General features: G+C 37.2%; 1 protein-coding gene and 1 long non-coding RNA gene across 5 annotated transcripts; one reads left to right on the forward strand and one right to left on the reverse strand.

Annotated features, from left to right (window-relative positions):
• Nucleotides 1-2,585: 2,585 nt before the first annotated feature.
• Nucleotides 2,586-106,501, forward strand: LOC131514473 (uncharacterized). Its single transcript, XR_009263085.1, has 5 exons — nucleotides 2,586-3,002; nucleotides 82,494-82,593; nucleotides 87,422-87,472; nucleotides 95,160-95,200; nucleotides 104,564-106,501. It is a non-coding gene; the product is annotated as an uncharacterized LOC131514473 (long non-coding RNA).
• On the reverse strand, nucleotides 88,067-233,191 carry LCA5 (lebercilin LCA5). 4 transcript variants are annotated; one of them, XM_058734535.1, is made up of 9 exons: nucleotides 233,021-233,188; nucleotides 144,468-144,810; nucleotides 139,214-139,743; nucleotides 103,869-104,006; nucleotides 95,719-95,815; nucleotides 94,868-95,010; nucleotides 92,615-92,747; nucleotides 89,718-90,620; nucleotides 88,067-88,736 (listed from the first exon to the last, which is right to left on the reverse strand). In XM_058734535.1, exons 2-8 carry the CDS (start codon nucleotides 144,664-144,666, stop codon nucleotides 89,746-89,748), a joined length of 2,115 nt encoding a protein of 704 aa, XP_058590518.1. In that variant the 5' UTR covers nucleotides 144,667-144,810; nucleotides 233,021-233,188; the 3' UTR covers nucleotides 88,067-88,736; nucleotides 89,718-89,745. The 4 variants fall into 4 exon arrangements, with proteins under 4 accessions (XP_058590518.1, XP_058590516.1, XP_058590517.1 ...); XM_058734533.1 differs by having other exon boundaries at nucleotides 88,067-90,620; nucleotides 233,021-233,187; XM_058734534.1 differs by lacking the exon at nucleotides 233,021-233,188 and adding an exon at nucleotides 182,879-183,331 and having other exon boundaries at nucleotides 88,067-90,620.
• Between the last annotated feature and the right edge of the window lie 30,002 nt (nucleotides 233,192-263,193).

The raw sequence follows: 263,193 nt of genomic DNA on the forward strand, positions 1-263,193 counted from the left end.
GAGCCTAAATGTCCATCAACTGATGAATGGATAAAGAGGTTGTGGTTTATATATACAATGGAATACTACTTGGCAATGAGAAAGAATGAAATGTGGCCTTTCGTAGCAACGTGGATGGAACTGGAGAGTGTTATGCTAAGTGAAATAAGTCAGGCAAAGAAAGACAGATACCATATGTTTACACTCTTATGTGGATCCTGAGAAACTTAACAGAAGACCATAGGGGAGGGGAAGGAAAAATAAAAGAGGGAGGGAGGCAAACCATAAGAGACTCTTAAAAACTGAGAATAAACTGAGGGCTGATGGGTGGTGGGAGGGAGGGGAAAGTGGGTGATGGGCATTGAGGAGGGCACCTGTTGGGATGAGCACTGGGTGTTGTATGGAAACCAGTTTGACAAGTTTCATATTAAAAAAAAAAAAAAAGAAAATGTCAGTTTCCTTCTTTTGCACCTAATGTCAAGTTTTTCTGACATTTTTTACTGAAGAGACTCTTTTTCCCATTGTATATTCTTGCCTCCTTTGTCATAGATTGACCATAGGTCTCTCTATCCTCTTCTATTGATTTATTTTGTCTATTTATGTGCCAGTACCATTTTGATTACTGTTTTGATTACTATAGCTTTGCAGTATATTTAAAATCAGGGAGGATGATATCTCCAGCTTTGTGCTTTCTCAAGATTGTTTTGCCTATTCAAGGTCTTTTGTGGTTCCATACAAATTTTAGGATTATTTGTTGTAGCTCTGTATTGTATTTAACTAGTGTTTTAAACTGCCACTGAACTGACTTGCCACATATTTAAGTTTTGCAACAAATCTGTAGAACGTGCTTTCTTTCTGGTCAGCACAGTCACACTTTTTGATAGTGGGTTCAGATGAAGCACATTTTGACAGAGGAGCCCTGTTCCTTGTGATGATGAACTTGCACAATATTGGAATTCTCCAATATTCCTGCTGATACTCAAATTCTTTTTTCTCAGCAGGCTAGTTCTTGTTTAGCCAGCTGATCATTTTACCGAGTCTTCAAGAACCTTTTCTGTTTGTCCTCTATTATTTTTATTTATTTATTTATTTATTTATTTATTTATTTATTTATTTATTTTTTAATATATGAAATTTACTGTCAAATTGGTTTCCATACAACACCCAGTGCTCATCCCAAAAGGTGCCCTCCTCAATACCCATCACCCACCCTGCCCTCCCTCCCACCCCCCATCAACCCTCAGTTTGTTCTCAGTTTTTAACAGTCTCTTATGCTTTGGCTCTCTCCCACTCTAACCTCTTTTTTTTTTTTTTTTTCCCTTCCCCTCCCCCATGGGTTTCTTTTGTAGCAACGTGGATGGAACTGGAGAGTGTGATGCTAAGTGAAATAAGCCATACAGAGAAAGACAGATACCATATGGTTTCACTCTTATGTGGATCCTGAGAAATGTCCTCTATTATTGTTTTTGCCTTTAATTTTCCTGTTTTCCATTTTGTCCTTAGTGAAGGCAGTGGATTTAAGTGAGTTCTCAGATGTCAATTATGTTTCTCTGCTTCTCATTTCTCTGTTTTGAACTTCTCAGCCTTGTGTACCAAGTCACCAATAGTTTTCTTAACTAATATATTTTTCTACATTGTACATGAATACTGTTCTTTTGGCCTGTCCTCTTTGTCCACTGTAGCTATCTTTTTTTTTTTAATTTTTTTTTAACGTTTATTGATTTTTGAGACAGAGAGCATGAACAGGGGTGGGTCAGAGAGAGAGAGGGAGACACAGAATATGAAACGGGCTCCAGGCTCTGAGCTGTCAGCCCAGAGCCTGATGCGGGGCTCAAACCCATGAACTGCGAGATCATGACCTGAGCCGAAGTCGGACACCCAACTGACTGAGCCACCCAGGTGCCCCTATAGCTATCTTGAAGATGCTGTGGACATAGATGTCTATGGTTACTTCACTCTGAGGACCATTATGATGTGCAGGACGATGCCAAGAATATTGCTATCTTTGGCTATTCTCTCTCAAATTATTATGCCTGCATGCTTACAGTAAGTAGTGTCTAAGTAGCAAAGGTCTGTATATGGTGGTAAAAATGGTAGAATTACACATGATCCAAATAGCTGAGACCTTACTGTCACAATAATCAGAGAAATGTGTGACATCCAAGCAGAAAATCTTGAACATATTCAGATTTCATCAGCACCATAATATTATTCTCATCTGGGGAGATGCTTGTTTTTGGTTCCTGAATATTACAAAAGTTTTACAAGGCAACAACTATGTGTCCTATAATAATGAAACTATTAAAATAATGTTAAAGAATATTTAATAACATAAAAATATGATAAATTAACGAACAGAAAACAGGTTGTAAAAGTGTATACATTATGATCCCGTATATGTAAATAAAATATATATTCACCAAATAAATATTGAGCCCCTACGATGCATGCACCAGGCATTAGATATTAATATTTGTATTTACATGTGATGTAGCAGATTTCATATTTTCTAATTTCTCTACAATAAATATTTATCAATTTTCTAACAAAATATCACTATTAAATTGAAATTTTTTGAATTATAAGAAAAGGCTAACATCATAATAAGGTTGTATAAAATAAACTGACAACACAGAAGTTATTTTGGCCTTGTGTTCCATAGTGACTCACCAAATATACCCTGAAGTGTTTATTTTATTTTTTTCTATTTCACTGTTAAAGCGAGCAGATGCATTTCACATCACATGGATCTCGTGGAAACATGCCAACCATTTTCTTAGCAACCAAACTCCTGTCTTCTGCACTGTGCATGATTAACTACAACAGCCTGTTGACGGCTTAAAATAAACCTGCCTTTTTCCATTTAGCATTTTATCAAATGAATGTAATTTCATTTGCTGATGAATTTAGTTCAGCTTCAAGGGAATTTTTCTCTTCTTCATGGGGAGGCTGAAGAATCAGAACTGTCATGCCAAAGAAAGAAAAGCAAGCCTAGGGAGAAAAACAGTCTGATGTTTACATGGGTAAAGTAAAAGTATTTTTGTCAATTTCACTCCCACCTCCCTGTTTTTTATGGGGTAGAATGTTGATTTAAATTTAAATTCTATTCTACTTTTGCATTATGATGTTTAGGTTGCTTGATTAAAGGTGTTAATTTAAATGGCTGTTCTGACGATTGCTGTTGTTATTATGGGTGGGCTCTTATTTTGTTTATTGCTGGCACTTGAATATGCCCTAAAACATAATTAGATTCATCTCACAGGATTATAGACCCTTTGCTGGGGTTCAGAAGTAAAGGGCTAGACCAGAATGTCATCTGGCAAGAGAGGAAGTGTGTACATTATCAATAATGAGAGGAGTCAATATTTCCTTAGAGGGGGTGACTCTGCAGCTTGGAATAAATTGCTATCCTGATTGGTAAAAATATCTTTGTATCTAAATGCACATGTAGACATTTTGCTTCCAAGAACTACAGAAATATTTGCTAAATAGGAAAAATTTAGACTAACAGCTTAATAACAAAGCCATCTATGCAGTTAAAGCAGCATGTATCTACGGAAGCAATGAAGGGAAGAGGATTTGACTGAATATAATATGTACGAGCAGGTGCCCCCCCCCCATCATTTTCCGCTTGTGTCCTCATTTGGAAATAGAGAAACCCTGCAGTAATGGCAAGTTGCAACACTATTTAAATTTCTACTTTATTTCCCCCAGAGCAAATTCTTAAATGTTAACCATCATTAAGCAATCAAGTTGATGCTTTAGCTGCACAGTTTTACATTTTTTCCCTGGGGAATAAAGATACAACAAATATGTAACCTATTCCTGGTAAATCCATGTTCTGATTTCTGCTCCATTTATATCTTGAGAAATAATCTTTTTTTAAAGTAAAGTTTATGCCCAACATAGAGTTCAAACTCATGACACTCAGACCGAGTTGCATGCTCTACCCACTGAGCCAGCCAGGTGCCCCAAGAAATAAATAACCTGGATTTGTATGCTATATTAGAAATGAGTAATATAAGATTGATAGTTTACATTAAATATTGCAAAATATCTACTCCCATGTTTTAGTATTGTCTTGCTATAAATTTGAATTCTTCATTGCTTAAGTCAGGTGCTGATGCTGGTCAGCCACTTTGGATATCTTTTTCAGGATAGTGTTTGAAAGAGTTAATACATTTTTAATACTGTCTTAGTTTCCAAGTTAAAATCTGACTCAAATGTGTTATCTGGTATATTTGAGGCTAATCCTACTGGTGGCATGACTTCTCTATTGTGAGAAGACTTGATGACTAACACTCTCTGCCTCTGGTCTTCAGAGAGGATCTCTGAGACCACACAGGGAGCTTCCTGTGGGACCCACTGCTCATGGGGGCAAGTACCTTAGAGGTTTATGAATATACCCTAATTGAGCTGAGGGAACTCAAGACATAATCTGGGAGAAATTTTATGTTCTGCCACATGAACAACCACAAACATATGGCAACCTCAGTGCCTCAACTTTCCTTCTTTATATTCTTTCATTAATTTCCTATCCTCAGATGGATAAAGGTCAAGGTTGGTAATGCCTGGCTTGTCTGTAGAAGGGATCCTGATTAACTTAGTCATTTCATATTTCTTTTTACGTTTTTATTTATTTATTTTGAGAGAGAGAGAGCACACACGAGCGAGCTTGAGTGGGGGAGGAGCAGAGAGAGGGAGAGAGAATCCCAAGCTGACTCAGCACTGTCAGCAGAGAGCCCAACATGGGGCTCAAAATCACAAAACGTGAGGTCATAATCTGAGCCAAAGTCAAGAGTGGGATGCTTAACCAATTCAAACACCCAGATGTCCCACATCATATTTTGTTTTTTAATAGAAAACTATAAAACTTTACATTTGGTAATACTTTTGGTATCAATATGCTTGGTGTAGCTTTATTTCTTTCTATCTAATAGTCTTTTACTTTATTCCAAAAGATATTATGCTCCTTAGAAGTTTTGTCGTTGTTCTTTGAGTAAAATTACATTTAATTTTAAAATTCAATAAAAACAAAACAACATCAATCACCATTTATTGGGAGAATGATATTGGTTATTTGCTATGCTAAGTCCTATAGATGAATTAATTCTCATATTGTGATTAAGAAGTAGAGCCAGGTCTTTCTGGTGCTCTATAATTAAAAGGGAAAGAACACACCACACCCTCATTAAGAATAGATTAAATGTCTTAGTTAATTAGCCAAGGATAAAGAACCTCTCCAGGCAGTGACCAGCACGGCCTGTCTTGAAGAGGATTTCCTTACCTCTAGCCCCTAAGAGAGTTCACCAAGTAAGGCAAAGCCATAGAAAGTGAAAAGAATCAGTGTCCAAGTGTCCCTAATAATACATAAGTCTTCACAAATAATTGTATCAAGAATTACTATTCCAAACCCCATGGTCTTAACCATTACAGTAGACCCCAGAGTATTATACCTTTGCAGTGAGGTGAATCTTTTGAAAATGGGGCACAAGCTTCTTATTTAATTGTATAGTAAGATGGAACTATAGTTCAGTTTCAATTCAGTGACTGGGGCAAACCAAATCTGCTTGTTTGAGGAAATTGGGAATCTAATTTCCAGTATAAAGATAAAAAGCTAAAGTATAGAGATTTAGAAGTACAATATTGGAAGTTGTCAGGATAATTTGGGAGTATTTCTTTCTAGGTCAATGGATGAACCAAATAAGAAGGTCTTTGACTTACGATTCTAGGATGTGGGACTATCTGCTTGCATATTAGGACTATCGGGAAAAGCCTTATTATAATATTTGCTCCATGAAGCTGATTAGCTCTGAATTGAGAGTACCCATTTGAGTCTGAAACAGATCAGGCAATATTTTCTTGCATCTACGGTGATATGAGTGCCTGAATATAAAAGGGCATACTTGCATAGAGAGATAACTAGAAAGATACAGATATGTAGATATATATACACATGCACACATATATACACATACATATGTTTCTTAGTGCCAAATATAGTAACATGAAAGAGTTTTTCAATTATTAGGAAAAGATAATGTTCCAATGTAAGGTCTAGGGTGGATCGCCCAATTCAGTAGCTATTAACTATAAGTGATTATTTAAATTTAAGTATAAGTTTAATTAAAGTTCAGTTCCTCAGTTGTACTAGCATATTTCCAATGCTCAACTGCCACATGTGGCTAGTGGATACCATATTGGGCAGTAGAAATAGAGGTTTCTTCTCTCATTATGAAAAGTTCTATTGGACAGTGCTGGTCTGGCAGTTAAGGAGATAGATCTTAAAATAAATTTAATTAGAGCTTTTAAATCTTATCCTTTCAGTAAAGTCTTCTGTGAACCAATTTCTGTTGTAGATTACTAAAAGCAGGCTATTTTATTATGCTATTCACATAGTGATTCAATTTCTAATTAGAAGTTGATGAAGTTCTTTCATTTACTACAGTATCATTTGCACCACATTTTCCAACTGCATTAAGAAGTTAAATTATCTCACATAAGATAACAAAAGGCAGGGAAATTTACTCAATGGTCTAGAAGAAATAAATGTATATGAGGCATATGTGTGTGTACACATACACTTGTGTACAAGTTTGTGTTGACTGAAAACAGTGTTTCTCTGTTCTAAAGTGAAGTGCTAGATATACTGTACTGATCTTTGCAGCATTGCTTAGAAGAGACCAGTCAAGTCCAGTGACCATCACGTACTTCTGACCCACATAAAGGAACCATTAGGATTCTTTGAAGGAATTCTCAAGAGCAAAGAATTAGCAGTGGCTTTTAAAGCTTCTGTTTGGAAGGGGCGTACTGCTCACATTTCATTGGCCAGATCAAGCTAAATGAAACCTGATATTAATGGAAATGCAAACGTATAGTCACCTCACTGAGAGCAGCAGCAAATGGGGACAGTCATACAACCTATCACAAGGCCCTTTGCTAATGGTAAAATAAATAGCTTACTTGTTCTTTTTTATATAGCCTGTTAAAATGTAGTTGGTTCCTAAGTAGTATTTTTATATCTACATAGAAAAAGGAATCCTGTTTTTAGAACATCTGAAGCATCTAGTTCTTCAACATTATCAACAATAGGCCGCTGTGGTTTCTGGAATCTGTTATCAGCCTCAACCTAAGCTCAGCTACACTGGTTTCCTTCCTATTATAATCTGCATCTGTAGAGTGAATACAAAGCGAGAAAACTCAACCTATTCTAATCACAGAGAACCTCATGTAAAGTAAAAAAATCTGTTACTGAATGATTTGAAAAGAAGGTGATAGTTATGGCCATGGGATACAAGAGTAACTGCCCCTGGAAACCTTTACAAGATGATAGTCATGTTTCATTCTCATTATCAGGGTATTTCAGAGGAAGATGTATGATGGTCACTTTATTCTATATGTACAAAGCCTGATACTGTATAGCCTGATACTGATCTTTTAGTAAGAAGCTTGTATTAATCAACATAGATCCTAGAAATTATTCCTATGAGACAGGTGTTTTTATTTCCCTTTTGCAAAAGAGACAACAGAGCAAAGAGAAATTCATCAATTTGACCAAGGTCTTGTAACTCTCAGATCTGAATTTGAACTCAAGTCATGCTGATTCGCGATGTACAGATAGATCTGATGAGCATGCTTTTACTCCCATCAATAAGTAGCATTTGTCAGGTAACCTTACAGAATTTGGCAGTCTTTTGCCAAGGGCATGACCTATATTAGTTTATTTATTCTTAAAACCAGCCTGTGAAATAAATGTGATTTCTTCCTGTTTTGTGACTTAGGAAATGGAAGCTTAGAGACGTAAATACTGTGTGCAAGCTATACTATTACTAAGTGTTGGAGTCAGAATTTGAAACTAAGTCTAACTCTAAAGTCACCACGTACTAGTTTCTACGTACTAACCTCTACAGTTAGGGCTTCTCTGCAGTGCTTAGCATCTGCATCTAAAACTTGGGATGCCCTGAAGTGGGGAGTCAGTAAACCCAAAGTGATCTGAGAAAGGTAAATAAAAGACAATTAAAAAGGGAACTGAATTACTTAATACATAATGTATGGGATTGGAGGGTAGTATAGGTTTATGGTGGAAGCGAGAGTATTAAAATAAGAATTAGAAAAGAAAATCACTAATCATTAAATAGAAGTCCATTTTTATCTCAGAAGTTCAATTACTAATTTTGCCTTTCAGATACAGTTTTTGTCTTAAGCATGCTTATTTTGATTCTAATCCAGTTGGAACAAGCTTATAATTAAAGTGGCATTTACTACGTTGGATGTTTTTCATACTGATTAGACTGGAGAGAGAAAGGCCCTTGGATCTGGACACATCCAATGTCTTGATCACACAATAGAAACAGAGCTGAAAACCAGTATTAGTGGAAGACTATCTGAGTCACAGGCATTTTTAGATGGTAAGCCAAGGCAAAAGCCAAGGAACTGAGTTCCCCAGGACATATTTATTGCTAGGAGCTCTGTGTTTATTATGTTTTCATTAGTGACCATTAAATGAGAGCTGGAAAAAATGAATAAAGGATTATTATGATGACTGAATCATAATAACTGTATGCAACTCCAACACATCTAGTACTAAAATATGTGACACTATGACTAAAGTTATCATGCAGATAACTGATGTTGGTTATCATTACTGAGTGTCTTACAGTCAATTTTTAAAAAAGAACTGCTGCCCAAAATGATAGTATCTAGAAGTGAGGCCCTTGGTAGGCCAAGTTTAAGAGGAGTTGGTATATAATGTCTTACTACTTCAACTAGAAATAAGTATCAGGATATAGAGCTGATGTCCAAATGATACCTGCAATACTTAGAAATCTCTCCTCAAGAGAATGATTCCCAATTTCTATGTTTTTGGAATAGTGCCCAGAATTGAAAATAGTCTTGTGTCTTGCTACTCATTTTAACTCAGAAGACAAATGTCCTTGATATTGGCTAGCTGGAAAAATGGCAAAAAGACTGATAAAGTTTTCATTGTAAGACAAATAGTCCGATAGACCTCAAGCTATGCCAGAATGGAGATAATTATTGTTGGTGAAGCAGTTGGAGCTGTAGTTCTGGGCTTACGGAAGATCTTTTTGTCCTCATGAGAACTTAGAAAGTGCCCCTTAGAAAAACAGATTTTCCAGGATACTCACCGTACTCTGCAACAACTGAAAAAATATGTAGGCTTCTGGGTGTCAGATTCTACATGGAAGGACACTGTTTTCCCTGAGAAGAAGAAATGACCAAGTTCCAGAATGCTGTCACCAACATGGCAGAATAGGATACCCCAGACTCCATCTTCCCAACAAAGACCAATTAAAAAGCTATATTTCAAAATCCAGCTTTGGGAGAGCTCTGGATTCCACTTAAGAAACTTTGGCAACATAGTAGAGCAAAAACCTTGAAAACAACAGCACACGAAGAGAAGGACGAATAGCTTCATTTTGCCTTCATCATCTCAGCCACCAAGCCAGCCTTGATGAGCACCAAGAGGAACTCCCTAATGAGAAAGATTTCCTCTTTTGTGGAAAGGAAGAACATGATGAGCAAACAATTTCCCCAGATTTTCAAGATACTACATGAAGGTCCCACTTCAGTTTCACTCCAACCAGAGATTGGCAAAGCTGAAACAGAGACAGCTAGGAATGAAGAAAAGCAGGATCTACCAGTATTGACCATACTGAGGGAATAACTGAGTTTCACAGTGATGTGCTCTGCAAATGACCTCAGCATCTTTTGCCACCGAAGAAACTCAACAGTCCACAAAGCTGCCATAGACCCCCTGCAGATTTCACGAGCTTTTACCCCACAGGTATTTGTGTTTGCTGACACCAACCACCTGAGTCCACCCTGCTCCCTACCCATTCCCACTCTCATCAGAGACTGGGAACCACGCTGGAAGCCCAGGCCTCTGTGGCTATGTGAGTGTAGGACATTATACTACATCTCCACAGCTGACTTTCACAACAGTGTGCATACCCAGGGCTGATCCCTCCAGCTATGCATTTGCTTGCCACCAGCCTGGCAACTGTCACTGGCTTCCGCTGTGATGGGCTCACCCAGGGAAGACTGAAGTCACAGTAGTACCTACCAACAGCCAGTACCACCACAGCTACCAGTGTGCTTATAGTTGGCCCTGAACCTTGCTAGTTGCTCTGGCCCTCATCACTACATGTGTTTGCTCTTAGCCCCTACCACTACACAGGCACCTGTAGATGGCCCCTACTCCCAAACATGTGCATAGCTCCAGCTCCAGGTACTACTCCTGCTTGCCCTCATTCCTAGCCACTATACCTGGAGGCACTGCTGAGGATCCTGACAGCCCCCACCACTAAAGTGCTCAATAAAGACCATCTAATTGTTGTGGACCACAAAAGGCCGGTCAATATATCCTCCCCAATCTGGTGCTACAACACACCCCAGCTCTTGGTGGCCTGCATCAGTAGACCCAGGGTCACAGGATGCTCCAACATGCCCCAACCCATCGGTAAAAGTCATTCCTTATCAAACTTAGTCCAGAAAGCCTAGGAGTGACTGCTTTTTCAAATACACAGACACCTATACAAGACTACTGGGATCATGAAGAATCAGGTAAAAATGACTCCACCAAAGGAATACAGTAAACCTCCAATAACTGGCCCCAAAGAAATGGAGATACAGGAATTTCCCAACAAAGAATTCAAAATAATTGTTCTAAAGATATTCAGAAAGTTACAAGAGAAAACATAAACAACTTAATGATGTTAAGAAAACAATATAAGAACAAAATGGGAATTTCAACAAAGAGAGAGAACAGAACCAAACAAACTTTGGAGCTGAAGAATACAGTCACTGAACTAAATTATTCGATTGAAAGCCTCAGCAGCAGACTACTAGATTAAGCAGAAGAACCACTGAGCTCAAAGACAAGTCATTTGAAATTATCTAATCAAAGAAGAGGAAAGAATGAAAAGGAATGAAGAAAGCCTACAGGTCTTATAGACACTATTAAGAAAAAACAATCTACATATCATTGGAGTCCAGAAAAAGAGTTGGAGAAAGAGATGAAAAGCTTATTTAAAGAATTAATGGCTAAGGGGCACATGGGTGACTCAGTCGGTTAAGCTTCTGACCAGCTCTGGTCATGATCTCACACTCTGTGAGTTTGAGTCCCATGTCGGGCTCTGTGCTAACAGCTCAGTTCCTGGAGCCTACTTCAGATTCTGTGCAACCCCCACTCTCTCTCTCTCTCTCTCTCAAATAAATAAATATTTTTTAAAAAAAGAATTAATGGCTAAGAACATAAACTTGAGGAGAGATTTGGACATCCAACTTCATGAAGCTATTAAGTCACCTCAAAGTTTCAAATCGAAATCTTTTCCAAGATACATTATAACAAAACAAAATTTAAAATCAAAGAAAAGAAATAATTTTAAAAGCAGCAGGAGAAAACAAAATTATCTTATACATGGGGACTCCCATAAGCAGATTTCTCAGCTGAGCCTTTGCAGGCCAGAAGAGAATGGAATGATATATTCAAAGTGTTGAAAGGAAGAAATTTCCAACCAAGAATATGTTACCCATCAAATTTGTCCTTCAGAAATAAGGGTGAGAGAAAGACTTTCCAAACAAGGTTGAAGGAATTCATCATCACTAAATCTGCCTAAGAAATGCTGAAAGAAGTTCTTCGAGTTGAAACAAAAGGGCACCAATAGTAATGTGAAAACATAAAAATTTTTAAAAGCACTGGCAAAGGCAAGTATATAGATTCAGTTACTCTAATGTTATCTAATGTTATATGGTGATGTCTTAACCACTTTAGTATAAAGGCTTAAGCACAAAAGTATTAGGAACAGATATAATTACAATTATTAATGTATACATAATATAAAAAGATGTGAAGTGTGACATCAAGAACACAAAATGTGGGGAAGGAAATAAAAGAGTTTTTGTATGTGCTCAAAGTTAAACTGTTATCAGTTTAAGACGTCTCAAGTAAGCTGAAGGGTAATCACAGAATAAAAACCTATAGTAAATGAACACAAAATAAAAAGGGAATCAAAGTATACCACTATAGAAAAAGCGTTATTTCATAAAGGAACACAGCAATCACAGAAGAAAGGAACAAAAGAACTACAAACCAGCCAGAAAACAATTAACAAGATGGCAATAGTGAGTTCTTATCTACCTATAATTATTTAAAATGTACATGGGTAAAGTTCTCCAATCAAATGGCATAGAGTCAATGAATGGTTTAAAAAAAAAAATTCATCTATATGCTGCTTACAACAGACTCACTTCAGCTTCAAGGACACACATAAGCTCAAAGTGAACAGATGAAAAATCTATTCCATGCAAAGGGAAACCAAAAAGGAGCAGGGTAGCCATACTTTTATTAGGTAAAAAAGGCTTTGTTAACACCTGTAACAAGAGTCCTAGGTCATTTTGTAATGATAAAGGGGTCAATTCATCAAAAAGAGAAAACAATTGTAAATATATATACACTGAACATCAGAGCACATAAATACATTGAACAAATACTAATAGATCTGAAAGGAGTAATAGACAACAATACAGTAATAGTAGGGACTTTAATACTCCACTTTCAACAGTGGATAGATCATCTAGACAGAAAATCGATAAGGAAACAACTAAATTGAACAACACTATAAAACAAATGGACCTAAAAGACATATATAGACTATCCCATAAAATAGCAGCAGAATATATATTCTTTTCAAGAACACACAGAATATTCTCCAGGATAGATCACATATTTGGACACATAACAAGTCTTAGCAAATTTTTAAAAATTGGAAAAGATATTTGGTATAATTTCAACCATAGTGGTATGAAGCTAGAAATTAGTAACGGGGAAAAGATGAAAAAATCATAAATATGTGGAAATTAAACTCACTCCTGAACAACCAATGGGTCAAAGATTAAATTAAAAGGGAAATCAACACATTAAAAAAAACAAAAATGGAAACACAGCATACCAAAGCTTATATAGCAAGAGCAATGCTGAGGGAAGTTTATAGTGATAAATAACTACGTTAAGAAAAAAAACAACAAATATCTCAAATACACAACGAAGTTAGCAGAAGGAAGAAGATAATAAAGACCAGAGAAGAAATAAGATAGAGAAGAGAATAATGATAGAAAGATTAGGGGCACCTGGATGGCTCAGTTGGTTAAACATCCAAATTTGGCTCAGGTCATGATCTCGCAGTTTGTGAGTTCAAGCCCCACATCCGGCTCTGTGCTGACAGCTCAGGGCCTAGAGCCTGCTTCAGATCCTGTGTCTCCCTCTCTCTCTTCCCCTCCCCCACTCATGCTCTTTCTTTCTCTCTCTCTCACTCTATCTCTCTCTCAAAAATAAACATTAAAAAAAATTTTTTAAAGAAAAGGTCAACAAACTGAGTTGATTTTCTTTAATATAAACAAAATTGATAAATCGTTAACTAGACTTTCCAACAGAAAGAGAGGATTCAAATACAATTATAAATGGAGGAGGCATTGCAACTGATATCACAGAAATATAGAGGATAATAATAGACTACTAAAGGGGTGTCTGGGTGGCTCAGTTGGTTAAGTGTCCAACTCTTGATTTCAGCTCAGCTCATAGTTTGTGGGACTGAGCCCTGCATCAGGCTCTACACTGACAGCCTGAAGCCTGCTTGGGATTCTCTCTCTCCTCCCCTCTCTCTGCTTTTCCCTTGTTTGTGTATACCCTTTCTCTGAATAAATAAACATTAAAAAAAATTATATGCCTGCCAATTGGACAATGTAGAAGAAATAATACATTTCTAGAAACATAAATCTACCAAGTCTGAATCATGAAGAAACAAAGTTTGAATATACCAATAATAAATAAGGAGATTGACTCAGTAATCAAAAACCTCCCAACAAGGAAAAGCTCAGGACAGATGCCTTCAGTTGAATCCTCCTGAACATTTAAAAAAGAATGTATGCCAGTTATTCTCAAACTCTTCCAAAAATTGAAGGGAAGAAAGCCCTCCCAAATTTATTTTATGAGGACAGAATTACCTTGATACCAAAGCCAGATAAGGGTACTAAGAGAAAAGAAAACTATAAGCCAATATCCTTGAGGAATATAGATGCAAAACTTAAAAAAAATATATTAGGAAACCAAATTCAGCAGCACATTGAAAGGATCATACATCATGATCAAGTGAGATTTATCCCTGAGATTGCAAGGATGATTCAACATATGGAAGTCAGTAAATGTGATACCCCAGATTAACAAAATTATGAACAAAAATCATATAATCATCTCAACAGATGCAGAAAAAGCATTTGACAAAATTCAACATCCTTTCATGATGAAAATTCTCAACAAACTTGGGTATATAAGGAACATAGCTCAACATAATAAAGGCCATATATGATCTCACAACTAACATATTCAGTTTAAAAGGTTAAAAGGCTTCCCTCTAAAGTCAAGAACAAGACAAAGGTGCCCACTCTCATCACTCTTATTCAACATAATACTGTAAGTCCTAGCCAGAGCAATTAGGCAAGAAAAAGAAATAAAAGGCAACCAGATCAGAAAGAAAACATTAAAATTATCTCTGCTGATGACACAATTTTGTATATAAAAAATCCTAAGGACTCTCAAAAAACGATTAGACCTAATAAATGAATTGGGTAAAGTTTTAGGATACAAAATCAACATACAAAAATCAGTTGCATTTCTATACTAACAATTAACTATCTTGAAAAAAAAAATGAGTGGATGAGCCCATTTACAATAGCATGCAAAAAAATAAAATACTTAGCAATAAATTTAACCAAGGAAATGAAAGATCTGTACATAAAACTATAAGACATCAATTAAAGAGATTGACATAAGTTTATATCCCATAGATAACCCATGTTCATGGATCAGAAGAGTTCATATTAAAATGTCCATTTTATGGATAAAGGACCTGAATGTGAGACAGGAAACCATCAAAACACTAGAGGAGAAAGCAGGAAAAGACCTCTCTGACCTCAGCCTCAGCAATTTCTTACTTGACACATCCCCAAAGGCAAGGGAATTAAAAGCAAAAATGAACTATTGGGACCTCGTGAAGATAAAAAGCTTCTGCAAGCAAAGGAAACAATCAACAAAACTAAAAGGCAACCAACGGAATGGGAAAAGATATTTGCAAATGACATATCGGACAAAGGGCTAGTATCCAAAATCTATAAAGAACTCACCAAACGCCACACCCGAAAAACAATCCAGTGAAGAAATGGGCAGAAAACATGAATAGACACTTCTCTAAAGAAGACATCCGGATGGCCAACAGGCACATGAAAAGATGCTCAACGTCGCTCCTCATCAGGGAAATACAAATCAAAACCACACCTCACGCCAGTTAGAGTGGCCAAAATGAACAAATCAGTAGACTATAGATACTGGAGAGGATGTGGAGAAACAGGAACCCTCTTGCACTGTTGGTGGGAATGCAAACTGGTACAGCCACTCTGGAAAACAGTGTGGAGGTTCCTCAAAAAATTAAAAATAGATCTACCCTCTGACCCAGCAGTAGCACTGCTAGGAATTTACCCAAGGGATACAGGAGTACTGATGCATAGGGGCACTTGTACCCCAATGTTTATAGCAGCACTGTCAACAATAGCCAAATTATGGAAAGAGCCTAAATGTCCATCAACTGATGAATGGATAAAGAAATTGTGGTTTATGTACACAATGGAGTACTACATGCAATGAGAAAGAATGAAATATGGCCCTTTGTAGCAACGTGGATGGAACTGGAGAGTGTGATGCTAAGTGAAATAAGCCATACAGAGAAAGACAGATACTATATGTTTTCACTCTTATGTGGATCCTGAGAAACTTAACAGAAGTCCATGGGGGAGGGAAAGAAAAAAAAAAAAGAGGTTAGAGTGGGAGAGAGCCAAAGCATAAGAGACTCTTAAAAACTGAGAAAAAACTGAGGGTTGATGGGGGGTGGGAGGGAGGGGAGGGTGGCTGATGGGTATTGAAGAGGGCATCTTTTGGGATGAGCACTGGATGTTGTATGGAAACCAATCTGACAATAAATTTCATATATTAAAAATAAAATAAATAAAATAAAAAAATAAAATGTCCATTTTACCCAAAGTGGTCTATAGATTCAATGAAACTCCTATCAAAATTCCAATGGCATTTTCACAGAAAGAGAAAAAATCCTAAAATTTATATGGAATCATAAACAATCCTGAGTAGCCAAAGAAATCTTGAGAAAGAACAAAGTTGGAGGGATCACACTTCCTAATTTCAAGCTATGTTACAAAGCTACAGTAATTGAAACAGTATGGTGATAGCATACAGATACATATACCAATGGAACAGAACAGAGATCCCAGAAATAAATCCATATATATATGGTCAAATAATATTTGATAAGGAAGCCAAGAATACTCAATAGGGAAAAGACAGTCTCTTCGATAAATGGTATTGGGAAAACTGAATATCCACATGCAAAGAATGAAATTGGAACCCTATCTTACACAACTACTAAAAATTAACTCAAAATGGATTAAGGACTTAAATGTAAGACTTGAAACCATAAAACTCCTAGAACAAAAGCTAAAGAAAAATCTCCTCGACAACAGTCTTGACTATGATTTTTTGGATATGACAAAAGCACAAGCAACAAAAGCAGCAATCAAAAAGTGAGATTACATCAAACTACAGGCTTCTGCACAACAAAATAAACAATTAACTGAATGGAAAAGGCAATCTGTGGAATGGAAGAAAATATTTGCAAAACCATATACCTGAGTTGGTTATTATCAACAATATATGAGGAACTTCTAACCAATAGCAACAAAAAAAACAACAACAAAAACTCAATCCAATTTAAAAATTGGCATAAAACTTGAATAGACATTTTTCCAAAGAAGACATACAAATGGCCAACAAGTATAGAAAAAGGTACTCAACATCACTAATCATTAGGGAAATACAAACCAAAACCATAATGAAATATCAACTCACACCTGTTAGAATGACTATTGTAAAAAAGATAAGAGATAATAAATTCTGGGGAGGATGTGGAGAAAAGGAAACCATGGTGCACTATTGGTGGGAATGTAAACTGGTGCAGCCATTATAGAAAACAATATGGAGGTTCCTCAAAAAATTAAAAATAAAACTATAATATGATCCAGTAATCCCACTTCTGGGTATATACTGAAGGAAATGAAATTACTTAGAAGAGATACCTGTACCTTTTGTGCACAGCAGCATTATTCACATAGCTAAGATGTGGAAACAACCTAAGTGTCTACCAACAGATGGATGGATAAAGAAAATGTGATATATACCTCCCTCTCTGTTCCTCCCCCACTCGCACTCTGTCTCTCTCTCAAAAATAAAGATTACTAAAAAATTTTTAAAAAGAAGGGGCGCCTGGGTGGCGCAGTCGGTTAAGCGTCCGACTTCAGCCAGGTCACGATCTCGCAGTCCGTGAGTTCGAGCCCCGCGTCAGGCTCTGGGCTGATGGCTCGGAGCCTGGAGCCTGTTTCCGATTCTGTGTCTCCCTCTCTCTCTGCCCCTCCCCCGTTCATGCTCTGTCTCTCTCTGTCCCAAAAATAAATAAAAAACGTTGAAAAAAAAAAATTTAAAAAAAAAAAAAAAAAATTTTTAAAAAGAAAATGTGTATATATATATATATATATGTATATGATATCTTATACATATATATGTATATATATATACATATATATATGTATATATGTATATATATCTACATATACATAATACATATATATGTATTAGATATCATATACATATAGATATAGATATCATATACATATATATGTATAAGATATCATATACATATATATGTATAGATATCATATACATATATATGTATAGATATCATATACATATATATGTATAGATATCATATACATATATATGTATAGATATCATATACTAATGTCTGTACATGGTGACTAGAGCTAACAATATATACTGTTTTGTATGTTTGACAGTTGCTACCCTAGGGTACATTATACACTTCAAATTTACATGATGTTATATGTCAATTATAGCTTGAGAACACCTCCCCCCAATATATGTGGGATTTGGGGCTTAATTTTTAAGGTAGAGTGAATATTCACACTCATTTATTACTCCAAATTAGAGTACCAAGTAGTAAATTAAAGGCTCTTCTCTAATCCTTATTCCTCTCTATTCCAATCTTGGAACCTGATTGTAAAACTTGGTACCATGTACATATGAGCATGGATTGGGTCACTGAGAATTTCTCCTCCTGTAATATGCTACTATTTGATATAAAGTATGACCCCAATCATAGATTCTTATAGGTATTTAGAAGAAAACTTTAAACTAAAGGGAATGCACAGTCATTTTGTCCCACCACAAACAAATCAATCTGTGATTTGTATATTGAGACTTCCCCAGAGAGATTTAGGTAATTAAGAATTGGAAGCCCTTAATTAGGATAAAAAAGACTCTGCCATGGTGGATGGAAATGCTGATGAGTTCCAGAAGGGCTCTCTGTATTGGAAGAGCTAGGTAGTCAGGGCAATGTAGTATCTGAAGTGGTGTGGAGCATTTTATTAACAAATGTTTTAATCATGCCTAGACCTTCCCTGGAGTGGCTTCTCATGCACCCTGGTCTCTGGGGTCTGTTTCTTCCGTGTGGTTTTGGGTGCGTTAGGTGAGGAAGTGACACTGTTTTCCCCAGGTGGAACTAAAGAAGGTGTGTCGAATACAACACCTCCTAGAGCTTGCACTGGACTTTGTCAGCAGGATGGCATTTATGGTCATCGATCCTAAGCAAAGAAAATTTGCTTCTCCTTCTCTCTCTGCCAGGCATCCCTCTAGTGTCCCCTCTGCAGCTGAGTGGTCTACCTATCAAACTTTCTATTTGGAATAGCCTCCTCTGTCCTCTACACCTAAATCTCTCCTGTTCTTTAACAGGGAGCTTGAAGGTCACCGCCTCCAGGCAAGTATCTGCATGTTAGCCTCAAATTTTTTTGTAATTTAATTGTGAATTCCTTGATTGTATGGTACTGGGACTCCCTGGGTACTGAACACGATACTAACAAGGAGCCTTCAATTAAATGGAGTAATGGTGAGGCATGTGTGAGATGCTTGCTGTTTTGAATTTAGGAAAGCAAACATAGGAAAGTAGGATTCAGCATTTAGATTTTTTAATGATAAGGACTCCAAATAAAGGACGGAATTTAGGAAACTTAAAATACTGTTAATCACCAATAGAAATCTAAAAAGAAGTTCAGATGAGTATATGTGGGAAAGAGAGTAAGAGAATAGGAATTAAGATTTCTGCAAAGTGACACAGGAAAGAGATAATAACCTGAATATTTCAGGCCAAGAACAACAAAACACCTAACAATTATTTTCAGTATATTGGAAAAAGAAACAGAAATTTTCCATTCCTGGGCAATATTAACAAAATTTATCCTACTGTTAGGTATTTTCTCTGCCAACTTCCTAAAATCATCTAGAAATATTACTGACTTTTCTAACTTTATTTTCCCTGCTCCTGTTATTTTACGTGTTACTCCATAGGCATCTTACTTATTTTCTTGCCTATGGGGAATAATTTTACTTAACTATTAACATTAGTCACTTGAGCATAGTATTTCAGGAACATTTTTATCCCTCTGTTTTTTAAAGACCATCCATTACTTTTATTCTGTTTCCTGCGTTGACATTTTTCATGCTGTTTGCAATAATTTTCAGTAGGAAGAAAAAGCTTAAATGTATACAGTGATGCTTCTGTAAAATGGAATTTTCAAAGACATTTGTTTCTTGGATCTGTTCCTACAATTTTAAAATAGGAATGTTATACCCAGGAAAATAAGCAATGTGGGAGCGGGACATATTTTACCATTGTGGTTATGTTTAAATATCCCAAAATATTTTTGTTTGTTTTTTTTAGTTTGACAAGAAAATATTTTGTGCATTCAAAGTTCCTTCCTGTTTATTGAGATGGTTTTTCTCTTATTGTTCCTTGATGTTGGCTCACCTACATGTATGATTTCCACATGTTTTCTGGTTGGATTCCTGAGACATGGCGACATCAAACAGGTTGATTTAGCTGCGGTTGAACAGAACTGTAGGAAGCAAGCAAAGGCTGTTAGCGGAAGCCAGGAGGAAATCTTGAAAAGCATGATGAGCTATATACTAAAGACACAAAGAAACTGCATTTTGCCCCCTCCAAGGAGCTATTGATGGTAGATAGTAGGATGTTGAGGAGCCAGAGTGCTTACTGGGATCAATGTGGCAGCACGCAAGTGAGAGGGAGCCGAGGAGTCTGGGAGCTGCCGGTCCCTACGGCTGACCAAGCAGGACCGCCGCCCGAGCCTCAAGCTGTTCCTGCAGCTTGGAAACCCTGAAGCTAGCCTCAAGTAAGAGGAATTTTTTTTTTTTTTTTTTTTTTTTTAAAGCTGAAGGGCGACAGATCCTTTAGTGAATCGGTACCTTAGTTATTAGATCCATAGACGGGCTCAGCTGCTATTTCAAAAAGAATTACAGATCACTGATCGCAGATCGCTGCAGGGTTAGCTCTTCTCCCTGAAAGCTGTTCACATCGATTTGCTTCATAGATTGATTGCTTTTGGCATTTGCAACCCCCTTGAATAACAGGAGGAAAAAATATCCGGTGGATGGGCCAAATTCACACATAATGAATGAACGTGGAAGACACATTTGGTGTCACATTGACTTGCTGTGGATAACAGCACTTAAAAGTAGTAACAGCTGGATTTGAGTTTTTAAAATTAGGGCTGTATTATTAATGAGGAACTGAGACGATGGGAATCTGAAGGAGATCAAAAGCTTATTTGAAATGAATGGTTTTTATGCTGTACCTTGGGGTGGGGGCCACCAGATGGACCCCGCACACAGGTCTGGGGCCTTGTTGGATGGCTTTTACTCACCTGGACTTGAGCATTGTGCCTTAGCTGCAACAAGGGCACTCTAATAAGGGGCAGCACAGAACCTCTTTTGTGTTTATTGTGGGGATTTTGCAAAGTATATTGTCCGATAAATCTCATACTGCCTTCTTCATGAAGATAACCAGGAGAATTTCCTCACAAACCTTAGAAAGAGGAAAAACTAGGTTCTCCAGAGCAATAGTGATATTTCTCCATTATGTACCCTGAATCTGGTGACTGCTAGAGTTTCCCTCCTGCTGGCTCCTGTGAAGCAGGGGTTGAATTTATGGTATAGTACCTTCCATATACCTTATTTTATTTTACCTTTATCTTCTTTTTAGTTTTAGCACTTCATATTCATACTGAATGAATAATCATATTCATTTTTGCAATGCAGCAAATTTTAAACTTACTCACAGGGGTGCCTGGGTGGCTCAGTGGGTTAAGTGTCCTACTTCAACTCAGGTCATGATGTTGCAGTTTGTGAGTTTGAGCCCCACGTCAGGCTCTGTGCTGACAGCTCAGAGGCTGGAGTCTGATTTGGATTCTGTGTCTCCCTCTTTCTCTGTCTTCCCCCTGCTTCTCAAAAAGAAATAGTAAAAAAATAAATTTAAACAGTAAATACAAGTTTTATTTTTTAGAGATAAATTGTCATTTAAAATTTTGCCCAAGTAGCGCTTTTAGTTATGAAACTATCTTTAATTCTTAGGAGATGCATACTGAAGTATATATGAAGTAGAATGACATGGGACTGCGATTTGCTTTAAAATACTTCAACAAGGGGCACCTGGGTGGCTCAGTTGATTGGGCGTCCGTCTTCGGCTCAGGTCATGATCTCACCGTCCGTGGGTTTGAGCCCCACATCGGGCTCTGTGCTGAGAACTTGGAGCCTGGAGCCTGCTTCGGATTCTGTCTTCCTCTCTGCCCCTCCCTCACTCAAGCTCTGTGTCTGTCTCTCTCAAAAATACATGAAACATTAAAAATACAAAAATATAAATATTTTAATAATTTTATAATTTTATATTTTATATTTTAATGTATTTTAAATATAAAAATATAAAAAGGTAAAGCAAGGATGGAAGATTTTTGAAAATTGTCGAATCTAGTTAGTTTACTATTCTCTCAATTTCTGTGTATGCTTAATATTTTAAGTTAGAAAATGTTTTCCATTTGGATCAAATTTCTGATGACATGTGAAGCCAAACTACTTGTAAGCTTGACAGTTAGGTTTCCCTTAGAAAAACTTTAATGTTCATATGTCCTTCTGAACTTGGTTTGGTTGTTTTGTTTTTCTCTGCCTACTCAGTTGAAACTTCAAGTTATAAAATTTAAGACAGAATGAAGGCAGCAAATCTGAAATTCAAGGCTATATAAGGTATACCAAACTAAGTGCAGAAACACTCATGTGTGCTTGGGAACATTCTGCTTTCCTCAGTTACCCAAACACATACGTCTGAGCTTCCGTTTCTCTTTTCCTCACAATCCAGATCCAGATCTGGGAATTTAAAATGTAAAGAAGCAGGTAGGGATGACTCATGACAAAAGTCTTGACTTGCAACATAACTTTCAGAGTTCAAAGCCTAAATCAGGCTTGTGTTCTTCATAGATCACTGATGTTGTTGAGTTTGGTCACTCTCTCTGTCTCTGGGTGGTTCCGCCCATGCATATGACTTAAGATTTGAGATAAAGACTGGGCTTTAAGTGAGTGTTAGTAAAGAGTACATCTTGTCTTAAATAAAGGAGTCTGAAAACTCTGCCATGGGCCCTAAGCTGCCTACCAAGGGAAATGGTGATGCTAAGAGAAATTCATCATATAGCTGCAGAGAATCATCTGGCAGTTGATGATAGCAGAGGGGGAGTAAAACAACATCTGCTTTCTTTCCATCTCATACTAATAAAGTGGTTGAATAAATGCACTTTGCTTATGGCCATAAAGAGCACAGGGGACGTCTTCTTTCCGAGTACTTTTGTGCAACGCTCAAGGTTTATTCTTCTGGTCCTGATGTTTTATTTCTTAACACCTGCTGGATCAACAAGCACCCACAGGATTGCTTCTCAGAATTGTCTGAAAGGATTCTATCAACCATGATCACAATCCAACCCCATAGGCTACAAAAAATAAAATGTTCTAATTGTTTTTAGCATTATCCACTAACTTTTACTTTCTATTTCCACATTCTTCATCCTGTGTGTACTTTTTTTTTTAAAGAATCTGAAAGTGTTTTTCTTATGATTTACAGTTATAATATTTCACTTAAAAAAACAGTGCTATGCACATTGTTGGTTAATAAGCTTTGGGGAAATATTAGGTTGAACCATAGAAACTGCTACTTTTATATTTCAAAAACGGACAAATATTAAACATTTTATATACTTCAACTTAACAGTGATCTCTTACACAAAAATTACTCTGTTTATTTTACTTCTCATGACTTTATTTCTTAAATCAACCACAAGCAGTTTCTGTCAGTCACAGCCTGGTGGGCATGTGCAGATTTCTGTGGCTGCAGGAGCCAAGACATGCACTTAGTCACCTACCAGGTGGGAGGAAATAAATGGAGTTCTCTAAAATTTCCATGAATTCTTTCGTGTCCCTATCTCCTAACTTTAATCCATCTCTGTGTTTGAGAAAGATCTAACAGCCACATAGAACTCCAAGGCTATTCATCTCTAAGGAGATAACTACCTCACATTTTATCTTATTTCCTAAATGTTTATTTGTTTATTTTCAAGCAGGGGCAGAGGGAAGGGGCTGAGAGAGGGAGAGAGAGAGAATCTCAAGCAGGCTCCTTGCTCGGCCCAAGCCGACATCAGAGTCAAGAGTCGGACGCTCAACCCACTGAGCCACCCAGGCGTCCCTACCTCACATTTTAAGTTCCTGTCATCACAGGCCACATTTCTCAAACTGGTATAAATGTACATGTCATGAAAAACCAGATACTTGGTAAACATCTTACTCAATGACAAATGATTTAAACCACCATTTTTTGTTTTAAAGGAAACACACACTATGGAGTAAAATACAAAATTCACATGAATTTTTTAGATTAAATATGACACTTGAAAGACACACTCTACTTTTAGAGTTATTGCCAGCTTAAGAACAATGACATGGGAATTGACTGCCCTCTGCATTTAGAAGGACTTTAATGGAAGGTTAGAGACGCTGAGTTAGGAAATGCATATATGTGACAGCAGAGCCTACATAACACTCTGAGAGCTATACTGTAAAATTAGCCATAATAAGGTTTTTAGTCCTTTGTGGAATGAGGGTATACATATAATGAGGAGGAGGATGACAATTTCAAAAAGGTAATATTTACTGTTCTTATAACGGACCAAACCAAGTATTGGTGCACAAGTATTCCAGAGATGAGCAAACTATGTCCTGCAAGCCAATCATACCACTGCCTATTTTCATAAATCAAGTTTTATTAGACAATAACCACACCAAATCATTTATGCACTGTCTAGGGCTATTTTTCACTCTACAATGGCATATTTGAGTGTTTGCAGCAGAGACTATATGTCCTGCAAACCCTAAACTGTTGATTATCTGGATCTTTATAGAAGAAGCTTACCAATACCTGTATTAGTGCATTTAATCCTCAAAGTAAGCTTATGAGGGAAATTCTATTAACTGTTACTGATGAGAAAACTAAGGCATAGAGGGGTTAGTTACGTTACCCAAGGTCATAGAGCAAGTAAGTGACAGGGCAGGGATTTGAACCCACCGGTCTGGTTACAAAGCCTGTATGTCCTAACTTATTATAGAAATCCTTACAGATAAAAGGAAATATATTCAAGGTCACCTTAAAAACGAGACCCAAAGTTGATAGCTCCCTAGTAGGTGATGCTAATATACCTATAACTAAAAAAGAAGATGCCAAATTATGAGGATGGCCAGCAAGAAACCTAAAACACAAATAGTAGTATCTAAGAAGATCATGGCCTATGCACTTGATGCCCACTTCTTGTGTGTCAGTGGGAAGTTTAAAGAGTCAGACACCTAGTCACAGCCTATGGAAACCACTGCTCCAGCCAGTCATTGTTTCCTGAATGTGGTTCACAAATTTCAATTCCATGCTTTTGTATTCCCCAACTTGTTCTTTTCTGCATTAATACTCCCCTTCCCCCAATACCCACAATGAAAGAGGCAAGGAATGCAAACATTATCTGAGAAAATGTTAATGGTGAGGAGTGTCAGGTTTACACTGTGGTGGTCATGACAACGGCATTCTTTCAATTTAATATTAGAGGTTCCCAGAGGCAAAGGTTATGGCTACTGTAAAATTCTTAAGATCCTGCAATGTGCATGTGAATACATCATAAATGGAACAAATGATCTTGTATTCTGGCTTCTGTTAATTGTAATGCTTTATTAATTGGGCCTCTCGTATTTATATTATGGATTTCAGGAACTGTTGAGATTTATTTCTTAATTGTCTAAAACCTGCATTCATCATAGTTTCAATATTAAATGTATTTGATTCTATCTGATTCTTTAAAAAATGTACAATACATATATTGTGCTATTTTCTTTTAAACTGGAAACAGGTTACTTAAAAATTGTTGGAATTTTTCTAGTGATGAAAATGTCAGTTCACCTTTGGAGCTGGCTTCTTTGGGGGGATAGGGGCAACAAAATCCCAGAATAGCCCCTGTGTGATATAAATGTAAAGGAAGTAGACTCCCATGTGCTAAGAGGAGGAGATAACTGAGGTTTTGTTCGGTTAAGCTCTGGTTCTGTGGATAGACGGGGTCTCATAGCACTCCCCAAATCTGTCAGTGTCCAGCTCAGATTCCTTTACTTTCAGATTCAAAGTTGTCAAATGGCCTGCTGGGCCTCAAAAGCCCTGAGGGAGGCCAGATGGCCAGCAAGGATAATTAAATCCCAAGATACGGTTGACTATAAGGGATGAGAGCTTACACTGGTGACAGTGATTCAATGCCATGGCCTTAATCAGCCTAGTGGAACACTAATTCGGGACACCATGCATGACCAGTATAAGAACCTCTGTACCAGTAACCTCCCCTGCCCCTGTAGGTGTGTCCTGGGTGGAAATGGCTCAAGGCATGATTAGAAACAGCTGATTCCTAAAGGACTTGAAGTTCAGGACATAATCTATAGTGGGACACCCATGGCTGAGTCTGTGGAGGATGTGGTATCACCCATTGCTCAAGGAACCCAAGGAACTCTGCATAGAAAAGAGGCAATAATAGTGAATACAATGGACTTCCCTGTCCACTTGGCTTTCTGTCAGGGAGTGAGGGAGTGGAAGATACCTACTGGAAGGGTTGAGGGGTGGTGGGGATGAAGAAAATCAGTCATAAGACCACCTCTCATAGATGGACACAGATCTTGATGACCTCTGACTTGGAACAATGAGAAGCTCTGCTCATTATAATTCTCTAAATGACAGTATTTCCTCACCACACTGCGCTACCCATACTTCTGTGTGCATGAACTCATTGAACCCATTGAGTACTACTCATTACTGGCAATCTCTGCTGCTCCCTTTCTTCCGGAAAAAGAGAAAATGATCTGTTTTATTAAAAATATTTGAGTCATCCTTTGCGGTGGTTTTGAGGGGCTTTAAAATATAAAATTTCTATTAAATAGAGCTTGAGGATAACCATGCTTTTTCATCGGTGTGGGGTGTGTGTATGTATGTGTACCTTATTGAAACGGTCAAGAGAAATCTTAAGCAGATAAACCTCTTCATGTACAAGCCAGCAATAATCCAAAATATTTACTCCTTCGTATATTATATATATGTATGTATGTGTGTGTGTGTATATACAATCTATGTGCACCTAGCAGTGCAATCTAATATTTTTGATTATCTAATATTCCATCAGAATGAATATGTAAATACAGCTTCAGCTGAGTAGTTCTGTGAATAGTCTTTGGCCCTGGATGTTCCTTTCTCTTCAAGGATTGCTGCCTAAGGCTGTGATTTAAATAATAATGGCCCCTCTTTTTTTGTCTGTCCAGAAAGAAAATTTTACTGAAGTGCTAGCTATTTTTTGAGGAGTTAAGAAATATGTTTGCCTTATAGTAACAATACACAATCAGGATTCTCTCCTCCTGTCTTTTCCCCTTATGTGCAAAAATCTTTATAAAAGTATATTTTGCTTTAGAAAAAAAATAGATTCCATAAGTGTCACTAGAAGAGTGGAAATAAGTTCAAGTGTTTGGAGCAGCATCCTTTTATAGAGAAGCCCTATCTTATTGGTCTGTGCATGTCCCCAGGGACCAGCAGAGTACCTGGCATAAAGGAGGGCCTCACATTTGGTAAACTGTCCCATTTTGAACATGATCACATCTGGATAGATTTTTGTCTTATGACTCATTCAGTGCAAGTGACAGAAAAATCCAACTTATACTGACTTAAGCAAAGAATAAAATTATTGGCTCATGTAATTAAAATACCCAACACCAGGTCTGCTCTCTCTCTGTCTCACTCCAGTACTCTCTTCCTCCCACCCCCTGCCATATTTCAGCTCTACTTTCCTTTTAGATATTATCTCCGTATGGTAACCCCAGCAGTTCCTGGTCAAGATAATTTTTTTCTTTTACCCATAGTTCTATAAAACTCCCCAGATTTAGTTTCACTGGAACATTTTGGAGCATAGACCTTCCCTGAACCAATCACAGCAGCTGGAAGAATTTAATTCATTGGTTGGCCAACCTGGATCATAGGCCCAGGCCTGTGAGCTTACAGTCTCATGTGGATAAGAATAGAAAAGGGGTAGTTTCCCAAGAAAACATTCTACTACACAAAAGATAAATAGATATCAGGCAAACAAAAATAACTGATTTCCATTATAAAAATTAAAACAGGTTGGGTTTTTCCCACCCTTTTAATGCAGGTAAATAAATATTTACATCTTTCCAAATTCAGGAATGGTTGTAATGATTCTTCCATTTCCAAAAGAAGGAAACTGTTTACACAATGACTGTATACAACAGGGAAACACAAGAGAGTTAAGAGTCACAGCGAGGCTGACTTCATGTGTGCACTCAGCTATCCTCTTAAAATTGAAAAGCCTGTGAAAGTTCAAGGCTCTGATATTTTGGCCCAAATTACATATTTCAACACCTTATTGTTTGTTTTTGATGGCTGGGTTAGTAATATTAATGCAAAAAGGACCATCTGGGAGAAACATTTTTTTCTGTCTTATGTGGTTTTTTTATGGATAAGCAAAAATGCTAATTATTTAAGCAAAAATGTTTTTAATATGGAGCTGCAATAATGTTTTAATAAGGAGTTACATCACTGTGTTATCCACTTTGAGTCCCAGAAAAACAAAGCAGATTGCTTTGTATTCATGAGCAAGTGTGGAAATCATTGCTAGAAATGCATGTTATAATTTGCCCCAAATATCAATCTATAAATACCGTTCTTTGTTATTAAGCTTTGTTTTAGTAAAAGAAAGAAAAAAAAAAAAACCTCAGGAAACCCTTTCAAATGGTCTTTCATAAGATCATAAAATTTCTTAAAATATTTTTAGATCAGGAAAGCCACAAATTCACTATATTAATTAGGAAAGGGAATTTTTAAAAAGTATTTCTTGAAAAATAATAGATCAGCATAATTGAATCAGGTGGGTTCTGGTAATTACTGAGAAATAAAACACCTGGATTCAATAAATCTTAAAGCATTTAAACATGTAGTAAAGCACAGAGAGACTGAGTCAAATGTGTAGATTTGAATTCTTATCCAATTTAAGTCACAAAAATAGGAACCACACAAAATACTCTTGGCTTCCTGGGTAAATGAACACTACAGGCTATGGCAATATAGTACATATTAACCCATTATGGATAACCAATTAAAAGGCTTGATACCAAATATAAGACAAAAGCAGCACTCTTGAACTGGGATAGGTGTACATCAGAATTCGTGGAGACCAGTCCTGGGAGAGTGGAGTGGATGGCTTTCAAGGATCCCGATCCTCACCCTCCATACCAACTCTTTCTTAAACCCCATCTGCCTATGGGCACCCACCTTTCAGGGGCTCCTCTCCTACCTCTCATGCTGTCTTTTCCCCGCTTTGTCAAAGAAGACTTAACCTCTTCTCTTCTTGAATCCAATCACATTGTATTCTCTCAGTGTAGAAAAACCTCTCATCAAATCAAAAAGATCAGTTAGTGCATAAAGCATTACCAGAGAAAGAAAAAGATCATCAGTAAGAAATATTAAAGGCCTAGATGCCCTATTTCATCCAAGTGACACAATGAAGAAATGATTTTTTCATTGAAAATTTTAATCAATTTTCATGGAATTAGAATATTTTATTGTGAAAAGTGTGCTGGGCTGTTCTAGTCAGCTAAGAAGTATGTTCTCTCTGCATGCTTATAATTCTCAAAAGTGAGAATGAGCTTGGTGATTTGTTATTGATCTGCATCCTGGCCTGTCTCTCCAGTTGCATATTTTGCCTGGTTTCAAGGAAAAAACTTAAAATGTGCCTGTTTACTTGCATCATCAACTCTCTTCAAAGGTTATTGTAGAGCAGAAATCTGTGGGTTTTTTTTTTCACATGGACACAAATCTCCTGCTCGTTGTCACTCATCAGTCATTCCATTTATTTATGTAAACTGTGGGTAATGCACTTAACAGCAATGATTAATTCACTTTTCATAAACTCTGTAGCTACTAGGGACTCAGTACCTTCTCTTTCCTTTGTTGTTAATTCCCAATAAACTTCACTTTTCAAAGTAGAATATTTTACTTTGGTATGGGTGTGTGACAAAATATTCTCAAAATGCAATCTAGGATGTAATACCCTGAACTTGAAAAAATCATCTTTATTTAGTTAGAATTAATTTCTTCCACTCAGATGTTGATATTTTAATACTGTCAAATGTGTAATCATAAACTTCATAACTTTCAACCATGAATGAAATTACTAAGCAATCCATATGTAATAATTTCCAAATGTCTGTCTTTAGAGCCATCTGTCACACCTTTTTAAGGCCCTTCAAGTCAACCTAGAATGTTAACGTTGGCATAAAATACAGCTTTGTTCATGGGGTGAGGAAAAGATTTTTGGAATTTCCAGTTTTATGAGGTTGTTTTTACCAGGTTTTTCCCAAATCAACTTCCATAAACAAGAAGCCTCTATAAAAAAAAAAAGAGTGTAACAGTTGTAACTAAAACTGTCAATTGGTTAAGTCTTGATAGAGCTTCAAGGTAGATTCACCAGAAACTGAAAGTTTCTTAGTTTACCTGGCAAAATACTGGATTATAGTTTCAGTGTACTATATAGTTTAGCATTTGTCCTGGTATTTTCATATTTTACCCAAATATTATTTTCATAGTTGCATTAAAGCCACCTAGATTGGCTTAGGTAGCTCTCCATTTTATATTTCCATCTCTTGAAAGACATGTGCAGTGAAGGGAGCTATCATTTTAACGTGGGGTGAAATCTGAAAGATGGCTGACAATAATCCATTCTGTCTTTTACCCTTTTTAGACTCAACTAACTCTTGCCTATCAAAGACAGCATACAGAATATGTCTCCTGTTAAAGTGTTCTAGGACAAAGAGGTTTAGGGCCAGCTAACTCCTTGTTGTCTTAGGTGATAGTTAGGAGAAGTAGCTGATGCTACTTCCCCTGGCTAACCACCCAATTTTCCCGCAAGTTGTTCCATAATCGGTGCCATGGCCTGGAGATACAAGATGTCTAGTGCAGCAAAGTCAGTGGCAAATGTGATGTCTCAGTCTGCTTGGGCTGCCCATAACAAAGTACCAGAGATCGGGTGGCTTAAAAGTTTATTTTTCATAGTCTGGAGCCTGGGAAGTTCAAGATAGGAGCTCTGGTTGGGTTGGTTCCTGGTGAGGAATCTTTTCCGGGTTTGCACATGACCACCTTCTTGCTTCATCTTCCAGGGGCCTTTCTTTTGTGCTCACATGGAGAGTTCTCAGGTGTCTCTTCTTATAAGAACACTAATCCTGTTGAATTAGGACCTACTCATATCCCTCATTTAACCTTAATTCCTTCCTCAGAGGCCCTGTCCCAAGTACAGCCATGTTGAGGGGTTAGGGCTTCAATATATGAATTTTGGGGGGACACAAGCATTTAGTCCATAACACACGGGAGATGATAATTAGGTACATATCAAATACATGCAAAAAATGGAGACTAAACACTCCTGCACAGGGGCACCTGGGTAGCTCAGTTGGTTGGGTGACCGACTCTTGGTTTTGGCTCAGGTCATAATCCCTGAGTTGTGGGATTGAGCCCCATGTCGGGCTCCATGGAGCCTGCTTAAGATTCTCTCTCTCTCCCTCTGCCCCTCTTCCCTGCTCACTTACTCTCTCTCTAAAAAAAAAAAATTAATTAATTAATTTTTTTTTTTTTTTTTTTTTTAAATTTTTTTTTTTCAACGTTTTTTATTTATTTTTGGGACAGAGAGAGACAGAGCATGAACGGGGGAGGGGCAGAGAGAGAGGGAGACACAGAATCGGAAACAGGCTCCAGGCTCCGAGCCATCAGCCCAGAGCCTGACGCGGGGCTCGAACTCACGGACCGCGAGATCGTGACCTGGCTGAAGTCGGACGCTTAACCGACTGCGCCACCCAGGCGCCCCTTAATTAATTAATTAAATAAAAATAAAACAGTCCTGCAAAAGAAACCACTCCAATATTTATTGACTTAAAACAATCATTTAATTCTATTGTTCAGAAATTCAAATAGTACTCATAAGGGAAAGCTCAGTTCTGCAACATGTCTTACTGGCTTGAGAATCCATGATAGCTTCATTCACAAGTCTGGTTTCTTAGCTGCTTGACTTAAATGTCTGGGGACTGGCTGGGCCTCTCTCTCCTTCCCTCCCTCTTTCCTTCATAGACTCTTATGTTCCAGGGCCATTTTTTTCCTCCACATGGCCTCTCTTAAGATGGCCTTTGGTTTCAAAACCCCTGTGATTGAAAACAGAAGCTATACAACCTTTGAAGGCCTGGGCGCAGAAATCCCAGACTACCACTTCTGTAGCAATCAGTTTATCAGAAACAGATCACAAGTTCATTGTAGATTCAAGATATGGAAGATAGTCCCTGCTTTCTTGCTAAGAGAAGTGGCACATGCATGCAAGGATGAGAGCAACTGTTATTGGCCCTATTTGCAGACAAATCTATCAATCTGTTCAGGCCATAAAAGTTTATATCACTTCCACATGCAAACTCCTTCAAAAGACTCCCAAAGTTTCATCCATTCTGACATCAGATTCTATGCCCAGTTTTTCTTGATCTACATTAATATGCATTATTGTTTTGGGAAAAAATTATTTTTGAAAATAGCTTTTGAATTGAATGATTTTATAACTCAGTAAACAAGAGAAATAATTTTCAGTACATAAAGGAATATTTTTAAAAACTAAATGCCATCCCAGTATAGATTTTTAATTTCATAGTCACCATTCAACAACTGTCTAATACATTGCTTTCTGAAATGATGGAAATGTTCTATATCTACACTGTCCAATGCTGAACCAATTAACCACATTTGAATACTGAGCACTTGAAAAATGGTTTATGTGATTGAGGAATTGCATTTTAAGTTTTATGAAATTTCAATTAACTTAAATTTAGCCAAATGTGACCAGTGGCTACTACATGATAGAGTATAGGTCTAACAAGTCCTTTTGAAAGTTAGATGGTATATAATTCTTATCTTTCAGTAGGCTTAAGGAAAAAATAATTGTATTATTCACTGATGGACTGAATGAGTCATGGCAACCACCCATAATCACATAGCAAGAAACATATGCATTGAGGAGGGCACCTGTTGGATGAGCACTGGGTGTTGTATGGAAACCAATTTGACAATAAATTTCATATTAAAAAGAAAGAAAAAAAAAGTAGCCACCAAATATCAATAGAGAAATCAGAGCCTTGCTTTGTTAAAATACAAAGACAAGTGGAGTCAGAGCTGTCCTATTTACTAGATTGAGATGAAGAATGTAAATTTTTCCATGAAAATATCTCTGAATAAATTTGCTTTTTCATTAAAAAAAAAAAAAGAAACATACACACATTAGGAAAATAGTTCAAGGAAGACTCAATAAATGGACTATTTATACATGTGATCAGGATTTAGGGAAACCTCAAATAGTGCAATACCCTGTGGACAGTAACAGGAAGGTTGTTACCATCTTTGGGCCTGAAGGGATAAAAAAGAGGGAGAGTTTGCCAAACCCAGAAGGTGATAGTCAATGTAGAAAAGGTCACACTGAAAGGGAGATAACTTTTCAGGGAAGGTGCTGGGAGAATAAATATCCTTTTCTTCCTATCATCTTTTACAAAGGGATCTTGATTGGTCAAATTCAACTGGAAGCAAGAGTCCATTTTTGGCGGGGAGGGTTTCTAGCACTCTCAACCCAAAGGCTTACTGATTTATATAGTACATACCCAAAAAACCACCAGAACAATATACACCAAATGTTAACAATTATTATCCCTAGATGATGGGATTATAGATGATTCTTATTTTACTCATTTTGCTTATGTATCATTAATAAATTTTCTAAAATTAACATTAATGTCATTATTAGAAGGTAAATAAACCAATTAAGGTATCTTTCATTGCTAACTTGAGGACACTCATGTCAAATTAGAGCCAAACACTTCCCTACAATACTTGAAACTGCAGAATCTTGATTATCTTTCTTTTTATTTTATTATTTTATTTTTTTAATATGAAATTCATTGTCAAATTGGTTTCCATACAACACCCAGTGCTCATCCCAACAGGTACCCTCCTCAATACCCATCTCCCACCCCCCGTCAACCCTCCGTTTATTCTGGTTTTAAGAATATCTTATGGTTTGGCTCCCTCCCTAACTTTTTTTTCTTCCTTCTCCTCCCCCATGGTCTTCCGTTAAGTTTCTCAGGATCCACATATGAATGAAAACATATAATACCTGTCTTTCTCTGCCTGACTTATTTCACTCAGCATAATACCCTCCAGTTCCATCCATGTTGCTGCAAATGGCATGATTTCATTCTTTCTCATTGCCAAGTAGTATTCCATTGTATATATAAAGCACAACTTCTTTATCCATTCATCAGTTGATGGACATTTAGGCTCTTTCCATAATTTGGCTATTGTTGAAAGTGCTGCTAAACATTGGGGTGCAAGTGCCCCTATGTATCAGCACTCCTGTATCCCTTGGGTAAATTCCTAGCAGTGCTATTGCTGGGTCATAGGATAGATTTATTTTTAATTTTTTGAGGAACCTCCACACTGTTTTCCAGAGTGGCTACACCAGTTTGCATTCCCACCAACAGTGCAAGAGGGTTCCCGTTTCTCCACACCCTCTCCAGCATCTGTAATCTGCTGATTTGTTCTTTTTGGCCACTCTGACTGGCATGAGGTGGTATCTCAGTGTGGTTTTGATTTGTATTTCCCTGATGAGGAGTGACGTTGAGCATCTTTCTTGTGCCTGTTGGCCATCCGGATGTCTTCTTTAGAGAAGTGTCTATTCATGTCTTCTGCCCATTTCTTCACTGGATTATTTGTTTTTTGGGTGTGGAGTTTGGTGAGTTCTTTATAGATTTTGGATACTAGTCCTTTGTCCGATATATCATTTGCAAATATCTTTCCCATTCCGTCAGTTGCCTTTTAGTTTTGTTGATTGTTTCCTTTGCTGTGCAGAAGGTTTTTATCTTCATGAGGTCCCAATAGTTCATTCTTGCTTTTAATTCCCTTGTCTTTGGAGACGTGTCAAGTAAGAAATTGCTGCAGCTGAGGTCAGAGAGGTTTTTTCCGGCTTTCTCCTCTAGGGTTTTGATGGTTTCCTGTCTCACATTCAGGTCCTTCATCCATTCTGAGTTTATTTTTGTGAATGGTGTAAGAAAGTGGTCTAGTTTCATTCTTTGCATGTTGCTGTCCAGTTCTCCCAGCACCATTTGTTAAAGAGACTGTCTTTTTTCCATTGGATATTCTTTCCTGCTTTGTCAAAGATTAGTTGGCCATACTTTTGTGGGTCCAATTCTGGAGTCTCTATTCTATTCCATTGGTGTATGTGTCTATTTTTGTGCCAATACCATGCTGTCTTGATGATGGCAGCTTTGTAGTAGAGGCTAAATTCTGGGATTGTGACGCCTCCTGCTTTGGTCTTCCTCAAAATTACTTTGGCTATTGGTGTCTTTTGTGGTTACATACAAATTTTAGGATTGCTTGTTCTGGCTTCAAGAAGAATGCTGGTGCAATTTGACTGGGATTGCATTGGATGTGTAGGTAGCTTTGGGTAGTATTGGCATTTTAACAATATTTATTCTTCCAATCCACGAGCACAGAATGTTTTTCCATTTCTTTATATCTTCTTTAATTTCCTTCATAAGCTTTCTATAATTTTCAGTATACAGATCTTTACATCTTTGGTTAGGTTTATTCCTAGGTATTTTATGATTCTTGGTGCAATTGTGAATGGGATCAGTTTCTTTATTTGTCTTTCTGTTGCTTCATTATTAGTATATAAGAATGCAACTGATTTCTGTACGTTAATTTTGTACACTGCGACTTTGCTCAATTCATGTATCAGTTCTAGCAGACTTTTGGCGGAGTCTATAGTTTTCCATGTATAATATGTCATCTGCAAAAAGGGAAAGCTTGACTTCATCTCTGCCAATTTTGATGCTTTTGATTTCCTTTTGTTGTCTGATTGCTGATGCTGGAACTTCCAGCACTATGTTAAACAACAGTGGTGAGAGTGGACATCCCTGTCGTGTTCCTGATCTCAGGGGGAAAGCTCTCAGTTTTTTTCCATTGAGGATGCTATTAGCTGTGGAATTTTCATAAATAGCTTTCATGATGTTTAAGTATGTTCCTTCTATCCCGAATTTCTCGAGGGTTTTTATGAAGAAAGGATGCTCAATTTTGTCAAACTCTTTTTCTGCATCGATTGACAGGATCATATGGTTCTTTTCTTTTATTTTATTAATGTGATGTATCACATTGATTTGCGAATGTTGAACCAGCCCTGCAGCCCAGAATGAATCCCACTTGATCATGGTGAATAATTCTTTTTATATACTGTTGAATTCGATTTGCTAGTATCTTATTGAGAATTTGTGCATCCATATTCATCAGGGATATTGGCCTGTAGTTCTCTTTTTTTGATGGGTCTCTGTCTGGTTTAGGAATCAAAGTAATGCTGGCTTCATAGAATGAGTCTGGAAGTTTTCCTTCCTTTTCTATTTTTTGAACAGTTTGAGAAGGATAGGTATTATCTCTGCTTTAAATGTCTGGTAGAATTCCCCAGGGAAGCCATCTGTTCCTGGACTCTTATTTGTTGGGAGATTTTTGATAACTGATTCAATTTATTCACTGGTTATGGGTCTGTTCAAGTTTTCCATTTCTTCCTGTTTGAGTTTTGGAAGTGTGTGGGTGTTTAGGAATTTGTCCATTTCTTCCAGGTTGTCCAGTTTGTTGGCATATAATTTTTCATACTATTCCCTGATAATTGCTTGTATTTCTGAGGGATTGGTTGTAATAATTCCTTTTTCATTCATGATTTTATCTATTTGGGTCACCTCCCTTTTCTTTTTGATAAACCTGGCTAGAGGTTTATCAATTTTGTTTATGTTTTCAAAAAAACAACTTTTAGTTTCATTGATCTGTTCTACAGTTTTTTTAGATTGTATGTTGTTTATTTCTGCTCTGATCTTTATTATTTCTCTTCTTCTGCTGAGTTTAGGGTGTCTTTGCTGTTCTGCTTCTATTTCCTTTAGGTGTGTTATTATATTTTGTATTTGGGATTTTTCTTGCCTGGATTGCCATGTATTTTCCTCTCAGGACTGCCTTCGCTGCATCCCAAAGCATTTGGATTGTTGTATTTTCATTTTCATTTGTTTCCATATATTTTTTAATTTCTTCTCTAATTGCCTGATTGACCCATTCATTCTTTAGTAGGGTGTTCTTTAACCTCCATGCTTTTGGGGGTTTTCCACACTTTTTCCTATGGTTGATTTCAAGTTTCATAGCACTGTGGTCTGAAAGTGTGCATGGTATGATCTCAATTCTTGTATACTTATGAAGGGCTGTTTTGTGACCCAGTATGTGATCTGTCTTGAAGAATGTTCCATGTGCACTCAAGAAGAAAGTATATTCTGTTGCTTAGGGATGCAGAGTTCTAAATATATCTCTGAAGTCCATCTGATCCAATGTACCATTCAGGGCCCTTGTTTCTTTATTGATCCTGTGTCTAGATGATCTGTCCATTGTTGTAAGTGTGGTATTAAAGTCCCTTGCAATTACCACATTCTTATCAATAAGTTGCTTATGTTTGTGATTAATTATTTTTTTTTTTTTTTAAATTTTTTTTCAACTTTTTTTAATTTATTTTTGGGACAGAGAGAGACAGAGCATGAACGGGGGAGGGACAGAGAGAGAGGGAGACACAGAACGGAAACAGGCTCCAGGCTCTGAGCCATCAGCCCAGAGCCTGACGCGGGGCTCGAACTCACGGACCGTGAGATCGTGACCTGGCTGAAGTCGGACGCTTAACCGACTGCGCCACCCAGGCGCCCCTGTGATTAATTATTTTATATATTTGGGGGCTCCCATATTTGGCGCATAGACATTTATAATTGTTAGCTCTTCCTGATGGATAGACCCTGTAATTATTAATAATGCCCTTCTTCATCTCTTCTACATCCCTTTAATTTAAAGTCTAGTTTGTCTGATATAAGTATGGCTATTCCAGCTTTCTTTTGACTTCCAGTGGCATGATAAATAGTTCTCCATTCCCCCACTCTCAATCTGAAGGTGTCCTCAGGTCTAAAATGAGTCTCTTATAGACAGCAAATAGATGGGTCTTGTTTTTTTATCCATTCTGATACCCTATGTCTTTTGGTTGGCACATTTAGTCCATTTACATTCAGTGTTATTATACAAAGATATGGGTTTAGAGTCATTGTGATATCCGTAGGTTTCATGCTTGTAGTGATGTCTCTGGTACTTTGTCTCACAGGATCCCCCTTAGGATCTCTTGTAGGGCTGGTTTAGTGGTGACGAATTCCTTCAGTTTTTGTTTGTTTTGGAAGACCTTTATCTCTCCTATTCTAAATGACAGACGTGCTGGATAAAGGAGTCTCAGCTGCATATTTTTTTCTGTTCATCACATTGAAGATCTCCTGCCATTCCTTTCTGGCCTGCCAAGTTTCAGTAGAGAGATCGGTCACGAGTCTTATAGGTCTCCCTTTATATGTTAGAGCACGTTTATCTCTAGCTGCTTTCAGAATTTTCTCTTTATCCTTGTATTTTGCCAGTTTCACTATGATATGTCATGCAGAAGATCAATTCAAGTTACGTCTGAAGGGAGTTCTCTGTGCCTCTTGGATTTCAATGACTTTTTCCTTCCCAAGATCAGGGAAGTTCTCAACTATGATTTGTTCAAGTACACCTTCAGCCCCTTTCTCTCTCTTCTTCTTCTTCTGGAATTCCTATGATACACATATTGTTCCATTTGATTGCATCACTTAGTTCTCTAATTGTCCCGTCATACTACTGGATTTTTATCTCTCTTTTTCTCAGCTTTCTCTTTTTCCATAATTTTATCTTCTAATTCACCTATTCTCTCCTCTACCTCTTCAATGCTACATGCTATGGCCGCCTTCATTTTATTTTGCACCTCATTTGTAGCATTTTTTAGCTCCTCCTGCCTATTTCTTAGTACCTTGATCTCTGTAGCAATAGATTCTCTGCTGTTCTCTATGCTTTTTTCAAGCCCAGCTATTAATTTTATGACTATTATTCTAAATTCTTGTTACGTTATATTGCTTAAATTGTTTTTGATCAATTTGCTAGCTGTCGCTACTTCTTGGAGTTTCTTTTGAGGAGAATTCTTCCATTTTGTCATTTTGGGTAGTCCCTGCAGTAGCTCCAAACTGCAGGGCACCTCCCCTGTGCTGTCCGGAATAACTTGTGTTGGTGAGCAGGGCCATAGTCGGACCCGATGTCTGCCCCCAGCCCACTGTTGGGGCCACAGTCAGACTGATGTATACCTTATCTTCCTCTCTCCCAGGGGTAGGACTCACTGTGGAGTGCTGTGGCCCCTGTCTGGGCTACTTGCACACTGCCAGGCTTGTGGTGCTTCTTCGATGGGATATGGTGTATTAGCTGGGGTGGTTCTGCGAGGTGCACAGAGGCAAGAGGGTCAGGCTTAGCTTGCTTTGCCCTCGGTGGTCCCCTGGGGGAAGGGCCCTGCAACACCAGAAGGGAGGCCACCCCATGGGAGGGATAGATCCACAGAAGCACAGCATTGGGTGTTTGCATGGTGCAAGCAAGTTCAGTGACAGGAACTGGTTCCCTTTGGAATTTCGGCTGGGGGATGGGAGAGGGAGATGGCGCTTGCCAGTGCCTTTGTTCCCCAGCCAGGCTGATCTCTGTCTTCTGGGGCTCAACAGCTCTCCCTCCCAGCGTCCTCTTGCCCGCCCCACTCTCTTTGACAAGAGCTATTGACTTTTAACATTCCAGATGTTAAGTCCTGCTGGCTGTCAGAACTCAGAGTCATCCCCTCCACTTTTGCAAGCAAGACTTTGGAGGCTCTGCCTTGCTGGGCAGGCTGCCCCTCAAGAATGCATGTTGATGTAGTCTTTTTGGTTAACCTACACACAGAAAGTAGAGTGAAAGAGGTGGCATAGATATATAAGAGTAAGTAGAAGATACCCAATATATTTAAAATTTAAATAAAATAATGTTGTATTATTATGTGTTTTTGGCATCCAACTCAGATGGAATTTTAAAAATTCAGTAACATTGCTATAATTAGATTCTTTCTATTGTTTACTTATTTATGTGACCAAGATTTTATCAATCTGAATGCTGTCTCATCGGAGCAGTAAATGATTCATCCAAAGGCACTGAGCAGAAAGGAAAACCGCATATATCTCAGATGTGTTTACAGAAATATGATTACAATTACCAAGTGTTTAATATACTTAGGTATTTACATTTTGTGGAGGTAAAATAGGTATATAACATTTTAAAAGTTTCAGGTGTACACCATTGTAATTTGATATCTGTATACACTACAAACTGGTCATCACCAGTTCATTGTCATACAATTGACCCCTTCACCTATTTCATTGAACCCCAACCCCTTCCCCTCTGATACCAATAATCTGTTTTCTGTATCTTCTTGAAAAACCAGCTCTTAGTTTCATTGATCTTTTCTATTGTCTTTTTAGTTTCCATTTTATTTATTTCCACTCTGATTTTTATTACTTTATTCCTTCTACTAACTTTGGGCTTCATTTCTTCTTTTTCTAGTTCCTTTAGATGTAAAGTTAAATTATTTATTTGAGATTTCTCTTGTTTCTTGAGGTAGGCCTGTATTGCTAGGAACTTCCCTTTTAGAACAACTTTTGCTGTATCTCATAGATTTTGGTATATTGCATTTCTATTTTCCTTTGTCTCTAGGAATATTTTGATTTCTCCTGTGATTTCTCCTATGACTTAATGGCTGCGTAGTTACGTGTTATTTATCTCCATGTATTTGTAGTTTTTCCAGTTTTTTTTCGTGTAATTGACTTCTAGTTTCATTCCATTGTGATTGGAAAAGAAAATTGATTTCAGTCTTTTTAAATTTATTTAGACTTGTTTTGTGACATAACATGTGATCTCTCTTGAAGATGTTTCATATGTAGTTGAATGTATGTTCTGTTGTTTTCAGATGGAATATTCTTATATAACTTTTAGGTCCTTCTGGTCTAATGTGTTACTCAAACAACTAGCTTTGGTATCAGGATTATGCTGGCCTTGTAAGATGAGTTTGGGAGTGTTCCCTCATCTTCAATTTTTTGGAAGAGTTTGAGAAGGATTGATGTTAATTCTTCTTTAAATGTCGGTAAGGGGCTCAGTCAGTTAAGTGTTGGACTCTTTTTTTTTTTTTTTTTTTCAACGTTTTTTATTTATTTTTGGGACAGAGAGAGACAGAGCATGAATGGGGGAGGGGCAGAGAGAGGGAGACACAGAATCGGAAACAGGCTCCAGGCTCCGAGCCATCAGCCCAGAGCCTGACGCGGGGCTCCAACTCACGGACCGCGAGATCGTGACCTGGCTGAAGTCGGACGCTTAACCGACTGCGCCACCCAGACGCCCCAAGTGTTGGACTCTTGATAGCAGCTCAGGTCATGATCTCACTGTCATGGACTGAGTCCAGCATTGGGCTCCATGCTAGGTGTGGAGCGTGCTTAAAATTATCTTCCTCTCCCTCTGCCCCTCCCCCACTTGCACGCACATTCTCTCCTTCTCAATAAATAAATAAATAAATAAAGTAAATGTTGATAAAAATCACCAGTGAAGAAATGTGTTCCTGGGCTTTCCTTTGTTAGTAGATTTTTAAATTATGGACTCAGTTTCCTTACTCTAGTAATCAATCTATTCAAATTTTCTATTTCTTCCTGATTCAGAAAGGCTGTATGTTTCTAAGAATTTTTCCATTTCTTCTAGGTTGTCCAGTTTGTTGGTATATAGTTGTTCATAGAACTGTATAGTTTAAAATGGTTTAAATGTTATGTGAATCTTACCTCAATAAAAAAATCACTCTGCTACTTCAATTCTATTGGATACGTTAACACTGTGATGCTTTTTAAATTTTTAATGTTTATTTATTTTGAGGGGGGGGGCAGAGAGAGAGAGAGAGAGAGAGAGAGAATATCTGATGCAGGTTTGATCTCACAAACCATGAGATCACCACCTGAGCTGAAACCAAGAGTCAGACCCCCAACTGACAGAGATACCCAGTCACTCCCATGATACATTTTTATTTTAAAAATCAACATTTTCAGTGTTATTAAAATTCCTTATTGTAATTACTTCTTGTAACAATTTGTAAAATTACTTGTAAAATTTCTTGCAAAATTACTCCTTGTAACAATTTAAACTAAAATGAAAAAATTTTGATGTTACTTTAAAAATGCTTGAAGGTGGAGGTTAAATCAGATGAGACTGCTGATATTTTACCATTTTTCACTAAAAAATAGCAGTTGCATATGATTCAATTTAATAGTTTAAATTTCTTTTAGAAGGTACATGTACAGTAAATTTGAAGACCACTGATGTAAAGGATCTAAGAAATAGGTTAAGGTTAGCACCTGCTAGGTTAGGGGGGAAAGTTAACTTTAGGTGAGTGAAAATTTTCAAAGGGGTGAATGGAAGCATAAGCAGTTTGTAACAAGAGGTAGCATTTAAGAACTCAGACATTGGGACCAGGTTTCATGGATTCCACCACTTGCTTTCTCAGCTTCCTGAACTATAAAATGGTGATAATACTTGTATTTAACTCATAAGGTTGTTTTGCAGATTAAATAACTGAATGAATGTAAAGAGCTTAAAACAATAGTATATAAATATGTGTTGTATCAGTCAGCTATTACCAAAATAACATTGCATAACAAACAACCATAAAATCTCAATTGCATACAAGAATAAGCATTAATTTCTCACTTTCCACCTGTGGATTGTTTAGGGTTGTGCCCAGGTGTGCTCCAAAGTTTCTCATCTTCCTTGACCCAACGGCTAACCTAAGCACGTTCCTCCCGTGGCAAAAAGGAAGAAGATGAGGAAATGTTAGTCTCCTTCTCTGAAGTAAAGTTTTTTGTTTGTTTCATGTCTTTCTAAAATCTTCTATTTGGGGGGCGCCTGGGTGGCTCAGTTGGTTGAGTGTCTGACTTTGGCTCAGGTCATGATCGCACAGCTCCTGAGTTAGAGCCCCGAGTTGGGCTCCGTGCTGATAGCTCAGAGCCTGGATCCTGCTTCAGATTCTGTCTCCCTCTCTCTCTGCCCCTCCCCCACTCATGCATTGTCTGTCTGTCTGTCTCTCTCTCAAATATAAATAATCATTTAAAATTTTAAAATAAAATATTCTATTTTTATTGGAGTTTCAGTAGAGAATACACTTCTCTCTCTCTCTAAAAAAAAAAAAAATTCTTTGATTGTGTATTAAATTCATGCTTTAGCCACAACCAGTGCTATACCCATTCTTTGAAACAGTCTGACTTTCTTCTGCACCAAATAAGCTACATGAATCCTGGACAACATGCATGAAGGAAAAAGAAGATATTTTCCTTGGATTCTGTATTTCTTTTAAATATAGTTTTTTTCTCCCCTTCTTTTGACAAGCCTGCCTTGTGTACTATCTGAATAATTTCATAGCACCTACTAAAAACAAATAATTTGTAATACACATTCTGTGTGCTAAGAGATTTATCTTGACAGTGAGCAGGTGAGGCAAGATTCAAAGAGAATTTATTTACATATCTTTCCACAGTTTGGCCTTTATGTTTTATTATAAAGCCTACGAAGTTTTAATTTCACCTTCTGCTTTCTGGTGAATAAACAAAGGAAGATTGTTTTGATAAAGAGACTTAATGGGGAAAGTTGATATATTACACCTTGGCAGATAACTCATATTTACGAGCTTAGGGGAACGGTTTACCAATTTTTTCTTCTCAAATAGTCTGTTTAGCTTGTGAAATTCGCATAAAATCAACACTAATTTTTTCTGTCCTGTACTGTTATAAATTGTGTGTGAAGTTATCTTGGGTACCTGACCAGCCTGAGAACACCTATTCAAATGAAGTCTTCACTACAAATGTGGAAAATGGGAGAGTCCTTCTGGCCAAAAAGTGACACTGCGCATTTCTCAGAGTACTCAGTGTGGCTTTCAAACGCCACTGGGATTATATTTGTTTCTAGAAAGAAAATTCTGACTGGCAATGACCCAGTGTGAATGACAAATACACTTGGTTTTGTTGACAGCTGTTCTTGTTAATTCCAGTCTTAGTGTTTCCTATAGTGGTTATATTTTCTTAGCATGAGGGAGCTGTAGCCTAGTCTGGTGAGATGGGAGGAGTTATAGGAAGTTCCAGCTATTACTCTTCCCTCTAAACTTCAAATAGAAATGATTATGCTCCTTGACCACAGGTTTGACTTCTCAGTTTTAAGGAATGTGTGTATAAATGTAAGGTAGCCATTCATTATAATACTTTAAAAAAATATTTAAAGGCCTGAGAAAATTCTCATGAGGGGATTATATAATTTCTACATGAAAAAATAGAATACCAAACTTCTTTAATAGCATAATTCCCATTGAGATAGAATGTACAGGTTTTTTTGGAAGGAAATGCACCTAAATGTTAGTAGTGGGATGTAGGATGATTATTGCTCCTCTTGCACTTTCTTGTATTTATGAATTATTTAAAATGAGCCAATATTTTGTTAACATGAAAAGTTCTTACATACCATAAGACATAGCTTCCTCCCCATTCTTGTACTGGGAAGACAACATTTTATACACTAAAACTAGCCACCAAAGGGATTTTTCTGGGCTTCCTAAATTTCTATCTTCTGTCATCTTTTTCCTTTACTCTCTTCTTAGTAATCTCAGTCAGTGTCATAACTTCACATAAACACCTCAGTCCCACGTATCCAGCCCTTGCCTTGATCTTCAGTTCTAGTCTCGCAATACTGACTACCTGCTAGGTAGCTTCATATGGATATCTTGTCAGCACACTCAGTGCACCCCAGAACAAAACCCTGAGTTGTCCTCTAGATCTGCTGATCCTCCTGCTGTCTCTATTCCTGTTAATGGCACCACTTTTTCTAGGTCATTAAGAAGAGATTTGTCACTGCTATCTTTACCCTCCTTTATCTGTCACACACAAAGAGTTGTCATCATATTCTAGCTAAATAATCTAGCTCACAGTTAATTGCTCCTTTCCATTCCCTCTGGCAATATCCTAATGATATCTCTTGTTTGGACAATGGCATTGTACTTTCTAAGCACGTCATGTTTATTAACCTTAACCCTCACAACAGCCCTTTGAGATAGGTACTCTTCTTATCATCCTTATTTTACATTTACTTGCCTGAGGTCACAGAGTTTACAAGTAGGGTTGGATTTGAACCCAGGCAGTCTAAGACCAGGGATTATACATATACCTTTCGGCCACACAGCCTTTAGAGCAGTGATGGCAACAATCACTTTACATTTTTTCTTCCTACATCCCTATGTTGGTATTATCCCTATTGTAGAGATAGGAAAACCAGAAACACCTCATGAGCTAAATGTGTTCATCTACCTACCTCCATCAAGGTTAATCTTCTAAATGCTCTGTTCTGATGACTCTTTTAAAAAGAAAAACACAATGTTGCTCATTGCCCAGAGAATGAAGTCAGAATTGTTTAGTTGGGCATTCAGGAGCTCGCCATCTGTTGCCCAGCTTTATCTGCTACCTACTCCTGCTGGATGGTCCCCTGGCCATCTTTTGGCATGACCCAGCCCCTGTCTCCATTCGTCTGCGTTACAACTTCCGTTTTTGCTTCTTACCACCCACCCCAACTCCCACGTATATATTCTCCCCTGCAAAGGAGCTTTTGGAATTTTCACTGAACAGGAGCCATAGATTAGGTGCATTCTAAAGACTATCAAGACTTCTCTGCCATTAGGCCCTGGAAAGAGAAAAATCACATTTCATTATTCTCAAGTACAAAAACTAGGCTTGATAGAGCTCTCCTATTGCTTTCTCTTCTGCAGTATTGCCCACGGCTCATATTATCAGTTCAACAATAAATAGTAAAAAAAAAAAAAAAAAGGAATTGAAGCAAGGGGCAGATTGAGTGTCATTTAGCTATTAACCCGGAGAATGATGGCTTGGGTGGTCCCAGCCTTGCGACCTCCTTTGCCCAGATATCTTTTTCATATTGGTCTTCTACTGTGGGCTAGAGCAGGGATCATGACCTTTTCCCCCTCCTCCTCTTTGTTCTTCTTACTCTCCATCTTTCTTCTTCCAAATCCTTTTGTCAAAGAGAGTCTTTAGGGGGCTCAATATAAATAATATATTTAAAAAAGAGCTGCCCTGCTGGAGGTGAAGTGGGGAGCCTGAAGCCCTCTACATTTATCCCTCACTTACCAATTATCCCCCCCTGAACTTGAAAAATTCTGCATAGCCTAGTTTTTAAGGGTTGTATGAGCAATATGTGGATGTATGGTCATGTGTGCCTGTTTATTTTATTATTTTTTTAAGCTTATTTATTTTGAGAGAGAGCGCACAAATGGGGGAGGGACAGAGAGAGAATGAGAAGCAGGCTCCACACTGACACTGCATAGCCCAATGTGAGGCTCAAACTCACAAATGGCAAGATCATGACTTGAGCCAAAACCAAGAGTCTGACACTCAACCAACTGAGCCACCCAGGCACCCCTCATGCAGGCCTGTTTAGAGGTAAGGTGGAGAGGAAGGCAATTCTGTTGTTCGTAAAAATGTAACATGCTCAAATCACTCTCCCTATTTTTTCCTAAGTTAATTGCTTTTTTGTTCTGTGCTCCCTAGAACCTGGATCCAGTTGTAATTCAATGAGTATTTGTTTAGTGCTTGCTGAGTTGCTTTCATGATATGAGGCTTCATATGGAGCAGTCTGTGCCCCTAGAATGCTATAATCTAATTGTGAGTCCAAGACTGTCACTTTCCTGAGAGTGACTCCAAAATCTTCAGTGTTCTGATTTCTTGCCCAAACTTCAGCTCTATTACTTGAGTTGTCTGCCTCCTGGACACTCTCTGCTTGGCTGTCCCATTCTCACCTCAACTCAACATACCTGTCTCAGACTATGCTCTGCCTCAGAAAACCCAGAGTTTGCAGCACCAACATCAGAGTTGACTAGCAAAAGAACAAAACCACTGAGGAACAGTGGGAGACAGTGGAAATCATCCATCAAAATGACAAAAGTAACACAAATAATTGGAGAGAGCTGTGAGTTACTATTAAATATGTGAACCCTATCATTTATGAGAGGGAGTAGATGTATCCTGGAGAGAACATATACCTACATTATCTCAACTGGACTTCACTCCCTGATGCCTCTTATCTTGTGAGTATATCTCTATGTTAACATGATTGTAGAGTTTAAAAAAAAAATGTGTTTTATACATAAATGACCTTTAACTGCAAGTCAGCAAATACATTTGCAGATCAGCAGAGGAAATAGAAATCTCCAAAAATGGAGGAAAAAAATGGCCATGATGGATGTTCTAAAAGAAGGGACTATGTACATAAAACCATATTTACTATAATTCCTGGATTACAGTTTCTAATTTCTTGAACTGGGATTTCCAAAGGTAATACTGAACTCATCTTGTCTGATTACTTTAAAAACAAGCCCCTGGATAAACGTGACTTCATTGTATTTGATTCTGCTGTAGAGGAAAAAATAAGGTTTCAGGGTAGCACACTGTGTCTCACTGTAAGGGAGAACTTCTAACAAGATACCTGTCCGAAGTCAGACTGGAAGTAGGGGTGTGGGTAGGGGTGAAGGGAGGGCAGCATGCTTCCCTTCCCAATTCAGGCATGGGCTGGTATGGATTATTACATTTGGAGAGAGGTTGAACTGAAAGGCCCCCAAAGACCCTTCCGACTAAACACTCCATAAGCATATAAGTTAATTTGGAGGCCAAAGAGGTGAGAAATTAAAATTACGAGTTTTAGCAGAGGGGCCTTCCTAATATGGAGGAAGTCACTGGGGCTTGCTTTGAAGAACTGCTAGGTTTTGGAGATGGGGCAAGAAAAAGGCATCATTCAGGGTGGGGAAAAACATGTCAAGGGTGTGGAAGAGGCTGCGCTGGTGCAGAGAAATGAAGAGGGAAGCTGATGCTGATGGAGGAAAAAAGAAATATGATAGAAAGAGCCCCTTGAGAGAGAGTAGGAGTTGAACTGTATTTGAGGCAGTGGTAAGCTTAGCAAAAACCTGACAGCTGTTCATACATTATCTGATAAACCTGACAGTTGCCTAAGGACATGTGAACTTTGGAGCAGCTCTGAAGTGAAAAGAGATAGAAAAGCTATATGCTATGTTAAAGCATCTTCCCCAGTGCTAAAGAACTGGGGTTTTCCTAAATACAGGGGTGGGCTACCAGTCAGATTTAAACTATATTTTTTAAGGTATCTCTTGTCTATACTGAGATGAAAGGGCAGCAAGGAAGATCTGTAAACATCCAACTAAGGTCAGGAAGTGATATTTTAAGAACTTCCATTCTACCATAGAGGTGAAAATAGGACTTAAAAAAATATTGGAAAGATCCTTTATTTGTGAACAAACAAGTACAAATATGGTATAAGATGATGTATTAAGAATTGGAACCCTTGAAGCAAGCCTGACATGAAATTTCTTCAAAAGGGCCTTTAAGTCACTATCCATTTTGTAAGTCTACCATTATAATATTATATAAATTATATTACCTATTTATATATGAATTATAAAAGTATTATGGGATGGTTTGCAGTAGTGTGTAGCTTGGTGTGATGGTGTATCTTCTTGACTGCAAATGAGCAATCTGATGCCACCAGCCCCACCTGAGCCCTAGGGCTAGAACTGTTTTATGGCAGATAACCAAAGAAATACAGTGATCCCATCAGCAATTCAAAAGCTGTGATGCTTCTAGTTAGTTTGTATATTTTTGTGTTTGACCATTATGGAGTCATAACTGGCTAAGGTTGTATTTTTATTTTATTCTTTAAGTCTTTACAAAGAAAAGAAAAGAAAAAAAAAGAAAGAGGGGAAAAAAAAAAACAAAGAAAACATTCAGGAAATTGAGAATGAGACAAGTTACGTTTCAATCAACTTGTACTTGTGTAATCAAAGAGACCTCAAATCCAGGGATATCATTAACCTAGAACAGATGAAGTCAAAAATATTCCACTACTGCCACCCAGCTATCTAGGTATAAAGAAAATGCTGTTTGTGAGAATAAGACTAATTATAACATTTGTCATTTCCATAGTGAGGATCCCCAGTAGAATAAAATATCAGCAAATTTTGCTCATTCTGAAAATTAGACAAAACACTTTTGTGGTTTGGATCCTGGTGATCCAGGTGTTGTGTCTATTCCATTACCTTACACTATAGACTATTATCTCTCCCTGGATCCTATCAGTTAATAATTGGTGTTGAATTTATTTCACACTTGATCTTAGCCAAAAGACCAAGAAGCGATGTTGTTGAATTTATTTCAAATAAAATTTCCAAGACATTATAGTTTTTCCATCTCTTTTTAAAATTATTTTTATTTTTAATTTTAATTCCACTATATTTAACATAGGGTTATATTAGTTTTGTTTGTACAATAGAGTGATTCAACAATTCTGTACATTACTCAGTACTCATCATGGTAAGTGTACTCTTTAATCCCCTTACCCATTTCACCCATCCCCCCCCAACCACCTTCCCTCTGATAACCATCTTTTTGTTACCTATAGTTAAGAGTCTGTTTCTTGGTTTGTCTCTTTCTCTTTCTCTCTCTCTCTCTCTCTTTTTTTTTTACCTTTGCTCGTTTGTTTTGTTTCTTAAATTCCACATATGAGGTACATCATATGGTATTTGTCTTTCTCTGATTTCTTTTAATCATTATATCTTTTATTTCTTTTAGCATTATACTCTTTAGCTCCACCCATGTCCTTGCAAATGGCAAGATGTCATTCTTTTTTATGGCTGAATAATATTCTGTGTGTGTGTGTGTGTGTGTGTGTGTGTGTGTGTGTGTGTGTAACACATCTTCTTTATCCATTCATCAGTTGATGGACACTTGGACTGTTTCCATAATTTGGCTACTGTAAATAATGCTGCAATAAACACAGGGGTGCATGTATTACTTTGAATTAGTGTTTTTGTATTCTTTGGGTAAATGCCCAGTAGTGCAATTCCTAGACCATAGGGTAGTTCTATTTTTAAATTTTTGAGGAACCTCCATACTCTCTTCCATAGTGGCTGCACAAGTTTGCATTCCCACTAGCAGTGTATGAGGATTCCTTTTTCCCCACATCCTCACTAGCGCTTGTTTCCTATGTATTTTATGTTAACCATTCTGATGTTTGAGGAGATATCTCATTGTGGTTTTGATTTGCATTTCCCTGATGATGAGTGATGTTGACCATCTTTTCATGTGTCTGTTGGCCATCCTGATGTCTTCTTTGGAGAAATGTCTGTACATGTCTTCTGCTAATTTTTAAATTGGATTGTTTAGTTTTTTGATGCTGAGTTGTATAAGTTCTTTATATATTTTGGAAACTAACCCTTTATCAGATAGTCATTTGCAAATATCTTCTGTCACTCCATAGGTTGCCTTTTAGTTTTGTTGATTATTTCTGTCACTGTGCAGAGATTTCTTTTTTTTATTTTGATGTAGTCCCAATAGTTTATTTTTGCTTTTTGTTTCCCTTGCTTCATGAGATGTATCTAGTAAGAAGTTGCTATGGCCAATGTCAAAGAGGTTACGACCTGTGTTCTCCTCTATAATTTCAATGATTTCCTGTCTCAGATTTAGGTTTTTAATCCATTTTGAGTTTATTTTTGTGTATAGTATAAGAAAGTGGTCCAGTTTCATTCTTCTGCATGTTGCTGTCCAGTTTTCCCAACACCATTTGTTGAAGAAACTGTCTTTTTCATATTGCATAGACTTTCCTTTTTTGTCAAAGATTAATTGACCATAAAATTCTGCATTTACTTCTGGGTTTTCTATTGTGTTCCATTGATCTATGTATCTATTTTTGTGCCAGTATCATTCTGTTTTGATTCCTACAGCTTTGTAATACAACTTGAAGTCTAGAACTTGATATTTCTAATTTTGTTTTTCTTTTTCAAAATTGCTTTGGCTATTTGGGGTCTTTTATGGTTTCGTGTAAGTTTTAGAATTGTTTGTTCTAGTTGTGTGAAAAAATGCTGTTGGTATTTTGATAAGGATTGCATTAAATCTATAGATTGCTTTGGATTTTTTCTTGCAATCCATGAGCATGGAATATCTTTTCATTTGTTTGTGTCATCTTCAGTGTTTTATAGTTTGCAGAATACAAGTCTTTCACCTCTTTGGCTAAGTTTATTCCTAGGTATTTTATTATTTCTGGTGTAATTACAAATGAAATTAAAAAAAAATTCTTCTGTTGTTTCATTATTAGTATAGAAGTACAACAGATTTCTGTTCATTGATTTTGTATTCTGCAACTTGAGTGAATTCATTTATCAGTTCTAGTAATTTTTTTGGTGAAGTCTTTAGAGTTTTCTATATATAGTATCATGTGATCTGCAAATAATGTAAGTTTTATTTCTTCCTTAACTATTTGGATGTCTTGTATTTCTTTTTGTTGTCTGATTGCTGTGGCTAGGACTTCCAGTACTGTGTTGAATAAAAGTGGTGAGAGTTGACATCTTTGTCCTATTCCCCCATTGAGTATGTTAGCTGTGGGTTTTTCATAGAAGTCCTTTCCTTTATTATGTTGAGGCATGGTCTCTCTAAACCTACTTTTTGGAGGGGTTTTTAAAAAATCATGAATGGATGTTGTACTTTTGGCAAATGCTTTTAATGCATCTATTGAAATTATCTCTCTCTTTTTAAATGTTTATACAGGTAGGATTTGGATGAGATAAGGGGAAGGAGACAATCAAGGCAAGGTAAACAGCCTGAGTAAAGGTAGTAATTCTTGTAAGAGGGAAGCAGAGTGGGAGCAGCCAGGCTGGAAGAGACTGTGCACCAGAACAGATTAAACAAAGCAGAGGATAGTGGAAGGTTAAGGAGAAATGTTTTGGTGGGGCAAGCTTATATTCTTACATAGTATTGAACATGCTGGGTCATAGACTAGTGGGGTGGGTGCCCAAGAGGAGATATGGAGGAGGAGTGACATAGCTTATAAGTGGGTTATTATGAGGAAGAATGGAGGGAGCTAGGCTGCTGCTGAGTGCAATGTTAAGGAGCAGTCCACAAGACCACCCTCACTTCTGACACAAAGTGCAGGTTTGGGGCCTTCACCTGATTACCCTCCATTTCAGTAATTTACTAAAAGGACCCACAGAACTCACTGAAAGCATAACCATTATACTCAGGTTTATGGTTTATTACAGTGCACCAGAACAGATTAAAATAAGCCAGAGGAAGGCATGCATGAGGCACAGTCCAGGAGAGTTGGAAACTCAGAGCTTCTTACTGCTCTCTCTGAGGGGAGTGTGAACAGCATTAACTCTTTCACAAAGTATAAATTGGGATAACTCACCTAAGCCTCGATGTGCAGAGTTTTGATTGGGCCTCAGTTACATAAACCTGATTGGTCATCCACATTGCTGACCTTAGTATCCAGCCTCTCTGGATATCTAGCTGATGACACATGACCCAAAGTCCCCACCCTAAATCACGCTACTAGGCTATTGGTGTGATCCAAGTTTCTCAGATACTCTTATCAGGGATTACATTTCAAAAATTTAGAGATCACCCCCTAAGGACCAAGGGTAAAAGCCTGACCTCTCTTTGGGTAAAGTTGTTGTTGTTGTTGTTGTTGTTGTTGTTATTATTATTATTTTGAGATAGAGAAAATCAGAGAAAGAAAGAGAGAGAGAATATCTTCCTGGGCATGGAGCCTGACACAGGGTTTGATTTCATGACCATGAGTTCATGACCTGAGCCAAAATAAGAGTCAGATGCTTAACCAACTTAACCAGGCACCCCAAGAGTAAGTTTAATTCATTACTGCACACTGAGGTGACACAGTTTTGTCTTTTTTAAAGTTCTCCCTCTCATTTCTGTCTCTTCTTTCTTTCCCCAAATCTTATAAGCTGCAAAAACAATCTATGTCTCCAATACCCTCTTCTTAGCCACTGTCCAGTCAGGCCATCATAGTGACTGGGCTCTAAAAAATGAGAACAGAGTCTGTGGCATGTCTTCATTCTCAGCTTGACAAACTCTACAGAAATCCCTGGGCAAATCTCATGGTGCCAGGTCACCGGAGAATGTTTTTTGCAAGGACAGCTTCTTGCTGGGAAGATTACAACAAATACAAGTCATCTCAGAGGCCAAAACTAAAAGTCTGATTTCCATGGTGACATAGGGACTGCCCCGCTCCACCAGGGAGAGAGCATACTGAAGACTTATTCTGGGCCATATAATTGCAAAAAATGCAATTTCTAACAAATATTAAATTATCCCCAAAGAAAGTGACTATGTGATTTAGGTAAGGCTGCCTCAAAGCCTTAGAACAGTTCCCTTTAAAGCTCTCTCAGGTGGTTTTTGTTTTATTTGAGATTCCTTTCTTTGCTAACCTATTTCCTGCAGGAAAAGTAAAAGAAACCTCTCAGATAACGAGAAGAAGTTTTAGTATGGACATTTTTGCCATTTTGAGTTATAGCTCAACCTAATCATGTTTAGAGGTTTCTATAAGGATTGCCTATCTTAAAAATTTTTTAAATACTTTGGAAAAAGCAGATTGGGCCCAACTTTGGGCTTATGCCTACAAAACGAGTTCTGTGGTAAGGGCTTTATTTGCAAATAAAATATTTTCCACAAACACTTGTCTAACTAAATCATATAGCACAAAAATAAAAGGGCTTGAATTCATAAAAACAATCATTATTTGCAAAGGGAAGCCTTTTCAAATGTGCCCATACCTACCTACATCTGCTTTTCGATTTTGGGGCCAAAAGATCTCGAATTAAGTGTTTTGCTTCCAGCGCACTTATCTCAGAATTGTGATGTGAAATAAACAGGGAAAGTAAACAGCATTATTTTAAAATAATGCAGTTTGTATCTAATGTGGTCATGTGTGGTTCTCTAACTTATTACGTTGAACTGTAATTTGAAATACTTCATATCCTATATTTTAAAACTAACCTACGATTTATTCCTACATCTCCAAAAGTGACTATTATATTTTCATATTGTCATTGACATTGATTATGCTACCATACTAGTGTTCTGCTTTATATATTTTAATTAAATGTTTTATATTTTGTACTTGTATCCTGAGGCAATTTTAACATGAAGGGGACAATTTTATAAATGGGAAAAAAAAACGTATCAAATGAATGGTGTGTTCCCTGCTGCCTAGAATATTTAAAAGCCAGAATTCCTGCCTCAAAATGTTTCCAGGCAAAGTTAAATTATAAGGAAAATTAGATGCTTTTTAAATGTCAAGAGTAAGTTATTTTCTCTTATTTGACTTGATTTTTGATTTGTTTGATGGAGTCATGGAAACTTCTACTTAAAGCTGAGTCTTTTTGTGCTGAAGAGAAAGTATGGAGGTTTATTACATGGTCACCTATAATTATTAAATAATTGAAGACAATGCAAGTGCCTAAAAATAGGGGGCTGATTGCATGATTATGGAACATAAACACTGCATAATCTATAAAAGTCAGGTCATAAAATGACACTCAAAAAATGTTTCCTATATGTTAAGTGAAAAAAATCAATTATAATCAGTACACATAAAACAGTCCTTATGTGATTAAGAAAAATATGTAGAATATGAATACATGAATCAATAATATGTGTAAATATACACAGAAAACACTGAAAGGTTATTTAGACCACGTTAAGTTGTGGTTCTCTCTGCACAAACTAGACATGGTTTGAAAGATCATAAATCATTAAATCCTAGGGTTGAAGGGCCTTTGAAATCATTTAATTCAGTCACTCATTAATTCACTAGATAATTCATTCTTTGGCTAGTTAAAGACTGCTACCCTGATTCCTCAATGTTTTCTTCATTATAACATCCACAGTTTCTTCGATCTTCCTTCCTTCCTTCCTTCCTTCCTTTCCTGACTCCTTCCTGTCTTGAGTTGTTGGCATCCCTCTTAAGGTGGGTCATCAAGGGTAGACCCATGTTCCAAGTGTGATCAGGCCGGCCAGTATCCAATGGTCTTGTTTGCTGCTTTTATGTCTGTCCAGCAAAGACCACAGTTCATATTGACATGAAGTCAACTAAAACTTTTTCAGAGAATTTCTATGTGAGAAACTATTAAAGGCCATCTTCTCCAATTTGAATTAATTCAATTTATTCTTTGAATTCAAAACAGGATCTCTACAGCTATAACAATCTCTGATTTAGCTTCCGGCCTTTCTATTAATCCTTACCATATCCTAAGCCATATTTCATTTGTTTTACTCTATATCCAGGTCTGTCAAACTCATTTTGAATCTTGATTCTGTCCAGGAATATATTCAGGTTTTTTTTCCATTTATGTCCTTCCCATATCGATAAGTAAGCCTTCTCTATCTTTACCTATCTCTGAAAACCATCTTTGAGGGTACGGACTAGAAAATGTCTTAAGGCATTAATAAATCTGCTCCTGAAATCATTGTTGCACTATATGCTAACTAACCTGGATGTAAATTTAAAAATAAATTAAATAAATTCTTATAAAAAAAAGAGTATACAGTCTTAAATATATTTTCTGGCTCATAGAAAACACACAAATAGATGTCACAAAAGAAACTTCACATTTCTCTATCATTTCTCTGTATCTTCACCCTCTGGTTTCAGAGGAAGAAGGGTCTGTAATTCTTTTTCTGGGGCTATCACAGCTTCCTTTGTATCTGTCCTGGCTTAAAACAATAGAGAAGAATTACAGTTTCTTGTAGCAAAGTCCAGAAGGATGGCAGACTTCAGCAGCTCAGGAGTGCCATGAGAAACTTTATTCAGTGCTCTCTTCTCTGTCTTTGCTGATATCAACTTCACCTTAAGGTTAGGGCTCCTCAGGATCACAAGATGGCTGCACCAGTTCCAGGGCCACATGATTCATTTTGTACATTCAAGCAGAGAACAAGAATTGGTTCTAAAACCTCTCTCAGAAGAGCAGAGAAGCTTCTTTTGAAAAGTCTGAAAAAAAATCCCTCTCATATCTCACTGGTCTAAATCGGATGAAATGCCTTCCCTAAATGCATAACTAAGGTCAGGTGAGAAGGTCATGTTATTTTAAGCTTGAATCCATACTCTATTTGTAGAAATATAGAGTACATATAGAATTTGGGGTACCCAGGCAGCATTGTCCAATTCCACAATTTCAGGAGGCACAATTCATATGAATTTCTATTCTGGAACTGTGTTCTACATCTTTCATATAAAATATGATGGGAATAGAGCTTCCTGGAGTTAATCATCTGGTGGTCTTAGACTTGGAAAGAGATACTTGAAATTAAGGGTAGTTACCACAAGAAGGGGTACTAGATACTTTAGATCATCACAAAGTCTACTTGACCATGTGCCTTTCAGTCCTTCTCTTCCTCCTTCTTATGGGACTTTTCCCTGTTAATTTATCCTTTTTTTTAAAAATTAACAACAGCTCCCTTCTTATTTGGCCATTTGCTAATGCTCATTTTTCTTCACTCAAAAAACAAAAATTAAATATGAATTAAGTTAAAATTTAAAATTAAACTTCCCAAACCTGCTACTCCACCAAGCTACCTTAGCTTCCCTATCACAGTTATGGAAAGCACAGTCTATGTTCATTGGCTCAATTTGGTCATCTTGCTTCTGTCTTAACCACGCTACCAAATCTTCTCTCTGAGTCATTTCTCTGTAAATGAATACAAATGTCATTGATCAGGCTCCAACTTTTCTGATCACTACATCCTCATCCTTGAATTTTTTCAAAATTTTATCACTCACCTGCTACGTGCCACACATTGGGATAAATGCTGAGAATGCAAACATTGAAAGAATTCAGTCCTTGCCCTCAAGGAAGCTAATAAAGGCTAGTGGAAAGACAGCCAGTGAAACAACAGATGAAAGCCATACTAAAGGCACATGAGAAGAGTAAGCATCTAAATCTAAGAGTCCATGAAGCTAAAAAAGAGACAATTCTTGGACTGTTTTTAGGAAACAGTAAGGAGTTCGTTGAATTGGAAAATGCCCAAGGCACAGGAAATATCATGGTGCAATCAGAGGACTATAAATGGTTTGATATGGTTGGGGGGATGGTAGAGAATGGAGGGGAGGGGCAAGAGTTGAATTGTTCAAGAACTCAGAAGCCAGGTCAGTCAAGGGTCTGGACAATGTAATTAGGATCAAGGATAGCCAAAGAAAAATGGAACTATTTAGCATGACAGACTTCTATTTTATATCATTTCTGTGAAATTTTAGGGGATGAAATAAGCAGTCATGTACCCAGAAGCTGGTGGACTGGTAAGGAAGGGTACTAAAGAATTTGGATTGGGGTGCCATGGTGCCTAAGTCTGTTGAGCATCCAGCTCTTGATTTCCGCTCAGGTCATGATTCCAGGGTCGTGGGACTGAGCCCTGCATCTGGCTCTGCACTGAGCATGGGGCCTGCTTGAGATTCTCTCTCTCTGTCTCTGCCCCTCTTCCCCCCTGTCTCTCTCTCTCTCTAAAATTAAAAAAAAAAGAATTTGGATAAAGATGATGATGTTTCTGAGCTACAACTATGATGATGGGTGAAAAGAAGGTAGAATAAATTCAAAAGATAAAAATCTACAGCACTTAGTGTGGGACAGGAAGAATGGAACCATAAAGAATGGCAAAGCTAAGTGGGAAGAAAAATTCAATGATGTCAAATATAGCACAGAGCTTAGTCAAGAAAGGACACAGAATATCTCTGGTTTTCTTATTTGTATGACCAGTTCTCACTCACATTTGGACTCTTAGCTCTCCCACTCTGCATTGGTGCTTCCCAATGAAATAACCAAAGTAGACCTTCCTACATTCTCCCCTCACAACATCATGTAATCCCATGGGCTTCAATAATTACAGCTATGTCTTAAGCCCCAAATCTACATATCTGAGTCTGACTTTCTCCTCAAATTACAATACCAATTTTCAGTTGCTTCGTCAGCATCTCTGCTTGGATATCCATATGTGCATCTCTAAATAAATTGAAATCATCATATCCTCTCCAAACTTATTACTTCTCTTTTCTCTAATCTGTTGATGGTGCTGCTATCCTTCTAGCAGGACAATTTGCTGTTACCTTTGTATCCTTGTTAGCTTATTCACCCATCAAATATTGAGTATCTAAATTATATCTTGAATTCTTCCATGTGCTGTAGATATAATGATAACCTCAACAAAGGTTTTGTCCATACAGATGACCTTCATTCTAGTGAGGGAATACATATCGTATTATATCAGACAAGTGTAATAATTTAAAATAAAATAAGAGAACATAAGAATGACAGAGTGCTTTCTACATTCAATCAGTTGGTAAGGCCTTTCACTTCACCTTTAATGTCTCTGGCATTTATCCTCACCCCTCTGTTCCCATACTGTCCAAGTTCTGCTTTCCATGCTCCCTCATTAAACAAATGGCAATAATATCTCAGTTTAACTCAATTAATTTGAATAAATACGTAGTGAGCTGTTACCACATGCTGGGCACTAGACTTGATACAGATACCAAAACAAACTAAAAAATTTGTAATTTAGAAAGAGTGATGAAATAAACACCTGAGCCACTTAAATACAAAACACAATTGATCAATTCCACATGGATATGATACCTAACTAGTATGGAAATTCACAGGATGATAGATCACTTCTGAAGGAGACTCCGTTGAGTTATTCAAAAATGCCACTTAAAGGATGGATTGGACTTTTGTTGGGTTTTGAGAGGACAAGCTGGCGAGGAAAATGCATTCCAAGTGAAAGACTCTGGATGAGTTAAAGGAAGAATATGGGGAAGCACAAATGTCCAGATAATGGTGGGTGATGTCACTTGCTGGGACGCTAGGTTACTGATAGAGGAAACTAAGGTTAGGAAGATAGACTGGGACCATTCTGTGAAGAGTCTTAAATTCTGGTTTGATAATTTATACTTAATTTATCGAATGATGAATATCCATCAGCTTTTTCTCTTATGTTTACTACATATGTGACTTTTTCATTTGTTAATTTATAAAATACCTGTGAGACTACTAGCCACTACTATCCTAGAATATTGTTGAATTAGTAAGAAATTATTACACAAGGCACGTGTGTTGAAATAGTATCTTATGATATGAAAGCTAAGCAAACCCTGGTAGATGGTGTCATGAATGTATTTGTATCGGAAAGATTATGTTCCTGAGCTTTGAAATATTTCATGTGTTCCATTATTTTGAAATTAGGTAAAGACTGCAGTGAGCCAGCTTATAATTTTATATTTCTGTTAACTTTAGAGAATGAAAAAAGAAAAGTTCTCTCCTAGGGACTTTATCAAAATTCTTTGAATTGGCAGAGTCTATGAAACATAAGAAATATGAAGAAGAAATTTTAGTAGAATATCTCCAGACCTTAATGGATGTCTGAATGAAAATACATGGTTTCTTCCAAAAATATGTTAATAATTATCTATTACTAGAATGAGACATAAATTTCCAAAGAGATGCTAATTTGTCTTTCTAAACAAAAGACTGAATTGTTTAATTTAAATTTTGCATCAACTTACAAATGGAAGCTCCCACTTAATGAATTTTCAAAAGCAAATAAACCAGTTGAGGTTTCCAAATGTAGAACTTACACATGTATTGATGACTTGGCCTAACAACCAGCATTCTAGTCTAGTTTCTGAACTATTCTACACATTGACCATATATTTAAAGTATAGATTTGGTAATGGGAATGGTACTAATAGCCTAGATGAGTAGATTTGAAACCCAATATGATTTCAAAATTGGCCAACTTTACCAAGGAAACATGAAGAAAGGTTTCCATGGTTTCAGAGAATCAATAGTGCCCTCTAAAGGAAATCCATCAGAGGTACATTCAATATCGAGGTTTAATTTAGCATTCTTTCAGCGAAAGGTGTTACTTAATTGTAATTCACAAAATGGATTCAAGATTGTAAAAAGAGTGCAGGCCAGCCCTCATCATAAGTACCGTTCGTAGCTTCCCACATAAATTTTCCACTGGTAGAGCAAACAGATCATCCTTCAGCCCTAATTGTGTCTGCTCTCTGTGAACTATTGTCACCATCTTTGTGGAAAGTTGCTTGAAAGGCAATGGTTTCTGAACTGAAGGGTGGACACCCTGGATTCTGAGAGATGGGAAATTCAGAAGGGGATCCAGGTAGGTATCTTGGGAAAATGTGCTACACCGAAGGAAAAATGTGTAGAATTGAGTGCAGGAATGCCTTGTCCGCTCTTTGCCCAGGGCCAACTCTGAAAACTTGCATGTTGGCACGACAGTCACATCAGCTGGTTTGGAAGACGAAGGTAGTGTAGTTTGGCTGAAACACATGAAAATTAAAAAAAAAAAATGATGATATGAAACACTTGTAGATTTTTGTCAATCTAATTTTGTGGTTTATTCCTATATTTTTCCCTCTATCCATTTTGCATGATATACAGAGAATTATTCACAAAGTGCTTGATAATGTTACAAAAAATACTAGGCATTATTATTGTATTTTTTTTTATTAGGAGAAGGGTGACTCTTAAAGATTAATATGTGCCTTAGAGACACAAAGACAATAAGTACAGATGGGGGCGCCTGGGTGGTGCAGTCGGTTAAGCCTCCGACTTCAGCCAGGTCACGATCTCGCGGTCCGTGAGTTCGAGCCCCGCGTCAGGCTCTGGGCTGATGGCTCGGAGCCTGGAGCCTGTTTCCGATTCTGTGTCTCCCTCTCTCTCTGCCCCTCCCCCGTTCATGCTCTGTCTCTCTCTGTCCCAAAAATAAATAAAAAACGTTGAAAAAAAAAAATAAGTACAGATGAATGTTAATTCCAGATAGAAGGTAATGCACCAAAGCTATTGTCATAATGAGATAGATGAGGATGAGTTTAAAATATTTGATTCTGTTACCAAAGCTATTGCATATAGGGCACTGTGTATGTTTTTAAGACTCTTCCTTCAGAGTCAGGACCCATTTTCTCAGGCAATAAAGATCACAGTTTAGGTTAGTACTGAGCACATATGCCTGGAGCATGCATTACAGCTTACTCTGGATGTTTAAATATAATACTTCACCTGACCCTCACACTAACCTTGTGAGTCCAGTAGGGTGATTAGTATATAATAGAGCAAGAAAAAAAACTTCATGGGACATGACTAGGATTATGTAGGAAAATTAATTTTCAAATATCCTTTTTTTCCCTACTGTTTATTGGAATATTAAAACACTTGAAGAGACATCAGCTTAAATATTAATGGATATACAAATCTGCTAAGATGGTACATCATCCACAGCTAAGCTCTTCCCTACCTTTTGGGACAATCCAGGTGAACTGTCACATTTCAGCAGAGACAGCTGTGGTGAGTAGAGCACGGTAATAATACTGCACCATATTAATTAGATGTGACACGTTAGTTTGAAGAAATCTGAGAATTATGGCAAATAACATCATTCTAGGTAGGTTCCACAAACTACCACCAAAGCTAAACGTGCATCATCAGAACAGCAGGTGTGTAGAGCTTCTGGAAGCAGTCGGTTCACTTACACCATTCTATCAACTCCTAGGAAGCATTTTGAGCTTCACAGGCTAGAGTTAAAAGTTCTATTTCCCTTCTGAATGGTTCTTGGAAAAGAAAGATCCAGAAAAGTATAGATTCCTTTCATCTCCAGGGCAGGAGGCTAACACAAAAAAATCCCTCCCTCTCTGATTCATTCTGGTTAGCTAAGAAGGTATTTTAAAGTAGGTTCCAAAGACATACTTCCTAAGGTTTGATCAGCAGCACAACATGGCCCCATGACTGGCTGGGCAGGAATTGTAGCACTCCTGTGTCTGAATGCCCTGTCTCAGCATGCAGTGGGAAGTGTTCTGTGTTTCAGAATTCTCTTCTGGAACCAAGGCCCCTCTTCAAGGGAAATGGCTCTTGAAGAGTTTGCTGCACATAGGAGCTTCTGTGTGGGTGAGTGAGAAAGTTTCTAGCCTAGGCAACGCAGATACAGCCTGTGTACAACTGAAGGTCAGAAGCGTTTCAGTTCAGTGCCTTGGCCACTGAACAGAAATGGTAGTTTCTGTGTTATGCACTAAACTGTCTGAGGTCAAATCCTGTGGCCCGGGGGAGTGTGCTGGTGAGTTCCTAGGGACCCCATAAGCACTGAGTCTTCCCACTTTCACAAACGAGCTCCATTTGTCCTGTTAATTATTATTATGTTGCTCTTTATTGTTGTCAATACTTGGATGTAGACACATTGACATAGACAGCAACCCCACAAGGTAGGCAGGACAAGTATCATCATCCCCATCTTGCTGCTAGGGAGAAATTAAATGATTGGACTTGAGTATACTCTGCTAGCTAAGAACCCTTGACTCCCTCCCTGTAAGCCAATGCTCTTTGCTTATGTCACTTATCCACTTTCCTTTTGGTCCTATGCCATGTGTCAACAAGGCAATCTGATAAAATAACACCAATAGGAAATCAGAAGTACTTCCCTTTGGTCTCTCTTCTCCAAGATCTTTCTGGCGACAATATCTTAAAATGTTCACCATCTTGGTAAGAATTTTTGGCTAGAAAGTATCGAATTTTCTCATGGCTCTTAGAGGTGATGAAAGCTGTGAGTAAATGTGTATCTTTTATTTATTTGTTTTTAAATATTTATTTATTCTGAGAGAGAGAGAGAGTGAGTGAGTCTGCACGTGAACAGGGGAGGAGCAGAGAGAAAATCCCAAGCAGGCTCCGCACTGTCAGTGAAGAGCCCAGTGTGGGGCTTGATCTCAAGAACCACAAGATCATGACCTGACCTAAAATCAAGAGCCGGGTGCTTAACTGACTGAGCCACCCAGGTGCCCCTAAATGTGTATCTTTTAGAGTGTCTCATATAGGATATTTAAGAAAACACCCATGGTTCTTTGGCTATTCAAGAAAACTGGTCAAGATAATAGGATTCTGCTTTGTGTCAGGTCAGGAGAACTGAGAGACAGGGCTTGAGGACTGTATCAGGTAAGTAAAGGAACTTGACCTGTATGTATTAAAACTCCCTACCAGAACATGGTAATTATTCAACTGTAGAGCATTCAGTATGTTTCTTTTAAACAATGGAACAATTATTCTTGCAAATTTTATTTCTGTTTTCCTGGATTTGAGCACTGTCTTGGTGACCAGAACAACAGGGACAGTTTTGGGAACAGGTGTAAAGTGCTATGAGATAGACAAGGAAAGATGACCTGGCAGGAGTCATTGGAATTGTTTACCTAAGTGAGCGTTCGTCCAGAATATTCATGGCCATCAGAATTACTTATTGGTCTTCTTTAAATTTTTTTTTTAACATTTATTCATTTTTGAGAGTGAGAGAGACAGAGCATGAGCAGGGGAGGGGCAGAGAGAGAGGGAGACTCAGAATTGGAAGCAGGCTCCAGGCTCCTAGCTGTGTGCACAGAACCCGACGCAGGGCTCAAACTCACAGAGTGCGAGATCAGGACCTGAGCCAAAGTCAGATGCTCAACCGACTAAGCCACCCAGGCGCCCCATTGGTCTTCTGATAAAGAAAATAAATCCCTAGGACTATTTCTGATTCCATACATTACAGGGTCAATCACTGGAGGCATTTGGTCTCCATTAGACTAGTCCAGCCAGCAGTCCAAGATTCCACCAATCAGGAAACCATGATTTTCCTGAGCTCCAAAGACTAGAAAGATAAAAATGACATCCCCATACTTGTTCATACCAAGGGTTCTAGGTGCAATAAGGGGAAAGCTTTCTGCCTTCAATTTGGGGCATTTTTTTCTGCTGGCAACCAAGACTGGAGAACACAGTCTCCAGCTGCTTGCAGGGGCTGAAGGAACAAGATTCCAGGCTCCAGTTCCATCAACTGCAATGATGGTAGCTTTCTGAACTTGGCTTTTAGTTCTCTGAATTGGAGCTGCATTTAGGCATGCTTAAAGTCAGGTGGCCTTCTGATTACTGCAGAGGAAGTGGTGCCCTGGGTGGGCTGGTCAGGAGTGTTCTGGGAGTCAGACGCAGAAGCCCCTAGAACTTGCTCCTCCAGTTCTGATTTCATAAGCACCTTGTTTCCGGTATTAAATCCTTTCTGGTCAGAATATTCTGGAATAGTTTGTTTTACGCACTACACTCAGATACAGGGTACCAGGAAAGATTTAAAAAAGACCTACAGTAAACATGTCCTGTTGACATTTCATTTCAGTAATGAAGAAATAAAATCTAGGCAAAGACATTGCTAAGGGGAGGACATTTGAATTAGAATGATAGTGCTTCTCTGTAACATTGAATACCAAGAGAACTGGAGGGGTATCAAGTATAGGAAATGATGCATGCTCCTTTTAAAGATTCATAATATATAATTGTGCACTACAGATTCTGAGAAGCCTGCAATAAAGAAGCATGCTTAATTTTGTTTACTCTTGTATTTTCCAAACTCAATCAGAAAGACAGTCATTATTTGAGGAATGCTAGTTTACTTCAATTTGAGGGGAAAAATACAGTCTTGGTAACTATTCTTAAAGTAACGTAGTACTTTATAATTTACTGAGGAAATATTTGAGACACCAAAATAAATAAACAAATAAAAATTTGTAAAGCAAAGGCAGGATATAAAAGAAAAGTCAGCAAGCAGTAAAAACCAATAAAATTGTTAATGTCTAAGTAATTGTTAATATGGTTATTAAACTTAATATTCATATTAGGCAAAAGTCTTGAAAGGGAAGATAAAGTAAAATAATTACAATATAAATTTAAAATCTTATAATGTTTCGACAAAAAACTAAGTGGGAAAGGAGGAAATGAAAAAGTATGCTAATTTTTATATTCTACACTGAGGGGGGTTATTCTTGACACAAATAGAAAAATATAGAAAATAAATGAAAGAATGAATACATCCATACATACATATTTAATTAAAAACCATTTTTTTAATGTTTATTTATTTTTGAGAAGGAGAGACAGTGTGAGCGGAGGAGGGGCAGAGAGAGAGGGAGACACAGAATCTGAAGCTGTCAGCACAGAGCCTGATGCGGGGCTCAAACCCATGAACCACAAGATCATGACCTGAGCTGAAGTCAGACACCTAACTGACTGAGCCACGCAGGCTCACCTTTACATATTTAATTTTAAGGTAACATAAAAGTATTATGATTAATAGCTTTCAAATCAATAGAGAGAAAGACAAAAAAACCTAATAAAAAAAAATCAAGAAATCTTATTATTAGATGACAAATGTAAAACAAAAGCCAGAAGTGACAACTCTTAAGTGTAAAAAGCTAAAGCACTGTATTGGCTTTTAAAAAAAAATCCAGCTATATACTCTTTATAAGCATTCTATGAAAAAGAAAATTATATGGAAAGTATAAAATAAACCAAGGGATAGACAAAGACGTAATGAGAAATTCAAAGCAGAGAGAAGTAGGAGGGCTTGATATCAACACCAAAATAAAATTCAAGGTAAAAGAAGTTACCCAGAGATAAAAGGAGATTTTTAATCATGCAAAAAATTACACAGTAATGTCAACGGGGAGAGACACTATTTTCCCCTCTCTGAGTGCCTGCCTCCCTTGAAATAGAAACTCCCTGGCTTTCAGAACTAATTAAGTCCCACACCTCCAGAAGTGCTTCCCCTTGAGCTCTCTTATGTGCCTTCCACAGGGATGACTTATTGGATCAGTGAAATCAGAAAAGGATCATTGTGCATTCATGGGCTCCTCTCTTTGGCATGCTTAGAACCACCTACTTAAAGTGAGTTCCATGTGGAAACCTCCCTAGAGCATAGAATGGTACATTAATGTGTGACTTCAGAGAAATTCAGTCCTCCCCACCCAAGCCACTAGAATGAACAGTAAAATAGTGTGCTTGCTATGCAGACATGACTTCATGATACACTCCCTGAGATGCTTTTCCAACCTCAATGTTGTCCCCCCACCATTCAGAAAGTCTGGGGCTACTGCCTTTTCCCATCCTACCTGCCCCATGTATGACTAAATAAAGTAAGTCATAGAAAGTCAATTTTTGCTAGAAATCCAACTTTAATCCTCCAATGCAGTTTAGCATGCAATGAAGCTAATATTTCATCCCAATCTGATTTCTGAGTATCTTTCTCAATAGTTTATAAGCTGGAAAGGAGAGAGCTATGTGTAATTACACACTCCAAACCTCCAAAATAGAGGCCATTAACTTTAATGAAAATACATTAAAGCAATATATAAGAAGAAATTGACAAAACCGCATTCCAAAAGGGAGACTTAAACACTCTCTTTCAGTCTTTACCTGAACAAAAGGACAAAGACTAGAATAGGAGATAGAGAATTTGAACAAATAATAAGAGTTTGAATGAAGAGATACACTGAAATTTGTGCTCTACAGAGAAGATAGGCATTCTTTTCATATATTCATGGGAAAAAAATCTACAAAATTTGATCATCTACTAAGCCTCAAAAAGAATTTCAATAAAATAAAAAAGTGACAATTCTATCTGCCATGTTCTTTGGCTGTAAAAATAAAACTGGAAATTAACAATGCAAAGTGACGGTAAAATTAATTCAAAAATAGATAAGAAATATTAAATAATCCTGACCTTCTTGTCGAAGAGATGAAATCAGTTTCAGAAAGTTCAAATGAATTATATCAGATGCCTCTTGTGTACCCCACATCCTTCTTGGTCTCACCTCTGATTCCATCTATATCTATGGCTAATATTTCCACATAGGTTTCAACTATTTGTGCATGTAGCAATGTATCTCAAGGATGAGGCATACTCTGCACTTGTGGGTTCTTAACCAGGAAGTTTGGGGAAGTTAAGGCCCTCAACCAATGGGAATGGGAGTCAATGGAGTAATACTTCTTCCTTTTGTCCCTTAAGGAGACAATGCTATGACACCTTTAGTATAGTCCTCGGAATATCCTTGTGGGATCAAAGATCAGTCTCTCATTAAGGATCATCAATCCAATAACCTATCTATAAGTTGGATTTCCCTCCTTTTCCTGTTTCACTCTCTGGTCTCTCCAGCTTCCTGGTGTCACTTCTCCAATAAACTCCTTGTGCATGAGCTCTGATCTCAGGCTCACCTTTCCTTCTTAGAGGAATACAAGGTAAATCAAGTGTGGTCCTGGAAAGCTCACCTTGGGATGGTCTCTGGAACCCAGTTGACCAATCAGATGAAAATGAGAGTCCCACTGTGCTGGAATAAACTTCAGGTGACTGAGAGATGATTCAGAACATCACCACAAAAGGGTGCCTATGAGTGCTGAATACCTTTAACTGCAGAATGAAGACTAAAGCAAATGCATAATAGGATATCAGCACAGAGTAAAAATGTTTTATGTCCTGATATTATGAGAATTATAAACCCAATAAAACTTGGGAAGAAAAAGGAGAATGAAATAGGAGCTATAATAAGTATATTAATTGCTTCATCTGTAATAGTTTAGAGTTAAAAGATATCATTTAAAACTGACAATCCAAGACAATCCAAGAAGGAGAAATATAATGATATTTAATAATATAAAGAGTAAGAAGTAATATTATCAACTAAAATCTATTGTTGGAGAAGATGGGTCAGGGGAAAGAAACGTGCTAATTTTTTAACACTGCTGGATAGAGAATTAATAGGCACTGTCCAAAGTAGTAGAGGGCTACGAGTATCAGGTACTAGAAAAAACAAAACCTTAAACCTTTCTTAATATCAGAAAAAATACACATAGGCATATGTACATGCAAAGAAAACTAACCACTTAGTGAAAGACATTTTAAAAGCTGTTAAAACAGGGCACATAAAATAATACAATGAAACAAAGATCAAGCTTATCTGAGTATCAACAATACAATGGAACAAAGATCAAGCTTGTCTGAATATCAATGAAATAGATAAATGTACATATTGAGAGAAATATTTCCAGACTAGATCACAAAATAAAACCTAATTCTATGCTTTATGCAAGAAATATATCTAAAACAGAAAAGATCCAGAAAGTTTTATAGTAAATACTAGGTAAATACCTCCCAAAAATAGGATCAAGATCTTAATATCAAGAAAAAAAGGTGGAACTCAGACCAAAAGCAGTACACTATGCACAAAAATAAGGACTTCGTTAAATCTAATGGCCACAATTCACAGTGAGTATATAATTATGAATCTTTCATGCACCAAATAATGCTTCTATAAATTTTATAAAGCAAAAATTACAAAACCTGCAAGGAGAAATAGAAACACATTCTTCAAATATAACTTACCACGTTATTAGACCTAAAAAGACAGTTATATAATCCTATTGTCACCAAAACATTTGGAAAACAGTTGAACAGCTATTTTTCTTTTTGAGAGAGAGAAAGCGTGAGTGGAGAAGGGGAAGTGGGAGAGGGAGAGAGAATCCCAAGCAGGTTCCACACTCAGCGTGGAGCCCAATTTAGGGCTCAGTCTCATGATCAGGAGATCATGGCCTGAGCTGAAATCAAGAGTTGGGTCATTCAACCCACTGAGCTGCCCAGGTGCCCCAACAGCCATTCTTGGTTATAAATACTAAATAAAATTGGAAAAAATTATTATTTGCTTAACATGATAAATCTGTCTCAGGCCTAAGTCATCATGCTTAAAAGGGAAAAAATAGGGGGTGCCTGGGTGGCTCAGTCGGTTAAGCGTCCGACTCTTGGTTTCGGCTCAGGTCATGATCTCATGGTTCCTGAGATTGAGCCCCACATCTGGCTCTGCACTGACAGCAGTTAGCCTGCTTAGGATTCTCTCTCATTTCCTTTCTCTCTCCTTCCTTCTCTTTCTGCCCCTCCACCACTCTCACTCTCTCTCTCTCTCTCTCTCAAAATAAATAAATAAACTTCAAAAATTATTTTTTAAAAAAGGGAAAAAATAGAAGCATCCCCACCAAAAATTATATATAAAACAATTATGATCACTATCACTACTATTACATAGAATACTGTACTAGAGGAAAGAGAAAATGGAATCAACCAAGAGAAAGAAGGTAGAGACAAGAGAAATGGAAACCAACAGCTAAAACTATCCAATGGAAAACTGAAAAAAAAAAAAAATAGCTTCACATATACAAATAGTAATCAGAAAAAATATATATATGATGAAAGTAAAGTTACTATTTACAATAGCAACAAAAACTTAAACAACTGGGGATGAACTTAACAAGAAATGTGTAAGAATATACAAAACAATAACAACACTTTAAAATATCACTGAAGGATACAGAAGAACTGAACAAAGGGAAACACATATTTTGAGATGTCAGCCAATTATAGAAGTATCTTTTAAAACACAAAAACATTTTTTAAAAACTAGACAAAATGATTCTAAAGTTTGTAAGGCGAAAAAACATGTATCAAGAAAAACTCTGAAAAACATGAGATGTGAAGTAAAAGGTTTAGTACTACTTAGATATATCACTAGATGTATTTATTTTATAGTTTCAAAAATTGAAACAGTGTAGCGGAGCCCTGGGTTGCTGAGTCAGTTAAGCTTCCAACTCCTGATTTCAGCTCAGGTCATGACCTCACGCACGGTTTGTGGGATCGAGCCCTACATTAGGCTCTGTGCTGACAACATGGAGCCTGCCTGGGATTCTATCTCTCCCTCTCTCTCTGCCCTCCCTGCTCACTCTTGTGTGTGAGCTCTCTCTCTCAAAATAAATAAACTTAAAAAACATTGAACAGTGTAATTAATATTAGCCCATAAATAGATAATCAAAGGAAAACAATAGAAATTCCAGCAATAGGTCCAAATACATAAAATAATTTCATTTGCGATAAGGGTGGAATTTCAAATCAAAGTTTAAAAGTGGATTTTTAACAAATAGTGTCAAGACAATTGGATAGCCATTGGGAAAAAATTAGGTTGAAACTGTATCTCATAGTATACACAAATATAAATTCTACAGAAAATTAAAAGAATTATTAGATTAAAATAAAGAATTATTTTATAACCCTATAATGATTCAAAATAAATGATAAATTTTGCATAAAAATAAATTATGCATGGTGAAAAGAAAAACACAAGCAAAATCAAAGGTGACGAATTGGGAATTGTTTCCAAGTCATACAACAGGTAAAAGTCTGATATCTCCAATGTAGAAATAAATCCTAGAAATAAAGATTAATAACCTAAAGCAAAATCAAAAGCGACAAATTGGGAAATGTTTCCAAGTCATCCAACAGATAAAGGGCTGATATCTCCAATGTAGAAATAAATCCTAGAAATAAAGATTAATAACCTAACAGAAAAATGGGAAAAGAATATGAACAGGCAGTTCAGAAATGTAAACGGCTTTTAAACACAATCCCAACACTTAATAAGGGAAATCACAAATAAAAACTGTATTGAGATATCTATCAGAAGGGCACTAGTATTGCTTATGAATGGATAAATTGGTTAAAACAACGGAAGATAATATTGTAGTGACTGTCAAAATAACAAATGGTATACCTTCTGGCCCATCAATTCTACTTCTGGGAATCTGTCCTACAGATATATGTAAAATTGATGTACAAAGCCATTCAACAGAGCATTGTTTATAATAGCCAAGAATGGAGGCAACCCAAGTGTCCATCAATAGAAGACCGATATATTAATTTTGGATATCCATAACAATGGAATAGCATGAAGCTATTTTTTTTAAAGTGAGGATACTTTCTGTATAATGATATGAAAACATCATCGTATTAATTTTTCAGGGCTGCTACAACAAATCACCACAAACTGGCTTTAAAATAACAGAGATCTGGGGTGCCTGGGTGGCTCAGTCAGTTAAGTGTCTGACTTTGGCTCGGGTCATGATCTCCTAGCTCGTGAGTGTGTGCCCCATGTCAGGCTCTGTGCTGACAGGTCGAAGCCTGGAGCCTGCTTCGGATTCTGTGTCTCCCTCTCTCTCTGCCTCTGCCCTGCCCGCACTCTCTTTCTGTGTCTGTCTCTCTCAAAGTAATAATAATAATAACAAAAATTAAAACAACAGAAATGTATTCTTCCACTGTTCTAAGAGAGGGAAGTCTGGAATCAAGGTGTTGGCAGTGCCGCATTCCCTCTGGAGCCCTGTGAATGATCTGTTTCATGCTTTTCCCGCAGCTTCTAGTGGTTTCCAGCAATTATTCCCATTCCTTAGCTGTGGCCTTCACTTCAATATCTACCTCCATCTTCATGTGATGTTCTCTTGATTGGTGTTTGATTAAATAACTGGGTACTATAGGTAGTCAAGTTCACATGTAGAAATAATGTCATAATTTCCAAGGTATATATTGAGTGTAACATAAATCAAGTTACACAATAGTATATACCTTTCATTTACTAAAGAGGAAGAATAAGAATTCATATTGCTTGCATTGGCATAAATTCTGGAAGGATTCTCACGTGTGTGCATGTGTAACTGTTTAGGGACAAGGAAAGGAAAAAGAATTCACTATATACCTTTTTAATATCATTTGGTGTTTGAACCATGGAATGTTCAAAATGTTTACATTTTAAAGTTTATTTATTTATTTTGAGACAGAGAGAGAGGAGAGAAAACAAGTTTGGGAGGAGCAGAGAGAGAGGAAGAGAGAAAGAATCCCAAGCAGGCTCTGCACTCTCAGCACAGAGCCTGTTGTGAGGTTTGAACTCACATCCATAAGATCGTGACCTGAGCCGAAGTTGGATGCTTAACCAGTTCAGCCACTCAGGCACCCCACGTTTAATTTTTTTTAAAAAAAAAGATGTGACAGTAAGATCTGGGAAAAGGCAGATTGGAACAAGATGCAAAGTCCAAAAATTGACACACACACACACACACACACACACCAAAATTGGCATTTCAAATGAGTGGTAGAACTATAGGGTAACTTTGTGTTATTTTGCTTATCTGTATTGTCTATTTTCTCAATGAACTTATTTCTTCTTCTTAAAAATGTTTAACAACTGATAGCCTCTCCTATTTTTTTTTAAGGTACGCTTCTTACTCTGAAAGATTTGAAGGTAGGAAAGGAGGGATAAAGACCCAGCAACTTCATCAATTGTATATTTCAGATATTTATTAAACTCAAAGTGAGCAATGATCTTTAGGAAAAGTGACATGATCATCTCTGCTATTATTGATTTACTTCCATTTACACTTTTTTTTTTTTTTTTTTTTTACACACTGGGTAACCCTGTGCAGACCTATGGCTACAAATTCCATACATATGTGACTGAGTCCCAAATCAGTATCTCTGGTGTAGATCTTCCCTTTGTTGGTTCAACCTGTCCTTTTGGACGTCCCAAAACAAACTCAATAGGCTTCTGAAGGAGCTTTTCGTCTCACCCTCTACCTTCCAAATCTGTCTTCAGAGTCTCCTTTCAGTCTGTCATTGTCACCTCCTCAGCCTCCTGTGTCCCCCCTCTTCTGTCCTCCATATCTAATTGATAACCAAGTACTTACCAATTATCTCTCACAAATAACTCTACAATTAATCTATAGTGTATTTTCATTGATTCTCTCATTTTTCTAGCTTTATTGAGATATAATTAACATACATACTGTATAAGTTTAAGGTGTACAGCATAACAGTTTGGCTTATACATATTGTAAAATAATTACTGCAATAGGTTTAGTTACCACCCATTATATCCTAAAGATACACTAGAAAGAAGAAGGAAAAAAAGAAAATATTTTTCTTATAATAAGAACTCTTAGGATTTACTCTCTTAATTTTCCTACATATCATACAGCAGTGTTAACTATAGCCATTATGTACATTTACATCCCGAGTTCTTATTTATCTTATAACTGGAAGTTTGTACCTTTTCACCAACTTTCTCCAATTCCTCCACCCACCCCACCACCTGCCTCTGGTAACCACAAATCTGATCATTTTTTCTACAAGGTTTTTTTTTTTTTTTTATCTTTTTAGATTCCAGACATAAATTAGTTCATACAGTATTTATCTCTTTTTTTGTCTGACTTATTTCACTTAACAAAATGATCTTAAAGTCCATTAATGTTTTCACAATTGGAAAGATTTTCTCATTTTTTATGGCAGAATAATATTCCATTCTCGTATGTATATACCACAATTACTTTATTTGTAAGTGAACACTTAGATTGTTTCCATATCTTGGTGATTGTAAATAATGCTGCTATAAACATGAGAAAGCAGATATCACTTCAAGTTAGTGTTGTTTCCTCCTAATATATTCCCAGAAGTGGAATTACTGAATCATATGATAGTTCTATTTTTAATTCTTTGAGTTTACAATCATTATTGCTTTAAATGTATTTTCTGTCCCTTTCTCTTCTCCTTCTGAATTCCCATTATGTGGATATTGTTTCTTTTTATTGTGTCCTATAATTCCCAGAGGCATTCTTCATTTCTTTTCTTTTTTTTTTTTCTTTTTATTCCCCTGACTGGATAATTTCAAAAGTCTTATCTTCCAGATCACTCATTCCTTCTTCTGCATGGCCAAGTCTGCCTTTGAAGCTCTGTATTGAATTCTTCAGTTATTATATTTTACAGCTCTAGGAATTGGGTTTTTTAATATATTTTTTATTTCTTTGTTGGACTTCTCATATTATTTATGCATTGTTTTCCTAATCTTCTTTAGTTTTCTGTGTGTTCTTGTAGTTCACTAAACTTCTTTAAGAGGATTATTCTGAATTTGTCACGGTCCATAGACCTCCACTTCATTAGGATCAATTATTAGAGCTTTATGAGTTTCCTTTCGTGGGGTTATATTTACCTGATTTGTCATGATCCTTAATTCATATGTTGGTATCTCTACATTCGGGTAAGTTGTCTTTACTTCCAGACTTTATAGGTTCACTATAGCAGAGACAGCTCCTTACCAGCCAGCTCGGTCTGGGTTTCTGGACATGTCTGCTGGCAATGTCCTGGGGCAGATGGGACCTGCTATTAGGGTCTAATTTGGGGCAAGGTAAGTGTTTACACTCTGAGGTCAGGGGTGTGATACTCAGAATAGCTGCTGGGACTGCTGGCTTGATTCCCTTCCCAACTGAGGTTGTAGGATGGGCTCTGCTATTGCCTAGACTCTCTACTCAGGTTTAGTAGACAGTCATGACTGAGTATTATACTCAGCAGTAAACAGGGCAGCAGGATAGGACCCAGGTCTGCACAACTCATTGTTTGGGGACCCAAAGAAAGCAAGAGTGTACATTGAATACCTGGTCTGGTGAAGCCACTACTGGTTTTGCTTTGTAGGCAAGGAAAGTCACAGGCTGTGCTTTCTGTTCAAGTGTTACTATAAGCCGGGCTGTTGGATGGGCTACACAGCTTCTCATGTGATCTGGTAAGTTTCCCTGGTCAGGTGGACTGAGGCAGTACCCACCTGTTGCTAACAGGTGAGGCTATGAATTATTTCCCTGTCCAGGTGCAGCAAATGAAGCAGGTATAAGGCCACTAATGCTCTTTGTTTGTGATCTTGACTTACGCCATCCTGTGCCCCAAGTTCCCTGGCAGAACAGGACCACTGGCTTTACTCTGGGGACCATTAGCTCTGTTCATCCACCTCTTAGCTCCAGAGTTGCTGGGTTACACAGTGTTCCTGCCAACCCTTCCTGTTGGATGGGGCTGTGGGCCATGCTCCGCAGCAAGTGGGGCTATAACACAGGCTCTTCGCTAGGGAAGCCTAGGAAGGCCCACTCCACCAACTCCTAAATTTTCTTGAACAGGTTTTCTGCTAGGGAGAGCTGGGAGCCGGGAGCCCCAATTTACAACAGATGGGGCTATGACTCAGTACCTCTGCTGAGCGGGAGAAGGCCAGGCTACAGCAAAAATCCTTGTTTGGGGACCCAAATTAGGGAGACCTGCACCCTACTGAGTTCCCTGGTCAGACTGCCCCCTTCCCTGACTTGGTTTGCAGATGAGCAGAACTGCTCTTTGGGATTACTATTTCAGCTGTGCTAATGGGAACTCTGTCTACCCAGATATGAGTGCCGATTATTAGAAGCCCCTCCCCACTTGTTCATCACAATTTGATTCTTAGTAGTTGAGCCCAGCAGATTGCCCTGTGATCTCCATGGGACGAAACCAGAGTAAGGGCTCCCACAAAATGATCCACAATGCTGAAGGTTCTGGATGTACTTCTTGGGCTCTCTCTTCACACAGTGGGGAAGTGTAGCTGTTCTTCTGACCCTTCTAATGCAGTCTGTCTCAATTTCTGTGGTGTGTATGATGGGAGGAGGGGTGCCTCAGCCTCATTCCTGTGTTTCTAGATTGTCTCATTGGTGTCTTGTCCATGAGTAGTTGTTGCTTGTTCTTTTATGAGAAGGAACAAAGTCAGAAGGAATCTACATTACCATTTTGTACCATTACTCTTCAATTCTTTTTTTTTTTTTTTAATTTAAATATAGTTGACACACAGTTACATTTCAGGTGCACATGATGATTGAACAAGTTTACAAGTTACCCTATGCTCACCATTTGTCACCATACAACACTATTACAATACCATTGACTAAATTCCCTCTGCTGTACCTTCCATCCCTGTGATTTATTCATTTCATAACTGGAAGCCTATGTCTCCCACTCCCTTTCACCCATTTTGCCAATTCCCCTATCCCCTTTTCCTCTGGCAACTACTAGTTATCTGTTTCTATGAGTCTGTTTCTGCTTTGTGTTTGTTTGTTTGTTCCCTTGTTTTTAGATTCCACATATAAATGCAATCATACAGTATTTGTCTTTCTCCTATTTCACTTAGCATAAAACCATCTGGGTCTATTCATGTTGTTGCAAACGGCAGGATTTCATTCTTATTAAATCTTATAGTTGAGTAATATTTATTTATTTGTTTATTTATTTATTTATTTATTCACATCTCCTTTATCCATTTATCAATTGATGGACACTTAGGTTGTTTCCATATCTTGGCTATTGCAAATGATGCTGCAGTAAACATAGGGGTACATATATCTTCCCTAATTGGTGTTTTTGTTTTATTTAGGTAAATACCCAAGAGTGGAATTATTGGATCATATGGTATTTCTATTTTAAAAATTTTGAGAAACCTCCATACTGTTTTTCACAGTGGCTGCACCAATTTACATTCCCACCAACAGTGCACATGGGGCCCCTTCTCTCAAAATTTTTGCCAACACCTGTTATTTCTTGTCTTTTTGATTTTACCATTCTAACAGGTGTAAGATGATATCTCATTGTGGTTTTGATTTACATTTCTCTGATGATTAATGATGAGCATCTTTTCATGTGCCTGTTGGCTATCTGTATGCCTTCTTTGGAAAACAATCAGATCATTTTTTGGTGTTGAGTTGTGTAAGTTATTTATATATTTTGAGTATTAACTCCTTATCAAATATATCATCTGCAAGTATCTTCTTCCTTTCAGTAGGTTGCCTTTTCATTTTGTTAATAGTTTTCTTTGCTGTGCAAAAACTTCATTTTGGTGCAGTTCCAGTAGTTTATTTTTGCTTTAGTTTCCCTTGCCTGAGGAGATTTACCTAAAAACAAATATTTCTATGGACAATGTCAAAGAAATTACTGCCTGTGTTTTCTTTTAGGAGTTTTATGGTTTCGGGTCTCCCATTTAGGTCCTTAATCTATTTGTGTATGGTGTAGAAAAGTGGTCCACTTTCATTCTTTTGCATGTAGCTGTCCAATATTCCCAGCACTATTTATTGAAGAGACAGTCTTTTCCTCATTGTATATTCTTGCTTCTTTGTCATAGATTAATCGACTATATACATGTGGATTTATTTCTGGGCTTTCTATTCTGTTCTATTGATCTATGTGTCTATTTTTGTGCTAGTATCATACTGTTTTGATTACTACAGCTTTGTATTGTCTTGAAATCTAGAATTGTGGAACTTCCAGCTTTGTTCTTCTCGATTACTTTGGCTGTTTGGAGTCTGTTGTGATTCCACACAAATTTCAGGACTATTCTGGTTCTGTGAAAAAGATCATTGGTATTTTGATAGGGATTGCACTGAATCTTTAGATTGCTTTGGGTAGTATGGACATTTTAACAATATTAATTCTTTCAATATATCAGCATGGAATATCTTTCCATTTCTGTCATCTTCAGTTTTTTTCATCAGTGTTTTATAGGTTTCAGAGTACAAATCTTTCACCTCGTTTGTCAAGTTTATTCCTAAGTATTCTTTTTGGTGCAATTGTAAATGGAATTTTTTTCTTAATTTCTCTTTTTGCTACTTTGTTATTAGTGTATAGAAACACTACTGATTTCCAGGTATTTTTTTTTTAATTTTGTATCCTTCAACTTTACTGAATTCATTTATAACTTCTAATGGGTTTTTTTGGTGAAGTCTTTAGGGTTTTCTCTGTATGAAATAATGTCATCTGAAATAGTGAGAATTTAACTTCTTCCTTAGCAACATAGGTGCCTTTTATTTCTTCTTCGTGTCTGATTGCTGTGGCAAGGACTTCCAGTGCTATCTTGAATAATAGTGGTGAGTGGAATCCTAATCTTGTTCCTGATCTCAGAGGAAAGGATCTTAGTTTTTCCCAATTGAGTATGATGTTAGCTGTGGGTTTGTCATATATGGTCTTTTAATGTTGAGGTATGTTCCCTTTACACCCACTTTGTTGAAAGTTTTTATCATGAACAGATGTTGAATTTTGTCAATGTTTTTTTTCTGCACCTATTGAAATAATCATATGATTTTTATGCTTTGTTTTGTTGATGAAGTGTATCACATTGATTGATTTGTGAATATTGAGACATCTTTGCATCCCTGGAATAAATTCTACTTGTTTGTGGTGACTGGTCCTTTTAACGTATTATTAAATTAGGCTTGCTAATATTTTGTTGAAGATAATTGAGGATTTGTTGATATATTTGGGAGCTTTCTTTCCTCTTATTTTTTGGATTAGTTTGAGGAGAATAGGTATTAATTCTTCTTTAAGTGTTTGGTATAATTGACCTGTGAATCCATCTGGTCCTGGGCTTCTGTTTCTTATGAGTTTTTTGATTAGTGATTCAATGTTGTTACTTGTAATTGATCTGTTCAGATTTTCTATTTCTTCCTGATTCAGTGTTGTTAGATTGTATGCTTCTGGGAATGTATCTTTTTCTTTCACGTTGTCCAATTTGCTGGCATATAATTTTTTTGTAGTAGTCTCTTACAATCCTTTGTGTTTCTGGGGTGTCAGTGTTACTTCTCTTTCATTTCTAATTTTATTTACTTGGGTCCTTTCTTATTTTTCTTGATGAGTCTGGCTAAAGGTTTATCAATTTTATCTTTTCAAAGAACCAGCTCTTGCTTTCCTTGATTTTTTTTTTCTATTTTTTAAGTCTTATTTCATTTATTTCTGCTCTGATTTTATTATCATTTTTTCCCCTACTGGCTTTGGGCTTTGTTCTTCTTTTTCTAATTTCTTTAGGGACAAGGTTAGATTGAGATTTTTCTTGTTCCTTGAGGTAGGCCTTTATTGCTATAAATTTCCATATAAAAATAAATTGAATGGATGGATGGATGGATGGAAAAATAAATAAATAAATAAATAAATAAATAAATTCCATCTTAGAACTGCTTTTACTACATGCCAAAGGTTTTTGGAACATTGTGTTTTCATTTGTTTCTATGTATTTTTCTATTTCCTCTTTGATTTGTTTATTCATTGCCTGTTCACTAACATGCTGTCTAGCCTCCACTTGTTTGTGTTTTTTTTTCTGTTTTTTTCTTTTTTCTTGTAACTGATTTCTAATTTCATACCATTGTGGTTGGAAAAGATGCATGATATGATTTCAGTCTTCTTGAAGTTATTGACTTGTTTTGTGGCCCAACATGTAGTCTATCCTGGAGACTGTTCCATGTGTACTTGAAAAGAATGTGTATTCTGTGGTTTTTGATGCAATGTTCTATCTCTTTTATGTCCATCTGGTCTAATGTGTCTTTCAAAAACACTGTTTACTTCTTTATTTTCTGTCTGGATGATCTACCCATTGATGTAAGTGTTAAAGTCCCCTCCTATTGTATTGCCATCACTTTCTTCCCTTATGTCTGTTAATATTTGCTTTATGTATTTAGGTACTCCAATGTTGGGTACGTAGATATTTACAATTGTTACCTCCTCTTGTTGGATTGATTCCTTTATCATTATGTAATGTCCTTCTTTGTCTCTTATTACAGTCTTTGTTTTAAATTCTATTTTGTCTAAGTATTGCTATCCTGGCTTTTGTTTTTCCTTCCATTTGTGCGGAAAATCTTTCTCCATCCTTTCACTTTTTAATCTGTGTGTGTCTTTAGGTTTAAAGTGAATCTCTTATAAGCAGCATAGTTGAGTCTATTTTTTAACCATTCCTGCATACTATCTATTGAATGGAGCATTTAGACCATTTACATTTAAAGTAATGATGATGGGTATGTACTTATTCCCAGTTTGTTAATTATTTTCTAGTTATTTATGTTCTCTTATTTCTTATGTGCAATTCTTGAATGGTGTAATCTATCTTCCATATTAGTATAAAAATTGCTGTTCTGAAATAAAAGCCTCATGTCATCTAAAAATCCACTTTTGACTTCTACTAAAGTGCATTGTATATAATATAAGCCCCATAAAGTGTTTGGAGGCTTTTAAGTGAATGAATAGATGAACTGGATGATTGACAGTTGAGTAGGTTCAGTCATAGTTATTTTCAGATTTATTAGCTATAAAACAATTGTTGGAAGAATGCCAACCATTTAAAGCCATTTGCTCATCCTTAACCTTTGAAACAACAGGCCATATCACATCAAACTATTATAGATGAAGTTGTTTATCAGTTTCTTGATTTATTTTATTAAATCAACCAGAAACAATAATTGTACTTTATATGAAATTTTGGAATTGAATATGTCAATAATTATAATCCTAATAACTACAGTAGGATGTCTACAGTATTACACCATGGATTATTTCCTAGTGGCAATTTAAAGTTCAGAGTTCTTTCAGTCCCAAACCCATATACATTGTACAACACAAAGGAATACTCTCCCTTAACTAAAAGTGACTAATTCTTAAGCACTAAATTGTAATTCAAAACACATTCTTTATAAGTGTACCTAGACACATTTCTGTAAAGCTAAAAGCATCCAGAGATATATACCACTCATCTTGCTATAAATTTAAATGCAATCCTGACCTGTATTTTTATGAATTAATAAAACTGTTACTTGGACAATCCAGGTTTTGCAATTAATCAAGAGAACTGTATCTTTAAGAGAGTATCCTAGCAACCTTTCAGCAAGCTCAGGAAAGACCCAAATGACAATATACACCGATTTAATTATGCTGCTGGCTCTATCAAACTTTGCAGTTAATCAAAAAAAACACTTAAAAACAGAAATAGAAATTAAGTCACAGCTGAAAATGAGAACAGGCGAAGGAGTGTAAGGGGAGAATTTCATAACTGAAAGATAACTTTTTACTTGCTTATCAATAGAGTAGAAATGAAATTGGTAAAATTATAATTCCACAAGGAAGTTGGTAAAGTTACGATTGCTGTGTTAGAACCAATATTATATTGATTAAGAGATTGCTAGTCCAAGGCCAAAATTACATTGGGATAATCACAGCTTTAAGAATATATTTAAGTTATACAAGCCCACTACATTTTTAATGGCCCATCGAATTGTACGTTTCCTAGTGGTAATGCATTTTATGGGAACTAAGCCCTTGAAAAACAATGTTTCTCCTGAGTACACATTTGGAAATGTAGCTAATTTCATAACCACCACTTCCTTCACCCACCACACCCCCTACCTCATCATCACCACCATCACTATTTTGCATGGCCCAGTACTGGGCACCATCTTTAACTGTTTATATCTATATCTGTTTATAACACATTATACAGCAACAGGTATGTCCTTGATGAGGTGGGGGTTTTTGGTAACAGCCATATAAATCAAGGAAGTCAGAGAAAGGCAGATGGAGACTTTATATAGCAAACAAAATCCAAATTCATAAAACATGGCCTACTTGTGTAGGTAGAGGTAGGTACTACCTCTGGATGTACATCAGAATTCTTATTTATGTGTCTTCAAAGATGCAAAAAGTGGACACATGAGAAATTTGAATACTTCTAATTTTTAACATATTCCCTGTTTATAGGCCAATTTCATTTAGATAATTTTAATGTTTCTTAAACCTCAAGCAAAGAAGTTACTTGCCTGGAACATTAAGTACACACACACACACACACACATTTTTCTCAAATTTTGAAAAAGCTAAACTTTTAAATTTAATAAGCTTATTGCTATACCAAAGTGCATGCCCTACAAAGAATGTCAAATTTAAACCATATTGATTAGTTCTTCAGGAAATGCGGTAGGACAACATTTTGAGGGTTTTTCTGGAAGCTTAGGGACGACAGGCTATGATAGAGGAATGACATATGAACCACTCCATCTTTTTGGTGCTGGTGGTTCCAATGGCATTCCTCTTCCCTGACTAGTTCAACTCTTCTGATACATAACAGAGGACTGACTGTTATAGACCATAACTGTTGTAGCCATAAAAAAGACAGTGGTTTGTTTCTGGTCCAAAAAAAAGTGCAGTGTGAGGGGGCGCCTGGGTGGCTTGGTCAGTTAGGCATTTGAGTCTTGATTTCACTCAGGTCATGACCTCATGGTTTCGTGGGCTCAAGCCCCACATTGGGCTCTGTGTTGACCGTACAGAGCCTGCTTGGGATTCTCTCTCTCTGCCCCTCCCCTGCTTATGCTCTCTGTCTCTCTCAAAATAAAATAAACTTAAAAAAAAAAGTGCAGTGTGAGGGACAAAGGTGAGTTCATATACTGTACGTTCACACTATGATCCCAAGCTGTGCTAAATTTCAATTTGCAAAACACTGCAGGCAGCCAATCTAAGTAGAAATGCCCCTCAACCCCTCACCTACTAGTGTTAGCTCAGAGCACTGGTTGTCAACCTTGAGTTGCATCAGAATCCCTGGAGGACTTGTTCAAATACAGAATGCCTTACACCCAGAGTCATTGATTTAGGAGGTCTAGGGTGGAACCTAAGGATTGGCATTTCTTCTTTTAATGTTTATTTGAGAGAGAGAGCAGGGGAGGGGCAAAGAGAGAGGGAGACAGAATCTGAGGCAGGCTCCAGGCTCTGAGCTGTCAGCACAGAGCCAATGCAGAGCTGAATTCACGAACCATGAGATCATGACCTGAGCCCAAGTCGGAGGCTTAACAGACTGAGCCACCCAGGCGCCCCAAGAATTGGCATTTCTAACAAGTTCCCAGGGGACACTGGTGAGGCTTGGGGGGTGGGCAGGAGACACACTTTGAGAACTAATGCCTAAAGAATAAAGCAAACTTGTTTATTTAAAACTAGACCTCAGAGTTATGGGCCCCATTGATTCTGGACCCCAGTAGTAATGTTTGAGTGGTAACAGATTCTCCTGGCATATGTTCTTTGGTTCTACTGATTCTCTTTCTCTGCTGAAAAATATTTTGGATACAGAACATAGAGATTTGTGCTGATTATTGAAGGAGTTCTTCTGTAAGTGCTTAGGAGAGTAAATTAGGAGGTCACTGACATTAGAAACAAACTGTTGGAGGTAAATTTAAGAACCGGAGGGAAGTCCTTGTAGAAGAAAAACAAAACTGCAATAAACCCATGTTTCTAGGTGTACCCAGAGGTTTTCAGTATCCCAACTGTGTATATATGGTAACTCTCAGGTTCTTTTTATCAGTGTGAAAAAAAGCCCTGAAGTCTATGATGTCCTGTTACAGATAGTGTGAAAACTAGGCCTTACCAGGATCCATATTAACTGGGACAAAAATTCTGAAATTTGATATTCAGGTCAAAGAGAGAAGAAAAACAGCTGCCCTTGGCCATGCTATTCAGGACACCCCCCTTAGCTATACTAGCGGAGAGGCTTCTTCCTGAATTCTAATACTCTGCCTTCAGACCAGAGCAGGGGCTCCTATTTCTGTTACTCCTCCATGGAAACAACTAGAGAAGCAAAACTATGTGTGTGAAGCTGCTTCTCCCACAGGCTGCCTGTTCCTGGGAGCAGCAAAGTCCTTCTGTGGGTGACCGCAACCTCCGCATGGGTCCATAATGACAAGGTGACTTCAAAGATGGCAGATTATAGGGTAAAATATCACATTTAGTTTTTAAGATACCATATTGACAAGCTTCTGTTGGGGTATTGATACAGAAAAGTTTGGGGTATTGATACAGAAACAAAAGAAAATGCTTAATAGGTAATGTTCTCCCTCTACTGACATGCCTGTTTTACTTAGTCTCTTCTCTCAAGAAAACATCATCTCATTTAATCCTCACAATAACTGTAAACTATGATCAGCCCCATTTCACATCTAAGGAAACCTTAAGAAAAGTTAAATTATTTGACCAAAGTTTTAATAAGTGGCAAACTGTTTCTACCCTATCCTGTTTCTACCCTATCCTGGCTACCCATTTCTAAGTTTTGTTTTGTTCTAGATTGAAATAGAGTATGTTCATTTATATATAGATGTATTTCACAAATGTAGCATTTGGTACAAAAAAAGTACATTTCTGGAACTCCTCTGTGAACTCTAAAGTCTTGATGTCTTACATACTCATCTTACAATAATGATGGGACAGTTCACCCTTCAACAACAGAATTAACTTCATAGTGCAACCCCATGGTTGTAATCATATTGCTAAAATGGCTTGTTGCTAGAGATACGGAGTTTTGAGTAACTGATGCTTGTTCCATTAAGAGCCTTTTTATATTTTTTTTTTCATAAGGGCCATTAATTAGTGTTAATTGGAAAATACAGGCACACCTCATTTTATTGTGCTTCACTTTATTGCAGTTCACAAATACTGCATTTTTTATAATTTGAAGGTTTGTTGCAACCCTGCATTGAACAAGTTGGTGTCATTTTTCCAACAGCACTTGCTCATTTCATTCCTCTGTCACATTTTAATGATTCTTGTAATATTTTTAATTTTCATTTTATTTGTATGGTTATCTCTAATTAGTGATTTTTTAATTAAAATACAGCTGACACACAATGTTACATTAATTTCAGGTGTGCAACATAGTGATTCAACAAGTCTGTATGTTATGCTATGTTCATAGCAAGTGTAGCATAGCATCTGTCACCTAATAAAAATATCTAACCAGTGATCTTTGATGTTGCTGTTGTAGTTGTTTTGGAATGCCAACCGCTCCCATATAGGATGGCAAACTTAATCGATAACTGTTGTGTGTGTTCTATTCCACTGGACATTTCCCATCTTTCTCCCTCCCCTTGGGCATTTTATTCCTTAAGACACAACAATATTGAAGTTAGGCCAATTAATAATCCTACAAGTCTCTTAAGTATTCAAGTGAAAGGAATAATCACATTTCTCTCACTTTAAATCAAAAGCTAGAAATTATTATGCTTAGTGAGGAAGGCATGTTGGAAGCTTTTGGTTGGCAGACCAAAAGCTAGGCCTTTTGTGCCAAACAGCCAAGTTGTGAATGCAAAGGAAAAGTTCTCGAAGGAAACTAAAAGTGCTACTCCAGTGAACACATTAATGATAAGAAAGTGAAATGGACTATTGCTGATATGGAGAAAGTTTTGTGGTCTGGATAGATCAAACCAGCCCCAACATTCCCTTAAACCAAAGCCTAATCCAGAGCAAGGCCCTAACTCTTTTCAGTTCTATGAAGGCTGAGAGAGTTGAGGAAGCTCCTGAAGAAAAGTATGAAGCTAGCAGATATTGGTTCATGAGGTTTAAGGAAAGAAGCTGTCTTCAAAACATAAAATGCAAGATGAAGCAGCAAGTGCTGATGTAGAAGCTGCAGCAAGTTCTCCAGGAGAACTAGCTAAGATCATTAATGAAGGAGGCTACTCTAAACAAGATTTTTCAATGTAAATTAAATAGCCTTATATTGGAAGATACCATCTAGGACTTTCAGAGCTAGAAAGGGGAAGTCAGTGCCTGTCTTCAAAGCTTCACAGGACAGACTGACTCTCTTCTCAGGGGTCAAGGCAGTGTTTTTACCATCCTGAAAATCCTAGGGTCTTTAAGAATTATGATGAATCTACTCTGCCTGGCTCTATAAATGCAACAAAGCTTGGATGATGGCACATATGTTTATAACATGGTTTGCTGAGCATTTTAAGCCCAGTGTTGAGACCTACTGCTCAAAAAAAGCCTCCTTTCAAAATATTACTGCTCATTGACAATATATCTAGACACCCACGAGCTCTGATGACATACAGTGATATTCGTGTGATATGCATGTTGTTTTCATGCCTGCTGACGCAGCATCCATTCTCTCTCCGTGGATCAAGGAGTAATTTTGACACTCAAATCTTATTTACGAAACACATTTTTTTAAGACCATTAGTTGCCATAGGTAATGCTTCCTCTGATGGATCTGGGAAAAGTACATTGAAAAGTTTCTGGAAAGGATTCACCATTCTAGATGCCATCAAGAATGTGATTCATGGGAAGAGGTCAAAATAGCAACATTAACAGAAGTTTGGAAGTTGATTCTACCCCTCACGGATGACTTTGTGGGGTTCTAGACTTCAGTGGAGAAACTAAGTGCAGATGTAGACACAGCAAAAGAATTACGATTAGAAGTGGAGCCTGAAGATGTGCCAGAATTGCTGCAATCGCATGATCAAACCCGAAGGGATGAGGAGCTGCTGCTTACAGAGGAGCAAAGACAGGGGTTCTTAAGATGGAATCTACTGAAGATGTTGTGGAGATTGCTGAAATAACAAAGGGTTTAGCCTATCACATAAACTTACTTGATAAAGCAGCCGTAGGGTTTCAAAAGATTGTAATTTTGAAAGTTCAACTGTGTGTAAAATGCTGTCAAACGGCATCACATGCTACAGAGAAATCATTCCTGAAAAGAGCCAATTGATGTGGCAAACTTCATTGTTGTCTTATCTTCAGGAAATGCCACCACCACCCCCAGTTTCAGCAACCGCTGTTCTGATCACTCAGCAGCCATTACCATTGAGGCAGGACCCTCCACCAGCAAAAAAATTTACAACTTGCTGGAAGCTCAGATAATGGTATTTTTTTTTTTTTAGCAATACTTTTTAATTAAGGTATGCATTTACTTTTAGGCATAATGCCATTGTACACTTAATAGACTATAGTATAAACATAGCTTTTATATGCAGTAGGAAACCAAAAAAAATAATTCAACTCACTTTATTGTGGTGGTCTGGAACCAAATCTACCATAACTGTAAAGCAAATTGCTTTTTTATGTCCAAAATTTCATCAGGGAAAAATGCCTCCCCCTTTCTGTAGAAGTTGTGATCGTTCCATGAAGAGAGGTAGAAGGGTGTCATCCTTCCCCTACACAAAGTCACCAGCCCTATAGGTGGGCATATAAACTAGCCCACCAGATTTTTGCTGGAGGTATAGGAAAGATTTTCTTTTTGAGGTCGGTGCCAGATGCAGGGTGCCAGGCTGAGAGGTGGACAAAGTAAGCACTGTTATTTGAACCTCCAGATCGGGGCGCCTGGGTGGCGCAGTCGGTTAAGCGTCCGACTTCGGCCAGGTCACGATCTCGCGGTCCGTGAGTTCGAGCCCCGCGTCAGGCTCTGGGCTGATGGCTCGGAGCCTGGAGCCTGTTTCCGATTCTGTGTCTCCCTCTCTCTCTGCCCCTCCCCCGTTCATGCTCTGTCTCTCTCTGTCCCAAAAATAAATAAAAAGCGTTGAAAAAAAAAAATTAAAAAAAAAAAAAAAAAAGAACCTCCAGATCAATGAGCTTTCCATATTTAAGCCAAAAATAATATATTTTTTAAGCTGGTTTGATTTGGGTTTCCATTATTTACCACTTAAAGAGTAAATGCAAAATTCTTTTCTAAAATATCTTATTTCTTTGGACTTCTTGAGACTATTGAATATAGTCTATTATTAGCCCGAGTGTAAAATGGGAGTAAGTATCCACTTTAGAAAGAACTTTGTGAGGATTAAATGAGCTAAAGCACATGCATAAAAACACCAACTGTAATGCCCAACATTCAATAAGTATCACTTCTCTTCCCTGTTTCTACATTACCTTTCCAAAACATCAATATTTGAGCCTTTACAGTTGTTTTTCACATATCAACTCATTTAATGTATGCAATACCATGAGGGAGGGGGGGAAAGGAGGTGAAAAGAGGTTTTGTAGCTTATCCAAGGATACACACATTGTGGGAGAGCTGGGGTGCAAATTATCACCTTATGCAATATCAAGTGCTATGTTTTCTGTATTTCATTTTATTTCTGCTATGAGGCTGACTGCACAGTTAATGATGAATGAAGCAAGGAAAGTTCTAAGCGCAGAGCTAAGGGGTACAACACATTTAGTATAGATGTTTTATGGTAATTCGGGTGGGTTTTTTTTTTTTTTGGCCCGTTATCTTGTGCAAAGTGTAGTGTCAGTACGTTGTATGTACATACCTATGCTCTATTTTCCAATTATACCCTAAAAGAACTTCAATCACCTAAGATAACAGCTGATGTTTACTGAGTGCTTATAATGTGCCAGGCACCCTGCCAAGCATCAACCTAAGTATTTCATTCATCCCTCCTAACTACCTTAAAAAGTGTTATAAAAGAGCAGTAACAGCTGAGCAACCCAAGGACATTCAGAGAGTGGGTGGGAGGGCAGGGATGGAACTGTGCAGTCTGGCTCACTGTGCTCTGCATTCACTGTGAGGGCAAGGGCAGGGTCTGTCTTACTCTCCTGGCACCTGCTACATGCAGGGCACCCCATTAATGAATGACTACACACTCTTTACTAAAAAGAGAGCACTTTCAAATGATATAAAAGGAGACTTTAATGTGAAAGGGGCATTTGTTGTGTAGAAAGGAAAAAGCTTTAAAGGCAGATCTTTTCCTAACAATTTACAGTTCCTTTTTGAATCCTAAAAAATCCACATTGTGACTGTAACACACATTTCCCTTCCCCTTTTCATAGGGCAGATCTGCATGCTGTATCTGACTGACACTCAACCAGGGATACCAGAAGGTGAGTATGTCTGATAGGAGATGGAGAGGAGGATCAGAACTAGAGAATCAGACATGAAATAAGTTTATGATTCAATTTAATCCTCCTTCCCCACTTTTTTATATTATGAGCAATATATGCCATTAGGATAGTTATTAAGGGTGAAAGGATTAATTAAAACTATAATTATCTGATAAGACTAGCATACTGTCTAACCTGATTTAGGGCAAATTCATCTACTTTAATTAAAAATACTGGACGGGGGAAAAAGGTGAGTAAAGAAGTAAAATTTAACACTGCTGGTCCTGTTTCTACCATGAATTTCTTGAGTGACTTAAGGTATCATTCAAACAGCCATCGTGAGTTAAGAGTTCTGAGTACAAATAACAAATTTATCTTGATATTTAGAAAAAAACCGATTTACTCTCTGAGGCTTGTTCATAAAAAAAAAAAACCTGTTGTGTGCATTTTAATCTCCAATTCTAATGCCTAACACCATAATACTTCTAAGTCTGTAACTTAATTTTAGGTTTAATTTTAAAAACCCTGTCTTGTTATATCTGGTGAAAGAGACTAGAAAACATTATGTAGAAAAAAAGCAAGAGACTAATTAAATGATCTCAATATAAAATTTTACTAAAAGGCTTTTAAAAAGCCTCTTAAAACAACCTAAAAATCAGAATACTTTTGGCAGAAAAATTAGCAGCTATGAACAAAATTAACATTACATAATATTTTATCAAGAACTGAATTATGATAATGTGGTTTACATAGAATGATTTGCAACAAGCTTTTTTTTTTTAATCAGACATCAAACCTCTTTACTAAAAAAAAAAATTTAATGTAGTTTAGCACTTCTGGGAGATTGTTCCCAATCAATGACAGTAACACAATTTAGAAGATGACAGATAGCCTATCTTTTCATTAGAGACCTATCCAGGTAAGTCTTGCCAAATAGTTATGAAATTATATTCAATAATCAGCATTCATAAGAACTCAAGGTAAAACAGTAACTCTGGTCCCCTCATCTATCAGTATATATACTTGGCATCAGAAATCATACCATTAGCAAATACATACTAAATTTTTGAAATTTTTGAAGGAAAAAAAGCTCACTTTAGAATAAGTGTCAATCTACATTTTTTTATGCTTCCCCTGACACACTATTTCCACCACTCTTCATTTTAACAGTGTTTTCTCCTTGGTTGGTGGTATATTACTGCTTCTTAAAGACCAATCATACCCAGCAGTCCAAGGTCATCAACTCCTCTGCAGATGAAGTGAGCTACAAAGAGCAAAAGAAAACCAATGCATTTAAACAGAAAAACATCTGCCCTACTTAGCAAGGCAGAAGCCCATCTCTAAAACATTTTTAACCCAAGGTTGCTTTATAATTAGTCCTACAAGTCCAACAGTATTACACTCTCATTGTCTATTGTTGGTTTTGACATAAGTTCAAACCTTAAAATATATACTAGAACTTCCAAGTTACATACTCTGGAAACATAATTGAGTTTCTATATTAGGATGAAATCTCTTCAGTTTTGTGTATTTGGGTATGAAATCTCAACCCCAGTCACTGTGATACAAAGAGTATAGGAGAACAAGGAGAGGATACCCAAGCCTCCGGGAGCCATGATAGGGGAATTATCCATGCAAACAGACAAATGTCTTCTGAATTTAATATGTTAGCACAGTCGTAGGTAAGTGATTTAATGCAGCTCATAAATGCAGCAGCCCCTGTGTTGTCATTGCTCCCACTTAAGAGTAGCTCAGCTTTGCCCTGTTTGTTAGAAAGGGACCCCTGTCCTGCCCACGGAGCACAGGGCTGCTAAGTAGCACCAGCTCTCCACCATCTGGGAGCTATGCTTCCTAACCCAGAGCCTCTCACCCTTAATTTCCACTCAACTTTCAGGAGGAAGACTACATTTAGGTCAGTAAGGATATGACCAAAAATAAGTAAACAAATAGGGATAAAAATAGGAAATAAATATGAACTCCAATGGAGTAAAACTTCCTATAGATCTGATTAAAAGGTAAAACTATTTGTAAATAAAAAGTCAAAACCAAGTAAGATACATCTCTATTTTTGGTTTCATTCAAAAGTCGCCTTCATTCTTGGCAAACTAGCTATGTGGCATGATATGATCTACTTTTCATTTACACTGTATTTCTCTATTAAAAATCATTCCTTAATAAGGACTTTTCATATTAAAACTTCTAAATGTGTATAATAAATATTGTATTAAAATATTTTAATATTTACAATTGGAAAAAGTATATACTGTCATCAGTCATCTCAGGACTACCTCTTCAATTTCATCTTCTACAGATTCAACTACTTTTACTGCTGGTTTACTGTTTGCATGTTTCAATCGGTGTCTATTTAGATTAAAACTTCTTCCTTCGCTGAGGAAAAAGTCATCATTTTCATCACATTCTCTATCCCTACTGCTCTTATCCCCAGGGGGAAAACTGAGAGAGTCAAAGTCTCCTTTGCCAGCAGCCAGAGAATTTGGGTCACTGCTTTTAGAGGAAACGGTGCTGCTGCTGCTGCCACTGGCACCAAATAACTGTTCCATCAGATGAGCTTTTTTCTCTTTTCTTGTAATTAAATCTACACTGTCTTTACCAAGTTTCTCTATACTGTTTCTTTGGAGATCCAAAAGGCCACTCTTCTGGCTAAATGGATTTGACGTTTTTGCAAATGTGTTTTTTGCAAATGAAGGCACATAGCTGCCAAATGCAAGCTCATTTGGAGAGGCTGGGCTTCTAATACTTCCTGGATTCTGACCGTCTCCTTTTGTAGCAAAGTGGCTGATGTCTTGCAAATGATGCCCATTAAACACTCTCTCTGAGGATTCACAGAACATGGATGTTTTGGGGCTTCTGTCTGGGAAGTGCAGTTTTGATTCCAAATCAGGTGGCAATGGCAGAGGAGGGCATTTTAGATTCCGAGAATCTTGAAGTTCTCTGTTGATTTCATTCAGTTTAGCAAGTAGCATTTCTCTCTTCAGCCTTTCTTCTTCCTCTTCTTCTAATTTACCAATGTTTTGAATTTGGTACATTTCCATTTGGTATCTTCCAGTTTCCAATGCGGGCTTTTCTTCTCTCTCCAGCAAAGATACCTTGTCTTTTTCCTTTTTAGCAAGTTCTTCTCTTTCCCACTCTGCATGAAATCAAATTAAAAAAATGAGATTTTATAGGAGTCAATATCTTTAGGAAAACTCAATTCTCATCTTTTACAAAACAGTCTATCTAACTTAGTTATCAGCACAGTGAAGATGAACACTGTAAATTTCATTGCTATACTTGATAGTCTGGAATTCAAAAAGAATATACTTAATGTGTACTGCATTTAAAATTCACATTTATAGAAAGAATTTTGTTCTTCAGTTTATTTTTTTTTTTTATTTTTTTTTATTTATTTATTTTTTTTAACATTTTTTTTTAATTTTTTTTATTTTTGGGACAGAGAGAGACAGAGCATGAACGGGGGAGGGGCAGAGAGAGAGGGAGACACAGAATCGGAAACAGGCTCCAGGCTCCGAGCCATCGGCCCAGAGCCTGACGCGGGGCTCGAACTCACGGACCGCGAGATCGTGACCTGGCTGAAGTCGGACGCTTAACCGACTGCGCCACCCAGGCGCCCCTTGTTCTTCAGTTTAGAGATAGGGAAGAAGGGTCTCTATTTTTTATACCTAATATAGTGCGGTACACTGAATAGAGAGTGATAGATGGATGGGGTGAGTTTATTTTAAAATTAAAAATAAACTGAAACTCTAGATGTCATACCATGAGAAGGACACAACATCATGTATATAGTGTTCTTACTGAAGATACATGAAGTTGAATCTAAGAGAAAACTTCAGATAAACCTCAAATGAGGAATTTTTAAAAAATGGGTCTTTATTCATCAAAAATGTTAATCTCACAAAATATTTAGAGAAGGCTGAAGAGATAGGAGAACTAAATGCAATTCATGATCATATCATGGAGAAGAAAATGCTATTAAGGACAATACTGTGTCAACTGACAAAACTGTAATATGGACGGCAGATTAGAGAAATGTGTTGTATCAAAGTTAAATTTTCTGAAGTTGAAAACTATACTGGAATGATGTAAGAAAATGTCCTTATTTGGGAACAATACACATGGAAGTATTTTAAGGTATGGGCATGAGATATACAACTTTTAGAAGCTTTAGAACATTTTCACTGATGTTAGAGACCATTCTATACAAACTCCAGAAAAAAAAAAAAAAAAATCAATAAGATGGAAAGAAAGGACCAGTCTTCTGTTACTTTATTCCTTTTCTCAGTACCTAGACACAACAGACATACTATCTAATTTTCTATTCTATATTTTAACATGTGGAAGCATCTCCCTTTGTGCATTAGCCAACAGGAATAGATTTTCTAATTTACCTGTTACATTGCTCTAAACAGACACTAAAAATACACATAGATACAGTAACTGTAGCAATAGTTAGGCGACAGTTTTATGTTCCATTAACTTTAAGGGGAAAAAAAAGGATTTCTCTGTAAGACTAATGAAATATATGCAGAGGATTAAAGTCCAGGATCCCTCTCAGCTATACATTTAAGATATTTTATCCAGATGGAAATGAATTTATTCCTGAACTTCATTTTCAATATCTGAAACTGTATGAGTTGGTTCCCTAAACTTCCATACTAATGGTTGAATACATTAAAGATTTGTTTTACATACTAAAACCAAAGAAAAGATACAGGAATATATTTGGGGCCTCATAATTCATTGATTTTCATGTTTTGGCCAGTCTGACGGTCAAGCCAATAAAGTGTATTGTCTTTGATTATCTCTTCATCAAGTTTTAGTTAATTTATACACAAAAATTTTCCCTTTCATCTGAATTCTACTTCATCCGAACTTTCTGAAGGTAACTGTCCTTATTACCTAACCCCAAATAGCAACTTAACAGTCATTTTTTCCCTTCCTTAAAAACTGTATTGAAATGTTTGATTCCTAAAAGACCATCCCCCAACACTGTATCAACCTTTTCTTGTTCTGTATAACCAATTCACTGTGCAGCTGGAAAATATGAGAATATTAAGGGATGCTAACCCTTTCTTTACCAAAAGATGCTGATTCATCTCTTGATTAAACAAATTCTTTTCTTACCATCCTCCGGCTTCTCAACCTCCTGTTTTACAACACGGAATCCTTGATCTTTCACAAATTTTTCTTCTCTTTTCACAATTGGGTTTAGCATCCCTGCTTCTTCATGCTCACCTCTTTCTTGCAATTCCAGGTCCTATTACATATATATATTTTTTAAATGCAAGTTCACAAGTTAAAAGGGAGAAAAAGCCATTTAAATATCATAGATTTATCTCCCATTAAGTATGACACCAAGTTAGAAACTAAATTTTAATTTAATAAAGCAGTAAATCACAAGTTACCACCCTCTGAAAGATACTTCAAAGGCATATAAGATTATTTTAGTTCAAATTTTTCTAAAAAGTAGAAGACATATCAGAACCAATAAAATTAAAGCCAATACTCTACAAACAATTCTGAAGAGATATGTTTCAGAAGTATCCTTGCTTTGTACATTTTCACAGCAAAATCTGATTAATTCAGTTAACCAGAAAAGGCTATTAACAACGTACGGAGAGGCCATGGGAGAAGGTGCTGAGCTATAATACAGGCAGTAAAAACTGCACTGAATTTTTCAAGTTTATACTATAAATTTTATAATAAATATTTAAATAAATAAAATGTAAACCCAAAATTACTTGTTCCTTATGGTCCCTTTAACATGTGTGTGTAATTTTTCTGAATAAAAGTAAAATACCTATTACAAAGTATAGCAGAGAATTGTCCCTAGTATCAATTTTCCTCTTCTTTTTAGTTACAGAATCCCTGAGAGCTTTAGCAGGGCATAGGACTGCTCAAGTAGAGACTACATTTGCTAACCTCACTTGGAGCTAAACGGACCAAAGGGATGTGAGTAAAAGTACAGATGCAACTTCCGATCACATTTATAAAAACAAAAGCTGCTTGCCCTCCACTTTGTTCCTCCTCCTCACAAGGGTGGTGAGCCAATTCCAACCATACAGAGGAGGACTACACTCTTTAAGATGGAAGAACATTAAGACAAAGGATGACTGCCAAGGAATAAACCTATCTACCTGTCCTGGACTACACACTGACCTTCAATCTATTACATAAAAAAGAAAATCTGCATCTTGTTTGAGCCACTGTATTTGGGGTCTCTTTCCAACAGGAACTTATTGGTCTGTACTTTAATAACATTCCCATTTGCTAAGACCCTTTAAAGTGGCAGGAAGTCTTAAGAGCCTTATAAACTCTGTGATTAGTTATTACCACAACCCTGATGGGTAGCCCATCCCTCTTTTATACACTAGGAAACTGAGGCTCCAGGAAGTCCCAACTAAAATATTAGAACCAGAATTTAATTAAAAAACAGTGCTAACTCCAAGGCTGTACTCTTTTCACCCTATCAGGTTGCTACTGTTCATGCTGAATCTTATAAAGACTATTTTTTAATCCTTTTAAAGTTAAGAATGAGTTTCTATTCCACACTTTACCCTTTTCAAAAAGAAAACATGATCTAGTTTCAAAGACAGTGAAAATATAGGAAGAAAGACACTTAGCACATACAGCCCAAGAATCAAATCAGACCATCCTGTCTGGTATTACCACAAGAAAAGAGTTCAGAGTCACTGGGAAACTTACAGGGCACAAAAACATAGGAATATGTGAAATATGCTGGATCCCTGGTATATTATTTTCTTTGGGATTTAAATTGTAAACACAAAATACAGAAATCTCTTAGAGAAAAGAACCTTCTGGTATTCAGTATAAAAGTCCTTTTTGATGAAGGTCCAATACAGACTCCCCTGAATTTCGCTCTAATTTAAATGGTTAGTTATATAAAGTCAGATTGAACTGCAAAGACTTTGCTCAACATTCAATTAATCTATAAAATTCTCATATAATAAGGCCAAAAAAATATGTAGACTAATTGTAAAAAATCATTTGAAAAGTACTATAATTTACTATTAAATATAAGGGCAAGGAGGATTTTTAGATTATCTGATTATTAGATATCTGATTATTAGATATCTGATTATTCTTCTTCTTATTTTTAGATTACATAAAAAGTAAGAAACTGCTATCTCCAATCCAGAAGGTACAACTAACCTTCCTGAAGCATGTGAAAGATGCAATGAGTTGATCCAAAGGGATTTAATAAAATACATAGGTGTTACCTCTTTTGAAAAGGTTACTTGCATATTTACAGTTATGGCACTAGCTTCATTGCTAACTTTTAAAACACTTGATACTATGTTTTTTGGAATAACTTCAAACCTAGAGTTTAGTACCTAATCATGTTTCTAAACTCACCAAAGTAAGACGTTCAGGTTCTTCCCATTTGTTTTCATAACACATAACTGTTTGTGGTGTTATAGGAAATTCTTCCAGCTCGAAGTCATCACTGGTTTGTACTCCTTTTGTACATTGGTCTATAAAATCACTTTGGCATGCAGCTACCATGAAAATTACAAAAGAATTTTTCTAATCATATTGAACAGTGCTAAGACATGGAATTTAACTGCTATATGTTCACCATCTACACGAGATAATGCATGTTTTGCTCAGCTCTGTGCCTACCCACTATTACTATTTTTGTTTCTAGGGTTAACTGGCAATTCTGTGACTCGAGAACAATTTAAACAGGTAAACCCTATTAAGCTTTTACAAAATTTGTTTTTAACTTTCTGCAATTCAAAAAAGGAAAAATTATACTTTTGTTTAAAAAAAAGCAAAAAAAAAATGCATAATGCCGAAGTACTTATAAGTGAAATGACTGCTAGGATTTACTTTAAAATACTCTAGAAGTAGAAAAAAATAGATGAAGTAAAATTAGTAAAATATGTAACTATTAAAGCTAAGTGATGCATAATAAAGGTTCATTGTAATATAATCAATCTCCGCTCAGAAGTATTCTTACATATTTTCATAAAAGTTTCAAAAATAATTATAAGAAAAAAATTAAAATTTATGTAAAACATAATTTAATGACCTCAGGAAAAACAGAAAGTTGACAAGATTTCTGAAAATTAGCTACGAGGAAATTTAAGTTTACTTCAAAGAAGTTTTTTCCCCTTTGCCTGCCTTCTACTTCAGAATTATTTGATTTTACTATTAATAAGTGACAACTACAATATGTTTTTCAACAGTAATAGCCACTATACCATTTTTTCTTGATCTAAGTTCTTTTTCTTTCTTTGGAGAAGACTTTGGCAGACGATTAGAATATATGTTTTTTATATCCAGTTCTCTCTCCTTTTCCTGAAAAGAAACCCATAATACAATTAAGGATGTAGAGTATCAGTTTAAAATAAAACAAAAATTCTCACCTCATCAACTGGTATTTTCCTCACCAAACTGGAATATATTATACCTAGTTCAATTTCCCTTCTTACCTACCAAACTATAGAAAGGAATGTCTCTAGAACATCTAGGTTAGGGCAGAGAAATGGTTCTCCCTAAAAAGTGCAATATGTACTGGCAATCAAAATAAATGAGCACAAATAAGGCAAAATTCATTTTCTACCCACTCCTACCTGATGGAGCTAGTAACTATCTTAAACTGTCTTTCAGACTTAGTAACAGAGCCCAAAATAATTTTGTTAGCATCTTTCAAATGTGGGTTTTGAATTAGTTAAAAATTAGAGGTTTAAAAAATTTTTTTTCAATGTTTGTTTATTTTTGAGAGACAGAGCACAGGTGGGGGAGGGGCAGAGAGAGAGGGAGACATAGAATAGAAGCAGGCTCCAGGCTCCAAGCTGTCAGCACAGAACCCAATGCAGGGCTGGAGCCCATGAACCGTGAGATGAACCTGAGCTGAAGTTGGATGCTTAACTGACTGAGCCACCCCCAAAACTAGACGTTTTTTAAAACACAGTATTCTTTATCATTTTGGGACTATGGGTCTGAGAATTTGATTAACAAAATGAAAATTCTATGTAAGATAATGAATAAACATTCAATTTTGCACAAAATTTCCAGCCATCAATGACCTCTGGATAGAATTAAGAACACCTTTAACAAAATTAAATAATGTGAATGCTTCCTCTCAACACTGTGAAAATGAAGGGCATTACTTGAAACAACTTTTAAAATAATCATGGTGTTATCTGAGGAAGAACATTGGATTATTCAACCATGCAACAGGGAAAAACTCCAGTTCCCATAATTTCCTTTTAGGATTTCATAACTTATTTCAGTTATATCATTCCTATTAGGATTCAATGTTTTCAGTTTTGGCATGTGTTATAGTGACTATATTACCAAAACTTTTCTTTAAAAGTACCAAAGAGAATATTAGAATTTTGTAAATCACAATGTACCAACTTACAAATATGCTTTAAAATGTTGACTTTTTAGGGACGCCTGGGTGGCTCAACCATCTGACTTCGACTCAGGTCATGATCTCTTGGTTTGTGAGTTCGAGCCCCCCATCAGGCTCTGTGCTGACTGCTCAGAGCCTGGAGCCTGCTTCAGATTCTGTGTCTCCCTCTCTCTCTGCCCTCCCCTGCTCACAGTCGGTCTCTCTCTGTCTCTCAATAAAAAATAAACATTAAAAAAAGTTAAAAAAAAATAAAATGTTGAGTTTTCAACCAATATATATTATAAATTAAGTAACTCCTTTCGAAAATTTTTTCATTTATTTTGACAGTCAACATGCAGGTGCCTGTACATGCATGCCTGGAGTAGGGGCAACATGAGAGAGAGAGAGGGAGAGAGAGAGAGAGAATCCCTAGCAGGGTACAGAGCCCAGATCCCGAGGTGGGGCTCAATCCCATGAACCATGAGATCATGACCTGAGCTGAAATTAAGAGTTGAACGTTCAACTGACTGAGCTACCCAGGCACCCTGGTGTAAATTACATAGTACCAACTTACAAATATGAGTAAATGTTTTAAACATTTTTTTAAAGTTGGTTTTTTTTTTTAACGTTTTACTTATTTTTGAGAGAGAGAGAGCACATGCACAAGGGGGGCAAGGGCAGAGAGACGGGAAACAGGATTCCAAGCAGGCTCTGTGCTGACAGCAGAAAGCCCAATGCAGGCCTGAACCCACAAACTGTGAGATCATGTCCTGAGCTGAAGTCGGCTGAGCCACCCTGTGCCCCACAAATATGAGTAAGTGTTTTAAAATGTTAAGGTTTTTTGTGTTTTTTTTAATATAATTTATTGTCAAACTGGCTAACATACAGTGTGTAAAGCGTGCTCTTGGTTTTCAGGGTAGATTCCCGTGGTTTATTGCTTACATATAACACCCAGTGCTCATCCCAAGGAGTGCCCTTCTCAATGCCCATCACCCATTTTCTCCTCTCCCCTACACCTCATCAACCCTCAGATTGTTCTCTGTATTTAAGAGTCTCTTATGGTTTGCCTCCCTCCCTCTCTAACTGTAACTATTTTTTTCCCCTTCCCTTCCCCCTTGATCTTCCATTAAGCTTCTCAAGATCCATATATGAGTGAAAACATATGATATCTGTCTTCCTCTGACTTACTTCACATAGCATAATACCTTCTAGTGCCATCCATGTTGCTGCAAATGGCATGATTTCATTCTTTCTCATTGCCAAGTAGTATTCCATTGTATATATAAACCACATCTTTATCCATTCATCAGTTAATGGACATTTAGGCTCCTTCCATAATTTGGCTAGTGTTGAAAGTGCTGCTATAAACAGCCCCTATGAATTAGCACTCCTACGAACTGTATCCTTTGGATAAATTCCTAGTGGTGTTATTCCTCGGTCATAGGGCAGTTCTATTTTTAATTTTTTGAGGAACTTCCACACTGTTTTCCTGAGTGGCTGCACCAGTTTGCATTCCCAACAGTGCAAGAGGGTTCCCTTTTCTCCACAACCTCGCCACCATGTGTTGTTTCCTGAGTTGTTAATTTTAACCACTCTGACCGGTGTGAGGTAGTATCTCAGTGTGGCTTTGATTTGTATTTCCCTAATGATGAGTGATGTTGAACATTTTTTCATGTCTGTTAGCCATCTGGATGTCATCTTTGAAAAGTGCCTATTAATGTCTTCTGCCCATTTCTTCACTGGACTGTTTGTTTTTCAGGTGTTGAGTTTCATAAGTTCTTTATAGATTTTGGATACTAGCCCTTTGTCCGATATGTCATTTGCAAATACCTTTTCCCATTCTGTCAGTTGCCTTTTAGTTTTCTGATTGTTTCCACTGCAGTGCAGAAGCTATTTATCTTGATGAGGTCCCAACAGTTCATTTTTGCTTTTAATTCCCTTGCCTTTGGAGATGTATCAAGCAAGAATTGCTGCAGTTGAGGTCAAAGACGTTGTTGCTGGCTTTCTCCTCTAGGGTTTTGATGGTTTCCTGTCTCACATTTCAGTCTTTCATCCATTTTGAGATTATTCTTGTGTATGGTGTAAAAAAGTGATCCAGTTCCATTCTTTGCATGTTGCTGTCCAGTTCTCCCAGCACGATTTGTTAAAGAGACTGTCTTTTTTCCATTGAATATTCTTTCCTGCTTTGTCAAAGATTAGTTGGCCATACTTTTGTGGGTCCAATTCTGTAGTCTCTATTCTATTCTACTGGTCTATGTGTCTGTTTTTGTGCCAACATCATACTGTCTTGATGATTACAGCTTTGTAGTAGAGACTAAAGTCTGGGATTGTGATGCCTCCTGCTTTGGTCTTCTTCTTCAAAATTATTTTGGCTATTCGGGGTCTTTTGTGGTTCCATACAAATTTTAGGATTGTTTGTTCTATATATATATATATATGGCTTTTATAATGTTTAGGTACGTTCCTTCTTTCTCAACTTTCTTGAGGGTTTTTATTAAGAAAGGATGCTGTATTTTGTCAAATGCTTTTTCTGCATCTATTGACAGGATCATATGGTTCTTATCCTTTCTTTTATTAATGTGATGTATCACATTGATTGACTTGCAAATACTGAACCAGCCCTACACCCCAAGAATGAATCTCACTTGATCATGGTGAATAATTCTTTTTACATGCTGTTGAATTTGATTTGCTAGTATCTTGTTGAGAATTTCTGCATCCGTGTTCATAAGGGATATTGGCCTATAATTCTTTTTTGTGGGGTCTGGTTTGGGAACCAAGGTAACGCTGGCTTCATAGAAAGAGTCTGGAAGTTTTCCTTCCATTTCCGTTTTTTGGAACAGCTTGAGAAGGATAGGTATTTATTCTGTTTTAAATATCTGGTAGAATTCCCCTGGGAAGCCATCTGGCCCAGGACTCTTATTTGTTGGGAGATTTTTGATAACTGATCCAATTTCTTCACTAGTTACGGGCCTGTTCAAATTTTCTATTTCTTCCCGTTTGAGTTTTGGTAGTGTGTGGGTGTCTAGGAATTTGTCCATTTCTTCCAGGTTGTCCAGTTTGTTGGCATATAATTTTTCATAGTATTCTCTGATAATTACTTGTATTTCTGAGGGATGGTTGTGATAAATCCATTTTCCTTCATGATCTTATCTATTTGGGTCCTCTCCTTTTCTTTTTGAGAAGTCTAGTTAGGGGGTTATTAATTTTGTTTTGTTTGTTTGTTTGATTTCCAAAAAAACCAGCTCTTAGTTTCACTGATCTGTTCTACTGTTTTTTTGGATTCTATATTGTTTATTTCTGCTCTAATCTTTATTATTTCTCTTCTTCTGCTGGCCTTGGGGTTTCTTTGTTGTTCTGCTTCTAGTTCCTTCAGGTGTGCTGTTAGATTTTGTATTTGGAATTTTTCTTGTTTCTTGAGATAGGCCTGGATTGCAATGTATTTTCCTCTTAGGACTGCCTTTGCTGCATCCCAAAGGGTTTGAATTGTTGTGTTTTCATTTTCATTTGTTTCCATATAGTTTTTAGTGTCACCTTTAATTGGCGGGTTGACCCATTCATTCTTTAGTAGGATGTTCTTTAACCTCCATGCATTTGGAGGCTTTCTAAACTTTTTCCTGTGGTTAATTTCAAGTTTCATAGCATTGTGATCTGAAAATGTGCATGGTATGATCTCAATTCTTTTGTATTTATTGAGGGCTGTTTTGTAACCCAGTATGTCATCTATCTTGGAGAATGTTCCATGTGCACTCTAGAGGAATGTATATTCTGCTGCTTTAGGATGAAAAGTTCTGAATGTATCTGCCAAGTCCATCTGGTCCAATATCTTATTGATATTCTGTCTGGATGATCTGTCCACTGTTGTAAGTGGAGTATTAAAGTCCCCTGCAATTACCACACTCTTACCAATAGGATTGCTTATGTTTGTGATTGTTTTATATATTTGGGTGCTTCCAGATTCGGTGCATAAACATTTATAATTGTTAGCTCTTCTTGATGGATAGACCCCCAATTATGATATAATGCCATTCTTCATCTCTTGTTACAACCTTTAGTTGAAAATCTAGTGTGTCTGATATAAGTATGGCTACTCCAGCTTTCTTTTGATTTCCAGTAGCATGATAGATGGTTCTCCATCCCCTCACTTTCAATCTGAAGGTGTCCTCAGGTCTAAAATGGGTCTCTTGTAGACAGCAAATAGATGGGTGTTTTCTTTTTAATCCATTCTAATACCCTATGTCTTTTGATTGCGATATTTAGTGCATTTACATTCAGTGTTATTATTGAAAGATATCGATTTAGAGCCATTGTGCTATCTGTAGGTTTCATGCTTGTAGTGCGGTCTCTGCCCCGTTGTGGTCCTTGCAACATTCCACTGACAGAGTCCCTCTTCAGATCTCTTGTAGGGCTGATTTAGTGGTGACGAATTCCTTCAGTTTTTGCTTGTCTGGGAAAATCTTTCTCTCTCCTATTCTGAACGACACGCTTGCTGGATAAAGGGTTCTTGGCTGCATATTTTTCCTATTCAGCACATTGAAAATTTCCTGCCACTCCTTTCTGGCCTGCCAAGTTTCAGTAGATAGGTCTGCTACTACCCTTATATGTCTACCCTTGTAGGTTAAGGCCCGCATATCCCCAGCTTCTTTCAGAATTCTCTCTTTATCTTTGTATTTTGCCAGTTTCATTATATGTTGTGCAGAAGATCAATTCAAGTCATGTCTGAAGGGAGTTCTCTGCACTTCCTGGATTTCAATGTCTGTTTCCTTCCCCAGATTGGGGAAGTTCTCAGCTATGATTTGTTCAAGTACACCTTCTTCCCCTTTCTCTGTCTCTTCTGGAATTCCTATGATACAGTTATTATTCCATTTCATTGAATCATTTAGTTCTCTGATTCTCCCCTCATGGTCCAGAATTTTTTTCTCTCTCTTTTTCTCAGCTTCATCTTTTTTCCATAATTTTATCTTCTATTTCACTTATTCTCCCCTCTGTCTCTTCAATCCTCACTGTCACTGCCTCTAATCACTGGGATTGAAAAAAGATTAGAAGACAGCAGAGAATCCATTGCTGCAGAGATCAAGGAACTAAAAAATAGTCATGATGAATTAAAAAATGCCGTAAATGAGGTGCAAAATAAACTAATCTTAAATTCTTGTTTAGTTATATCGTTTATATTTGTTTTGATCAATTCTTTAGCTGTCATTTCTTCCTGGAATTTCTTTTGAGGAGAATTCTTCTGTTTTGTCATTTTGGCTAGTTTTCTGTCCCTTATGTTTTAAAAGCTTGTTATGTGTCCTGCACCCACGAGCACTACTATATTAAAGAGGGGTCATACATTGCCCAGGGCCTGGCCCTTCAGGAGGTATATTTTGGAGTGTGTTACTTGCTCTCTGTTGTTGTGACTCTGGTTGCTTTATCTCCCTACTCGTAGTGATGTTTTGGACCCTCCACCAGGTGTGCTTTGCTTTTTTCATTCAAGTAGCCCTGGAAAATAAAACAAACAAACAAAAAAACAGAAAAACAAAAAAACCAAAAAAAACACCAGCTACAGCAAAACAAAAGGTGGTGGCATTGTTGATGGAAGAGGCCTTATCCCAAACAAAGAGAGAGATGACGGGGGCAGGGAAAAAGAAAAAACTGACCAGGCAGAGAAACTCTATGGGTTAATCTTGGGGGGGGGGGGGGGAGGAGGGGGGAAGAGGTATAAAGAGGTATACCTGCCAGGAGGCGCAGGTATAAAGAGAATAGATTAAATATGTCTGCTTAAATAAACCAACAACCAGAATAACCAGACTAGAGGAAGAAATAAGAAAGAGAAAAGGAAAAGAATCTGTATATGTACTAAGAATTGTCTAAGAATTAAATCAGAAAATGCAAAACTGCTGGGTGCCTTGGAACCGGTTGAAGCACTGGTCTGGAGGAGGGGCTGTCTGGTTCCACAGCATCAATCCTGCTCCAGTAGATACGAAGTTACCAGGTGCAGAGGGGTGTGATTTGGCATAGGCAGGTCAAGCCTACACTGTGGGCCCACTGTCCATTCCCTGAAGCCCCCCTTGTTGGTGATGGGGAGAAAAATGGCAACACCCCAGTCTCTCCTCCATGGACTGGGTGTCCCAAACCATTCTGTTCAGGCCATCCTCGCAGTGCCACAGGCGTGAACGAGGCAGTTTGTCCCACTCTGCTGACTCCCGCGCCTCCCTGGTGCTTGGTTGGGATTTAAATCCTGACGTTTTAAACAGTCCTGCTCCATGCACCCCAGTTCCGGGGAAGTGCTGCTCTGCACCACCTCAGTGCCACATGCGCGGTTTGTCCCGCTCTGCCAACTCTCATGCCTCCCTGGCGCTCTGCTGGGATTTAAATCCCGATGTCTTAAAGGCTTCTGCTCTGCATGCCCTAGTTCTGGGGAAGTACTGCTCCATGCCACCAATAAGTGGTCTCTGGCTGATGGGTGCAGGCAGTCTTTGTCCTTGGAAACGGTTATATACCTTCTTCCCACAGCAATACAGGGAAGGGATATCTTTCTCCCACCATGGACTGTGCCTCTGAACTAGTTACCAAGCCAGGGGCTGGCTCCTGTCCTCTCCACGTGCGCAAACTGGGCAGCCAGCCCCCAGTCCAAAGGAAGTCCTACAGTTAGAGTTTGGATCTTTCTCCATCCCAGTCCGTGGTTTTTCTCTTATCCAGATATAGTCCTATGCTTCCTCAGACTCTCTTTCTCTTCCCTTTGTCTCTCCACAGAAGGGGATCTCTTCCATCCGTGCCTATGTGGGCCGTTTTATCTCTCCCAGTTTGCAATCATGCAACTATGACCCGCCAGGTTGTCCCCGTGGATCCCCAGGATGTTTTGTCACTCTGCAGCCTGGACTCTTGGAATTCAAATCTTTTGGCCTCAACACTGCTGTGTTTGAGGGATGAGGGAACTTTGAGTCCCCCTACTTCTCCACCAGGTTGGATCTCCTCCTAAAATGTTGTGTTTTCAACTAATATATATATATATTAAAATGAAATACTTACTTTTAATTTGTGATACAGTTGTTGCAGCTCCTTTTGAAGAACTTTATTTTCATCCTGAGCTTCATATGCCCTTTTCCTTTCAGCAAGCAACTGTCGCTGGAAACTGTTGGTACTCAGCTCAAGGTTTTTGGATAGTTCCTATGATGTGTATATAAACATATAAAAAAATAATACTCGAAAATAACTGAAGAGTAAAACACTGCACTTAGCACTGAAATAATGTTTCTAGTGGTACCATACAAGACCTACAAATCAGGCTGCGCTTAGTGTTCATGAACATAAAATAACTGGCAAACAGATCTACCAACAATTTAATAAGGTCCTTAACCTGGTAGTCCTTTTTTTGCTTTTTACAACAACTTGTAAATAAATTCTTAAGCATTTGTCTGAAGCATACATGAATAGTCATTTATGTTGGTTGCAAATTCAGCCAAAGATATGATGAGAAACACGGATATTTGGGAATCAGAGTTCAGGCAAATATATACAGCTGCATAATATTACATGGCACTATTCGAGGTGCAGAAATTACCTTGCAAATTATTTCTAGATAAAAATACTAGTCATTTCCATGGTCTTCAAACATTTTCCATAAAGTCTGTGAAAAGATTCAAGTTAAAATATTTTCTTTTAAGTGACATCAACATCATGGTGGTATGAGCCATTCCTTTTCTTCTCCACCTTTCAATTTACAGCTAATCAGATCCACAAAGCAAGTATCCATAACTGAACCAAAAGACTTCCGCACAGCACATCAGGACACCTGAGGGAGCCATCCATCTCTGCGCCTGAAAGTGGCTCAACTATACATCAGAGGAGGCTGTGGAGCCAGGGCCGGTGGTATAGGTGGCAGAGGTGGTGGCAGGCCCATATGACCTTCTGGCAGAGGAGGCAGAAGGTAAAGGTGGTAGGTGGTCATCTGCCTGGCCACATGTGCTGCAGCTGGCGGGACTCACTCTCTCTGAGGAGAGACCACAGTGACTGTGGGGAGGGAAAGGAAAGGGAAGGAGGCAAAGAGAACTGAAGGAATGCTGTTTCCTGCTGGAGGCCCCATGATTCTGACAAGACATCATCCATGAACCTCTGGGAAACACCTCCCCCTCCATAACTCAAGGATCCCCTACTGGCAATGGGCACAGCCAAAGCATCAGGTGGTAAGCACACACCTCCCGCCACTCTGTCACCACACTTTTTCTTTCCAGTCTGTCAGCTGTTTTTTTTTTTTAATTGTATGTATTTTTTTCATGTGCCTTTTATTTCAAAGTCCCTGATTTTATCAGTACTGTTAGATATGTAGATCTTCTCGTCCCTAGGGATGGCTTAAAGTCTTTAAATTTTTTTTTAATGTTTATTTTTGAGAGAGAGAGAGACAGAGCATGAGCAGGGGAGGGGCAGAGAAAGAGGGAGACACAGAATCCGAAGCAGGCTCCAGGCTCTGAGGCGTCAGCACAGAGCCCGATGGGGGGCTCAAAGTCACGAACTGTGAGATCATGACCTCAGGCAAAGTCGGATGCTCAACCAACTGAGCCACCCAGACACACCATGGATGGCTTAAAGTCTTTAAATAGCTAAAGAACAACTGAGAACTTGAGTACTAACTAGATATTTGAAGATATTATAAAGCTGTTCATTTTTTAGATGTCTTCTTGGTACTGGATGATGGCATTGTTTTAAAGGTCGTTATATTTCAGAAAGATACAGCTGAAATATTTATGAATAAAACAAGTGGATATCTAAAATCTGTTTCCAAAAACTAGAGAGGTAGGGGAGAGTACATATGAAAAAGTATTTCTGTAAGGTGACATTTTTTAAGTTTTAATTTTTTAGTGAAGTATAGTTGGCACACAATGTTACATTAGTTTCAGGTGTACAACATAGTGATTCCACAACTCTCTACCTTATGTGCTCACCACAACTAGAGTGAACATCTCACTCTACAATGCTATTACAATACCATTGACTATAATCTCTATGCTGTACTTTTTAGTACTTTTTATTCCCGTGACTTATTTATTCCACACTGGAAGGCTGTACCTCCAACTAACTCATTTTGCCCATCTTATCACCACTCTCCCCTCTGGCAATCATCAGTTTGATCTCTGTCTTTACAGATCTATTTCTGCCCCCCCTTAGTCCCTATTACCTATTTAACCCATCCCCTGCCCACCTCCCCTCCAGCATCCCTCAAGATGTTTTATGGTTTGCCTCTCTCTTTCCACCCCTATGTTAATTTGTAAATTTTGCTTTCTGCTACTTCATTATTAGTGTATAGAAACACAACTGACTTCTGCATATTAATTTTGTATCCTGCAACTTCACTGAATTCATTTATTCTAACAGTTATTGGTCGAGTCATGTTTTCTACATATGGTACCATGTCATCTGCAAACAGTGACAAGTTTAACTTGTTTCTTGTCAGTTTGAATGACTTTCATTTTTTGTCCAATTGCTGTGCCTAGGTCTTCTAGTACTATATTGCATAAAAGTGGCAAGAACAAGACCATCTTGTCTTTTTACTGATCTTAAAGCTCTGTTTCTCTCCACTGAGTATGATTTTAGCTGTAAATTTGTCATATATGGCCTTTATTATATTGAGGTATGTTCCCTCTACACCCACTTTGAGTTTTTGTTATGAATGGATGTTGAATTTTATCAAATGCGTTTTTCTGCAGCTGTTGACATGACTATATGATTTTTATCCATCACTTTTGTTTAAAGTGGTGTATCATGTTGATTGAATTGTGAATACAGGATTGCCCTGATATCCTAGAATAAATCCATGATCCTTGATCATGGTGAATAATTTTTTAAAATATTTTGTTGAATGCAGTTTGCTAATATTTTATTGAGGATTTTTGCATCTAGATTCATGATGGATACTGGCCTGTAGTTTTCTTTTCTTGTGGTGTCTTTGTCTTATTTTGGTATCAAGGTAATACTGACCTTGTAGAATGTATCTGGAAGCTTTCCTTCCTCTTCTATTTTTTGGAAGTTTGAGAAAAATAGGTATTAGCTTTTCTTCAAATGTTTGGTGAGCATTCACCTGTGAATTCATCTGGCCCTGGACTTTTGTATGTTGATAGTTTTTTTTTTTTTCTAATTCTTTTTTTCTTTTTTATTTATTTTTTTGAGAGTGAGAGAGACCAAGCGTGAGTGGGGGAGGGGCAGAGAGAGACACAGAATCAGAAGCAGGCTCCAGGCTCTGAGCAGTCAGCACAGAGCCTGACACAGGGCTCGAACTCACAAACCATGAAATCATGATCTGAGCTGAAGTCAGTCTCTCAACCAACTGAGCCACCCAGGTGCCCCAGTATGTTGAGAGTTTTTAAATTTTGTTATTGGTCATCAGTCTATTCAGATTTTCTATGTCTTCCTGATTCAGTGTTAGAAGATGGTGTGTTTCTAGGAATTTATCCATTTCTCCTAGGTTGTCCAATTTGTTGGCATATAATTTTTCATACTAGTCTCTTAAAACCCTTTGTATTTCTGTGGTATCAGTTGTTACTTCTCTTTCACTCCTGGTTTTATTTATTTAGGTCCTCTCTCTTTTTCTTGATGTATCTGGCTACAGCTTTATCAAATTTACTTCTTTTTTTCAAAGAGCCAGGTCTTGGTTCACTGATCTTTTCTATTTTTTCTTTAAGTCTCTATTTCATTTATTTTTGCTCCAATCTTTATTACTTTCTTCCTTTTACTGGCTTTGGGCTTTGTTTATTCTTCTTTTCCTAGTTCTTTTAGGTATACTATTTATTTAAGATTTTCCTCGTTTTGTAAGGTAGGCCTTTATCACTATACATTTCCCTCTTATACCTGCTTTTGCTACATCCCAAAGATTTTGGAACATTGTTAAGCTGTCTCTCTATATTTACTTCCTCTTTGATTTCTTTGTTGACCTCTTGGTTGTTTCATAGCATGTTGTTTAGCTTCCATGTTTGTGTTTTTTTCATATTCTTTTGTTGTGATTGATTTCTAGCTTCATACCATTGTGGCTAGAAATGGATGCATGACATGAATTCAACCTTCTTAAATTTATTGAGACTAGTTCTGTAGCATAATGTGATCTTTCCTGAATAATGTTTCATGTGTACTTGAATGTGTATTCTGTTTTTGGATGGAATGTTAAGTCCATCTGGTCTAATGTGTCAGCAGGCACTGATTTTCTGCCTAGATGATATATCCATTGATATAAGTGGGGTGTTAAAATCCCCACCTATTACTTTACTGTCAATTTCTCCATGTATGTCTATAAGTATATGCTCCAATGATGGGTGCATAGATAATGACAATTGTGTCTTCTTCTTGGATTAACCCCTATATTATTATGTAATGCCCTTCTTTGTCTCTTAATATAGTCTGTCTTAAATTCTATTTTGTATAAGTATTGGTACCCCAGTTTTTTTATATTCACTTCCATTTGCATGGAATTATCTTTTTCCCTCTCTCCACTTTCAGTCTGTCTTTAGATATGAATTGACTCTCTTGTAGACAGCATAGTTTTTTTTTATCCATTCCTCCCAACCCTCCCTCCACCCCCGCCACAATGTCTTTTGAGCATTCAAGCCATTTACATTCAAAGTAATCATTAATACGTATATACTTATGCCATTTTGTTAACTGTCTTCTGCTTGTTTTTGTAGTTCTTCTGTGTTTCTTTTTTCTTTTGCTCTCTTTCCTTTGGATGGATGACTGACTTTATTAGTATTTTGTTTCCCTTACTTTTTCTTCATTTTTTTTGTATATCTATTATAGGTTTCAGATTTGTGGTTACCATAAGGTTCTTTTTATAACATGCTAAGTATATACCAGTCTTAAGTTGATGGTCACTTAGGTTCAAACACATTCTAAAAGAACTTCATTTTTATTCCTCCCTCCATGTTTAATGTTTATGTTGTCATATTTTACATCTTTCTATTTTGTGTGTCCCCTTATCTAATTTTATCCCTATCTAATATTTTAGTTAAAATTAATTTTGCTATTTTTGTCTTACAATCTTCATACCAGCTTCGTAAGTGATCTGCTCTATTCCCTTTGCTGTGTGTTTGCTTTTACTCATTAAATCTTTTCCTTTTATAATGTTCTTCTAATTATGGCTTTTCTTTTCCACTTAATTTAACATTTCCTGTAAGGGCATTTTAGTGGTAATGAACTCCTTTAACTTTTGTTTGTCTGGAAAACTCTTTCCCTCTCCTTCAATCCTTAATGATAACCTTGCCAGATAACCTTTCAGCACTTTAAAAAAAAAAAAGTTTTATCTATCTATCTATCTATCTATCTATCTATCTATCTACCTATCTATCTATCTATTTAGAGTGTGTGTACAAGCAGGGGAAGGGGAGAGAGAGAATCCCAAGAAGGCCCTGCCTTGTCAGTGCACAGCCCGAGGTGGGGCTCATTCTCATGAACCCTGACATCATGATCTGAGTGGAAATCAAGAGTTGGATGCTAACCAACTGAGCTACCCTGGCACCCCAGCACTTTGAATGTATCATGCCACTCCCTTCTGGCCTGTAAAGTTTCTGCTGAAACTTACCTGTGCCCAACCTCGGCTTCAGCCACACTGCCAGGGTGCCCCTGAGGAGGATCTCCTGGCTGGCCCACAGGGAGAGCCCCAAAACACCCCAGTTAGCACCCACTTCAGATTCAGCTATCATGCCAGGCCACCCTCTGTGAGGAGAGCCCTGGGATTCTCACAGCTTGCAGCTACAAAACTTTGGCTATCCTTCCAGGGTGCCCTCTACATGGAGAGACCCAGGACTGACCTGGCTTATACCCACTTCAGCTCTGGCCATCCTAGGGCAGGCCCAGCACAAGTGTCCTAAGAACCACAGCCCATGCTGATACAGCTTCAGCCAGCTAACCGAAAGTACCAGGGACAGACAGTCTACACAGGATGTGACCATATATAAGACCAAAGTTTAAGAGAAGTAGCTATTCTGCCTAATTCACAGAAACAAAGAAAGTCAAGGAAATGAAGAGACACAGAAATATACTACAAATGAAAGAACAAGACAAAAACCTCAGATAAAGGACTAAATGAAACAGATAAACCCATTTAGCTAATAAAGAATTCAAAGTAATGATCATAAAGATGTCCACACTGGACTGAAGAATGGAAGAACTCAGTGAGAACTTCAACAATGAAATAAAAAATATAAATTAGAACCAGAGTTGAGTAATACATAAAGAAATGAAAATTCCTTCTAGTGTAATCAATAGATTAGCAGATACAGAAGACTGGAATAGCAATCTGAAAGACAGGGTTACAAAAAGCACCTAAGCTGAAGAACAAAAAAATGCATTCAAAAAGTTAGTATAGCTTACATGATCTCATGGACAACACCAAGCGGACATTTGCATTATATGGTTCCCAGAAGGAGAACAGTGAAAAGGGCAGAAAATTTACTTGAAAAAATAATAGCTCTAAATTTTCCTAACCTGGGTAAGGAAATAGACCTCCAAATTCAGGAGCACAGATTGTTCCAAACAAGGTAACCCAAGGGGGTTCACACCAAGACACATAAAAATTAAATGTCAAAGATTAAAGAGAGAATTTTAAAGGCAGCAAGAGAGAAGCAAAAGTTACATACGAGGGAAACCCCATAAGGCTATCAGCTGATTTTTCAACAGAAACATTAAAGGCTATAAGGGAGTGGCTGATATATTCAGAGTGCTAAAAGGAAAAAAATTACAAATTACAAATAAAAATACTCCAATGAGCAAGGATATCATTCAGAATAGAAGGAGAGAGTAGTTTTTCAGACAAACAAAAATTGAAGGAGTTTGTCACCACTAAACTGGCCTTAAAGGAAATTTTAAAGGGACTTCTTTAAGTGGAAAAGAAAAATCTATATTCGAGGTAAAATTAAAAATTATGAATAAAAGGGTATAAAATATGACAAGTGGAAGAGGGGGTAAAAAAAGATTTCTTTTAGAATGTGTTTAAACTTAAGGGGCCATCAACTTAATACAGACTGCTATATACTTAATATGTTATAAATGAACCTCATAGTAACACAAACCCAAAACCTGTAACATACACAAAAAAATAAAGCCAAGCATAACACTACAGAAAGATATCAATCACAAGAAAAAAGTGAAGATAACAAACAAAACAACCAGAAAACAATTAATAAAATGGCAATAAGTACATAACTATTGATGATCATTTTAAATATAAAGGGTATAAATGCTCCACTCAAATGATATGGGAGAGGGCAGGCAGGAATAAAAAACCAGAATCCATCTATATGCTGTCTAAAAGAGACTCACTTCACTCCTAAAGACACATATGGACTGAAAGTGAAAGCACTGAAAAAGATATCTGATACAAAGAGAAGCAAAAGAAAAGGTGGGGTGGCAATACTTCTATCAGACAAAATAGAATTTAAAACAGACTATAATAAGGCCAAAAGAAGGGCATTACATAAATAATAAAGGGGTCACTCCAACAAAAGGATGTAAACATTGTAAATATCTAAATATATGAAGGAAATATTAAGACATTAAGGGAGAAATTGATAGTAATACAATAATAGTAGGTAATTTTATTACCCCACTTACATCAGTGGATATCATCCAGGCAGAAAATCAAAGGGTAAATAATGTCTCTGAATGATACAGTAGATCAGATGGACATAACAGATAAAACATTGCATACAAAACAACAGAGTACACATTCTTTTCAAGTATAAATGGAACACTCTTCAGTACAGTACATGTTAAGCCACAAAACAATTTCTCAATAAATTTAAGAAGACTGAAATCCTATCATGCATCCTTTTCCGACCACAACAGTATGAAACTAAACATTAATCTAAGGAACAAAATGGAAAACGCACAAACACATGAAGGATAAACAAAATGCTACAAAACATCCAATGGGTCGACCAAAAAGTCAAAGAGAAAATAAAAAAAATATATGCAGACAAATGAAAATGAAATTTCAATGTTCCAAAATCTTTGGCATGCAACAAAACCAGATGTAAGAGGGAAATTTATAGTGATAAATGCCTATCTCAAGAAACAAGAAAAATCTCAAAGAATCAATCTAGCCCTACACCTAAGGGAACTAGAAAAAGAACAAATAAAACTCAAAGCCAGGAGAGTAGAGGAAAAGAAATAATAAAGATCAGAATAGAAATAAATGAGATAGAGACTAGAGACAAAACAAAAAATAAACAAACAAACAAAAAAAAAAACACAGAAAGATCCATGAATCAAGAACTAGTTCTTTGAAAACATAAAATGAATTGATAAAACTTTCATCAGAATAAGACAAAAGATCCAAATATGTAAAATCAGAAATGAAAGAAGTTAACAACAGACACCACAGAATACAAAGGATTATAATACAACAGTATGAAAAATTATATGCCAGCAAATTGGACCACCTAAAACAAATGGATAAATTGCTACAAACACACAATCTCCCAAAACTGAATCAGGAACAAACAAAATCTGAACACACAAATTACTAGTAATAAAATTGATCTGGTAATAAAAAAACTCCCAACAAGCAAAAGTCCAGGACCAGATGGATTCACAGGTGAATTATACCAAACATTAAAAAGAGTTAACACCTATCAAACTAATCCAAAAAATAAAAGAGGAAAGAAAGCTTCCAAATACATCAACAAATCCTTAGTAATCTTAAACAAAATATCAGCAAACCTAATTTAATAATACATTAATAGGACCGTCACCACAAACAAGTGGCGTTTGTAGTAATGCAAAGATGGTTCAATATTTGCAAATATACCACATCAAGAAAACCAAGGATAAAAATCATATGATCATCTCAAAATGCAAAAAAAAAATTAACAAAATTCAGCATCAATTCATGATAAAAACTCTCAACAAAATGGGTTTAGAGGGAACACACCCCAACATAATAAAGGCCATATAAACTCACAGCTAACATCATACTCAATGGTAAAAATTCTCCTCTAAGAACATGAACAAAACAAGGATGTTCACTTTCACCACGTTTATTCAACATAGTACTGGAAGTCCTAGCCACAGGAATCAAACATAATGAAATAAAAGGCATCTGGATTGGTAAGAAAAAAGTCACTATTTACAGAGGACATGATGATACTATACATAAAAAAACCCCACGGATTCCAGTTTAGTTTTGAGACAGAGAGAGACAGAGCATGAATGGGGGAGGGTCAGAGAGAGGGAGACACAGAATCTGAAACAGGCTCTAGGCTCTGAGCTGTCAGCACAGAGCCCGACGTGGGGCTTGAACTCACGGACCGCGAGATCATGACCTGGGCCGAAGTCAGACGCCTAACCGACTGAGCCACCCAGGCGCCCCGAAATTGGTCACGTTTCTATACACTAATAAAGAAGTAGCTGTAAAAGAAATTAAGAAAACCACCCCTTTGGGACCCCTGGGTGTCTCAGTCAGTTAAGCGTCCAACTTAGGCTCAGGTCATGATCTCACACTCCAAGAGTCTGAGCCCCACGTCAGGCTCTGTGCTGACAACTCAGAGCCTAGAGCCTGTTTCAGATACTGTGTCTCCCTCTCTCTCTACCCCTCTCCCACTCACTCTCTCTCTCAAAAACAAACATTAAAAAAAAAAAAATCCCTTTACAATCATGCACTAAAAACATAAAGTAAAATACCTGGAAGTAAATTTAACCAGGGAAGTGAAAGACCAGTGCTTTGGAAACTATAAAACACTTATAAAATGACGATGACACAAACAAATGGAAAAGTATTCCATGCTCACGGATTGAAAGAATACTGTTAAAATGGCTATTCTACCCCAAAACAAGCTAAAGATTCAATGCAACTTCTACTAAAATGCCAACAGCATTTTTTTCACAGAGCTAAAATAATCCTAAAGTTTGTATGAAACCACAAAAGATCCTGAATAGTCCACCAATCTTGAGGGAAAACAAACAAACAAACAAAAAACAAAGCTAAAAGCATCACAATCACAGTTTTCAAGAAATGCTACAAAATATAGTAAACAAAACAGTATGGTACTGGCACAAAAATAGATATATGGATTAATGGAAGAGGATAGAGCTTAGAAATAAACCCACACTTATACGGCCAATTAACCTACAATAAAGAAGGCAAGGGCATTCAATGAACAATGAACAAACACAGTCTGTTCAATAAATAGTGCTGGGAAAACTAGACCACTTTCTTAAAATAAACTCACACTGGATTAAAGATCTAAATGTGGGACTTGAAACCATAAAACTCCTAGAAGATAACACAGGCACTAACATCTTTTTAGATATATCTCTTCAAGCAAAGGAAACACAGGCAAAAATAAACTGTGCCTACAACAAAATAAAAAGCTTTTGCACAGAGAAGGGAACCAACAAAATGAAAAGGCTACCTACTAAATGGGAGACAATATTTGTAAATAATATATCTGATGAGGGGTTAATATCTAAAATACATAAAGAACTTATAAAATTCAACACCACGAAAACAAATCGGGTTAAAATGGGTAGAGAACCCAAACAGACTTTTCCCAAAGAAGATATACAGACAGCTAACAGACCCACGAAAAACTGCTCAACATCCTTTATCATAAAGGAAATGCAAATCAAAACCACAATGAGATATCATCTTACACCTGTCAGAATGACTAGAATCAAAAAGTTAAGAAATAACAAGTGTTGGCAAGGATATAGAAAAAAGCAACCTGTATGCACCTGTTGCTGGAAATGTAAATTGGTGCAACCACTGTAGAAAATAGTATGGAGGTACCTCAAAAAATTAAAAATAGAAATACCATATGATTCAATAATTCTACTACTTATCCAAAACAAATTAAAATACTAATTCGAAAAGATATATGTACCCCTGTTTACTGCAGCATTACTTAAAAAAGCCAAGATATGGAAGCAAACTCTAGTATACATCGACAGATGAATGGATAAAGAAGATGTGGTATATATACACAATAAAGTATTACTCAGCCATAAAAAGGGTGAGATCTTGACATTTGTGATCACATGGATGGATCTAGAGAGTATTATGCCAGGTAAAATAAATCAAAGAAATACCCTATGATTTTAATTATATGTGAAATGTGAAAAACAAAATAAATAAAAAGCAGAAATAGACCCATAAATACAGAAAACAAACTGGTGGTTGCTAGAGGGGAGTGGTGTAGCAGATGGGCAAATGGGTGAATTGGAGTGGGAAGTATAGGCTTCCAGTTATGAAATGAATTAAGTCATGGGGAGAAAAGGTACAGCATAAGGAATCTAGTCAATGGTATTGTAACAGCATTCTAAGGTGGCTAATGGTAGCTACACTTGTGGTGAGCATAGGGTTGTGGAATCACTATTGTTATACACCTGAAACTAATGTAATACTGTGTCTCAACTGTACTTCAATAAAAGAAAACAAAGAGAACTCATGTAAATCCAAATATCACACTAAATCACAACAAATGTAAATGGATAATGTTGAAAGGGATGGTCTTATGTTATTAGATTCTTTTTAAAAATATGGGGCGCCTGGGTGGCGCAGTCGGTTAAGCGTCCGACTTCAGCCAGGTCACGATCTCGCGGTCCGTGAGTTCGAGCCCCGCGTCAGGCTCTGGGCTGATGGCTCGGAGCCTGGAGCCTGTTTCCGATTCTGTGTCTCCCTCTCTCTCTGCCCCTCCCCCGTTCATGCTCTGTCTCTCTCTGTCCCAAAAATAAATAAAAAATGTTAAAAAATAAAATAAAATAAAATAAAAATATATAAATATTGTACCAGCACAGATAAAACATTAACACACACCCAAGAAAGAAAAAAAAAAATGTATTAGGCAAAAATATTACCCAAAAAAGAAAAACCAGGGGTGTAGACCAAAAAGGCTTTATGACAAGAAGCATTATTAGAAAGAGATGAGGAGTTATTAATGATAAAAAAAAAAAAAATTTCACCAGAAAGGTAAAACAACCCTGAACATGTTTTAAGTTCAACTCTGAACCTAAAAGTAAGTCTCTAAAAAATGCTAAATTTTTTGGCAGGCTATATCAAGTGAAAGAAGAAATACATATTCATTACTTTAGAAATAAAAATGGAGCATATAGATACAAAAATAATATATTTTAAAAATCATAAACACTATGAAAAACCTAATGCCAACAAATGCAAGATATGAAATAAAATGAATAATTTTTCAGAAAAATATAAATTACTAAAAGTGAAAAGAAATACAAGATCTGAATCAATCTATAACTATTAAATGAAGTGAGGAAATGGAAAAAAAAACAGAAAGACAAAAATAAATTCACAAATAAGCACTACATCCAGAAGGTTTCAGAAGTGATATCTATGAAATTTTAAGAAACAGAATTCCCTATCTTTTACAATCTGAAAAAAGAGAGAACAGAAAGAAGGAAAAGCTCTCCAAGTCATTCTTTGAGAATTTTTATAATCATGATGCCAAAACTAGATAAAGACAACCTGAAAAATAAAGCCATTCTTCATTCACGATATGTGAATATTGTTGCAAAAATCCCAAATACTGGCCAAAGGAATTCAGCAATGTACACAAATTATGTCACAACTAAGAGCATTTATCCCAAGAAAGCAAAGGAAGAGAGTAATTTAAATAAATGAATGTAATTTTCCATGTTAATTAAATGAGAAAAAATAATCATTTCAATAGAAGAAAAAAAGCATTTGAACATTTAATAAAATTCAGTATTATCCATGATTTAAAATAAAATTCCTAGCAAGCTGGTAATAGAACCAAATTTCTTCACATCTAATATACACAAAATGTACACACAGAAAAGATCCAGGATATATACTAAAATGCTAAAACTGGTGATATCTGAGTGAAATAATGTTTTTAGTTATTTTTCTCAAGTTTTTTAATAATGCATATGTGCTACTTATGTAAAAATAAAAATACAATTTCTAAAAATATGTTTCAATGAAAATAAAATACAAAGGAGATCTATCTATCAACTTCAGAAAAGTACTTCTGTGGAGGGAAAGCGGAGAAAAGGATGTTTTAGAGAATAGTCTACAAGGAAACCTTAAAGTAACATCTTTTAAGTATATGATCTAAAGCAAAAGTAACAAGCTAGTAGGTTCCTGTTTTAAATATTCTCTTTTCTGTATGTTCAAAATATTTCTTAAGAAAAACATTAAAAGTGCTTTTAGAAATTAAAGACATAATGAAAAAATGTAAATAGTGGTTATCTTTTACTGGAAGGATTACAAGTATTTTTCCTCCTACTTTACTGTCAATTTAAAAATGTCTTTAAGAAAAAATTTAAATACTTAACTAATATTTCACCAAAAGGAAAGATCACAGAATTGTAACTTTTTAGGTTTATATAACTTAACTTTTGCAAGCAAATCCAAAGGATAATTAATCTCACCCCCCACTTACTATTTAATTAATAAAGCAATATATACTTACATAAAAATATTAATATTGCATGTGTTCACACAGGTTTATAAATGGCAGTTGTTTTAATCTCTGCTAAGTTATTCTGAGTTATTCTGAATGCTGAAGATTTAGACCCTTGGGTAAACAAGGACCATAGCCCACCTTATAGAAGAGTTGCTTTACAATATTACTAGTAAGTGGTCATTCAGCATCTGTACAAATAGTTCTGATGGCAGAAAGTCCAGTAATTCAAAGGGCACTGATTTTATTATCATTGGACAATTCCAATTTATTTTGGAGCTCCTTATGAATAAGCAGTAACCTGCTTATTCAACCTAAAAATGTTAGGTTTGTACTACCTTCAGCAACATCCAAGAGCATATCCATTTCTCCTCTTCCAACAAAACAGCTCTTTAACTACTGAAACACATTACATTTTCCCTTTATCTGAATCTTATTCACACTTCCATGGTGCTTCCACTGTTTCTTATATTCCCATTTTTTTTTTTTTTTTTTTTACTTCTGGTTCTCCTGCTTGCTCTATACATGTCAGTCTGTTACCTAAAATTTGGTGTCTGTTTTAAAATGTTATCTGGCCAGTAAAATTAATTATTATTATTTCCTAGAGCCTGAGGACCAGCATAATTGGTTAATTGGTTTTTTTCCTTCTGTTAACTTTTTAAGCAGCTATATGACCATAGATTCAACAACTAAAATGCTATGCTTTTTTTAAAACTTCAATTACTTTCAAATCAAGTCTCCCATATGATACCCACAAAATAGATGGAAAAAATTGAGGACTCAACAGTTAACCAGATTAAATTTTATCTTGCTTGTTTGGGGCCAGATTTTGATCAATTCAATCTTAAACTTGTCATCCATCAAATTAGCTGTCCTTCCTATTTCTGAAACCTGTCATGAATGCCACTTTCTTTCATTGATCCATCTATCCACTCATTCCTTTAAGAAACATTAATTCTAGCCAGATAGAATGTCAAATGTTGCAAATACAAAATCAAATAAGACCTGTTCTTACCCCTAAGGAGCCTAGTCAAATTGACCAATAAATATGCTGACAAAGGGCTGGGGCTTAAAATGGCACTCCAAAGCACTCACCTAAGAATGTTCTCTCCAACCTGACAGCTATTTACTGGCACCCTTTAGGTTCAGTTACTGATCCAATTGTAAAGCTTTCTAACATTTTCGACTAGTCCACATTTTTCCATTAAAACACAAGAAAGATTTACTGTATCTACCATATACAAAGATATACTGTATCTACTACCATCTGGTAGATATAGTACAAACCTACAGAATATAGATGTATATAATATGTACTACATAAGTGGTATAGTATAGTATGTAGTATATACTGTATAGTTTATAATATATAATTTAGAATTGAATGTATATATTTTATGTACATAGAAAAATTAGTAGATATGGTATTTTTTTTTTTGAGGTACCAATCTTGCAGTCTAATAAGGAAAAGAGTAAGGTAGTTCTAAGTCAGAAATATGTTCCAAAACATATTCGAAAATTTGGTAGAGATTGGCATTAAGTTTACTGATTAATAGCTTCTAACATCTTCCTCTGCATGCCTTTGAAAACACTGGTGCTTGCTTTTTCTCACTTTTCTTACCTATCCCTAGTCTTCCTAAGTCCCCAATGTATACTGACAAAGGTTCTGAAACCATATTCATAAGGCTCTTCAGTTCTCTGGGGGATGATACATTCGAATGTGGAAACTGAGCTAATTTAAATGAGTTATCTCTTATTATTTCTTCATCTGCTTTGAGCAGGACAAGATAGAAGCAAACTTGGAATCTAATAGTTATACCTCCTCTGAGCATTACAAGCAGTGGGCTTTGGTCTTATTACTCTAATGAAATCGCTGTTGTTCTCTTTTAAAATGTTTATAAGCCTTTGCTTATTCTGATATTGTCTTCCAACATACGGTTAGATTTTACTCCACAGTATTGAGCATTGTTAATACCAAAAATAAAACAGGTTTCAGAAGTGGTTCCCACTCAGTAAATTGTATACAGAGAATTAACAAGATATGACAGATTTTGAAAAAAAACCAAAGTTTCTTTTCCAGCATGTGCATCACCTTATTAGAAGATACTGATAAAATAGCCAAATTTTAATATTTTTATCCATGTTATAAAATTATGATAAAACTCAAATGTACTATTACAAGAGAATCCTATTACTCAGCTTTTAAATATGTGATAAAGTAAGATTTTACTAAAATGATAATAGACTAGAAAGAGCAAAAGAATGGGACACAGCAGACTGTAGTTCTAGTTCCAGACATGTGATTCTAGTGACCTGTGTGATTCTATGTGATCTAGAAGAAGAAAAATAACATCTCTCTGTCCTAGCTTCCTCAACTGTTAAATGCTTAAGTTGGACTAGACAGTTCCCCAAGAAGGTGTTTCAGGGGCTGCATCAGATTGCGGGGCAAGTGAGTTTTTGAAGCACTCTCTGCAACCTAACTCACCAGTCACCACACAGAATAGTTCGGCCTTTATCTGGCTGCCTCTGAAGAAATGCTAAAATTTGAAAAACCAATGGATGAAATCAGTACTTTCAAAATTTTTTTGAAAAATAATAGAACCCTTGAAGTACACTGAGCTCATTTGCAAACCAATGCAAAAAACAATTTCCATGGTCCTTTCAAAGTCTCCAATACTACCATGCTATGATGTATTTCCTTTTAAATAACATACTTTTCTCTGAGTGTACTTTATTTTTTATCCATACATTAGGTGCTTAGTAAGTAGTTGGCAGTAAGCTAGAATCATCATGAACTTTACCTCTAACACTGTTTATCACCACCCACAAGATTTTACAGACTGGAAACTTAGGTTCAACTAATCTAAGTGGTACTGGATTTCACAAAGATAGCCCAGTATAGAACCAGAATCTGAACCTAGTTTGTGTGCATGTGTGCATGTATAAAATTCTCTTCCATTAGGAACTTAACACCTTAGGAAGTAGGTATTCGTCAACAGCATAATTAAATATAAATAACTTTTTATTTGGTCTTAAATTTTGAGCCAATAATTTCTGACAAGTTGGCACAACTCATCAATGTTTCCATATTAAAGATGCTTTCATAAAAATATGTGTTTTTAAAAATCTTCTGGGGCGCCTGGGTGGCTCAGTTGGTTAAGTGACTGACTTCAGCTCAGGTCATGATCTCGTGGTTAGTGAGTTCGAGCCCCGTGTCCAGCTCTCTGCTGACAGCTTGGAGGCTGGAGCTTACTTCAGATTCTGTGTCTCCCTCTATCTCTTGGTCCCTCCCCCTGATTTTACTGTCTCTCTCTGTCTCTAAAAAATGAATACAAACATTTAAAAAAATAAAAATAAAAAAAAATCTTCTTGAATGATATCACAAGGAAAGCCAATTTAATCATAAAAGATCTTAACTTGATTACCATAAGAAAAACTATTATCCAGTAGCATTTTTTAGATTCCTTGTATTAACAAATAACCAAAAGTGATTTGAAAATGCTTTACTGATCCAAAGATTTCCACTTCCAGGAATTTCCATTAGTATACTTACATATGCATGCAAAGACTTAAGTTCACTGCCATGTATAATTACACTATCAAAACAAGTTCCAACATATATGTTAGTAAGGGAAGAGGTTGAACGTATTATAATGTTTCTACACAATGGAAGAATATACCACCTTCAAAGAGAATGAAGCAGGAGGGATCTGTTTCAAGAAGCCCAAAGGACCCCAAATAGCTTGAACCCAAATAAAACTACATCAAGACATGCTATAATAAAATTGTACAAAGTCAAAGACAGCAGTTTAAAAACATCAAGAGAAAAGGAAGAAATTACACGCAAAGGAACGCCCATAAGATAATCTTTGGATTTCTCAACAGAAACTTTTCAGGCCAGAAAAGAATGGGATGACATATTCAAAATATTCCAAGAAAAAACCCCATCAACCAAGAATGCTACCTGGCAAAGCTGTCCTTAGCAATGGAGAAATAAAGACTCCCCCTAACAAATAAGACCTGAGGGAATTCATCACCGTTACACCTGTCTTATAGAAAATGCTGAAGGGAGTTGAGTGGGAATAAGAGAACACTAGTTAATATCATAAAAACATAAGAAGGCAGAGTAAAATTCACTGGTAATGGTAAATACAGAGTCAAAGTTGGATCCTGTCATATGGTAATTTCAATGCATAATTCAACTACAACTCTAGATTAAAAGTTTTTAAAAATACAGTAAAAATAACCATAACTACAGTAATCTTATTAGTTATACAATATTAAATAATATGTAAATTGTAACATTAACCTAAAATATGAGGGGAAAGAGAAGTAAAAGTGTAAAGCTTAGGAATTCTATTGAAGTTAACTTATTAGTTTAAAATAGAGGGTTATAGTTTAAAGATATTTGATGTGTAAATAAAATATGATAAACAAGGAAAATATCTGTAGTAATTACACAAAAGAATATGATAAAGAAGTCAAAGCATACTGACAACACGAGACATCAAAACACACAAAAAAGACAACAGGATCACAAACAAGGAACAAGAGATCCATAGAACCAGAAAATGATTAACAAAATGGCACTAGTACGTTGTTACTTATCAATAATTTCTTTAAGTATAAATGGATTAAGTTCACCAATCAAAAGATATAGAAATGATGGTGGAATGCTTTAAAAAAAAAAAAAAAAAAATCCGGGGCGCCTGGGTGGCTCAGTCTGTTAAGCGTCTGACTTTGGCTCAGGTCATGATCTTGCAGTTCGTGGGTTCAAGCCCCACTTCAGGCTCTGTGCTGACAGCTCAGAGCCTGGAGCCTGCTTCAGATTCTGTGTCTCCCTCTCTCTCTGCCTCCCCACCCCTACTCATGCTCTGTCTCTGTCTCTCAAAAATAAATAAAAACATTAAAAAAAATTTTTTTTTAATCCATTGATATGCTGCTTACAAGAGACCCAGTCTATGGCCATATCACCCTGAAAGCGCCCCATCTCATCTGATCTCAGATGCTAAGCAGGGTGGGGCCTGGTTACTACTTGGATGGGAGACAAGAGACCCAACTATAGCCTTAAAGGCACACAAAGACTGAAAGAAGGGATGGAAAGTCATTCAAATAAATGATATCCAAAAAAAAAAAAGAAAAAAGAAAAAAGAAAAAAAAACGGTGGCAGCTATAGACAAAAGATACTTTAAACTAACAAATGTAAAAAGAGACAAAGGTGATTATTATATAATGATAATGGGGTCAATGCATCAAGAGGATATAATAATTGTAAATATTTATGCACCCAGGATCAGAGTACGTAAATACATAAAGTAAAAACCAACAGAACTAAAAGGAGAAATAAAGAGCAATACCAAATAACAGTTGGAGACTTTAATAACCCACTCTCGACAATCGATAGAACATCTAGACAGAGAATTAATACAGAAAGAAGAGATTTGAAAACTATAGACCAAACAGGCCTAACGTATGCATATCCAACAACAGAATACACATTCTTCTCAAGTGAAAATGGAACATTTTCTATGATAAACTACATGTTAGGCCACAAAACATCCTTAGCAAATTCAAGAAGATTAAACTCATACCATGTATTTTCTCTAGCCACAATGGTATAAAACTAGAAATCATTAACAAGAGGAAAACTGGAAAATTCAAAAATACATGGAAATTAACATTCTTGAATAACCAGTATAGCAAAGAAAAATAAAGGGGAAATTTTAAAAGTATCTTAGACAAACAAAAATGGAAACATAACATACCTTAACTTATGGGATCCAGTAAAGGTAGTTCTAAGAGTGATGTTCACAGCAATAAATGCCTACAGTAAGAAGCAAAATCATGCCAAATAAACAACCCAAATCTACATCTTAAAGAACTGTAATGAGAACAAACTGAACCCAAAGTTAACAAAGGAAAAAACAGAGAAGACTCAAATCAACAAAACTATAACTGAAAGGGAGACATTACAATTGATAACACAGGCATATAAAGAATCATGAGGCTACTATGAATAACTATACACCAATAAACTCAACAACCACAGGAAATGGAAAAATTTTTAGAAACATACAACCTACCAAGACTAAATCAGGAAGAAATAGTCTGAAGAGATGAATCACTAGTAAGGAGATTAATCCAATAATCAAAAATCTCCCAACAAAGAAAAGCCCAGAACCCGATGGCTTCACTGGTGAACTTTACCAAACATCTGAAGAAGGATTAATGCCAATCCTTCTCAAACTTTTTCAACAACTGAAGAGAAGGGAATACTCTCAAACTCATTTTACAAGGCATGTATCACTCTGATACCAAAGCCAGAAAAGGACACTATCAGAAGAAAAAAAAAAAAATACAATATCCCTGGTGAAAACAGATGTAAAAATTCTCAATAAAATACTAGCAAATCAAATTTAGCAGCCGTTTCAAAGAATCATTTGCCATGATCAAGTGGGATTTATACTTGGAATGCAAGCAAGGATAGTTCAACATACAGAAATCAACAATGTGATACACACATTAATAAAATGAAAGAAAAAAATCATATAATCATTTCAATAGATACAGAAAAAGCATTTGACAAAAATGTTTTATCAACAAATATTCGTAATTCATATTCAAATTGTATTATCAACAAATGTTCATAATTAAAACTCTTAACAAATTAGGTATAGAAGGAACATACCTCAACATAATAAAGGCCATATATGTTGGCCATAGCTAATACCATACTCAATAGTGAAAGGCTGAAAGCTTTAGCTTTTCCTTTCAGAAACAAGACAAAGGTACCCACTCACCATTCCTATTTAATAGAAGGCCTACCTATAGCAAACAGGTTAAAAAAAATTTTTAAGGCATCAGAATTGGGGAGAAAAAGCAAAATTGTCTCTATTTGAGATGACATGAATTTATATATAAAAAATAATCCTAAAGACTCAACCAAAAAACTGTTAGAATGATACAAAATTAATCTACAAATATCAGTAATGTTTCTGTACACTAACAATAAATTATGTGAAGAAGAAAGAAAATCCCATTTATAATAGCACCAAAACAATAAAATACTTAGGATTAAACTTAACCAAGGAGAAGAAAGATCTCTACTCTGAAAAATACAAGACACTGTCAAAAGATATCAAAGAGGGCACAAATAAATGGAAAAAGGTAACTTGTGTTCATAGAAGGGAAGAATTAATAGTATTGTTAAAATGTCCATACCACCCAGAGCTATCTATAAATTCAATGCAATCACTATCAAATCCCAATGGCATTCCTTAAAGGAATAGAAAAAAAATCCTAAAACTTGCATGGCACCACAAAGACCCTGAATAGCCGTGCTCCTGAAAAAGAGTAACAAAGCAGGAGGCATCACACTTCCTTATTTCAAGCTATACTATAAAGCTACAGTAATCAAAACAGTATGGTACTGGCATAAAAACAAAGAGATCAGTGGAGCAGAAATGAGAACCTGGAAATAAATCCAAGTATTTATGGTCAGCTAATATTTGACAAGAGAGCCAAAAATACTTAATGGAGAAAAGCAGTCTTTTCAATAAATGGTCTAGGGAAGTTGGATATTCACATGTAAAAGAATGAAACTAGACCTCTAACTTACACTACTCTTAAATATTAACTCAAGGTGGATTAAAGACTTAGGCATAAGACCAGAAAAGATGAAACTCCTATAACAAAGGAAAAAAGCTCTAAGACATGGATCACGGTGATGATTTTTTGGACAGAACACAAAAGCACAAGCAACAAAATAAAAAATATACAAGAAGAGAGTACACCAAACTAAAAAGTTTCTGCACAGTAAAAGAAACCATCAACAAATTAAAAAGACAACATACTGAATGGGAAAAAATATTTGCAAGCCACCTATCAGATAAGGGGTTAAAATCCAAAATATATAAAGAACTCCTAAATTCCTACAACTCAATAGCAAAAGAAAGTCCACTTAAAAATGGGCAGACCTGAATAGACATTTTCCAAATGTCTTCCAAAGAAGATATATGAAAGGCCAACAGATACGTGAAAGATGCTCAACAGCACCAGTCATTAGGGAAATGCAAATCAAAACCACAATGAGATATTACCTCATGCCTATAAGAGTGGCCATAATCAAAAAGACAAGAGATAACAAATGCTTGTAAGGATGTGAAGAAAAGGAAACCCTTATGCAGTTGGTAGGACTGTAAACTAGTACAGCCAATACGGAAAACAGTATGAAAGATCCTTTAAAAAACTAAAATTACACTGAACCTATGGTCCAGCAATTCCACTTTTGAGAATATATCCAAAGGAAACAAAAATACTAACTCTAAAAGATATCTGTGTCCCCATGTTCATAGCAACATTATTTATAATAGCTAAGACATGAAAACTTCCTAAGTGTCCATCAATGGATGAATGGATAAAGATGTGGTGTATACACACACATACAATGGAATATTATTCAGCTATAAAAAATGAGAAAATCCTTCCATTTGGGACAGCATGGATGGACCTTTAAAGCATTGTGCTAAGTAAAATAAGTCATAAAGAGACAATTATTGTATGATCTCACCTACATGTGGCATATTTAATCAAAAAGAAAATTCCTAGAAAAAGCAATCACACTTGGAGTTACCAGGAGGAAAATGGGGGGAGGGAGAATTGGAGAAAGATGGTCAAAAGGCATAAGCTTCCAGGTATGAGATAAATAAATAAATACTAAAGATGTAATGTACAACAGGGTGACTATAATTAACACTGCTATATGACATATGAAAGTTGTTACAAGAGTAAATCCCAGGAGTTCTCATGACAGGGAAAAAAACATTTATTTTTCTTTTTTTGATTTCTCTTTTTACTGACTGTATATAAGATGATGGATGCTTACTAAACTTATTATGATAATCATTTCACAATATATGGAAACCACTATGCTGTACACCTTAAATTTATACAGTGTTGTATGTCAATTATATCTCAATATACCTGGAAAGTTTAAAAAAAGAATGAGGCAGATTTTATTCATGCTGTGAGTTTATATATATACATATATATATGTGTGTGTATATATATATAATCTTGTATGTATGCACACAATAACATGTAACATGTAAAGAGTACCAAAATATGTTTCAGTAAAAACAACATACTAAGCAGTGTGCATGGTACACTCCCATTATAGTTAGTGAATAAAAAAAAGGATCTTTATGAACTTGTACATGTTTTTTTTAATTTTTTTTTTTTAATGTTTATTTATTTTTGACAGAGACAGAGACAGAATGCGAGTGGGTTAGGGGGAGAGAGAGAGGGAGACACAGAAGCAGAAGCAGGTTCCAGGCTCTGAGCTGTCAGTACAGAGCCTGATGCGGGGCTCGAACTCACAAGCTGTGAGATCGTGACCTGAGCCAAAGTCGGACGCTCAACTGACTGAGCCACCCAGGTGCCCTGAACTTGTACCTGTTGAGATGATTTCTTAACAGTGATTATTTCTTGGAGTCTACAAGGATAACAGAAAGGATAGTGATGTTTCGTTGTCTACTTCTCTGTATTATTTGAATTTTTAGGACTTTTGTAATGCTTGTATTACTTTTCAACAGAAACATTATTTTAATTTAAATATTAACATAAAATTGCTATAACAATTGTTCTAACTAAATGGATAGTTTGAAAGGATCCTGTAAAATTTATTCTCTGGATAAAGAGTATTAAACTTTACCCTTGAATCATAGATCCCATAATTTCATTGTAAATACACTCCCACCAAAATTGGTAAAAATATTTGTAAACAATATAACAAAATCTAGCCAATTCCTTGAATAATTATACAATAAAAAATTAGTAAGATCTCAACAAATGCTATTATATTTTACAAGCAGTTCCTTTTTTTAACATTAAAAATCTTTCATTTTCCCAATATTCAACAGACATAATAAGGACTTCATTATTTTTTAATAAGTATGGTTTACCACGCTAAAAACACTTTTGGCCCATAAAAGATTTGAAAACATGATTTATACTCATCAGGTTTCAGAAACAAAAGGCGGCTCAAATCATTCCATTTCACTCCTCAGATGAAACAACTGAAACCTGTCAATTAAGGGACCTGCACTAAGTCAGAGTGGGACAAAAACAAAACTGATTTCTCGGTTTGACCTCCAAATGTGCTAATTAGTTTCATTTTTTAAGAAATAATACAGACCAAGTAAGTGAGGCAACGAGGGGCGTTCTGGCTTTCGGTTTCTGAAGGGTGAAAGGACAGAAAATGCTTAGAGCAGATACCTAGACACAAGAGTAAGGTATGGCAGGGAAAGATGCAGGAAAAGGACCCAATACTAGACAGTTCCATTCTGGTTCTGAATAAACTAGGAAGCGTAAGAGAAGATAATGATGAATCAATTCTTATTTTTGAAAATGGTTTACACTGGAGGACTATAATGTTTGTATCACGGAGAAACAAATACCCACTCGAGGGCAGCTCTAGGGTCAAGGGAATTTGAATGCTAGTCTCTAACAGGAAAATCTATCAAAAGAAAAAGAAGAGTATTCAAACCTCCTTTCATAGCCGTATGATACTCAAGCTACTCAAATCACTCCCCAAAATCTTTAAAAATTTCTAAAAAGGGAGAGAAAGCCTTGTTAATAATGTTTTTCTAACAAGGTAATTTATTTAGTTTACTCTGTGCCAATTCAATGCTAAAACACGGTTGGATTTTTTTAATGTATTAAGTGTGCACCCTACAGTTTACTGGTATCCTTTTAATAGCATGAATATGGTATTACATTTATGATCTTTTCATAACTTTGTAGATAATTTCTTATTTAATGACTAAGGATTCTTAAGATAGTTACAACTCATGGTATTTGCTTTATTGGTCTTCCCTATGACCGTATGCTACTGTACCCTTAGATGAGGAATGCAACCAGAGCTCTGTGTTTCTAATGAGGAATGGGGACAGAATTAGTGCCTTTACCTTCAGCTGCTACTGGAGGCCAGCTGCAGGCCTCGTAAGCCATGGTGGATGCAGGTTGGCAGTCATCAAAAGAAACTGCATTTGGGGGTAATCACAAATGAACTTGCTAATAAAGAACTATTTAGGTTAAATCAGTGATTCTCAACGAGAGGTGCAGGGATCACCTAAAGGTCCCTTAGACACTTTCAGGAGTCTGCAAGTTCAGAACGCTTTTATAATGAAATATTATTTGCTGTTTTCACTCATCATCATGAATATATGTTAGAATTTTCCAAAGGCTATATATATATGTGACAGTATATAAAGAAAATGGTCAGCATTTAGAAAATCTACCTAATACAATGAACAAGTACAAAAGTGATATGACAGAGTACAAAAAGTTCACTGATCCATGGCTTCAGATTCCACTCTGCAACAAACCTATAAGAAACACCACTTACTATGTTTTGATCTAGTATCAAAGAGGCCTATCTAGCTATCTGAAAAGGCTTCTAAAATGTTCTTCCATTTTCTAACTCCTATAGACATTTGTGTGAGGCTGCATTTTTTAAATATCTATCAACCATAATAACATATAGCAACAGACTGAATGCAGAAGCAGCTTTATGCAGGTGTCCTCTATATTAAGCCTGACATTGAATAAAACTGCAAATATAGAAAACAATGCCACTCTTCTCTCATTTTTTGTTTAGAAAATACAATATTTTTCATTAAAAAATATTATAACACGTAGTCAGTTGTTTATTATTATTTTTAAATAAATTAAGAAATATAGTTAAATGTTCTCAGTTTTCATTTCTGATATACCCACATAAACAAAAGCTCCTGGAGAAGGGGGGTCTGTAATGTTTAAACATATCAACAGGTCTTCAGACCACAAACTGGGAATCACTGCATTATATAACTAAAAATGTTTTTCTGCTATAAAAGCACACTTTTATATTTTTGCAGCTTTTTTATACTTTGCTGCAGTTTTATTTAACTATTAAATATTACATATAACTTAATATTTAAGTTAATATATTAAAATGGGGCTACTACTGAACAACTCTATTCAGTAAATTAACTGAAGTAAAAGCCAAAATGATGGTATAAAGCCAACCATAAATGAAGAAATAAATATGTAGTCTGATTTACCTGTCTGCCCCTTTGTACTGAATTAAACAAGTTTAACCATATCAAGCAGTTCTTCATCCATGGTATATGGTCCATTTTAGGGCAGACCATATCACACAAGGGAAAAAATAGAGGTCATGGGTGGTTGTCTCCACTCATACCTTTGGTTATTTGTCTCCCTAAACATGTATCTACTTCTAAACTACCATGCTCCTAAATCATGGGGACTCGGTGCATTCTCTCAGTTCCATCAACTAACAAAATAAGCCTGCACCCAACGTAGAGAGAGGATGATAGTCAGAGGGATGTTTTTCCACAGCTAAATTATAGGTAACTTGGAAAATGCTTTTTGTCCTGTCCTCTAAAAAGAAAATATAACTCAAAAGGGAGTAAGAATCATGGCCCGAAATCCTTCCTGGAATGAGACGATCACTAAACAAATAAACAAACCTGCCTGCCATGAGTTCCAGCCTAAGGAACATAAAAGAAAAAGCTACACCAAATGAAACAAAAAACACCATACAGTCATTCTTAAGAAACAGTAGCACAGACCTTAAAGGTAGCACTACTATTTCACTGCAATTTCAAGGGATACTCAGGACTTTCCTGGGTTTTAGTTATGTAAAATGAAACACCACAATTGAGCTCCTAGAGGTCTCTTTTATCCAATTAGTGGTACTGACTATAACCTATTGAGTTTGGAAGAAAAAAGATTAACCTTGTGTTGGATAAAGTAATAAAATATGAATAAATGTATGAGGCACAAAAACAAAAGCTAATTTTCACAGTAAATCAAGAAACTCACGAGTATAGATTTCAAATTCTGGACTGATCACTGAGATTACAGAAAATATAATTACAAATTGGGCCAAAGGCTTTAGGAAGTATGAAAAGGTAGGAATTAGCCTCAGGTGGGCTGCTGAGGCTCCTCCATTTAGAAAAGAGTTACTATAGGGGCGCCTGGGTGGCGCAGTCGGTTAAGCGTCCGACTTCAGCCAGGTCACGATCTCGCGGTCCGTGAGTTCGAGCCCCGCGTCAGGCTCTGGGCCGATGGCTCGGAGCCTGGAGCCTGTTTCCGATTCTGTGTCTCCCTCTCTCTCTGCCCCTCCCCTGTTCATGCTCTGTCTCTCTCTGTCCCAAAAATAAATAAAAAATGTTGAAAAAAAAAATTTAAAAAAAAAAAAAAAAAAAGAAAAGAGTTACTATGTCAGTACTCACTCTAAATGTTAATGTACTAAATGCTCCAATCAAAAGACCTAGGGTATCAGAATGGATAAGAAAATAAGACCCATCTATATGCTGCTTACAAGAGACTCATTTTAGACCTAAAGACACCTACAGATTGAAAGTAAGGGGATGGAGAAACATCTATCATGCTAATGGTCATCAAAAGAAGCTGGAGTGACCATGCTTATACCAGACAAACTAGATTTTAAAATAAAGACTGTAACAGATGAAGAAGGGCATTATATCATAATTAAGGGGTCTATACACCAAGAGGATCTAGCAATTATAAATAGTTATGCCCCAACGTGGAGGCACCCAAATACATAAATCAATAAATCACAAACATAAAGAAACCCATTGATAATAATACCGTACCAGGAGAAAACTTCAACACCCCACGTACAGCAATGGACAGATCATATAAGCAAAAAACCAACAAGGAAACAATGGCTTTGAATGACACACTGGACCAAAAGGACTTAACAGATGTATTCAGAACATTTCATCCTAAAGCAGAATACACATTTTTCTCAAGTGCACTGGAACATTCTCCACAATAGATCATATACTGGATCACAAATCAGCCCTCAAGTACAAAAAGAGCAAGATCATACCTTGCATATTTTCAGACCACAACGCTATGAAACTTGAAATCAATCACAAGAAAAAATTTGGAAAGACTGCCAATACTTGGAGATTAAAGAACATCCTATTAAAGAATGAATGGGTTAACCAAGAAATTAAAGAGAAAAGGAAAAAGTACATGGAAGCCAATGAAAATGAAAACATGACAGTCCAAAACCTTTGGGATACAGCAAAGGCAGTCACAAGAGGGAAGTATGTAGCATCCAGGGATTCCTAAAGAAGGAAAAAGGTATCAAGTATACAACCTACCCTTACACCTAAAAAAGCTAGAAAAGAAAGCAAATAAAGCGTAAAGCCAGGAAAAGAAGGAAAATAATAAAGATTAGAGCAGAAATCAATGATACTGAAATAAAAACAAAAACAATAGAACAGATCAATGAAAACTGGTTCTTTGAAAGAATTAACAAAATTGATAAGCCCCTACCCAGATTGATCAAAAGAAAAAGGAAAGGATCCAAATAAATAAAATCACAAATGAAAGAGGAGAGATTGCAACCAACACCACAGAAATACAAACAATAATAAGAGAATCTTATGAGCAATTTTATGCCAATAAATTGGGCAATCTGGAAGAAATGGGCAAATTCCTAGAAACACATACACTACCAAAACTGAAACAGGAAGAAATAGAAAATTTGAACAGACCCATAACCAGTAAAGAATCAAATCAGTAATCAAAAATCCCCCAACAAACAAGAGTCCAGGGCCAGACGGCTTTCCAGGGGAATTCTACCAAACATTTAATGAAGAGTTAACACCTATTCTTTTGAAGCTATTCCAAAAAAATAGAAATGGAAGAAAAACTTCCAAACTCATTCTATGAGACCAGCACTACCTTGATTCCAAAGCCAAAGACCCCACTAAAAAGAAGTACAGACCAATCTCCCTGATGAACACGGATGCAAAAATTCTCAACAAAACACTAGCCAACTGGATCCAACAATACATTAAAAGAATTATTCACTATGACCAAGTGGGATTTATTCCTGGAATGCAGGGCTGGTTTAATATCTGCAAATCAATCAATGTGATACATCACATTAATAAAAGAAAGAATAACAACCACATGATCCTCTCAATAGACGCAAACAAAGCATTTAACAAATTATAGCATCCTTTCTTGATAAAAACCCTCAAGAAAGTAGGGATAGAAGAAACATAATTCACAATCATAAAGACCATATACAAAAGACCCACAGCCAATATCATCCTCAATTAGGATGAGAGCTTTTCCCCTAAGGTCAGGAACATGACAGAGATGTCCACTCTCACCACTGTAATTCAACATAGTGTTGGAAGTTGTAGCCTCAGTAATCAGGCAACAAAAATAAAAGGCATCCAAATCAGCAAGGAGGAAGTCAAACTTTCACTCTTCGTAGACAACATGATATCTACATGTTAAATCCAAAAGACTCCACCAAAAACCTGCTAAAACGGACTCATGAATTCAGCCAAGTAGCAGGATATAAAATCAATGTACAGAAATCAGTTGCATTTCTATACAGCAATAATGAAGCAACAGAAAGAGAAGTCAAGGAATTAATCCCATCTACAATTGCACTAAAACCCATAAAATGCCTAAGGAATAACCTAATCAAAGAGGTGAATGATCTGTACGCTGAAAACTATAGAAAGCTTATGAAAGAAACTGAAGAAGACACACAAAAAAAGGAAAAACATTTCATGCTCATGGATTGGAAGAACAAATATTGTTAAAATGTCGAAACTACCCAAAGCAATCTACATATTCAATTCTATCCCTATCAAAATAACAACAGCATTTTTCACAGAACTAGAACAAACAATTCTAAAATTTGTATGGAACCAGAAAAAACCCCAATAGTCAAAGTAATGTTAAAAAAGAAATCCAAAGGTGGAGGCATCACAATTCCTGACTTCAAGCTGCATTACAAAGCTGCAGTCATCAAGACAGTACGGTACTGGCACAAAAACAGACACATAGATCAATGGAACAGAACAGAGAACCCAGAAACAGACCCACAAATATGGCCAACTGATCTTTAACAAGGCAGAAAAGAATATCCAATGGAAAAAAAGACGGTCTTTTCAGCAATGGTGGTGGGAAAACTGAACAGCAACATGCAGAATAATGAAGCTGGACCACTTTCTTACACCATACACAAAAATAAACTCAAAATGGATGAAAGACCTAAACGTAAGACAGGAAGCCATCAAAATCCTAGAGGAGAAAACATGCAACAACCTCTTTTTTCTTGGCCGCAGCAACTTCTTACTTGACATGTCTCTCGAGGCAAGGGAAACAAAAGCAAAAAATGAACTACTGGGACCTCATCAAGATAAGAAGCTTCTGCACAGCAAAAGAAACAATCAGCAAAGCTAAAAGCCAACCGACAGAATGGGAGAAGATATTTACAAATAACATATCAGATAAAGGGTTAGTATCCAAAATCTATAAAGAACTTATCCAAGTCAACACTCAAAAAAACAAATAATCCAGTGAAGAAATGGGCAAAAGACATGAATAGACACTTTTCCAAAGAAGACATCCAGGTGACACATGAAAAAACGCTCAACATCACTCATCATCAGGGAAATATAAATCAAATACAAATACAAATACAAATCAAAACTACAATGAGATACTACCTTATACCCGTGAGGATCACTAAAGTTAACAACTCAGGCAACAACAGATGTTGGCAAGAATATGGAGAAAGAGGAACCCTTTTGCACTGCTGGTGGGAATGCAAACTGGTGCAGCCACTCTGGAAAACAGTATGGAGGTTCCTCAGAAAGTTAAACATAGAACTACCCTACAACCCAGCAACTGCAGTACTAGGTATTTATCGAAAGAATACAAAAATGCTGACCTGAAGGGGCACATGCACCCCAATGTTTATAGCAGTGCTATCAGCAATAGCCAAAGTATGGAAAGAGCCCAAATGTCTATCGACTGATGAATGGATAAAGAAGATGTGATATACAGATACAATGGAATACAACTCCCTGATGAAAAAGAATAAAACCTTGCGATCTGCAACAATGTGGATGAAATTAAAGGGTATTATGCTAAGCAAAATAAGTCAGAGAAAGATATCTTATGATTTCACTCATACGTGGAATTTGAGAAACTCAACAGATGAACATAGGGGAAGGGAAGGAAAATAAGATAAAAACAGAAAGGAGGGCAAATCATAAGAGACTCCTAAATACAGAGAATAAACTGAGGGTTGCTGGCAGTGTGTTGGGTGGGGGGATGGGTTAAATGGGCGATGGGCATTAAGGAGGGCACTTGTTGAGAGGAGCACTGGATGTTATATGTAAGTGATGAATCACTAAATTTTATTCCTGAAATCATTATTACACTATATGTTAACTAACTTGGATTTAAATTTTTTAAAAAATGAAAATAATTTTCAGTATGGTATGACAGCTGAAATAAGACTGATTTGAGCATAGTAGGTTCATAATTACATATTAAATGTCATTTCCAATAGAACTTCAAACACAGTATAAATGAAGTAGCTTGTATCTCCCAACCAAACTTTGGGGCTTACAGCTAATTAACTCAACACTCCTAATATTTGAAAGTAAACTGCTAAAACCAAGCTCTTCCTTCATGTGCATAAAATATTCATAACTCCTTGTGAAAATAATTATTACAACAAAATAAGCTTTGAAATTTGAAAATAAAAGTCCAAACATAATTTCCTCATCTAGAAAGAACTGAAAGTATTTACAATTGCTCTAAAGAAAATAAATACTTAGGTATAATCTAAAAAAACCTGTATGGATCTATATCCTAGGAATGATGATGATGAAATAAATGAATATACTGTGTTCAAGAGTAGAAAGTTTCCACATATCAATTCTACACAAATTGATCCATGTTTAATGCATTTCCCATTAAAATCCCAAGAAGGTGTTTGTAGACAAAAACAAGCTTATTCTAAAGTTTATATGCAAAGGCAAAGGACCCAGAATAGTTAAAATAGCCAAACTTTAAAAAAAAAAAAAAAAAGCATAACATAAGAGGAATCACTACCTGATGTTAAGGCCTACTATGTCGCCTATAATGAAGAAGTCTGACATTGGCAGAGGGACATATACATACATAGATCAACAGACTACAGAACCCAGAAATAGACCCACAAAAATATTCCCAACTGGTTTTTGACAAAGGTGCCAAATTAAAAGGAAGAAGGATAGTCTTTTCAACAAATGGTACTAGAGTAACTGGGTACCACAGGCAAAAAAAGAAAAAAAAAAAAAAAAAGAATCCCGACCTAAACCCCACATCTTATATAAAAATCAACTCAAAATGAACTTGAAAGTAAAATATAGGGGTGCCCGGATGGCTCAGTCAGTTAAGCGCCTGACTCCTGATCTTGGCTCAGGTCATGATTTCACTGTTTGTAAGCCTGAGCCCCGCACTGGGCTCTGTGCTGACAGTGCGGAGACTGGGATTCTCTCCCTCTCTCTCTGCCCCTACCCCACTCATTCTCTGTGTCTCAAAATAAACTCTAAAAAAAAGTTAAAAATTAAAAAAAAAAAAAGAAAAGAAAACATAAAACCATAAAACTTTTGGATAGAAACACAGTAAAAAATCTCTGGAGCTACAGGCAAAGGGTGATAGAAATAGGCAAGGAATTCTTACATTTGACACCAAAGTACAATCCATAAAAGAAAAATCTAATAAACTAGATTACATCAAGATTTAAAACCTTCCCTCTGAAAGACCCTGTGAATAAGATGAAAAGACAACCTACAGACTGGGAGAAAATATTTGCAAGCCCCACATCTGACAAAGGACCTAGATTACCTAGAATATATAAAGATTCAAAAATCAATGGTAAATGCACCAACAATCCAATTTAAAAATAGGCCAAAAATATGAACATGAATAGAATCTATAGATGGCAAATAAGCACATGAAAAGATATACACCATCAGCCATTAGGAATAATACAAGTTAAAACCACGACACAGCACTATATACCTATTGGAATGGCTACAGTATAAAAGAGCGAGAACACCAAATGGTGGCAAGTATGTGGAGAAACTGGATCACATATACATTGCTAGTACAAATGTAAAATAACACTGCCACTCTAAAAAGAGAATGGTGTTTCTTACAAAACCATAAATGTATTTATCATACAACCCATCAAGTACACTTTCAGGCACAGATCCCAGAGAAATGAAAATTTATGTTTACACAAAAAACTGTACAGGAATGCTCATAGTGGCATTATTAGTTAATAGTTAAAAATTGGAAACAACCCCAATGTCCTCCAATGGGATACACCATAACACTCAGTGGTACATCCATACTATGGAATACTACTCAAGAATAAAAAAGGAACACACTATTGATATATACAACAATTTGGATGGAGCTCTAGGAAAGAAAAAATCTATTCATCTCAAAAGCTTAAATACTACATGATTCCACTTATATATCATTCTTAAAATGACAAATTTAAAGAAATAGTGAACAGATTAGTGGATGTCACAGGTTAGAGTGGAAGGAAGGCAAGAAGGTAGCTGTGCCTATAAAAGTTGGTAGCGCAGGATCCTTGTGATAGAACTGTTCTGCATCTTGATTCTGGTGGTGGTCACATAAATCTACACAAGTGATAAAACTTCAGAGAACTAAACATATACACACACACACAAACACAAATGAATTCATGCAAAACTAATGAAACCTGAGTAAGGTTGATGAATTGTATCACTATCAAAACCAATTTCCTGGCTGCAATATTGTAGTTATGCAGTATGTTACTGCTGGGGAAATTGGATGAAGGGTATATAGGATCTCTACATATAATTTTCATACAACTGCGTATCAATCTATAATTATCTCAAAATAAAAAGTTAAAAGCACTTTTTTAAATCCAGCAAGAAAAAAAAATTGAGGACCCTATACAGTTAACAAGTATTTCAAAGATATCATTACAGATGACTGATTTTCATGCTCCCAAGTGGGCAGCCACATAATTAACCTCCATCTACTACTCAGAATCCACAGATTTATTTTTCCTCTCTTCCTTCTTTCTCCTCTTTCCCCCAACACCCTATAAACCTCCTTCATAACTGGTTGTAAGAGAGAACCACAGCATATGTGTGTGTATGTATATGTGTGTACAATGCAATGCCATGTTCTCTCTCGTTTTATACAAACATACACAGAGGTGGTTTTTGTTTTTTTTATCATTATTAGCATTCTGTGCTCTTGGTTCCCAATTTCAAACCCTATGATTTGGCACATTTTATACTCCCCTTTAAAAACAATTAAAATGTTTGTTGTTTTTTGTGACAGGAATTGCTTTCAGCCCCTACCTCCAAGCCACCTCAAGGTAAGCGGTCCCTTAAAAAAAAAAAAAAAAAAAAAAAAATGTTTCCGTATGTTTGCTCTGCAGTTTGGGTTGATCACTGGTGAAGCCTACACAATATGGTATCTTCTGTGCACTCAAGCAGAAGATAATAATTGCTAATTTTATAGAGTAAGTTAGATACTTTTTCTAACCACTGATGTACACTCTATTAGTAAGCCACTGCTCCTGGGCTTAGCATTGGTATATTGAACACGGTATACTATACAAAGAAGTACAATAACATACCCTGTATTAAAAACACCCAATTAATACATTGCAGAAGCTAATTTACTTGTAGTTCTGACTTGCCCTTCCTCAGAGAGCTGTCACAGCAGGCATTATTCCCATACTTTTCCCCTACCTTGGCTTTCCAAACTACTCATCAGTTTTAATAAGCCCTGACTCAGGGCTTCTGTTTGATACACACATACACACATACACACACACACACACACACACACACACACACACACACATTCATGTGTATATTGTATATGCATTTACTTCTATGTAATTTTATCATGTGCACATGATATACATACATATGAGTTAGCATCTAATATAAATTCTCTGTATAACAATCATGGGATAGTACTCTTTTTCCAACTTGTTATAAGAAAAATACCTTTTTTTTTTAAAGTTTATTTATTTAAAGAGAGAGAGAGCAAGCAGGCATGCATGCATACACACAGGGGAGGGGCAAAGAGAGGGAGAGAGAGAATCCCAAGCAGGCTCCACTCTGTCAGTACAGAGCTCAATGTGGGCTCAATCCCACAAACTGTGAGATCATGACCTGAACCAAAATCAAGAGTTTGGCACGACTGAGCTACCCAGGTGCCCCAAGAAAAATACCTTTCTGGGTGCCCGGGTGGCTCGGTCAGTTAAGCATCCAACTCTTGATTTCAGCTCAAGTTATGACTGCATGTCTTAAGATCGAGCCAGCCCTGCATGTACTCAGAACTGGGCATGGAGCCTGCTTCAGGTTCTCTCTCTCCCTCTCCCCTTCTTCCCTTCTCCCACTCATGCTCCCTCTCCCTCCGCCCCTTGCCCACTCACACACCCTCTCCCTCTCCCTTTAAAAATATAAAAATGAAAATAAAAAAATAAACGTTCTGCTGTATTCTCAGGCTAGTAACTCAACATTCTCCTACCCACCTCTCATGTTAGTTTCTATTTGGGGGGATAAGGATATGCTCTGCTGCCAAAAATGTCTTTTACAAATGTTCAAAGAAATAAAAACAAAGTATTTTTCTTGTGGCATTTCTTACACAATGGCCCCAAATGTCAGTTTTATACACTACAACTATTAGTGTACTGTTTTCAATTTTAGAGAAACACTCCAGTAATCAAATGATGTACTTACCCAAAATGACTAAGATTCGTGGAATTAAACACTCATTCATTCATTAACCTTCCCATTAATGTATAAATTTTTTGTATCTTGCTCTTAAATATACAATCTTAATTTTTTCCTAATCTTCCTCAGAAAGATAATTTTTAAAATATTAAAGAAATAGTTTTCATTTCTAAGCAAATCTGAATTTCAATAAGCAGTCTTAACAGAGTATGCTCTTAAATACCCAATGAAAAACGATATTAAAACAGCACAATTAAAGCTGTATAAGTTTTACCTTAATTCTTCTCTCGGTGTCATCTAATTTTAACTCTGCGGAAACCAGTTTCTTTGCCAAATCATCTCGTTCAGGTAGGTGTCTAGCTTCAGAGATCTTTTTCAGTTTCTGCAAGGAAAATTTTGTCCTATATAGTTCTCCTTCAGTATCTTTCACCCTTTTCTCAGTTGCCCGTTCTTTCTCTTGAGATTTTCTTAAGCGTTCTTTGAGTGCTGTAATCTCATTGTTATGATGAGCAATAAGTTGTGAGATTTCATTTTCCGTATCTTCAAACTTATTCAGGGCTTTCTCCTGTCTGTATTGAAGCCTTTTCAAAGCCTTATTTTCTTTTAGCAGCTCAGCTAACTTGACCTGGAGTTCAGTTACTTCATTCTGCAATTCATTGATTTTTAGCAGTCTTGCAGAAAGAACCCGTTTTGTAACAAGATCAGTATCTTTCCGAAGTGGCTCCCTATTGAGGCTCTGGGAGCGAAATCCCACTCGGACTCCCTTTCTGTTTGGTGGATCCTTAGGGCTTGGCTTCCTAGCGGCTAAAAAGGAAACAGTAACAATGTAAAGTGAGAGCCCTACCAATGTAATATTACTTATTCATTCTAACACAAGTGGATCCATAACATTCTTTAATTATATTGTTCCTTAAAAAATGACCTTACAAAATTTAAGTATCAGGTTTTAGAGATCTTAATATAATGTTAATGTATATAAATATACATATATTTATATACTAATGTTTTTATTAAGAAACATTCAGAATCCTTTTAAGAAAGGTCAAGAATATTCTGACTTATCAAAATGATATCTCAACAGTTTACAGGGAAGTATTTTACACTGCTTTAAAATATGGCAGTATGAGTGGTATCCCCGTCTCTCTGCCCCTCCCCCATTCGCACTCTGTCTCTCTCAAAAATAAACATTGAAAAAAAAATTTTTTTTAATGCCAGTATCAGGCTTTACCGTTTTCAACTTTATAGATAAGATGGCAAGCCAGAATTCAAATATGGTCATCATCACCATTAGCATGGTTTAATAAACACTGGAGAAAGCATTGTGATATTCAAGTAATTTATGCCAAGATATTTGGGATTATAATTCAGAATGATGAAATGTACGTTTTCTCTAAATTAACTAGAACTTTTTCTTTATTTGGGGAGAGAAGATTACAACATATTATACAACAAGAAGACTTGGGTTTGGGACTCTGATTTACCACTTAAGAACTTCCTAGGCAATTTGGCTAAATCTTTCCAGGTCTATTTTCCCCACCCATAGAATTAGGATAACAGCACCTATATAACTAGGTTGTTGTGAGGACTAAACAAAGAATTCATATAAAATAGGAAGTTCTCCACAAATATTCTCTGGCACAATAAGAACCTAATCCCATTTATCAGCGATTAAAAATGAAAAACACTTTTAGCAGTACAGACATGATTTTAAATGCTTGCTCAGGGGCTTTCTTTTGTGTAAGGTTCAATCAAAAACATTTGATGCAATTTGAGAACAAGACAAAAACAAAAAAACTACACCCTAAAAAATATATGCATATGAAATCCTTAAACTATACATATTAAATAACATTTCGCAAAAATTTGGAATGTCATTATTTATACTAAAAGTTCATTAAACTTAGGCCCCAGTGTACAGAGCCCCTGTCCTTTAAAAGAGGCATCTGGAAGCCTGCCACAGTTGAGAATAATGAACTTTAATCTCCAAGGTGACTGCAGTTTTTAAGAAGGAAATGCATTCCAGATGAAAAAAAAAAAAAGAAAAGAAAAACTAGAAAATTTAACCTTTCCCTACCCATCTCTCTAGTCATGGATACCTTAATTCCATTATATAAACAAGTAATATTTACAATTTACATTACAAAATTTCACTTAAAAAACAGAAGATTCTAATGACTGTGATTTGAATGTGTACTGATTTGGGATTCCAGTTCTAAAAATGTGTGAATACACAAAAGGAAGTGGTAATGATAATAAATGAGGGAAAGCCTACTTGTAACTCTGAAACTACACTATCCAATATAGTAGTAGTCACTAGCCACATGTAGCTACTGAGAGATTTGAAACGTGGGCAGTCCAAACTGAGATCTGGTATACTGTGAAGTACATACTGAATTTCAAACACTTAGTTCAAAAAAAAAAAAAAAAAAAAAAAAGCAAGCTCAATGTTCCAAACATAATGTTTTATATTAACTACATTTAGAAACAATAATATTTTGGGGGTGCCTGGGTGGCTCAGTCAGTTAAGCGTCCGACTTGATTTGACTCAGGTCACGTTCTCAGCATTCATGAGATCAAGCTAGGCATCAGGCTCTGGGCTGACAGTATGCAGCCTGCTTAGGATTCTCTCTCTCCCTCTCCCTCTCCCTGTGCCCCTCTCCTATGCACGTTCACTCTTTATCCAAATAAATAAATAAATAAATAAATAAATAAATAAATAAGATAATATTTTGGATATGTTGGTTTAAATGAAGTCTATTATTAAAATTAATTTTACCTGTTTTTCTTTTGTAATATAGTTATCAGACAATATAAAATTGCATGTGTGGCCTACATTTGTGACTTGCATTATATTTCCTGTGGATAGCACTGCTCTAATTTTAAATTGGGGCATCCATCATTTCAATTTTCTTTCTTTCCCAACATACTGAGTTAGTAACAGTTTTGGTATCCATATACTATTATGGAATATGTACTCAACTCTTAGAATGACAGAAACTTTATACATAAAAATGATTATAAAGATGAGTATTAATTCTTCCAAATTTCTGTTTTATGTATAAAATCATATTGCTCAGCAAACAAGATTTCATACAAATAGAAACTTATTTGAAAAGTTAAAGCCTATATAAGAATCGACAGAATTTTCCTCTAATAACTTCAGCTATTCAATCAAACAGAAAGGCCTTCCAAAACCAACTTTTTCACATCCTAATAACTGGAACATTGATTTACAGCATATTCTATTCATATGACTACAAACTGATCATAAAAAGGACACTTAACCTAATTCAAAAATATTTCCTAAATGCCATTTACTTATTTTCATTTTTAAAACTATCAAGATGAAATACAGTGCTAATTCAAGTGAGAAAAGAAAAGATGATTGACTGTCATGTATATCACTCTTCATTTGCCCCTTGCTAAGTCAGTATGAAAAAGAGGGTGAGAAAGTATTGCTTTTTTTATTCCTTCAGGTGATAAAAATAAAACATGCCTCCTTTAAAAAACATGCAGTAAAAAAAATGTAGTAAAGATGAATTACATATCTATAAAAAAACTCGATATTTATATTATTGGTAACACACGAAATCGAAAACATATGTAACATGTAATATACAAACATGTATAACCTAAACTATCATCAAATTTTATCATTATGCATATAACTTTTGATAGAACAATTTCATTTTTAAAAATAATTAGATATGCTGATAATTAAAAAGAGTAAGGAAGAATATGCTATCAAACATTCAAATCCACAAATTCAAGTGTTCAAGATGCTGTTTTAATTACATGTGTTCTTTCCTTAGTTTATTATACAGTGGCAGTTGCAACTTAAATAGCATATTCTATTTAACACTAACTCAGTGTTTAAGGAAACACTAAAGTGCTTAAGTGTAACTGGTATGGTCCTGTTGATTGACCTAAGGTAGACAAATTACCACAGATTTTAATTCAGAAGGCAATACAAAGCAGAAAATAGTAAAAGTCAGACTAAAGACAATAACAGATTTTTCTGGGTGATGTTGGAACTGTTTTTCATAGATTTTTCTCAATTATCTTCTTAAATAAGGTAAGGTTTAAGAATTCTCTTTAATTAGGTAGTCTCCTAAATTGCTTTGGGGAAGTAGTAAAAAATTAAAGTATTCCTGCAAGTAATTCACGAAGTATGTAAATTATTTCTTAGGAGTAAATGGGTATTGTCTAAGATTCAACCCTAAAGTCTGTTTATTCTTAATTAGATAGCAAAAGTTTAATATCAGATCATGCTTTCAACCACAAAATCAAAATAAGAGGCTCACACTGAGGAAAAGAACAAAAAACTTGTAGCACTGTACTGGAGAAAGAAAGAAAAGAAAGGAAATAAAAGAAGAGGAATGAAAAGGAAAGAAAGGAAGAGAAAGAAAAAGCACTCAATTGTTATAAGTATGAACATCCCTGGGAAGTTAGATCAGGGGTCCATGAAAGGGTTGCTTTCAAAATTAACATATATTCTTTGCTGATTTTTTCAAAGCAAATGTTACTTTTCAAAGTAAAAATGTATAAAGGCAAATTTAATTACACCCCTGCTTAAATCTATTCTATAGCTAACTATTTCTCCACAGAAACAGACAGTCAATATATTATTAGAGGATTCAAGGTGTTTCATGACCTGGCCCCTGTTTCAGTTCCCAGTTTTACCCCTCCCTGCCTTGCAATCTAAACTATATAATCTTTCTAAATGGGGTTGTTATAGCTGTGCTGCATTTATTAATGAACACTATAATTAACTCATTTGCCTTAGTTTATAATTCTGTAGTGTATTTTTCTACGGTAGTCCTTACATATTTTGTCACTAAGTACATCAGAGGTTTTTTAACCAGAAATTCATTAAGACAAAGAAGAGATTTCTAGAATATTGCCTTGTCAATTATGTATTAATATGTAGTTCCAGACTAGTAACATTTTAATAAGACAAATTATTTCTAATGATTAATCTTGTTTGCATTATAACACAGTTTAATAAAAAACAGAGTGGTGGTCCCAAGTCCCAAATTCCATTTCTAGAATTAATTTGAACTTTTGTAGTAAGCGCTGTGTAACCTAGAGGAAGTAATTTTACTCAATCTATAAAAATGCCCCTTAAGTATTTTATAGCAATGTCTTCTGCTGCTTTTTAAAAGTGGAGACTTAAAAAGGTACTACTTTGTGATTTTTTTTTGCCTGTATAGTACCTCAGAAACACCAAGACAAGCATTTATTTAGAAAGAATAAAACAAAATGAGAAGGCTTATGTACAGTTCTTTCTTCTGTATATAGTATGATTTTTATTATAACAAAGGATAATACACAGCACCATAAGCAACTATATATACAAAACTATGTGTATATAACACACACACACACACACACACACACATATATATATATAAATCAGCCCATTTCCATGCACATATCAATATACATAGTAATAGAAGAGTTTCATTCATACAACTTTCCTTAAACACTTAAAATGAGTCTTCTAGACTCTCTTTTAGAATGCTTACCTTGGTGATGTACTTGGCTATCTGAAATCTGTCTTTTAGGATTTTTTCCCTTTTTACTCTTAGGTGAAGAGGACTTGACTAGCGATGACCGGCCAGAAGATTGTTGAGTAGTTTCCAAATCAGATGAAGAATAAGAGTAACAATGTTTATCTGTCTTACTTTCTTGATCATTATCTGGACTTCTTTCTCTTTCCCCCATGGTTTTTGAAAAATGTTCTCTATTCACATAATATCACAGATTTCCTTTCTCCAAAAAAATCCATGACAAGCCTGAAGAGCAACCTTTAGAGACTTCAGATCCTGGTGATAATATTCATGTCTGCAATTTGTTTTCTCTAGATATCTGTAGTAGAGATTAGCCCATTAGCAACCAGAAGATACATATTTGTTCTTACAATTAAGGAAAGAGGGAAGGAAACTCATTATATTTTGTGAAATAGGTTTTATAGTTTATTATAATAAAAGATACTTAAAGCAAATAAATACTGCTTATAATTTTTAAAAGAGGCTATAATTCAATTCATCCCTATTTTCACATTGTTATTTACAGTCTATAGAAAAGACAGAATGTTGTAGCTTGGACAGAGAACATACAAAGTACCTAATATATAATTGTTTCTGAATAAATGCTAACTGAATTTGACTCCCCTGAATCTTAAGATTTATAATAAACACAAATGCTGATTTTTGACAGATGAATAATGACCATTATTCACCATTTTTTTCTTTTCTGGGGAGGCAGGGAGTGGTAAAGGCAAGCCTACTACTATAAACAAACAAACAAAAATAACTACATAAAAATGTAAAATTAAAGTATGTAAAAAATTAACCAAATTTAAACACCTGGTGAAAAAGCTGCAACATGACAGAAAAATAGTTATCATCCTTAACATATAAATAAATAACTCCTATGACCCCACGAGAAAAATAGGAGGTCAAAAGTTAAATGGGCAAATACATGTTAAGACCCATAGCCGGCAGTGCACTCAAAGAAAAAAGGGGAGGGTGTGCCCAGGGGGCCCTCAGTGGTCATGAGTTTGAGCCCCACGCTGGGGTGTAGAGATTACTTAAATAAATATTTGTAAATGCTGCTGGAATGCCTATCAAGAGAAGATCCACAGTGGGGCACCTGGGTGGCTCACTCAGTTGAGCACCCAATTCTTGAATTCAGTTCAGGTCATGATCTCATGGTTCATGAGACTGAGCCCCACACTGGGCTCTGCACTGATAGCATGGAGCCCGCTTTGGATTCTCTCTCCCCCTCTCTGCCTCTCCCCTACTCACGCTCGTTCGCACTCTCTCTCAAAATAAATAAACATTTAAAAAAAAAGATCCACAGGATTTTTGGGAAAAAAAGTTGGCAAGATATATTAAAACTTTAATTATGCTTTTAACCTTTGGCCCAATAATCCTATTCCTATGTAATAAGAAAATAATCCTAAAATTAGGGGAAAAGTTATGCACAAATGTTTATGCAGTACAATTTTTTTTAATTTTTTTTCAATATATGAAGTTTATTGTCAAATTGGATTCCATACAACACCCAGTGCTCATCCCAAAAGGTGCCCTCCTCAATACCCATCACCCACCCTCCCCTCCTTCCCACCCCCCCATCAAATATGCAGTACAATTTAAAAAAAAAAAAGGAAGCAAACAAAATCTCTAACAATAGCAGAATAATTAAGAATATTGTAAAAATCAATACAGCATAATATCGTGCTGTCGTTAGAAAAACTTATAAAACGTTTGTGTTACCAGAGGAAATGTTTATACTACTATGGTAAAGAAAAAATTCAAACTAGTGAACACAATATGATCTCAACTACACATATTCATTAAAAAAAAAACCCAAAAACCCAAAAGTAAGGAGTACTCTTCCCTGATGAAGTGAAAAATATTTGCAAAGTAAGGGATATATATACATCCAAATAGTGTCTGAGCAGCATGGATTTTAGATGATTTTTTCTCTCTTTATATATTTTTACTTTCTATTAAAATAAAATTAGATTACTTTTTTAATTGGAATAATCGTTTTTAATATTAAAAAAAATCCCACTGATGAAATTACTATTACAAGTATAGTGCTTCTAGCACTATATGAAAGAAACATATGCACAAGGTGGCACTACTACTGTTCATTGCAGCAGTATTACAGTGGTAGAGAACTAAAACAATCAAAGGACCATCAATGAGGAACTAGCTACATATAACCACACAGTGAAGTACAATACTATCAAGCTACTAAGGGAATGAGGACTACCTCTGTGTATTTTCTGCAGTCTGGAGTGACCTCCACAATGTATTAAGCACAAGAATATGGAGAAATCATGTATAGTCTTTCTTCATCAAAGAGAGATTACAAATTTGCATACATAATGCTTTATATTTTTAAAAAGGAAAAAGATAAAGAAACACTTAATGGGGGGGGGGGGTAAAAGAAGGGTTCTGTAAGGCAAGGCTGTCTAATAAAACTTTCATCAAGAATGGAAATGTTCTATAATCTGTGCTGTCCAGTATGGTAGCTGGCCACATATGGCTACTGGGCACCCTGAAATGTGGTAAATGTGACTGAATAACTAATTTCTTAATTTTGTTGAATTTTAATTAACTTAAGTTTTTAAAGCTGCATATACTGGTGCTTGGCTCATTGAATGTCAATGATCTCATCTTTAAAGACAATAATAATAGTAACTTCCTTAGAGAACTGCTATGACAGTTAAATGGGATAATTCAATAACTATGACACAATAAGCACTCGGTAAAAATCAACTATTTTCAATTCAAACATACAAGATATTCAGTAAATTGATTATATTCCTTGTCAAAACTGTTTTAATTCCAATAATATAACTAAAAGCTGATTATATGGTATAGATGGAGATTATTTGTTTATATGCATATAGCAGAAGCAACTCCCTATGACCTATCACATCTTAATCAGAGGTGCCTAACTTTTCATTGCAAAAGGTAGAACCCACAAAACATTACCTGTCATTTACCTCCTATGCACCAACACCCACTCTCCCCATCCTACCTCAAATATATGCATAAAGTTTTAAAAAAAAGGAAACATCCACTGACCCATTATTCAAGTCCCTCTCCCTGGAATAACTATTTTAATGGCTTATACTTTCATGCTTATGCTATTTCTTGAATTAGCAACTTGAGACTATAAAAGATGAGGATTTAACTTGTGACTCATTTCAAATGTTTGCAACATGCAACGGCTTGTTGGGTTATGCAAGGTTTTTTCCTTAGAATTCCTAATTGTCCTTTTATCCTATTGAAAGGAAAAAAACACCTTTCTATATCACTAATATTTACCCAGCTTCCTAGTCATTCTATCTACAGGCTGAATCCATTCCATTCTTCCTCTTAAACACATTTTCCTTGGGGACCAATTATTCCCTTTTCTACTTTAAACAATTACTTTGTATATCTGTTATACCACTGTCATTCTGGAATCACTTTTATAGTACTTCTGAGTTGACCCACCATTTCTAGTAGCTCATGTCACCGTCTTTAGTTTTGATCATTTTACTGATCCATATCCTCAAATAACTTCAACAGAAAGGGTATATAGATAGTTAAGAGGTAAATGTTCTGAGTCCTTATATACCTGAGAATGTCTTTATTTTGCCCTCCAATTTGATACTTTTCATAGGTTCTGCATTCTAAGTTAAGTCATTTTCTCTCAGAACATTAAAGACACTGCTCCACTGTCTTCTAAACCCTGAAGAGGTTCTTGCTAGATGTTACAGTTGTTCTTTTATTCAACATGTATTTCTTTTGAACTTTTACCATGTAACCATAAAGAAAACAACAACAACAATAATCCTTGCCATTATGGAGTTTACACTCTAGTTATGCTCATCTGATTCTCATTCCTTTATAGGTTATCTTTTTTTTTCCCCCTCCTTAGGAGCTTTTAGAATTTTCCCTCCTCTTATACTGCAATTCCACAACGTGCCTAGGTGTGGGTCATTTTTTTCATTGATTGTGTTGCCCCTTTATCTCCCTCCTTCTTTTAATATTGAAACAAATATCTTTAAGCACTAGAAATGTTATGTTACTTTTCTGATAACCCACTTTCCTGTTTACTCTTTTTAAAACTGACTAAATAACTGACTAAATAACAAACCTGCTCTCTGTTTTTCTATTTTCAAATAGAAACTTACTCAACTTATCTTTTAACTATCCAGGGTTGTTCTGCTTTTGTTTTTAATTTGTATAAACACTTTAATTTCCAATAAATCTTTCTTACTATGATTTTTTAATAATTATTCTGTTCTTGCTTTGCTGAGGCAATGCATTTGTATTTCTCTGAGAACACTAGACATTTTATTTTTTATTGTTTATTTTTTTTTAATGTTTGTTTTTGAGAGAGACAGTGTGTGAGTGGGGGAGGGGCACAGAAGCTGAAGGAGGCTCCAGGCTCTGAGCTATTAGCTCAGAGACCAACACGGGGCTCCAGTGGGGCTCAAACTCACGAACTGTGAGATTATGACCTGAGCTGAAGTCGGGCACTTAGCCAACCTAGTCACCAGGTGCCTCCATTTTGTTTGTTTTAAATTAAGATCTCTTCTGATTCAGGAACTATCTGTTTCACATGGTGAAAGTTTTTCTCTTTACCATAGAATTTTCATTTATAATACTGCTGGTTTTATTTTTTTGAAGGTAATTATTGGTTGTCCACTGATAAATAAGAAGAAAAAAGAAGAATGAATGGAAAACAAGTACATATGAGTAGGGGTTCCTGATAGGCACACTATGCTTTAGGATGAACAGCAGAGAATCAGTCATTTTCCATGGGGCTCCCCTAGATGAGGAGGGATAATGTCCAGATACAAATGTCCACCATGACAACTGTACTTCTCCTTTAGAGTTGTCTTTATTTTTATTTCCAGAAAAAATGACTTCTGTATTTTTTGATTGGAAAGAAAAGGAGTGGTGAAGGGCAGGGAATATTATACTGAGTCACTCTGTATGGGATTCAGTGGAAAAGGAGGCATAACTATTATATAGTTATATATTTATATAGTTATAACTATAGTTATATGTTATAACTATAGTTATATGTTATAACTATATAGTTATATGTTATAACTATAGTTATATAGTTATAACTATAGTTATAACTATATATATATAGTTATGTAGTTATATAGTTATAACTATATATATATATATAGTTATATATTTCAACTATTCTTCCCATTTTCAGTTACCCTTGGTCTCTGACTTTTTAAATGCTAAGATTCTCTAAGATCCTGTTAAATATATCTGAACTTTCTTTGCTATAGTTTCCTCTTGAATATTTTGACATAGTTTTCTCTGTTTTAATGTTTCATCCATCATTATTCTTTTCCTCTTTCAGAAAATGTGCTGTGATGTTTTATCAGAGAGTACCCGACCATCCCTTCAAAGTTATAGGTTCATTCTGTTGTTCTTCTTTAATATAGTTTTAATGTGGTCTTCAAGAGAGGAGAAAAATACAAATCTACATCTTTAATTTGTTAATGTAACAAATATATTTTAAGCCAATTATTTCTAAGTTATTCCCACCCTTTTAAGGCAACTTGATATAAGCAATCACTTTTCCAAAATCCATACAACTGCAATTCATACACCAAGTCAGTCAACAAAAATTAGTGATGGTACAGATGCCATTATAGACAATGAGGAAAGCAATTTGAGCAAGAATACACTGTGAGTTCTTTTAGAGCAGGGTCTGGCTCTTCCATCAAAGAGAGACAACTAAGAAAAAGTTATAATGTCCTTTATTCCTTTAGGGAATATATAAAAGATATGTACATATAATATATATGAATATATATCCTTCATATATTCCTTAAAAAATATTGCATGTTAATTTTATGAGAAAACTTTAAAAGTGACAAAATTCAAGAGTAACCCCAAAAATACTAGAGAATATCTTCTCTTTACCCAGTTTCTGATTTAGGATCTATTCTGAACCAAGGTGGGTATTTCTTTTTTTATTTTTAAAAATTTTTTTAGGGGCGCCTGGGTGGCGCAGTCGGTTAAGCGTCCGACTTCAGCCAGGTCACGATCTCGCGGTCTGTGAGTTCGAGCCCCGCGTCAGGCTCTGGGCTGATGGCTCGGAGCCTGGAGCCTGTTTCCAATTCTGTGTGTCTCCCTCTCTCTCTGCCCCTTCCCCGTTCATGCTCTGTCTCTCTCTGTCCCAAAAATAAATAAAAAAAAAAAACGTTAAAAAAAAAAATAAATAAAATAAAAAAATAAAAAGTCTTTAAAAAAAAAAAAATTTTTTTTAATGTTTATTTATTTTTGAGAGAGAGATTGACAGAGTGTGAGCAGGGGAGGGACAGAGAGAGGCAGAATCTGAAGCAGGCTCCAGGCTCTGAGCTGTCAGCACAGAGCCTGACATGGGGCTTGAACTCACAAACCATGAGATCATGACCTGAGCTGAAGTCGGATGCTCAACCAACCGAGCCACGGAGGTGCCCCGTGGGTATTTCTAACCTACATATACTTGTGACATCCTATAATATGTTATAATCCTTCATGAAAACAAACATTCCTTAGAAAATATAGCACTCAATGACTTAAGCCTTCCCAAGGAATAGACTCTTAGACACCTATGAAAATTTACTTTTAAAAAATTAGTGGGGCACCTGGGTGGCTCGGCCATTGAGAGTCCAACTTCAGCTCAGGTCATGATCTTGCAGCTTGTGAGTTCGAGCCCCACGTCGGGCTCTGTGCTGACAGCTCAGAGCCTGGAACCTACTTCAGATTCTGTGTCTCCCCCTCTCTCTGTCCCCCCCCATGCTCATGCTCTTTCTCTCTCAATAATAAATAAACGTTAAATTTTTTTTAAAATAAATAAATAAATAAATAATTAGTGCTTAGACCTTGTGGAAACAATGTTGCCTGGCTAATAGTACTGCCAGAAAAAGTCCACATAAGCAAACAAAAAGTAACAAATTAAAAACAAAAAGACCCTAAACACTAGGCTAAAAGAAAAAGGAAGATGAAGTAAGGCAACTAATAAAACAACTACTAATTTTTCTTACAAAGTATAACTATTAAACAACCAATGACTCAACAAAGAAATCAAAAAGAAAATAAAATACATAGGAACAAATGAAAATGAAAACACAGCAGTCCAAAATCCTTTGGGACACAGTGAAAACAGTGCTAAGAGGGAAATTCATAATGATTTGTACTTACCTCAAGAAACAAGCAATCTCAAATAAGCAATCTAACCCAGCACCTAAAGAAGCTTCAAGAGGAAAAGGCCCAAAGCTAGTAAAAGGAAAGAAATAATAAAGATCAGAGTGAAATAAAGACTAAAAAAAAGAAAAGATTAATGAAACCAAGAGCTGGTTCTTTGAAAAGAAAAACAAAATTGACAAACCTTTAGCCACACTCACCAAGAAAAAAAGAACTCACAAATAAATAAGATCAGAAATTAAAGCGATGTAACAAATGAAATACAAAGAATTAGAATAGAATGCTATGAAAAAAATTTATGACAACAAATTGGGCAATTTAGAAGAAATGGTTAATTTCCTAAATAAATATACAATCTTTCAAAATTGAATCAAGAAGAAATAGAAAATCTAAAGACTGATTACTAGTAAAAAAAAAAAAATTGAATTGATAATCAAAAAACTCCCAACAAAAATAAATCTAGGATCAGATGTATTCACACGTAAATTCTACCAAAAATTTAAAGAATACCTACTCTCAACATTTTTCCAAAGAAGACATGTAGATGGCCAACAGACACAAGAATAGATGCTGATTATCACTGATCATCAGGGAAATACAAATCAACACTACAGTGAGATATCACCTCACACCTGATAGAATGGCTAAAATCAACAACACAAGAAACAACGAGTGTGGGCAAGGATGTGGAGAAAGGGGAACCCTCTTGCACTGTTGGTGGAATGCAAACTGGTGCAGCCACTCCGCGAAACAGTATGGAGGTTCCTCAAAAAGTTAAACATAGAACTACCGTGGGCGCCTGGGTGGCGCAGTCAGTTGAGCGTCCGACTTCAGCCAGGTCACGATCTCGCGGTCCGTGAGTTCGAGCCCCGCGTCAGGCTCTGGGCTGATGGCTCGGAGCCTGGAGCCTGTTTCCGATTCTGTGTCTCCCTCTCTCTCTGCCCCTCCCCCGTTCATGCTCTGTCTCTCTCTGTCCCAAAAATAAAAAAAAATTAAAAACGTTGAAAAAAAAAAAAGAACTACCCTATGATCCAACAATTGCACTACTAGGTATTTACCCACAGAATACAAAAACACTAATTTAAAGTGATACATGCATCCTGATATTTATAGCAGCATTATCTACAATAGCCAAACCATGGAAACAATCCAAGTATCCACTGACTGATAAGTGGATAAAGAAGACACGGTATATATACACAATGGAATATTACCCAGCCATAAAAAGGCATGAAATCTTGCCATTTACAATAGCATAGATGGAGCAAAAGAGTATTATGCTAAGTGAAATAAGTCAGAGAGACAAATAAACCTTATGATTTCATTCATATGTGGAATTTAAGAAACAAAACAAAAAAACGTACGGGAAAAACTGAGAAGCAAACCAGGAATGGACTGATGGTTACTAGAGGAGAGATGGGTGGTGGGATGGGTTAAATAGGTGATGGGGACTAAGGAGTGCACTTGTGATAAGCACTGGATGTTATATGAAAGTGCTGAATCACTAAACTGCACACCTGAAACTAACATTACACTGTAGTTAACTGGAATTTAAATAAAGACTTAAAAAAAAAGAAAAGAAAAGAAAGAATACCTATTCTCCTCAAACTATTCCAAAAACAGAGGATGGAAAGCTTCCAGATACATTCTATAAGGTCAGCACTACCATGATACCAAAACCAAAGATACTACTGAAAAAGAAAACTACGAGTCAATATACCTGATGAACATACATGCAAAATTTCAACAAAATATTAGCAAACCACATTCAACAATACATTAAAACAATCATTCAGCATGATCAAGTGGGATTTATTCCAGGAATGCAAGGATAGCTCAATATCTGCAAATCAATTAACATGATACACCACACAGCAAAATGAGGGATAAAAATCATATGATCATCTCATTAGATGTAGAAAAAGCATTTGACAAAATTCAAAATTGTTCAAGCCATCTATTGAACAAAAGCTTTCAACGAAGTGGGTTAAAAGAAAACATACTGCAGTATAATAAAGGCAATATATGTCAAACCCACAACTAAACACCATACTTGCTGAAAAACTGAGAGCTTTTACACCAAGATCAGGAACATGACAAGGATGTCTACTCATGACACTTCTACTCAAATAATACTGGATATCCTAGCCACGTCAATCAGACAAGAAAATTTTAAAAAGGCGTCCAAATTGGTAAAGGAAAAAAACTGTCACTATTTGTAGATAATACAAAACTATACATAGAAAACCCTAAAGACTACCAAAACACTATTAAAGTAAATTAATTCAATAAATTTGCAGGATACAAAAATAATATACAGAAATCTGTTGTGTTTCTATACACTAATACCAAAGTAGCAGAATTTTATTTACAAATTCCATTTACAATTGTTCCACAAAGAACAAAATACCTAAAAATAAATTTAACCAAGAAAGTGAAAGACCTATACTCTCAAAACTATAAAACACTGGGCGCATGGGTGGCTCAGTCAGTTAATCATCCGACTCTTGATCTCAGCTCAGGTCAGGATCTCACAATTCATGAGGTTGAGCCCCATGTCAGGCTATGTGCTGTCAGGGCAGAGACTGCTTGGGATTAGCTCTGTCTGTCTCTCTCTTGCTCTCTCTCTCAAAATAAATAAATAACCTAAAAAAAAAAAAAAAAAACCCTGTAAAACACTGATGAAAGAAGTTGACAATGACAGAAGCAAATGGAAAAATACACCATGCTCATATGTTAGAAGAATTAATGTTGTTAAAATGTCTATACTACTCAGAGTAACGTACAGATTCAATGCAATCCCTATCAAAATACCAACAGTATTTTTTTTACAAAACTAGAATAACCCTAAAATTTGAATGGAACTACAAAGACCTCAAACAGCCAAAGCAATTTTGAGAAGGAAGGAAAAAGCTGGAGGAACCACAATCCCAGACAGTACTGGCACAAAAACAGACACATAAATCAATGGAACAATATAGAGAGCCCAGAAATAAACCCACACTTGTGTGGTAAATTCATTTGACAAAGGAGGGTATATACGATGGGAAAGACAGCCTCTTCAATAAATGGTGTTGGGAAAACTGACCAGGTACATGCAGAAGAATGAAACTAGACCATTTTCTTAAACTATACACAAAAATAAATAACACAATAAAGACCTAAATGTGAGACCTGAAACCATAAAACTCCTAGAAGAAAACATAGGCAGTTATCTCTTTGATATAGACCGTAGCAACACTTTTTAGATATTTCTCCTCAGGAAAGGGAAACAAAAAGCAAAAGTAAACTACTGGGAATACACCAAAATAAAAACTTTTGCACAGAAGAGGAAACCATAAACAAAAAGCCAACCTAGTACACCTGTTAAGGGGTTAATATCCAAAATATATAAAGAACTTATACAACTCAACACCCAAAACCAAACAATCCAATTAAAAAATAGGCAGAGAACCTGAATAGACTTTTTTCCAAAGACATACAAATGGCCAATGGACACAAGTAAAGATGCTCAATATCACTAATCATCAGGGAAATGCAAATCAAAACCACAATAAGATATCACCTCAAACCAGTCAGAATAGCTTGTATCCAAAAGAAAAATTATAAGTGCTGGAGAGGATGTGGAGAAAGAGAACTCTCATGCACTGTTGGCAGGAATGTAAACTGGTGCAGCCACTGAGGAAAACAGTATGGAGAGTCTTGAAAAAATTAAAAATAGAAATACCACTATCTTTTAAAAATAGATATTCCACTACTGGGTATTTACCAAAAGAAAACAAAAACACTCATTTAAAAAGATATATGCACCCTTACATTAACTGCAGCATTATTTACAATAGCCAAGATATGGAAACAACCCAAGTGTCCATCCACTGACAAATGGATAAAGAGGATGTGGTATATACACAATGAAGTATTACCCAGCCATAAGAAAGAATGAGATCTTGAAATTTCTGACAACACGGGTGGACCCTGAGGGTATTACGCTAAATGAAATAAATCAATTAGAGAAAGACAAATACTATATGATTTCACTTATATGTGGAATCTGAAAAACAAAACAAATGAACAAATTTTTAAAAATCAGAAACAGACCCATAAATACAGAAAACTGGTGGTTACTCGGGTTGGAGGTGGGGTGCCTGGGATGGGCAAAATGGGTAAAGGGGAATGGGAGGTACAGGATTCCAGTTATGTAATGAATAAGTCATGGGGTTGGAAGGTACAGCATACAATATCTAGTCAAAGGTATCGTCATGGCATTGTATGGTGACAGTAACTTCACATGTAGTAAGCATAGCATAACCTATACACTACGCTGTATGCTTAAAACTAATGTAACACTGTGTCAACTGTACTACAGTAATTTTAAAAAAAGGATAAGCAAATAAAAATAAGTACTCTAGCTTAATAAGATTACATACCAACTTAGCACTGGAATGAAACCTGGGGGATCACTCTTTTCTTTGAACAGATTAAGAAAACTAGCACCCATAAAAACAAACTGGGTTACCCAAGATTATAATTTACCTAAGGTCACAGAGTTAAGACAGTAAGCCTTGAAATGGACCACAAGCATTCCTCAGATATACTGCAGGTTTAATTCCAGACCACCACAATAAAACGAATATTCCAATAAAGTGAAGACTGAAAGAAAAATAGTCAAATGAATTTTTTGGTTTCCTGATGCATATAAATGTTTAAACCATACTGCAAGAGCATTATGTCTTTAAAAAAAGGTATATACCTTAATTTAAAAATACTTCATTGCTAAAAAATGCTAATTATCATTGGAACTCTCAGGGAATTGTAATCTTTTTGCAGTGGAAAGTCTTGATAATGATGCATGCTGACTGATCAGGGTGGTGGTTGCTGAAGGATTGGGTAGTTATGGTGATTTCTTAAAATAAGACAATAAAGTTTGTGTCACTGATTGATTGACTCTTCCTTTCATGAACAATTCTTCTGTAGCATGCAATGCTGTTTGACTGGATTTTACTCATGGAACGTTCAAAATTGGGATTAATCCTCTCAAACCCTGCCGCAGCTTTGTCAACTAAGTTTATATAATATTTTAAATCCTTTGTTGTCATTTCAACAATCTTCACAGCATCTTTACCAGGAGAAGATTCCATATCAAGAAATCACTCTTTGTTCATCCATAGGAAGCAACTCCTGTTCAAGTTTGATCATGACACTGCAGTAAGGCAGTCACATCTTCAGGCTCCACTTCTAATTCTGGTTCTCTTGCTATTTTCAACACATCTGCATTGACTTCCTCCAAAGTCTTGAATCCCTCAAAGTCATTCATGAAAGCTGGAATCAACTTGTTTCAAACTTCCATTAATGTTAATATATAGACCACAAATAAATGTTCTTCATGGCATCTAGAATGGTGAATCCCTTCCAGGTTTTCAATGTACTTTGCCCAGATCCATCAGAGGAATCACAACATATAGCAGCTACATATACAGCTAATATGTATTTTCTTTTTTTTTTTTTAATTTTTTTTTAACGTTTATTTATTTTTGAGACAGGGAGAGACAGAGCATGAACGGGGGAGGGTCAGAGAGAGAGGGAGACACAGAATCTGAAACAGGCTCCAGGCTCTGAGCTGTCAGCACAGAGCCCGACGCGGGGCTCGAACCCATGGAGTGCGAGATCGTGACCTGAGCCGAAGTCGGACGCTTAACCGACTGAGCCACCCAGGCGCCCCGCTAATATGTATTTTCAAAATAAGATTTGAGTGTCAAAATTACTCCTTGATCCAGGGAGACAGAATGGACGCTGTGTTAGCAGGCATAAAAACAACATGAATCTGTCTGTCCCTCTCAGAGCTCCTAGGTGACCAGCTGTGTTGTCAATGAGCAGTAATAGTTTGAAAGGAGTCTTTTTTCTTGGGCAGTAGGCCTCAACGGTAGGCTTAAAATATGTAGTAGACCATGCTGTAAACAGATATGCTATCATCAAGGCTTTGTTCTTCCATTTATAAAGCAGAGGCACAGATTTAGCATAATGCTTAAGGGCTCTAGAATTTTTATAATGGTAAATGATCACTAGTTCAACTTAGTGTCATTAGTTGCATTAGCTCATACCAAGAGTCAGCCTGTCCTCTAACGCTTTGAAGACACTGACTTCTCCTTTCTAGCTATGAAAGTGCTAGATGGCATCTTGTTTCTATAGAAAGCTGTTGTCTACACCGAAAATCTGTTGTTTAGTAAAGCCACCATCTTTATTATCTTAGATCTACTGGATAACTTGCTGTAGCTTCTACATAAGCACTTCCTTAACCTTGCACTTTGATATTAACATGATTTCTTTCCTTAAACCTCATGAGTCAACTTACTGTAGCTTCAACTTTTTTTTTTTTTTTTTTTTTGCAGCTCTCTCTCAGCCTTCACAGAACTGAAGAGGGTTAGGGCTTTACTCTGGAATAGGTTTTGGCTTACAGACTGTTATAGCTGGTTTGATCTTTTATCCAGACCACCAAAACTTTCTTCGTATCAACAATAAGGCTGTTTCACTTTCTTGTTCATGTGTTCACTGCAGCAGCACTTTTGATTTCCTTAAAGAACTTTTCCTTTGCACTTGCAACTTGGTTGTTTGATACATGAGACCTACCTTTTGGCTTATCTTGGTTTTTGACATGCCTTCTCATCAAGCTTAAATCATTTCTAGCTTTTGATTTAAAGTGAGAGATGTCTGAATCTTCCTTTCTCTTGAACACTTACAGGCCATCATAGAGTTATTAACTGGCCTAATTTCTATCTTGCTGTGTCTCAGGGAATAGAAATGCCCAAGGACAGGAAGAGAGAGATGGGGTAACGGCTGGTTGGTGGAGCAATCAGAATACACACAATAATCAGTTAAGTTCACTGTCTTACACAGGTGCAGTTCATGGCACCCCAAAACAATTACAGTAGTAACATCAAAGATAACTAATCAGAGATCACCATAACAAATATGGTAAAAACAAAAAAGTCTGAAATACTGTGAGAATTAAGAAAATGTGACACGGACAGAAAGTGAGCAAATGCTATTGAAACAATGGTGCCAATAGACTTGCTCAATGCAGGGTTGCCACAAATCTTTAAATTGTAAAAAAAAAAAAAAAAAAAAAAAAAAAAGGCAGTATATGCAAAGCATATCAATGTGCAATGAGGTATGACTGTACAGTTTTCTCTCAGTTGAGTAATCCATTTGGTATTTCAATATCAACAATCAGATGAGAACTGCCTCATCTTTGAAGTCATCTCCATCAGCATCTATCTCATACTGTTGCCCTCCCACCACTAAAACTAAAGAAACATTTCTGCTCTTTTTCAGAGCTAAACCTTTGACCTATCTCCCTTCCCACACTTCTCTATCTCAAGGATTCTGCCCTTGCTACCCTCTGTATAGGACCATTCCTATCAACAGAGGCTCTAATAAAGCTGTTGTGTACCTCTACATTCGAATGCATCTATGATGCAATTGCTCGACTCTAATTTTCCAGTGAATCTCTTTGGAAGAGTAATCTAGAATCTAGAATGTTATCTCTACTTTCCCAACCAGAATCTGAATCCACACTAGTCAGGTTTTCATCCCCACCATTCATCTTGGCTAAATCCAGTAGCCAATTTTCCATACTATTCATCCTTGACCTTACAGCAACATTTGAAACAACTAACCATCTCCCTCCTTCCAGAAGTCTCTTTTCTTTCTAGGCTCCATAGCCAGCTGCTTTCCTGGTTTTCTTACTAACTCTCTGGCTGTCTCTTCTCAGTCTCTTTTGTTGAGTCTGCCCCCTCTTCCTTATCTCTAAATGTTGGAAAACCCAAGTCCCCACATATTGGCCTTCTTTTCTTTATCTACACTCTCTCCTTAGGTGATCTCATCTAGACTTCATTTACTCTGACTTTCAGATTCACATATCCACCTATGTATTTGACAACTCCACCCGGGTATCTGAAAATCATTTCAAACTTACATACCCAAAACCAAAATCATGATTTGTCCTCTTTCTACACCCACTCTTTCCTATTTTTCTAATTTCATTAAATGGCACATCCATCTACTAGATTTTATGTTGCAAATCTAAGGATCATGGATTCCTTCTTAACCTCACATCCCACATCCAAACTTTTCTCTTAAGAGAGAAAAGTTACCTAAATTAACAGAACACTGAAGATTTATGTTCCACGTACAGTTCTCCAGCTAATTTAAATTAATTCTTTGTGATGGAGAATGAATTAACTAACAGTTATTCATCTGCTTTCCCTATCTATACAAGGGTAACTAGATAAAAGCAAAAAAGAAAAACTCCAAGTCTTGCCCAATTTCAATTCCTAAGAATTGTTTATTTCCTAACAATTATCACTTTGTCACTACCCACCAGCCAATGCAATCATTCTAAACCAGCATTGTCTAAAAGAAATAATGTGAACCATATAAAGAATTTAACATTTTTTCAGGAGCTGCAGGAAAATACAAACTGTGAAATTTTAATAGTATATCTTATTTAACTCAATAAATCCAAAATACTATTTTAACATATGATTAATATTTAATAGTATTATTAAGGAGATATTTTATGTCCTTTTTTATGGACTAAGTTTTCAAAATTCCATGTGTATTTTGCACTTACAGCATATCTCAATTCTGACTAGCTAGCTCAGTAGCCACTGTATTGGATAGCACAAATGGCCTGGAGTGCTACTATGGCGATGCTAGAAAACCAGCAAATCTAACACATCACTTTTCATCCAAAAATTAACTTACTTCTAAAAAAAAAAAGTCCCAAATAGTATAGGTCACACATAACAGGTCAGAAAAAGATGACCAGAAGCCCATTCAGTACCAGAAGCCTCCTTATATAAAGTTTCAAACGAATCAGAAAGTAGACCTAAGCCAAAAGTCTACTATATATGGAATATCATGATTAGCTGATTCATGTGACTAAGAAAAGTTCTTAGTTTTAGGGGTGCCTGGGTGGTTCAGTCGGTTGAGCGTCCAACTTCTGCTCATGTCATGATCTCACAGCTTGTGAGTTTGAGCCCTGCGTCGGGCTCTGTTCTGACAGCTCAGAGCCCAGAGCCTGCTTTGGATTCTATGTCTCCCTCTCTCTCTGCCCCTCCCCCTCTTGTGCTCTGTCTCCCTTTCTCTCTCTCAAAATAAATAAACATTAAATTTTAAAAAAATAAAAAAAGAAAAGTTCTTAGTTTTAAGAAAAAAAAACTATACAAAATCAAAGAACTGTTAATTTCCTGTCATTTCCCTGTATTCAGGCTTCTTTGTGTAAAACATTGGTGCCTGGCTATCTCTCCTGCCAGCAGAAGAGCTCATACAACAGACAACTAGATGAGTAAAATGAAAACAAACTAAGAGAGAAAGATATAAATAAGGAGATCTCTCAAAAAGGAATGGAAATAACTGAAGATGAGACAAAGGTAAAAACAATATTGTTGCATTTAAAACTGCAACTGCTTCTCTCCTATAAAGAGATAAAGTATTATAAACAGATAATAAAACCAAGTAGTTTTTCACTCTTCTACCTATATTTTCCAGGATATCCCCTAAGCATTTCTTTATCCTACCTTTATTTACAGAACACTTACTATTTTTTTTTTAATGTTAATTTACTTTTGAGAGAGATAGACAGACACAGTGTGAGTGGGGGAGGGACAGAGAGGGAGGAAGACACAGAATCTGAAGCAGGCTCCAGGGTCTGAGCTGTCAGCACAGAGCCCAACACAGGGCTGGAACTCACAGGCTGTGAGATCCTAACCTGAGCCGAAGTCAGACGCTTAACCGACGAAGCTACCCAGACACCCCTACACAATACCTACTCTTGCTTTAAAATCAAACTATGTTCAGATTTTGAGTATGGTTTCCCAGACTCTAGGTCAGATCACAATATATATTACACTTAAAATTTAAGGCATAATCAGCTTCATTTTAAACAGCATTTTGAAACAGTGGGTCAAATTAAAGCATCTTAACTACAACATGCATTCCCAAAGTCTAGTCAGTCAAATGAAAACATCACAGAATATTTATTCATTCATGCATAAGGCATTTACTGAACACCTACTATGCCAGGCACCAACCTATGAATGGAGATACAAAATTAAGTCAGATACAACTGATAGGCTACTTAAGAAACTCCAATACAAGAAGAAAAAGATAATGCAAGAGTATGAGTACTAATGACCAAAAAAGTAAAGCAGGCTAAGTAAATTTATAACTAAGATTAGAGGAAAGGGGTGTCTGGGTGACTCAGTCAGTTAAGCATCCAGCTCTGGATTTCAGCTCGGGTCATAATCTCTTGGTTAATGAGATGGAACCCTGCTTCGAGCTCATATATGTATGTGCATATGTATATATATACATATATATATATATATGTATATATATACATACATATATATAAAGAAACAAACAACTAAGATTAGAGGACAGAAGGAGTTTGGGGACAATTCCAGGTAAGGCCTAAATTGAATCTTTAGGTACTAGCAGAGGTTATGCACAAGTATATGTATTTGCGGATTGTTTTTTTTAGAGGGGGCGTGGGGAGGGAGTTGGGCAGGTAGATGAGGTGAGAGAAGACCCAATTTCAGTAAGAGGAAGCAGCATTTGCAAAAGTAAAAGGCATTTATAAGTGTGGAATATCATCAAACTGCAAATAGTACACAATTGTGCTATCTAATACAGTGGCTACTGAGCTAGCTAGTCAGAATCAAGATATGCTATAAGTATAAAATACACATGGAATTTTGAAAACTTAGTCCATAAAAAAGGCCATAAAATATCTCCTTAATAATACTGTTAAGGGGTGCCTGTGTGACTCAGGCGGTTAAGTGTCCGACTTCAGCTCAGGTCATGATCTCAAGGTCTGTGAGTTCGAGCCCCGCGTCGGGCTCTGTGCTGTCAGTTCAGAGCCTGGAGCTTGCTTCGGATTCTGTGTCTCCCTCTCTCTCTGTCTCTCCCCCACTCACGCTCTGTCTTTATCAAAAAGTGAATAAACATTAAAAAAAATTTTTTAAGAATATTGTTAAATATTAATCATATGTTAAAATAGTATTTTGGATTTATTGGGTTAAATAAGATATACTATTAAAATTTCAGTTTGTATTTTCCTGTGGCTCTGAAAAAATGTTAAATTCTGTATATGGTTCACATTATATTTCTTTTAGACAATGTTGATTTAGAATGACTGCACTGGCTAGGGAGGGTAGTGACAAAGTAATAAATGAGATGAGATCAAGTCAAAGAGATCATTACAAGGACCTTTATATCATACAAAGAAGTTGGTTGGAAACAAAATATCTTCTAGGATTAAAATGACCAGATCTTGGGAATGTAAGCTGGTGCAGCCACTCTGGAAAATAGTATGAAGGTTCTTCAAAAAACTAAAAATAGAACTACCCTACAACCCAGCAACTGCACTACTAGGTATTTATCCAAGGGATATAGGTATGCTGTTTCGAAGGGACACATGCACCCCCATGTTTATAGCAGCACTATCAATAATAGCCAAAGTATGGAAAGAGCCCAAATGTCCATCAATAGATGAATGGATAAAGAAGATGTGATATATATATATATATATATATATATATATATATATATATATATATATATAAAATGGAGTATTACTCGGCAATCAAAAAGAATGAAATCTTGCCATTTGCAACTACATGGATGGAACTGGAGGGTATTATGGTAAGTGAAATTAGAGAAAGACAAATATCATATGACTTCACTTATGGGGACTTTAAGAGACAAAACAGATGAACACAAGGGAAGGGAAACAAAAATAATATAAAAACAGGGAGGGGGAAAAAACAGAAAAGACTCATAAATATGGAGAACAAACTGAGGGTTACTGGAGGGGTTGTGGGAGGGGGGATGGGCTAAATGGGTAAGGGGCACTAAGGAATCTACTCCCGAAATCATTGTTGCACTATATGCTAATTTGGATGTAAATTTTTAAAAATACAAAATAAAATAAATATATAAGTAAAAATCTCACTGGCAAAAAAATATAATAAATAAAATGAATCTTTTTTAGTCAAAAAAATAAAATAAAATAAAATAAAATAACTAGATCTGACATTTACAAAGATCCATCTCCAACCCACAAATTGGAGGCCAATAAGACTGAAGGCAGAAGGCCAGCTGTTCTTGAAATCAGGAGACAAATGACAGTGGTTTGAACTAATGTGGGTAAGTAGAGATGTAGAGTACAGAATTAAGAAATGTTTTATCAAGTGAAACAAACTGCACTAGGTGACAGATTGTATGTGGACTATAAGAACAGAGAAGAACCTAAATGAATTCCAAAGTTTTGGGCTTAAAAAATTGGGTAAATATGGTAGCATTCAATAGGACAAGTTTGGTGGGGAAAGGTGATGGTTTAATATCAGGCAGACTGACTTTAGAATGCCTGTGGGAAATCTATTTGGAAATATCAAAAATTAACTATACAAATTTAGAGCTAATTCAAGAGTTCCAGGATAGAGATAAAAATTGAGAGTATATTAATAAAATATAGATGGTGGAAGCCAAGACTACCAGAATCCTGAGGATGAACTCAGCCAAGAAAAGAACACAGAGTGAAGAGAAAGCAGACTAACTTATGAGGAAACACGATAATTAAATGATGAGCAGAGGAGGAGCATCCCACAAAGAAAATGGGTAAACACGCAGGAGAATAACCAGGTGCCAGAAGAGCAACTTCTTTTTTTCATCCTTTTTTTTTTTTTTTTTTTAATTTGAGAGAGAGAGCGCGTGTGTGTGCGCGCCCGCGCACCAGGGAGGAGCAGAGGGAGAGAGAGAAACCCAAGCAGACTCCACTCTCAGCAAAGAGACGGACAGAGGCCAGATCTTGCGACCCTGGGATTAGTGGGATGCTTAATCAACTGAGCCACCCAGGTGTCCCAAGAGAATAGCATCTTCTAATGGACTTCTGTGTCTTACACTGTTCCATGACTGCTTAACAGAAAAGATGTGACTCTGGAGCACCTGCGTGGCTCAGTTGGTTAACTGTTCAACTCTTGATTTCAGTTCAGGTCATGGTCTCTCAGTCGGTGAGATTCAGCCCTGCATCAGGCTGGGCTCTGCACTGACAGTGAGGAGTCTGCTTGGGATTCTCTCCCTCTCTCTCTCCTCTCTCTGCCCCTCCCCCACTTGTACTGTCTCTGCCTCTCTCAAAACAAATAAACTTGAATGAAAGAAAGAAAGAAAGAAAGAAAGAAAGAAAGAAAGAAAGAAAGAAAGAAAAGATGTGACTCTGACAAAAGAAGAAAATCTCTTTTCCAAAATCACCAATTACTTTCTGATATTTGAAATGATGCTTTGTCAATTCAGAATCTCAAAACAAACTTATTTCCTATTGTGAGTTTGGATAAACATGTAAGTCAACATGCAACAAAAGCCCAAAGTGAAACAGAATAGTAATATACAAGTATGGAACTGTAACTGGAAAAAAATATGGATTAAAATAACAACATACTAAAGAAAGTAAACACTCTCCAGAACTGTACCCTTTTTCCCAAACTGCATGTAGTCCCCTCCCGCCAAAATAATAATAATAATAATAATAACAACAACAACAACAACAACCATTTGAAGGATGACTTTTGATCCCAAAGATATATCAACCGAAGTTCTTAACCTGCAGGTAAAGGACGGGCATAACATGTATGTGTCCAAGTATATTTTCCTAGGGAGAGGGGCCAAAACTTTCTTCAGACTTTCAGAGCAGGGTCAACGAAGGAAAAGATTAAGAAAATCTCCAATAAATTCAGCCCATCGAATTGCTCACACAAACCAAATTCCAATAAGAAACCCACTTTAACAGAACCATCCACTGTTTTCATTTACCTAAGTATAGGTAAATGAACATCTCAATAATCCTCATAATATCTACTACTCCCATTCCCAAATAGAAAAAAATATATATGCCCCTAGTAAGTTGTTACTAGCCAATAATTCGTTACTAATTGATGTCAGTAATTTGTCCAAGGTCACAAGTGTATGAGAGGTGTTTAAACTCAGGACCCATGATCTTCACCACTGTTAAAAACTGCTTGAGTAGTGACTCCTCTGTGCCAAGTAGGCGCATTTTTTGCCAAGCATCTTTCCTCCTCTCATCCGGAAAGACATGTTAACAATTTTAAACCCTGGACAAATGAATGGGCCTTTCTACTCCAACCATAGTCTTAATCTCCATTTTTTTATCCCAGAGATACCGAAAGCCTCAAAGCCTCCTTTCCCTTCTCGGCTCTGTCCCTCCTTTCCCACCTTCAGTCGCCACAGGCTTCTAAGGTTTTCTAGTAACTCCTAACCCCTTCTCTAGATCCTCTTGCAATAAGCTCCCCTCCTGATTCCAACAAATAACCAACCCTTCCCCAACTCCGTCTCCTCCTAACTTCCTAATCCCCCCCACGTGTAGGTAAACCTCCCATCCTCTTGGTCCTTTCCCAGCTGACGGGCTCTTCACATCTTTTCCTAGGACTCTGCTCTCCCCGCGTCCCTAAACCCTCCCCATCCCTAATCCTTTCATCCTCCCCGCTTTAACTCGCAGGCCTCCATCCACGAAAGGCCAGCCCTCCACGCTCCAGTCACAGCCTCACTTCGCACCCCCAACTCCCCAATCTCCACGCCCACGCCAAAGCCCACCCCCAACCCTCCCCGGCCCTCCTCAGATCCGACGCGGCGTCCCGCCTCCTTGCCTTCTCTCCGCGGAGCAAACTCCCCGCCGGAGATTCAGAGTCTAGCTGTCGAAGAGTGGGTGCCTTGCTGCTGCAAAGATTGGGGGGCGGGCGCCGGGACTGCCGGGGTGCGGGAAGTTTGAACGCAGGACCAAAATAGGGGCGGGGACAGCAGCTTCCTGGCAGCGCCGGGCCCGGCGACTTGGGCACCAGGGTAACGGAGACGGAGGCCCATACTGCACTGCGACGCGGCTGCAGCCAGTGACGCCCGCCCCCCAATCTCCCATTGGCCTCCGACACCAGGTGGCCTTTTCTATTGGCTTCAGTGGAATCGGAAGGCGGGACGATGAATACAGGAGAAGGCAGCCATTGGTTGACCGCTTTAGCTGCAGCGCGGACCGAGTGTACGGAAATGGTTTGCGCCCAAACCCGGCCAAGCGCCGGGCCTTTTAGGCAGCTGGGCGAAGCGAGATTGCAGGGATTTTGGGTCTTGAGGGCAGGGTGTGGGTGGAGGAGAAAGGGCGGTGGTGTAATGAATTGTAGAAATCAGCAAATGCGTGATTGAAAACATTGAAAATTTTTTTTCGAATTCCTTTGGGAACGCATTTGATTTTAAATTATAAGCAAACAGCCAGTTCCTTCTCGGTCTTAGCCCTGAGATTGCGTATTTTTAGGAGTAGGTGTAGTTAGTGTACTAATGCTCCTGCCTCGAGGTAAATCATTAACACGCCCTGAGTTTGGCTTGAAAGTGATTTTTTTAGGTTTTGGAACGGGTTAGAGGTGGAATGATTTTGGGACGTTTGCACAGGTTTTTTGTTTGTTTCTTTGTTTGTTTTAATAAATGTCTGTGGCGCTTGTCAGTAACCTGTTGAGAACTGCAGTATGGCATATTTTCCCTTTTAAACAATTGACAGTGCATTAAACTGCATTAATTGCAGGAGGTAGGGAAAGTAAAAAAAAAAAAAAAAAAAATCCTCTCTTCAGTGAAGGTTATTTTAATTAAGCCTTTCTGAACCTTGTGATTACCAAGATGGCCTAACACCGAACGCTATTTTATTCGCCATTGGTAATTCCTTGAAAACTGGGCTTTACCTCCATTCTGTAGAGAATCTAAATCTTGAAGGCTGAAGGCAAATGCGTGCTAATCAATCTTCTCACCATGAATTACAGTAATTCTGTTTCTTGCTTGACCTCGTTTTCCCAATTTTGCACTATTTCAAAGCTTTCATTTTATCCCGTCAATATATTTTACTTCAAGTTACAGACTAACCCACCTGAACATTACTGTAATTAAGTGCAATTTTCTGTATGGAAAGCAGAAGATAGCAATTGTCTGTCAGTGAAAAAATAAAGATGAGTAATACCTAAAGTGCACTTAAGTAACTTCTCATCAGTTTAAATTTGCTAATACTCTTCGTTACAATAGCTCACTAGTTATTACTGACTCCGTTAGAGTTAATATTATGCAGTGCAACGCTTTGGTGGAGTACTTTTAAAGGAAATAGCTGAGGGTCAAGAAACATGCCTCGTGCATTTAGGTGAAAAAAACAAAACGTCTCTCCCCAAAGAGTCAAATGAAGGTTGTTAGCACTCAAGGACAGCTGAGAATGAAACTGACATTTATTTTGCACGGGCAATACCCAGGCAATATAATCTCATTCTATCTTCATTCCTGATTTGAGACAGGTATTGTTATTCATTCTTATACCTGAGGAAACAGATTCAGACAGATGAAAGAATCTTCCAGGAGATAACTAAAGTAGTAAGTGGTAGGGGCGAGAACCAAGCCTAGGTCAGCTAAATTCCAGGCTTCAAATTTAACGCCTTTAATGTGTTTCACCCACAGGTTAATAGAATTGCTAGAAAGCAAGGAAGCATTTGAAAGGTTGGAAGTCTCCAAAAAATTGTCTAATTGTATATAACACATTTTCAAAGTATTTACAATGTGCAGTTTTATTCACTCTATCATGTTTGGAGTGAACAGTGACTATCAATTTACTTGACCTTGAATAAAGACCCAAAGGATTTCTAAATCTCCATAAGTAAAACCAGCTTATTAAACTAATTTTTTAAAAAGTTATCCAAAAGTTTGAGATAATTTCTGAAATTTTTATATGATGTTACCTGGTTTTGACATAATCATTTTGATAGGATTAGATTTTCTAAGATAATACTATTTGATATCTCATTCCATTATATACTACATAGAATTCTGCTTTTCAGAAAAAACAAAAGCCAACAAAAGTACATTTTTATATTACGCCACTTGAAATTATATTTAACAGGAATCAGACTTCTTATTGTTTTTAAAGATTATGTTTATGAAAGGAATTATACTAATGATCATTAGGGACTTTGAGGTTTTATTTTTAATATTTTGGGCTTACATTGATATTACAGTATCTCCAGATTAATTATATTGCTAACTGTTCATTTTCTACAAGACCTCAGTTGCCTTTCTTAACGCTATGTGACAATACAGATAATATTAATTAAAATCTTCCTAGATGTGCTTACCAATAAAATTAATCATTTTCTGTATGGAGAAACTAAGAAATTTGAACTCTATGTCAGAAGTTTCATAAAATTAATAGGTAGACTTTCCAATTCTAGACAATCCAGAAATTACAATGACTACATTTTAAAAGGGGCATACTATAAATAATCATATCTTGGAAAGCACACCAGTATAATTATCCTTAGCTAAAGTTCAGTTGTTCATTTAATACTTCTTTAGAAAAAAAAAATATTGGCACAATTTTTATACATTTTACCTAGATAGATGATAATACAAAATTTAAAACTTTTAAATTTAACTTCTGGTGTGCATATTGCTAGAAAAATTTAAACATTAATTACAGGTAAGGGGTGCCTGGGTGGCTCAGTCAGTTAAGAGTCCGACTTCGGCTCAGGTTATGATCTCACAGCTTGTGAGTTCAAGCCCTGCATCAAGCTCTGTGCTGACAGCTCAGAGCCTGGAGCCTGCTTCAAATTGTCTCCCTCTTCCTCTGCCCCTACCCGCCTCACACTCTGTCTCCCTCTCTCTCTCTTTCAAAAATAAATAATGATTAAAAATTTTTTTTCAATAAAAAAGAAAAAGGAGAAATTACAGGTAAATAGTAGGTTGTCAGTATATAATACTAACTTTTAAACATGGTAGGTGTTTAAAAGAAATTGAATGGCTTAGGAAAACAAGTTAGGGACAGTGATTTGATCTTATAAAAACAAATTGAGTCTAATTGATTGCTATTATTTGCCTTTGCAGTACAGAAAGCTGGCACCATTTGATTATTGTTTAAATGATAAATCTTTGGGGCGCCTGGGTGGCGCAGTCGGTTAAGCGTACGACTTCAGCCAGGTCACGATCTCGCGGTCCGTGAGTTGGAGCCTCGCGTCGGGCTCTGGGCTGATGGCTCTGAGCCTGGAGCCTGCTTCCGATTCTGTGTCTCCCTCTCTCTCTGCCCCTCCCCCGTTCATGCTCTGTCTCTCTCTGTCCCAAAAATAAATTAAAAACGTTGAAAAAAAAAATTAAATGGTAAGTCTTTTTTGATTGCTAGATGAAATTTACAAGTTAATTTTGTTAGTGGAGAAAAAAAAACCCACTGAGATATTTACTAGTATTTTTCTTCTTTCATAATTGGCAAGTAAATCATTAATAGTTTCTCAATGTCATGGAATTTATTTGAATGTGGGGTTTTTTGCTTTTGTTTTGCATGAAAAGATCTAAATCAAAAGTTGGTTTAAGCTAGTTTTTAATACATGTTTTCAGATTTCATTACTCCACAATTATATTTTTAAGTAAATTGACCTATAGATTAAATGCTACCTCCAAAGCAGTAGAAATAGCATTGAAGGAAGCCATAATTCTATTCTTATTCACATTGTTAGATTTGAAAGGGAGAATGTCAATACAATTTTCTTAGTGGACAATTGCCTGTCCTTTACTAAAAATAATACATAGGAAATTCTGTTAAAATTGGTGACTATATTTTAAATTTACAATAAATATGCTAGATAATTATTAATTAATATTAAGTAATTATTAAGTTATTATAACTTAATTAGTGTGCTAGGTAATTTTTAATTTTAATTGACAAATATGCTGATTCCTGGCTAAGACACCTGGCTCCCTTCACCAAGACAGTGAGTACAGAATTCAAGTCTGAGTTAAAGGACAGTAATAAGTATTTTGGGAGCTATGTTTGAGGTATCCATGGGACATCCAGGTAAAAATGCAGATGGTATTTCTTATGTAGTTAAACGTGTATCTCTAACATGTCCTAATTTTACTCCAAGGTATTTACCTGGGAAAAACAAAAGCATATATCCAAAAAATATTTAATCAACAGTGTTTATAGCAGCTTTATTCATATTAAATAAAACAGGAAACAACCCAAATATCCATCAACATCAGCATGAATTTTTAAAATGTATATCCTTATAATGTAATGCTGGTCATCAATAGAATTAACTACCAATGAACATGATGAATTTCAAAGGTATGTTGAGCAAAAGAAGTCAACCACAAAAGAATATATTCTGTATATTTCCACTAATAGTGAATTCAAAAACAGACAGTTAATTTATATACTGGTGAAAATCAGAACAATCAACTATGGGGATAGGGTAGGGTTTGACTGGAAGGGAATGAAATTTAGTGTTGTAAATATGCTATATCTTGACAGAGGTGGAGGTAAAAGAATGCTTCCTCTATCAAAACTCATCAAAATGTAAATTTAAGATAGATGTTTTTCACTGTATGTGAGCATTACCTCAACTTTTTAAATGACTTAGTTAAAAAAAAATACATGGACTTATATAATAGAAAAATTTAGAAGTAGACCTATCTCTAGATATAGTTAGATCCATATGCTGAATATCATTAAAATTTTATTTAAAACCTTTTTTATGTTTTCTCTTTATGTTTTTCATGTACTTACATAGGAAAATTTTTATATCAGACAGGCTTTAGAGAAAGCCAGGTATTAACACCAAAGCTCCAAACTTACACTCTACTCTAGTCACCTAGCAACCCCATGGGGAAAAGAACACCTCTTTTCTCATTGGTCCAATTGAAATCCTGGTAATATTTATTCTGATTGCTTATACCTGAACATGTACTAATTACTGTGGCCAAGTGGTTGCTTGGAGTGGAGAAGGTAGAAAAGGTGTCATCAAGTCTCCTGAATTTTCGTGTTCTCCCAGAAGAGCTGAGAGAGCTATTTCTCCAAAGGAAAATTAGTATAGGTTCGTGGACCAGTCTGGCGCATACTTAATTTAAAATTCATCTAAGAAACATATATGCAATTTTAAGCTCTCCAGGATGTAAATATAGATACTATCAACCAAATATTGTTGTCTTTTGACCCCTTCTGATTTATAGTACATCCACCGTCAAAAGACTTTCCCATGATAATTTCTGGGACTTCCCAGAGAGGGTCTCATACTTAAAAACACATCTACCTTCACTGGTGGTCCTTGCTAGGAAAAACAGCAGGGCCACTGCTATATCATGCAACAGTCTATCCCATTTCTTTCCAGAACCCACTGGTGGCTGTCACTGATTCACCACGACTATGTCGCTACAAAGGTGAACTGGAATAATGCCAGAAGTATGCCTACCGTTTCTCAGATCCTACCCTGCCTTTCTATATTCTATTATATAGTGCTGGGGCTAGGACTCAACAAGCTACATTACCCAGAACCCTTGCTAGTTAGCTCATTGCTAGGTTCTGACAATAGGAAGCATTAGGGAAAGGTTGGAAGGTGGGAGTTGGTGAGAAAGAATTTCCTTCTTGATGTCCATGCTTCTATCAGTGTTATTACAGCACCAGCAGTTGGCTCTACTGTAACATGTCTTTTGCTGCTTCTGGATCTACATGTTTAGAACTTCCCCTAAGAGTGTAGATACCAGCCCTGTGGGGCCTTTTCTCTGAGTTCCTACACACTCCAGTGACCCCCAACCCCAATTATTTTCTTCCCTTAACTACACAGGTTAACTCCTTTCTTCAGTTACAAATATCTGGTTTACCTCAGTGTTCTCTTTGTGATCTTTTAGCCTTTCAACACCTTTATACCAATTTTCTGTGAGCCCTGCATCAGGCTCACTGCTGTAAGCGCAGAGCCTGCTTTGGATGCTCTGTCCCCTTCTCTCTGCACCTTCTCTGCTAGTGCACGCATTCATGCGCTCTCTCTCTCTCTCTCTCTCTCTCTCTCTCTCTCTCTCTCTCTCTCTCTCCCAAAACTAAATAAACATTTAAAATAAACAAGAGGGGGAAGCCAAGATGGCAGAACAGCATGGAAGTTTTTTGTGTGTCTCACGTCCATGAAATACAGCCAGACCAACACAACCATCCTGCACACCTAGAAAACTGATTGGAGGATTAACACAACAATCTGCACAACCTGAACCACAGAATTCAGCAGGTACACGGCGTAGAAAGGTGAACGTGGGGAGCAAGAAGCCACAGCGGGAAGGGAGGTGCTTTTGTGGAGAGAGGACGGAGACTGGGGGGAGAATATGGGAAAAGCCCCCCTCCTGAAAAGCAGCTGGAGAGAAAGTGGAAAATTGGAAACAGACAGAGACTAAACTAAAAAGGGAGAAAGAAAGGATAAAGGGTTTAAATTCTATTAAGACTGTAAACAAGGAGAGCACAGAGTCTGCAACTCTGCAGCTCGATACCTGGTGGTGCTCTGGCAGGAAGGGAGACTCCCCAGGAGCAGAGTGGGGTCCGGGAGGTTCTCGGGCCACACAGGGAAAAGCAGTTCCACTGCTGGAAGGGCATTTGGTAGAGACTGTTGAGGCCACCTAGTCCCAGCAAACCCCAGAGAACTGCCACATTTGCTGGTACTAGAATAAGGTCATTAAGGGTGAAGCCTGGTGCCAGATGTGTGTTTTAATTTTCCATAATCCCTGAAAAGCTGCTGCTACACTATCTGGCAAACTTTTTCTGGGGCAGGCTGGCACCTGGCTGCAGTCTCAGGGCACTGGCAGCAGCAGGGTCCAGCAAGCATTCCTGGGTGCAGCCCAGGTGAGACCCTCCCACAGAGGGGCAGAACGGGTCAAAGCTGCAGTCCTTCAGAAGGGGCTGGGGGAAACACCTGCATCTGAGACAAAACTCTGGAGAGAGGTACTGCCTGGGGCTTGGTCACAGTGAAGAAGTGGGCAGAGGACAAAAGCTGAAGAGAGAGGACCAGTCTGTGATTGCTGATCAAGGAGAACACAGTTCTGATACTAGACACTGGGTAAGTGGGTGACACCACTCCCTCACATGCGCATACGCACCTACAAGTGCCACAACAATCCACCCCGGTAGGCTAGCAGTGCCATCTAGTGGAGAATGGAGCTGTTACACTAAGCCCCACCCAACTGGGCTGACCTCACTCTTCAAGAACACAAGTCTCACCACCTGCTTAATTTATGGACTATAAAGAACTACATAGACTGACTTCTAGGGGAAAACGAAGTACTTTCAGTCTTATTTCAATCTGTTAGCAGGTCCATCTATTCAATTTTCTTTCTTTTTTTTTCTCTTTTTCACTTCTTTTCCTTGAATACAGAAAGAGAAAAAAAAATTCATTTTTATTTTCAATTTTTATTAAAAATATTTTTGTTTAATTTTTTTACTACATTTTTTATTTTTGTGTAAATTTTTTCAAATTCTATTTTACTTCCATCATTTTATTTTGGTCAACTTCAGTGTATTCACATTTTCAAATTTTCAAACAATTTCATTTTTTTTCTTTTTTCTCTTTTTCATTTCTTTTTCTTGAAGACAGAAAGAGAAAAAATTCATTTTTATTTTTAATTTTTATTAAAATTATTTTTCTTTAATTTTTTTCTACTATATTCTTTATTTTTAGTATATGTGCTGCCGAAGCGAGCACTATATTCTTTATTTTTGTGTAAATTTTTTTTCAAATTCTGTTTTACTTCCATCATTTCATTTTAGTCTACTTCAGTGTATTCATTTTTTCAAATTCTCAAACAATTTCCTTTTTTCCCCCCTTTTTTTCTCCAATCTATAAACCACTTTCAATACCCAGACCAAAACACACCTAGGATCTAGCATCATTTATTAGATGTGTGTGTGTGTGTGTGTGTGTGTGTGTGTGTGTTAATTTTTAATTTTAATATTTTTAAATTTTTTTTAATTTTAATTTTTCCACCTCATTAATTCCTTTTCTCCCTTCAAAATGACAAAATGAAGGAACTAACCCCAAAATAAAGGGCACAAAGAAACGACAGCCAGGGATTTAACCAACACAGATACAAGCAAGATGTCTAAACCAGAATTTAGAATCACGATAAGAATACTAGCTGGAGTCGAAAATAGATTAGAATCCATTTCTGCGAAGATAAAAGAAGTAAAAACTAGTCAGGATGAAATAAAAATTGCTCTAACTGGGCTGCCATCACAGATGGATACAGCAGCAGCAAAAATGGATGAGACAGAACAGAGAATCAGGAATATAGAGGACAAACTTACGGAGAATAATGAAGCAGAAAAAAAGGGAGATTAAGGCAAAAGAGCACGATTTAAGAATTAGAGAAATCAGTGACTCATTGAAAAGGAACAACATCAGAATCATAGGGGTCTCAGAAGAAGAAGAGAGAGAAATAGGGGTAGAAGGGTTATGTGAGCAAATCATAGCAGAAAACTTTCCTAACCTGGGGAAAGACACAGATATCAAAATCCAGGAAGCACAGAGGACCCCCATTAGATTCAACAAAAACCAACCATCAACAAGGCATATCATAGTCAAATTCACAAAATACTCAGGCAAGGAGAGAATCATCAAAGCAGCAAGGGAAAAAAGTCCCTAACCTACCAGGGAAGACAGATCAGGTTTGCAGCAGACCTATCCACAGAAACTTGGCAGGCCAGAAAGGAGTGGCAGGATATATTCAGTGTGCTGAATCAGAAAAATATGCAGGCAAGAATTCTTTATCTAGCCAGTCTGTCATTCAAAATAGAAGGAGAGATAAAAAGTTTCCCAGACAAACAATTAAAGGAGTTTGTGACCACTAAACCAGCCCTGCAAGAAATTTTAAGGGGGACTTATTGAGGGGAGAAAAGATGAAAATATAAATACATACATACATACATACATACATACCAAAACCAACAAAGATTAGAAAGCACTGGAGAACACCACCAGAAACTCCAACTCTACAAGCATCATAATGGCAATAAATTCATATCTTTCAGTACTCAGTCTAAATGTCAATGGACTCAATGCTCCAATCAAAAGACATAGGGTAACAGAATGGATAAGAAAACAAGACCCATCTATATGCTGTTTACAAAGACCCACTTTAGACCTAAAGACACCTTCAGATTGAAAATAAGGGGATGGAGAACCAACTATCATGACAAAAGAAAGCCAAAGTAGCCATACTTATATCAAACAATCTAGACTTTAAAATAAAGACTGTATCAAGAGATGCAGAAGGGCATTATACCATAATCAAGGGGTCTATCCACCAAGAAGACCTAACAATTATAAACATTTATGCACCAAATGTGAGAGCACCCAAATATATAAATGAATTAATTGCAAACATAAAGAAACTCATTCACAGTAATACCATAATAGTACGAGACTTGAACACCCCACTCACAACAATGGACAGATCATCTAATCAAAAAATCAACAAGGAAGCAATGGCTTTGAATGACACACTGGACCAGACAGACTTAACAGATATATCAGAACAATTCATCCTAAAGCAGACCAATACACATTCTTCTCCAGTGCACATGGAACATTCTCCAGAATAGACCATATACTGGGACACAAATCAGCCCTAAGCAAGTACAAAAAGATCAAAATCATACTGTGCATATTTTCAGACCATAACGCTATGAAACTCGAAATCAACCACAAGAAAAAATTTGGAAAGGTAACAGATACTTGGAGACTGAAGAACATCCTACTAAAGAATGAATGGGCCAACCAAGAAGTAAAAGAGGAAACTAAAAAGTATATGGAAACCAATGAAAATGATAACACCACAACCCAACACCTCTGGGACACAGCAAAGGCAGTCATAAGAAGAAATTATATAGCAATCCAGGCTTTCCTAAAGAAGGAAGAAAGATCTCAGATACACAACCTAACCTTACGCCTTAAGGAACTGGAAAAAGAACAGCAAATAAAACCCAAAACCAGCAGAAGGCAGGAAATAATAAAGATTAGAGCAGAAATTAATGCTATCGAAATAAACAGAAAAACAAACAAAACAGTAGAACAGATCAATGAAACCAGAAGCTGGTTCTTTGAAAGAATTAACAAAATTGATAAACCACTAGCAAGTTTGATCAAGAAGAAAAAGGAAAGGACTCAAATAAATAAAATCAAGAATGAAAGAGGAGAGATCACAACCAACACAACAGAAATAAAAACAATAATAAGAGAATATTATAAGCAATTATCTGCCAATAAAATGGGCAATCTGGAAGAAATGGACAAATTCCTAGAAATATATACACTACCAAAACTGAAACAGGAAGAAATAGAAAATTTGAACAGACCCATAACCAGTAAGAAAATCAAATTAGTAATCAAAACTCTGCCAAAAAACAAGAGTCCAGGGCCAGATGGTTTTCCAGGGGAATTCTACCAAACATTTAAGGAAGAGTTAACAGCTATTCTTTTGAGGCTTTTCCAAAAAATAAAAATGGAAGGAAAACTTCTAAACTCTTTCTATGAAGCCAGCATTACCTTGATTCCAAAACCAGACAGAGACCACACTAAAAAGGAGAACTATAGACCAATTTCCCTGATGAACATGGATGCAAAATTCCTCAACAAAATATTAGCCAACTGGATCCAACAATACATTAAAAAAATTATTCGCCACGACCAAGTCGGATTTATACCTGGGATGAAGGGCTGGTTCAATATCCACAACACAAAATGATTCATCACATCAATAAAAGAAAGGACAAGAACCATATGATCCTCTCAATAGATGCAGAGAAAGCATTTGACAGAATACAGCATCCTTTCTTGATAAAAACCCTCAAGAAAGTAGGGATAGAAGGAACATACCTTGAGATCATAAAAGCCATACATGAACTACCCAACACTAATATCATCCTCAATGGGGAAAAACTGACAACTTTCCCCCTAAGGTCAGGAACAAGACAGGGATGTCCATTCTTGCCACTGTTATTCAACATAGTATTGGAAGCCTTAGCCTCTGCAATCAGACAACACATAGAAATAAAAGGCATCCAAATAGGCCAGGAGGAGGTCAAACTTTTACTCTTTGCAGATGACATGATACTCTATATGGAAAACCCAAAAGATTCCACAAAAAAACTGCTAGAATTGATTCATGAATTCAGCAAAGTTGCAGGATATAAAATCAACACACAGAAATCAGTTGCATTTTTATACACCAACAATGAAGCAAAAGAAAGAGAAATCAAGGAATCGATCTCATTTACAGTTGCAGCAAAAACCATAAAATACCTAGGAATAAATCTAACCAAAGAGGCGAAAAATCTATACACTGAAAACTATAGAAAGCTTATGAAAGAAATTGAAGAAGACACAAAAAAATCAAAAAAGATTCCATGTTCCTAGATAGGAGGAACAAATATTGTTAAAATGTCGATACTACCCAAATCAATCTACATATTTAATGCAATCCCTATCAAAATAACACAAGCATTCTTCACAGAGCTATAACAAATACTCCTAAAATTTGTATGGAACTAGAAAAGACCCCGAATAGCCAAACCAATCTTGAAAAAGAAAACCAAAGCAGGAGGTATCACAATCCCAGACTTCAAGCTGAACTACAAAGCTGTAATCATCAAGACGACATGGTACGGGCACAAGAACAGACACTCAGATCAATGGAACAGAATAGAGAACCCAGAAACATATGGCCAACTAATCTTTGACAAAACAGGAAAGAATATCCAATGGGATAAAGACAGTCTCTTCAGCAAGTGGTACTGGGAAAACTGGACAGCAACATACAGAAGAATGAACCTGGACCACTTTCTTACACCATACACAAAAACTCAAAATGGATGAAAGGCCTCAATGTAAGACAGAAAGCCATCAAAATCCTTGAGGAGAAAGCAGGCAAAAACCTCTTTGATCTTGTCTGCAGCAACTTCTTACTCAACACGTTTCCAGAAACAAGGGAAACAAAGTGAAAATGAACTATAGGGACCTCATCAAAATAAAAGTCTTCTGCACTGTGAAGGAAACAATCACCAAAACTAAATGGCAACCGATGGAATGGGAGAAGATATTTGCAAATGACATATCAGATAAAGTGTTAGTATCCAAAATCTATAAAGAACTTATCCAACTCAACACCCAGAAAACAATCCAGGAAAGAAATGGGCAAAAGACATGAATAGACATTTCTCCAAAGAAGACATCCAGATGGCCAACTGACACATGAAACAATGCTCAACTTCACTCATCATCAGGAAAATATAAATCAAAACCACAATGAGATACCACCTGACACCTGTCACAATGGCTAACATTAACAACTCAGGCAACAACAGATGTTGGCGAGGATGCAGAGAAAGAGCATCTGTTTTGCATTGTTGGTGGGAATGCAAGCTGCTGCAGCCACTCTGGAAAACAGTATGGAATTTCCTCAAAAAAATAAAATTAGAACTACCCTACGACCCAGCAATTGCACTAGTAGGTATTTGCCCAAAGGATAGGATACAGGTGTGCTGTTTTGAAGGGACACATGGACCCCAATGTTTATAGCAGTGCTATCGACAATAGCCAAGTATGGAAAGAGCCCTAATGTCCATTGATGGATGAATGGATAAAGAAGATGTGGTATATATATATAAAATGGAGTATTAGTTGGCAATCAAGAAGAATGAAATCTTGCCATTTACAACTACATATATGGAACTGGAAGGTATTATGCTAAGTGAAATTAGTCAGAGAAAGACAAATATCATATGATTGCACTCATATGAGGACATTAAGAGACAAAACAGAGGAACATAAGGGAAGGGAAACAAAAATAATATAAAAACAGGGAGAGGGACAAAACAGAAAAGACTCATAAATATGGAGAACAAACTGAGGGTTACTAGAGGGGTTGTGGGAGGGGGATGGGCTAAATGGGTAAGGGCACTAAGGAATCTACTCCTGAACTCATTGTTACACTATATGCTAACTAATTTGGATGTAAATTTAAAAAAATAAAAAATTAAATTAAAATTTAAAAAATAAAATAAAATAAATAAAATAATAAAATAAATAAAATAAAATAAAATAAAATAAAATAAAATAAAATAAAATAAACAAAGAAACCTAGTGTGGTTTCGGATCCTCTGTCCCCCTCTCTGTCTGCACCTTCCCGTGAACACACACACCTGTTCTCTCTCTCAAAAAAAATAAATATTTAAAATAAATAAATACAAATAAACAAATCTAGTGTGGTTTCCTGACAGTATCGTGACTGATCTAGAGTTCTAGAACCAAGCTTTAGAGGTGAAAGTGAAATGCCCCCTTCCCTGTGTGCTAGATGGATCCTAGTGAGGTGTTACTTGCTGTTATAAACTAAATGTTTGTGCCCCCCCCAAGTGTGTTTGTTGAAATCAAACCCCCAATGTGAGATATTAGGAGATGGGGGTCTTTGGGTGATAATTACATCATGAGGATGAGGCCCTTATGAATGGGATTAGTATCCTTTATTCTTATAAATGACATGTGAGGATACAATGAGTCAGCCGTCTGCAAACCAGGAATTGGGTCCTCACCAGACACCAGATCTGCTGACAACTTGATCTTGGACTTTCTAGTCTCCCAAACTGTGAGAAATAAATTTCTGTTGTTTAACCCACCCAGGCTATGCTATGGTACTTTTGTTATAGCATTCTGAACTGTGACATTTGTTATGTCCAGATGTTTTATATAAGTTAGTGGAAGTGTTTTCATATCTCCTGCATTATGGCACAAACACAGTAGGGAGCTGGCCTGGTATAGATTTGAACAGGTCACTGTGCTATAGTCAGACACTACCTTCTTTGACAGCTCTTGATCAGGTTAGCCATGCTTGACTCTTCCCTTTGGAAAAGTTCTTTCTCAGGAGGGTTCTGAGGTCTGTCACTCAAACTGAGATTCTCACTGCATGTAAGAAGCATCTACAATCTATATGGCTCTACGCTGAGGCTAATGAGTAGATGGGCTCAGCACACACGCAGAATATAAATAAGACAGAATTAATGTGTTCATTATAGGGGCACCTGGGTGGCTCAGTCGGTTAAACGTCCGACTTCGGCTCAGGTCACAATCTCGCGGTCCGCGAGTTTGAGCCCCGCGTCCGGCTCTGGGCTGATGGCTCAGAGCCTGGAGCCTGCTTCCGATTCTGTTTCCCTCTCTCTCTGCCCCTCCCCCGTTCATGCTGTGTCTCTCTCTGTCTCAAAAATAAATAAACGTTAAAAAAAAATTAATGTGTTCATTATAACATTTGTAACCTATAATATTATCTACCTCCTCCCCCACCTCCACCCCCCCAAAACATATAAACAACAGCAAAGAAAAAAGTCCACAAAATTTTTACTGCCTTCCAGGGAAACATTAACACAATAGGTGGCCAAGAAAGATTAAAATGCCTCAAAGTATGATCTTATATTTGAGTAGCATTTTGCAGAGCACTTTCACAAAGATTACTTCATTGGATTTTAAAACAACCCTGAGAAATTAGAAGGGCAGATATTTTCTACTTTTAATAGGTGTGGAAATTTGACCCTAGGTTAAATCAGATTTGTCTGATAGAAACATAACACAAGCCACATATTTATTTTTAAATTGTCTAGTAGTCACGTTATAAGTTTTAAAAAATGAAATTTATCATATATTTTATTTAACATATCTAAAGTATTATCATTTCAACATGTAATCTATTTTTAAATTATCAATGAACTATTTCACACTATTGTTTATTACTAAGAATTTGACAGTGTGTATTTTACCATTAGAACACATCTCAATTCAGACTAGCCACACTTCATGTACTCAATAGTCACATGTGGGTTGTGACTACCCTATTGGGACAACATAGGATTAGATTATTTACACAGAGACATATAATGGGAAGTACCGTTGCCAGGTAGCCAGCTTCTGAAAAGGGAAATATTGGTCTGGAAACCTAGAGACCTGAATTCTAGACATGACTCTGCCTGTTACTGGTTGTGGGATAGTGACAAGGTATTCCTTTTCTTTAAAGCTTGGTTTCTGGCCTGTTAAACAAAGCAACTGGCATTAATCAGTTGTCTTTACTTCTTCCTCCTCCCCCCAGGAGGATGTCCTCAAAAGACATCTTGTATGGAAGCCCAACATTTCAAAAACAGGAAGCATATGGGCCGCTTCTCTGTTGAAGGGGGCATGGCAGTGGGAAGGGGAGGGGCCACAAGTAGGTTACAGTATGTTTAATGTGTTCATGCACACTCATGCAGATACACAGAGGGGTTTTTTGAGGGGGCTCTGATGAACCCTTCGGGCATATTTGAAAACACTTGGAGGAAGTCATCTCTAAGATCCTCCTTATTAAAAAAAAAAAAAAACTTATGATTCCACGGATATAATTCCACTCAGGCATTGTTGACTCTTTCAACCAGTATTAGGTCAAGATTTAACCAAGAAAGAGAAAAGTCCAGTACTATCCACAGACATCATTATCTTGGTGTTTGACTCACATTTTAAGTTTCATAGTATCATCGATTTTCATAAATGGAAGGGGGTCTTTGAGATCAATTATTCAAATGGCTTTCTGATTTTTTTCCCTTAGTAATAAAAGCTTCTCTTCAAATAGTACGTACCTTACATAGAAATCTAAAATACTCTGTGAAAGAGTCAGAATGGGCCTGCAAAGTTGAAGTGGATGTGAGGAGATAGAACCCTAACAGTTCAGCATCTCTCAAACACCCCCTTCCAAAAGCAGCCCCTGGAATCCTCTCTCAAACCACAGGGCAAACTGATGCAGAATGTTAACAATTAGAGTTTTAACCCAGTTCCAACCCCTTCATCTGGTGAGGAAGCCAAGGCCCAGTGAGGTGCTCAAAATCTCACCACAAGCTGGCGTCAGAGCTGGTACAGAACCCAGTCCCTGGTATGCTAGAGCTAGCTGGCACTCAGTCATAAGACCCAATTGTTACATCTTTAGAAATTTTGCAAGCCAGTTGACACCATGTTGGTAGCTGGAAATCAGCCATGGTGAAAATATTTACACCACAGAAGTCAGCAAGTGCTACAAATCCGGGCTTTCCCCAGAGAACTGGTTGTTTAAACAAACCTTTTACCAGCACACCTCAGAATCCAGTATTCCTGAGTTCAGGTCCTTACCTGCTATTCAGCAGAGAATAGATGGACTGCCTTTTGATAGGAAACACAATTTTAAGTTAATAAAAAAATTAAAATAAAGTAAAACTTATTTCTTTCTTACGAAAAAGAACTTAATACCCCAAAATAGTAATTTTTCTCAATATTTACCACTTTCTATTGTCCTGTGGGTACTTGATTCCACTGTCTTTCAAGCTGTTATTTGGAGTCTTCAATAACTTGGGGGATTGATTTTTAATAATAAGTGAGCCAGGCAGGTCAAAGCTTTAGAACATTAGTTAAATTAAAGGCTAAACATAAGAAGAACATAAAAGAAATTATCGAAACTGCTGTTTGAGAAGGGAATTATCTGATATACCTTCTCTTTCAGTCCCCTCTGTTTCTATTTCTGGCTAAGAAGGTATTAAAAGGTCGGTATAAACAACTGCTGGTCTCCAAGCTTCTCAGATGGCCTTGAGCCTCCCTGTATTTAATCCTCCCAACTGAACTTCTGTTTCATCGTCTTAACAATGACCCTTTCCTTCTGCCTCTTTCTCCCCTCCCTTCACTGCTTTTCTTGTCCTTTGTGGCACTGGCTCAGCTCTCCTCCTGGGCATGTTTGGGCATGCTTGTGATGTCAGATGCCTGCACTTCAGCTGTCCTTTTGTATCCATGGTGATGGATGAAAAATAAGCCGCTTTGCAGTGATTTGAACTTTAATCCATTCAAATGATGCATGCTTTATTACTCAGGTGATTTCCCCCCCCATACTTTCAGATCACTGAAATCTTGAATTATTAAAGAGGAATTAACATGCTTTTTCTTTCTTTCCTTTTTTTTTTTTTAAACCTTGTATGCCTTGGTAAGTTCAAATAATCTTTGATCTCAGCACCTGAAAATTTTTTTCTTGATAATTAAGTCAATAGGAAAATAATTTTAGAACTATGATTCCAGAGGAAAAGAAATTATAAAATATATTATTTGATGTTCCTTCTCACTACATGCATATAGGTAATTTTTATTAGGCTAAGTAAGGGTGGAGGACCTATAACACTAGGGAAACATGACAAAAAGGGTAAAATGTTCACAAAGTAGTGCTGCCCATAATACTGACCATTTGACACTAGTGGTCCTTGAAATCACTTTAGTAGTCTATTGATATAATCTATTGATATCAATGGCTTTGAATCTTTTTAACTTAGGGGAAAAAATCTCAGTCTGCTGGTAGTCTTTAGTACCTTGCTAATACTTCTTAATCGTATTTTTTACAAAAAACAAGAGCTAGCTTTTTACACACAAACCGCATGCAATAGTTTCTAGCTATAATGTAATAACCGTGTTTAAATTCTATCAGTGCTCATCGTTTCTTCTGTTTATAAATAACACTGACTTTCCAGTGACATAGTTTCTTTATATTAAAAATATGATGTAGTCAATACAAACAAAGAGCAAAAATCAGGAAGTCAGCAGTTCTAGGAAACTCAGTTCTCTACAGTTGTGCTGTAGTTACAGCCAGGATCCTGCCTCACTTTCATGCATGGGGGAGGCATGCACTTGTAAACTTTTCTTAAGTTAGCTGTACCCTCTCTTACTTTCCTGATTCAAAAATCTGGACACTCTGGGGTCCTTGAGTGGCTCAGGAGGTTAAGCATCCGGCTCTTGATGTCAGCTCAGGTCATGATCTCATGGTTCGTGCATGAGATAGAGTCCCACATCAGGCACCGTGCTGACAGCGTGGAGCTTGCTTGGAATTCTCTCTCTCTCTCTCTCTCTCTCTCTCTCTCTCTTTCTCTCTCCACCTCCTCATGCATGCTTTCTCTCTCAAAATAAATACATACATACATACATACATACATACATACATACATACATAAATATTTCCCCAAAAAGTCTGGACATTCAATGATCAGTATACCCAGAGGTGAGTAAGCCTTGGGAAAAACATTAATATTATATAAAATATCAAGGATACACAGACTCCCAGAGACAGAAAGTGGAGGTATCTAGGAACTGGAGAGAGGACAGAATGGAAGTTATTGTCTAATGGATACAGAAATTCTGTTTGGGCTGATGAAAACATTCTGGAAATGGATAATGGTGATGGTTATACAACACTTTGAATATACTTAATACCACTGAATTGTATGCTTAAAGATGGTTGAAACAGGGGCATCCAACTCAATTTTGGCTCAGCATGATCTCATGGTCATGAAATTGAGCCCCAAGTCAGATTCCTAAGATTCTCTCTCTCTTTCTCTCTCTCCTTCTGCCCCTTCTCCCCCACTTGTGCACTAGTGCACACACACACACTCTCTCTCTCTCAAAATTAAATTTAAAAAATAGTTAAAACAGTAAATTTTTTGCATATATATGTGTGTTTTACCACAATTTAAAAAATATTGCAATTTAAAATTGTTTCTATTGGGGCGCCTGGGTGGCTCAGTCGGTTGAGCGTCCGACTTCAGCTCAGGTCACGATCTCGCGGTCCGTGAGTTCGAGCCCCGCGTCGGGCTCTGGGCTGATGGCTCGGAGCCTGGAGCCTGTTTCCGATTCTGTGTCTCCCTCTCTCTCTGCTCCTCCCCTGTTCATGCTCTGTCTCTCTCTGTCTCAAAAATAAATAAACGTTAAAAAAAAAAATTTTTTTTTTAAATAAATAAAATAAAATAAAATTGTTGCTATTGCTGATAAAAGAAATTTTAGTGAATTGACATAGGCAGAAAGTAGTGATGGATCACACTCTGCCACTAGAGTTTAGTGAAGCTGATGCACCAGCCGCCCTTCCTGAACACTCAAGAGGGAAAGTGGGATCTGTGGCAAGTCTAGACTGTGACTGAGTATTAATAACCTTGTGATTCACCATATTGGATCCCGAGACAAGACCAAGGCACCTGGATATGCAGGCTCTGGTTAGAAATGAGATAGCCGGAAGCATGGTCCCATTTCTCTTATTTGGCATCACTGAACTCCATTTCTTCTCATCAAGGGATAGTGACCGATTGCCTGCTCTTAGTGACAGGACAAAAGTGGGGTCAAGGTCATGGTATCTGGATCAGGCAGCAAGGTGGGGAGAACAGCGTAGCAATTTCATGTGCCTTGGTCTAGTCTACAACACTAAGTTAATAAATGGGAACAGAAGCCAGGTAGACTCGAACAGTATGACATAACCCACAATATTTAGGAAAATCATAGTAGTTGAATGAATTAAGATTTTTGTTTTACCTAACACAGATTAAACAATACAAATATTCAAGTAAAAAATTACTAAATTTGAAATTGTCCCTCTCCACTTTCTGCGAAATGGAATCTTGCATGGGATTTTTCCTGTTACCCTAGAGTTGTGGCTATTGTCTAAAGCTGAGGCCATGCTCTTAAAAGCCATAAATAATTAGGACTCAAAACATTCTACTGGGGCTTATTAAAAAGTATATAACCAGCCTTTCTACCATCAACCACGACCCTAGAAAACTCTTCTCTTCACCTTCACCTCACCAAAGAAATGGCCTAGTGGGTAGGGGTTAGGGGAGGAACTCCCAGAAAAGAATTCATAGACACCCATAAGGTGCCTTGAAGAAGGAGAGACTGGCATCTAGATTCCTGACTTGTGTCTGCTCCTTTGTTGTAGCTGTTTTGTAGCTTTGTGCTGCCATTGGAATAAAGCATGTGAGATTTTTAGGAGATTTTTCCATTGTTCATGGGGGCATCCATAAAAAAGTAATGTCCATTTCTACTCTAGAAATTTCTAAAGGTGGGAATTGAAAAACCACTACAAATAGGGTTTAAAGACAGTTTATCTGAGAAGATGAGGGCTCCTGGCCCCAGTCTGGTTCTTCATGATCTTAAAGGCCATAGCACGGATGTCTGGGTTTCATGATTCCATAAAAGGAGTGAAGATTTAGAGGAAGGCAGATGAGCACAGGGTTGCCCTAGGAGGCTACGGGGTGGTAAACATACAACCCAGAGAGGAAGCTGAGAGGGTGAACTCCTGCTCAACCTGGAAGTCCAGTTTGTCCCTCTCTTCCTCACAACAGCAGAAAAGAACTGGGTAAAGCTGAGCATTATGCCAAGGGAGGTACACTTCATGTGCTTAGAGACCATCTTGTCTTCTGAGACACTGGTCTCAGATACGAACATGCTGAACCAGAGTGAGGCCAGTGATGCCTCCCCAGCTTGACCTGTGGACCATTCACATATAAAGGTGGATGACTTCCCCATACCCCCACCAGAGCCAGTAGTATCATCTCCCCTCCTTCCGTCACGTCCAGAGTTCTAGCTTCTGTTACAGGAGGGAAAGAAAAGAGATTGAATCAGAAATGAGACCGAAGGTTTCTTTTTTTTTTTAAGTTTATTTTGGGAGAGAGAGAGAGAGCACAAGCAGAGGGGGCAGGGGAGGAGACAGGAGAGGAGAGGAGAGAGTGAGGAGAGAGAGAAAATCCTAAGCAGGCTCTGTCCTGTCAGTGAAGAGCCTGACATGGAGCTCAATCTCACGACTGTGAAATCATGACCTGAACCAAAATCAAGAGTTGGGCGCTTAATGGACTGAGCCACCCACATGCCCCTAAGACTGAAGTTTTGAAACTGGACTACACTTCAAAACCTGAAAGTAACCAGAATTTTATGGAATTTGTCCAGGATGTTAATCTGGAATTCAATACAGCACAGTTGAAAGCAATGATTGGGGGGGAAAAATGACACTATTTTTATTAATCCACTAAGCTGAGACAGCCCAATTAACATAAAACTATATATATAATTTTATATCATGATTATTTGCTTAATAGTAACAATTTGGTCATCTATCTTAAAGTCTTCTTTAATATCATTTATGATAGTCTCATCTTTCCACTTTACAGATATGTCATAATTTACTTAACCATTACTCTAGTATAAGATGTCATTATTGTTTTAAAATTTTAAGAATTGAATTATAACATCTGTTCCTTTATTTTTATTTTTTATTTTTTTTAATTTTTTTTTTTAATGTTTATTTATTTTTGAGACAGAGAGAGACAGAGCATGAATGGGGGAGGGTCAGAGAGAAGGAGACACAGAATTGAAACAGGCTCCGGGCTCTGAGATGTCAGCACAGGGGCCGGATGCGGGGCTCGAACTCACGGACCGCGAGATCGTGACCTGAGCCGAAGTCGGCACTCAACCGACTGAGCCACCCAGGCGCCCCAACATCTGTTCCTTTAAATGTGATTATTATTATCATTCTTAAATGTCCACTGATCTGTAGACCAGAGTGATTCTAACTACCTAGGAATTTGTTAGAAGACAGCTAGGAGTTTTGATGATGTGTTTATTAAGTTGGCAGCATTACACGTTTTATGCTTCTAGTGTTTGCCAGTTTGTGTGGATGACTGTAATTCTACAGGATATAACATGTCCCTGCCTTCCAGAATATAAGCACTGCAAGGATGGGAGTTCATCTGTTTCATTCTCTGCTGTATGCCTAGTACCTAGAATAGGCCCAGCACAGAGTAGGCACTAAAAATATACTTAAAAAAATATTAATGAATGAAATTTTGAGTAGGAGGGGGGCCATAATTACTGCTCAATTTCTCTTTGGTTTTTGCAGAGTGGGTTTATGGGAACCACATAAGTAGGTGGTTAGGGCAAGAATGGATCTAGCAAAGGGCACCTGGGTGGCTCAGCCGGATGAGCATCTGACTCTTGATTTTGGCTCAGGTCATGATCCCAGCATTGTGGATTTGGAGCTCCACATCAGGCTCCATGCTGAGTGTGTAGCCTGCTTAAGAATCTTCCCTGCCCACCCCCCCCCATCCCTCTCCCTCACTGGAGCTCGCTCTCTCTTTCACTCTAAGGAAAAAAAAAAAAAAAAAAAAAGAATGGATCTAACAGAAGAAACAATGAGAGGATGTAGGGAGTATAGCAGAAGATAGACACAAAGATGAAAAGGGAACTCCAGGTCCCTGGCATCTGAATAAGTATTGATGTGATCCTATGGCTTTGTTTTTATTAAGGTCTAAATTAATTAATCCAATCAGCAAGACATCAAGGCTCATAATAAGATGGCTGAAACCAAGCAATGGATATACAGGAGAAATTGTTGCTAGGTGGTGAATTGCACATACCTGTCTAGACACTGGCCTCTCGAAGTCTCAGTAAAATAATAGGAGAGCCATTAAGTAAATTTAAAAAAAAAAAGTTTTTTTTAAAGATTAAGAACATATGATTAAGGGAGGGGTCATAAAATGGATATAGCAATTGACCAAAAGTTTGAAAAAATTCTGGAAGATAGAAACTAAATAGGATCAGACTAAAGGAATACATACAGAAGTGAAACACTATAACCCTAAACTTCACAGATAAAAGGACTTGTTTCCACAGGAGGCCCAGAGAAATTCCAAGCTCAGAGGCAACATTTGCAAAAGTCAGTTCAGGATGGGGATATCATCAGCATAACTAATTAAAGAAGTACTGCCCCTGTGTCTCTCTTTCTCTCTCATTCCCTTGGGTTTACATTTCCAAACTCAATTTATAAACACAGCATAGAAGAGCTACATTTTAAAATGAAAACAATGAGACAATATAAACATTACAAGCATCAACAATTTAAAAAGTATAACAAAAACCAGGAAGAACAGAGGTGGAATGTCCTAATTTCCTCATCTTTTATTACAAGTTGATGAATACTGCCTAAAATCAGTAAGTCAAGAAATAGAAGTAAAATGTATTCTTTGAGGTTAAAGAATAACCACCACAAGCAAATGAACAAACAAAGTTCCCTTAAAAATATTCAATGGTCAAAAATAATATATCCGATGGGCATGGTTATCTGATGAAAATTATTATGCCTGGGGAGTGAGACTTGGCATAGGAAGTGAGAGAAGGGGCTAAGAGTCTTACACAGACACATCTGTATTATTTTAAAGGGCTTCCAAGTGTTGATATTGCTTTCATAAAAACAAACTAATTTTAAATGCTAAGTATTTGGAAAATATAAAATGTTACATTAAAGTGTTATTAGTGGTTCTTTTTGAATGATAAGAATTATGGACAGTTTTGGGTGGGGAATCTATAATTCTACATTTTCTAAGTTTCCTATCTCCATTATTTTTACAGTAGAAAAAAAAACATTAAAAAAATGTCATGACCATGGGTTTGCTGTAAAGTATTATACATGCAAAAAGAATTTAAAACAATATTTAGCTGCATAAAGGAGAATCAAAGAGGCCAAGAAGGAAAGCTGGACTTTACAGTCACTGGTAATTGGAAGAAGCAAAAGTTGGAACTGAAGAGAGGAAGCTGGCACCACTTTCAGAAAGGAATAAATTCTGAATGTACACTAGAGTGGAAAGTTTGACGAGCCACAGAGTTTACTGAGCTGCTCCTGGATTTTGTCCCCCACTATGATCCTGTTTATCTAGATTTTTCTATAGGATGAGGAGCATGCATATTCATTTTTCCTCTTGCATTTGTTGCAACCAGATAAAAATCTGACCACTGCAGAGATCACAAATGAGACCTTTCCCAGTAGGACATACTCTGCCTGAAGCTGCTACTTCCTGATTGTGCACTTGCTGGTCATGTCCCCAGAAACCAGACATGATCTTATGTTGTTCCTACTTGATCAAGGAGCCCAGGCCATTCGGGCTGCTGAGTAGCTCCACAGGAAGAACTTGTCACATATGGCGTGGTTAATGCGGAATATGGTCAGAAAGTAAATGGTTACCGTAGAAGGTGCCTCTGCATAGTAGCCTACATGCTGGCACAACTATCAGTGCCTTCAGCAAACCTGTTTTACTTGTACTTCAATGTCATGACCATAGCATCTGTTGCTGTGCCTTTTACTTTAATACATTTCTGCCAGTGTCTCAAAAGAGCACATTCTTTCATGCAACATCCAGCGAAGATTTTCTACAAAAGTCAGTGGTCAAGGACTCAGTGTTAATTAAACATCAAAAGGGTGGCATGCCAGCCTACTACAGAGAAAAAGCCACTTCAAAAATATCCACCATTTCAAGAAGCACTGATGAAGGCCATCTGAGATTTTTTGGATGACGTTTCCAAAATGTGATGGTTTTTTACTTTTTGAAGCACCTTTTTTACTGACCTCTCTGCTGGGCTTGTTTTGTTGCAAGCTGTAATGACTTAGACTATGTACAAGTTCTTTGGAATTACAAAACCTCATCCCCAATTCTTTACTGTATAATGGAGAAGTAGAGTATTGAAATATTAAAGGAGCCATGGTGGACTTCCCAGTGAGCTATCTAAAAGTCAGCTGAGATGTGGTTTTTTTTGTGTTTTTTCTGTTTTTTTGGGCCAAGGTTTTGCTTCTCAAAGTGGGGTCCATGAACAAACAGTACCAGCATTGCCGAGAATCAGAATCTCAGGTCTCACTCCAGACACCAGAATCTTCATCACAGGTGATTTGTATGCACAGTACAGTTTGAAAAGTATTGGTTTAGGAGAATCCATAGTTGCTTCGGGAATATTCCCAGCTATCAAAACTGAGGCTTTACATCTTACAAATTTCACAATTCACTTCTAAGCATACTATACTGATTGTTTGATATTCAAGATAGGTTAGAGGCTTCTCATACTGATAGCAGTATTTTGGACAGCAGTTACTCTAAGCATAGGATACTGTGCCCTATGGTGTGGAATCAACCCCCTCATTGTCTTGGTGATTTAGGCCCTTTTCATTGTGTTTGCAGTAGACTGGAGAGGATTCTGTCTCCCAGAGAGTTTTTCATATGGAAGCTGCTTTTCAGTTACTGCTGGAATTTTCCTTTCAGAAGCACTTACACGGTCTACACAGCCAAATGAAGAAAGAAGAGACAGGGTTCACAGCTAATGCAAATCAAGGACAAAGTTCTAGTTTCACCGTCTTTGCTATGGCCTCTGAATTTATACCAGCCCTGATATTACTCTGATCAAAAATACAAAGAAAAGAAGATGGTGTTTGTATGTTTGCTTACACGTGGACATATTTTGCAAGTCTGAATGCTGATGAACCCCTTCAAAATCACAGCAAAACCTCAGTTTTAGACAAGATACTCACATGTCCAAATGAACTTTGTGCAGAAGAAATTCATCATCTAAATGAAAATAATTCATGCCTGTGGCCCCAGTGAAGAATGTGTTTTTAATGTGTTTTGGTTTTGATTTGTTTCTTTGTTTTTACCACTTGGATGGTCATGCAAACATGATGTATCAAAACAAGATGGGTGATGCTTGTAGCCATGATGCACAGATACCATCAGAATAGCCAAGATCCTGGGTGACTTAATCTTGTAAGACTTGGCCATTTTCCTTCCTCTTCCATGAAGTATCTTTGGGAAAAAAAAAGTTTATTTATTCATTTTTGAGAGAGACAGAGAGAAAGGCAGAGAAAGAGGGAGGTAGAGAATCCCAAGCAGGATCCACACTATCAGCACACTATCTTTGATAATGTACATTTTTCTGAGAAAATTATATGATCTGGTCAGATTTTTAGCCTTTTTTCATCCTGAAGAAATGTTATAGTTGTTGTTCACAAGCAACAAATGTTATTTGATATGTTATCAGTCATTTTTGCATGGTCATTTTAGTTAGGTGGCCAGTTGAGTGGTGCTGAGAAACTCCAGCTCATGAACACAATTCTCAATGGCCTTTGGAGAGGAAATGATCTGTCTCTTCCTCTTATTTTTCCTGTTGTGAGCATGGTAGGTATATTAACATCATGTCATTATAATGGTTGTCTAGTGTGTAAAAATATTAAATAGGAGTTTCTAGACATGTCCAGAAGCTTTTTTACACAAGAAATTCCAGGGTAGGAGGGAGACATAATTTTTAAATTGCAAAGTTTGTACTTAGGACATAATATATGCAAAAATATTAATAGAGCCTTTCTAATCTTCTTTTGACATTCTACTGACAGTCATTTGAGAGTTGTTGTTTCCGGAGTATTCTTTGAAATTCAATAGAGGATTTATTGAGGAGTCTGCAACAGGGAATAAAGAATGCTGACTTGAAATTTGTAATTCAAATGTACTTTTCTCTAAATCCTGAAGTTCAGTCAATCGGAATATAAGTGAAAAATAGAAAATTTAATGGTTTTTATATTGTAAAGTGGTATGGTTAACAGTGCAGACTATGAAGTCAGAGGTCACACACACTTGGCTCTGTCACCCAGAAGTTGCAATTTGAGGCAAGTTACTCAACTCTATTTTCCTTGTCCAAAAATGGAAACCATAATGCCACTTCCTCAGATTGTTTTGAAAGTTAAATAAGATAATTGCTTAGTAAACCCCAAGGCTAATGAATTATTATATTATTATATTATTATTATATACATGCCAATATCAAGGTAGACAATGAAAGAGATATTATTATACAGACAAATATGGCTATTACAGATGTTGTCATTATATATCTGCCAATATCTGGCTAGCTAATGTAAAAGACAAGATATTTCAGTCACAATAGTCACCTTCTGTGACCTATGTAAAGAAAAAACTAAAAATATACCATGTCTCTGGAAAAGAAAACTGAGTAATTTAAAAGTGTCAAATCATCTCCAATTGAATTATAGGCTCACTGACATTTCAAAACCATTTCTTTAAGGTATTCAAAATGATCTTAAATTTTTTATTTATTTAAAAAAATTTTTTTTAACATTTATTCATTTTTTGAGAGACAGAGTGAGACACAGAGTATGAGCGGGGGAGGGACAGAGAGAGAGGGAGACACAGAATCTGAAGCAGGCTCTAGGCTCTGAGCTGTCAGCACAGAGCCTGATGCAGGGCCTGAACTCACAAACTGTGAGATCATGACCTCAGCTGAAGTGGGATGCTTAACTGACTGAGCCACCCAGTTGCCCCTGATCTTAAATTTTTTAGATGAATGAACACATAAAGTGAGTTTTTAAAAATTAAAAATAATAATCATGAAAAGAGATATAGCCTGTACAGACATTAAAATATTGTATGTTACAAACATTTTTAAGTAGTACTAACACAAAATTAAAATATATGATAAAGTTAATGTCTCAAGTCAAAGAAAAAAGGAAAGAATTATTCATTAAATGATTCTGGGAAAAGTCATGGGCTTAGAGATCTTTATTTATAACTTGGACTATACCATTTCATTAAATATATACCAAATGCATTTAAGAATTAAATTTAAAATTCAAAATATAAAAAGCAGCATAAAATTAAAGTAAATTTTTATCAAATTTCTGCAAAGAGGAAACTTCCTAAGATTAAAAATAGGGAAAGAAAACTCCACAAAGCACAAAAATCAAAGGATATGGACAATTGCCTAAAGAGAAATTAATACATATTAACAAATGTGGAAAAGTCTAACAACATTAGAAGCCTTTAAAATTTTTCAAAATGAAATAATTATGTCCAAGTAGATTCCACTTTCATTTCTCCACTTATTTCATATTTTAAGAATAAAAATATTAAATGCCTGTAAGGAGACAATAAAAAAGCCATGCTCAGAACAAAGCTGGAGATATCACAATCCCAGATTTCAAGGTACACTACATATCTGTAGTAATCAAAACAGTACGGTTCTGGCACCGTATAGATCAATATAGATCAATGGAAATATAGATCAATGGAACAGAGAGTCCAGAAATAAACCCATGCTTTTATGAATAATTATGAATAACTATGTCAATCTATGACAAAGGAGGCAAGAAAATGCAATGGGGAAAAGACAGCCTCTTCCACAAATGGTATTGGGAAAATTCGACAGCTGCATGTGTATGAAACTTAAACCACTTTCTTACAACATCCACAAAAACAACTCAAAATGGATTAAAGACCTAAATGTTATACCTGAAACCATGAAATTCCTGAAAGAAAGAAAGAAAGAAAGAAAGAAAGAAAGAAAGAAAGAAAGAAAGAAAGAAAAACAAACACAGGCAGTAATTTTTTTGACATTGGCCATAGAAACATTTTTCTAGATATGTTTCCTCTGGCAAGGGAAACAAAAGCAAAATTAAACTATTGTGACTATACCAAAATAAAAAGCTTTTGCACAGTGAAAGAAACTATCAAAAAACCAGCAAGGCAACTTACTGAATGGGAGAAGAAATTGGCAAATCATGTATCTGATAAGGGGTTAATATCCAAGATATATAAAGAACTTATACAACTCAACACCAAAAAAACCCTCAAATAATCCAATTAAAAAATAGGCAGAGGAATAGCCAACACATAGGCATATACATGGCCAACACATACATAAACAGATGTTCAATATTACTAACCATCAGAGAAATGCAAATTTAAAACACAATGAGGGTGCCTGGATGGCTCAGTCAGTTAAGGATCTGACTCTTGACTTTGGCTCAGGTCATGATATCACGGTTTGTGAGTTCGAGGCCTGAGTAGGCTCTGCACTGATAGCGTGGAAACTGCTTGGGATTCTCTCCCTCTGTCTCTCTCTCTCTCTGTTCCTCCCCTGCTGGTGCTCTCTCTCTTTCAAAATAAATAAATAAACTTAAAAAAACATACACACGCACCACAATGAGATATTGCTTTATACCTTTCAGAATGGCTACAATCAAAAACACAAGAGATAAGAAGTGTTGTCAAGGATATGGAGAAAAAGGAGCCCTTGCAGCCACTGTGGAAAACAGTGTGGAGGTTCCTCAAAAAATTAAAAATAGAATTATGATATGATCCAGTAATTCCACTACTGGATATTTACCCAAAGAAATGAAAATAGTAATTAAAAATGATAAATGCACCCTATGTTTATTGCAGCATTATTTACAATAGCCAAGATATGGAAGCAACCTGTGTCCATCCATAGATGAATGGATAAAGATTTTGTGTTTCACATAATGGAATATTACTTATCTATAAAAAAAAGAAAGAACACTTGCTATTGATGACAAATAAGAAGAAATATAGAATTGTAACTGTGGGTCATGTTTTAATTTTTATTAAAAGTAATACCTATCTGTAATTTTTTTGCCTGTTAAAGTTATGATTAATTTAGTGGTTTATGACAAGAAAAATTAAAATTTGTGACTAAGGAGAAGATATTGAAATACCCAAATTATTAAAATACTGAAGATTTAAATTCTTACTGAGCAGGAAAAATCATCTAGCATAGGTTTTCAAAGAACATCTGTACATGAAAAAAAAAAAACATGCAGAACTATTAATAGATCAATGAACAAACTGGAGCTATTCCACTGGGAATATTCCCAGATTGTCACAACCATTATCATGCAATAGCCTTCCAAGAGTAATTATGTTTGGAATACTTATATTTCGAGTAAATGTGTTCTGGAGGAAGAAGCATTGTAATTAGTAGCAGATAAGCTTGCTGGGACACAACCTTGCTTCAGCCAGCAAACATTAGATGTCCAGAGAATCTTTTTTCTAAGCAAATTTTAATATTTTATGAGACAATTATTCAGTTCTATGTCTCATTTGGCATGCAAACTTTTTCCAGAATGCTTCCAAGGAGAAGAGTTACCCTGATTGTGGGGAGTTTGGAATTAATCAGGCTGGAATGGAAAGACTACTATGTATATTACAGTTTATTATTTTGAACCTCAGTGATTGAGGACTTGTGATCATTCAGATCTGACTGGGCTCTTGTTTTTCTTGGAATCAAGAAAGAAAATATTTATGATGCAAATTAGTATCATAAGTGAGAATCTCCTAAGAGAGAAAACTAATTTAGACGCATCAGCACATTGTTTTCGCTATGAGTGCCAAACGAGTCTGGCGTAAATGAGTGATACATGCAAGGAAGTAGGTGACATAGTCGTGGGGAAAGAACAACAGGTGGAAGGATGTGTGTGGAGCCTGCTGCTGTAGCTCCTGAAGACAGCTCGGCTCCAGAGATGGAGAGACTGTAGAATCAGCAGTTTGGGCACAGTCCATCCATACACAGGAGGATCAACCACTGTAAACAGGTGATGGCATAGGGCTTTGCACACATAAGGATAGCACTACATCCTGGTGTCCGGACCAGAGCCCCGTGGTTGCATAAATACATCATATAAATGTGATGCGTAGAATCCTTTTTGAAGGGAGGAAACAATTGATGTGAAGGTATTTAAACCACAGAATCTATTAACTGAATGTAGTGGTACGTTTACTTTAAAAAAGTGAAAACTCTACATAAGTTTTCCATAAAATAAATATCCCTAATTGACCTTCTGACTGACTAATGGTAAGACAGCTGTTGTTCAGCAAAAGATTCTGATAACAAACGGAGGTGAACTTATAAGGTACACTCTCAGCACTTTGGGTGTCTTTTAGTTTAACTTTGTATTATAAAAATGTTCAAGGGGCACCTGGATGGCTCAGTTGTTTAAGTGACTGACTTCAGCTCATGTCATGATCTCCGGCCAGTTTGTGTGTTGGAGCCTCATCTGGCTGGCTCTCTGCTGTCAGCACAGAGCCTGCTTCAGATCCTCTGTCCTTCTCTTTCTCTGCCTCTCCCCTGCTTGTGCCTGTGTGCTGGCGCTTGGGGGCGCTCTCTTTTTCTCTCTCAAAAATAATAAATAAAAACATTTAAAATAAAAAGAATGTTCAAACATATGCAAAAATAGACTAATACAATGACTCTCAATGTAGCTATCACCAAGTAAAAACAATATTTTGGTGGCATAGACTTTGATTAGAATTACAAGTGCAGGGGGTATCTGTCTCTTTCACTCTATTATCTGGAATGCCAACCACAGCCACAAACACACATATGAATGAATGATTTAATGAAGAAAGCTCAAATTAAAGAAAATAAAAAGATTTAGTCCAGAACGTTGTAACAGGAAAAAAGGACTAAGGGAACTGCTGGGAGAATATTATATTCTAACTGGTAGACCAATCTGATGCAAGAACTATTAAAATGAAAGCATAAAATAAAAGTAGCAATCCAACAATACGCTCACACACCTACAAAAAGGTAGACTGAATTTCCAGGGCACAGAATGAAAGAAGAAAAGAAATAAGTCAACATGTATCTATTTGGATCTGTGAAAGAAGGGCAAATCAAGAATGAGGGTTGATGGGTAGAATGAGTATATTGCAGATGCAAAAAGGAGGCAAACAGGCTGAAAGACATAGAAGCAGCTAGAGATGACTGAGATAAATAGAAGACAGGCACTCTGGAGGAAAAGAAAAAGGAAGAGCTCTGCCCAGTGAAAAAGCCTGGAAACAAAACGTTCTAGTAACCGCAAGTAAACCCAGTGCCCACGTCTTGGTCTCTAATGTCACGCCCTGTTGAAAGGAACCAGGGCTTCCAAAAGCATTCGTGGATTTCAGGGCTGGCATGTGGCCACCATACTATGTAGTGTGGGATTAGTCTATTTCCCTTGTTTCCTGGGACCCAGGAAAGTTATGCAACTTTGCTAAAGTCACAGAGTTTAGAGGCAAAAATCAAAATCTACTTTAATGTTTTATATTTAGAATAAGTTATATTCATATTTTATTTATTTATTTAAAAAGAAATACAGTTTTAAATGAATCCTTTAAGTTCCATGGGAACAGGAGTTTTTTTTTTTCTGAGCCACTGACACTTGCCCAGTGCCTAGAAAAGTGATGACCTAATATTAAGTGCTTATGAAATATTTGTTGAATGAATTACTGAAGGAACAAACAGTTACAAAATGTCATAATCATCAGCTATGTGATTATTTTAACCAGGCTGTAAGCTAGATAATGGTGGTGTTATGTTTTGCTCACCATTCTATCTTAAGTACCTAGAACTTGGTCTTATATCAATAGTTGAGTAATTTTTTGAAATATTTATGAACTATGATTTATTTGAACCACAAATTTAATTTTTTTAAGTTTATTTATTTTGAGAGAGAGAGAGAGAGAGAGAGAGAGCACAAGCAGAGGAGGGGCAGAGAGAGTGGGAGAGAGAGAATCCCAAGCAGGGGATTCTCGATGTGGGACTCCATCCACAATGATCATGACCTGAGCAGAAATCAAAGAGTCAGATGCTTCACCAACTGAGCCACCCAGGTGCCCACAAATTTGATTTTGATCAGAAATATCATGGTGTGGGAGAAAGAGCACTAGACCAAGACAAGTAGTCTGGGTAAGCTTCTCCATTCTGCAGTTAATTGGCTGTGTAGCTTTGGATAACTTCTTTCAGTTCTCTGGGCAGTGCTAAAAAATGAAAGGTTAAACCATATTCCCAATCTCCAGTTCAATTCTTTTTTTCTTTCTTTCTTTCTTTGAGAGAGATAGACCAAGCAGAAGAGAGGCAGAGGAGGAAGAGAGAGAACCTTAAACAGACTCCACTCCCAGCACAGAGCCCCACTCAGGGCTCAATCTCACAACCATAAGATAATGACCTGAGTGTAAATCAACAGTCAGGCGCTTAACCGACGGAGCTACCCAGGCACCCCTCTCTAATTCAGTTCTAATACCCTAAGATTAATCTCCCCACCCCTTTGTCAAAAGAATTAATAATTTTGCAAGACTCTAGATGCAAAAGCTTAGTAACTCGCTGATTTCCAAATGTATGGCATTCATCTGAAAACTCACTATATAACATAGGTCATGAGGGAGTCAAGACATAAACTTGGGTTACAACTGTTCTGAGCAACAATTTCCAACATCTAGATCACAGAGGTAAAATGCTAAAAAGCAGACAGATGCTTTGGCAGTGGCATAAAAGAGATTTGGTAACAAAATATTCTGGCTCTTGCAGCTAAATGTGAAATGTACCTCAATGCAGATATTTCTTTCAATCCAGAGTGTTAGAATATGGAGAATGTCACTTAAGCACACAGTAGGGTGAATGGACATCGTTGCAGAAAGTTGAAGTAGGAAGAAGAAAATTAGCTGCTATCATGTGGGAGTGGAGAGGACTATTTCATGAGTACAAGTAAGATTTCCCCTAGAGATTCCATAATGAGTTGGAAGAAATTTAGAGGGGGAAAAAGAGACAGTTTTGGATTTCTCAAATTTGTCTATACTAATGAATCCCACTCAGTTAGGGACAATACCATTCCCCCCCTCCCCAGAGTATTTGTAAATGTGTGTAGGCATTTTTGTTTATCATAATGACTCTGGGGCCCTACAGGCATTCAGTATGTCAGGACCAGGGATGGTAAGCTAATGCAATGCTCAAAAGAATCTCGTACAAGGAATTATTTTTCTGCCCCAACTGCCAATAAATAGTGCCTCTATTGAGAAAACATGCCTTGTAATGATACCAAATAATATGATAAACTGTGAGGTTGTATTCTAATTCTCTTTCTTCTACATTATTTCAGACACTTGATAAATGACAAAACATCGACTACATTTAATGAGCGTGAATTTTGTTTTAAATAAAACAACATGAAACAAGTAGTAAAAGGCATAATTTGCGAAGTCAAGGAAAATACAAACTAATGTTGAACTAAAAAATTTAATATTTGATAATATACAGTGCACTATATATATATAACTTTAATGTTAATTTATTTTTGAGAGAGAGAGACAGAGTGTGAACATGGGAGGGGCAGAGAATGAGGGAGACACAGAATCCAAGTCAGGCTCCAGGCTCTGAGCTGTCAGCACACAGCCTGATGAGGAGCTTGAACTCATGAGCTGTGAGATCATGATCAGAGCCAAAATTGGACACTTAACTGAGCCACCCAGACATCCCAGTGCAGTTTGATATTCTTAAAGTTTCTTCTGCCACACATAATGGTCATCGTAGGAGGCTTAATTATTATTGCATTCATGTTTTAAATAGAGAATTTTCTCTTTTCCAAATTCCAAGAGAATGAAGATTATGAGGAAATTCAGAGAATGAAGGACTTAAAGAAATTTATTACCTGTGTTCTCTGATTCTAGGGAAAATAACATATAAGTTGTTCCAAGAATAGAGTTCTCTTTCCTTTGTGGATGGGAAAAAGAAAGAGCAATTATCCTAACTGAATGTATTCCTCCCTTCCTAAGTAGGTTTAATATTATATCCTCCTGTTGTTGAAAATCCATTTCTTCCTTGTTCTCCTGCCAAGAAAAATTCCATTTCATTAATCTAAATGGGAATTTTCCAAATAAAAAGGGAGAAAAAGCTTATCCAGAAAAAGAGGAAGACGCTAAGCCAGAAGCAGCAGGAGACAGACGAAGAGAGCATTACGGGTCACATATCAAAGAGAGTCCACCTTCAACAGCATAAACTGCGGGCACACCATAATTTCTTCTATTATAATTACAAAAGTGGAAAGCATATTCTAGCCCTTCATACATAATGTATCATTCTATCACCCATCTTGAATATTAAAAGGATTCACTTCTGTGAAACTTGTGTATTTTTTGAGAACCCTTATAAATGATAATATAGTATACATTTTATCTTAAGTTAAATAACTTGAACAATGGAAGATTCTTCTTTTCGAAAGAATTTGGAAAACAGGGAAAAAGAAAAGATGTCCTGAAAAGAATGCTAATTTAGAATCCAGATAGCTCGAGATCAAATCCCAGCCTTACTACTTGCTGTGCAGTTGGGCAAATTGCTTTGCTTTGATTACTTCATTTGTAGCCTCAGAAATTCACATTTTCTAATAAACCGTCATGGCAGAATTAGCAAAAACACAAACTTTTCAAACTCAAGAAAAGTACAAATTAACATTGGATTTAAAAGTCTAAAGTTAAGGGGTGCCTCACTGGCTTGTCAGAGGGATGTGCGACTCTGATCTCAGAGTCGTGAATTCAAGCCCCACGTTGGATGTAGAGATTATTTAAAAATAAAATCTTTATTTAAAAAAAACCCTAAAAATTGAATAAAGTATAATAAAGTTTTACATTCTTAAGGTTTCTCCTTAAGGTAATTATCTTCTAAATCTTATTTACAAACGGAATGGTTTCTACTTGAGTTCTTTTATTATACTTTCTGATATACAGCGACCGGAAACTAGTTGGCACTGTCGGGAAATCTCTTTAGTCAGATACACAGGCTTATAATATGTATTTTCTATCTTCCAAGGTACTACAGGTGGCAGTTGTAAAAACTTTTTCACTAATATATAACATGGGTCAGCATTTTTTCAGCCTGCCATAGCAGTTTACTTATTGTCATTCCAGCCTTTACTCATAGTCTGCTCAACATTTTTCCAGCCTTTGCTAATGCTTTTCTTGTTACTATTCCTGTCTTTGCTACCAGCCTTGGTCCACAGCTTCCTCAGCTTCCACTTGCTGCTACTGTCATCTATTTTAGATATTTGTTTTGGCAACACCCCACTTATAGACACAAAGTTTTATATCAGTTCATTTTTGCTTATAACAAGCCACTCCAAAAAATAGTCCTTTGAAAACATAATTCTTTATTAGCTCACAAATCTGTAGATTGGTAATATTGGATGGATATATCTGGATGTTCATTTCTGAACAGGCTCTCCTGGATTCATTCATGTGTCTACACTCACCTGGTGTGTCATTGGGATCTAGTTGTTTATGAATGGCCTCACTCACATATATGGTCGATGGCTGAAGCAATGGGCAATTGAGCCACATGTCTCCAACATGGAGCAAGCTAGCCCATGTTTTAACATGGTTTCTGAGTTCCAAAAGCAGCAAGAGAAAGTAAGTTTTAATGTGTAATCACTTTTTAAGTCTCTCTGTCATGTTTGCCATTTTCTTTGGACAAACAAGTCACTTGGCCAAGTCAAAAGTCAGTGGTCAGTGTGGGACTTCTCATCCAAGGTCATGGGGATAAGGGAAGAAATTTTAAAAATAATCTATAACAGGGGCGCCTGGGTGGCTCATTCAGTTGAGCATCTGACTTTGGCTCAGGTCATGAACTTGCGGATCGTGAGTTCGAGCCCCAAGTCAGGCTCTGTGCTGACAGCTCAGAGCCTGGAGTCTGCTTTGGATTCTGTGTCTCCCTCTGTCTCTGCCTCTCCCCTGCTCATGCTCTGTCTGTCTCTCTCTTTCAAAAATAAATGAACATTTAAAAAACAAAAACAAATCTGTAACAGGTAGTGATACGTGAGTTCGGTTTTAAAGGACACTTAAGGTTTTACAGATAGACAGGTGGGAAGGAAATTCATTGCAAGAAGAGGGAAAATTATATTGAAAGCCATGGAGGAAAAAACATCATAATCTTTTCTGAAAATATGTGTTTCTATGCTTTCTTCATTTGGCCACCATTCAACCTTGCGTATTTCAAGCTTCAACAAAAGACCCTAGATTATTTATTTAATGTTAAATTTTAATTCCAACCAAGAAATCTTAAAACTCACAAAGAAAACAATAAAAAAATGCAATACGTAAAGCCGAACCGACTTGCCTACCAAACTTCAAATTGTCACCATTTTCTAAAATATAATAAAATTTCAAGTTAGCTCACTAACAAATAATGAGTAATTAATATTTCTTCCATTCAAAGACAAGTCAAAATTGGGAATGGTGCTGGGCAGTGTGTGAAAACAAGAAGCAAACCAGGGAAATTCCTTGAAAAAAATAGACTGTTGGCTATGATGGATTATACAGCTAGAACTAGGTGGAAGGGGAACCAATGACTAAGTAAAGTTTATTAGTGATGGTCAGTTTTATGCAGAAAATGATTTGGCCAGTTATAGGGCTTTCTCTTCCCTTCCTTCTTATTTTAACAACCTCCTACTTACTTAGTATGACATTTATCCTGATTACTTCAATCTGTACTGTTCCTTCCTTTCTCTGAACTTACTCCGTAATAGCTCATGGTCAGAACTAAAGTTCGGCATTTTATTTTTTATCAATTCTTTCCACAATAAATTATAAATCCTTAGAAGATCTAAACCATATTTTACTCCATTTACATATTTTCTATAGTATCTAGAACAGGGCTGTGTACATTATAATTGCTTATGAATAAACACTTGTTCACTGATTTTATTGAAAGCTTAAATTTTCCCAAGATAGGCCTAATTCAAAAGTGAGCTAGCTGAGATAGAATACATATCTCCATTCATTGATCTCAGCTGGTTTCCTATAGGCTGTGATGTTCCATGTTTTCTAAACAAAATAAAATCTTGCTAATTAAATGTTTTAGGACTGATGCTACTTAGTTAAGGAATGATGCTCATTCCTTAATCTCTCCGCATTCCTTTGAAATGATTTAACACTAATTTGTGCAAACTCAGGCTATGTTATAGAAAAATTATAAGGAAAGAGAGTAAACCTGAAAAAAGTTTATTGAACTGTTTTTGTGAAATCTGATAAACTGATAGCAAAATTTATACAAAAGAGCAAAAGACCAAGAATAACCAAGGGGGAAAAAGGATAGCCAATATACTGTCAAAGAAAAAAATGTGTATCTGGGGATGGAGAGAATTTGTCCACCAGGTTTCCAGGATTATTTAAAGTTTCAGTAGTGTGTTACTGGGGCAGAGATAGACAAACATATCAATAAAACAAAAATTGGAATCTCAGAGGTAGACCCTCACATATATGAAAGAAGTCAGAGCTGCAATTTTAGAGAAGTGTGGAAGGAATGGACACCTTAATAATGCCTGGACAATCTTTTAGTTTTTTTTTTTTAAGTTTATTTATTTATTTGTTTGTTTGTTTATTTTTGAGAGAGAGAAAGTGTGAGAGTATGTGCATGAGTAGGGGAGGGACAGAGAGAGAAGAAGAGAGAGAATCTCAAGCAGGCTCCACTCTGTCAGTGCAGAGCCTAATGCAGGGCTTGATCTCACAAACCGTGAGATCATCACCTGAGCCAAAATCAAGAGTCAGATATTTAACCAACTGAGCCACCCACGCACCCCTGGACAATCTTTTTCTATATGGACCCACATCACAACAAAAAAATAAATTCCTGGTGAATTAAGTACATATGAAATTTTTAACTTTAAGTCTGTTAAAATGAGAACTACTGTTTATTGAAAGACACCATTTTAAAGATGTGAAAAGACAATACATAAGTCAGGGGAATGTATTTCCAACACATATTAGTTAGAACAAATTATTCATATTCTCTTTCTCTCTCTCTCTCCATACACACACACACACACACACACACTCAAACTAATAGAAAAATGGGCAAAAAAAAGATGCCCATTTTATAGAAGAGGGAAAACCAATTATTAATAAATATATAAAGATGTCCAATTTAACTCATAATCAAGAAAAGGCTGAAATACTTTTACACCCAAAATATTGGCAAAAATTTTAAACCCTGAGCAATCAATGTGTTTGAGAAGATGAGGGACAACAGGAACTCTTCCATATGGCTAACGAGAGAGTAAATTTGTTAAACCCCCTTTGAGAAGAATTTGACATTTTCTAGTAACGTTGAAGCTACATCTGCCTCTTACCCAGCAATTCAACCCTAAATATCTACCCTAATCTAAAGAAACTCTCATGTACGTGCAAGAGGGTACAGGTACTAAAATATTCAACACAGCACTGTTTTTACCAGTAAAAAACTGGAGCCAACCCAAAGGACGATTGACAGGAGACTGTATAAGTAAATTGTGATAGATACATATGATGGGATACTTAGTATATAGCAGTGAAGACAAATGGGCTATAGTTTCTTGCACCTACATGAATGAAACATAATGCTAATGAAAAAGAAAGTGACAGAATACTTAGATTGCAGTTCCATTTGTATAAAATCCAAACGCATGCAAAACCGAACAAACATGTTATTTAGGGAGACACCATTTTTTTTAACAACAAAGAAAAACAAAGACAATAACCCATAATTCAAGATAATGGTTACCTTGGAAGCAAGGAGTGGAATAAGGTGAGAGGGATGGTGATGCAAGGCAGGGTTAGTTTTCATTCTTAAGCTGAGTGGTGGGCATGTTTATTTTTCTTATTTATACTATACATATGTGTAGTATATATTCTTTGCATATATGGAAATAATTCAAAAGGAATTTTTGGTTACCATGTAATAGGTGTTCAGCTAAATAACTGTGCTTCTGGTTGTATTCTGATTCTAAAGTGGATTTGTTTGCCTAGTCTGATGTGTACATACAATGGTCACTTTGTGCATAATTTCTGCTTTGTATGTATGGCTCCAGTAACTATGTCAACAGAATTCACTCTTTAGAGCTCTGTCTTCCCATAGAGAATTTATACCCAAACTCTACAGAGTAAGACTATCAACGGGAACATGCAGAAAGTTAGGGTAATTTTGCTAAAATTGAGGGCTGCAATTATTTGTATTAGTTCTGCATATGAATAAATTGGGAGATTTCTACTTTGCCCTATGCTGAGTGGTAATGGTCTACATGTCTACAATTTTAAAATAACATTTTCAAAAATAATGCCCTTCCTCCCTCCTTTTTTACAACTCTCCCCACACTAAGTATCTTTAGGAACATATGGTAGTTCCCAGAAAAAGCCAAATGAATATCTGAAACATTAATGCACTGTGCCGCTATCATCACAAGAATAAAGAAAACTGGGAATCCAGCAATCTCCTAACACAACCATTGTTGCCTGCCAGTTCTTATATCAAATAGAAATCATCACTTAGGGGAAGGATGGTTGCACAGTGACTAAGCAGACAGATGGCAGGTGTGAGTCAAAACACTCTGGGGTGCTAGCTCAAATCATTCTATATTACTCACTGCTGGAGAGAGGGAATCAAAAAACAAATCGCCCATTGGAGTAGGAGTAAAATGCTGAAAACTGATTAATAGACAGAAACATAAAAGGTGGGGGAGACAGTTTTAGGTGTTGTTTTGTAACTTCAATACCAAATCGGTTGATCTTTCTCTGCCTTTATCTGACTTAAGCCTTTCCCACCTTTCCTGGGTGGCCAGCCCTGTGATGCACAAGGAGGTTATTGTTTCTCCACTTTACCGCTCCGCTTGGGCTGGGGTCACCTGTTACAAAGGTTAGCCGGCTGCATTCCTGGAGGGCAATGTTCCAAGGCCAGAGATGAGATGTGAGCCACGGCCTCGCCTGGCCAGCAGCCTGTGCTGGTTCACTGCCTTAGTGTTCTGTTCTTGGGAGTGACCAAATACAATTTGTATGTGTTAGACACATGCTTAGAATAAAACAAAGGCTCAACCACTCTTTCTTATTTGCATAACTGTTTTCCATATTGCCGTCATAAAAGAGATTAGAGTTAATGAATACGAATGTAATTATAGAAAAGGGCCCTAGGTGGAGCCTCAGTACTGGAAGCAACAAATGGAAGAACAAATTGAAAATAAAATAAATCAAAGTCCTCCAAAAATACCAGAAGGAATTATAGCATTTTATAGTGTATGTTGCTGTTGTTGTTCTTCTAGCAGAGGAAACAGCTGAATATAGAAATATGTGTTCTGCTTAAGAATAACTCTCAAAAGAGCATGTTCCCTAATAAAGAATAAAAGCACATTAACGCCAGTGTTCTCTCTCTGTTGGGGTTTCTACAAGGCAATGATCGGGGGAGAAGTGTCCCTAACCCGCTAGCACATTCTCCTGAACATTTCTTTTTGCTCCTTATAGAATCACCATCACTAACTTATTTATTTTCACAGTAGGAAATCTCATAAGAGAAATAATCAGAATTACTTTAAATGATTTGCCTTTATTAGATTAAAAACAAAAAAACCATAAGATGTCAAAATTACTTTTTTCTGTTTTTTTAAATCTTTGCACCATTGCCAAAGAGTTAAGATAGACTTTTTAGCTTTTAAAACTTAATTTTAGTTTAAGGAATTTATGTAGCACATAAACAGAAAAACCTATTTGTATTCATTGTCACATGCAAAGATTATTAATGCAAAAGTGAGATTTGCAAGATTTTGATGGATCTCCCCAAACAATATCAAATAAGTAGTAGAAAAGTGGGAAAAGCAAGAATTCCTGCCTACATACAATGCAAGAATTCTTAACCTGGGGTAGGAGTTCTTGTGTGGAATTCTTTGGGTCTGTGGATAGTATTCAGAGGATCTATACTGACCTCTCTTTATTTAGGAATCTTGGTACTTTGTTTATCATGATTTTTTTGTCTGAATTTTGAATTTTTTAAAATGTTTATTCATTTATTTTGAGAGAGAGAGAGAGAAGAGGAGAGACAGAGAGAGAGAGAGAGAGAGGGAGAAAGAAAGAGAGAGAATCCCAAGCAGTTTCCACATGGTAGCACAGAACCTGACACTGAGCTCGATCTCACAAACCATGAGATCGTGACCTGAGCCAAAATCGAGTCCGGTGCTTAACTGACTGAGACACTCAAGCGTCCCTTAATTTTGAATTTTTAAATATTGCTTTAAAATATCTTGATAGCTGATGTTTTTGGTGCTCAGAAGTGTGAATGTTTTGCTCACCTCATTCGAGTCCTGACCCTGATCTACAGACTATTATTGTTTTCACAAACTTCTAATTGAAACTTAGCATTTTCTTTAACTGTGAACTTGAGCAACAAACCATAATAGTGTAAACATGATCTGTGACTTTGATGCCACCACTTTCAAATTATGAATTATTACATCTGTGGTATGTATATCTTGTTATTCGATGCCTTAATAAAGAAGTAGACATTAATATGCCACAAATTCATTTACTTTAATAATCTGCAACTATATCTCAATAAAATGTGTTTCTTTTATAATCGTATGAAATTTGTTTTATTCATTTAAATACACTATCCTGGAAGAGGATCCACAACTTTACCAGACTCTCAAAGGGTCCATAGCACAAAAATGGTTAAAAACTTTGTATGGGATAACTAGCTAGCTAATCTCTTGGTCGATATCTCTGAATTGAGACCATTCATTAATTTAGGCAACCTATAACTCATATACACACATTCAGGCTCATATAAGTATATATATATGTATATATATATATATACATATATATGTATATATATATATACATATATATATACATATATATTTTATATATACATATATATTTTATATATACATATATATACACATATATACATATATACATATATATACATATATATATATATATATGTGCAAATAAGAAATTTTTGGAATCAATGCATGCCTGAAATAAACCAAATCAGTTTACCTATACAGACATACTTTAAGTGGTATGAGAACACGTAACAGTTTGATAAAAGTTCAAGTTCCTGGGTCCTACTTGAACTCAAATCTCTTGGGATCTTGGGCATAGGAATTAAACTTTTATGCCAGCTTCCTTGAGATTCTGATTCAGATGGCTGTTGTCCTAAATGTGCTTCAAACTCCAATCCTTAAAGATCACTACAACAGGTTGTTAAAACCTCTTCTCAGTGAGACTTTCAAATCATTCAGAAAGCAGTATTTTTAAAATCTCCTTATATTTAGTACTGCTTTCTTCTTTCTTCGTTTTCCTTTCCTCCTGCCTTCCCTCCTTTCTACCTTCTCTCTCCTCCTCTCTTCATTTTAAAGAAACTGTTTTTTTTAATTATCAGATATTCCAGGTAATTTAAAGGGAGAATTTCGTGACAAAATTTGCTTATGTACACATCACCCAACTTAAGAAATTAAACCCTGCAAATAAAGTCTAATTCTGTCATTAACCTTCCTTATCATATGTTAGTCCTTCACCTTCAAGAAGTAATTAATATTCAGAATTGGTGTTTATCCTTCACATATGCATGCTTAAAATAATAGTACATATATTTGTATCATTAAATAAGACATAATATTATATTGAATGCTTCTAAATTTATATAGTTGGTTATATACCACATGTGTCTTCTGCAACTTGTTATTTTCTCAACATTGTGCTTGTGAGATTTATCCATAATGATACAAGTAGCTCTATTTTTTTTAAATATACTTTTTCTTTTAAGATAGTCTTGTAGAAAAATTGCAGAGTACAGATAGCACCCATACATCATTCTCCCAATTTTCTTCAGTGTTAACATCCCACACAGCAGTGGTACTTTTGTCCAAATTGAGAAATTAACATTGGTACATTACAAATAACTAAATTCAGACTTTATTTGGATATCATCGGTTTTTCCATTAATACCCTTTTTCTGTTCCGAAATCTAATCTGGGAATGCATTTAGTATCCATTCATTTTTTTCCTACCATGCGATTATACTAAAATTTCTCCATCATTGTATTGACAGACATTTAGGTTGTTTCCAGTTTTCATTAATATATCTGATATCTTTGTGTACACATATGATGTTCTTGTGCACACACATGTAACATGTATGTTATACCTACATACAATTTCACAAATAAGTGGAAGTCCCCACTGTTCCAAATTCTTTCCAGCTTTTGGTATTGTCAGATGACATTTTTTACCAATTTTATGGATATAAAATAGCATCCATTTTTATTTTAATTTACATTTCCTTAGTTACTAATGAGATTGAGCATTTTTCATGTGTTTTCTATTTTGCAAAGTGCTTGTTCTATCAATTGCTTTTGAATTTTTTTGTATTGATTTGTAGACTTTTATATATATAGAGAGAGAGAGACACACACCCTATACTAAATCTTGGTTGACAATATGTATTTCAAATAACTTCTCTAAATAGTGGCCTGTCTTTACTCACTTTTAAATTAAAACAGGGTCTTCAGGTGCACATTAAATGTTAATGTGGTCTAATCGATTCATAGTCTTTTCCCTGAAGATTTGAATTTCTTTTTCTTGATAACACAATCTTTCCCAATCCTGAAAGCACAAAAATATTCTTCTATATTTTATTTTTTTATTTCTATTTTTGAAGAAGAGAGAGACAGAGAATGAGCAGGGAGAAGGCAGACAGAAAGGGAGACACAGAATCTGAAGCAGGCTTCAGGCTCTCAGCTGTCAGCACAGAACCTCAGGCAGGGCTCGAACCCATGAACCGTGAGATCATGACCTGAGCCGAAGTTGGCATTCAACTGACTGAGCCACCCAGTCTCCTCTCCTGTATTTTCTTCTAAAAGTTTGAAAGGTTTGCTTTGTGTATTTTGGTCTTTACTCGACTTGATGTAGATTTTTGTGTATGGTGTGAGGTAGGAACCCGGTTTCACTTTTTACAGAGAGCTATCCATTATCGCAGCAGCATTTATTCAATGGCTTATCTTTCCCCACTGATCTGCAATGCCACCAATATTAAATATCAAGTTACTATATGTGTTTGGCTCTGTTTCTGGACTCTCTTCTTTCCATTGCTCTATGTTGTTTTGCTAACACCATAGTATCTTAATTATCATATCTTTGTAAGTCTTAATATCTGGAAGAGCCCTCATTTTGTACTTTCTCTTCAAGAATGACTTGGCTATTCTTTGCCCTTTGATCTTCCATATCATTGGAAGGATTCTAATTAATTCTTTATTTTAGGATCAGCTTGTTAAGGTCCATAAACCAAAACAAAACAACAAAAAACTTGGTATAATTCAACTGTGGTGAATTTGTAGTAAAATTGATATCTTTATGTTCTAAGTCTTTATGTTCACACATATGGCATATCAGTTTAGATTTATAATTTTCTTTCAAGAATGAGTGAAATAAAGGCATTACTTCTGCAATTGTAAACTAGAGAATTAGCACCAACAGTTTCTCAATCTAAGAAATACTAAAAGATACAATCCAGACAGAAAGTGATCCTAAATGGATTGTGTGAGAGGCAAGAAGGAATGGTGAGCAAAGGTATTAGCATAAATACAGGCAAATAATAACAATAATGTCTAATTTGTGAAAGGTAACCAGAATAAAGTCAAAATACTAAACATATAGTATATGAGTTGATAAGTGGGTGATAGCAGCTAAATCATTCTAATATCTTTATATTATCAGGAAGAATAATAAATATCTTGATTATTTTAGACTTGAAGTAGGCATGTTAAATGGTAACAGTAATAATTATATTTTTAAAAAATTTTTAATATTTATTTTTGAGAAAGAGACAGAGAGCAAGCAGGGGAGGGCAGAGAGAGGGAGACACAGAATATGAAGCAGGGTCCAGGCTCTGAGCTATCAGTATAGAACCCGACACAGGACTTGAACTCATGAACCATGAGATCATGACCTGAGCCAAAGTCAGACACTCAAACAACCGAGCTACCCAGGTGCTCCAGCAAGAGTAATAATTAAAAAAAAAAAAAAAAAAGATATTGAGTATTATAACATTTCCAAAAAAATAGAGGGAGGGAAATAGAATAAGAAAAAGGAAGAAAAAAGAAGAAAAGGAGGAAACAAAAGATAAAAAAAGAAAAATAGTAAACATGAAATAAGATAGTAAAAAAACCCCAAATATATGACTAGTCAAACAAAAGTATTTTTAAAGTAATCACGTCTCTACTTAGAAAACAAAGCTTGTCAGGCTGGATTTTTTTTTAATTCATCTATTTTTTGGTTTAAATTTTCTTATTTTCGATTTTTTTAATGTTTATTTATTTTTGAGAGGGACAGAGTGTAAGTGGGGGAGGGGCAGAGAGAGAGGGAGACACAGAATCTGAAACAGCTGTCTCTCTCTCTCTCTTTCAAAAAAAAAGAAAAAACAAAAAAACAAGTACATAAAAAAATTAAAAACAGGGCACAAAAACAGACACTCAGATCAATGGAACAGAATAGAGAACCCATAAATAGACCCACAAACGTTTGGCCAACTAATCTTTGACAAAACAGGAAAGAATATCAAATGGAATAAAGACAGTCTCTTCAGCAAATGGTGCTGGGGAAACCAGACAGCGACATGAAGAAAAATGAACCTGGACCACTTTCTTACAGCATACACAAAAATAAATTCAAGGTAGATGAAACACCTAAACATAAGACAGGCGAGGCCATCAAAATCCTAGATGAGAAAGCAGGCAACAACCTCTTTGACCTCGGCCACAGCAACTTCTTACTCAATATGTCTCCAGAAGCAAGGAAACAAAAGCAAAAATAAACTATTGGGATCTCATCAAAATAAAAAAGCTTCTGCACGGCAGAGGAAACAATCAGCAAAACTAAAAGGCAACTGATGGAATGGGAGAAGATATTTGCAAATGACATATCAGATAAAGGGTTAGTATCCAAAATCTATAAGGAACTTATCAAACTCAACACCCAAAAAACAAATAATCCAGTGAAGAAATGGGCAAAAGACATGAAGAGACACTTCTCCAAAGAAGACATCCAGATGGCTAACTAACACATGAAAAAATACTCAACATCACTCATCATCAGGGAAATACAAATCAAAACCACAGTGAGATACGTCCTGACACCTGTCAGAATGGCAAACATTAACAATTTAGGCAACAACAGATGTTGGTGAGGATGTGGAGAAAGAGGATCTCTTTTGCATTGTTGGTGGGAATGCAAGCTGCTGCAGCCACTCTGGAAAACAGTATGGAGGCTCCTCAAAAAACTGACAATAGAACTACCCTAGATCCAGCAATTGCACTACTAGGTATTTGCCTGAGGGATAGGATACAGGTGTGCTGTTTCAAAGGGGCACATGGACCCCAATGTTTATAGCAGTGCTACCGACAATAACCAAGTATGGAAAGAGCCCAAATGTCCACCAATGGATGAATAGACAAAGAAGATGTGATATATATATATATATATATATATATATATATATATGTATATATATATATATATATATATATATACACAATGGAGAATTAGTTGGCAATCAAGAAGAATGAAATCTTGCCATTTGCAACTACGTGGATGGAACTGGAGGGTATTATGCTAAGTGAAATTAGTCAGAGAAAGACAAATATCATATGACTTCACTCACAAGAGGAATTTAAGATACAAAACAGATGAACATAAGGGAAGGAAAGCAAAATGAATATAAAAACAGGGAGGGGGACAAAACATAACAGACTCTTAAATATAGAGAACAGAGGATTGCTGGAGGGGTTGTGGGGGGTGGATAGGCTAAAAGGGTAAGAGGAATTAAGGCATCTACTCCTGAAATCATTGTTGCACTATATGCTAACTAACTTGGATGTAAATTAAACAATAAATAAATAAATAAATAAATAAATAAATAAATAAAATAGGGGAAAAAAGGCAATAGGTCAAAAAGTATGTTACAGGAATATAGAGTAGTACAGAGAAGCAAATGATTCATATCATGAGAGTTTTTGATCTTCAAAAAATTTAACACTAAGTTATACATTAGCTGGAAGAAGAGCAGAATGAGAATAAATGAAGTAAGAGTGTCAGCAAATGTGTGAGGAAAGTGCATAAAACTGAATCTTGATGTTTTTATATCTTTTCAGCTCTTATATATAGATTTCTGGGTTTGATTGGAAGCATGTAAATGGTGGTAATAAATGAGTAAGTGAAAAAAATTAAAAATAAAAAAATAAGTTTAAAATACAAATAGAATACACTCAAAGAGTAAACTAAAGACATAAACAAGAAAATAATTATAAGATATTAATAAAATAGAAAATATACAATAAATAGGAGTGAGAACATCAAAAGTTGGTTCTTTGAAAATGCTGATGAAATTGACAAACTTCTAGCAAGTTTAATCAAGAAAAATGAGAGGATTCAAAGTAAGCACAATTAAAAATGAAAAAGGAAATAATACCAAATTTTGCAGATGTTGAACAGAAAATAAAAGGAAATTGTGAACTTTATATCAATAACTTGAAAATACAGCTTATCAAAACTGAAAAAATATAACTTACCAAAACTGATTCAAGTGTAAGTATACTAAGAAATAATCTCTAACCATGAAAGAAATTGAAGTGGTAATTCAAAATTTTTCCCAGAAAAAAATGTCAAGCCCCATAAAGTTGTCAGGTGACTTCTATCAAACAGCTAAGGAACATATTATTTCAACTTCATATAAACTCTTCTGCTCATGATAACGTGAATCCAGGTAAGTACTAAATTTTTAATATATTATGACCCTGAATCACTTGAAGATGAATGAGCTTTGGGGATATATGATCAAACTATAATAATAGTTAAAAATTTTTTTTTAATGTTTATTTATTTTTGAGACAGAGATAGTGTGAGTGGATAAGGAGCAGAGAGAGAGGGAGACATAGAATCTGAAGCAGGCTCCAGGCTCCAAGCTGTTAGCACAGAGCCCAACACAGGGCTTGAACCCATGAACCGTGAGATCATGATCTGAGCCAAAGTCGGACATTTAACTGACTGAGCCACCCAGGTGCCCCTATAATAATAGTTTGTGAAAATGGGTGGTAGTGGCAAAGCTACACAAATAGATCAATGGAACAAAATATACACTTTTGAAACAGACACATTTAGGGAAATTTGATTTATGCTATAATAGGCATTGCAGGTAGGTGAGTAAATAAAAAACCAAGAAAATTTTCTCGGTCCTTTTTTTTTTTTTTTTTTTTTTAAGAAACTAGAGTCTGGGGTAAAGCTTAAGGGCTACTTCTTTACTGGGACATCTAATCCCAGGGCAACAAAAAGTGAAGAACAGTGAGGCTGGAAAGGAGGGTGAAACAAATACATTTCTGAGTCTCACAAAGAGACACAGCTGGGTGCTCACTGCTCAGTCATGCTGAACATTTTAAGACAGGCTGTTCAGAAGCATCATGCTTCACAACAGTCTACCAGAGGGAGGATGAGAGGAGAATTAATCTGCTGGTTTTCACTTGTCTTCTATTCCTCACTGCTCAAAGTTTGTCTCAGAAAGCACTAACCCCACCACAATTCCAGGCTGTATCACTCGGTCCCTTTGGTTCACCTATAGGACACTCATGCCAAGATCCCATGCCTTGTAGTGTTGGATTTTATCCAGAGGAGGCAGTGGCAGGAGGAGCCAGACACTCTATGAGTCCATCTGGGTTGGGCCTGGGTGCCAGATCCACTGGTACTCCCACGACAACAGACACGATGGGGCAATGCTGCAGCTGGCACTCCGGGGGGAAAGTTGAGATAAATGGCAGCACCAGTAGACGAGGCAACAGCTACAGCAGCCGTAGAGTCACCAGGAGCTCACCAAGAGTAATCAGCTGAGGACTCTGGGCAAGGTGAATCTGAGTGAATTGGAGGAGTTGCATTAATTGTGTCCAAAACAACAGGCTATTAAAAAAAAATTGGATATTCACATAGAAAAATGAGATATCTGTTCCTACCTCACTCCTTTAAAAAAGTCAATTCCATGTGGAATAGAGATTTAACTGAATGGCAAGACAACTAAGGAGAATATAATTACCAGAAGAGAAAGATTTTTTTTAATTTTATTATTAAAGAATTTTTTTAATGTTTATTTTTTTTTAATTTTTTTTTATTAACGTTTATTTATTTTTGAGACAGAGAGAGACAGAGCACAAACGGGGGAGGGGCAGAGAGAGAGGGAGACACAGAATCTGAAACAGGCTCCAGGCTCTGAGCCGTCAGCACAGAGCCCAACGCAGGGCTCGAACTCACGGACCGCGAGATCATGACCTGAGCCGAAGTCAGACGCTTAACCGACTGAGCCACCCAGGTGCCCCTAATGTTTATTTATTTTTGAGAGCAAGAGAAGCAGGAGCACAAGTGGGAGAGGGGCAGAGAGAGAGGGAGCCACAGAATCCAAAGCAGGCTCCAGGCTCTGAGCTGTCAGCACAGAGACCCATGCAGGGCTCAAAATCATGAATGTGAGATCATGACCTGAGCCAAAGTCAGAAGCTTAACCAACTGGGCCACCCAGGTGCCCCTCTTTTTTTTTTTTTTTTAAGTTTATTTATTTATTTTGAGACAGAGAGAACACACAAGCAGGGGAGAGGAGCAGAGAGAGGTAGAGAGAGAATCCCATGCAGTCTCCATGCACAGTGCAGAGCCCAATGTGGGGCTCAATCCCAGGACCATGAGATCATGACCTGAGCCAAATCAAGAGTTGGACACTTAACCAACTGAGCCATCTAGGTGCCCCAAGAAAGATTTCTTAGGTCTTCAAAAGTACAAACCATAAAGATTTAAAAATTTTATAACATTGAGGTTAAGGATCTAGTGTTCATCAAAAGACTTCACAACAAGAGGGTTTTATGAGACAAACCACAAATCTGGAGAAAATATTTGATTACTCACATAACTGATAAAGATATTTAGGCTATATAAAAATTATTATACATCAGTAAGAAAAAGACAAGCAATCCAGTAGAAAAGGCCAAACAACATGAACAGTGTTTAACAGAAGAACACAAATCATCTGTGAATATATTTTAAAATGATCAAACTTAACATCTAAAATCAATTAATGTAATGCATCATACAGTATGATAAGGGACAAAAACCATATGACCATCTCAATAGACACAGAAAAGGCAATTAACAAAATTCAACACTCTTCATGATATAAAAGCAATCAATGAACTAAAAATAGAAGGGAGATTCCTCAGTCTGATTAAGGGTATCTATGAAAAACTCACAGCTGCCATCATACTTTTTTTTAAATTTTAACTTGTTTTATTTTTTAAAATTTACATCCAAATTAGTTAGCATATAGTGCAACAATGATTTCAAGAGTAGATTCCTTAGTGCCCCTTACCCATTTAGCCCATCCCCCCTCCCACAATCCCTCCAGCAACCCTGTTTGCTCTCCGTAATTATGAGTCTGTTTTGTCCCCCTCCCTGTTTTTATATTATTTTTGTTTCCCTTCCCTTATGTTCACCTGTTTTGTCTCCTAAAGTCCTCATATGAGTAAAATCATATGATTTTTGTCTTTCTCTGACTGACTAATTTCACTTAGCATAATACCCTCCAGTTCTATCCACATAGTTTCAAATGGCAAGATTTCATTCTTTTTGATTGTTGAGTAATACTCCATTGTGTATATATATATATATATATATATATATATATATATATACCACATCTTCTTTATTCATTCATCCATCAATGGACATTTGGGCTCTTTCCATACTTTGGCTATTGTTGATAGTGCTGCTATAAACATGGGGGTGCACTTGTCCCTTCGAAACAGCACACCTGTATCCCTTGGGTAAATGCCTAGTAGTGCAATTGCTGGGTTGTAGGGTAGTTCTATTTTTAGTTTTTTGAGGAGCCTCCATACTGTTTTCCAGAGTGGCTGCACCAGCTTGCATTCCCACAGCTGCCATCATACTTAATGATGAAAGACTGGATGCTTTCCCCTTAAGATCAGAAAAATGAAAAAGATGTCACTTTTGCCATTTCTATTCAACATTGCACTGGCTGTTTTAGCCAGGGCAATTAAGAAAGAAAAATAAACAAAAGGCATCCAGATTAGAAAAGAAGTAAAATTATCTCTACTTGCAGATGACATCATCTTTCTTCTGTAGAAAATCCTAAAGTGTCTGTTAAAAAACCACTAAACCAAAAAATCAGTTCAGCTAGGTTGCAGGACACAATACCTATACAATAACTATAAATACCTATAAATCAATAGTATTTCTACACAGTAGCAATGAACAAATCAAAAGTGAAATTAAAAAAAATCAATTTACAATAGCACCAAAAAGCACCACATACTTAAAAATAAATTTAACAGGGGCGCTTGGGTGGCTCAGTCAGTTAAGTGTCTGACTTTGGCTCAGGTCAGGATCTTATGGTTCATGAATTCAAGAGCCACATTGGGCTCCATGCTGATGGCATGGAGCTTGCTTGAGATTCTCTCTCTATCCCTCTCTCTCTCAAAATAAATAAACTATAAAAAATATTAAAAAAGAATGAACTTAACAGAAGTACAAAACTTATACTCTGAAAATTATAACATATTGTTGAAAGAAATTAAAGAAGACCTGAAATAAATGGAAAGACATTCAGTGTTCACAGTTTGGAAGACTTAATACTGTAAAGATGGCAATACTCTCCAAACTGATCTACACAAACAACACAATCCCTATTAGAATCATAGTGGGCTTCTTGGCAGAAATCAACACGATGAATTTAAAATTTACATGGAAATCTAAGGAACTCAGAATAGACAAAACAATTTTGAAAAATAACAGATTTGGCTGGCTCATACTTTCCAATTACAAAATTTACGACAATGCTACAGTAATCAAGAAAATGTGGTACTAGTGTAACAAAAGACATAAAGATCATTAAAATAGAATTAGTTTTAACCCTCACATTTAGGGTCAATTGATTTTCAACAAGTATGCCAAAACAATTAAATGGGGAGAAAGAAGAGTCTTTTCAAGAAACGGTGCTGGGACAACTGGATATCCACATGCAAAACAATGAAGTTAGACCCATAACTTACACGATATACAAAATTTAACCCAAAATTTATCAATCTAAATGTGAAAGCTAAAGCCATAAAACTCTAGAAGAAAGTACAGACAAAAATCTTTATGACTTTGAACTAGTCAATGGATTCTTAGATATGATACCAAAAGCAAAAGCAACAATAAAAAAATGATAAAATGGACATTATTGAAATTGAAAATTTTCTGCTTCAGAGGACACTATCAAGAAAATAAAAAGACGGGGGAGGGGCCAAGATGGCAGAACAGAATAAAAGTTTTTTTTGCATCTTTCATCCCTGAAATGCAGCCAGATCAACAGTAAACCATCTTGCACACCTAGAAAACTGATTTGAAGATTAACACAACAATCTGCACAACCTGAACCACAGAACTTGGCAGGTACACAGCATGGAGAGGTGAACTGGGGAGAGAGAAGCTGTGGAGGGGCAGGGAGCTGTTTTTGCTTATGGAGAGAGAACAGAGATGGGGGAGAGGGGGGAGCAAGTACAGGAAAAACACCCGCCCCCCGGAAAGCAGCTAGAGAGAAAAGGGAGAGTGGAAACAGCTGCAAGGGACTGGAAAAAAAAAGGGAGAAAGGAGAAAGGAGAGGTTTTTAATTCCATTAAGACTCTATAAACAGTGGGAGCACAGATTCTGGAACTCTGCAGCTTGATAACTGGAGGAGTTCTGGTGGGAAGGGCAAATCTCCGGGAGCAGAGAGCGAGGTCCGAGGACCCCTCGGAGCCACATGGGCAGTGGCGGTTTCCCTGCTGGGAGGACATTTGGTAGAGGCTGGGCGGCCCTACCACAGGCAAAGGTCCTAGAGGACCTGGAAAACAACCACATTTGCTGGTATTGGAACAAAGACATTAAGGGTGAAGCCTGGTGCCAGATGTGTGTTGTGATTTACCATAATCCCTGAAACACTGCTGCTACAGGATCGTGTGAACTTTTTCTGGGATGGGCTGGCACCCAGCTGCAGTCTCTGGGCATCAGCAGCAGTGTGGTCTCCTAAACGTTCCTGGGGGCAGGCCAGCACCCAGCCATTGCTCAGCGAGAGTCTCCCCCAGAAAATCTGAGTAGGTCAAAGCCGTAGTCCCTGAGAAGTGAAGGATTGGGTAATACAGCTGCATCTGAGATAAAACTCAGGAGGGAGGTGATAGCCTGATGGCTTGGTCATGGATAGTGTAGAAGCAGGGAGTGGATGGAAGCCAGGGACAAAGGAGAGGTGTGCCTGATTGCCTGTCTGGGAGAGCACAGAGCTCTGATAATAGAGACTGGGTAGCTGGGTGACACCATTTTCACCCCTACCACGCATGGGCATAGATGCCTACATGCACCACAGCAATCCACCCCAGTAAGATAAGCAGTGCCATCTAGTGGAGAATGGAGCTGTTACACTAAGCCCCGCTGAACTGGGCCAAACTCGCTCTTCAGGAACAACACAAGTCAGCCTGACTGCTTAATTTACAGACTATAAAGTGCTTCATAGTTTTACTTCTAGGAGAAACCAGATGTAATTTCAGTTGTACTTCATTCTGTTCGCTGGTCTATCTATTTAATTTTTCTTTTCTTATTCTTGAATACAAAAAGAAAAAATATTTTTATGTTCCATTTTTATTAAAAAGATTTTTCTTCAATTTTTTTCTACTGTATTTTTTATTTTTTGTAATTGTTTAAAATTCACTTTCACTTTAATTATTTCATTTTATTCTATTTTATTGTATTCATTTTTTTCAAATTTTCAAACATTTTCCTTTTTTTTCTTTTCTTATCTTTCTCTTTTTTCTCTGATCTTTCAATCTTCTTTCAACAGCCAGACCAAAATACACCTAGGATCTAGCTTCATTTATTTGATATTTTTGTGTGGTTTTAAATTTTTAAATTTTTATTGGTTTTACTTTATTAATTCCTTTTCCTCATTCAAATGACAAAAGAATTCACCCCAGAAGAAAGAACAGGAAGAAATGACAGCCAGGGACTTAATCAAAACAGATGTCTGAACCAGAATTTAGAATCATGATAATAAGAATACTAGCTGGGGTTGAAAATAGATTAGAATCCATTTCTGCAGAGATATAAGAAGTGAAATCTAGTCAGGATGAAATAAAAAATGCTATAACTGAGCTGCGATCTCAAATAGATGCTATGGTGGCAAAGATGGATGAAGCAGAGCAGTGAATCAGTGATATAGAGGACAAACTAGGAGAATAATGAAGCAGGAAAAAAAGAGGGAAACTAAGGCAAAAGAGTATGATATAAGAATTAGAGAACTTAGTGACTCATTAAAAAGATATAACATTAGAATCATAGGGGTCCCAGAAGATGAAGAGAGAGAAAAAGGGGTATAAGGGTTATATGAGCAAATCCTAGCAGAAAACTTCCCAACCTGGGGGAAGACACAGACCAAAATCCAGGAGCATAGAGAACTCTCATTAGATTCAACAAAAACCAACCATCAACAAGGCATATCATAGTCAAATTCACAAAATACTCAGGCAAGGAATGATGAAAGCAGCAAGGACAAAAAGTCCTTATCCTACAAGAGAAGACAGGTCAGGTTCACAGCAGACTTATCCACAGAAACTCTGCAGGCCAGAAAGGAGTGGCAGGATATATTCAATGTGCTGAATCAGAAAAATATGCAGCCAAGAATTCCTTATCCACAAGCCTGTCATTCAAAATAGGAGAGATAAAACGTTTCCCAGATAAACAAAAGTTAAAGGAGTTTGTGACCACTAAACAAGCCCTGCAAGAAATTTAAGGGGTACTCTCTCAGGGGGTAAAAGATGAAAAAAAAAAAAAGACCAAAAGCAACAAAGACTAGAAAGGACCAGAGAACACCACCAGAAACTCCAACTCTACAGGCAACAACACAATAGCAATAAATTCATATCTTTCAGTGCTCACTCTAAACAACAATGGACTAAACGCTCCAATCAAAAGACATAGTGTATCAGAATGGATAAGAAAACAAGATCCATCTCTATGCTGTTTACAAGAGACCCATTTTAGAACTAAAGACACCTTCATATTGAAATTAAGTGGATGGAGAACCATCAAACATGCTCATGGGCACCAAAAGAAAGCCAGAGTAGCCATACTTATCAGACAATCTAGATTTTTAAAAATGTTTTATTTATTTTTGAGACAGAGACAGACAGACAGAGAATGAGTACCAGAAGGGCACAGAGATGGGGAGACACAGAATCTGAAGCAGACTATAGGCTCTGAACTGTCAGCATAGAGTCCAACACGGGCTCAAACTCGTGAACCATGAGATCATGACCTGAGCCGAAGTCGGACATTTAAGTGACTGAGCCATGCAGACACCCCAGAAAATCAAGATTTTAAAATAAGGACTGTAACAAGAGATGAAGAAGGGCACTATATCATAATTAAGTTGTCTATCCACCAAGAAGATCTAAAAATTGTAAACATTTATGCTTCAAATATGGCACACCCAAATATGTAAATCAATTAATCACAAACATAAAGAAACTCATTGATAATAATACCATAATAGTAGGGGACTTTAACACCCCACTTACAACAATGGACAAATCATGTAAACAGAAAATCAATGAGGGAACAATGGCTTTGAATGACACACTAGACTGGATGGACATAACAGATATATTCAGAACATTTTGTACTAAAGCAGCAGAATGCACATTCTTCTCCAGTGCACATGGAACATTCTCCAGAGACACAAGTCAACCCTCAAAAAGTACAAAAAATCAAGATCACACCTTGCATATATTCAGACCACAGCTCTATGAAACTCATAACTGACCACAAGAAAAATTTGGAAAGCTAATAAATACTTGGAGACTAAAGAACACCCTACTAATGAATGAATGGGCTAACCAAGAAGTCAAAGAGGAAATTTAAAAGTACATGAAAGCCAATGAAAATGATAACACCACAGCCCAAAACCTCTGGGATGCAGCTAAGGCAGTCATAAGAGGGAAGAATATAGCAATCCAGGCCTTCCTAAAGAAGGAAAAAGGTCTCAGATACACAACCTAACCTTACACCTAAAAGAGCTGGAAAAAGAACAGCAAATAAAACCCCAAACCAGCAGAATACAGGAAATAATAAAGATTAGAGCAGAAATCAATGCTATAAAAACCAAAAAAAACAAAAAACAAAAAACAAAACAAAACAAAACAAAAACCAGTAGAACAGATCAATGAACCCAGGAGCTTGTTCTTTAAAAGAATTAACAAAATCTATAAACCTCTAGTCAGTTTGATCACAAGAAAAAGGAAAGGATCCAAATAAATAAAATCACAAATGAAAGAGGAGAGATTGCAACCAACACCACAGAAATACAAACAATAATAAGAGAATCTTATGAGCAATTTTATGCCAACAAATTGGGCAATCTGGAAGAAATGGGCAAATTCCTAGAAACACATACACTACCAAAACTGAAACAGGAAGAAATAGAAAATTTGAACAGACCCATAACCAGTAAAGAAATTGAATCAGTAATCAAAAATCTGCCAAAAAACAAGAGTCCAGGGCCAGATGGCTTTCCAGGGGGAATTCTACCAAACATTTGATGAAGAGTTAACACCTATTCTCTTGAAACTGTTCCCAAAAAAATAGAAATGGAAGAAAAACTTCCAAACTCATTCTAGGAGACCGCACTACCTTGATTCCAAAGCCAGACAAAGACCCCACTAAAAAGAAGTACAGACCAATCTCCTAATGAACATGGGTACAAAAATTCTCAACAAGACACTAGCCAACTGGATCCAACAATACATTAAAAGAATTATTCACCATGACCAAGTGGGATTTATTCCTGGAATGCAGGGCTGGTTTAATATCTGCAAATCAATCACTGTGATATATCACATTAATAAAAGAAAGAATAACAACCACATGATCCTCTCAATAGATGCAAACAAAGCATTTAACAAATTATAGCATCCTTTCTTGATAAAAACCCTCAAGAAAGTAGGGATAGAAGGAGCATACCTCAAAACCATAAAAGCCATATATGAAAGACCCACCACTAGTATCATCGTCAATGGGGAAAAACTGAGAGATTTCCCCCTAAGGTCAGGAACACGACAGGGATGTCCACTCTCACCACTGTTATTCAACATAGTATTGGAAGTCTTAGCCTCTGCAATCACACAACACAAATGAATGAAAGGCATCCAAATCAGCAAGGAGGAAGTCAAACTTTCACTCTTCACAGACGACACAATACTCTGTATGGAAAACCTGAAAGATTCTACCAAAAACTGCTAGAACTGATCCATGAATTCAGCAAAGTTGCAGGATATAAAATCAATGCACAGAAATTGGTTGTATTCCTATATACCAAAAATGAAGCAACAGAAAGAGAAATCAAGGAATTGATCTCATTTATAATTGCACAAAAAAAACATAAAATATCTAGGAATAAACCCAACCAAAGAGGTGAAAAAGCTATACACTGAAAACTATAGAAAGCTAATGAGGAAATTGAAGAAGGCACAAAAAAAAAAGGGAAAAAATATTCCATGCTCATGGGCTGGAAGAACAAATATTGTTAAAATGTCAACACTACCCAAAGAAATCTACATATTTAATGCAATCCCTATCAAAATAACACCAGCATTTTTCACAGAGCTAGAACAAACAATTCTAAAATTTGTACGGAACCAGAGAAGACCCCAAATAGCCAAAGCAATCCTGAAAAAGAAAACCGAAGCTGGAGCATCACAATCCTGGACTTCAAGGTATGTTATAAAGCTGTAATCATGAAGAAAGTAAGGTACTGGCACAAAAACAGACACTCAGATCAGTGGAACAGAATAGAGAACCCAGAAGTGGACCCACAAACGTATAGCCAACTAATCTTTGACAAAACAGGAAAGAATATCCAATGGAATAAAGACAGTCTCTTCAGCAAATGGTGCTGGGGAAACTGGACAACGACATGCAGAAGAATGAACCTGGGCCACTTTCTTACACCACACACAAAAATAAACTCAAAATGGATGAAAGACCTAAACATAAGACAGGTGAAGCCATCAAAATCCTGGAGGAGAAAGCAGGCAATAACCTCTTTGACCTCGGCCACAGCAACTTTTTACTCAACATGTCTCCGGAAGCAAGGAAACAAAAGCAAAAATAAACTATTGGGACCTCATCAAAATAAAAAGCTTCTGCACAGCAGAGGAAACAATCAGCAAAACTAAAAGGCAACCGACAGAATGGGAGAAGATATTTGCAAATGATATTATCAGATAAAGGGTTAGTATCCAAAATCTATAAAGAACTTATCAAACTCAACACCCAAAAAACAAATAGTTCAGTGAAGAAATGGGCAAGAGACATGAATAGACACTTCTCCAAAGAAGACATCCAGATGGCCAACCTACACATGGAAAAATGCTCAACATCATTCATCATTAGGGAAATACAAATCAAAACCACACCTGTCAGAATGGCTAACATTAACAACTCAGGCAACAACAGATGTTGGCGAGGATGCGGAGAAAGAGGATCTCTTTTTCACTGCTGGTAGGAATGCAAACTGGTACAGCCACTCTGGAAAACGGTATTGAGGCTCCTGAAAAAATTAAAAATAGAACTACCCTACAACCCAGCAATTGCACTACTAGGTATTTATCCAAGGGATACAAGTGTGCTGTTTCAAAGGGGCACATGGATCCCAATTTCTATAGCAGTGCTATTGACAATAGCCAAAGTATGGAAAGAGCCTAAACGTCCATTGATGGATTAATGGATAAAGAAGATGTGGTGTGTGTATATATATATATATATATATATATATATATATATATATATATACACACAATGGAGTATTACTCGGCTATCAAGAAGAATGAAATCTTGCCATTTGCAACTACGTGGATTGAACTGGAAGGTATTATGCTAAGTGAAATTAGTCATTCAGAGAAAGACAAATATCATATGACTTCACTCACAAGAGGAATTTAAGATACAAAACAGATGAACATAAGGGAAGGGAAGCAAAACGAATATAAAAACAAGGAGGGAGACAAAACATAAGAGATTCTTAAATATAGAGAACAAACAGAGGGTTGCTGGAGGGGTTGTGGGAGGGGGATAGGCTAAAAAGGTAAGGGGCATTAAGGACTCTACTCCTGAAATCATTGTTGCAGTATATGCTAACTTGGGTATAAATTTAAAACTAAAAACTAAAAATAAAAATAAATAAGAAAATGAAAATGAAAAGACACCCTAACAAATGGTAGAAGATTTTTGGTAATTCTATTATATAGTAAGGAACATTTTAAATAGAATATGTAACAAATTCTTACTATTCAATAATAAAAAGAGAAACCAATTTTTAAAATAGGCAAATGATCTGAATAGACATTTCTCCAAAGAAGACACATATACAAATGGTTTGCAAGCATATGAAGAGATGCTCAACATCACCAGCTATCAGGGAAATATAAATCAAAACCAAACTGAGATACCACTTGGCATACACTAGGATGACTACAATCAAAAGACAGATACTATATGGGTGAATATATGGAGAAACTGGAAACCTCCGACACTACTGATGGGAATGTAAAATGGCACAGCCACCATGGAACTGTAGCCACTGGCAGTTCCTCAAAAGGTTAACCATAAAATTAACCATATGAGCTAGCAATTCCACTCCTAGTATATATGCAAGAGAAAGGAAAATATATATCCACATGAAAATTTGTACACAATGTTTATAAGTGGAAACAACTCTGGGAATGCAAGCTAGTGCAGCCACTCTAGAAAACAGTACGGAGGTTCCTCAAAAAACTAAAAATAGAACTACCCTGCAACCCAGCAGTTGCACTACTAGGCATTTATCCATGGGATACAGGTGTGCTGTTTTGAAGGGACACATGCACCCCCATGTTTATAGCAGCACTATCAACAATAGCCAAAGTGTGGAAAGAGCCCAAATGTCCATCGATGGATGAATGGATAAAGAAGATGTGGTGTGTGTGTGTGTGTGTGTGTGTGTATAAAGGAGTATTACTCAGTAATCAAAAAGAATGAAATCTTGCCATTTGCAACTACGTGGATGGAACTGGAGGGTATTATGCTAAGCAAAATTAGTCAGAGAAAAACAAATATCATATAACTTCACTCATATGAGGACTTTAAGATACAAAACAGATGAACATAAAAAATAATATAAAAACAGGGAGGGGGACAAAACAGCAGAGACTCATAATTATTGAGAACAAACTGAGGGTTGCTGGAGGGGTGGTGGGAGGGGCGATGGGCTAAATGGGTAAGGGGCACTAAGGAATCTACCCCTGAAATCATTGTTTCACTATGTGATAACTAATTTGGATGTAAATTAAAAAAAATAAAAAATAAAACAAGTTAAAAAAAAGTGGAAACAATGCATGTTGGATTTCTATATATCATTCAACTGATGAATGGATAATGTGTTGCATATCCACAGAACGGACTATTATTTGGCAATAAAAAGTAATGAAGTACTGATCATGGCACACTCTCAACATGGATGAAGCTTCGGGGTGCCTGGGTGGCTCAGTCGGTTAAGTGGCCGACTTCAGCTCAGGTCATGATCTCACAGTCCGTGAGTTTGAGCCCCGCATCGGGCTCTGTGCTGACAGCTCAGAGCCTGGAGCCTGTTTCAGATTCTGTGTCTCCCTCTCTCTGACCCTCCCCCGTTCGTGCTCTGTCTCTCTCTGTCTCAAAAATAAATAAACGTTAAAAAAAAAAATTAAAAAAAAAAACATGGATGAAGCTTAAAAGCATTGTGCTCAGTAGAAGAAGCTGCTCACAAAGAACCACATGTTACATGATTTCATTTATGGGAAATGTCCAGAGTAGATAAATCTATAGAGACAGAAAGTTACCAGGACTGATGGATTTGGGGTTGGGGCAGGGGAAGGGTGAGAAATGACTGCTAGTGGCTATAGGACTGCTCTGGGAGATGATGAAAATGTTCTGAAGTTGCTTGTGGTGATGGCCGTAGAACTCCGTAAATAAACAAAAAGGTTTTGAATTGTACACTTTAAATAAGTGAATTGTAAGGTATATGAATTACATTTCAGTAGGGTTACAAAAAAAATAAAAAATGTTCAACCTCTTCAACATCAGATAGATGCAAATTAAACCACAAGGATATATTATTTTATTCAAAACAAGTGGGGAAAATGTAAGTTTTGGAAAGTGTCAAGTGTTAGCATGGTCACAGAACAGTGAGAATTGTCATCTGCTACTTAGGGGAGTGCAAATCAGAAGCACCACTTCGGAAAACACTTTGGCAATAACATGTACGTACCCTATGACCTAGCAAAGCCGCTCTTTTCACACAAACACCAGGAGACATGTGCAATTATGTTTATAGCAGCTTCTGTTGTGAGAACAAAAGACTGGTGCGGCCCAAATGTGCGACTGTAGGGTGGATTCAACTGACCAGGACAGGGCAGGCAGTTTACCAATTGCCCCATGGGAACCAGCAATTGCCCCATGGGAACCAGTGGAGGAGAGGACATTCTATACAAGGAAATTGGGTGCTACTAGGAAGGGGAAATGGCCAAAAACCACAACCGACATCACAAAACAAATACTATCTACATGCCAGGGTTGTTTGGTTTTTTCCAGTTGGTTCAGAACCCCCAAGGAATGTGGGTGTGATTATATACCTCCCTCACACAACTGGAGAGCAACGCACCTTATTATTAGCCCAGCATGAATGTGGAATCCTAGAAGGAAATGATATGAGGGTTGAGAAAACAGGCGCTTGGCAACTAAATGTTTTCCCAGGTGCAAGATGGGACTCTGGGTGATGGACACTATTCCTAGCTATGCATAGAGGAAAAGTAACAGTAAGCAGAAGGCAAATCACTCTCCATTTGTCCCCTGGCTATATCCCCCCACCCCAGAGAACCAGGAACAGGGACTGAGGAAGCCAGTGGACCCTCCATTCCTTACTGGGTTCAAAACCTGCATTATCCAAGGCACCTGGGTGACTCAGTCGGTTGAAAGTCTGACTTTGGCTCAGATCATGATCTCACGGTTTGTGAGTTTGAACCCCACATGGGGCTCACACTTGGGGTCCTTTGTCTTCTCTCTCTGCCCCTCCCCAGCTCATGTGCTCTCTCCCCAAAATAAATAAAACATTAAAAAAGAACTGCATTATCCACATTACCCATTCCTTCACTCTCTACCCAGGGAGAAAACCAAACCTATCCTTGTTTTCATTCCTGCCCTCTCAGGCACAGAGGTAGATACTGTCTTGTTGCTGGGAAAAGTACTTCCTTCTTTCATCTGAAATGGGTTCCCAGCTTCTCTTGCCACTAATCATTTATTTTCTAAGTGTGACATTTTCCCATACTTGTCCTTTCTATTAATAAATCATCAGTTGTCATACCATCTTCCCAGGTGACACTGATGTCATTGATTTGCTCCCTCACCACTGCTTCTTCTTCTGGCCACAGATTATTAAAAGCATCACAAGAGTCCCTCCGAAGGCTCCCTCCCCCGTACCTCTGCCAGCTGTAAACAAATCTCAGTGTCAGCTGAAGGATTTCATGTCCTGAACTGCAAACCGGGATCAACTGCCAACACCATTTACCTAAGGTGGTAAAATCTGTGAATTATGTTTTTTAGACAGGATTTTTCTCTCTAGAAAAAGGCAGCAGGGCATCTTATAGGTCACAGACGGAAGGAGTTTTAAGTGCATCTGCAAGAACATATACATGTATATATACATTCTTGTGTGTATAGATATATAAAAAATATATACAAATATGATATATAAATAATGTAGTAATGTTCCAGCAATTCAAGTGGATTTTACCTTTTGAAAGTTTAACTATTTTCCTGATGAATATGATCAGTTTTATATGTAATGCTTACTTATTTTCACCTAATACCTTATAACTGAAGAGTGAAAAGGCCTTTTCAATTTAAAGTTTCTTTGGTTACTGTTCACATCATTATTTAATAGCCTTAACCATTCATAGCACACACTATTGTCTCCAGGAGGTTCTTGAAAAATCATTTTACTATATAGTATCTTATATTTACTTTAACTATTATTATTATATGGTTCTTGCCTTCAAGAAATATTTGAGGTGGCTTATAATAAAAAACAAAAATAATATAACTATAATAGTAGAAAATAAAAGCCATGCAAAAGAAAGGAATCAACTATGCTCATTAGCAAATAAAGCTATACTGATTGAGCATTAACCTGAGCTTCCTTAGCAGCCAAAGTAAAAGGGGAAACAGAAACCTTACCAACAATTTAAATTCAAAAACTGGGTTTGGTTTTGTTCTGCAATCAAATCTAAAAGGAGTTTATCAAATAGGAAATGTTCATTCATTCATTTGAAAATTATTTGTTTAATACTTACAAAGAAACAAATCCTGTATAACATACTGGGAACACAACATTAAACATTTCAAAAATGGTCTCTGCCCTCACAGAGTTTAGAATCTGTTGTGAGATACAGACAATAAACAACAAATCAAACAAATAAATATATAAATCACAGTTAAAGACACGTACAGAGACTAGGAAAATAACCAAATTTCAGGAAGGACTCCCTGAGGGGGTGACATTTAAAAAACAAAAAGAGATAAAATGTCATGTCTGCCTACAGATGTTTCAGGGAAGTTTAGAGTCCTGAAGTAATCCTACAAAAAAGTTGATTTTTGAGGTGCAGAAACTCAAAAATATTTGTCAGATACCCTGCTTAGCAATGTTACAGAGGGGAAATTGGAATACAGGCAGCAGATTTTTAATAAATGTACCTAAGAGTGAGGCCTTAGGGCAAGTGTCAAGCAAGACTTTTTTTAAAATTTTCTTTTGTTTAATTATTTATTTTTGAGAGAGAGAATGTGAGCAGGGGCCATGCAGACAGGACAGAGGATCCGAAGCAGGCTCCGTGCTGACAGAAGAGAGCCCAGTGTGGGGCTCGAACCTACAGACTGTGAGATCATGACCTGAGCCAAAGTCAGAACTTAACTGACTGAGCCACCCAGGTGCCCGACTCAGGCAAGACTTTTAATGTGAGGGTGGAAGAGGTAGCAGAATCTGCCTTCAAGAGTTCTTAAGGATGCATGCTTACCTACTTGGGCTTATGGGATCCTGCCTAAATGCAAAGGTTTAAGAATGGCCTTATCTTGGGGCATCTGGGTGGCTCATTCAGTAATCATCTGACTCTTGATTTCGACTCAGGTCCTGATCTCACAGTTTGTGAGATGGAGCCCCATGTTAGTCAGCATGGAGCCTGCTTGGGATTCTGTCTCCCCGCCCCCCTCTCTGCCCCTCCCCTACTCGTGCTTGCTCTCTCAAAATAAATAAATAAACTTTTTTTTAAAGAATGGCCTTATTTTGGTAATCTGTAGCCATGTAATTGCTTTCTCTTCCATATCTCCTATTTAAGTAAAAGAAAGACAGGTAAGGAATGTTGTTTATGATAGAAACGTTATCGTATTTAAGGTTGAATGATTTAGAAACTGAAAAAAACAGGAGGAAGTTATATGAAACTTCTTTGTTCTTTTTTAGTCTGCTGAGAATGCAAGGAGAGAGGGGAGAAGGAGGAAGAAACAGGGCGAGAGAGACGAAGTGAGCATGAGTGCAAGAGAAAACCTCTGCTTTGAAAGGAATATGATGTTGAAAAAAGCTGACAGGCAGAAAACAAGTCAAAGTGTTGCTGCTATGGTTACTGGACCGTCTGTGTTCTTGCCTACCAGACAGCAAAGGGTGATATAACCTGGTAGCCAGCTAAATATTAAAATGGATCCAACAGGGGGCGCCTGGGTGGCTCAGTCGGTTAAGCGTCCGACTTCAGCCCGGGTCACGATCTCGTGGTCCGTGAGTTCGAGCCCCGCGTCGGGCTCTGGGCTGATGGCTCGGAGCCTGGAGCCTGCTTCCGATTCTGTGTCTCCCTCTCTCTCTGCCCCTCCCCCGTTCATGCTCTGTCTCTGTCTCAAAAATAAATAAACGTTAAAAAAAAAAAAATTTAAATGGACCCAACAGGGACACCAGTTACTTTTGTCATTTTTTAAGAGAGTGATTCTAAATCAAACTGCAGCACCACACAACTGTTCTTACCTCTCCTTCCACATGAAGCCCTCTAGGATGCCAGTACAATCCCCCTTGCGGGTATTAAGAAATATCGGAAGTACTGCAATGGCCCTGATTTTCAATCCTTGAGAGGCCATTGTTTCTATTAAACTTACAATTAGGCAATGGCTCAGCAGTTGAGACATTTATGTTTTCAATTGCAATTGATTTACAAAGAAACCAAAGGTAGACTCAAACACAAGAACTATCCTCTACAAGGAAATGAGACTCTCCATTGACCAAAGAGCCAATATTCCTCCAATGTGGCGCAATGCAAAGAGTATACTCTCCCCAGCAAAGAAATGAATATTCTAAATCCATCCCTCACTAGAATTAGAGCTTTCTTGTGCAAGTTCAAGGGAACTGTGGCGAGAATTGTACTGCAGAAAAACCAGCCCTGAGCCACCCCACCTACCCATGGCCCACAGAATGATTTATGAGAAATGCCAGCCACAAATAAGCCACTTTTAACCAAGACAAGCTGAAATTGAGCAGGTTTTGGATTTTGCCAATTTCATCCCCAAATTGCGTTCCTTTCCAACTTCTTTATTTAAGTAAAAGACAGACAAGTAAAAAATGCAGTTTTATGATGGAAACATTGTAATTCAGACTCATATTTAAGGTTTGAATAATTCAAAGACTGAAAAATCTCTAAAGAAGGCCAATCACTCCTGTGTATTTCTAGCCCTTAGTTCTTCCCCATAGATATCTTGCAGATACCTCAAAATTCACACATCCAAAGGTTAACTCAACTTTCCCACTTCCTATCACTTGTTCTATTTCCCTATCCCAGTGAATATCCAAGCTAGAAAGTTCAAAGCTATTTTCAACTTTCCCACCTCCAACTACGTTAGCCATGGGACTTAGATGAATTAGTTCACTTATTGTGTCTGAGCCTGGGTTTTCCTCAGTTGCCAAATAGGTTCCTCTCTTCTCAAGTTAGCGATGAAAGTTAAATGAGAAAGTATGTGGAGAATGCTCAGAACAGTGCCTGGCATAGTAAATGTTCAGGAAATGGTGGTGGTTCCATAATTATCCCTCACCGGATGACTTGAGGACTCCTAATCCATCTACCTGAGGATGGGAACTTCCCACTTTTTCCGTCCTTACTTTCTGCTCTCTTCAGGACCCCCACAGTGCACCACATATAATCATTTGTCTGTTGCAGTTTTCCTGTCCATGTGTCATCATTGCATGTTGGGTGTGTGGGAAGCACAAACTTACCTTTTGTTCACAAGTTTCCAGATGGAGAAAAGCACATCTGAGCAGCTGCACACAAGGGCATAGGGAAGTCATCCTTCTGCATTTGAATCTGAGACATTTGAGATGACTGAATCCCAAACTTGAAACAGGTGCCATAATGGGAGGAGCCAGGGGGTGGTGGTGATCAGTATCCTTTGCATGCAGAAGGAATGTGCATTGTTTTAGTTACATGGGGCATAGTAATGGTTTGCAAAAATGGCTTGCGTCAGTATCTCCCATCCCACAAGCTTTTCACAATGTGGCTCTTCCACTTCTCTCCTGAAGAGGTGGAGCCTATTTTCTCTTCTCTTGGATCTGGGCTGGCTTTGTGACTTGTTTTGACCGGTAAAATGTGGCAAAAGTAACACAGGTCTTACAGCTTTTGTTTAAAAGGTTTTCTAGTTCTCTCTTCACACTCTTCGAATGTTCCCCCGAGAAGTCTGCTTTGAGACCAGCACACTGTAAGAAAGCTCAAAGTGGCTCTATGGAGAGCCTACATGTGGTAAGATCAAGGTGCTGTGGCCCACAGCCCCCAGCTGAACCCACCCCCAGCCAATCTGCCGCATGGGTGCATTTCCACATGAATGATGCCAGGACAGATCAGCAGAACAGTCAATCAGGCAACCCACAGAATTGTGAGAAATAAATAAATTGTTGAACTACTAATCATATGAATAAATAACTTCGTAATCTTGTTCCAGTCTTCCATTACAGTTTAATTTCCTACTCTCTGCCCTTGAAGTTGCGTGAAGAATTCTTCAGACAAATATTAAGATCACAACTTCACAAACCACCTTGAATTCTTGATGTTGTGGTAAAGCTATAATATTCACAGTCAATTTTAAAATGTGGGAAATTAGTTCAATGAGTACCCCAGTTCAAGTGTTAAGTGCCAATATGAAATGTGTGGCACAGAAATTCAAGCAGCTGGACAAGCGTTATTACCCATTGATGGCTGTTGCAGCATTCAACACGTGAGAGTCAAAACGCAAGTTTTGTGAAGAGAACTTGGAACATGTGTGGTTATGATAGTCAGTCTGTTTAAACACATTCAAAAGAGAAATCATTCCAGCAGAATAAATCAGAAAATGAAAACAGTGTCTGTAAGCATGATGGTAGGGTTGGTCATTAGGAGGCAAATTTCAACTGGAAATAGAACCGTGGTGGACAATTTTTACCTCAGTTAGTTCTCTTGGACATAAGATTACCGTCTTAATCATATGAATCCCCAGTGGAAGAATCCAGAGGCTACTAATTTAAAATAACCAATAATGTAATGAAATTTTAGAGTGCTGTTAGATTCGTCATCCAAATTGGAAAACTGATGCCGAAGGCTGGAAAGGGCCTTTCCAGGGGTCAGAAGTGGTCAGGGAGAGCGGCGGCTGCAGGAAACTCACATACCACCTGGTGTCCTTCTGATCCCAGTTGGGGATTGTGAGGAGTCCTTCAGAGGAGTCTGCCCTGCTTACATCTCCGGATGTGCTTGAAGCCTTGGGACAATCCTTACACAAAATGTTTAGGTTTTAGGTGGTGGGGTGTGTATTTTGTTTTTCCTAACTCCTCCTAGTCATATACACATCTAGAGCTACCTTTGTATTCACAGGGCCCCGAAAACTTTTTTCCATGTTGGGCATTAGATACCCTTGCTGGAAGAGTTCAGATTTTTTTGCTCTCACAATTCTGGTTACATTGCATTTTCCCTACCATGCTGAGCACTGCTGCATGGTGATGACTGGAACTGTCACCAGTGCATCACAAAAACAGTCTGACCCTTAGTCCCTGGCTGGTTGGCAGACACTTTAAAATTCTTTGTCCCCCCTTTTTTTCTTTTTTAGAGAGAGAGACAGACAGAGTGCGATCAGGGGAGAGGGGGCAGAGTGAGAGAGAGAGAATCTTAAGCAGGCTCCACTCTCAGCATGGAGCATGACATGGGGCTTGACCCCACGACCCTGGGATCATGACCTGAGCTGAAATCAAGGGTTGGACTTTAACCCACTAAGCCACCCAGGTGCCCCATTTTTCTTTTAATTCTTCTTTCTTTCTTTTTCTTTCTTTCTTTCTTTCTTTTGCAGAACTTTTAGAAACCATTTGCTTTCTGGTTAAATTGCCACAGTTTATTATGGCAAGGAAATCACATTTTTGGCTTTTTAGATATCAGAAATCTATATTCCTCCTTCTTTTTACTAAATACTGTATTTTTTGTCATTTAAACTCAGGACAATTTCCTTATTCAGTTGAGGTTATATAAATTAACAATTTTTATCATTTTTCACATGTTATTTATTTTTTGAGAGAGAAAGAGAGAGCGTTGGGGGGGTGCGGTGCAGAGAGCAAGGGAGACACAGAATCCAAAGCAGGCTCCAGGCTCTGTGAGCTGTCAGCACAGAGCCCGATGTGGGGCTCGAACTCACAGCCTGTGAGATCATGATCTGAGCTGAAGTTGGACACTTAACCAACTTAGCCACCCAGGCGCCCCCTACAAGTTTTATCATTTATTCACACAATAAAATCTGGATGGAAAGTTCTGCCAGTAGTACACATTGTATGAGTAATGCTGCTGTCACCTAGCACCACACTTTTTTTTTTTTAAGAAAACTATTTTGGTTTTGGATGTTCATTATTTTCAAAATTAAGCTTTGGGCTCCAGTACTGAGATAGACATAAATATTTTTTTCCTAGTTGTTTAAAAGGAAAACACACTTTGCTTCTTTATTGGACTAGAGAGAGATAAACACCCCCTCTACAGTGTATATTTAGAATTTTTCAGACCTTTAAAAAGGACTTCACTGCTGACTTTACTACCAGAACTCCATCCACCGTTTCCCCCCCAGGACTCTTTTTATAAGAATGTAAATAACCTTGTTTCACAACACACCTTTTTGCACATAGGTCTTGATTGCTCCCAGCCTCATTGTGATCTCTGTTGATGATGTTCGGTTCAGCTGGTCTTAAAGCTTTCTGCAGCCTGGAGCTTCCTCTGCTCCGCCCCAACTCAGGCTGATTCCCTGTAGCTTCTGAATCACAGCAGGGGAACTGTAACCTTGCAAGAGAGCATGCGTAACTGAGAAAGCCTGCAGTCTGGTGGACCGATCCAGAGATGGAGCGCAGAGTACTGGAGTATTAGGGTCAGAATGCACAGCTGGACAAATAGCACATGCTGGGATCCCAATGCACACGGCAGAAGGCAGAGTTCCTGGCTCTACTTATCTCTTTTTCTCTTATTCCTCATCATTTCCCTCCCTTGTTTTTTTGAAAACTTTTTTTAATGTTTACTTACTTTTGAAAGAGAAAGAGAGACAGAGCACCAGCGGGGGAGGGGCAGAGAGCGAGGGAGACACAGAATCCGAAGAAAACTCCAGGCTTCAAGCAGTCAGCACAGAGCCCAACGTGGGGCTCGAACTCACGAACCATGAGATCATGACCTGAGCTGACGTCAGATGTTCAATCGAGGGAGCCACGCAAGCGCCCCTCCCTCCCTCCCTTCTTTAAACCCACAGTCCTGTTGAGTACTTACCCCCCAAGACCTGGCTATTCCAGCCTTTCTTCAATTCTCCCCTCAGAGCCTGGAGGTGCTCCTCTCCTGCCTGATCCTAAACCTACTACAGCTGTACCAGCACAGAGGCACCGCAAACATGGGTGATTCATCAATCACAAGAAAAGTAACAAGAGACTGGAAAAGGATCCCTATGGCCTCCTAAGAGGACAGTTTCCAACATCATCTGAATCAAGGTGTACCAGACTCATACCTTCAATATGTCTTGCTCTTCTAGTCTCTAGACTATCATCTGATTATTCCTGTATGAGAGACTTATTCTCCCCAGTCTAGATTCAGTGTTAGCTTCCTATAGGCCGGAAACACTTTTAACGCGTTTTGTTGCCCAAAGGTCTTGGCACATGGTAACTGTTTAAGAAGTTCTGACCTAATAGGATCCAGAGCCTCCTCCAAAAAATTATAATTCAAACCAAGGGCACTAACATAGTAACATGGGGCACTACGACAATGGTTTTATAAAGATTCTGACAGTGTCTTGCATAATCGAGCGTATTCAGTAGGAAAATTCTGTCTACAACCTACAGAATCTCTCATCCAGCCCCAAATTCAGCCTAGGAATCTGGCTTCCTATCTCAGCTATAGGAGCTGAGATCACCTATATCAGAGCCACCTGGAGTGCTTGCTGAAATTACAGATATCCTACCCACACCCCCACTCTCCTCAGCATTAATTTTGATTCATCAGATATGGATACAATTGGGAAATATGCATTTATTTTAAGTTGCCTAGGTGATTGTCTGATGCCTGGCAAGGTTTTGTTACACTACTCCCAGAGAATGCTGAAATGCAGAGCCCTGTGCTAAGACACTAATCTTCTACACCCTGCACAATTGCTGGGGAGATTGAGGGTGTAGCATTCCATGGTCCTAACACTCTGCTTCCTATCGGGGCTGGAACAGGGAGGGGTGGAGATTCAAGTTGATCATTTACACTAAACATACATTCAGTGTTGGTGTGAGAGGTGGCTTCTTATTGGCAACCAATGGGATTTTCCCTTGTGTGATAAGCTCCTTTGCAATTCAGGACTTTGTAAATTGGGATATATATTTGAGTCTGGTGTGCTGATAGTAATGAGGTACCACTGGCTGCCAAATGTAAGTTCTATAGGAGGAAAATGTATGTAAAGGGCAGAAAGTTTGCATTATTTGAAGAATCTCTATTTGCCTACCAAGGACATTGCTTATACATACCCAGACAAGTTTGACTAGTTGGGAAGGAATGGCCATACCCGATACTGGCTTTGCTTCAAGAATGTGCCCTGCCTTTCCAGGTTCAGGGTTCCACCTGCAACAGTCCTGCCTCCCATCACTGACAGACAGCTTTTCCAATAGAGGAGTCTCTTTCATTCCTCATTGCCTCCCAGCCCTCCAGCATGGTTAAGTCAACAGAGCCATCTGAATTGGCACAATCCTTTTTTCTATGGTGATTATTAAAAATTTGTTCACACACGGTTGATCCAATAGCCATATTGATCCAAGCAGTCACCTAACTATATTTCCATTAGTTTTCAGGATTCCAAAACATTGAATCAGTGATCTTTCAGCCTGTCTGCCTTTATAATAAAGTCAGTCTTATTTTCCACTAAGGCAGGAAATATGCCTGTGGACACAAAGTTAGAAGAGATTGGCTAGACTATTCTCATCCATTTATCCAAACAAAGAAGGCAAGCTATTCAAATCTCATTTCTCATGTATCCCAGTACATGGAATTATTATTACATTTATGCACGTGGAAGGCACATCTTCAGTGTCAGATTGGAGAATTTTAGAAATGTCATTATGCCACCTGTTGCAGGTTGAGAGATATGCTGCCTGAGATAATGTCTGCCTTCCCATACATTGACTTTACATTTGCTTGTTCAAAGATTACAAGACATTTTGCTGACATTCTTATTCTGGAGCAAAGGAAGGCACAATATTACCATTCTTTTTTTTTTTTAATGGTGTTGAAAGATTCCAAAGAAGCAAATTGGGAGAGTGAAATACAAATTAGACGGAGGCTTCAAGTCCAAGATCGCTGTTAATTAGTTATATAACCTTGGATTGTCACTTAATTCATTGAGTTCACTTTTTCAGTCACGCATTTTTTCATTCAACATACATTTCTTAAATTATATGTAAATATTATATGTAAATTATATGTAAATATGCATTTATATGTAAATATGAAAGAGACTCACAAATAAAGTGCTTCAGGAGTTTATGCTTTCAGCTTAGAGAGACAGAGAAGATCTCATGACCTGGAAGCTAATGAAGAAGCTGAGTTCTGTATTGCCTTATGCATAGTAGAGGCACTTTTATCTTCATAAATTCCCCCACAGTTCACAAGCTGTGAACTTTATGAATATGGCCCTTTGTTAGAGAAACAGATGTTTTTCATAATTCTTATCAACTCTGTTAAAAGAAATCATCCAATGAGGATCTAATCAAAAGGCTTGGACTTAATTTTATGCAAGACAAATCATTCTGAAAGTAACTCAGAATGATATTTTTTTAATGTGTATTTATTTTTGAGAGAGAGAGAGAGAGAGAGAGAGAGAGAGAGCGTGTGTGAGACAGTGGGGGACGGGAATAGAGGGGGGACAGAGGATCTGAAGCAGGCTCTGAACTGACAGCAGCAAGCTTGATGTGGGGCTTGAACTCATGAACCATGAGATCATGACCTGAGCCAAAGTTGGAGGCTCAACCAACTGAGCCACCCAGGTGTCCCCAGAATGCTATTTTTCGATCTTCTCATTTAAGATCAAGCTGTGACTAATGCTTCAGCTCTGATCCCTCCCCTCTGGCTTCAGGGCAGGTTGAAAATTTTTCTCATTAATTGTTGTCAGTCCCATGACTTAGATCTTATGTCTTGGGCACATGACCTTCTCTACAAGGTCTGACATGTTCTGCCTTCTAACAAGAGGCCTGACAGTGTTCAGGAATTTCATAGACACCTGTCATATTTCCCAGTTCAAGAAAAGAGTGGTGCCTGGCACACGAGCAGACACTCAGTAGAGGTGTATTGTATGAATGGGCAACGAGTGAATGGATGGATACAACACACTCTTCAAGCCCTGTCACACCTGTTTTCTTCACTCTTCAGGCCCCAGGCTTATCCCCTGCAGGACTAGGGGTAAGCTGCATGATTTCAGGCCCGGTCTTGCCTTCTACACAAAGTCTGACAGAAAAAGTCCTTGATCCGAGAGATGGGAGACTTGGTCATGAGAGGCACATAGTAAGCACTCAGATAAAAATTAAGTAACTGAATTGAGTCTGTTTACTAGTCTTTGATTTATAACTACGTGATGTGTGATTTTTTTTTTGCTAAAGTTTTAAATGTAGGTTTTCCCATATGAAAATAAAGGAGCTAGGGGAGTCTGGGTGACTCAGTCGGTTGTGCATCAGACTTTGGCTCAATTCATGATCTCATGGTTCATGGGTCAAGCCCTGTGTCAAGCTCTGTGCTGACAGCTCAGAGCCTGGAGCCTGCTTCAGATACTGTGTCTCCCTCTCTTTCTCTGTCCCTTTCCCACTTGTGCACACACTCTCTCTCTCTCTCTGAAAAGCAAATAAACATTAAAAAATTTTAAAAAAAGATAAAGGAGTTAGACTAAGTCACCTTGACTATCCTTTTCAGCTCTAAGAATCTATGATTTTATAATTTTATATCCTTGCTTTACCCACAGCTTGGATCCATAGCCTAATCCTCTTGTATGGAGCCTGAGAGCCTCTGAACTGATCCTTGAAAGCATGCTAGGTAACCCCTCTAAGTATCACTGTCCTCTGTAAAGTATCTATAAAGGTGAACAACAATCCTAGGACTATTTTGTGGCTTAAATAAAATAAGAGATATGAGATGCCTGGAAATATTCCTGACACATAGAAGGTGCCCAACAAATGGTAGTTGTTGCCGTTTTGTTATCAAATAACAGCTTTTTTTCCTATTCTTTTAGCTAATAGAGCTTTGCTAAATCAATTGGCCTTAAATTAACTACAGTATATAATTCAAGTCTCTAGTTTTAAAATATTCAGTCATGGATTTGAGTGTTGGGCAAATTCAGACTTTAATAATAGCTGAGCCAGTTACTAGTTGCATAACCTCAGATTAGTCACTCAACCACTCAGAACCTTGGTCTCCTCATCTGTAAAATATGAATCATTTTGCCGCTTTTGCTGATTTTCTGGGAGGATTGTTTGTAAAGAATCTGGCATGAGCATGGCCCCCAAAATACCGGCTATCAGCAAGTCCATGATGTTAAGCAAGGCTGGGCTCTGGATTTTTTATAACTTCACCATCCATGGAAGAGAACAGGTATGTGCAGTCGATTACAAGTCCCATTCTCCCAGGTGCAGCCTATGGTTCCTGCCAGCATTCCCCATGATTGTTTTGTTCCCCTAACCCCACTTTATCTAGGAACTTCCAGATTATCAAGGATCTGATAATAAGTGAGAGAAAAAAATGTAACTGGTTTCAACAATAAGGATAGTTCTGCAACCTACTCTCTGTTTCAGTGCTGCTCAAGCACAAGCTGGGAATATCTAAGTAACCCAAACCACTGAATAATACAAAAATAATTTTGATTTGACTTTGAAATGAAGCTTGGGATGTTGCGGCAACAAACGTCCTCTCTAATTAAGTTCTACCTAGGATAAAATCAATTCCCATTTCGTGAGCTCACATCAGCTGAAAGCAGGAAGAGGAGCTAAGAAACCTGCGTGGTTCCAGAGAAGTCCAACTTGCTCAATGTTCAATATTTGCTGTAGAAATCCTCTAGCAATCCACAAAACCCATAGAACCAAAAATTGCCTACTCATCAAGCTGGGAATGTGAGTGGATTCTATGAATTCAGTAGACATGAGCCAGTTCCACTCTCATGCATCTGTGTCCTTCCCAGCCATCTAAGGGCCTGGGGGCTGCCCATGAGGACATCCGACTGTTGACCCTACTGTCAGTGGCTTTGTCCAGGGGACCTCAGGCTGAGGAAAGACAGTCTTACTAAAACTTTTATTGCCTGAGTCTTTTTTTTTTTTAATTTTTTTTAAGGTTTATTTATTTATTTGAGAGAGAGAGAGAGAGAGAAAGAGTGTGAGTAGGGGAGGTGCAGAGAGAGAGGGAGGCACAGAATCTGAAGCAGTCTTCAGGCTCATAGCTGTCAGTACAGAGCCTGATGCAGGGCTCGAACTCACCAACTGTGAGATCATGACATGAGCCAAAGTCGGATGCCTAACCGAGACACCCAGGCACCCCTATTACCTGAGTCTTATTGGGACTATCATGACCTGAGGGGCAGGTGTGGAGATCCCTCTGGGGGACTCTGTGAACTCCAAAGACAAACAGCACTCTGTTTAGACCACAGCTAATAAAAAATCAACCAGCCTGTCTTTTTCAGAATCAGAAATGAAAATAATCTGCAACCTAGGGAATGAAAGGGTGATATTCACTTAAGTGAGTGAAATAAACTAATTTTTGAACATTTTTTTCCAGTTTATAGTATACCATATTATAATCTATGATTTCTGGAGACATTTTGGGAAAATAGTGTAGAGAAAGGGTTCTATTCTTTCTCAACACCTGATAACATTTGTACTTAGAGATAAGGCTCTCTGTAAATGTTGGAAACAGTAGATGAAATTTGGATCTCCTACCTGTCAGATAATTCACTGTTCAGAGGTAATAAAAAAAAAGTCACATTCATCTGGAGCCAGTGAAATAGGCACCAAAAAGACTGCTTTTCTGCTTTTTGTTCTGCCTTTAGAAAGACACAGATATGAGGGTGGGCAATTTATTTAACCACCCTAACCTGCAGTTTTCAGCTGCAATATTGAGAAGGCGCTTACCAAATCCACAAGAGCTATTCACAAGACAAGGTACTGATACTCCATCTCTGACGGTTCCATCTTTGGTCTTCGTGGTTGTGTTGCCCATGCATTTGCATTTTTACCCACGTCTAGGCAATGCTGGGTGAACAGTGGGTACTGGGCAAACAAATGATGATGAAGAAACTGCACATTGATAATAATGTCCCTGGACACATGTGAAGTGTCTTATGGTTCACAAGGCAGCCCAAATATTTAATATGATTTGATACTTTCAGCAACTCTATGAAGTAGGTATTGTTATACCCCTCTTGTAGATAAGGAAATCCAGAGAACTAAAAGAGGAGGTCAAGGTGAAGGTGTCCAGCTCATTACCTGTCAAATGGCAGAAGCTCCATCCAAGTCTGGGTTGTTCCCAGGTTGACACAGAGCAGATTTTAGCCCCTGTCTTCACACTCTAAGTACTGACTCTTTCCTTGATGACAAAGCATCATTTTTAAATAAGAAATTGAAAATATATCAGGGCTCCTTCGTGGCTCAGTCGGTTAAGTGCCTGACTTTGGCTCAGGTCATGATCTCACTGTTTGCGAATTCGAGCCCCATGTTGGGCTCTCTGCTGACAACTCAGAGCCTGGAGCCTGCTTCAGATTCTCTGTCTAACTCACTCTCTGTTCCTCCCCTGCTCGCATTCCTCTCTCTCTCTCTCAAAAATAAATAAACATTAAAAAAAATTTTTTTTAAAAACTGGAAGTGTATCATTTTCCTCATTTTGCCTTCTAACAGAAGCCATGTAATGTGTCTGGTTCCTCTAACTCTCTCACTAAGGTTAATGATAGAAAATACTAAAATGAAGAATATTTGTATTCAGGATCTCTAGACTTCCTTCTCAGTTCACTTATTGCTTTTTGCCCAGTCTTCACACTTCCCTGTTCTCTTGTGCTGCTTCAGCATCCTTTATTGCCCTCAGAGACATGTTGCTGTGGTTGTTCCAAGTGGGGACAGTAGAGCCACATGGCCTGGGTGATGGCACTGACACTTACTCGCTATGTGACCACGGCAAGTTCCTCAACTGAGACTTCTCACTTTCAAGTGTGGATAGCACTCACTTCATAATGTGACTGCAATTAAGTAAGAGTTCCCATAAGGAACCTAGCACAGTGTGTGGCTGTTAGAAAATGCGCTGTAAGTCTTAGTTAGGTGCTACTGTGGTCACTCAGGAAAGCCATCTCATCAACTCTTCCTGAGTAAAGTGTGGTGTACTTTTTTGGGGAGTGTAGAGGGGGTCCTAAGCTCTTTTACCTCTTTGTTCAATGCTGTGGTCCTCAAACTTTGGGACTAACCAGAATCACCTGAGAAGCTGTCCATCTTCTTATGCGTCAGTAAGCCTGGGTAAGGCCAGGGCCACTGTCCCCAAACAGGCCTAAGAGGACCAGTGTTTAAAAACCACTAGTATAAAAGGCTCTAGAGGCAGAGACCATAGTTAGTGTCTAGTCACATGACTTGGGACCTGTCACTTAACTCTCCACACCACATCCAAACTAGGAATAGAAATCTGTCATGGGTTATTGAGAGAAAAAAATAAAAGTTTTATGAATGTATCACAGTGGGATCTACTCAGTTGAGTGGTATATATGAAAGGCAACTTGGCAAAGTTCTAATTAATCCTCTTTGCTTTGAAAAATGAAAAACAGACTTATGAGGCTAAATTAATAGGTGCTCAAAAAACACTCATTGAAAGCTGACCCAGACCTTAAACTTTAGAGCTGGGACTTGAACTTGTGTTCCCTGTGAATCAAACTCAGGACTTCAACAAAATTCCAGGCTTTCACACTTCACTATAGAGCTCACTCTCATATGTCACATTATTGGTGTGCAAACCTCTCACAAACTTTAGAAGAAATCATGATTAACACACATGCAGCACTAGATTGGTCATGGTGGAATTTTATGCATCAGAAGGGAAACACTACATAATTGTCCTATGATCTGGGAGAAGGAAGTGCTGTATTAACTTCTCTTCCTCTTCCTTCTCTTTTCGGCTCTTCCTTCTTGTCCCTCGCATCCTTTGTCAGATACACGGTGTTCAACATGGAACTGCAGCCAAAGGAGAAGCTGACTCTGAAGGCTCCAGAGAGCTCCCCCCACCCCTCACTGTGAAATTTTGAGCTAGATACTGTGTTACTCCAGAAACCTGGCACCTGTCATTGCACTATCATGAATAATTTCTTGAACTGAAGAAACGGGATAACTGCTTTGTCAGCACAACCTGAAGTTGCTGGCTGTTGGCATGAGTAATTCTTCCTAAAAAATACATTTTTTTTCCTGCTCATTTCCACCCTTAAAGTTTCAAAGAAAAGTTGGAACTAGTTTACACATCTTGAATTTTAGAGCCAGAATGAAGGGATATAAAGAGAAGAGCTTTCAATCTTTTCTGACCATGATCCATAGTAAGAAATATATTTACATATGACCCAGCACACACACACACACACACACACACACACACACACACACACATATTCTATCTAATATATATTCTATTTCATATTATTGTTTGTTATTTGTTCTATTTGATAGTTTAATGTTTGACTCACTAAATTAGTTTCTTGAGCCATTAATAAGTTTTGAATTGAAGTTTTAAAAACATTTCCATAGAGGGGAGCCTGGGTGGCTCAGTTGGTTGGGCGTTCAACTCTTGATTTCGGCTCAGCTCATGATCTCGCAGTTTGTGGGGTCGAGCCCTGCGTCAGGCTCTGCACTGACAGTGTGGAGCCTGCCTGAGATTCTCTCTCTCTTCCTCTCTCTGCCCCTCCCCTGCTCATGCTATCTCTCTCTCTCTCTCTCTCTCTCAACAAAATAAACTAAAAAAAAACTGACATAGAAATTATAGTTCTACTTTTCCATGTTACATCAGAAAATGCAAAAAACCAGAAAGAAAGATGAAGTGACTTGTCCAAGGTCATGTAGCAAATACTTATATAGAATAGCAAATTCCAAGGCAAGGAGGACTGAAATAGGATATAGTTGAGGTAGGCAGAGATGGGGGAGTGAAGGTAGTGAGGTCAGTAACTCCAAAACACGAAGCTCTCTGTGTGCTAATACACATACGCATGCTCACATGTACAAACTACAAGCTATGGAAGCCAGAGAACAATTCCAAATAGGCAGCTAACCAACAAAGTGTGTTTTCTTCAAAAAGGATAAAATGGGAGTGGAGAACAGGGGAGAAGCAATCTCTCCTTTTCTCAATGCCATATTTACTCTCCTCCTTTGCAGCAACATCTTCCAACTCTTGCACACATTCCCATCTGATGCAAGCATCTCATCCTTGGATTTCCTGTCTTCCCAGGATATCCCTAATTCCAACCTTGCTGATCTAAAAGCCTATCTGAATGATCCCTCTAACATCAGGATTCACAGGTCTATGCTTCCTTGTCTCTGATGACCTCCATCCTACCTTCATCACTTGAAACAAGACTACGCCTTAGACCATGCATACTTAAGGATGGCAAGTGCTGGAGACTATTTTCTGGTCTTATTCTGTGGACCTGCCCATAGTCATTCCCCTCTCTACCCACCAACTCCCAATTCCAGCAAGTATATGTTAAATGCTACTATGTGCTAGAGAATGAATGAAGAGTGGAAGATACCCAGTTGTTTACAACATAGTCCTTGTGCTCAAGAAGATCTTGCCAAGGTGTCAAACAGACAAATAAGAATTCAATCCAGACTGATATGTGCTACGTGTTGGTGGTGGCACTAATAGCAGTAGTAACAGTAGTATCTTTTTGGTGCTTTCTATAACCAGACACCATTCTAACTACTTTGCAGGGATGAACTCAGCCCTCTTGACAAGTAAAGATAATTTAGCCGATAGATGTTGGATCCAGGATTCACAGCCAGACATTCTGGCTCCAGAAGCCTTGCAAATAACCACCCCATACCATCAAGGATAAAGACAGACACATGCTGCTATGAAAGTCCCTTAGGGGGTGCCTAATAGAGAGTATTTGGGAGAAAGTTACTCCTGGCATGAGTTTTGGGAGGTAATTCAGATTTAGCCAATTGGAGATGGTGGGTTGATTCAGGTAGAAAAGAGCTGAGTTGGAGGCAAAATGGTAAAGAACATTATGAGTATGATTATAAAGAAAAATGGTAAAGAACATCATGGGTATGATAAAATGATTGAGCCTCGTTGGAATCTAGAATGCATATTTAAGGATGGCAAGAGATAAGGTGGGGAAGATAGGAATTTGTTCATCTTTTTCCCTGGACACAATATTCAGGGCTCAAAAATGTTGTAAAATGCCATGGCCTCCTTGAAACCCTTCTTTATCCCTTACAGCCAGAGATTCTCCTTTTTTTTAACCCAAATAGCATTTTGTTTGCTATTATTCTGACAGCATTTGCATTGGGCCTCATACGGCAACCACCCTTGTCTTACCCTCTGCTGCAGCTTAGGCATCCCTCCCTCAAGAACAAAGCTTTGTACATAGCCGATACACATTTATTCACTCACCCGACTAGTTCCAGGAAGGATTCAGGAGTGCTTATGAGTACATACTTGGCACATTGTGTAGAAAAGGCTCTGATTTAAACAGACTAACCCTGAATCAGGTCTTTTGGTGGAAACGAAGTATGCATTTTGTGGGTCATGGAGGTCAGTGGCCCCAGGAGAGGAAAAGGGTAATTTTAGGAAGCACTGGGACTATAACCCAGGAGAGACACCAGCCAGTACACAGGGAGGGCTGAAAGCCACTTTCTGATTTGGTGGGACTCTGGGAGTAGAAACAAAAAGAACCATAGATGTCGTAGACTCTGTGTCTAGAGTTCTTTCTTGTCTAGCAAGAAAGCACGACGCAGGATTAAAATGCAAGAGATGGCTAATGTCCGGGAGAGGACAAGAGTCCCGATTAAGGGTCCTTGCTCCATTTTCATTAGGATCAGAAGGCTTACAAACATGGTGATGAATGTGTACAAAGGGACAATGATACGAACATTAACTCATGGACATGAGGGAACATTAACTCATGGACGCGAGGGAAAGGAGGTCTTGAAGATATCTGGGGTTAGGGGTTTGGGTTAACACAAAACAAAACTCTGGCACCAGGAGGCCAGGTAGAAGGTTGTTTACAGCAGACATGAGGCACCACCTCTGTTTCCCTAAACTGATCTTGGGGACCAGAAAGACAGAGCAAGGAACCTCAGGGTCAACAAAGGCACCTTTCATTTGTTAATCAGCTCAGCTCTGGACAACTTCAAGCCAGCAGTCTGTAGCCCTATTTACCTGTTTACCTAATTTGGTCCTTCCTTCCTGTGAAAGCAGCTTTCTGCTATAGTACTAAATTGGGGGGCGTTTTCACCCTGAATACCTAATCTTGCTTACCTCATATACCTTTGTATTGGGGACTTTGCCCCCCCCCCCCATTCTGGGGGCCTTTGCCAGCATCTCTATCCTAGGGCCTTTACCTCCCTTCTGTATCCTTATTTGCCTAATCTTGTTTACCCGAACTTGGGTGTGAGCATCCTATGGCTTTGTAATTCTTTACGCCTTGTTAACCCACTGGTGCAAGCTCAGGGAATTCCTAAGCTTATTCCCCACACACAGAAGTGGCCCAAAATGGCCTGAGAGGTTATTCCTTGGGAGGGGATTCTGCTCCAAGTAAGCCACTCCTGGGTCCCCTCTCAGGGCTCAGCCCATAGGTTGTTTCCATGAAGGACTGAGGTAGGCATTTCCAGAGGCAGCTCTGAGGAGTCCTTATTAACATCTGCAGTGGACAGGGCCTCAGCACCAGCACTCTGATGCTCTTGCATTGGTTAGGGTCATTTCTCTGCTCCAGAGCCCATGAGGCCCCATGGTTGCTTTAAGTTTGGAAGCCCCACTGCAGGGATCACATGCTGCAGGAGTGACAGCCGGGGGCTCAAAAGGAGCTTGGGTTTCAGCCAGTCAGCAGGCTACACCTTGACTGTACTCCCTGGCTGATGTGGATGGAAAAATAGCAGTTAGAGTCAGAATGAATAGACCCTTATTACCAAGTGACCTCTGTGAGACCACTTCTTTGCAGGTAACTTCACAGCCTGGTGCACTTTATGGGTTCATAAAAGTGCAGGCTTTAGAGTGAGACCCATATGCAAATGTGGCTCTGTCACTTACTAGACAAATCCCTTCACCTCTCTGAGGCTTGGCATCCTTGTCTATGAAAGGAGAGGAGTAGCTCCTTCAAAGTGTTGCTGTAACGATGGAGTATGATCGTGCCTGTAGAGTGCCTAATGCCGAACCTGATATTTATTTAACCCTCTACGGTTATGGTTATTTATCTTTCAGGAGCTGTTAGCTCCTCCTGTGTATATGAGTTGTAGCACACATTTAACTGTACCAATCTAAATGTCACATGATTTCTGTGTTTATATTTTTATTAATATTTTGTATTTCTCCTTAAAAAATCTGCTTTAAACCACCCCTGATTTCTTCGGGGTTTTAGTTTGTAAGAATGTCGGCTGAAATCACCTTCTTTTGTCCTGCTGGGGAGGCAGAAGATCCTGGAGCAGCTGTGAAGGATGTTCCTTAGCATAATGACACAGCATGTCTCACATCAGATGGCCATCAGGTGGCCGGTGGAATACCCACAAGGAGAAGCAGGAGCTCATTTGCATTAGGATCCTGCACCCAGCCTTTCTCCTGAAAGCCCAGGTGAGCTGGCTGCAGAAGGGGTCAACCGTGGGAAAACCTGGGGGAAGCAGAAAACTCCAGCATGGTGAAGAGCTGTAGGCAGGAGTAACAAGAACTAACATTTACAGGGATTCTTGGCTGTGTGGTAGTTCTGTGCTAGGCTTTTCGTACACATTTTTTCCATTTCATTCTCATAATGACTATGTATGAGATGGCTTATTATCCTATTAAGAGGATAGAGAGAGAAGATACATCAGCCATGCTAAGTGATGTACCTGAGGTAACACAGGTGCTTTGTACGCCTGTCTTCCTGATTTCAGAGCACATTCTCTTCCTGGGAAAAACCACATAGCCTCAAGGAGGCTAGCCCTGAATCTGCTCCAACCACCATGTTCAGAGACCAGACGTCATCTTTCTATGGTTACATGAGGGGGGGTGGACTGATGACCTCCATGGTCCTTTCCACCTCTCTCATGCTGTTCCTGTCACTTTGAGAAGCTCTGCTCAGTACAAATGCATGGAGTACCTATTTACTAAGTGCCAGATATTTTCTCTTACTGTATTTAGTTCACTTTTGAATTTTCAGCCAACTTTCTTTTTACGATTTTATTTTTAAGTAATCTCTATACCCAATGTGGGGCGCAAACTTATGACCCTGAGATCAAGAGTCGTATGCTTTACTGACTGAGCCAGCCAGGCAACCCTCAGCCAACTTTTGATTACGAAAAATACCAAAAACCTTGATTCAACAGTTACCAAAATGTTACCATATTTGATTCTTCTATGTCTTTCTCTGTATCTATCTTTATACCATCTATCTGAATTTTTGAAATTAAGTAGTGGTCATCTTGAGTTTTCACCCCTAAATATTTAGCCTTGCATCTCCTAAGAATAAGGACATTTTCTTGCATAACCACAAACCACGATCATACTTAAGAAAATTAACAGTAGTTCCCTATTTATACCTTAGATTAACAGCCAGTCCAGATTAAAATTTCCTTACCTCCGAAAGCTTTTATAGTTTTTGGGGTTTTTTTTTTTTTTGGAACCAAGATCCAATCAAGTTTCACTCATTGTATTTGGTTAAGCAAAGCAAACAAAAACAATCCCTTAAACTTTGATATGTTTGTTTTATTTCATAACATTGATTTTAAGACGAGTCCAGACCAAAGTTTGGTGGAATAACCCATATTCTGGACTTGTCTGATTGTTTTCCTTGTGGTGTTATATAACCCTCCTCCCCCATTTTTCCTGTAAACTAGAAGTTGGGTCTAAAGCCTGGATTGGAATTAGGCTAAACATTTTTAACCCAAATACTTCATAGGTGATTTGTATTTCATATCACTTCAGTCAGGAGACACAGAATGCCAGGTCGTCCAACAATAGTAATACCAAAAACTGTCACTTGGCTAAAGTGACAGTCCACAGGTCCTTCCATTGCAAAGGTATGGGAATGCCTTGAAAATCTGTTTGACAAGCCATGGATATTATGTTCCACAACATCCTTATACTTAAGGCATAAGCATCATTGATAGTTATTTAATTGTATATATTATTTAATTGATGGTTGCCACATGGTGATTTTCTAAATTATCATTTATTTTTCATTTATTTATAGGCATACCTTTGTAAACAAGAGCTTTTCTTTACCTATTAGAATGAATTATCATTCCTCTAAAAAGGCCGGTAAGTGACTCTTTTTTTTATTGCTGACTTTCAGAGTAAGGAATTGCTGCAAGGTGCTGTCAATGGTGGCAGATTAGTTTTCCCCTCTTCTTTGAGCAGTTCTGCGGACTTGCGACTTTTTATTTATTCAACTTTATAATCAGTTGCCGTCATTTTGGGTGCTCAAATTGCATCAAACTTGGACAGAGGGAGCTCTTTCAAGCTAGCTGGATCCTGTGTCCTTTGAGATGTCCCCATCATTCTTTGAGCACTGCCCTGCACTATGGCACAAGAAAATGTTCTGGGCTCATCTTGTACTTTCCACGCTCCAGACCAAGAATCAGGCATTTCTCTAAGGAGCCCTGGAATCTTTTATTGGAGAAGAGCATTTAAAAACCAAGATTTCTCTGCTTGGTGGGCTCATTGCCATTGGAGTGTCTTTGCTTCTAAACTGTTTCAATGGCTAAAGCTAAGAAATGTATTTATTTAAATATATCTATTCACATTGCTACTCCAATTCAAATTTAATATTACATGGTTTTTCTTAATTTTTTTGATTTTATATTTGTACCTCTTTTCTCTTATATAGAAAATTTCAGTTACTAATAACCTAACATATTTACTTATTTGCCATAGTCTATAATCTATATACAAAGTAGATTTAAAGTAGAAACACCAGAAAATTACTTGGTGAATTTTAGACATTTTTTGGAGGGGAATTTCTTTTTTGTCCTTAGAGTGTATTCAATTACAGATAAACAGCAAGAGGTGTTCCAAAGTCACCTGAAAGAATTTCCTGTGTATGTCACTCATATGATATAGAATTAATTTGTTTCAGTTTGATTTCAAATTTGGTTTGCTTTTATTTTTCTTTTTAATTAAATTTTATTTTGGGGGTTCAGTCTGTTAAGCATCTGACTCTTGATCTCAGCTCAGGTCTTGATTTCAGGGTTGTGAATTCAAGCCCCATGCTGGGCTCCCCACTGGCTATGAAGCCTATTTTAAAATATATATATATATATGTTGTATGTAAGCCAATTTGACAATAAATTATATTAAAAATATTATATATTATATAAATTATATATATATATATTTAAACAGGTAAAACATGTTTGAGCACTTATATGGCTCAAATTAAAATTATATAAAACATAGAGAAATCACCTATATTCATCCATATCCCTTTTACCTTGCCCCTTTCCTCCACACTGCCTGGCCTCTTTCGGTAACCAATTATTTTATTTCTGTTAGTCTGATATTTTATGTCTGGGTGTGTAATTTCCTCTCCCTTCTTATATAAAAGAAAGTAAATTATATTCACTGATCTGTGCTTTGTTTTTTCCTCCCTCACAATATTAACATGTATCCCGGAGAATCCATATAAGTATGTAATATTTTCCTCATTCTTTTTATGTTACTGCATGCTTTGTTCAGCAGTCCTATGCTGTTGTTGTTGCTATTTAGTCCAAAAACAAGCAGCTTAGTGTGTATTATCTTACTTGTGGCCCTTTTTGCCTTTGTTTATACCCTTCCAGTCCTCATAGGCATTTGAAGTTTTGACTTCTGCGAAGGCTTTCCAGCTGGGTGGAGGTAGGGAAGGCCAGGTACAACAGATTCCCAGAAGACTCATCACCTCGATCCACTTGCTTTGCTGGAGATGAGGGTAAATAGGAACTGAACAGCTGCTATTTTCCCACAGATCCTGTCGCAGGCACCCTGGGCTTCATCCTGTTTAGATGGAGAGCTGGGGAGTGATGAATGAGGAAAAGGAGTGGCTTTAGCACAGTTTGGTTTTAACTTTCTCTTCTCTAGAAGGCACAAATGCCTCTAGGATCATCTCCCTCTTGTGCTAATTTAAAGGCAATTAAAAAGCAAAGAAACACAGGATTTTACTAACATTCAGAAGTCATATCATTCAATTGAAGAAACATTGTATTGCACAATGAAGCTGGAGCTCCCATTTTCAAAAATGAATGTTTCTGAAATCTCAGAACAGCCTCAAGTAGACAGCTTTATGCTGACTTTTCCCCCTGCTCATCTCCAAACCTCATACCACATACATTTGCTAGTTTTTCTTTTCTCCTCTGTATTATACTCATCAATCTCACAGGAATCAGGGTCTGCCTTTTTTTTTTTTTCTTTTTCTTTTCTTTCTTTCTTTCTTTCTTTCTTTCTTTTTTTTTTTTTTTTTTGGAATGAGAAACAAACACTTTTCCTTGCTGGGTAATTCTTTTGCAAATATATTCCTTGCAACTTCACCTCTTAAGTTATTTGTCCTATTTCTGCCCTATTCTTTTAGAAAAAAAAGTGGGTAAACCAATTTGGTTAAATTAAAAAGGTTTTGCCTTTTCCTAAAATGATTTCCTTCTGGCCTGTATGAGTATGATATGACAAAAGGAAACCAATGCAATGAGGTGTGTTTATTTTTGAATACACCCATGCTAAGTGCATGACTATCCGCCGGCCTGTGAGTTACTTATGCTTCAGCACATGCAGAATAAATTAACTTAGCTCTGAATATATCACCTATTAGTCTTTGGAGGATAACTGTCTCATAGGACTCACAAGAGTCCTGTGTGATGGCCAGCATTCTTTTTAGCCTTGAAGTCACAAGCAGGGTGAAGCAGTGATTATTTCCTGGTCTGAAAGGAAGGGGAGGGGATCATGAGAGAGAAAAGGTACATGTATGGGAAGAAGAGATGGAAGAGTAAACGTGAGAAAAAGGGAGGAAAGGGAGGGAAGAGAATGGAAGAAAGGGAGAAGAATGAGGGGATATTGCAGGGGAAGAATAGAAAGGGCCCAAACTATATCTTGTGGGGCACTTGGCCGGCTGAGTCGGAGGACTATGTGACTCTTGATCTCAGCGTTGTGAGTTCGAGTCCCACGTTGGGTATAGAGATTACTTAAAAAAACAATAAGATCTTAACAAACATAGGCTTGTGGAAAGAACTCTCCTCTGAGGGTTGAAAGTCATGTTTTCTAGTTCTATATCTTCTGCACACGGTGCCAGAGAATTTGAGGAATTTGGTTGAAAATCAAGCACCTTGGAAAATACAGTGCCTCTTTTTGTTTGTAACCAATACTTACAAGTGCTTACCATGTTCTGGGCACTTATTTAAAAGCACTAGAATGTATTATACTAAGCGAAATGAGTCCATCTGAGAAAGACAAATGTCATACGATTTCACTCATATGTGGAATTTAGCATATGGGAAGGTGGGGAAGAGAAGAAAGGGAGACTCTTAATGACAGAGAACAAACTGAGGGTTGATGGAGGGAGGTGGGTGAGATATGGGCTAGATGGGTGATGGGTACTAAGGAGGGCACTTGCTGTGATGAATAGTGGGTGTTGTATGTAAGTGAATCACTGAATTCTACTTCTGAAGCAAATTTGTTAACTACAATTTAAGTTAAAAAAGAAAAAAAACTTAAAAAAATAATAAAAGCACTTGGCATGGATTATGTCATTTAATCCCCACTGCAAGGCAAGGACTTAGGTTTTATCTCCATTTTACTGATGTGGAAACTGAGGCACGGATGCTAAATAATTTACTCAAGGTCACACTAAGCAAATGACTGTAGTAATCACTTAGTCTCTGCTTCATTCACCTCCCTCCCCCACCCAGTGTCCTTCCTCGCTAGCAGAATCTCAGTAGTCTGGGTTGTGATATGCCTGCCCTGCATCCTAGCCCCACTGGTTGAACGACAACAGACCTAAACCCATCTTGGCTCTCACATTCTCCCTACTGTTATACATTTTCCCAGCTTCCTTTGCAGGTGGCTATGCGACCAAGTTGTGACCAATGAGGTTTAAGAAGTCCACTAGGGGACTTCTGGGAAAGCTTTTCCTCTGTGATAAGAGGAAAGCATATTTTCTGCTTGCCTTCTTCTAACGACTTGATGAGGGTATGAAATGAAGATTCTATACTTGTGGCTGTAGCAGCCACCTGGCACCCATGAAGCAACAAACCCAAGGAAGAATGTCGTCATGCTAAGGATGGCAAAAGGAAAAGTGGGAAGTGTCGGGGACTCTGAGGACATTGTAGGACTGCTACAATAAACCTGGATTCAGCTCCCTGCACTCTTCTCATTATGTGAAATAATCAAAGGTCACTATGGCTCCTGAAAATTTGTCAGGTTTGGCCAAACATGCAGCTGCATATATATCCACTGATACGGGAACAGAAGTACATTTCAGACACAGGACGCTTGTCTTTGTTTCAGGCTCATAGGTTGCTACTCAGTACGCAGAGTTGTTTCTTCCAGCATCTTCCACCTTCAACCTTGACCCTGAGTATACAGTTGTTACTCTTAACCCAGGAACAAAGGCAAACTGTAACAAGTCGCAGGGAAATAGAAGCTGATGAGATTTTTAACTACCTAAAATATTAATCTACTAGCTAAAACAGAAACAATAAAGACACATACTGCAAGTAAACTTCAGATCCACTACAAAGATTCCTTTCAAAGGACCCATATCCCATGGGGATTCTCTGCATTGTTCTCACACAACCACTCACTCACTCACTGACCTTTGTGCTTCTACCCAGGACTTTACTTTGGGCAAAAACATTTCACCCCACCCCCAACACACAGTTTTGTGAATCTTGATATTCTCCACATCCAATAGAGTGCCTACTGCCTAGTAGGAACTTGATAAACGGTCATGGTATGGAATTAAAATTGCTTAATATCCCTCCTATTGAACAACTATCAAAATCATAAGCTTTCAAAAATTATGAGGACATATTAATATTTTTCTGATCTTGACAGATGATTTCTTAATCACTATTAAATTTTAAAGATATGCAAATTGCTGAAGAGAGGAAGTTTAATAAGTTACTCATAGAGAGCAGGTGTTCAACAAATACATTGAATTGAATGGATTGGGCTTTTATTTATTTATTTATTTATTTTTTTAAACGTTTATTTATTTTTGAGACAGAGAGAGACAGAGCATGAACAGGGGAGGGGCAGAGAGAGAGGGAGACACAGAATCTGAAACAGGCTCCAGGCTCTGAGCTGTCAGCACAGAGCCCGACGCGGGGCTCGAACTCACAGACCGTGAGATCATGACCTGAGCTGAAGTCGGACGCTTAACCGACCAATCCACCTAGGCGCCCCAATGGATTGGGCTTTTAAAAAGCTGTATGTTATTCTCTCTCTCTCCCTCTGCCCCTCCCCCCTCCCAATTTAAATAAATAAATAAATAAATAAATAAGTAAAATTCTTTTTTTTTGATGTTTATTTATTTTGAGAGAGAGAACACAACATGGGGAGATGAGCAGAGAGAGAGTGTGAGAGAATCCCAAGCAGGTTCCACATTGTCAACACAGAGCCTGATGCAGGGCTCGAGCCCATTAACCATGAGACCATGACCTGAGCCCAAATCAAGAGTTGGATGCTTACCCAAATGAGTCACCCAGGCCACCCCTAAAACTGTCTTTAAAAAAAGGGAGCACCTGGGTGGTTCAGCAAGTTAGGTGTCTGACACCTGATTTCAGCTCAGGTCGTGATCTCACAGTTATCTCACGGTTATGAGATTGAGTCCTGCAACCCTGGTTGGGATTCTCTCTCTCTTTCCCTCTGCCTCTCCTCTGCTTGTTTGGTCTCTCTCTCTTTCTCAAGTTAAAATAAATAAATAAATAAAACTCTCTTAAAAAGCTGTATGTTTTGGGGAAATGTAAACTGTGGTTAAAGTAAAATAAGACTTTTCCACTACACTGTTCTTGGGACAAGAAAAATTTAATGAATTTTTCAAATATGTCTGGTTTACAACTAGGGGGCAAAGAAGGACTAGAATTCCATTATTAAGTGCTTCATTTTGTTATAAACTTAGTGATTATCTGGCCAGATCATGGCTTCTGGGTCTGGTGAGTTGAATTAATAGGGAAGCCTCGCTCTCTGACACCAGTGTTTTGTTTTTTTTTTTTTTTAGATTTTTTTTTTTTAATGTTTAAATTTGAAAGGGAGAGAGAGAGAGAAGGAGGGAAAGAGAACAAGCGGGGGAGGGGTAGAGTGAGAGGGAGATGGAGGTTCTGAAGTGGGCTAAGTGCCTACAGCAGAGAGCCCAATGTGGGGCTTGAACTCACAAACTGTGAGATCATGGCCTGAGCCAAAGTCAGAGGCTCAACCTACTGAGCCACCCAGGCGCCCCTCTGACATCACTGTTAAGTGGAATTCCCCTTAATGCAAAAATGACTTCCCTCTGGAAAGGCTGTATTTAAACCTAAAGGCACTTACTGCAGTGGAGACTGAAGTAGAGTGATTTCCACAATGAAAGTTGCCCCGAATGAATTGGAAAGGGATGGATGCAAAGAACTGAGGAAAAGAAGGGATAACCTAATGTTAAAGTGTTCTATATGTTTTTCTCATCCTTTGTTTTTTTTTTTGTTTTTAAGGAAAGAGTCAAGAAATAAACATAAAGACCTCATTGTTCTTGTTGAAATCATTATGGTTCAAGGTACTAAAATATACTAAAAGCAAATGTTCACAATTTCCATTCAGTAAGCCCTTGAAAATCACAGGAAAAAATAATAAAAATAACTGTTACAACAATAATAACACTTTGTTTGTTTAACCTTAGTTTTCCATTTTCTTTAATTGTAGCTATATATAAACATTTTCTTATACTTCCTCTGTTGCAATTATTCTAAATGGCCTTTATGCCTAGCATAATAGGAAATTATACCAAACTGAAAACTCATTAGCAATGTATTCATGAGGAATCAAAATAATTTCAGATTCAACAATAACCTAAATGTAAATTTTTGTTTATTACAATATGGTAATCACTTATAAAGGCAGTGAACTAATAACCAAAACATTGTAGAGTACTGGAAGTTCTCCTAACTTGTGTTGCCTACAACTATGTAAGTAATATCAACTTTTAATCTTTATTTTGTTATGGTGATATCATCTTCTGACCTGGAATGTAATCTTGGGGGAGGGGGGGGGAATTTTATATATCGCTGTCTCCAAAAATAGTTGATTAGGAGAGTCCTTCCAGATTAAGAAAATTTAAAAAGCACCACAATCTAGTCATTTCCTTCAAGCATATTGTTCACGTTTCATCCTCCAGTTTAGCCATAATCTCTGTGAGGATAGGGACTGTGTTTGATTTACTGCTGAATTCCCAGCACTTAGCATAGCATCTGGCACATACTGAATGAATATAGCTGAAAGAAATCAACTGCATACAAGGTTTTTAGTCCTCCAAGCGGACCAGCAGATCTCAAAACCTCCTTGTTATAGTTCCAAGATGGTGGCTTATGCCATCCAATTTTCTTCCCGTATACCTTTTTCAGTTTCTGCGGGGAATAAGGCATGGAAGAAATGAAAGTGTTTTCTCTTGTCAGAGAGGATAGGGAGCCCTCTGGGTTAGGTTGAATATGTACAGATTCAAAAATATGTCCTGAATATTGGTTTCAAGGCTTATTCCCTACTTTATGATTTCCCTTCATTTCTTAAACATGAGCGCTGAAAGTTCCATCCAGTTCAGGGACTATTAGCGTGTTCCTGTTAACTAAGCCTTTATTTTATTAAAAATAGAATGAGCCTGATGAAGCAACATAAAAGCATCAGATGAATTCTCTTATGGAATTCAAGCTGCCATTATTTGACTTCATTACTGCTTCATTTCACTGATATTCCTTTTATCTTAAGTATGGCCTTCTCTAAACTTCATTAACATCAAAAAGTTTTTGTTAAGTACTTTAACTGAACATGGCACTGTACAAAGAGGCTTATACAAACCAGATCCTTGTTATTTAGAAAGTTAAACTCACAGACATGAAACAGAAATATTTATGAAATTTATGTGCTTTATGCAAATGAAGGCCAGTCTCTGATTTACTTTATGTGATTAGTAGTAGCTAATACTCATTGAGTCCTAACTACGTTTACGGCACTGTGTAAAAAAGCACCTTACACGCATCTTCTCCATAAAGCCCCCAACAACAACGAGGAAGGTGGGGTGTCCCAGGCTAAGTGAATTGCCTAAGGAAGGTCATACATCCGTGACATTAATTCAGGTCTGGCTCAGAGACCTGTGCCTTAACCGCTCTGACCTACCCCTGCCCTCTAGCTTATAACCTCCTCTCCCACAAATCCTTCACCCATCAGCAGCCAAATGTGCCAACTCAGCTCTCAGAGGAACAACTGCCTGGAGCCGGGCAGGGATTTGGGACAGGCATGGTGTAGTGACTGGAGTGCCTCAAGTTAAATCCTTGGGGAGCTGGATAGTATTGGATTAAATGCTGTTAAAAACAGGACAGCTTTGACAGAACAGAATTATCAATCAGATTCAATTCCATTCTAAAAATACAATCTGGACAGTTGAGACTCCAGACTGTTTAGAAGAGCTCTTTAATCTGTAGATAAACCTTACTGAAGAATGTCCCTGATTCCCCTTCAAGTTTCTGTCCTTGCTTGTCCCCTCTCATCAGTCCCCAACTTCCAATTAGAAAAGACGATACCCTGGTTTCTATTGGCTCATCAGTCCTCAAGCTGCTGCAGTCTGGCTAATGCTTCCATTTTTCCACTGGCAGTGCTCTCGCAAAGGTCAGCAATAATAACAAATGATTATTATAATAACACCTAGTGCTTCTTGTGGATTTATTGGGCACCAAACACTGGGCTCAAGGTTTCATTTACATTGGAGGGAGAAACCTGGAGAACAGGAGGATTGCACAGGTCTTGGGGAGATTTTGGCTTAGTTAACTCAGTTTTTTAAAAATTGACTTGACATGGAAATATCAGAATACTTCAGACAAAAATCCAGTTTTGAGATGTGCTGTGCTGTTTGCTACAATCCGTATGATGAATCTTTTGCACTTGGACCCTCCTCAGGCAAGTTATTATTATTATTATCATCTTGATGTTTTTATTTTTGAGAGAGAGAGAGAGAGAGAGAGAGAGAGAACGAGTGGGAGGAGAGGCAGAGAGAGAGGGAGACACAGAACCTGAAGCAGGCTCCAGGCTCTGAGCTGTCAGCACAGAGCCTGAGGCGGGGCTTGAACTCTTGAACTGTGACATCATGACCTGAGCCAAAGTCAGATGCTTCACCGATTGATTCCCCCAAGCGCCCCTCAGGCAAGTGATTTACTGTCCATACTTTACATGGATATTCTGGTTAGGATTTACAGTAGTCAGGAAAAGACCCCTCCACTTAAACTAGCTCAAGATAAAAGATGGAGGTTATAAAACAGCAATCCAAGGGCAGGAACTCTGGTACACCTGGATTCATGGAAGCTGAGACTAGAAGACAGCGGCCAGCTCTTCATTAGTGTTTCTACCTTTCATTCCACAGGAGCTCCATTCTCCTGTTACAGACCAACCTCCTCTTATTCTTCATTCTGTTCCCTCATTCCTTAACTTGCTCAAAGCTCCTTATCCCCACTCCACCCCCTTGCAGCATTCTCCTTTATGTTCCTACTACCAATTGCCTTAGTCTTTTGATTTTCCAACTGTAAATTCCTGGAAAATCCCCATTATGTATTTCCAAGCCTGGTCACATATGTCATAAATTACTTTCAAGCTGCAATATAGGTCACACTGAGGGAAGTACACAGATATGGTCCAAACATCAGTAACCAGGTAGAGTGGGAATACCCTTCAAACAGATACCACAGGCCATCATTTGGAGAATATCCTAAGCATAATTAACCTTCATAAAAATATTGAATAAAAGCCATTACTTATGCTTATTTTATAGACATGAAAATTGAAGCTTAGAGAGGTACAAAATAATTTGTCCAAGAAATTAAGTGGCAAAGCTGAAATGTGAACACAGGCTGCCCAGCTAACTCAAAGCCTCTATTTTTATTTTCTTTCTTGACTTTCAGGCTGAGTAACATTCTTGCTATTCTCTACTTCCTTAAACTTAGAACCCTACTGTTAGGTTTACTGTATTCTTTCAGTTTTGTGTTTTTTCTGATGGTTCCTCCACTCCCTTTAATTCCTTGTTCTCCTTCCAGTTCTTACACGTAGGAGTTCTCCAAAGGACTCTTCATGGCTCCTTCATGTTTCTTTCTGTATGTGCTTTTTAGGCAAATTCATAGGTTTTTACAGATTTGAATACACTTAGACACTATGGTTTCCTCAACTGGGGTTCTTAGACACACATGTCCCCCACCCCACCCAAGAGACTTGTGGATAGAATTTAGGGAGTTCATGAACTTGAATGAGAAAAAAATTAACATCTTTATATTTTCACCAGACTCCAACAGAAATTTACTAATCCCTTCAATTATGAATGTATCAACAAACCACTGTAATAGCAGCAAACATCTGTGACTTTGTTGCCAACAAAAATCATAGGTATTTTAATATTTTCCAACTGTTGCAAATATCTTAAAATTTTATTTCTTCTCATTATACTTCAAAATCACAGTGGCTCACCTCACACCTATCAGAATGGTTAAAATAAAAAACACAAGAAACAACAAGTGTTGGTAAGGATGTGGAGAAAAAGGAACCCTTTTGCACTGTTGGTGGGAATGCCACTGGTGTTTCCAAGCTGTGGAAAACACTATGAAGGTTCCTCAAAAAGTTAAAAGTAGAACTACTCTATGATCCAGTAATCATGCTCCTTGGTATTTACCCCCAAAATACAAAAACACTAATTCAAAGGCATGTGCAACCCTATGTTTATAGCAGTGTTATTTACAATAGCCAGGTATGGAAGTGGCCAAAGTGTCCATCAACAGATGAATTGATAAAGAAGATGTGGTATATACACACAACGGAATATTATTTACCCATAAAAAGAAAGAAATCTTGCCATTTGCAATGACATGGATGGAGCTACAGAGTATAATGCTAAGTGAAATGTCAGAGAAAGACAAATACCATATGATTTCACTCATATATGAAATTTAAGAAACGAAACAAATGAGCCAGGGGAAAAAGAGGAAAGAGAAAGAGAAAGAGAAAGAGAGAGAGAGAGACAATCCAAGAAACAGACCCTTAACTATTGACAACAAACTGATGCTTACCAGAGGGGAGGTGGGTGGGGGAGATGGGTGAAACAGGTGATGGGGATTAAGGAGTGCACTTGTTATGAGGAGCACTGGGTGATGTATGGAAGTGTTGAATCACTGTATTGTACACCTGAAACTAATATAGTACCATACATTAAAACAAATTAGTTAAACTGAAATAAATAGAAAAAATAACAAAAATACTGCACTCCTTTATTTTGATAACTGTTTTTGCGATATCACTAATCCTGTCCCCTTTATTTTCTGTATTTAGAAACTTATTTTTTTGAGAAAGGGTTCATAGACTTTGCCAGACTACTAAAGGTTAAAAATTCCTGTTTTAAAACACTCTAGGCTGTTAACAAACCTTATTATGGTGATAATTTCACAATGTAAATGTATGTCAAATCATCACATTGTACGCCTTGAATTTACACAACACTGTATGTCAATAAAGCGAAGAAAAAAACCCACGCTAGCCAGATGTCCTATCATGACTTATAAACAGGTTCAAGTCTTAGGCAATGCAGAGGCAGCTTCCTTAAAGCCTAATGACCTACTCAGTTTTCTGAGTTCTGTCTTTAAGCTTTGGCTGCCTGCTTTATCTGCAGACTTTACTTGTCAGATGGGCACTTAATCCTCCCTGTGGTATGATACCCTTGTGTTGATCTTGGGCCTCTAGTTTATATCCCAGATTGCTTTCTACTCTCACTCATTCTTACATTTTGTTTATTAACTCCGGGTCTCAACTCCACACTAGCTGTTGTGGGTCCCTGGACTGCTAACACTTTGTCCTGCATATAAACTTTTTCACCAGTGTGGAATAAACCAGAACTATTACCAGAGTAATCTTCTTGAAGTATAGCTCTGATCATATCCTTTCTTTCCTCTGAATGCTTACAAGTTCAGTATAAACTTCTCAGTGAGGGTAATTTTGATTGCCCAAAACTGAAACCTATTTGAGGTGGCTTAAGTAAGATGAGAAATATATGATATGGATACAGGGATATTATGCAGACATTATGAGTAGGGGTATAGGAACAAGTTGAGCCATAAACAAGGAGTGGCAAACTTTTTCTGTAAAGGGCCAAATAGTAAATGTATTAGGCTTTGCAGGCCATATGGTTTCTGTCACTGTGGCATAGCCAATATGAAAAGAAATGAGTTCCAATAAAACTTTATTTATAAAACACACAATTTGCCACACAGCTCATAATTTTAGGACCCCTGGACTAAAACATTATCAGGACTCGCTGAAACTCATTTCCATCACTATCCACAAGTCTGCTTTGTTCTCTTCCTACTGACTGGCTTCTTCAGCTTCTCTGGTTCCCATGTTAGAACGTGGCTTCTGAAAGCTCTGAGCTTCCGTGTCACAAGTTAAAGTTTAAGCTCTCTCTTTCTTTGCCGGTGCTAATTCCAAGTCCTTAGGGTAGGGATATTGTCTGGCCCAGATTGGGGCCTAGACCAATTAGCTGTGGCCA

Source organism: Neofelis nebulosa, chromosome 6 (genome assembly GCF_028018385.1).
Source record: "Neofelis nebulosa isolate mNeoNeb1 chromosome 6, mNeoNeb1.pri, whole genome shotgun sequence".
Lineage (NCBI taxonomy): Eukaryota > Metazoa > Chordata > Mammalia > Carnivora > Felidae > Neofelis > Neofelis nebulosa.

What these genes read in the sequence shown, in the direction of transcription:
- LCA5 (XM_058734535.1), bottom strand. Translation starts at nt 144,666, where the DNA reads ATGGGGGAAAGAGAAAGAAGTCCAGATAATGATCAAGAAAGTAAGACA. An exon ending in ACACCGAGAGAAGAATTAAG is followed by an intron (nt 104,007 to 139,213) that starts GTAAAACTTATA and finishes TACACATCATAG; the next exon opens with GAACTATCCAAAAACCTTGA. An exon ending in AACCTGAACGTCTTACTTTG is followed by an intron (nt 92,748 to 94,867) that starts GTGAGTTTAGAA and finishes TATATGTAATAG; the next exon opens with GACCTGGAATTGCAAGAAAG.